Raw genomic sequence first — 246903 nt, forward strand, 5'->3', positions numbered from 1 at the left:
CTTTCGATCAGGTGGGCCGTCAGCTTGTTTGCCATTATAAGTTGTATAAAAAAAAAAGGTAATTAATATAATACTTGCACTAGTAGTTTAAAAGGCAGTAAATTAAACCCAGAGTTAAAAATCCCTTGTTTTTTGTTTACTGTCCCGATTTGCAACCCTAAATCCCGATTTTTTTGACCTCACGTACCGATTTCAAACAAATTGAACCTGGCAACACTAGTTCCAGATAGCAATTCTACATAATATTGACGTCGATTTTCAGTAACCTACTGTAAAATTATTTCAAACTAACTTCTTATTAGGGGGAATGGGATTGTTAGTAATGGAGACTGAGAATCTATATACCCAACCAGGTCGACCTTCTCGCGGTTCTCCCTGGAAACTATCATCGTTAATTCCTGATGAATTCATCATGATGGGCTAACTGGCCTGTTTTCATTCTCATCTATCACCATTCACTGGTGCTCCGCCAGTGTATACCGTTAGCGCAGGCGGGGTTACCATACCATTTTCACCCATCAAAAAAAAACTGACTTCTTATTTGATTCACAGTCGTCACCTTACTACCTGAGGTCCAAAACAATAAAAAACAAAATACTCAACTCTTTTTTATGTATAGAGGAAGGGGCTGTGTGTAATAGGGCTTTAATCTCCATTGCTAACAGTGTACCCTATCAGGTCGACTTCCACGCGGTTCCCTGTAAAACCATTGCGGTTAATCTTGATGAATTCATCACGATAGGCCAACTGACCTGCTTTCATTCTCACAAATGACCTACCAGTGTATACCAATATCACAGTCCAAGTTACCATTCTAATATTTACCATTTATAGTAAAAAAATATAATTATGGAACTTTATTTTTTTTTTTAAGTTAATAACTATAAATAAATATTCGTTTTGTCAGATTTTATCATTAAAGAATTCACATACATTGTAATAACATTTATCAATTAAGAATTTTATTAATTTATACTTAAATACATTAGTTGGTGCATCCTTTATAGATTTTGGTATTTTATTATAGATTGTTAAAACTAATAAGAATTTATTTCCACGACTTTCAGAAATTGTTAAACGCAATCGACGTGATAATGATAAGTTATATCTAAAAAAATCTAGTACAAAACTTATGCACGATAGTATATTATGTATGGCACCAAAAATCTATAATAAAATACCAAAATCTATAAAGGATGCACCAATGTATTTAAGTATAAATTAAAAAAATTCTTAATTGATAAATGTTATTACAATGTATGTGAATTCTTTAATGATAAAATCTGACAAAACGAATATTTATTTATAGTTATTAACTTAAAAAAAAAAATAAAGTTCCATAATTATATTTTTTTACTATAAATGTGACATTGCTGATTTTTCTTTTTATATAAATGTGACATTGCTGATTTTTCTTTTTATATAATATAAATGTTTTCTTATGTAATTGTAAATTTGTATACCTCGATAGATGGGGTTGATTATAGAGGACTTATATTGTTTTACCATCCATTGTTACCTATGTATCACAAAATAAATAAATAAATAAATAAATAAATAAATATCATCTATTAAATAACTCTTCCTATTGGTGGGGGAAAGGGATTGTTAGTAATGGGATCCAATTACTAGCAATATACCCTGTCAGGTCGACTTCCACGCGGTTCGCTCTGGAAACCATCGTGGTTAATTCTAGTTGAATTCGTCAGGATGGGCTAACTGACCTGCTGTCATTCTCATCAGTCATCTGTCACTGGTGTCCCGCCAGTGTATACCGATAGCGCAGACGGGGTTACCATACCATTATATATATATATATTCCTTTTTAAAAGGCCGGCAGCACACCTGCAATGCCGCTGGTGTTGTGAGTGATCATGGGCGGCGATAGTCACTTACCATCAGGTGAGCCGCATACTCGTTTGCCCCCTGTGTTGTAAAAAAAAAAGGTGGGACGTAACGTCTAATCTATACTTTTTACTGTATGGATAATCTGGTAGTATTGTTTTATTGTTACCCTATTTATTCCCTTTGGTTACAACAGCATACCAGTGCTTTGCTTTTTGAGGGCGAAGCAATAAACTGAGTTGTGACCATTTTGTATTGCTATGGCACACGCACAAACGAAAAATTGTATTTAGCTTTATGTTATCTCGCTTTTTATTTATATCTACGTATGTTGTAATTTGTGTGCTGTAAGTAATGCAAATAAATTATTTATCTATCTATCTGTTTTTTTACAATATTTATTTATGGTTCGGATCGATACACCTGATACTCCTCATGGGTTCCCTTCTTGAGCACTAAACAATACCTTTAAACTGTAAAACAGACATTCAAGCATATTCACTTTGCGGCAGAACCACGAATGGTACTGAAGTACCCACACGGATAACCTTTGTGCAAGAGGAGAAATTCCCTTTAAAAAAGCTATAAGGTTATAAGGATTGTTGGTAATGCGAATTACCAGTCCCATTGCTAACAATATGCCCTGTCAGGTCGACCTCCACGTGGTCCCCTTTGGAAAATGTATGGGCTAACTGATCTACCTTTTTATCCTCAGCTATCATCCGTCACTGGTGCCCCGACAGCTTAAACCGTTAGCTCAGGTGGGGTTACCATTCCATTACCATGCATTAAACAAAAACCTTTGTACAAAATCTCCTTCTGGTAAAATTTATATCTATAATTCAGGAGGGATGGGAGGTGGGCGCACTACCAGTCTCATTGTTAGCAATATGCCCAAAAAGGTCAACCTCCAAGTGGTCCCCCCTGGAAACCATCGTGCTGAATTTCAAGTGAATTCATCACGATGGGCTAATTGACCTGCTTTTTTATTCTCACCAATCATCTCTCACTGGTGCCCCGCCAGTGTATACCGATAGCGCAGGCGGGGTTACCATTCCATTATCATTCATAAAAAAAAAACAATCTATAATTCATATTTAAAAATCTAGATTGAATTATGTTTCATTATAGTCCGGTCAATTTAGACATAAAAATAGTAGTCAAATAGCGAAAATTCCCACAGAGCCAAAAATTGGTGGAGACCTTGGGTTCATCATTATTAATAAAAATTTAAAAATCCCCATCGATCCGGCTGGTGCGTTAAAAGTTATTCGGGGTCAAAGGTAAAAAATTTAGGTTTTTTGGATTTTTCTCGAAAACGGTAAGTTTTTTCAAAAAAGTTCCTCAGACCAAATTTGTAGCTCTTCAAATTCTCTACAAAAATGGTCCTTATGATTTTTTTCGAGAGAGTTACCATTACTGAGATATCGCGAATCTAAGCGGTACGTTATACATGATATGCACACATTTCCACGCCACCTATGAGGTAATGTACTCGGCGCTTTACTACCAATGTTAGGTTTTAGGAAAGATTTATAACAACAGTCATGGTATTTAGCATCAGCAGCAACTAAATCATGCTCAAAATTAATACGGTCCATAAGAGCTTTTGATGCATTATCAGAACGATTTTTAGCTATTTTCAAAAGGGATTCTTTAAATGAGAGCGTACTAACTTTATAAATTTTTTTTCGAAGATGCTTAGATTTCTTAATCTCAGCCTCTTCATTGGCTTCATCGCCACAAAAAAAGCAGTATTTCTTAAAACAAAAGTCGGATTCACTTACTCGCGCTCTGGTACGAGGTGGACTTACTTTTGAAGTACTGACCTGTTCATCCTCACGTTTTCTTTTTATAGCTACAAGTGAACTTTTCCGAGTATACGATTTTCTACAAGTCACGTGAATCGTAACGGACTTTTCACTTCTTAAATATCCAGCAAACTCATCACCTCTCGCGACACTGGCCTCGATTAAAGTTGGCATTCCACGACTAACCTCAACTGTTTCTTCTTCAGTCAAAAGTTTATTACAAATAAAGCAAAATTGAGACATTTTTTAAGATATTTAATGGCACAAATAACGTAAATGGTAGACGCCTGTAATAAATACGTATATTCACTTCAACCAAACGTTTAACACTAAATGAAGCAGGTATATGAACGACACCATGTGGACAATAGAATACCCAGATGTTTTTCAAGGTCATAAGGGTAGAGGGGATTCAGTTAGGGACTGACTATCTTTTGGGTTTATGTTTTTAGAATAGTATAGTATACAAAAAAGAGACACAATAGGCATTCTTACTTGTTTAGGTGCCTAAATATGTATATACGTGGCATATGTGTGCATATCATGTATAACGTACCGCTTAGATTCGCGATATCTCAGTAATGGTAACTCTCTCGAAAAAAATCATAAGGACCATTTTTGTAGAGAATTTGAAGAGCTACAAATTTGGTCTGAGGAACTTTTTTGAAAAACTTACCGTTTTCGAGAAAAATCCAAAAAACCTAAATTTTTGACCTTTGACCCCAAATAACTTTTAACGCACCAACCGGATCGATGGGGATTTTTAAATTTTTATTAATAATGATGAACCCAAGGTCTCCACCAATTTTTGGCTCTGTGGGAATTTTCGCTATTTCAAATGTCTAGATAGACCGGACTATTATAAATAAAAACAAACAACAAAAGTAGTTACATTAGACATCCAATAACAAATCCCAGAGCTTTCTACCGGGTAATACCGGTTTAAACCGGTTTCCTATTCGCATTACTCGCAATATTAATCGGTGCACTTAAAACCGTGCCTGAGACTAATTACAAAGACGAACTGAGACGTTTGAAGTTATACGGAACCGGCGAAGTTGATGTAACCAGTTGTCCCTCTTTGATATTCGATTTTGGTACTCGTTAAAAAAATAATCGATTCCTAATTCGAGTTTAGAACTCGAATAAGTGTACGTGTATTTCGCAAATACTTGAGTTTACATATACTCGAATATTTGTAAGTATTCGAGTACTCAAACATTCGCGAATATTTTTTTTAGTTCTATAATTTATTTTATATGAAGGTAATAAATCTTCAGTTGCTTATTTTTCTTTGAAAGGTTATTAAAAAAATGAAAGAATGAAATGGAAACATAAAACTTACAATATTATATATATTCTATACTTGCGAGTAGTATTCGAGTATCGCTAAATACTCGAATCCTGTATTCGAACATCATGTACTCGAATTATGTATAACTAGTTTTTTCCCTGCTGCTTCGTAGGCATGAATTTTCGAACTAGGAAAACCAATAAAATCGACAGCTCCTAGATGGCGTATCAAGGCAAAACATACACCAGATTTTAAGGTACACCTTCAGGAATTCAAATGGGAAAACCGCATTCAATTTGATGCAGTAATTTTTTTTTTCAATGGGTGAAAATGGTATGGTAACTACGCCTGCGCTAACGGGATACGCTGGCGGAGCACCAGTGAAGAGTGATAAATGAGAATGAAAACAGGCCAGTTAGCCTATTATAATGAATTCATCAGGAATTAACCATGATAGTTTCCAGGGAGAACCGCGAGGAGGTCGACCTGGTTGGGTATATTGCTAGCAATAGGATTCTCAGTCTCTATAACTAACAATCCCTTTCCCCCCTGATGCAGTAATTTTTACGTGTTGCCAGAACAAACATACAAAGAGACAGACAAAATTTCCATCTGAAATCTGATCTAAAATCAAATCTTCAGGGACAGAACTGTGAAAATCGCATTCAATTTAGTACAATAGTTTTTCTATGATACCTGAATAAATGTACGGACAGATGGGTAAGAAAATTTTGTCTCTCATATTATTTTTCTTAAATATCTTCCATGTTCAAACATCGTCTAATCACAATTGTATTATATTAGTAAAATATTTACTCGATTCCCTGACTACTTAATATTCGATTCAGTATTCGAGTCATCCCAATTCGTCACATCACTATATCAAAAACAAAGGAGACTTACTTAATCAGTTGTAGAGCTAATAAAGGGCCAATTAGATCACATTGGTAACTGCACAGAAACTCTCTGCTAAAGAATCGTCCAATGGGGGAAAGGGATTGTTAGCAATGGAGTTTGACAGCCCCATTGCTAGCAATATGCCCTATTATGTCGACCTCCACGTGGTTCCCCCTGGAAACTATCGTGACTAATTTATCGTTGAATTCGTCACGACGGGCTAACTGGCCTGGTTTCATCCTCACCAATCATCCATCACTGGTGCTCCTCCAGTAAATACCAATAGCGCAATGGTAACCGCCATTCCATTATCATCCGTTAAAAAAAAACCTTACCCTAATTATATAAATTTTTGGATCGGCGTAATGATTTATTATATTAATAAAATATTTATATAAAATATAGGGAACCCTCAGCACGTGGAAACGACTCGCGCTTCACCGCCACATTACTCAACTACTCACGGGCAATAGAAACAAAACTAAGTGACGTAACGCACAATGGGTGAGTACGTTCATTAGTGCTACCACTTACCGGAAGCGTTTAGCTCGTGACGCTTTGTCTGTTTGTATTGTCTTGTCGATCTAGGGAAGTGCGCCGCGGTAGATGACTATCTTGTTATTACCACAGGTAATATATATATATATATATATATATATATATATATATATATATATATATATATATATATATATATATATATATATATATATATATATATATATATATATTTTATTTATACTTCATTGTACACAAACGTTACATTGTTATATGTAAAATAAAGATGTACAACAGGCGAGCTTAACTCTGTAAGAGTTCTCTTCCAGCAAACACTGAGTGGAAAGGAGCGTTAATTACCAGCGGGCAGTGTGCGTACAATAAGAAGTGGAAACAGTATTGGTACTTACTATTATTATATATTTATTATTTTTTATTTTTTTTTTCTATGCAACTTCGATTATATATATCTTAGAACACCTGATAAAAAGCGGTAACCGTAGCCTATAGACATGAGCAGTACCATGGACATAATAGAGTATACTGTTTCGCCCATGATACCCCCCATGCGTTGCCATTCCTGAGGACTCAGGTGTTATTCCTCTGTACAGTGTAAATTCACTGTCATATCCCACCTTTCAAACTGAAACACAGCCATTCAAACATAACTGCTTCACGGTAGAAACACGAAGAGACAGAGGAGTCCAAGCAAACGACTTTTGTACAAAGTCTTCCTCTGCTATAAGCTGAGATGGTAATAATTTTGAAAGATTATATTAATCAGAATCTAGATCGTCTACAGACAAAGATTTTTTGCGTTTTCTATTTTTTTTAAGGGTGTAAATGGTAACGGGATACGCTGACGGAGCACCAGTAAAGGGTGATTGATGAGAATGAAAACAGGCCGGCTAACCTATAATGATGGATTCATCAGGAATTAACCATGATAGTTTCCAGGAGGAACCGCAAGGAGGTCGACCTGTTTGGGTATATTGCTAGCAATAGGATTCTTAGTCTCCATTACTAACAATCCCCCCCCCCCCCGCGTTTTCTATTTATCCCCATACTTACAATAAATGCTTTCTTTTCAAATAAAGTATCCAAATATATGCAAATTAATATAGAAAAAAAAATATAAATAAAATTAAAAAGAGCGTTTTATCATTCAAGCATTCCCGCGCTTTTTGCTCTGTCGACTTTCGATGTCTTCCATGTGCGAGGACATATTTGTTTTATTCGGCTGTTTTATCAATCATTTTCATCTCATTCATAAGTCATTCATTGAATGATTGACATAATTGATATTCATTTATGAAATAGAAGGAAAACAAAATGCAAGTGTCATAGATAAAGGACAGTTCTTCATCTATAATACAAATATATTGAAATGTCATTTCCTCAGACAGCCAAACGACTCGAATTAAATAGGTAAAATATATTTAAATTATCATTTGTGGAACTGTAGCAATAGAAAGCCACTATTATTAATCTATTTCACAGTTAAAATAATACTATACGTCGATATAACTTGGTCGATTCAATTACAGATCGATTCGTTAACAATTCACCCACTAATAACCAATTTCACCTGACTTAATTATTTATTCGATTCTGTTAATGTATATGCAATGTAAAGAATGCGAATAGGTTCTTTTTGAACTTGTAATAGTGGCTATGAAATTTTTAAATTATGAAAAATTGGGTTTTTTTTTTTTGGTGGTTGAAAATGGTATGGTAACCGCGCCTGCGCTAACGGGATACGCTGGCGGAGCACCAGTGAAGGGTGATAGATGAGAATGAAAACAGGCCAGTTAGCTCATCATGATGAATTCATCAGGAATTAACCATGATAGTTTCCAGGGGGAACCGCGAGGAGGTCGAGCTGGTTGGGTATATTGCTAGCAATGGGATTTTTAGTCTCCATTACTAACAATCCCTTCCCCCCTGAAAAATTGAAATTGAAATTGGGTTTGTTTCTGTTGAGATACTGTTTGTTTGTTTTTTTTTCTGAAATTTTTGAGATTTAAATTGATTCTGAAATTTTTAAGGTCAATGTAATACTACGAGTACTTATTATATTAATATTAAAAAAGTCAGATGTAGGAAAATATTTGGAGGAACCGATAGATTTAGGTAGTGAATTTACTGCCATTATTCGATAACCAGCTAAAATAAACGAATGTGAGTTTATAGATTGTTAGTAATCTAGAAACTAACCCCTGATCCTCAGAATCTTCTCTGGAAATTCACTATTGTTTCTCTCCCTATCATCAGTCTCTCTCTCTCTCAACTCGCTCACCCTGCCAACACTTACTTGAGTAATTAAGTACTACTAGCAATTGAGCGGCAATACCGCCTGTGTATTTCATACCATAAAATACATGTACTTACCGAGAGGTTTCTGTACAGGCACTCCTTGTAAACAGTGGAACGGTAGACCACCAGCGGCCCAGATGGCACACCGCACTTTACCTCCCTCTTATTAAAATACCAATATTCTTCCTAATTAAGAAAATAAATTGAACAATGCAACTAGGTGAAGAGTTATTATCAAATATGTCAAATCGGTTTGAAGGGTGGGATATGGCGTAAATTTACTGGGTACGGAGGAATAACACCTGATTCCTCAGGAATGGCAACGCATGGGGGGTATCATGGGCGTAACAGTATACTCTGTTATGTCCAGGGTCCAGTTACTGCTCATGTCTAAAGGCGACGGTTACCGCTTTCCATCAGGTGGGCCGTCAGCTTGTTTGCCATTCTAAGTTGTATAAAAAAAACTGTACTGTAAAACTTATCTAGTGACCTTTGTATATAAGCAGCTTTATGTGACACCACCACATGGCGAAAATGTTGCAGACAGACAAGGTTGCATGGTTAAATTAGTTGAAATAAAAAAAAAAACAATTCTTTTAACGAATATATTTTAAATAAACCAGCCACAAAAATGATAGGAACATAATATATAGGAACTAAGTTTAAAACTAAACTGTTTTGTCTAGCAGGTTTTAAGGAAATATATTGCAAATCTCACAAGCAATGTCCCATGAATGAAATAAAAAAAAAACTACACACTGCAATCACCCAGGTTTTTATATTAACCATTATTATAAATAGTAGTAAACTAAATTATCCAAATCTTTTCCTACGATGCCAATTATTTTATTTTTATTAAGCGATAAAACTACAATTTAAAGGCGGATGCGTAAACTATCTAAACAAATAAATTATTGTGATAACTTTAAAAAATTGTGTTCTGTAACATGACGACTAGATTTTACATATTATGGACTAGATCACTTTGCAGAATTACAACAATTTGCCCTTAGATATATAACACCTAGACAGTGTCTCTGTGTAAACTCTCCGCCAAGAACAACCATTTTTATTCTCGAGTTATTGAATTTATATTACAGACACTACATTACAGAGTTTGCTTGATACCAAAGCGTTATAGATGGGGGGAAAGGGATTGTTAGTAATGGAGACTGAGAATCCCATTGCTAGCAATATACCCAACCAGGTCGACCTCCTCGCGGTTCCCCCTGGAAACTATCATGGTTAATTCCTAATGAATTCATCATGTTGGGCTAACTGGCCTGTATTCGTTCTTATCTATCACCCTTCACTGGTGCTCCGCCAGCGTATCCCGTTAGCGCAGGCGGGGTTACCATACCATTTTCATCCATTAAAAAAAAAGCTTCGTTTTGTCCAAAAACAATATGACTGCCCCTTGCACTCCCACTCATCTGAGGATATCTCTTAAAGCCTGTTACCTACTTTTACAATAACACAATTTCTTTTCAAGGCCGGTTATAACAATATCTATCCTAATGCCCTAAACAAAAGACCTTTTAAAAATAGTGCCAAACTATAGCAATTTGAAAACTGAGTTTGCTTTTAAAATATTTGATTAAGACAAAGACACTATACATAGCCTTCTTCACGAGCTAAATATGTATAGCCAAATCTTAATTATATAGGTAAAGGAACATTTACATATCTAATCTTATATCTAGAATATAATAAACTGGTACATACAGCATAACAGAAGGAATTTATAATTGAATCACAATTATACACAAATATACATAAATTCCTTCTGTCAAAATGTCAAAAACCCAATATACACTTGTATAATATTTACAAAACAAAAAAAATCCTTCAGTTAACATGATTATGTAAATAATGTTTGAACATTTTTTTTTATATCTACTACATTGATCTTTAAAATTTAAGATTTTTCATATGTCCTTTTGTCGTCGTATTCCGATTACATTTTTCCAACGACATACAATTAAAAGTCAAATAGAGATTTATTAATAAAAACAAAATTTAAACAACTTCTTTTACTAACGGACCTAAAAATTAGAAAGAAAAAAAATATTATATGCATAGATAAATAATTTATTTGCATCACTTACAGCACACAAACAGCAAAAGACACAAATGCAAAGTGAAAAAAGATAAAAAATAGATACATGTACATAAAATTAAAAAAAAAAACAAAATCAATATCAGAATGCATAAAATTAGTAACATTTTTTTTTCATGCGTGTCGCAGTAACACAAAATATTTTTTTTATTCTTCTTTTTATAGTCCTTTATAGCGCGTTTCTTACGTAATTCTGTTCTCTACTAAAATTCGATAAGTCTATCGTATATTTCTTTATCGGAATCGACGTTTCGTGACAGAGCAACTTATTAGAAAAACTTTTAACTTGCTCATACAGAAATTACGCACGTGGTTCCCGCTGGAAACCATCGTGAACAATTCTTATTGAATTCGTCATGATGAGCTAACTGATCTGCTTCATTCTCACCTATCATCCTTCACTGGTGCCCCACCGGTGTATAGCGATAGCGCGGGTGGGGTTACCATTCCATTATCACCCATTAAAAAATTGTTTGCCTTATAAATTACACTATTTACAAATACATATACAAAATAAGAATAAATATACGAAAGTCAATTTTTTTTAATACGTATTAACTATTGAACATATTTGTATTACAAAAATTTTTTTTTTTTATTATTTACCATATTCAGTAAAAATAGAAGTCAAATAGTCTTTAAAAAAGAGAAAAATAATCAATGATAATAATTTAAAATAAAAACCAGTCATTCCATACTGTACATCAGTCTTAAAACAGTCTTCTCTTCTAAGCTTCCTTCAGTTCAGTTCAGACATGTGCCAATCAGTCGAGTTGAATGCACTCGGCCGATTGGCACATGTCTGCTACTAGCTTGTCAAATTCAATAGCCGAATTTTCATATATCTTTAAATCCTCGGCTAGATCTTCGTTAGCCTCCTCTAATTCTTTTTCTATCGATTCTGCGCTTTTTGACTTGGAACGAATCAAGTCATCGGCGAGCTTCAAATGTGGAGCATTAAAAATGTCTTTGTAGAACTCAGCCAATTCCCTGATAGGGTGATTATCAGCGAAGGGAATACATAAGAGTTTTAAAGGCGGCTCATTCTCACCACGAATGCCCGAGAACTTCTTTGGTGGCATTTCCAAAGACGTTGGACTATTTGAGACGACAGCTATGTCTAAATCTTGAGTGCTCTTCGATTCGACGGCTTCTTCTTTGGGCGGACTTTTACGTCGAAGTTGTGGACGGCGGTTCGGAACGGATATTCTGGTAAGAAAATCCTTGACAGTTCTCTCGAGCAGAATTTCGTCGACGAACGCCGCATGGCGTAGGGGCTTATTCAGGTCAATTGGTCTGGCAGGCTTTTTCTCTTTACCCTTGTACTCCTTTTTCTTGTTCGACTCCAATAATATGTTCTTTGCGCTAAGTTCAAAATGGTCACTCTTTAGCAACAGAGTACCAGTGTATTGACACTTGTTTGGTATGATAGAGAAGTTAGCTATGTATTCGACTTTGAAATAAATACCACCTAAAGGTGTTTTGAGCATGGCAGTTTGCATTTTCTTTACCGATGTCCCTAAAGCTTTAACATTCGATTTGCCGTTGTACACTCTGTAGAAAATGGTGAAAGGTTCGGACCTTTGTACCCTTGACAAATGGTATACAGGAGACATTCGCGTGATGGTGATAAGAGACTTCAGAAGTATGCCCATTCTTATGTATATTGCGTTTATGGCTTTTAATGACATATCAAAATCTGCCTCATCCAAATGGAAAGTCCACAACTCTAGCACTATTTCATCACCATCTTCAGTTTGTACTGATATTTCAACATGCAACCGCGACTGAATAGTCTCTAAGACCTGATCTGAAGGCAAGGCATTTTTTGTGGCTTGATTAACTTCCGGGGAATCCGGTATTTGTAGATTGAACCAACCAGAGTCTGATGATATAGGTTTGCTATTTGGCTCTAATTTAACCCCCTTTCGGGACTCTACAATAACTTGTACCCCTTTATATGCTAGGAACTTTATGAGTTTTGTAAACTCATTTTTGCCGTTGATGCTAGAGGATGCTGCGTTTTGCGCCATTTTGCATTACTACTTTGTGCTATGACTACTAACGTCTAATGTTCCGTTCCATGCAGGGGTTATTCTACATATACTGCTGCAATCCACTCTTTGTCGTTGATTTGTTCATTAACTGAAATGAGAAAAACGTTTACGTTAAACAATGATTATGATTATATTACTCGAATTTAGAAAGGGTTTAGGGCTAATGGCATACACGGTACTTTCAGTACCAGCAGTTGGCAACTAAATTTGGCAGTTTGGAAGGTCGATGCCTTAACTGGTCACTTGGATCCATATATTATTATATCATTGACCGCCCCCAATTAGGAGGGTTTACCAGTAGTTGCCACGCTTGGCAGATGAGTTAGCAACCGCAGTTAGGCTTTGGTGCTATTTTAAGAGGAGTGTTGCTGCCCATCCCTCGATTAAGTTCCCTTAGTCGTCTCTTACGACACCCACGGGAAAGGAAGGGGTGGACCATTTTATGCCGGGACCACATGGCAATCGATCTGCATAATATACCTACAAATTTCACATGCAGTCAAAGCCTTCAAGTTAGTTTTCAGAAGCTCGATGCTCACTTCCCATTCTTAAAAACTCCTCGCTTCACCTCTCCGTCAGCTGATAATCATCATCGGTAGGATCATCAAATCCCGTAGTTTTGGTACGACGAAAAAATTAAACGCAAAACTGCATCAAATCAAACTAAACCTTGCGATTACTATGTAAAATCGCTACAGATAGTACGGGTGATGCTAGTATCACATGTCATATAGGCCTTAAATCTACTACTAATACTGTTAATGAAGAAAAATTAATTGATTGTAATGGATAAACTAAAAACCACTCAACCGATTTTAAAAAAATTAATCTATAGCTAAATTGTCAGCGAATAACATAAGTTTTATATTTGATACATCGAATATAAACGTGATAAATTAGTACGGGGCTCACATTTTTTTATGCAACTTAGAATGGCAAACAAGATGACGGCTCATCTGATGGAAAGTAGTAACCGTCGTTTATAGACATGAGCAGTACCATGGACATAACAGAGCATAATGTTTCACCCATTATATCCCCCATGTGTTGCTATTCCTGAGGATACAGGTGTTATTCCCCTATACCCTGTAAATTCACTGCCATATCTCACCCTTCAAACCGAAACACAGCTATACAAACATAACTGCTTTACGATAGAAACACGAAGGGGACAGAGGTGCTCAAGCAAACGACTTTTGTACATATTTTCTCTCTGGTATCACCTCTCACATGGAATCGATCGATAAGTTTTCTTAAAAATATCTTACTATGTAGGAGCTTAGTATAAAAGATAGTCGCTGCCCGCGTCTGTCTGTTTTCCGCTTCTTCTAAACTACACATTTGTCACAGCTCTCCCTATCATTTAGTAATTATTCAAGTAACTTAAAAAAAAATGAATTTTTCAAATAGATTGTATTTTGTTCTTGTTTTTTACCTCATAACTTCATCCCTTATGAATCGATCTGGAAATTTCTTTTTTTATCACAAAAGACATACTTACAGATTTATTCCAAAGAGACTTTATCAAAACGAGTTCAAAGGAAGTCTTCTTTTTTGTGAAACAATCTTATTAATGGAAGGTTTATAGACAGATAATATATTTTTATAAGCACAATTTGCATCCATCCGAAGCTGAAACGAGTGGCTAATCAGTTCACAACTAGCGAAGGTATCACATTGTGGGCACACGTTGAAATTTAAATTTTTTTATTTAATAACATTATAATACTGTTGCTAATACCATAACGTAGAGACTGAATACGTATACATGTTTGGTAATAACAAAGTACCATTAGTAATCAATATGTGATTAAGAAAGCTATTAATGTAATAATTTTTCAACGACCTAATAGTACATATCGAGTTTTAATAATTATTGATACAAATTAAGTATTGTTTGTTAACTATCTAATGAATTACATCATAGTTCGTTGTCTGCGTTACAAAGTATATATATATATATATATATATATATATATATATATATATATATATATATATATATATATATATATATATATATATATATATATATATATATATATATATATATATATAAATATTATATTTTATAAATATAATATTTAAAAATATGTTAAAAGTATCCAATATTATTTTTTGAAAATAAACATACTTAAATAACATAAATATATGTCAAATACAATTACTATATATATATATATATATATATATATATATATATATATATATATATATATATATATATATATATATATATATATATATATATATATATATATATTATTAGTATTATGAATATGAAAATATGTTTTTATTTATTATCTTTTAGCGCCATTGCAGTTTAACTAATTACTATAAAATTTGGTATACAGTATAAAGTAGCGGGCAAAAAGTCAGTTCTACAGTAAAAAGTTTGACTATAGCAATAAAGAAGATTGGCACGTTTATAAATATATATACAAACATATATAATATGCTATTATGTCTTCGTGTAATCCCGACATAGACTGGGCCACCCCTTCCTTCCCCGTGGGTGTCCTAAAAGGCGACTAAAAGAACTTAATGGACGAGGAATGAGCAGCGGCGTCCTACTTTAATAGCTAACAAACAAAGCCTAACTGTGTTTGCCAAACCGCTTGCCAAGCGTGATAACTATTGACAAAGTCAATTGATAAGACAATCATTTGCAACAAATGTCATAAAATTACATACAAGTCTAAATCAATCGCGTGTAATGTCCCTGGTATTGCAGGCGTTCATCGGCTACGATAACCGCTTACCATCAGGTGGGCCGTATGCTTGTTTGCCACCTCAGTGGTATTAAAAAAAAATTGAATACAAAAATATTAAGAAGTTTTCCTTCTTAAGCAAATGCTCTATTCGATCGTAATATATACAGTATTTAAATATGTACCAAGAAGTAAGGCGGGATATGGCGCTGAAATTACAAAGTATGGAAGCATAACACCTTAAAATAGCATTGCATGAGGGGAAGCGTGGAATATTCATGCCTTCAGATAACAGTTACATTCCTACTATACTTATCTATACTATAAAGTGTAAAGATTTCATTGTTTGCTTAAATATATATATCATATAAAATTGTATATATTATAACTAACATAACTTATATATTACTTTCTAAGTTCTAACTACCAAAACCAGACTGGATCTGTACTCTGTACTTTTCATTCAAGCGAGTCAGATAATAAAAAAAAACAAACTCACTTTTACATTTAATAATTTAATTCTATTTTAATGTTTATCAAACACGAGGCACGCTGTGGTCACCTATAAATGTAAGAACAGTTAGATCTAATCTGCCAGTGTATTGTATTGAAATGTTTAGCTGTATCTTATGTTAGTAATCCTATAAATAAATAAATAAATAAATTATGATCAATAATAATAATAGATTTATTTTCTCTTCACAATTCGTTTCGAGACATGTTTATAAGATAGTATTCAAATTATAAATATAATTGTGAGAGACTGGTGCCTGAGATAGGTATAAGAATACCTGTATTACAGCTCACCAGGGACTCATTCTGCAGAGTTACTAACTACATGTAATTTAATATATCCAATATAATATAAAAATAAAATTAAATAAAAACACATAAGTACAAGACTGTTTTAACTGTGTAAAGTTTGGAAAAACATGAGATAACACCTATAGGTGGATATTTCTGTTATTTATTTCTGGTGCACTTACTCTGTTACATGTAGGCTAGCTTACTATGTATTATTATTCATTTAACAGTCAATATGCGAAAATTAAAAGACATACCTTATTTTAAAAACTCAACACCGCCACTGGGTCACAACAGAAACCATCACAGACACTAACTGACTACAAACCCCATTATCTTACAAAAACAACACACATTTGTTTAAGTGTTTTGTCTCTTTCTAGCAAACACAATTACTATTTAAACACAATTGTTAGTTCAAATACACGTGATAAAATTAAAAAGAGTAAAGGCAACAAACACCGCTGTCTCTTTCCTTCAGTACCTGCCCAGTTTTCTATACATAATACCGTGAGAGGTAAAAAGTCCTGACTGTGAGATTGTTAATAATAATAGAGAGAATAAACTATGACAATGTAATAGGCACCTAAATGCCAAGCAACAGATTTTATTTTCGAATAGCAATTGTTAGCTAGTTTTGTTGTTGATATAAAAGAGTGAATCATATATGACAATGTGTCAAACATATATAAATATACTCGTAACACCTTAAGTGATAACATTAGAAGTATTACCAGAGGGAGACTTTGTACAAAATTCGATTGCTTGGGTACCTCTGTCCCATTTGTGTTTCAACCATAAAGCAGTTGTGTTTGCATGGCTATGTTTCGGTTTGAAGGATGGGATAGGGCAATGAATTTACTGGATACGGGGGAATAACACCTGAGTCCTCAGAAATGGCAACGCATGGAAAACAGTATACTCTGTCATGTCCATGGTACTGCTCATGTCTATAGGCGACGGTTACCACTTTCCATCAGGTGGGCCGTCAGCTTGTTTGCCACTCTAAGTTGTATAAAAAAAAATGTCATCATCATCTTCTGTATGTCTGTTTGTGCCTCTTTCTTGATGTAGATGTCCAATTTAACAGAATGATGGAAGGAGCATTGGATCTTATTCTTGGCGCACAAGCCTATGTATATTTTGTTTCAAATCTTCCTGAGTACTCGACTTTTCCTGGTCCCATATAGTCTGCAAAAAATCTAAAATTTGACAGCACGTGTACACACAAAAGAAATCCTATTACCCAAAACCACTGGTAATGGGGGAAGGGATTGGTAGTAATGCTAACATCATCAACAACACCCTGTCAGGTCGACCTCCACGTGGTCCCCCCTGGAAACCATCGTGTTGAATTCCAAGTGTATTCATCACGATGGACAAACAGACCTGCCTTTTCATTCTCATCTATCATCCCTCACTGGTGCTCCGCCAGCGTATACCGTTAGCGCAGGCGGGGTTACCATTCCATTATCATCCATATAAAAAAAACTACAGGTAATGCTCAAAACAAACCATAAATCATCTCCCTTCTCGTCGTAGTTCTGGTCATTGTAGCCGAGCTCTTACAGTGTAGCAATTATACTTTGTTATTACGCGAAAAGAAATTCAATACTAACTAACAATACTGGGGTGAAAGGGATTATTAGTAATAGGGAGATTAGTCCCCATTGCTATCAATATACCCTATCAGGTCGACCTCCACGCGGTTACCCCTGAAAACTATCGTGACTAATCTGTCGTTGAATTCATCACGATGGCCTAACTGACCTGCCTTTTCAATCTCACCTATCACCTTTCACTGGTACCCCGTCAGTGTATACCGATAGCACAGCCGAGGTTTCCATGGCATTTTCACCTATTAAAAAAAAAAAACTAACAATACCAACAACAAAACAAATATGTCTCCCATATAAAAAGACATTTATATTTTGTTTTATTGTTTTATCGATCAATCATTTTCATCTCATTCATAAGTCATTCATTGAATGATTGACATAATTGATACTGATAATCATTTATGAAATAGAGGGAAAACAAAATGCAAGTATCACAGATGAAGGACAGTTCTTCATCTATAATATACAAATATCAAAATGTCATTTGCTCAACGGCCAAAGGACTTGAGTTAAATATATTTAAATTGAAATTTGTAGAATCGCTCTATTTCATAGATAAAATAATTCTATGTGTATATAATGGGGTCGATTCAATTACAGATCGATTCGTTAACAATTCACCTACCAATAACTAATTTTACTTGACTTAATTATTCGGACCTTTTGATATTAATTTCCGTGTGATACCTTCACGTGTTCTTGAAAATAAAAGAATTTTGACATATAAACAGACAACCACGTGGACAACAGAGTTGATCCTGAAGGGTTCCGTTTTAACTCCTAATATACAAACCCTTTAGTCAGGCTAAACGTCAGGGGTGTTCTTCTCTAGAAATCTGTCTGATTCTAGAATAAGGTTATACGGGTATGCGACCCCGGCCTTCCGAGCCGCTGCAGTGTGTCCCCCCCCCCCTTTCCTTTCCCACATAATTCCCTTATTCCTCTCATTCACCAATTTCCTTTACGCATTTCCAACGCTCCCTTCCTTTTTTCCTCAATCCTTTCCCCCATACCGTAGGTGGCGAAAACCACCAACAAATGCATTCCCAAAAAGAGTTGACGTCAGGCAGGTGGCCGGTCGTAAAACTAAAAACCAAATCTTTTTGTAATATGGATAAAATCCTATTACGCCGACCACAAATGATTGGGATAAGGGTAGGCAGATGATGGTGTTACAAACCCTTAAATAAACAAAAATAATCGCTCACTCATTTCATTCATTCATTCATTTATTCAACTCTCTTAGGAATGGTAAAAAGAGGTAAGTTTTGGGCAAAACATAAACAACGCATAAGGAAAAATTATAATACTTGATCACTTAAATGTTATATTTACAAAATTATTCCAAATAGTTCTGCTATTAATTCAGAAATTGGCCGTCAGTCTATTACTATTCAGAAATGCGCCGTCATTCTGTCAATCTCGTACAGATCCGCCATGATCTCCTCAACTTTTGTGCCAATTTTCTTTGCGATCTGAAAGATAGATAGATAGATAATTTATTTGCATTACTTACAGCACACAATTTACAACATACATACACAAAAAGAAAAGCGAGATAACATAAATGACAAAAAAAAATACACAAAGCCAAATACAACTTTCGTTTGTGCGTGTGCCATAGCAATACAAAATGGCCACAACTCAGTTTATTGCTTCGCTCTCAAAAGAGCAAAGCACTGATATTCTGTTGCGGCCAAAGGGAATAGGGCAACAACAAAACAATATTACCAGACTATCCGTACAATAAAAAAAAAAAGATTAATATACAGTAAACAGACAGATATGACAGTTCACTAGCAGACAAATGAAACATGGAGGTAACTTGCGGGAATGTCTAACTTTTGCCTCTCAATTAAGAAAGAAAGAAACATAACTATCAGACTAGTGGACACCACGGCTCAAACAATTAAGTAAACAATTTTAATTCATAGGCTTAAATAATAATGTTAAAGAGTAAACAAGAAATCTGAAGTAGCAATAGGCTGGTCACATAATTCAAAGAATCGACAACTGATGGGGAAGAAAGGGACAGGCAAACGCAGTGTTTGTTTGTCAGACTGTAAGACCTCACCACCACTAAATGCAGTGATGACCTCAAATGCCCTGCAGGGAGTTAGTAGATGCAGGTGGCTCGGGAATGTTCCTTATGGCAGTCTATGGGGAAGCCTGTATTCAGCAGTGGACAGATAACGACTGATATCATCTTCACCATCATTTAAACCTATAACTGTCCACTGCTGGACATAAGCCTTCCCCATAAGGGGAGTTTTGCCAGTAGCTGCCACGCTTGGCAGGTGGATTGGCAACCGCAGTTAAACCTTTGGGAATGTTTTAAGAGGAACGCTGCTGCCCATCCCTCGACCTTAAGTTGCCTTAGTCGCCTCTTACGACATCCACGGGAAAGAAATGGGTGACTCATTCTATGCTGGGACCGACACGAGAGCCAATGACTGATATAATGAATAATAATTCTAATTTATGTATGTTGATCAAATAGGCGACGTGCTGGTGAAGGACTAAATTAGAAGTACCTGTAACCAGTGAGCGTGTATGAAAAGATTGATGAATGTGGAAGAAGCGAAAGAGGTTTGTTTGAATCGATGCATTTGGCGTTCCATTGATTCTGCCTACCCTAATGGGAGACAGGTGTGACAGATATGTATGTATTTATGTAATTCTAATTTCTTATATTTCTTTATCATTTTAAATGTCGATAACACAGCTGACGACTTTTTTGGTGCAATGGTGGTGTTGCTTTCCGCAAATCAATTGTATTACTGCTGTACCTAAGAACAAGGTATTACATAGAAGGAGTGATAAAATTGTCAATTCATAGCAAAGAGCTAGTGTATAGAAAATGTTATACTGCCGTATAACCCTACCAAATTCAGATACAACCTGCTTACATACTTTGTACATAAACTGTGTCGAATATATAATCTAGTAATATAAAATTTGTCATTCTCAAATAATTGACATGTGAAACATTTTCTATGCACACCTGCTATGAATTGAGAAAAATAGCAACTGATTGTATATCTTTCGTCTTCTTTTTACTAATTATATTTGCATAAAAAGAAAAGAGGCAATCATATGGTTTAAAGTTTTTATTTTATCATTCCTTCTATGTAATTCCTTGTTCTTAGTGCTGAACGTAAGCCATAGACTACTAAAGGAGGCCATAGACTAAGGAACGGTTCTGAGCCACGTACACGATTAGTCTACAAGGGATTACAATCTAAAACATTAATAAAAGATAGTCTAATACTGACGTCTTGTTTCTCAGCGTTGGGCATCGAGGGGAAGAGTGCTACCAAGTCGCCGTCCAATATTCCCCGCGCGGCCGCCCCGCTGCCACGACGCAGCGGCTTGTATGTCCTGGGCGAATATAATTAATTTAATTATTCTAACAATAATTATTATTATAAACTAGCCACATCTCGCACCTGTGCCTGCGTGAATCTGTAATACATAATATCGTCACAGTCGTAGAATACTGACGGATCTGACAAAGTTTACATATAAAGATCCGTCAGTATTCTACCACTATGACGATATATTAATATAAAAAATAAATAATAATAAATAAATAAATATTAATTCACTTTTGCGCCACCTGCCCACTTCTATCTGTTCTCCTTTAATCAAAAGTTGTCTGTAAGAGATTGCCCTAGCGATAAGACCAACAGTTGTTTCACGGTTGAAACACGAATGGGACAGAGGTACCCAAGCAAATGTACTTTTATACAAAGTCTCACTCTGGTAGGAGATGGAAAAAGTATTTTTTATTCCACTCAGTGCACATGTCTCGATTGTTAGTAATGCAGACTACCAGTCCCATTGCTAGCAATATACCCTGTCAGGTCGACCTCCACGTGGTCCTTCCTGGAAACCATCATGCTGATATCCAGATGTATTCATCACGATGGGCTAACTGACCTACTTCATCCTCACCTATCATCCTTCTCTGGTGCCCCGCCAGCGTACACCGATAGCGCAGGCGGGGCTGCCATTCCATTATCATCCATTAAAAAAAATGTGGACATACCTGAAGGCGCGCGGGTTGAGACCGGCTATGTGGCACGCGTAGTTGTTGATGACGTTCTGCAGCATGAGCAGCCGCCGGTATGTCTTCTCGCTCAGCGGCACCACGTACCCCAGCCCGCCGTCCAGCGTCGCTGCCGGATCATACACACATTGTAAGCGTACACACTGGACATAACTACTATTATATATTACTCCAAAAGTTGCTTGGAAGAGATCGCTCTTAGCGATAAGGTCGCGCATTGTTTTCTCATTGTGATTATTTCTTGTAATCTGTACTTATAATAAATCTGTAGAGAGGTCAATTCTGTACATGAAATATATTTCCAAAATAACTATCAGCGGGTGATTAGTGATCGATACTGATGCCAAAAATGCAATCAGTAAAATTTTTGTCTGTCTATCTGTATGTTCGTTATAGAAACAAAAACTACTCGACGGATTTTAACGAAACTTGATACAATTTATTCTTCATACTCCTGGGCAGGTTATAGTATACTTTTCATCACGCTACGATCAATAGGAGCAGAGCAGTGAAGGGAAATGTTGGGAAAACGGGAGAAGTTACTCCATTTTTAAGCTTCCGTCGCGTGTGCAGCCTTAATGGCCACTTTTTAAAGTGTAAAAATGTCCACACGCGCGACGCCGGGACGGACCGGTAGTTAATTTATATTTATAATAAGTTTACTATTGTAATCTTTTGGAGGAAACAATAAAGAGTATCTATCTAGCGAGTATGCAATTAGTATCGGCGTTTCAAACATTCCCTGCCCAATGCTGAACATAGAAATAGATTGCTACATGACGACGTATACCGATAGCACTAACGGGGCTACTACGGGGAGGATTGTTAGCAATTAGAATGTTAAACCCCATTGCTAGCAATATAACCCTGTCAGGTCGATCTCCAAGCGTTTCCCCCTGAAAACCATCGTGATTAATTTTCGTCAAATACGTTGCGATGGATTAACTGACCTGCCTCCATCCTCACCTATCATCCCTCACTGATACCTCACCAGTGTATACCGATAGCGCAGGCGGAGTTACCATTCCATTATCATCCATTAAAAAAAAGCAGGGCTACCATTCCAATGTTAAGGGCAACTCCCTCTTCTCCCACTAGATGCAGTGACGACCTTAAATGTATATTTTTATGGGTGAAAATGTAATGGTAACCCCGCCCGCGCTATCGGTATACACTGGCGTGGCACCAGTGGAAGATGAGAGGGTCAATTGCTAGCAACGGAGCTATTAGACCCTATTACTAACAATCCCTTCCCCCCCCCCTCTTAAATGTATTGCAGGGAATTCATGGCTCCATGTGGCTCAGAACCATTCCTTATGGCGGTCTTTGATGAAGGACAGACGGACGGAAAGACGGATAACATCTGTTGTAATGATGATGATAAAATAAGTGGATACCAACCGAACATGGTGACATGCCGCCTCGGCAGCGTCGTGGGGGACGGCTGCCGCGCTGCGATGCGGAACATGGCGTTGACCTGCTGCCCGAGGTGGTAGTCGCACTTGCGGATCAGACGTTGGCCTGTAAGCGACAACTAGCTTAGCTTAACTACTTCGTCCGAGCTATCCCGTCTTTTTTTTATACAACTTAGTTTTATTTTTCTTTCTTTTCTCAATGTTCTCTACCCAAAGATTGTCTGGAAGAGATTGCTTAGCGATAAGGCCGCCTTTTGTATCATTTCTTATTACAGTTAAATTTGTTTACTATTTTATAAATGGTGCAATAAAGTGTACATAAATAAATAAATAGGTATACCATTTTTAAAGAACTCTCTAGAGATATAGGGAAACCCTCGGCAGATCAGCCAATTGTTATATAACAATTTCAACACATTGACTTACTCACTTACCATCAGGTGGGCCGTATGCTTGTTTGCCAACTCAGTGGTATAAAAAAAAATCTAGAATCCAATTAGAACTTGATCAATAAGGCAAGTGCCATTCTCACCGCCATAGCTCTCCCGGGCCTGCGGCTGGTACATGAACAAGGCGAAGTTACCGTCCGCCTCGCTCACAAGGAACCCGAGACTCGTGTTGTCCACCATGAACTCCATGTCGTAGATCTAGATACAAAATTTACATAATTTTAAATATATCTGTATAAAAAAAAACGGAAATTAAAAAAAAAAACACCAACACAAGACTCCGCCTATTTTTTTATTCGAAACTAGCCTTTTGCCCGCTACTTCGTACTGTTACAAGTCCCATTCGTGTTTCTACCGTGAAGCAGTTGTGTTTGCATGGCTGTGTTTCGGTTTGAAAGATGGGATATGGCGTCAATTTACTGGGTACAGAGGAATAACACCTGAATCCTAAGGAATGGCAACGCATGGGGGGTATCATGGGCGAGACAGTATACTCTGTTATGTCCATGGTACTGCTCATGTCTATAGGCGACGGTTACCACTTTCCATCAGGTGGGCCGTCAGCTTGTTTGCCATTCTAAGTTGTATAAAAAAAAAATACAAACTCTAAATCAGTCAGTCGTAATTTAACTAGCCAAATTACTTCCCAGCTACGGACCTGGTTTCTGCCCGCCGGTCTGGTTAGTAAAATAAACTTTTCGGATTTATTATTATTCAGCCGTTAACTGTCCACTGCTGGACATCAGCCTTCCCCATAATAGTTTTGCCAGTAGTTGCCACTTGGCAGGCGAGTTGGCAACCGCAGTTAGGCCTTTAGAGATGTTTTAAGAGAGACGCTGCTGCCCATCCCTCGCCCTCCCATAGTCGCCTCTTACGACACCCATGGGAAAGATAGGGGCGGCCCTGGTACCGTTCACCGTTCGTGGGGGAAAAGGTATGGTTAATGGGGTCTAGCTGACTCATTTGTAGCAATACACCCTATCAGGTACCTCCAGTCCTCCACACAGTTCCCCCTGGAAATCATCGGTTAATTCTGGTGGACTAGACACGATGTACTAACTGACCTGCTTCCATCGTCACCTATCATTTCTTACTGGTGCCCCGCTATAGCGATAGCGCTGGCGGGGTTACCATTCCATTATCACCCAGTGTATACCGATAGCGCAAGCGGGGTTACCGTTCCATTATCACCCATTAAAAAAAAGTCCACCGTTTATGACGTTTGCTAATTTGATATCTTCACCTGTGCACTCCTGAAGTCCCTGGAGACGAGCGAGAGGGTCCTGTGCTGCGCCTGGTAGCGGAGCAGCGATATGGATTTGTACACGTCCGCCACCAGGATGAGGTTCTTCACTGCCAGCATCCTGTGCACGTATATTTGCGTGTCTATGAACGCCACGCCCACCAGGTCGTTGTCCTTCAGCTGCCAGATGTAGATCTGTGGGGGAATTTGCGAGGCCATTACTTGACAAATATGAAGCATGGTGTTGATGTTCGAACAGGCTGTTAACGACCGTGTACATTTTTGATATAACCTAATATCTATACTATAAGTGAATGTACAAAAACACATAAATAAATAAATAGAAACTCTTTTTATGCAACTTAGAATGGCAAACAAGCTGACGGCCCACCTGATGGAAAGTGGTAACCGTCGCCTATAGACGTGACTTATTCAATTGTTACTAAACACAGCTCCAATATTGCCACACATCAGTAAATTTAATATGAATTCTCCTAAATAAATTAAAAGTAACACCCAGAGGGAGACTTTGTACAAAAGTCGTTTGCTTGGGTATCTCTGTCCCATTCGTGTTTCTACCGTGAAGCAGTTGTGTTTGCATAGCTGTGTTTCGGTTTGAAGGGTGGAATATGGCGTGAATTTACAGGGTACAGAGGAATAACACCTAAGTCCTCAGGAGTGGCAACGCATGGGGGGTATCATGGGCGAAACAGTATACTGTTATGTCCATGGTACTGCTCATGTCTATAGGCGACGGTTACCACTTTCCATCAAGTGGGCCGTCAACTTGTTTGCCATTCTAAGTTGTATAAAAAAAAACATGGCTGTGTGCACCTCACCTTTTGCCCGACAGCGGATATGAGGTAGCCCAGCACCTGAGTGAGGGCTGTGACCGGTCCTTTCTGCTCTTTGGCGTATAGTTCCTTGAACCTGTTCTTCGTGAGCGGCTGACCAGGCTCCGGGACGACGTCGATGATGTCGTAGATTATTATCTGTACAGATTTAAAAAAAATATATCACTTTTGGCGCCAAAATCAGGTTAAAAAAAAAAATCTTTACTAATATAATAAAATTTTAACTAAACTAAGCTCATCATCATATCAGCTTTTAACTGTCCACTGCTGAACATATCCCCTAGAGGGGTTTGCCAGTAGTTGCCACGCTTGGTATATGGATTAGCGACTGCGGTTAGTCTTTGGAGATGTTTTAGGAGGGACGCTGCTGCCTATCTCTCGCCCTCTAAATACAAGAGAGATGTTTAAGACATAGACATCGTCAAACATAGACATAGGAGATATTTAAGAAAAAAAAAATCAGGACAATTCTATTAATTTTTTTTTTAATACAACTTAGAATGGCAAACAAGCTGACGGCCCACCTGATGGAAAGTGGTAGCCGTCGCCTATAGACATGAGCAGTACCATGGACACAACAGAGTATACTGTTTCACCCATGATACTCCCCATGCGTTGCCATTCCTGAGGACTCAGGTGTTATTCCTCTGTATGTAAATATATAGAACATTGATAAAAAGAACGAGTCAGCTAAATTGACAATTAGCTGACAAAAAGTTGACCCGTTTTTAAGATACGATACTCTATCTATATAATCTAAGTTAATATATTATATAAAATTATAAAATTTGGCCGTGTGGTCCCAGGATAGAATGGGCCACCCCTTCCTTTCCCGTGGGTGTCCTAAGAGCCCACTGAAGGAACTCAATGATCGAATAACAACGTCCCACTTAAAAGCCTAACTGCAGTTACCAACCCGCCTGCCAAGCGTGGCAGCTACTGTCCAAACCTTCCTGATGAAAGAGGCCATGTTCAGCAGTCGGCATGATGGTGATGGCATTATATCGTCCCACTCACCCGTCCCCTTGACGTGATGTCCTCGCTGTAGTTGTAATTCGTACCTATTGCAATATATCCGCGCAAACCGGACCTGTAACAAAAACAATTATGTATATTAACACTTCGCTGACAGAGAATTGCGTCATGGTTAAAATCTTTGGAATTAAACCAGAGGGAGACTGTACAAAAGTCGATTGCTTGGATACCCCTGTCCCATTCGTTTTTCTACCGTGAAGCAGTTGTGTTTGCATGGCTGTGTTTCAGTTTGAAGGGTGGGATATGGCGTGAATTTACTGGGTACAGAGGAATAACACCTGAATCCTCAGCAATGGCAACGCATGGGGAGTATCATGGGCGAAACAGTATACTCTGTTATGTGCATGGTACTGCTCATGTCTATAGGCGACGGTTACCACTTTCCATCAGGTGGGCCGTCATTTTATTTGCCACAAAAAAAAACCGCTTTGTAATCCAAACGGTGTTAGCCGTCGTGGTAGGGGGACGTACCTGCACGCTGGTGCAGTGACGAGGTTACTCCGAGTCACTAATCAACAACGCTTGGATATGAAAAGACGAGTTAACTGGTCACCGGTCAGCAAAGTGTTAATATAAAAAAACATATACTGTCGACATATAAGCTCCTCCTTTTTTGAAGTCGGTTAATAAATGCGAAAGTTTTTTTTGCATGCACAAACTACTGACTGATTTGAATAAAAATTTGGTGCTCAGGTAGGGCTCCAATAGTCTCATTACTAGCAATATACCCTAACAGGTCGACCTCCACGCGGTTCCCCCTGGAAACTGTCGTGGTTAATTTTTGGTGAATTCATAACAATGGGCCAATGGATCTGCTTCATCGTCACTCTCCTGGTGGCCCGCCAGCGTATCCCGATAGCGCAGGCGGGGTTACCATTCTATTTTAATGCATTAAAAAAAAACTAATTTAGTGAATGGAATAAAGTATTGTACTATATACTGATTTATGCGAGTGAAGCCACGAGACATAGCTAGTTGTGAATTTTTTTTTAAGTAAATTACAACATCAAGAGTTTGTTAGTGTCTTAACGGCTTAACCAATTAGAATGGAATTTAATATGCACACACTGTGGGAGATAAAGAAGGACATAGCGTAAATCGATTAACATATAATCAACACACGTATGTTGTCGCGGGTAAAAGCTAATAAAAAATACTACCAACGATAGTACTTATAACGGCTCTAATGTTGCAGAATCCGCTACCATCAGGCGGGCCGTTTGCTACCCTGATCACACGTATGCAGTCGCGAGTAAAAGCTAGTAAAAAATACTACCAACGTACTTATAAAGGCTCTAATGTTGCAGTATCCGCTACCATCAGATGGGCCGTACGCTACCCTGGTCGTATAGCAAACCGCTCACCTGGTGCCTTCGTAGGACAGAGACACATTCTTGAGACAGGTGACGTGTTCCCACTCGTCGAACTCGATGCGCGTGTTGGGTATGATCTCCCACGACACCGGCGAGAACAGGGACACGCAGAAACGCTCCTGCATCGGGTACGGGAACCTGGAACGGACGGTGGTGGATAGGAACATGAGAATTGTTCACGAACACAAGCTCACAGGTTTCGAACCCTTAAGTTTAATAATAATACTATTAATATTAATAAATATTTTCTCATACATGCTTGGAAATGTGAGCATTATTTTGACAATCTCCTTCAAGATAAATCAAAATTGCCGTACTGCCCAGATACATGCGGGCAGCGGCCGGCAAAAGTTGTATGAAAATCCATATCCGTCGTGTTTTGCGGCCAGATAAATTACAATGTAAACTTATATCTGTCCTATAATTTAAAAATGGAATGACCTTTTAATTCGAAACATGGCTACCAAGCAGGTAACTAAAAAAAGGTTTTATTTGAATTTTGAACTGATTTGCAAATGGAAAGCTGTTTATTGAAAAAAAAAAAACAAATGAACATTATGGCGCGTGAAAAATTATTATTGTTCGTTATTCGTCGTTGAACTTAAAAAGTAAAATTGTGTTTTTGATTTCCGCGCACTGTTTGAGGAAAGTACTATACAGGCCTTGGCAACAACTAGGCATTGTGTGCCTCGGCTGCGCCTCGGCCCACATTTGCACGTTCGTCCTGTTTGTTCGTTGGTACCTGTCGCCCTTGTTCTCGCTGGAGCGCTCCTTGTCCTCGCCGTTGAAGCGGTAGTAGGCGGCGGCGGGCGCGGCGGCGGACGCGACCAGGCAGTAGGTGCGCGACTCGAGGTGGTAGGTGACGAAGTGCGGCGTCATGCGCAGCGGCACCTTGCGCACCGGCCACGGCGCGTCGTACGACAGGTGCGCCGGCAGCGCGGCGATGCGCAGCTCCGACTGCACACAACGCGGTCCGCGCCGTCACCGTCATCATCATCCCCGCCATCATAACATCGTCATCACCGCCATCATATCATCATCAGTTTGTTTATTTAACTTAGAATGACAAACAAGCTGACGGCCCACCTGATGGAAAATGGTAACCGTCACCTAGACGTGAGCAGTACCATGGACATAACAGAGTATACTGTTTCGCCCATGATGCCCCCCATGCGTTGCCATTCCTGAGGACTCAGGTGTTATTCCTCTATACCCAGTAAATTCACGCCATATCTCACCCTTCAAACCGAAACACAACCATACAAACACAACTGCTTCACGGTAAAGTAACTTAGAACATTGTGCACCAATTTAGTCTCCTATATATAAAGTCGATATAAATAGGGTCAAATCAGTACAAGCTGGTTTCCTTCGTTACATTACGAGGACATTTAAAACAATATTTACGTAATACATATAAAGTATTTTGAATTCTTTAGAATCGAAGCGTAGAATTGATGATATGTGCTTACTTTCTAAGATTGAAACTGGATTATTGAATAAATCATTAACAGCGTCTCTGAACTTGATTGCATGTAAACACTCTTTTAGACACCGTCGACTATTCAGTATTCCATCTACCAATAATAATGTGTCACAAAATAACTGTATTCATTGAATGTGTCGATCGTTTTAACAATATAAATAGAAAATACCACTATATATTAGCCTTTCAACTGTATCATGCAAAATGGTGGAAAATTCACATCTGTAGCGTCCCGTAACAACCGTGAAGCAGTTGTGTTTGCATGGCTATATTTCGGTTTGAAGGGTGAGATATGGCGTGAATTTACTGGGTACAGAGGAATAACACCTGAGTCCTCAGGAATGGCAACGTATGGGGGTATCACGGGCGAAACAATATACTCTGTTATGTCCATGGTACTGCTCATGTCTACAGGCGACGGTTACCACTTTCCATCAGGTGGGCCGTCAGCTTGTTTGCCATTCTAAGTTGTATAAAAAAATGTATACAGAATGATAGACAACATTATGAAGGAATCTTATCATCATATCTAACTGTCCACTGATGAACATAGGCTTCCCCCCATAAGGGGGGTTTTGTCAGTAGTAGCCACCCTTGGCAACCATAGTAAGGCTTTGATAATATTTAAAGAGGAACACTGCTGCCAATCTCTCGACCATTAAGTTCCCTTAGTTTTTAGTTCCCTTAGTAGTTTTTGTTGGATGAAAATGGTATGGTAACCCCGCCTGCGCTAACGGGATACGCTGGCGGAGCACCAGTGAACGGTGATAGGTGAGAATGAAAACAGGCCAGTTAGCCCATCATGATGAATTCATCATGAAGAATTAATCATGATAGTTTCCAAGGGGAACCGCATGGAGGTCGACCTGGTTAGGTATATTGCTAGCAATGGGATTTTTAGTCTCCATTAATAACAATCCCTATCCCCCCAGTTCCCTTAGTTGCCTCTTACAACACCCATGGGAAAACAAGGGGTGGCCCATTCTATACGGGGATCACACAGCAAGGATAGTTGAATCTCCGAATTGAGAAACTACTCCTTTTTGAAGTTGGTTGAAAAAAGGTCGCCGCAGACCTCCTATCAATGGAGGCTTCATCTCGATTAACTTCACAAGAATCAATATGCCTTGTCCAGCTATTCTTGGATAACTGGATCCCCAACAAAATTGGAAGTACCATCCTGTAGAAGCACACTGTACCATAAAAATTGTTATTCAATGACAATTAAAATTTATAATAAAATACCAAAAAAGTATACGAGAACTGCCATTTAGAAAATTTAAACATTCATTAAAACATTGGCTTATTGAGGAGTCCTTTTACAGTGTGCAAGAGTTTTTGATTCAAAAAGGTAAACAACCTACTTGAATTACCTATCGTGTTACAATGCAGCTGTCATCAATAGTCCGCGATTTGACAGTGACATTTCTTTCTTTTTTATTGTTGACAAGTGTCTGACACTTTTGATGTATTTTTTTTTTCATATAACATTTCGAATTTTAATGACTTATGTAACATTTATTCTTTTTAAGTTTTAATATTTGCATGCCTAATTATGGCGAAATATGAGGACTTATACAGTTGGAAGAAATTTTTGTCCAACAGTGGACGCCACACGCTGGCTGATATGACACAACAGCTATCTCCATTAAAACACGATATGTATTTTAATAAAAGGGGGGGGGGGGGGGGGGGGGGATGTGTGTGGATAAAAAAAATCTGTTAATATCTGACCTTGGCATTGAAGTACAGGAACCCTTGCGGGCAGTTGGTGTTGTTGAAGGGCGCGAAGGTGGGCACGGGCGCCTCGTCGATAGCTAGTGGGTGCACGCGGAGTTCCCCGCGGGCTGGCAGCAACAGTAGGTACGGCGTGAGGCCACACACGAACACACCGTTGTATCCGCCCACGTTACCTGCACACACGCACACACACACACACACACATATACATATAACATAATAAATTCTTTGTTGAATAGGGTCAAATATATTACTCCGGGTGAGAGAGGGGAGGTATTTTTTTTTTGATGGGTGAAAATGGTATGGTAACCTCGCCTGCGCTAACGAGATACGCTGGCGGAGCACCAGTGAAGGGTGATAGATGAGAATGAAAACAGGCCAGTTAGCCCATCATGATGAATTCATCAGGAATTAACCATGATAGTTTCCAGGGGGAACCGCGAGGAGGTCGACCTGGTTGGGTATATTGCTAGTAATGGGATTCTCAGTCTCCATTATTAACAATCCCTTTTCCCCCGGGGAGGTATTATTAGTGTTTGTATTATTAGTGAGATTTAACAACCCCATTGCTAGCAATATTACACTAGCAATAATAACACATACAATATCAGGTCGACCGCCACGCTATTCCCCCTGGAAACCATCATGGTTAATTCTTGTTCAATTGGTAACTATGGACCGGCTGACCTGCCATCCTCCTCACCTGTCACCCTTCACTGGTGCACCGCCAGCGTATACCGATAGATAACACAGTCGAAGTATTTTTTTTTATACAACTTAAGAATGGCAAACAAGCTGACGGTCCACCTGATGGAAAATGGTAACCGTCGCCTATAGACATGAGCGGTAAACATATATATTACCCATAAATATATAAATATATATATACATATACTAGCAATGAGACTGCCATTGCTAGTAATGTAGAGTATATTCAGGTCGACCTTTACTCGGTTCCCCCTGGAAACCATCGTGGTTAATCCTTGTGAAATATATACCCACATTTCAAATTCAATTTAATTATGTATTTTTTAGCCGTATAGTCCCGAAATGGAACGGGCTGCACCTTCCTTTCCGGTGGGTGTCGTAAGAGGCGACTAAAAGAACTTAACGGTTGATATAATGATGACATATATACACAAAGTGTAATGAACGTATACTGACTGAAATACCGCAGCTGGCGCACATTGTCCCGCAGCACGGCGGCGTCGCGGCCGTCGGCGGCGGCGGCGGGCGGCGCGGCGCGGCGGCCGAACGGGAACGATACCGGCACGCGGGAGAAACGCATCTTCAGGTTGCCGCGAGGATATCTGTATGCCTGCACACACCACAACGCATACAATACACTTACTTAACTAAACTATGTAGATGCCTATATATTATTCTCCCAAGACCAGGCTGGGTTATTTTTTTATACAACTTAGAATGGCAAACAAGCTGACGGCCCACCTGATGGAGAGTGGTAGCCGTCGCCTATAGACATGAACAGTACCATGCACATAACAGAGTATACTGTTTCGCCCATGATACCCCCCATGCGTTGCCATTCCTGAGGAATCAAGTGTTATTCCTCTGTACCCAGTAAATTCACGCCATACCCCACCCTACAAACCGAAACACAGCCATGCAAACACAACTGCTTCACGGTTGAAACACGAATGGGACAGAGGTACCCAAGCAATCGACTTGTACAAAGTCTAAGAGTATAAGAGAATATATAATAAGAGAATAAGGTAAATTTTATATTATAAATATATTATTTTTCAAGTAATGTACCAAGTTCAATGTAATTCAGAAACCCTTTATACCTCCTAGGGTTAAGAAGATATTGTATGAAGCAATAATGTGACAAACGTAATAATTATGTCTACTAATGTTATTACTATACTCATGATTCAAATTATATTCATATTGCTATCCATATTGTCAAAATTAACGTTGTATTAAATTTTTATGGGTTTTAATTTTATTCCATCTCACTGGTATTACATAATATTTTTATTCGCTCGATGTTATTTAGATGTAAAATTATAATGACAAGTTCCAAATTAAATATTAACACGTCATATGGTTGAATATAAAAAATCCGTTGTTAACATTTATGCATTTCAATTACCGTTCGCTCATTCATCCCTTCATACAAGTAGATTTTGCTCCACAAAACTATATGAAACAAACACTAGCGTAAAACTTATCTATTGCAAATATATTTATCAAAATCGGTTCTAAATTACGCAACATACAAAAAAAAATAGTGACAAGAATCGAGAACAGCCTCTTTTTTTTTAAGTTCTTTAAAAGCTATTTTAAAATTCGAAAAAGGAATACATCCTACATATTCTAATCACGAGAGATCAGTATTATAATTATATAACAAAACAAATGGTAGTGCATCTAATTAAAAATCATTAAATTTTAAATAGATTAAAAATCTTTCGTTCCAAATTTAAAATTTATTGAAAAAAAAGTCTTAGACAGTAATTAAATACGCTACCTACCTGGGCAGACCAGTTTCATTTTAAATACTTTTTAACAAAATTCGAAATTAGAATCCAAGATTTTTAAACATCGAATATTCCTTTTGGCGCGAAATAGCAAAATTCTTTTCGTTCAAAAATAAACTACAGCAGATAGAGTTTTTATTATTATTTTTTTCTTTGTTTCTTTAATTGGAGAGTGTTTTTTTTTTAAGTGAAGTTCACATACCTGATATATCATCAGCTGGTCATCATCGAACCTCATAAGCATCAGTACTCTGGTACCTTTATATCCGACCCCGACCACCAATAGTTCTTTGAGCTTTTCCACCTCAGGGTTGGGCGCTAAAGTGTTTAGTTCCTCTTCATCCACTGGATTGGTGATAATTGGTACTGACTCCAAACTATCTGCAAGTATCTGAGAAAAGGAAAAATACGTAAGTTAAATATTATTTTCACTGGGTAGACAATGTGCACATACCCCGCCAATGAACTTGGGATATAGATGGATATATACAAATATATATATATATATAATTTATTCCGAAAGGAGACCGAGTTTTCTTTTTGTAAATAGATTCATTTAATTTTCAAATATATATATATATATTAATTTCAAAATATATTATATATATATAATCAAACAACCACCCGTCCAAATAGATTCAATATAATTTCAAATATTCTATATATATATATATATATATATATATATATATATATATATATATATATATATATATATATATATATATATATATATATATATGTCATTCCATAATCATCCATTAAAAAATACTGACCCTGTGCCCGGCGCAGACGTCCCTGACGAGGAAGCTGAGCCGCATCTCGGGCAACGAGTAGATCTCCAGGTTGCCGTTGTTTCTCACCACAAACAGCCAATACGTAGGCTTGGGCTCGGTGAGGTACTTCTTCCACCAGCGCGAGATGCGGCGGGGCACGCCCGGATTCTTTGACTGTTCCGCTAACATTATCTGAAACATTTATATATAGCATTATTTTATTGATGCAGGTAGCTCGAGAGGGTTCTGATACGGGGTAAGTCAGATGAGACTTTTAAAAAAAAAAAAAGTATTTTAATTATCACGAGTCTTTATTATAAAAATTAGTAAAGCGTCTTGTTCGTCTGAGGTTCAAATCCGGTCTGATTTAAAATATAACGAAAAATCGCTGGAAATTGATGGCATGACGCATACATTATTGAATTAATGTTAACCGTTGACTGCATTGGGTTTGGAAGAGATCTCTGTCAGAGATTGCCTTGCAATATTTATAAATGCATTAACATTGCAAGTGTAATAAAGAATATATATATATATATATATATATATATATATATATATATATATATATATATATATATATATATATATATATATATATATATATATATATATATGAATATATATATTGTCCTTTCGCGGCTGGCTTTTAGTTTTTGGCCACAACAGAATATCAATGTTTTGCTCTTTTGAGAGCAAAGCAATAAACTGAGTTGTGACTATTTTGTATTACTGTGGCGCACTCACGAGAAATTGGAGGGAAAGGGATTGTCAGTAATAGAGACTGAGAATCCCATTGCTAGCAATATACCCAACCAGGTCGACCTCCTCGAGGTACCTCCTAGAAACTATCATGGTTAATTCCTGGTGAATTCATCATGATGGGTTAACTGGCCTGTTTTCATTCTCATCTATCACCCTTCACTGGTGCTCCGCCAGCGTATCCCGTTAGCGCAGGCGGGGTTACCATACCATTTTCACGTATTAAAAAAAAAGAATTTACGAGAAATTGTATAACCTCTTTTATGTACTTAATTTTTGTTTTTTTTTTTTTTGTATAAGTTTTGTTTTATTTCTTTTTGAGTATGTACCAGTTATTTGTATGCTGTAAGTGACATACGCACAATGGCCCAAATGAGAGGCTAAGCGCGGAAAATAGAGTCTTTTTCACATGCTGTAAGTGACGTAAATAAATTATATATCTATCTATCTAAATAACTTTCACATTAATAATATTAAGTAAGGACTAATAAGGCTTATTTTTTAACCTAACTTTGTTCACTCTCATATTTTTAATTTCATAGTTTGTGGAACAGATAATCTTAAATTTTGAGGATTTACAATTACGCATGAGTAGGTCCTACATGCAATTTCTCGTACTGAGTGACAAGGACTACTCGCCTTAAGTTAGCTGTTTAACAGCGCTACGTAATCGCGCGTTGTTCACACTGGTCTTTTGATGTGACCAGCTATAAGTGAAATCTATTTTTGTGAAACAAAATTTTAAATTTCCCTTTACTATGTAAATTTACTTACTTAAAGCATCAATAAAAGTCTAACTGCGGTTGCCAATCCGCCTGTCAAGTAAGGCAACTACTGGCAAAAACCCCCCTTATGGGGGAGGCCTATGTTGAAAAGTGGACAGTTATGGGCTGATATGATGTGTCTACTTACGCTGGCCATAGATGCCGGTGTCTGATCACCACCGTAGAGTAACTCGTCCTCGTCGTTGAGCTCGTATACAGCACCCGGCTTGAAACCTTCAGCTTTCACGTCCTTGCCTTTCTTTCCAGTGAACTCGCCTTTCACCTGTAATATTTACAAAACGGTACAGAGGGTGGAATCGAAATTATTAGGATACCCAAAGGAACATATGTAGAAAAACGACGAATAATTTTGTTCCTTTAGTTTATTTCACAGTTAGTTAACCCTTAAAAGCCTGATTTTTTAAATCAAATTTCAAAATATATAAGTGTACCCTTTACTGTGTTTACTAATGGGGAAAAATAGTAAAAAAAAAAATCAAAACGATATTTTTATATATTAATTTTGAAAAAAAAAAATTTGTAACATTTAAACAGTCAAATATTAAAATAAAATCGATTGTAGGCGCCCAATGCGATCTATAACCCCGGTATCAAATTTGAAACTTCAGGTATTTAAGTGTTAATATCAAATGGAGACAAATGTAATGGACACATACAATGTATTTTATTCATATTTCTTTTTTTTTTATTTTGATTAAGGAATTTCAAGCGTCTGGCTCTTGGCCACCATAGAATGTCAGTGTTTTTGTTGTTGTCTTTTGAGGGCGAAGCAATAAACTGAGTTGTGACCATTTTGTGTTGCTATGGCACACGCATGAAAGAATGAAATTTTTGTTTTATATATTTTGCTTTTTGTTTTTTTCTTTTGTTGTTTTTTATGTTTTTCATTCTCTTATCTCTTTTACTCTGTATGTCTGTATTATGTGTATGTTTGTATTGTTATTTCTATCTATCTACTGAACTGATTTTAATAAAAAAAAAGCCATGTCTTGAGCGTATTTTACATCCCAAGTGAAATAAATGCATTGCGTAAATTGTGTGTTAAAATTTAAGGATTTATAATATCTATTAAATAACAAATATAGCAGTGGTACTCCTGAAACAAGAAAATGTATAAATTTATTTTATAATGTTGCATGTTCTTGTTTTGTCATGTTTCTTAGTTCCTTCAGTTGTCTCCACACAGGCTCCCGTAATCACTCGTCCCCGTGTACCTACGTGCTGGTGATAGTGCTAGCGCTAAGGGGAAAGGATTGTTAGTAATGGATTCTAAAGTCCCATTACTAGAAATATACCCTATCAGGTCGACCTCCACTGGATATTAACCACATGGTTCCCCCTGGAAACCATCGTAGTTAATTCTTGTTGAATTTTCCACGATAGGCCAACTGACTTGCTTTCATCCTCACCTATCATCTATCACTGGTGCCCCGCCAGCGTATACCGATAGCGCAGGCGGGTTTGCCATTCCATTTTCACCCGTTTAAAAAAAGTGCTAGCGCCAGCTGGTGCCAGTGCTGGAGCCAGTGTACCTGCGGCGCGGCGAGGCCGGCGGTGAAGAGGCCGCTGAGGTCGCGGTAGGGCGCCGCGCGCACCAGCGGCGGCCGCGCCGACACGCCCTGCCGCGTCGGCGCCAGCCGCGCCGTCTGCCCACAGTTTACATCTTAATTAGGATATACATTAATAAATTTACTCCAGTAATAAATAATTTTGCAGTAGTATGTAAATGACGATATTGATCCGGCTCGAAGGACCAATGGGCACCTCGTGACGAATCTTCGTTGCTATATCCCATATTCGGTTACATGAATGCCTAATAGCTCAAGCACTTATCATGAAACATTCATTTGTACAAACAGTCCCTCGAACTGGATCTTAATTACTCTATGTACTTCCAATTAAATACAATTTTTGTTTTTACTAGTTTGCTTATCATTTCTGTACGAGTAATGTAAAAGGAAACAGTACACGAATAACAGCAAAAATATCACTACTGAATAGAAGCCAGCCAGCCACAAACTAAATAGCTCGTTTAATATTCGCACTTGAAACTGGCAGCTAGAGCAGTAAGTCCGTGGTAGACGGTGAGGTACGCACCATGCCGTCCTTGGCGCGGAACTCGCGCAGCGCGAGCACGAGCGCGCGGCCGCAGGTGGACAGCACGCACACGTACGGGTCGGCCGCCGCGCCGCACGCGCCCGTCCACTCCAGCTGCAGCGTCTGCAGCAGCGCGCCGTCTGCCGACACACCAACTCGATCCATTACGAGTACTTTAACTCCGAGCGATCGGTGACAACCCTAATGTTGCACCTACTCGTAGGCTACGGTAAGCGTTTATATTCAGACGGGACGTCTAATTACAACAAGTTGTAAGTGTCTATTGTAATTTTAAGAAAAATTTTTTAAAAAATCACATGTATTTATGAAATGACATTTGATTACTAGATGGCGTTGTTTTACCTGACGTCATAAAACATGTCTTTTGAAAACTTTTTTACTCACACACCTGTATTGATGTATGATAAAATAATTTTATGCAAGTGGATACAGATAGTGTCAGACACCATCATCAGACTTTAACTTTGAGGAAGAAAAATGTTAAATTTTACCAAAAATTTTTGATCCTCTGAGCCGGATATCACAATAAATTCAAAGTTATAATGGAGAACCATATTTATGTTGAAATTGATTACAATGTACCAAGCCTACCGTCCAGTTGCAAACTTAGAAAAATTAATTAGAATAATAATTATCATGAACAAAACATGAATAAATATCACTGAAAAAACTCACTATTTATTAGTCTGATGGCAGTGGTGGTGACTTGGACCATGTATTTGTTATTCCCAAGGTTGCCCGCGAATATAGTGGGTGCATTGGTCATGAATCCTGAGTTGTCCACCTCATTAATCTCCTGACCGGTCTGCAGAATCTGTTATAAATTATATTAAATTGATGATTGCCATAGATTATGACACATTCATTTTCTGGTAGTTATTAAAAGTGACAACAATTTTATTTTACCATTTTGTATTATATATATATATATATATATATATATATATATATATATATATATATATATATATATATATATATATATATATATATATATATATATATACTATTAATTTTCTTTGATCTTATTCGATAGAACAAATCAAGATGGAAATTATGAATATGTTTACCAACATAACACTGTGAACGACAGAAATGCTATGAGAAAATTAGTGTGCGACGAATACAATCTAATAGTATTTTCCCCTTATAACTAATAAATAAATAATTGTTGAATCATAAATTCCAAATTACATTTAAAAAAAATAATAGATTTAGCAAAGCTTTAAAAACAGAAATGTAGACGAATTGAACGAAAGTGGTTTGCTAGTATTATACAAGCAGCTAACCATGGAGGAGTCCTCCTGCGTGAGGATGAGGTAGGCGTGCGGCGCTCCGCCCGCCTCCACCTCCGCACTGGCCACCGGTCCGCCGCCCGGCCCGCGCACCGTCCACATGTCGATGCAGCCTGCACAAAGTTAGGAGAGAGCATGTTATCAAACGGATTACCAATCCCATTGCTAGCAATATACCCTGTTAGGTCGATTTACACGTGGTCTCCCTTGGGAAACTCACATATCGTCCCTCACTGGTGCCCGGCAGCGTTAGCACCTGCGCTGACGGTATACTGTTACAATTCCATTATCTCCCATTAAATAAACCTGCACATAATCTTTAATGTATAATTTCTAAAATTACCCGCAGCTTCACGTCTTTTAGATTTTTTTTATATTATGTAATATTTTGCATTAATGTCATGTTTAATTCCCGTCTAAACACTATTACGGTACGGTAGTAAAGTGTACACAATGTTTTCGTGTTTTTCTCTATATTGGTGGGTTGTGGGAGTGAGAGGTTAGTGTGTAAGTGTGTGAGTGGGGCGGGGGCGGGGTGAGTGCAACAGTGCGTACCGGGCAGGTGGAAGGCGGTGACGGGCAGCGGGCGCACGCTGCGCTGCAGCACGCAGAGCGCGCCGCGCAGTGCGGGGGGTGAGTGTGGGGCGGGGGCGGGGGCGGGGTGAGTGCAACAGTGCGTACCGGGCAGGTGGAAGGCGGTGACGGGCAGCGGGCGCACGCTGCGCTGCAGCACGCAGAGCGCGCCGCGCAGTGCGGGGGGTGAGTGTGTGGGGCGGGGGCGGGGTGAGTGCAACAGTGCGTACCGGGCAGGTGGAAGGCGGTGACGGGCAGCGGGCGCACGCTGCGCTGCAGCACGCAGAGCGCGCCGCGCAGTGCGGGGGGGTGTGTGCGGGGCGGGGGCGGGGTGAGTGCAACAGTGCGTACCGGGCAGGTGGAAGGCGGTGACGGGCAGCGGGCGCACGCTGCGCTGCAGCACGCAGAGCGCGCCGCGCAGTGCGGGGGTGAGTGTGTGAGTGGGGCGGGGGCGGGGGCGGGGTGAGTGCAACAGTGCGTACCGGGCAGGTGGAAGGCGGTGACGGGCAGCGGGCGCACGCTGCGCTGCAGCACGCAGAGCGCGCCGCGCAGTGCGGGGGGTGAGTGTGTGCGGGGCGGGGGGCGGGGGCGGGGTGAGTGCAACAGTGCGTACCGGGCAGGTGGAAGGCGGTGACGGGCAGCGGGCGCACGCTGCGCTGCAGCACGCAGAGCGCGCCGCGCAGTGCGGGGGGTGAGTGTGTGAGTGGGGCGGGGGCGGGGTGAGTGCAACAGTGCGTACCGGGCAGGTGGAAGGCGGTGACGGGCAGCGGGCGCACGCTGCGCTGCAGCACGCAGAGCGCGCCGCGCAGTGCGGGGGGTGAGTGTGGGAGTGGGGCGGGGGCGGGGTGAGTGCAACAGTGCGTACCGGGCAGGTGGAAGGCGGTGACGGGCAGCGGGCGCACGCTGCGCTGCAGCACGCAGAGCGCGCCGCGCAGTGCGGGGGGGAGTGCGGGAGGGGGTCGGGGGCGGGGTGAGTGCAACAGTGCGTACCGGGCAGGTGGAAGGCGGTGACGGGCAGCGGGCGCACGCTGCGCTGCAGCACGCAGAGCGCGCCGCGCCGGGCGGGGGGTGAGTGGGTGAGTGGGGCGGGGGCGGGGTGAGTGCAACAGTGCGTACCGGGCAGGTGGAAGGCGGTGACGGGCAGCGGGCGCACGCTGCGCTGCAGCACGCAGAGCGCGCCGCGCAGTGCGGGGGGAGACTGCGCGGCGGGGGCGGGGGCGGGGTGAGTGCAACAGTGCGTACCGGGCAGGTGGAAGGCGGTGACGGGCAGCGGGCGCACGCTGCGCTGCAGCACGCAGAGCGCGCCGCGCAGTGCGGGGGGTGAGTGTGTGAGTGGGGCGGGGGCGGGGGCGGGGTGAGTGCAACAGTGCGTACCGGGCAGGTGGAAGGCGGTGACGGGCAGCGGGCGCACGCTGCGCTGCAGCACGCAGAGCGCGCCGCGCAGTGCGGGGGGTGAGTGCGGGGCGGGGGCGGGGGCGGGGTGAGTGCAACAGTGCGTACCGGGCAGGTGGAAGGCGGTGACGGGCAGCGGGCGCACGCTGCGCTGCAGCACGCAGAGCGCGCCGCGCAGTGCGGGGGGTGAGTGCGGGGCGGGGGCGGGGGCGGGGGCGGGGGCGGGGCGGGGGCGGGGTGAGTGCAACAGTGCGTACCGGGCAGGTGGAAGGCGGTGACGGGCAGCGGGCGCACGCTGCGCTGCAGCACGCAGAGCGCGCCGCGCAGTGCGGGGGGTGAGTGCGGGGCTGGGGCGGGGGCGGGGTGAGTGCAACAGTGCGTACCGGGCAGGTGGAAGGCGGTGACGGGCAGCGGGCGCACGCTGCGCTGCAGCACGCAGAGCGCGCCGCGCAGTGCGGGGGGTGAGTGTGGGCGGGGGCGGGGGCGGGGTGAGTGCAACAGTGCGTACCGGGCAGGTGGAAGGCGGTGACGGGCAGCGGGCGCACGCTGCGCTGCAGCACGCAGAGCGCGCCGCGCAGTGCGGGGTGGGAGTGCGGGGCGGGGGCGGGGGCGGGGTGAGTGCAACAGTGCGTACCGGGCAGGTGGAAGGCGGTGACGGGCAGCGGGCGCACGCTGCGCTGCAGCACGCAGAGCGCGCCGCGCAGTGCGGGGGGTGAGTGCGGGGCGGGGGCGGGGTGAGTGCAACAGTGCGTACCGGGCAGGTGGAAGGCGGTGACGGGCAGCGGGCGCACGCTGCGCTGCAGCACGCAGAGCGCGCCGCGCAGTGCGGGGGTGAGTGTGTGAGTGGGGCGGGGGCGGGGTGAGTGCAACAGTGCGTACCGGGCAGGTGGAAGGCGGTGACGGGCAGCGGGCGCACGCTGCGCTGCAGCACGCAGATCGCGCCGCGCACTGAGGGGGGGGAGTGCGGGGCGGGGGCGGGGGCGGGGTGAGTGCAACAGTGCGTACCGGGCAGGTGGAAGGCGGTGACGGGCAGCGGGCGCACGCTGCGCTGCAGCACGCAGAGCGCGCCGCGCAGTGCGGGGGGTGAGTGCGGGGCGGGGGCGGGGGCGGGGTGAGTGCAACAGTGCGTACCGGGCAGGTGGAAGGCGGTGACGGGCAGCGGGCGCACGCTGCGCTGCAGCACGCAGAGCGCGCCGCGCAGTGCGGGGGGTGAGTGTGTGAGTGGGGCGGGGGCGGGGTGAGTGCAACAGTGCGTACCGGGCAGGTGGAAGGCGGTGACGGGCAGCGGGCGCACGCTGCGCTGCAGCACGCAGAGCGCGCCGTTCTTGGCGCGGCCGGCGCCCGCCACCAGCTCCACGCCGCGCGCCGCGCCCGCCGCCAGCGCCTCGCCCATCGACGCCGCGCCCAGCGGGCACGTGTTCAGCAGCGAGTCGCACACCTGCCGCCAGCCCTCGCCATGTACTCGCCGCGTACACATTTACAATTTTTTTTTTAAATTGTAAATTTTTTAAAAAGCCAATTGCTTGAGTACCTCTGTCCCATTCGTGTTTCAACCGTGAAGCAGTTATATTTACATTACTGTGTTTTGGTTTGAAGGGTGAAACATGGCAGTGAATTTACTAGGTACAGAAAAATAACACCTGAGTCCTCAGGAATGGCAACACATAGGAGGTATCGTGGGCGAAACAGTATACTCTGTTATATCCATGATACTGCTCATGTCTATAGGCGACGGCTACCACTTTCCATCAGGTGGGCCGTCAGCTTGTTTACCATTCTAAGTTGTATAAAAAAAAGAAAAAAATACGTAATTGATAAATGTTTACTTTAAAATATTAGCCACTAAAACAAACTAACATGTGCTAAGACAAAATTTACATGCCTTTAGATAAGGCGAAATGTATAGCTCAGTTACCACTTAAGACCTTTGTACCACATTTCGAGCAAATAAATTATTATTTTTTAAATTTTACTATAATTCTCATCTCCCCTCTTAAGGAGAGGAGATCGCAACTAACCCCCGGCAGAAGCACAGTCGGCCGGGGTTCAGAGCCCCAGGGAGAGAAACCGGCGTACAATGCGGGCAGAATCTAAGAGCACCACTTTCTGCATCTTTCCCGGGAGTGAGCCGCCTCGGAATCCTAACCGTCTGAGATGTTGTTCCAGACTGGTTGGGATAAGACCGTTTACCGACATAACGATTGGGATGATTTCGGTAGATGTCACCCCCCCCCCCCACATTTCGGTCACCTAGTGAGCCAGGTCGAGATATTTTCTCTTCTTCTCGGTTTCGGCTTTCACGAGATTCTCGTCATGCGGTATGGTGACATCCACCAAAAACACCCTCGAAAGTGGCCGATCCATCACCACGATATCAGGTTTGTTCGCAAGAACGGTCCTGTCCGTGATGATGGATCGGTCCCAGTAGAGCCTGACCCTGTCGCTTTCGAGGACCGGCTGTGGCTCGTACTTATAGTACGGTAACCTCTCATTCGCGAGGCCGTACTTCAGAGCTAGCTCTTGATGGAGTATTTTGGCTACCTAGCTGTGTCTGTGCAAGTACTCAGTGTTGGTAAGAGCTGAACAACCCGAAAGCACATGTCTGAGTGACTCTCCGGGATGGCGACATACTCGACAGATGTCCTCAGTGCCATCCTTCAGAATGTGCTTTCGTTAATTGTTCGTCTTAACCACTTGATCCTGTATTGCACAGACAAAACCCTCGGTCTCTCCAAAGAGATCACCGAACTGTAGCCAGTGCACGGAGGTCTTCGTGTTTACGTACGGCCCGTGAAGGGCTTTGAAGAACCTTCCGTGCAACTCCTTCTCTTTCCATACGGCCTCCCGCTGAGAGGTACCCAAAACTTTGGGTTTTCGCCAGTCCTCTTTAGCCATGACTGACGATTTATGACCTCTCTATGATGCTTTTCTCTATGTCCTGAGGCTGATCTCGCGGTTGTGCATGGTCTTAACGCTTAACAAGCCTCGACCACCAGCCTTCCGCGGGATATACAGCCTCATGACTGACGATTTCGGGTGATGCATTCTATGGAGGGTCATAGTTGTCGGACTTTCATCATCATCAGTTTGAGACCATCTGAACACGCCAAAAGTGTAAAGGAGTACGGGTATGACCCAGCCGTTATAAGCTCGGATTTTATTGGCGCCCGACAAGGAACTTTTCAGTTCTTATTCTTGTAAGGCGCGCAAAAAATTCCTCGCGAACTGACCGTTTCACATCCGTCTCCCTCACACCGATGTTTTGTGACATGCCCAGATACCGGTATGTTTCAGCCTCGGAGAGGGTTTTAATATTAGAGGGATCTGTGGCGATCCCTTCAGTTTGAGTGACCCGTCCCCTCTGCACATGGAGGACCGCGCATTTGTCTATTCCGAATGCCATCCTAACAGAGCTGCTATAATCGTTTACGATATTTAGCAGCTCCGTCAGGCGTTCGACACTCGGAGCTAGTAGTTTCAAGTCATCCATGTACAGAAGGTGAGACACTCGTGTACCTCCTCTCCGATACTGAAATCCAGTTCCCGAATTCTTCAGTAAAGCACTGAGAGGATTCAGGGACAGGCAAAACCAAAGTGGACTCAAACAATCACCCTGGAATATTCCCCTCTTGATCTCTATCCGGTCAGCGGTATCCGTCAATCGCTCGCCCTGGATAGTCAGGATCGTCGTCCACTGCCCCATGCATGCCTCCAAGAACACTCGAACTATACCGTCGATCTTGTATAGCTCGAGTATCCGGAGCCATGAATGGGGCATGGAATCGAACGCCTTTTTATAATCTATCCAGGCGGCAGAGAAATTCCGACGGTTACACTGAACCACGTGGCCAGCGACAGCATCAATGAGGAACAGCTCCTTCGATCCGCGGCTAACGCCCCAGCATCCGTTCTGAGCGCTAGATAAGATCTTATTTTCGTACACATGAAGAGAGATCTTAGTGCTCAGAACGGATGTTAACGTCTTATATATTGTCGTAAGACAAGTGATGGGGCGATAATTAGATGGATCCGCGGTATCATCCGTCTTAGGAGCTAAATGAGTGATCCCGGTTGTAAGGAAGTTCGGGAGTGTTTTCGAGAGCACTCTGGAATTGCACAGCTAAGGTCGCATGGCTGGCCGAGAACGCCTTTAACCAGTAGCGCTGCAATCCGTCGATCCACGGACTTTTCCAGTTCGGAGCCCGACGGATCGCGGCAACCACGTCTTCTTCCTTAATGGCAATGGCGTTCATCGGCGTTATTTGAGCACATGCTTCCTCAACACCGTGAATCCATGTGCCCTCCTCCTCCTCCTCCTCAGGTTCAGACCACAGCTGTCGCCAGAAGACGACGAAATTGGCTGTTTCTGGTCTTTCTCCTGTGGCCTGCAGTTTTGGGCGCTCCAAGTTCCTATAAAACTTCCGTTGATCACTCGTAAAAAGACGATTCTGTTGATACCTCTCGACCCTCTCAAAGTACCGTCGGAATCGCTTTCCCCATGCAGCGATCTCCTGCTTCAGGTCGTCCATACGCTCCGCAAGTTTTTGCCCGAAGTCCGGCTGGAACAGACGTACACCTGTCCCAGCAAAGGCCTCTTTTACGGAGCGCATAATTCTCGGGCGTGTATTGCCCTCCCTGAAGCAGAGCAGTCTGCCAATAAGAACCCTGGTCTGGGTGATCCGTCGCTCACTTCTTCTTTTCCAGGCTGGTTTCGCATTATCCCTTCGGATATTACGTCCAGCCTGGGGCATTTTTGCGCCGGTATATCGGCATACTGCCAACGCAGCGCCGAATGAGATTGAGCTCGTCTCTCCCAGGTCACCGCTGCCCTCAAGGTATTGTGGCAGCAGTGTATTTGTGGTCTCAATGGCATCCCGCAGCGCCACATTTGGATATATCCGGGGAAGCTTCGGTCTCTCTTCGAGGGGAGTTCTTCGGATCTCTAGAATCGCCTCCTCTAGTATGCTCCTCATATGCTCTATGTCCTGGGAAGTTGTTCCGTCCACATCCGCTTCTGAAGGCGTTTCGGCAACCACCTCTACGCTAGGTAACACGTTCGAGATGGGTTGCTCCGTGGTCGCCAAGTCTGCTTCTGAAACAACTTCACTTCGCAATCGTTCGAGTTCGGTCGCGCTAAACATACCAGAGCGCTGTATGTACCGAACTCTATCGGCTAGGTTCTGTTTCGAGACGGTTAGATCCGGTAAAAGACGCAGAAACTCGCGGTGCATTACTGCCCGATATCCTGTTCTACCTGTTTCTGTCCCTGTAGCCCTGTAGAACGCACGCATGAGGTCCTCGTTCATAGTTTTCGTCCACCTCATGCGGCGTGTACCACCAGTGGCGGGCGCCGATTGCTGAGCCTGAGTCGGTCGTGCCGGCGCCAAGCCAGCTGATGTCGATGGCGTGGGTCGGACCGGCCAGGTGGTGGGGCCAGTCTGCCGGGCCGGTATTCTGCCGCGCCTACCGCCAGTTGTAGACACGCCTCGGCGGCCCCCGGGCAGCGACCTTATCCTATCTTCCTTATCTGAGCTCGCCATCTTTTTATTTGCCATTTCCCTTTTAGCCGCGTAAGGTTTATTTGTATGCGTGACCGCCTTTCGCGTGAGCTAGATGTTCAGCTCGGACGCGGGGTTGGACTTTGAAAGGCAAATTATTATTATTATTTTTAAAAATTTGACAAAATTCACATCTCCCCTCTTAAGGAGAGGAGATGGCATTATTATTATTATTATTACAACACCCCACCCCTTCCTTTCCCATAGGTGTCGTAAGAACTGACTAAGGGAGGGTGAAAGATAGGCAACAGCGTCCATCTTAAAACATCTCTAAAACCTGCCCACGATTGCCAATCCGCCCGCCAAGCGTGGCAACTACTAGCAAAACCCTCCAAGGGGAGACCTAAATTCAACAGTGGACAGTTAAAGAATCACTAATTAATGTTCAACATATCAATGTTGAACATTAATTAGTGGCCCAGTTGCTACCAATATATCGTCAAGTCAACCAACATGCGATCCCTCTGAAACCCAGCACAGTTCAAGTAATTCGAGACTAATTCGCCACGACCAACACAACAAGCCAGGATCATTTTTAAAAAACCTAACAAATACTCTGATTGACAAAGACAAAGTTTATATATTAAGTTTAAATTTAGACATTGTTGTATGTCTAAATTTTGATGAAAGGGGACTAAATACCATAGAAAACTATGTACAAAAGTTTGTTGCTTGGACACCTCTGTTCCATTCATGTTTTTACCATGAAGCAGTTGTGTTTGCAAGGCTGTGTTTCGTTTTAAAGGGGGGATATGGCAAAAAGAAAAAGTAATTTTACAATTTAGCCTAATACAACCCTGTCTCAGAAGGTATGATCATCCCGCTAGTGCATCATGCAGGTGCGTGCGTACCTCAAACACGTAGCTGGTGAGCTGCGTGGAGGTGCGTATGTCGGAGCCGTACACCTCGAGCTCGTCCTTGTCGCTAATCTCGATTACGTTGGTAGCCACGCAGTCGCTGATAGTGTCCAACCGCCGCTTCTTGGCGGCAGGGTCCGATGCGGTCTCCTTCTGCTGCTCTCTGGACGCTGACTCTCTTTCTGTGAACATGTAGTAATTTGAAAGATACTACTATCCTAGATCTTGGGGATTATCGGGAAAGCTTATCTTCAGCTGCAGCTTATGAGAGTTAACGGCTGCTATGATGAAGGATTATATCTAATTCAGGAGCTAGACTCCCACAAAAACCAAGTGCTAGTGAATTCTATGAACAAATTGACATGACTTCATCCTTACCCACCCACCCATCCTATCCTCCAGTTGTATCCGCGTGTACTGATACTGCAGACGAGTGTACCATTCTATTATCATTTGTTTACATCTAGATACATACCTGCCTCGGTGAGGGTGAGGTCGACAGTGGCCTCTAGCGGCTTATCAACGGAGAATAGCATGCGGTTCTCGCGCTCCGTTACACGCAGCAGAAGCGAGTTGCCCAATCGGGACGCCAGGAACAAGAAGTCTTCCTCGATCACGCACATCTGACCCACAAAATAGAAATATATTTAGAGACTGCAGTATAAAGTTGTTCATTAGGGTTTCTTCAAGGTCGGCAACGCGCACGTGACACTCCTAGTATTGGAGGTGTTCATAAGCTACAGTGACTATTTACCATCAGATGCGTTGTATGCTTACTTATCACCTTCGTGATATAAGAGAAATTAAAGATTTGTTGAGAAAATGGAAATACTGTTTAAAGCAACAAATGTCTGGGCACATAACTTGAAATACTGAAATGAGTAGGAAATATCTCTCAGTGGCAGAATTGTACAGAAATTATATAATATATGGAATCGGTGTGATTATTGTTATTAGTATAACAGATGTGAAAGTGAGTTTGTTTGTTATGTTACAGCGTGTATGGTGCGGTGGTGGTATAGACCTGCGCGGTGAGCACGGAGGCGGCGGCGCGGTCGAGGTGGAAGCTGCGCACGCTGCGCACGGAGTCGGACAGCAGCGTGAGCACGTACAGCTCGCCGCCGCGCAGCGACAGCGCCAGCCGCGCCTCGCCCAGCGCCGCCACGCACGCGCCGTCCAGCGTGATGCACACGCCCTCCTGGATGCCTGCGCACACCACCGCCACCACCGCCGCCACCGCCATCAACTAAACCGCTTATTTTCACGCAAAAACTAAACTACTGGATCCATTTTTGTTAAATATCTACAGAGCCAATCTTTTTTTTTTATACTACTTAGAATGGCATACACGCTGACGACTCACCTGATGGAAAGTGGTAACCGTCGCCTATAGACATGAGCAGTACCATGGACATAACAGAGTATACTGTTTCGCTCATGATATCCCCCATGCGCTGCCATTCCTGAGGACTCAGGTGTTATTCCTCTGTACCCAATAAATTCACGCCATATCCCACCCTTCAAACCGTAACACAGCCACGCAAACACAACCGCTTCACGATTGAAACACGAATGGGACAGAGGTACCCAAGCAATCGACTTTTGTACAAAGTCTCCCTTTGGTAAATCAATAATCAATCTGTTTAAAAAAAATCTAAATCGATTTATGAAGTAACAAACATAAAAAGTAATACTATGTATAACCATATTGACAACCTCTCTTTTTAAAACAATTGAAAAAAAGCCTACAGTTAGGCTTTGCTAACATTCCACGTAGAATTCCAAACTTAAAAAATATCAGAACAACATTTGAATTTAGAATGTAACCAAAACTACATAGTACAATCAACATAAGACACATTTATAAAAAAAAAAATAGCAGTGTTCATATTTAGAACACACTCATATTTTAATTCTAATTATTATATAATTTCTATTAATATGAAATAATAAACTTACGAAGCGGAAAATTGGTAGTGTGGGTAGCTATACTGTTCAATGAAACGCCATATGGAGGAACCGACTGATTTAGGTAGATCAGCGAATTTACTGCCATTATTAGACAGCCACCTGAAAATAAACGAACGCATGGTTATAAATTATTACCAATCCAGCAACCTGGGGGGGAAGGGAGTATTAGTAATGTAGGCTACCTGTCATATTGCTAATAATATACTCCACGTGGTCCCCCCTGGAAACCATCGTACTGAATCCCAGTGTATTCTTCTCAATGGGCTAACTGACTTGCTCTTTCATTTTCACTTATCATCCCTCACTGGTGCCCCGTTAGTGTATACCAATAGTGCATACAAGGTGACCATTTAATAATCATCCATTAAAAAAACCCAGCAACCTTATTGCTAGCAATAACTCTGTCAGAACCCTGGAAACCATTATGATATTGACCACCTAGCAAATTCACTATAGCTTCTCCCCCTACCATCAGTCATCACTAACTCACACACTTATTTGAAGCGGTAACCCCATCTGTAGGGGGAAAAAGGATTGCTAGTAATGGAGACTGAGAATCGCATTGCTAGCAATATACCCAACCAGGTCGACCTCCTCGCAGTTCCCCCTGGAAACTATCATAGTTAATTCCTAATGAATTCATCATGATGGGCTAACTGGCCTGTTTTCATTCTCATCTATCACCCTTCACTGGTGCCCCGCCAGCGTATCCCGTTAGCGCAGGCGAAGTTACCATACCATTTTCACCCATCAAAAAAAAACCCCCACCTGTATATTTCATACCGTAAAAACATGTACTTACCCAGAGGTTTCTGTATAGGCACTGCCTGCAAACAGTCGAAGGGTAGCCCACCAATGGCCCAGATGACCGGATGCACTCTGGCGCTCATGTTCAGCGATACGCCGGCCATTGCGCACGTGTCATTGCGTACCGCTGTACGACTATTAAAAAGATAAAAAAAAAATCTTTATACGTTTTTATAAGGACTTTAATTTTATTGCTGTGGCTGTATTTCATTTCGAAGGATGAACCATATAGGTATTTTTTTTTTGTGCTGTGTACTGGATTTGAGTTCCCAAGCACTTGCGTTTGCGCTTTTGGTGTACGCTCGCGTATGCCAAGGTTTGCAACTTATAATATGGATGATAGATTTGGGCTTCAACATTTAGTGGGTACTGAGAGCATGACCTTTCTGATGCGGATTGATGGACGATGAGTTATCATGGTGAGTTTTACAATTTGCAGGTTGACAGTTGATGGAGTTGATAGAAAATTTTGGAGAAGGTTTGAAAGTTTATGAAGAGAACCATATAGGTATATACCATATGGCTCATAGCTATGTTTCAGTTTGAAGTTTCAAACCGTAATACAGTTAATTAAGCTCCATAAACGACATGATAGTGTATTCTACATGTTGATGGTACTGGTTATGTGTTTACACACATATCACTGTCGTCTAAAATAAGTGACGTGAATGTGAAAAAGACTCTATTTTCCGCGCTAAGCCTCTCATTTAGGCCATTGTGCGTATGAGTCGTGGCTAGTACAGCCGACCTAGCTCCGCCCAGAAGCACAGAAGCTTCCTGGGTTCTTCACAGGCCTCACGGAGCGACCTCACCGTTCCGAGGATTTCTAAACGTTGATGGGCCACAGCCTCACATAAAATAAGTGATAACTGCTATCTATCAACAGTTACCACTTTCCATCAGGTAGAATGTTAGTTCGTTTACCATTACAAGTTACATAAGAACTGCAAGAGTGACTTACCCAGGAAAAGTCCTGACAGGTTCATATAGCAGCAATAATGTAGGCTCGTAGTAACCATGGAGGAACTGTATGTCTAGAATATTGTCTATCTTCTCGTCTAGATCTTTTAGCACTATCACATAGGAGGCTAGCGTTGGTGCTCGCGCGATCGGTTGGGTAGGTTGCTGCAAGAAAAATTATTGTTAAATCACTTATTAATCAAGGATCAAAAAACCAAGTGCCAAAACATGAAACAAATTAAGAAAGCGAATGAAACTAGAGATATATGTCAATATTAAAATCTGCAACATTGTTTTATCTGCCTACCCTGCAAATAATTGGGCGTGAATATACCATAGTAAGTTTTGCTTCACAAAAATTAACAAATTTTCTATATTCTATTCTCTATTTTAAATAACCTATCGGGACTTAACGAGAAGCAATTACAGGTAAATAGTAATAGGTAACCTGCAATAGCGTCACGTTAAATCCTAATAGTGAATTTAAAATATATTTCTATTCTTTATTTAAAACATATTTCTATTCTTTATTTAAAACAAAAATAAAGTGCATTGATGAATGATAGATTTGTAGTTATATTAGTTTTTTTTTTTTTTTTTTTTATTATAGCACAACATATGACTACACCATTCTAACCAAATACAGAGACAATATTGTCCATGAATATGATCCAACAAAATAGAATTAATTCACTCTCAACGGTTAAACACACTATGCCGGCTTACCAAGTGCTTTTTCACACTATGTATGAAGGTTACAGGATGAAGGAAACACGTCTTGAGGAAGACCATTCCATGTTGTTACAGTACAATTTAAGTAAGAGTTGGCAAATTAATTTGAACACAAGCGAGTGCTCGAGGCTGTTTTGATGCCAAAAAACAGCTACTTGCGTCATCCTGGGATATGTATGTTAGCTGTAGCCACTTAACATTCACAAACTATCAGAACAGAAAAATTGCTCTATGATGCCTGTGAAGATTCCAGGAAGCTTCTGTACTTTGGAACAGAGCTTGGCTGGCTGTAGTAGCTATGACTCACACATACAAGGCTCAAATGAGAAGCTTTGTGTGGAAATAAGATTTAATTTACATTACTCTTACTGGTATTCTGTCAACATATACTAATAGTGCAGGCAGGGTTGCCATTCCATTCTAAAATAATTCAGTGATAATGCCAAATGCAAATGGTACTCCCTTTTTTCTTTTTAAAAAATTCTCAGTACTTACATTTTTTTTACTGTCGTCAAATGGTTTAGCTTCTAATGGGTCACCTTCTTCTGATGTGATGTCCTTCCTAAATGGTAACACAGCCAATTTCTTTCCATACAGTAACATAACAGCACATCTGAATTCTGGGTCCACACGGATCCACGGTATGTGGGGGTGTGTTGTCCAACCACCCTACAAGCATGAGTAAGTAAGAATTTCTTACTATTATTTTACAAAGTATAAGAAACAGGTTGGCAAAAACTGAAACAGTGAATTCAGACCATTATTTTAAACTAAAAACCTTTCCAGAAAATTCCAAATTTTATTTTGTGTCTTTTCCAATATAAAAAAACAATTATTATAATTTCTGATGAGAAAACAATGTGCCATCTGATTAAGATCCTTCATCTGAATCAGCTATTTTTGTTTTCACCAATCTGTATGTATAATATAATGCATGTATAACCATCTGTATAAGTTACAGTAAGTTTGTTTGGTTATTTAATATCTTCTAGTGCCTTATAGGCACTAAAAAATATGAAATGGAGACTTTCATCCTTGTTAATTGTCAATACTTTCCCAGTCATACACACAAGTTTGTGAGGAAAAGCATTAAGGAATATTTTTAGTCTATTTTTTTTTTACTAAGTATTACTCCCATAGATTCCATTTTAATAATATAGGACTGCTAAGAGGGTAAACCCCTACAATAGTGACAATTATTATAATTGATCAAGTATTAATAACATACCAGAAATATAGAGAAATTGATGGTCTGGTCTGATCTGGTCTTTTTGGAAGTGACTAAAAAATAAATATTGCTTTGGTTCAGTTGTTTACATCACATACCTTCATATCATCCTCCTCAAAGTAATGCATACTAAGAGTTATAAGATTGTTTGTCTGAGGGTCATACTGCAGCACAGACAGTTTGGCCTCCTTGAATGACACAAGCAGCAGATCTCTGCCTGAACTTGGACTACGCACAGACGCCATGGACATTACATTACCCCAAAGAGTATAAGACGCTAGGCATTCCAGCTTCATTTTAGGGGGTATTGGTTGGCCAGCTGTAAAAGAAATATGAAGTAAAAGCATTAAAAAATAATTCAATCACACATAGCATGCCAGTGCAAAAGAAAGATAACTGGAAATTATCCTTACTAATATTATAAATATATATAAATAATATTAAAAATAGGATGATGCCCTACTAAATGGAGTGTCACCTCAAATGCATTGCAGGGAGTCAGTAGATGCAGGTAGCTCAGGACAGTTCCTTATGGCAGTCTATGGGGGATACCTATGTCCAGCAGTGGTATTTAAATAGTTGCTCTATTAGTACTCAGTAATATTTTGTAAAAACATGTATAATAATATGTTAATTATCTATTTACTGCAGGTAATAGTACAGTAATAGTAATTGACCATAGGGTCAATTCTAATAGAACTTACTTCCTTGCTAATGAAAATATAATAGTTGGTTGGTGTCCAATTATTGTAAATATCAAAAATCAATTGAATGTTTCAATTTATTATTATTTTCATTAACAGAGTGTTTCTGTGATAATTATAAAAATTCTGTCACCTTTCCATTACTATGTATTGAAATAGATTTTAGAAAAATTTATAGACATACATACATATTTTATTGTAAATACATACATGGAATACATAAAAAACATCTGTACATGCAACACATTGTACTTGTTAATACATGTTTGCACTGTACTAAATAAAATCTTACATTGTACAGAAAGAAATGCACAATTATTTTTACAATTTACCAGTGGGACTTTGTACAAAAGTTATTTGCTTGGGCACCTCTGTCCTGTTCATGTTTCTACCATGAAGCAGTTGTGTTTGCATGGCTGTGTTTCGGTTTGAAGGGTGGGATATGGCAGTGAATTTACACAGGGCACAGAGAAATAACACCTAAATCCTCAGAAATGGCAATGCATGGGAAGGTATCATGGGCGAAACAGTATACTCTGTTATGTCCATGGTACTGCTCATGTCTATAGGCGATGGTTACCACTTTCCATCAGATGGGCTGTCAATTTGTTTGCCATTCCAAGTTGCACAAGAAAAATTATTGAAATGTGAGACAGTCTATTAAACTGCTACACTGTTTAGTGATCCATTCAGTATTACACACTGAAAAATAACTGGTAACTTACCAGCATTAACTTCTTTAGTGGGCCCCTCAGGTAATAGTCTAAAAACCTTAATAATATTGGCACCAGCGGTGACCAGGCATACGTCTTCATTGTTAAAGAAGCAACAGCTCACGGCGTGCTCAATCCCAGTGGCTGGGTGAGTTTGCCGGCAGATCGAGAACATATTTAAAGTCCGGCAAATTCGCTTAGAGGTTAGGAATACAAAACATCCGTGTAATCAATTATTTTGACGTAAACAACTTTTATTAATAATTACATTTCACTAAGATATTACTTCATTTTGTAATAATAAAACTTAGAAATTCATAGCAACGGAAAGACACAAGTAAACAGTTATAAGATTAAAGACAAAAATAGTATATAGACAACAAGAATATGTAAAAAAACAAACGCGTTTCGCAAAGTCGGTTTGACTGACATTTCACTAACGTTGACGTACGTGCAAGCACCAATCGAAACCATCTACAAATCTAATTCACATTTAATTTCTTTTATTACTTGATCGTTTATGATATTAAAGTAGTATTCTTTATCTAAGACTTGTGATGCTGTTTTGGATCAACGTAAGAACATTTGGCAACCACAATTTTGACCTTTATCTTTAGACATAGTCTCTTGAATCTGTGATTTAGTCAATCCTCAACTATCAATAGTCATTTCTACTCATTATCACTTGGTTATACTCTTTGGTACTCATCAAAATAAACCAACAACCATTCCATTTTAACATTAAACATTTCTCTAGAGATCATCTTGATGGAGTGGTGAAGTGCTTTATCACTATATAAACCATACATTTAGTATAACGTATTTTTATCTAAAGCAAATATAATAATCACATAATAATAAGTATTAAAAATAATATATTTTATACAGAGATGTTCATGTTTTTTTTTTGATGGGTAAAAATGGTATGGTAGCCCCGCTCCGCCTTCGCTAACGGGATACGCTGACGGAGTACCAGTGAAGGATGATAGATGAGAATGAAAACAGGCCCATCATGATGAATTTATCAGGAATTAACCATGATAGTTTCCAGGAGGAACCGCGAGGTCAACCTGGTTGGCTATATTGCTAGCAATGGGATTCTCAGTCTCCATTACTAACAATCTCTTTCCCCCCGAAATGTTCATGTTTATCCTTTCCTATTGTGTATAATTTAATGCTGTTCATATTGATGATGGGGACTTCATTCTATCCTTACTAATATTATAAAAATGAAAGTTTGTTTCTTATATCACCTTAATAGCTAAACGAATCACTTTTCACTCAAAATTTGGTATACACATACTACATGGAATTTTGAAAAATTTAGGCTATTTTTTATCCCGATCAGTAAAAATGTCCCAGTCACTTGTACGAAGTTGCGTCTAAAAGCTAGTATACATATATAACTTACAAATAGACTTTTTTTATACAGTTGGAAATGCATTTTTAGGCATTCCGTCCTCGCTGTTTAGCACAGATGGCGAGATGGGGGGGTAGAAAGTTAAAGGGTATAAAGTAAATAAGATAGACGGCCTAAGGTTGCTACTACACTTTGATATTAACCAAAAAGATGCGATCTAAGATTGTTACTGAAGTAATAGAATGCTTGGCCTTCGATTTGACAAGACAACCCCAATCATCTTTTGATCGCCCATTTGACAGTCGACCGGTCATCGGCCGTCAATTCGGCATGGGCTTCTGTAATGGGTCAAAGTTGCTCAATATATAACGTATTGAAAACTCGAAAAGATATAACATGGGTACAGCGGTTGCAGACTGCAAAAAATAAGAGAAAATTGTCGACTTGTTTTTTTCTTTTTTTTCGAATTGTTTTTTATTTATATATTTTTTCTAATATGATAAGTTATGTAGACAGTGATTAAAAATAATTATTTGTAAATAATGGGAGACTGTACAAAAATCGTTAGCTTGGGTACCTCTGTCCCATTCGTGTTTCAACCGTAAAGCAGTTGTGTTTGCATGGCTGTGTTTCGGTTTGAAGGGTGGAATATGGTGTGAATTTACAGGGTACAGAGGAATAACACCCGAGTCCTCAAGAATGGCAACGCATGGGGAGTATTATGGGTGAAACAGTATACTTTGTTATGTCCATGGTATTGCTCGTCTATAGGCGCCGGTTACAACTTTCCATCAGGTGGGCCGTCAGCTTGTTTGCCATTCTAAGTTGTATAAAAAAAAATGAAAGGTGATAATTGGCGGAAAGGGCAGACAAAATTTAATAAAATAAAAAATCACTTGAACGAATATATTTGAATTAAACCAGCTACAAAAATGATATGAACATAATATTTTATATGAATAAAAACTAAGTCCAAAAAATAAACATTTTATTTAGCAGGTCTTAAGGAAAAATATTGCAATCCTCAAAAGCAATGTCCCATAAGTTAAATAAAAAAGACTACACACTGCAATCACCCATGTGTTTAAAATAACCATTTTTAAGAATAAAAGACAACTAGATAACCCATTTTTTTTTACGATTTCAATTAGTTTATTCTATTTTTAAAAACTTGGCGGTAAAATTACAATTAAAAGGCGGATGAGTAAACTTTTTTTTATCAATTATCTAGACAAATTATTGTGATGACTTTAAAACATAGTGTGCTGCAACATGACGACTCGACTGTACATAGTAGACAGCTACTTTGCAGAATTACAATAATTTGTCCTTAGATATATAACATCTAGACAGTGTATCTGTGCAAACTCTTCGCCGAAAACAACCAACTTTTTTTTATTCTCGAGTTAGTGAATTTATATCATAAACACTGCATAGTCATACGCGATTCGTCAGCGTTTGCTTGATACCAAAGTATTATAGTTATCACTTACTGTACCGAGAAATGGTGCGATTTGTTTTTTTTAAAAACGTTATGACCGACACTTGCACTTCCATCCAGAAGTATACTATCTAAGGATTTCTCTTAAAGCCAGTTACCTATTTCTACAATAACACACTTCTTTTCAAGGCCGGTTAAAATAACATCTATCCTAATTTCCAGAACAAAAAACCTCTTAAAAATAGTGCCAATTTACAGCAATATGAAGACTGAGTTTACTTAAGTTTTTGATTGAGGCAAAGACAATATATCTGTTCTTCTTTACGAGTTAAATTACAGTTAAAAATTAAAGAACAAAAATGTATTGGTAAAGGAACATTCGCATATCTAATCTAATATCTAAGATATAATCAATTGGTACATACAGCATAACAGAAAGAATTTATAATCACAATAAAAAACCCAATATACACTTGTATAGTATTTACAAAACTGAATAATTGCTTCTGGAAAGATGATTATGAAAATAATATTTGAACATTTTATATCTGCTACATTCATGTTTTTACATGTTTTTTAAATAAAAAATATCAGTTTAAATAAACTGAAAAATTTTTACCTGTTCTTCTTGTCATCTCGTGCCGCTAATTTTAATATTTTTACAATGGCATTCTATTCTGATCAAACGTTTATTGAAAGTAAAGACTTATAATAAAAACAAAATGTTAAGAAATTGCTATACTAACGGGCGTAAAAACCAGAAAATAAAAAGAAAATGAAAAAACATTCATAATTTTTTTTTTTATTTCTTCTTTAAAGGTCCTTTACGTTGTTTTTTACGTATTTTTTACAGCAAAAATCAGTGTTTTTACTAGAGTATCTACTACACGTACATAAAAACGAAAGAAACAGTGTGTTTAGTGTTTTATGGCTGGAAGCAGTTCTGTTTTCTACGAAAATTCCATAAGTTTGTCTTGTTCCAAAATACTATAGTATTTTAACGAATTCGGCGTTTCACGACAGAATAATTTATTTTACAGAAAGTTTTAAATTGGTCATGCAGAAACTAAGAAAATAATCAATTCAAGCCCAAAATCATAAGCGTTACTTTCTATATGAGAAATACTAAAAATCATCAGACATTTTTTAACTATCTATATAGCAAGCATAAAATTTTATGTCTTATAAATTACACTATTTACAGATACATGTAAATTTACGAATGTCACAAATTCTTTTAAATATGTAGTATAATTGTACTACAAAAAAATAAAATCAAATTTTAAATTTTTGTATCATTTTCAGTAAAAATAGATGTCAAATAGTTTTTAAAGAATAGACAAATAATCCATCGTAATAATATAAAACAAAAACCAGTCATTCCATACTGTACATCAGTCTTAAAACAGTCTTCCCTTCTAAGCTTCCTATCAGTTCGCACTCCACTCGGCCGATCGGCACATGTCCGCTAGTAGCTCATCAAATTCAATCACCGAACTCTCATACAGCTCTAAATCCTTGGCTAGATCTTCGTTAGCCTCCTCTGTTTCTTCTTTCACCGATTCTGCGCTTTTTGACTTGGAACGAATCAAGTCATCGGCGAGCTTCAAGTGTGGAGCATTGAAGAAGTCTTTGTAGAACTCAGCCAATTCCCTAATCGGGTGATTATCAGCGAAGGGGAAGCATAACAATTTTAAAGGCGGTTCATTCTCGCTACGAATGCCCGAGAACTTCTTTGGTGGCATTTCAAAAGACGTTGGGCTTTTTGAGATGATATCTATGTCTAAATCTTGAGTGCTTTTCGATTCGACGCCTTGTTCTTTGGGCGGACTTTTCGGTCGAAATTGTGGACGACCCTTAGGCACAGGTATTCTGGTAAGAAAGCCCTTGACAGTCCTCTCGAGTAGAACTTCGTCGACGAACGCCGCATGGCGTAGGGGCTTAGTCAGGTCAATTGGTTTGACAGGCTTTTTCTCTTTACTCTTAGACTCTTTCTTCTTGTTTGATTCCAATATTACGTGCTTTGGGCTGAGTTCAAAATGGTCACTCTTTAACAGGAGAGTTCTAGTGTTTTGACACTTGTTTGGTGTGATAGAGAAGTTAGTTCTGTATACGACATTGAAATAAATACCGCCTAAAGGTGTTTTAAGTATGCCAGTTTGCATCTTCTTTACTGATGTTCCTAAAGCTTTAACTTTTGGTTTGCCGTTGTACACTCTGTAGAAAATGGTGAAAGATTCGGACCGTTGTTTCCTTGACAAATGGTAAGCCGGAGTCATTCGCGTGATGGTGATAAGAGACTTCAGAAGTATGCCCATTCTTATGTATATTGTGTTCATGGCTTTTAATGATGTATCAAATTCTGTCTCGTCCAAATGCAAAGTCCACAATTCGAGCACCATTTCATCACCATCTTCAGTTTGTACTGATATTTCAACATGTAACCGTGACTGAATGGTCTCTAAAACCCGATCTGAAGGCAAGGCATTTTTTGTGGCTTGATTAACTTCCGGGGAATCCGGTATTTGTAGATTGAACCAACCAGAGTCTGATGATATAGGTTTGCTATTTGGCTCTATTTTAACCCCCTTTCTGGACTCTACAATAACTTGTACCCCTTTATATGCCAGAAACTTTGTGAATTTCGTAAACTCATTCTTGTCGTTAATGCTAGAGAATGCTGCTTCTGGCGCCATTTTGGATAATTACTGTGTTCTATAACTACAAATATTCAATTTTCCGTAAGGTGCAGCGGTTATTCCTCGTCAGCTATACAGTTTTCGACGAGGTTCCTCAAATTAGGATTTTCCATCGCTGCTGCAATCCGCTCTTTATCGTTGATTTGTTTATTAACTGAAACAAGAAAAATATTTGCATTAAAACAATAATTGCGACAGTATTACTCGAATTCAGGGTGTTTAGAGCTAAAGTCGTACACGATACTTTCTGTATGATGCCGCTGCCCCCGAGGGTCGGAAGGTGGGTCGGCTAGCATCGGAGCGCTGGTACACCTGAATATAAACTTATTTCAACTAGAACGGCACCCTGTATACAGAACACCGATTTAAATGGTTCTCAGTCGATGACGAAGGCGTTGATTAAATCGAAGAAGGTGCGTGGGTACCAACTATATCGAAACATGATGATTATGACGAATACGATAATATTGTGAAGAAGACGGGCGAATGATGATACGTAGAAAGATGGATTGAAGACTGAAGAGAGGTGAACGGGGAATGGAGGCGATAAATGAAACAACTATTTAAAGGATCTAAATGAAATAATGAGATAGTCAGACAGAAGCATTAGTTTGCTTTAATTTCTTCTGTTGTTTCGGAGGATTTCTCTTATTATCGTTCGAATGAAGGTGTCGAATGTCTCGACCTGTGCTATATTTATACTGATCTATTATGACTGGCCAGTGGACCAGTGACAAACTAGCACCCTCACCCCCTCTATCTAGAACTATTTATTTTTCTATTTTATCGAAAATGCTACAGTGTACAATACGATGCTTACGGCTAGTGGTAGGGTTGTTTACATTGTGTATTTGGCATATATTTTGTGTGCTGCACGGTGAGCAATTAACGAATATTCAGCGAATTTACTGATTTACGGCTTATATGTGGCCCCGCTCCCTTTGCCCCTCATATAAATATCGGCCAGGGCACGACGTGCGGCGTCATTATCGCAATGAATTCCATGCAGCGTACATTACAAGCTATTCTATTTCTATAAAACTGTAGTATAATGTACGTATGTAGTATGTAATGTAATGTATGTAGTATAATGTATGTACATAACTGCCTATGCTGTATGTCTGTCTGTTATATGTATTAATTCTATCTAGCACCCTATTTTCAACTATTTAGGACCCTATTATAGCCTAATTTTAAACGAAAACTATATTCCTATATTCTATGTAGCAGGGTGCTTTTTTTTCTGTGTTATTTATAATCCTATCAAGGCAGAAATCACAATAAATCTATAACTGTTGCTCTATTCTATAAGTTTTATGGGTATTAAAGGACGATCAGAAAAATCTTTATTTTTCAAACTTAAAACTACTCATATTATACATAAATTTTTATACAATAAATCTGTACAATTCAATGCAAACTATCTATTAAGAATCATTTTAACATTGTACCTATCTGTTTAAACTAGAAAAATACAATTGAAGGGCAACACTATGAGCATGGTATGTACACGATGGCAAACCAACACAACTAGTGGCAATAACATGGCAGGTAAAAAGGAAGACTATGGAGACCAGCCGTTCATTCCCGAAGAGATCCAAACACTGTCTTTCCTATTTGTGACGGTGCCGCTAGCATCTACAGCTCGCATTCAGTGGGCCGAAGCACGCAGTCAGGCTCGTGCTCGCGTCATAATCACTCATGACTAAGGATCACAAACTGATTCCGAAACAAGTCGAGCTTTGTCAATTTAATTATACATAAGTTAAAATGGTAGTTATTAAAATATAATGTGTGCTTACAAAAGTTTTAACTATAAAAATACACTTAGAATTTTCCATACAACATTGATTGGCACAATAAGGACTTGTGTAATCACTAGGCAAGATTAGTTCACAGATGAATCACTGTTGCAAGTACTAGTTTAGTATTATATTATCTTTGCTATTACTATTAATAAGATATATTCCTATGAGATTTTCTGTTCTTTTCCATCACAATTGTACAGTTCTAACATTTCAACTGTTTCTATTCAATGCACTATTATAATGCATTAATCTGTACTACTACACTGCACTTTTATATATATGAATCATCATCATCATCTTCCTACCCTTATCCCAATCATTTGGGGTCCGCGTAATATGATTTTATCCATATTACAAAAAGATTTGGTTTTTAGTTTTACGACCGGCCACCTGCTTGACGTCAACCCTCTTTGGGAATATGAATATCCTTATATATATGAATGAAAAAATTATCTAAAATTTATAACGGTAACGGTAATAACATTTACAACTATTTTTCTTAATAAATCATTATTAATTTGAAATTGAGTTAATTTGCTTGTTACATAATATCACATGCCACTGTTAATAATTAAAACTGTGGGAGTACCAATGAAACCACTTCTAAATGGGGTAACAAAATAAAACATACACCAGTTTTTAAGTTATACCTGTAGAGGGTCACAGTGAAAAATAATATTCTTTAGAACAACAATATATACAATATGTGTAGATACAAGACGAGACAAGTCTTATAAAAATCTGACATAGAACAAATTTAAAAATAATACATTGTTCTAAAAAAAACCTCAGTGTCAACAGCCAGTATTAAAACTCCAACAATACCTTCAGGAATACAACTGTGGAGAGCACATTCAATTTGGTTAATTGGTTTTGTGTGATGCTGGTAGGCTGGTATGTTGTACTGGGATTGTTTTTATATCTATTTGTCTTATGACCTATCCTTAGGACCCATCATATTATTTTTTTCTTAAATATCTCCCATGTAGACATCCTCTAGTTTGTATTTTAATCTATCTATCCATTTAAGAGCTGCGCTCTTGTCGGTGGAGCTCTTGCCACTCACTACGATTTTCAGCGAGTCTCTTCACCTCTTGATATGACACGACACCAACTATCATGGTTAATTCTGATGAATTCTTCCTTGTTTTTATTCTCATGCCTGATGTAACTATGTCTCGGTCTACCATTTTCACCCATCCTTCTTCCTTCTATCTTACCTTCTATTATAAAATTCATAAGTTCGTCATGTCGTATCAAGTGTCCTAACATATAATATATTACTAAAATACACAGCAATTAAATATGTACCAAGAATTAAGGTGGGATATGACACTGAAATTACAAACCCTGTTATTTTATATAAACAATAGACATTTGTTGATGTGTTTTATCTCTTTCTTTCAAACAAAATTACTATTCAAAATATAATTATTAGTTCCAATATACTTATTAAAGTTTTTATTTTTATGATACTATAACTATTTGTCATAACAATAGTTGTGACAAATGGTTAATGACAAACAATAGTCAACCCATGTGTAAAATAATGTAATTTTCCTAATCAAGGCAAACTAAATCTGCAAAAAAAAAAATCAACAAACACCATTGTCTCTTTTCTTTAGTACCTGCTCAGTTTGTTTACATTGTAAAAATGTGGTGCAGGCAAAAAATTCTGACTGTGAGGTTGTTAATAATAATAGAGAGAATAAATAGGCACCTAACTACCTAGCAACAGGTTCTATTTTCAAATAGCAAACATTAGATACTTTTGTTGTTGTTGTATAAATAACAATAGATAATTTGTAATAGTAGTAGTAGATTAAAAGTAAACTTACTTTCATCTTCTGTAGTGTGTGCCCCTTTCTTGATATAGATGTCCAGTTTAACAGGATGATGGAGGGAGCGTTGGATCTTAATCCTGATGCACAGGCCTATGAGTGTCGCCAGCGAACAATGGGGCACTGTGGGATTGTACTCCACTCTCAAAACAGGCACTTTATCTTCGGTGGGCTCTTTCACAAATATACCGTCCTCGTAAACAACTTTCAAATCTTCCAGAGTACTCGGCTTTTCCGGGTCCCGTATGGTCCGCAAAAAGTCTAAAACATCACAGCACGGGTTATTATACACACAAAAGCAGTCCTATTACCCAAAACCACTGGTAATGCTCAAAACAAACCATAAATCGTTTCCCTTAGGTCGTTCTCGTCATTGTAGCCGAGCTCCTGCAATGTAGCACTTTTATCCATATAAGCTGGCTTAGCGAACTCTATAGGAGATTTTGCAGCGTTATTTAACGAGAGCTTCGAAAAGAAAGATATCATATCGTTCAAATTATTCTTTGTTATTACAAATAGCGAAATTCTATAGTTACATGGCAGACATATTTGTTTTGTTGTTTTATCAATCAATCATTTTCATCTCATTCATAATTCATTCATTCAATGATTATCAAAAATGATATTCTTTCGTTGAATAGAACAAAAATGCTAGTATCATAGATGTAGGATAATGTAACTTTCGTCCATGACACAAATATATCGAAATCATAAACTTAGTATAACGTACTATTGAAATACGGTTCAATCATCAACGACCAAACGTCTTGAGTTAAACCTTAAATTATATGTTACTAGCGACCTGCCCGGGCTTCGCACGGGAGTAATGCTGTTATTAAATATACCTATCTACTACAGAATGTCCTTATAAATAACGTTTACAGCTTTTTTCTTATTTTAAATCTGTAATATCTTCGGAAATATTAATTTAAATTGCAGGCTGTTGAGAACCATATTGATCTATATTAAATGGAAAATGTATTTGAGGTACTTAATTGGATAAAAATTAATGCTGTATTGCTTAAAATCACTTCGTAAATAAGCCATTTTTTCTCGTAAAATGTAAAGGATAAAAATGATTATTATGGGTTATCCTTAAGAGATAGATCACGGAATTTTTTGTTGACCCTTTTAAGGTCTACAATACTGTAGCATATTATTTTGATTTATCTAGTGGAGTTCAGCCAGCAATTGCAATGTAAGCGCAAAAAAATGTGTTTATTTACGACATCACATTAAAAACCTTTAAATTTATCAGTGTTACTCTACAATATTATGCATGTATTATATATATATAAACCTTTCTTTTGAATCACTTATCAAGAAATTGCAAACAAAGAAACAAAGAAGACATTAGAAACCTTTAAATTTATTAATGTTTCTCTATAACATTATGCATGTATTATATATATAAACCTTCATCTTGAGTCACAAATTATATTAAAAGAAAACGGCTTCAAAATCCATTGCGTAGTTTTAAAGCTTTAAGGGGGCGGACAAACAACGACAGCGACTTTGTTTTATACTATGTAGTTTCATTTCATTTAATTTCAGTGATGATATTAAGTGTATAAGATTTAAATTATCATTTATAAAAAACTAAATCCAATTCCTGCGGTTTTAGATTTTATAAATGATAATTTATAAAAGAAAACCAGGTACTATTTTTAATTCACGTCAAAGATTGATAGTACTATACGTATAATAAATACCACAGTAGGGGTCGATTCAATTACATTTCGATTCGTTAACATTTCATCAATAACTAATTTTACCGGAATAAAGTATTTATTCAACTCTGTTAATTTCAAAAGTATGCATCAGGTAGTGATGGGATTCGAGTTGCTTTTCACTCGAGTGACTCGAGTAGTTTCTATATTACTTGCACTCGAGTTAAATTTATTACGACTCTAGTTTCGAGTGAATCGTGTCGACTCGAATTACGAGTGAAACTAGTTGACTCGTACCACTTGTTTTGTTGGTTTATACCGAACTGATTGAGAAATTCAAATTGTGACAAGATTTACCCGCGGTAGCAAAAAACTAGTATTTATGAGAGAAAATTCTTCCATGATGCAAATATATGCCGAAACATATAATTGTAGATATTCTACATTTAGTTGAATATACGGCTGCTACAACAGATTTATGGACTTCTGACAATAATAAAGCATACCTAACTATTACAATACTTATAATTCAAAACTTTTTTCGCAAACTGTTACTGCTAAAGAGGTTACGGAGAAACATTCTTCTATTATTTTAGAAAGTGTGCTGAAGTCGATATTATCGAAGCTGTTTGGTAAAAAAATTTATCAATTTTTTTTTTTAAATTTGTTTTTACACCAATTTCAGTTAAATTTTTTTTCTCCTTAAATTTACATTTTTTTTTTTTTTTTTTTTGTTGAGTTTATTTAAGTTTTATTTAAGTTAATTTTAAAACACGTATATTATTACATAAATTGTGTAAGATTATATATATAAAACTGTTTATATTTGGATCTCATGAAAGTTCCTTGTTAGAATAAATTAAATTGGATTAGAACTTATTAGTAGTAGATTATGGTATTATATATTTAATTTGACTGATAGTTGATATAAGAGGTTTCTTGATTATGTATGACAGGTTTAGTTTGAAGGAAAATTTATTTTTTACATTTTGTTTAGATTTTTTTTTTTGAGAAAATGAATACACATTTTCTATGTAAAATTAATACTGTTTTATTCGTTTTAAAATTTTGGTCACTCGAGTTTTATATTCCGAGTGATTCGAGTCAATAAAAATCACTCGAGTTTTATCTTCAATTACGAGTGGCATTCGATTGAGTAACTTATCAATAACCGAGTGACTCGAATAAAAAAAATCAATCGAGTCCCATCACTAGCATCAGGTTCTTTCTGAATTGGCAGGTGTAAACAACAGATAGAGCTCACGTTAGATAGTGTAATAACCTTATGAACTGTTCAAAAAGCAAATGCGTTATTATACATTTATCTTTTTCTAACGTATTGGTAACTTTATTTACACAACGAGCAACAAAATATATGGATTTTTTTATGAAATTAGTAGTCAAATAATATTAGTAGTTGGACAACATTAATAGTCGGCTGATATTAATGGAAGATGAATAAAATTAATGTTTGATTTAATTATCATTCGAATAATCCGAATGAATTGCTAGGTCGAATAATTATTAGTCAGATTAGTAAAGTCGCGCATAGATAGTTGGCAACATTTTTATTTTCTTTTCATTGTCAAGCAAAATGGCGGATCAGGTAAGTGTTAAAAATTTTCGTAAAATAATTACAAATTAAGCTGTGTTTTGCTTAATTGTTAAATTATAAATTTTGTTTAATGTTAAATGGTTATATGTAGTAAAAACTTTTGGTTTAAAAAGTGTATTATAGTAAAAATGAACACAGCTAAATCACACACGTGGAGCGGGTAATCAACAATTGTTTTCTATTTAATTCTTGTAAAAATGCATTAAATTATAATTGAAATGAACATTATAATGTAACATCATATTTTATAGAAGTTAGTACTCATACCCCTTAAATAATAATTTCGAAAAATGTGTTTTCTAATTAGGTTAGTTTTTCGTCTATTTTCTCAAAGAATAATAACAAAATATTATTAATAAAAGAGAATATTAATAAGTTTACTCAAGTTTAGTTTTGTATTATTAAAGGCATGAATAAATATGTTAACAAAATATTTATATATACTTAGGATAATTAGTAGTCTTGGTACTAATTAAACTAATATTTCCCTCGAAAGTTAGAATTGCAAAGTATCTACTTAAATATACTAAATATGCGTAAAATGAAGGCTTCTTTAGTTATTATTTATTTATTATTTTGTATATGTTTTGTAATGCATACTTCTATACCTTTCACTTATGCATAATAAAGTGTTATAAGAAATATTTTTAATTAAAAAAAATTATTCATTATACTTTAATAAATTTTAGTTATAATTTGTTTCAATTAACATATTTTATTATTATGGATTTTCTTTTGTAATTACAGATTAATTTATCTGTACTTGGTAAATTAAAGTAAATATGACTGTACAGTAGTGTTAAATTTAATGATGTTACTAATAAAAATTAAAAATTGCAGACGGAACGTTCATTTCAAAAGCAACCTACTGTATTCTTGAATCGTAAGAAGGGGATCGGTCTGAAACGGAGCCGCAAACCGTTGAGGTACCACAAAGATGTGGGCCTTGGTTTCAAAACACCGCGTGAGGTAACTGCATGACTCGAGTGACCATTAACATGTGTGTTCTTTTCCGTAGACAGAGAAAGCGTTTCAGAAACAGGCGACCGTGTTCCTCAACCGCAAAGGCGGCCTCAAGAGGAAGGACATGCGACATCATAAGAATGTCGGTCTAGGTTTCAAGACGCCGCGTGAGGTCTGTCCCATTTTTCAGAGGTTTCAGGCGGGACGCTCTATGTGGTGGTGGCTACGTGCTATGTCCAGCTGATCTATGCTTCGTTATGGGAATTACTTTATCCATAGATCTTTTATTTTGAGCATGTGTCCATTGAAATGATTATATTAATTGATGTAGTATAAAGAAACTAGATATACAGATTAATTAATTGTGAACCAGAAGTGTCGGGCATAATAATACATTAATATCCACTTCTGGGAATCAATAGAATTTCTTATAAACCTGAAATGTTCAAGCTTATTTTAATCTAGTTTGTCCTCTAGCCCTTGTGTGGGGTTTTGCTTAGATATTGCACAAGTCGAGTCTAATTATTATATCAAAGAATTTTTTTTTTCATCAAATTTTTGTTGAGGCTTTAGTACACCAGGAGTGACTATGCCAGCCTCATAGGGATTAAAATAGGGATATCAAAGAATAATAGTTACACATGCCATATAAAAGATATATGAATACAGGATCATATTGAAGGAGATCATTGTCATTCAGGGACGTCATGTTCATGCAAGATAATATTTCTATCAGTAAGATAGGAATATGCACAGTAACAATTGTGTGAAGAATATGTGGTACCTAGTTTAATTCAATATTTCTTACATTTACTATTAAAATATTATATTATCATTTGCACTTTAAATATGACATATTGCTAAATAAGGTATCACATGTAATCACATGCAAATTATTCCATTTGGTAGAGAGATTGTTAGTAATGGGGACTAGTAGCCCCATTGCTAGCAATATACTCTATCAGATCCACATATCATCCATTAAAAAAGTCATTTCACCTAAACCATTGCTAACTGTACTGTTTATTCGTAATTTTCACAACTAGTAAACAATATTAATTTGTTTTACAACTCTGTCTTGCATAAAAAAATCTTATGCAAGATTTTAATTCTTAATTTTGTACATACTAATTTCTATAGTTAAAATCGTACCATTATTGTTTACTATTTGTGTCAAACGCAAATTATATAGATATATACCATATGTAATTTGTCCATATAACATTTATATTAACAAAAAGAAAATGGTTCTAAACATTAAATCGCATAATATTAACACAATTACCCATTACCATTGCATGCTCATTATAATCATAACATATATCCATTCCAGAGACAGGACATCTCTCCTTTCTTGGAATATTCCATGGAATTCATTATTGTTCCAGTCTCTTTCACCTTGGGAGATTGTATAAAGCATGTTTATGTTTATAAATGTACCTAATATTGTCTAAGCCCACAATTAATGATAGGGTTTGCATGTGGATAAATTGTAATTGTTATGTGAAGCCTTATGGGAATCAATGTGTCTACTGAAGTGGTAACATTGTTTAGTTATATAAAAATGGGGTATTTATTTCACTAACACGTGGTTGGTAATGATATCGATTTAGTTTCTGTAAGCAGTGGTCAAAGACTTGCATGGCTGTATTTCGGTTTGCAGGGTGGGATATGGCGTGAATTTACTGGGTACAGAGGAATAACATCTGTTTGTCGGAATAAATCACATTGTAGGAATAAATCACATTGTCGTGAGGCCTCAAGTGTAAAGGAATTGGAAACAAAAGCAGAACGATGTAGAGGAATAGAGAGAACAAGAGAGTCGTTAGAACGAAGTTCGCGTGTATGAGAATCACAGAGATATTTGAATCTACATTTCAAGTATTCTGGTGATAAGGGACTAATAAGAAGAGAGAAAATGTTGCAAAGCAACCTCAACTGTCTGCGTTGGCGTATAGGGAGCCATTTTAACTGAAATCTGTACGAAGATATGTGATCATATTTACGCAGACAGAAGATGAAACGAATAGAACTATTGATTAGACGATCTAATTTATTAAGAAGATCTTCGTTAAGATCAGGATAACACACATCAGCATAATCAATAATGGGGAGAATAAGTGTTTGAATAAGTGTAATTTTAGTTTTAATAGGAAAAAAGTGCTTAAAACGGTTAAAGGCAAGTCAAGGCAAGTCTATAGGCAACGATTACCACTTTCCATCAGGTGGGCCGTCAGCTTGTTTGCCATTCTAAGTTGTATAAAAAAAAAAACAAGTATACGACTCACCTGATGGTAAGCGGTTCTGTGGTGGTAATTACGAGTCCGTTTTTGAGATTGACCAGTGACAAAAATTTTTACTCTGTATTCTGTATACAGTGAAATTGATATTTCTTCCCATAGATACAACTAAAAATAAGTTAACATTAGGACAAGAGTCTCCCATTATAACCACCTAAAGCACCATGTCAATAGGTAGTTTCGAAAAAAAACTATTTTTGTTCCTTTTTTTTTAATGAAAATGATAATTTCTTGGAAAAATTGATCAGTTTAGAAGTTAATTTTAATTTTCTGTTTTTAATTTTTGCTTCAGAAGTTTACATTGATTTCCATAAAATCCTGTAAATATTTTTAATCGACTTTTAACAGTCGATTCAGCTAAATTGTTGTGTTTATTTTCCACGTTATACTCCGTCTATGATATATATTTATGTTACGCGATAGCTTTACCAATTATTGTGCCTTAGCCTCAAACTAATACCGTCATTGAAGTTCAATCAGTACACATTGGGCATATGTAATGATTTGTAACAATATAACATCATATTTATTGCCATAGGAATAAATAAAGTGGACAGTGAAATGATGAAATCCACACGACGGTCTTCTGAGTACAATCTGATGAAGATCGTGTTCTAACCCATACTCTGATCGCTGTCCAACAAATTAATTCATATTTTAGCTACAATATATAGGTCTATAGTTATTATGGCTGTAACACTAGAGAGCCTTAAACTTAAAATAGGAAGGGAAAATTCGTACAATTCATAGAGGGTAGAAAGTATCAATAAAATGTCATGTAAATTTTTCTTCTAAAAAACAAAACAAAATGTGACTTCAATGAAATCTTGAAATTTTACGTAAAAAAATTTAAATCTCATCGGTGTTTAGGTCTAGGGTCAAATTGAAATATCTAATGTAATTAATCGACGTCCCCTTTAAAGAATGATAAATAAGAACAATTGATATAAAATTAGAAAAATGGTCCCTCATTATATACAGCCAGTACCAAGAATCTCAATGTTCTGAACATCACGTTTACAGGCGATCGAAGGCACGTACATCGACAAGAAGTGCCCGTTCACCGGCAACGTGTCGATCCGTGGCCGAATCCTCACCGGCGTGGTGCAGAAGATGAAGATGCAGAGGACGATCGTAATCAGACGTGACTACCTCCACTACCTGCCCAAGTATAATAGATTCGAGAAACGCCACAGGAACATGTCTGTACATTTGTCGCCTTGCTTCAGGTGTGTACACAAAAATTTTTTTGGTTCATTTAATTTTACGAAGCTACTTCCTAAAAATGTAATTTTTTTGTGATGTGACTTCGTCGCCAAATCTGAATCGATTTTTAGAAAATTCTTTATTAAATAAATAATAATGTTTTCTCCCATGTTGATATCATACTGTGACAATTAAACTGGTTTTCTGTTTCGGGGCAAAATGTTTATATCACACGGCAAGAATAATATATATAATGAAAAAGCAAAAATTACAGACTACAGTAGAGTTTCGTATCCTGTAATTTACATATCCTCTTATTCATAAGAACTAAAACGTCGTACAAACCTTTTTTTTAACTTATATAGTTTTTTGTCTTTCAAATTGAGAACTTAGACTAAAGAAAAGAACAGAACACGTCCATAGCTAAAATATCGTCATAGTCGTAGAATACTGACGGATCTGACAAATATTACATATATATATCCGTCAGTATTCTACGAATATGACGATATGTTAGTTAGGAACTAGAGGTTTGACGTTTTTATGAATAAGGGGTTCTGCATGGGGTTTATTTATCTCTATATGAAGCGTATACATAGACGACGTAAGTACATCAAATGCTTTAGATAAAAATGATGCCACACAAACATTATATGGGACCAATGGGGATTAAAAAGAATATCTTCATAATTAGCTATGTAATCATAACACAAAAAGTACAAGATGAATTGCAAACTTTTTGCAATCACTTGTAAACATGCTGAATAGGTAACTGGTAGATAACTGGCTGATTGTTAAACTATACATGAAATAAGTTGTAATTGTTCTAAAAATGAATGATGATACCCACACGACGGTCTTCTGACCACAACATGACGAAAATCGTGTTCTAACCCAACCTCTGATTTTTATTTTTACAACTATATAAACAAAAAAAAAAAAATAGTATAAAATAACATTTTTACTGACTAGCAACATTTATAATTTCAGAGACGTGGAGCTAGGAGACATAGTGACCATCGGTGAATGTCGGCCACTATCTAAAACTGTACGATTCAATGTACTGAAAGTTTCCAAGGGTAAAGGCTCAAAGAAGTCCTTTAAAAAATTCTAATGTAATAAATATACTTTATAAGTAAAACAAATTTTGTTTTAATCCTACGTAGAACCTTTAAACGTAGCATGAAACAATTCACTGAGCTGCAATAGTGTTGTGGCCAACTACCATCATACACATACTCTCACCATAAGAGGGATATAATCTACCGATACTACCAAATAAGTTTATAATTTTTTTTTTCATATATATAGTGGTAGAATGATTTAAAATTATGTATAAAAATAGATTACATAAGTAAATGACCGTTTCATACTAATTTTGCAAATTAAAAAAAAGCTGTTTTTTCATGCAGCTTAGAATGCTAAATAGTATGTCATAAAATATATTCGCGGGTGAGGCACCAGTAAGGGATTATAGGTGATTTTATACCCGGTTTGTTGGCTCATCGTGATGAATGTATCAGATAAAGATTTATCAATTAAAACTAAATTCTCTCCGAAATTAAGAACTCCCCATTATTAATAATCCGTTATCTCTATAATCATCAGTAATACAGACTGCCCGTCTCATTTCTAGTAATATACCCTGTTAGGTCAACCTCCACGTGGTTTCCCCCTGGAAACCATAAAGGTGTATACACACAATGTGTTAACTGACCTGCCTTTATCCTTCATTCATGCCCTGCCAACGTATACCGTTAACGCAAACAGGGTTACCATTTCATTATCAACGTTAAAAAAAAAAGAACTAAGGCATTAATGGTAGGATTGTCTAATTGCTATTTGCAGGATAAGATTGTATGTCTCGGTACCCAATAATTTCTTACTATATTCTACTGTTCAGTCCCTATAGACAGCCATGCAAGCACAGTTGATTTGCAACACAATTATAGAGTACTAGCTTTTACTCGCGATTTCGTCCTCGTGATTAGAATGAAGAAAAGTAGCGTATATATATATATATATATATATATATATATATATATATATATATATATATATATATATATATATATATATATATATATATATATATATATATATATATATATATATATATATATATATATATATATATATATATATATATAATCTAAGTGTATATCCTTCTTCACCCCTAAATTTATTTTGCTCAGAAATTCTAATAGTGTCTATAATCACACACAGGCATGGCATAACAGATGCATATGAATGCAATTTTACATAATTATTTTCAAGCCGTGCTATAATGGATATGATTTTGAAGAATAATTTATTCTTTCATTTCTTATTTCTTTTAAATATCTGATTTACTGATCACAAATCATAATGAGTACTTATAATTACCGCAAGTTGATGTGATAGGTATTCTTGTTTACTGGTGTAAATTACCATTTCAGTAGTATAGATGTATAAGACCACCTAATTCTTAACTCTATGTAGTTTTACATTGATTTGAATGTTGTTTACATTATTATTGAACAAACAAAAAGACATATAGATTTATGATAGTATCTAGAAATAAGTATAAATAACGTTCCCTATCTCTTTTAAATCAGGAAGTGATCAGTTTCGAGGTTAAATTCATCTTGATTATGGTACTGTGGAAGATGTGGCAACATTTAGACTGTCAAATCAAGGTGTCAAACGCAAGTTGTTACTGTTGTTATGAAAATATTCGATCATCATTTATTTTTCTTATTTAAAGCTTTCTTTGTTAGTTAATTTTTATTACATTGTACATTTACGTATGAATAAAGTCCCTACGTCCTTATTATCGCGTAAAGTTGCTTTAATGTACGCGTATGCGTTAGGGATGCGCATACTCTACCTATGTTTGTCACGAAATTTTATATTTGTTGATTTGAAATGGAGGAAGTGAGGCAGTTGGTGCAGGAAGAAGGTAGAGAGGCCAGGAACTTGGTGGCCTTCCATGTCGCGGTGGACACACCAGGTAGGGAGCCAGGTCAATGAAACTCATGTTGATGAGATATCGTGGGCGTAGGGCTGTGTTTACTAAGGAATCAACGGTCAATGTATTGACTACTAACCCTAGTTTGTTTTTATTATTATTATAAATTTAATAAAAAGCCGATTTTTTAAAAATTGGTCCAATGTAATTCTAAATTTAAAAGCTGGCTGCTTTAATGGTAACATTGTTTGAGTGCAGTACCTACCTATCATATATTTAGATCCATGTTTCTCGGAATTGACTGTCATGTGGGCCATTGTTTATTTATACTGCAGTGAGTAATATTAATGGACTAAAATGGCACTGACTGTTTGTGTTTTAGAATAATATTTACTTGGCATTATAACACAATATCTTAATAACAAACAAATGTACTTTTTGAACCCTTGAGCTCTACAGAAGCTCTCTCTATTTTAATTTAATAATAAAAGTATGTTAGGAAGTTCTAGTACAGAGAATAAGAGTAAGATTATATATCTATGAAAGAGATCTCTTCCAGTCAATGTAATATAGTGAGAAAGCATGTTAACACACAGCTAAAATGCACAAATGCTATATGAATGACATCAATACTAATACATAAGGTGCAAAGGTATAAATAAACTGCTGAATGAAATATTAATATATATTTTAATTTTACATAATTAAATGTAATATCTATTTACTTATATAATAAACAATTAAATGACTATACTACCTACATTACAAATTTAGTTTGAGTATTTTAACAGAGTATACTGTTTCGCCCATAATACCTCCCCATGCAATCTATGATTATTATATTATGATCTATCTGTGTACCAAATGTCATTCAAATCAATTGAGCCATTTTAGAATGATTGAGTAACAAAAATCAAAATATATTCAGTATTTATTTTAATCAAATTTTATATCTAATATACACATAACAAAATTTGTAAAAGGTTTCTTAATAAGAACAATGAAAGGTAAAAGAATGATTTTTAGATTTCTTGTTTCTCTAACCTTTTTTTTTATACAACTTAGAATCGCAAACAAGCTATATATTGGGTCTGGCATTACATAAATACTACTATACTAATTTGGATATGGTTTCCATAAACATATTCTTGAAGATCCAACTGAATATCTGATATATGTTTTGTCTTGATTCAGCATCATCATCTAGAAGTGATCTATTTAATAGATTTTTTTCTACTTACAAAATCCATATTTATCGAGTTGCATGCAAAAACTAGCCTATAATATATTAGATACAAGAGGCAAGAGTTTTTAAAGAACTAACTTATTAACTAAATAACAATTCTACATAATTAAAACACTGAATTAGAAAGATTTAGTCCTTAATTCAATTATATTTTACATTTCACAATCACCATGATAAGCAATAAGCACAAGTGTTAATTTCACCCTTCAATCAAGCCTAAAGCTCTAAAACAAAGGAGCAACTATCAGCACTGTCATTGTTTCGGTAGTTTAAACATCTCGCCATTATCTGAGCTCAATTTAGGGACCTGAAGACATGGTCATTGTTGTTTCTTGTTCTGCTATCGGCACGCAGTGTTTCGATTGCCAACAAATATTATCTAGTTGGGTCTGTAGTTAACTGTAGCTGTGAATGTGGGTTGTTGCTAGAATAATTGAAGATTTGTTTTTATTTTATTTTTTTATTTATTCATTAAAAATAATTATATTATAAATATGGAAGATAATAAAGATGTTGGCTCTTCATTTCTTACTTTGAACTAATTTCACATTGCTAAACGTTAACATAAGGACAAGAATTTAAAGATAAAACATGTAGTAACAAATATGTGGCTTTTGGCCACAACAGAATATCAGTATTTTGCTCTTTTGAAGGCAAAGCAATAAACTGAGTTGTCCCTATTATGTGTGTGTGTGTTACACAATAGGAGCCACAGACAGCCCTCTATGTCGAGGCTGTTTCGACGCTGAAGAAACGGCTGCTCACGTAATCCTGGAATGTGAGGCTGCGGCCCATCAACGTTTAGAAATCCTCGGAACGGTGAGGTCGCTCCGTGAAGCCTGTGAAGAACCCAGGAAGCTTCTGCGCTTCTGGGCGGAGCTAGGTTGGCTGTACTACCCACGACTCACACGCACAACGGCCCAAATGAGAGGCTAAGCGTGGAAAACAGAGTCTTTCTCACATTCACATTCTCACATTCCCTATTATGTGTTACTGTGGTGCACTCAGGAGACATTCTATAACCTCTTTTAAGTACTTTCTTTTTTTTTTTTGTATATGTTTTGTTTTATTTCTTTTTACGTATGTACCAGTAGCTAATGTTATTTTTTTATGAATGAAAATGGTATGGTAACCCCGCCTGCGCTAACGGGATACGCTGGCGGAGCACCAGTGAAGGGTGATAGATGAGAATGACAACAGGCCAGTTAGCCCATCATGATGAATTCATCAGGAATTAATCATGATACGTTTCCAGGGCGAACCGCATTGAGGTCGACCTGGTTGGGTATATTGCTAGCAATAGGATTTTCAGTCTCCATTACTAACAATCCCTTTCCCCCCTAGCTAATGTTATTTGTGTGCTGTAAGTGATGCGAATAAATTATATATCTATTTATCTCTCTAAAATCATCATTAAAATTATTAACTTATTGTTTGCCTATACAAATAAATCATTATTCTATGCTCTTTTGACTTAGTTTTTTTTCTGACCTAAATACATGCTTGTATTGATTTGTTTTTGAAGTACAATAGGTTACTGGTAGTGATCACTATCTGAGTCTACTTTGTGATTGTTAAGTTGATAAAAAATATGTCACATTGTGCTGTGGTATTGTTGTTATTTACACGTCACCGTGTGTGTCATTGATTTGTTAATAAGTCTACTAGGATGTATGTATAATTCCTCGTGTATTAGGAAATGGGGGAGGGGGAGTATGTAGATTCTAGATTCTGTCTATATCTGTTGTTATTTGTGTGCTGTAAGTAATGCAAATAAATTATATATCTATATATACAATGAAATATATTCATTGCATATTTTTTTTTTATAAGTGATAATGGAATGGTTACCCCGCTTGCGCGATCGGTATACACTGGCGAGGCACCAGTGAGTGGTGATAGGTGACGATGAAAGCAGGTCCGTTAGCCCATCGTGACGAATTCCACTAGAATTAACCATGATAGTTTCCAGGGAGAACTGCGTGGACGTCGACGTGATAGGGTGTATTACTAGTAATGGGAAAATTAGACCCCATTACTAACATTCCCTATCCCCCTTAATTGCTTATTAGTTTATCCTGTTAGGTTGGCTACTATATAGTCTCCCTGAAGGTCATCATTGTTAATTTCTAGTGAATTTGTCATAACGGATCAATTGACTTGACTTTGCCCTCACCGTTTCGATCTCCACTGGTGCCCCGCCATTCTATGCCTTTAGCTTAGACTGGTGCACCATTTAATCTTTATCAATTAAAAAAAAAGACAGGGCTCCACCTAAAGCTGGTAATATGGGACAGATTATCACTGTACTTTTATTTTATATACCAGATGGAGACTTTGTTCAAAAGTCGATTGCTTGGGTACCTCTGTCCTATTCGTGTTTCAACCGTGAAGCAGTTGTATTTGCATGGCTGTGTTTCGGTTTGAAGGGTGGGATATGGCGTGAATTTACTGGGTACAGAGGAATAACACCTGAGTCCTCAGGAATTGCAACGCATGGGGGGGTATCATGGGCGAAACAGTATACTCTGTTATGTCCATGGTACTGCTCATGTCTATAGGCGACGATTACCAATTTACATCAGGTGGGCCGTCAGCTTGTTTGCCATTCTAAGTGGTATAAAAAAAAGAGTAGTTAAAATTTTATTTATAATAATAACAATAAACACTTTATTGCGCACAATAGAGATGAGATGTATACAGGGAGTATTTATACAGAATGTGCATATACAAAAGGCGGCCTTATCGCCAAAAGCAATCTCTTACAGACAACCTGGCGTAAATAGTAAATAAGTACAGAGAGAAAGGTAGATGGCGCAAGTATCTTATTTATCTGTATGATGTAGCTACACCAGCGCGGGTGTCCCGCAAGCCGCCGCGATCGTCGGCCGTCTCTATGGGGCTGGCGGCGGGGCAGCTGGGGGGACAGTTTGGAGGACAGCTGGGCTCGGCAGCGCGGCGCGGGGCTCCGCGGACGTCGCGGCGCTCGGCCTCCGCCGGCCGCGACAAGCGCTCCGAGCTGCGCGCGCGCTACTGGGCGCTGCTGTTCGGTGACCTTTCCAGAGCCGTAAGTATCAATGCAACCTTCAAAAGTGATAACACTGACTCTTAAAAATTTATTTATTTACTAAAAGAAATTTAACTTCATATAAGTGTATGCTTTGTTGGCTTTACATAAATAATATAAATATGCTAAATTTTCATGAAGATACTCTTTGAATATTATATAAAAAGAGAAAAGACGTTTTCTAAAATTTTTTTGTTTTGATTTACATTTTTATATCACAACTAATATATACAATAATGTTAAAAGCGTATATTTTACTTTTAATTTGATTATACGAGGTTTGTCCGGAAAGTACGTATAAAAGTTTTTTAAAAATTTTATTTTACAATTATTCAGGTAAATCAATTTTATCCCCTTCAAAGTACTCCCCCTGTGACATAATGCACTTGTGCCAACGCCGTTTCCACTGTAATATAAAGCTGCCCCGTCGTAGCTTTTTTTATCTCATTTATGTCCCCCAAATTTTACCAATTTGGTTTTTGGGAACAAGAAGAATCACACGGGGCCAAATCCGGCTTTGAATAATTTTTATATCACGGACAAAAAGAGGTGTGGGCAGGGGCATTGTCGTGGTGAAGACGTTCGCGCCAATTCTGGACGAACTCGTGCCACACGAGCTTTGAGGCGTCTGAGCACATCGACGTAGAATTTTTTGTTTTGGAGGGACGATTTGATGCTTTCTCGGCCCTCTCTGAATCTTTTTTTGTATATCATCCCCATAAACTGTTCTGAGATATATACGAGAGAAAATTACGACGCGCTGCTCTTCAACGGAAATGCCGACGGGGTTTCGTTAAGAGGTCACAGATATTCGCACCGCACGGCGGTCAGACCAGAACTGAAGCATTGTTAGGGACATAAGGAATTTGATTCGCATTCCAGAACACTTTTATACGAACTTTGACAGACCTCGTAGATTTATGCAAGTTGTTTGTATGTGATAATACATTTTACATCCATGTATAATATGATATTGTCTTCTCTATATAGATGGGTGAAATTTACAACACTGTTGAAGCCCATGAAAACCTAAACGAGTGCCAAGAAGTCATATTAGTCCTAGAGAATTATACCAGAGATTTCAAAGCATTAGGCGAATGGTTCCGTTTGAAGTGGGAGTATGATAATACACCGCCCCCGCAGAGACCCCAGAGCTTAGCTTGGGAGATCAGAAAGACTGATTTTGTACGTCCGGAATCTAGGCGCACGTATTCTGTAAAGAGTTCCCCATCAGTATCAGGAAAAAATAGCCCTTGTTTATCAGGCCACAACACACCTAGTGGCAAAAATAGTCCAAGTTTAACTGGGAAAGCTAGTCCAGGCAGTGGCAAAATCAGTCCTAGGGTATCTTCAGGTCATTCCAGTACTAGTCCTAAGGCGAATATAGAGTTCTTTAGCAGTAAAATAGCAGCATCGAAAGTCACTGCTAAACCAGAGCCAAATATAGCAAAAGATTGTTTACGACTTTCTGATATAAAAGAAAAGGATGGCATTATACTTGACGAGAATAATGCTGCAAAAGCACCTTCAGTAGACCAAACTGATGATAAACCCGAGCCAAGATTATCGCCAATTATTGAATTGGGAAAAGCCAAAGAATGTCCAAATATATGCCCGAAACAGGTTATTATTAAATCGCCTAAACATGCTTTGAATATATCTCAAAATAATAGAACTGATGTAGAAACTACTAGCTCGGCAAGTGACATTATAACTAAACTAAATGCTATGGAAACTCAATTTCTCCAAAATCATCTAGCGGAAAATGAAGCCAAAAATGATAATTTATTGAATATAGAGAATGAAATATCTGCCCTCTGTATTAACGAAAATAGTGATGGTAAAAAGATGGATCCTCAGTCTGTTCAAGTAAACCAAGATTTTGACAATGGTTCAGATAAAATAACTACAAGTGATGAAAAGGAGACCAGTTCCAATGCATCTCCTACTAAATCTGAAGACAACTTTGCTGATGTATCAAACGAGAGCTCTAGTAAATCGAATGATGAAAAGCCTCCTAATGTAGTTGAGGCAGCAAAACTATCAAAAATAGACGAAACTAATTTATCGAAAATAGATAAAGGTGAAAAATCCGAAGTGGTAATGGAAGAAGTTGTCAAAGAACGGCCAATGACACCAATATCGGGACAAAATGATGAAATAACAGATGCCACAGGTACCGTCGGTAATACGGAGTGTAACGAAGATATAAAATTAAAAGGTATCGAAAATAATACCGTGTTCGAAAGTAAAGATGACTCTAAAAATGAACAAGATAAAAAATCAGAATTAAAGATTAGCAATGAAACAAAGTCTAATACAAGACCTGCGTATTCACAGGCTGCTGCTAAACCTAAACCTGTAAATATTAAATCAGAAGTAAAAACTCCAACAAAAACAACACCTTTAACTAGAAGTAAGACAGTTGTGGAAATGCGTTCTAGTTCTGCTCCAAAAACATCAAGACAATTTCCTAAAAGGAACCAAGCTAACAAATGTAGTTATCCCTTTAATTTGACTACAGGTAGAACTAGTCTCTTTGATACAGTTCCATCTAATACAACAAAAAGTACAGTGCCAAAAAAAACTATAAGAAATGTGCAATTGGGTTCAGGTGACAGCAAACTTAATTCTAATAAGGTCGATATTAAGAAACAGCCACCTAGACCGACATCTTTGAAGATTAATGAAAAAGGGGACAAGAAGGAAAATATAAATATAACATTAGAAAAGATTAAAGATTGCGATGCGTATGGCAGTTCGGACACAATAGTAACTCAAATTGATATATCACGAATCGAATCTAGCGAAAGTCTAAAGACGTTGGTACCGGAGGAATTACAAATGATACAAGACGTTGCAAATTCTATTGAAGTACTGAATGTTGACGATAATAATAAGAGCGACAATGAAGGTTGGCTGACTGTCAAGTCTAGACGATTGAGTCGTGAATCGAAAAAACAATCTAAATCGCATTGGGCGAACAGGTTTCATCAACCTTCTGCTACCACTAGCTTGCCTACATTAAACATGCTTGAATCACCAAAGCAAGAAACGAAGTCAATAGTTGATTCTCCAAAAAATGCCAAACTAGATCGAGCGAAATCAGAACAGCCTTCATCAATAGATACCAAACCTGAAAAAGTTGTTAAAGTCCAGGATACAGAGAAAGTGAGTACTGAATCTAAATCAAAAGATACAGCTATTATCCGACAAAAATCGGATGTTACCGGTTTAAAAACACGATCATCTAGAAACAAAGCTTTCACAAAAAGAACAGCTAAAATACAAGATGAGGATAAGGACGAAGAATCTATAGAATTAACGAAGAACAGACTCCATTCATCTTTAGAAAGTCTGACAATGGGTCTCGCGAGATCGCAGGAGAGCACAGGGGAGGCGTTCGATTTTGACAAATGGAAAGCTGAATTTAAATCGACCTTTACATTTTTGGATGACGATGATCAGATACCTAATCATAATGAGTTATTGAAGGCGGCAGATCCTTCCGAGATGTCTGAGATAGCGGAAATGACGTCCCAGATTGAGGAGAACGAAAAGAAGATCAGTTGGGCGCTGGATTTCCAGTCGGAAGTCGATCAGAGGAAATTATGCGAGGAGGAGGAGATTTTAAACAGGCAGATAATGGCGCTCCAACAAGTTTCCGACATCGATATGGACACTGAAACTGATGATACCGAGGTTAGTCATGTTTATATATATATATATCTAAATATCCTACTTTTAATTTTATATTAATGCGTATTGAATGCGCCAACCTTTCCTTTCCCGTGGGTGTCATAAGAAGTGACTAGGGGAGCTTATGGTAAAGGGATGGGTACCAGTGTTCCCTTAAAACATCACAAAACTGCGGTTGCCAACCTGCCTGCCAAGCGTTGTAACTATGGGGGAGGATAGGTTCAGCAGTGAACATGGATGAACTGGGGCCAATGGAATGGGTCACCCCTTTCTTTCTGTACATTTGTGTATGCTTATCTCAAAAACGTCTTAATCGATTTGAATGCGGTTTATACTAATGCGTTGCGGTCTACTCCACTTAACAATTAGTGTTTGTTTTATTTCAATCGGTTCATAAATAAAAAAGTTATATCAATCTAAAGAATCACATATAAAATGCTATAAAATAACCGATCAGTTGAATTGGCTGAAACTTTTTTTTATTATATGTATTGATTTTTGAAAATTCTGTCTAAACGTGTCGGAAGCCTGATTGGCTTGTGGCGGGCTGATTGGTTGTATGCAAATAAAGATATTGACATACCATAGTTTGTTGTTTCAACGTAAATATAGTTCTTGATTCGTATCTGGATATATATATATATATATATATATATATATATATATATATATATATATATATATATATATATATATATATATATTTGGTGAGATTTACAGATTTGCCAATGCACTCATTAAAAACCAAAAATAGAACATTAATGGTGAAAAATATATATATATATATATATAATTATACTATAAATATATTATAGACGGACGCGGAAATATTATGCGAAGAGACGAGCATAGCGCATCCGGCGTGCGCCTCGTCCGAGAACTTGGGAGCGCTGGCGGCCAGCCTCGAGGACCAGTACGAGACCGCGCTCGCCGGCATGTCCTGGGCCGAGCGGGTCGATACCCTGGTCGTGCTCGAGGCGCTCGTGGCTAGGGATCCCGGTGAGTATGCCACCTATAATGTAATGTAAATAGGACTCCATTTTCCGCACTTTGCCTCTCATTTGGGCCGTTGTGCGTATGAGTCGTGGCTAGTACAGCCAACCTAGCTCCGCCCAGAAGCGCAGAAGCTTCCTGGGATCTTCACAGGCCTCACGGAGCGATCTCACCGTTCCAAGGATTTCTAAACGTATACAAAATTTTGTTCAAACCCATTCTGCCACTTTTCGAAACTAATATTGTAGTCCTAGTAGCTGGCAACATATCCTATCAGGTCGACCTCTACGCGGTTTCCCCTGAAAACCGTCGTGGTTAATTCTCATTGAATTCGTCACAATGGGCTAACTGACCTGCTTTCATCCTCACCTATCATCTTTCACTGGTGCTTCGCCAATACCAAAATAACAGTATACCGAAAGTGCAGGTGTCATCATAAAAACACATAAATTCAATCATCAATAAAAAAAAAACGAATTTTGTAAAGAGGAAAGAGTTTTTGTTTCTAATAAATAAACCCAAAAAATAGTTCATTCATTTTAGAGAAACCGCGTGAAGCCGGGACGGGTCATTAGTGTGATGTAAAATAACTGTCGGGTTTGTTTCCAGGGCGAGCTCAGCAGCTGCACGAGAAGCTGTCGCAGGGCCTGAAGCGGCGCGGCAGCTTCCAGGACGCGCTGCGGCGGCTGCAGGCCAAGCAGGCCCGCGCCGAGCGCCAGCGGCTCGAGTACCAGACCGAGCGAGCCAGGAAGATACACCAGCTGCTCGCCAGGGTCGAGGAGGTTAAGGTATGCATGTACAAATTATTCTCATTCAAGTGAACTTAATTTTTTGAATTGTTAATTGTACTAATATAGAATGAGCTAAAGCCTTCCTTTCTCGTGGTTGTAGAGAGAGAGAGATGAAAAGCATAGAGAGAATATGTATAAGTTAATTGTTTAATGTCGACAGATCGCCAAAAATCAGCTGATAGAGGAGAAAAGACTCAGGATGGAGAGACGCATGCAAAAGGCGACCGAGAATCGCGACCAACGACTTAAGGTGAGAAACTGTACTATTGAATACTGAATATCCTACTGATAGAATAAAATTGTAGCTAGACAATGGACAATATCTGTACATGGGAGATATTTAAAAAAAAAATATATATTTTTTTATACCACTGAGGTGGCAAACAAGCATTCGGCCCACCTGATGGTAAGTGGTTACCGTAGCCTATGAACACCTGCAATACCAGAGGTATTACGCGCGCGTTGCCGACCCTGAAGAAACCTCTTTACCCCCTTTTTGACGAATCCCATGCTGTAGTCTCTTGGGAAAACCACGGCAGGGAGCTCATTCCATAACCTGAGTGTTCGTGGGTGGAAACATCTCTGAAACCGCGCAGTACGCGACCATTGGGGCTATAGGACATGAAGATGAACTCCCTGTCGATGGCGAGCCGTACGTTGATAGAAAGTGGCCGAAGGCATCATATTGAATAATTCCTCTGAGCACAATCCGTTGTACAATCTGAAGATATTTAATTAAAACGTGGTCTCTTGTAGTCTTGAATATCTCACATTTTGAAATCAAAATTGAATTTTGTGTTATTTATCTGTGGTATTCGTCAGTGGTTGGTTGTATTTTTTTTTGTACCATAAAAGTGGCAAACAAGTATACACCCTGTCTGGTGGTAAACAGGCTGTAATACTTTTGAATGTCTGCAACACCAGAGAGATCATGTGCTCGTTGTCTAACTTGAAGACCGACCCTTAAATACATCCTTTTTGAAGAACCTCATACTTTGGTCTCTCGGGAAAACCTTTGGCAGGGGAGCTCATTTCACAGCCTGAGCGTTCGAGAGAGAAAATTTCCTTGAAACCGCACTGTACGTAGCCATTTAGGTGCGAAGCCGGGGCGCGGCGCTAGTTATTTATATAGATGGAGTATTATGCTAATTGTGTGGTCATATGGTTGCAGGACATAGTCCGCAAGGCGCACGACGAGGAGGAGAAGCTGCGCGAGATCGCGTTCATCAAGCAGCTGGAGGCCGAGAATCGCCGCCACGAGTTCCTCGAGCAGTGCCGCTCGCATACCACGCGCCTGCGCACCATGCGCCGCGACCGCCTGCTCAAGCTGGTACTACGCAGGACCACGCACGACCACGCACGTCCACGCACGTCCACGCGCACCCACGCACACCGCCTTCACCAACACACCTACAGTTTAAAAGTGTTATTAAAAAACACTTATTGAACAAAGCCTATTACATACTAAACGATTACTTGAATGATAAGCGTGTATCAAGCGTGGATCATGCGCGGGCTGCCAACGACCGTGTATTTCTAAACACAGTATATTTAAATAAATACACATAATGTTAAGAGATTTAAAAGAGTAACTGTTACTGAGTTTCTTACGGGTTCTTAACAACTTTCCGAACCTTGCAGTTAAAAAAAAATGACGATTTAAAAGTGTTAATAAACAAGTCTATTTGTATAAAGATGATTTAAATTTGTATTGTCCATTCAAATCTCAGAACAACAGTTTACAGTTCTCAGAACAATAGTTTCTTAACCATTCTTTGCATGATTTTTTTTATTGGTGAAATAAATTAAGGTGATATAATTAATGTTAAAAATTAATGGAAAAATAGTTAAAAAAATAAATTTGACAGCTATGTTTTTTTTTTCTGCAATGGACATTAAAAAGGTATCCAGACACGATCAAAGTGAACATGTTCTTTTATATAATTTTTGGGCATTCAATGTTATGATGGAAATTTCCACCATTATGCAAAGAAGGGTTAATCACAGGCAAGTCCATGGCATGGCAAGAAGAAGAGCCTTCTGGCTCTTCGTGTTTTTATACCCTTATGGGATCTCCCCTTATGGGGAGGCTTATGTCCAGCAGTGGACTATTATTGGCTGAAATAAATACTTGAACGACAGGAACAGAAGGCAGCCCGCGAGGCGGCCGTGGGTGCGAGGAGGCAGGCCCTGGAAGCTGCACGTCTGCTGCACGTGCAGTCGCTGGTGGAACGGAGGCAGGAACGAGACGCGCGCCGCCACCAGCTGCGGGAGCTGCGCCGCCTGCAGCGCGGACACGCCGCCCGCGAGAAGGTCATCATCAGCATCCACCACCATTACTTTTTTAATTTCATGATAATGGAACGAAAAAATGTCCGCATTACTAACAATACCTTCTCTTCTGTTCTGTCATTGAAGATTCGTATTGTTTGTTTTGGAAGGTCCCTTAATTTCATATTTCGGACGTAACACTATTGGCTTAGATCAGCCTTTCCCAAAGTGGGCGATAACGCCCCTTTGTGTGCGCTAGGTCTAAAGGGGGGCGGTAAGAGACTCAGAAAAAAAATGAGGACGTTGTGTAGAGATTGGGGGGGGGGGGTGATTTGTTGACTTTGAAGTAATAGTGGTTTTTAAGTGAAAGGTTAAGGTGAAAAAATAGGGGCGCTAAAATATAATTTATACTCAAAGTGGGCAGTAGACAAAATAAATTTTGCAATCCCTGGTTTAGATGGATGCATCATTCATTAAGAGAACGGTTAAGATTGTATTGATTATATGACATAAGAGTGTAGTTTTTAAATGTGTCCAGTATGTATGTAATAGCTGTTGGCGTGTTGTCGTATGGCGGCAGGCGGAGGGCGTGAAGTCGCGGCTGTCGGCGCTGGCGGCGGCGGCCGAGCTGGAGGCGGACGCGCTGCGCTGCCGCATCCGGCACAAGCAGCGCGCCAGCCAGCAGCGGCTGCAGTCGCACCTGCAGGCCATCCGCGAGAAGGCCACCGGCCCGCGCCAGCCGGTCTCTTATTCTATCACATCTTTATTTCTATCGCAGTTACACTTCATTCATACATATTACAAAATACGAATATACATAGCTTGCATGGGAGTGGACACGATCCGTACTGGAATGAGCTCTGCCGAGGTTTTCAGGAGACTACCGCATGGGGTTCTTCAAAAGGGAGGTAAAGAGCCAATCAGCGGCTATGTTCACGTTATTCGTCATATTTTACTGAAATTATATATATAACGTCACTTTTTCTTTTCATGTATACAAAAGATATTGTAAATTTATATATTCTATTTTTTTTATACAACTCAGAATGGCAAACAAGCTGACGGCCCACCTGATGGAAAGTGGTAACCGTCGCCTATAGATATGACCAGTACCATGGACATAACAGAGTATACTGTTTCGCCCATGATACCATGATGCAAGGATCGTGAAGTGTGAAGCAAATTGCGACGACCTACCAATCAGCAGCTATGTTCACGTCATTCGTCATATTTTACTGGAATTATATATATAACATCACTTTTTCTTTTCATGTATACAAAAGATATTGTAAATTTATATATTTCATTTGCTTACGTATTAAAATCATATCCAAATCAAGAACATATTCGTTGTAAACTTGGAATTACCCAATCTGCAAGGGCAAACCAACACACACATGTCCAAATAGACTCGATACCGCCTGTGAGTTTGGGATCATCAACTATTCTCATATTACGTCATTGAATCGAGTCAATAGTTTAGTAACAAAAATTATATTACTTATTGACTATTATATGTAACGCAATTTTATTTGATTAGTCCATTACCCTAAGGTCGTCTTGTAAAGATTGCTCTCAGCAATAACACCGCCTCACTGTACTTATACAACTGTATCGTTATATTTGTTAATTGTCTTGCTTATTCCCCCTATATTGTATGATGCAAATGAAGTATACTCATAAATTTTTTGTCTTTTTTAGACGACATCAGAAAGTCAAGATCCAAATACAAAAGAAGAGCGAGAACTGCAAGAGGAAGCGGAGAGACTGGAGTTGGAACGCAAGGAACGCGAAAAGCAGAAGGCCATCAAGAGGAAAGCGAGGAAAGTGAAGCAGAAACTGTTGTCCACGTGAGTTAATGATGTTATGTTCTTTTTTAGTTCATTATCGTCATCATCATATCAGCCATTATCCGTCCACTGCTGGACATAAGCCTCCCCCATAGACTGCCATAAGGAACGGTCCTGAGTTCCTGCATTCACTGACTCGCTGTAATGCATTTGAGATCGTCACTCCATCTCTTTTTAGATCGTCTGCGTTTGTCCATACGGGGTCGCCACTCAAGAATCTCTTCCCCATCGGTTGTCGTTTCTTCGAGCTATGTCATCAGTCCATTACCACTTTAGCTTGCTTATCCTTCGGGCTATGTCGGTTATTTTCGTTCTTTTATGGATATCCTCATTTCAGATTTTATCATCTTTTTTTTAGTTAGTGTATTAGAATTATTCTGTTTAATTCCGCAAAATGAATTTAAATTTTTATACAACTTAGAATGGCAAACAAGCTGACGGCCCACCTGATGGAAAGTGGTAACCGTCGCCTATAGACATGAGCAGTGGACCATGGACATAACAGAGTATACTGTTTCGCTCATGATACTCCCCATGCGTTGCCATTCCTGAGGACTCAGGTGTCATTCCTCTATACCCAGTAAATTTACTGCCAATTAATTATATTTTTAACAATATAATTATTTTTTACAATTGGTTTCAGCGGCAACGAGATGTCAGTGTTCGACGAGAATATAATATTCGAATTCGCAACATTCCCATCATCAAATAAACTGCATAAAGTCATACACACAATCACAAACATGATCACGCCGTTGTTGCAAACGGAGGATAAAGAGGACAAGCGGGACCACCAGAACGAGGCGGACGACCTCGAGAAGAACAACAAGAGAAATAAGAAAGCTGACAAAAACAAACTGGCCGCAATCAATGGTAACGAGGAGAATACAGAAAAGAAGAAGTCCAAGAAGAAGAAGAACGTAGAAGAGCAACCGAAGACAGACAATGCGGAATACAATAATAACACTGAAGCGGAGATAATAGAAGATCAAGACGTGAAAAATGAGAATAGTAAGAAGAAAAAGAAGAGAAGCGACAAGAGCGATCGGCCGAAGTTGAGTAAAACCAGTTCGGTGTGCAGCTCGCTCAGTGATATGAGCAAGACTAGTGGGAAGAGTGAGAAGAAGACACAGCCCACGATCGACATGCCCTTCCTGGAGAGGCAGTTGAACGAGCTCCAACGAATCATAGATAGATTCGATAGGGTGAGACCTATTCATTTATATAAAAATTTTACATTATTGTACGTTTTACAATTCATATATATTTTTTAAACACGAACAGTCTTAAGTCAAACTGTTTGTAATTAGATAGATAGATACATACATACATACATATCTGTCACGCCTGTCTCCCATTAGGGTAGGCAGAAACAATGGAACGCCAAATGCTTCGATTCAAACAAATCTCTGTCGTAATTCTTCTTTCATCCATCCTCTCCAATAATAATTAGATAGATGTATAATTTATTTGCATTATTAAAAAAAAAACATACAAGAAAAACAAAGCAAGCTTGCTAGCTTTGCTTCTTTCAGATATGTCTTATAGAAGCTTCAGTCGCTTTCTGAGGTGGGCATAAGATGATTTTTGGGTGGACAGGGTCCACCTGGCCTCCATATTTAAATACGCCTATGATGGCGCTACACTATCCGTATAATGTAAGCAGCGTGTGTTGACGCGAGTGGTTGTGGTGGTGCAGATGTCGGCGGACAAGTCCGGGCCGGCGCGGCTGCAGGCGCTGCGGGCGGCCGCCCGCGTGCTGGCGCTGGCTGCCCAGCAGGACGCGCAGCTCTCCTGCAGGTATGCCGGGACGATGCTTGGAGGAAAGTGTCTAGGTCCGACCGATAAGTCACCAACTTATTGTTTCCTTTTAGACACTTTAATGTTGTTTGTGGAACCAAGTTAATACTGAGTTGATCTGTATGCTGTGGCATGTTTTTGCGAAATTCCATTCGCATCCTAGGGTGGGCACAAGACAATTCAGGGGTGGGCACAGCCCATTTCTTTTTATGGATGATAATAGAATAGTAACTTCACCTCTACTAACGGTATACGCTGGCGGCACACCATTGAGGGATGATAGGTGAGGACGGAAAGGCAGATCAGTTAGCCCATCGTCATGAATACGCCTGAAAGTCAACATGATGGTTTCCAGGGGAAACCACGGGGAGCCTGGCCTAACAAGGTGTATTGCTAGCAATGGGACTGGTTGTCCATACAACTAGGGGGGAAAGGGATTGTTATTAATGAGATTTAACAGGCCCATTGCTAGCAATACACCCTACCAGGTCGACCTCCACGCGGTTCTCCCTGGAAACTATAGTGATTAATTCTTGTTCAATTGGTCACTATGGGCCAACTGACCTGCCTTCATCCTCTCCTGTCACCCTTCACTGGTGCCCCGTCAGTGTATACCGATAGTGCAGATGGGGTTACCGTTCCATCTTTACTCATTAAAAGAAAAGGCTGTTTAACTAACAATCCTTTCCCCCTGGGCACGACCTATTTGACCCCACTTATACGCATACATATAATTAATTTTAAGATCTGCTGTTGGCAATTCCCAATATTTAGTAAATAAAATTTATTCCTGCAATCATTTATATGATTGACGGCAGGTCGATAACGGCGGCTGTGTCGGTGGCGGCGCGGATCTCGGCATGCGGCGGTGCGGCCAGCTGTCTCATAGCCGGCGATACCGCCGTGCATCTCGTCACGCTTCTCAGCGATCAGCTGGTGAGTCCACATTTGCAGTTCAAACGCAAAATTTATCACTCGTTCCAAGTTCTAAATTCAAACGCAAGCTTTCTTTCTTTTTTTTATTTTACACAGAATAAAAAAAAAAAATAGTGAACTTTATCACTCATTCTAAATTTAAATGCATAACTAATCACTCGTTCTAAATTCAAATGCAGGAACTCGCTATTCATTACTGTTTCGTACGAAAGAAATAAATTGTCTACCTTTTTATGGAGAACATATAGAAAATTACTTTACATTTACACAAAATTCATGTTTAACTTATGTAAAGTATAACATTAAATTTAACATTATTATTTCTTTCTGAATTCACTTGTCGTATAAAATTACGTAGTTATTTATTTTATTATTAAAAAAAAAAAAAAAATAGAAAAGCGCCATCTAGTTAATTTATAATGTACTAATTTAAAACCTTACTTTGGTGCTATTTATACCGAATCAAAGATACAACTTTATCCACATAGATGGCACTACTTGGTCTGATTTTGTACATTGTAATTTAAAATACGGATTATTTTGTTGAATTTTATTTTAATTATACTATTTCTTGGAGATATAAACAACTTTGCTTAAAAAATATATTTATCGTCATTCACATATTCAGTTGTTTTTCATTAAAGTTTGTTTTAATTGAAGTCTCAGGCTTTAGGCAGAAACAACGTCATTCCCTTCTGTATTATCGACTAGTTTACTTTTTATTTATTCATCATATTTATTTTGTATTAAAATAATTTATAATGATAGATACATTACACTTTAATTTATTAAATTATACCTTCTTGTAAAAAATCGCTTTGTAATCAGTCTTGCCATTGAAGCTCAAAATAGTTGAAAATATCCATCAATTAAATTAAATTTACCAGAGGGAGACTTTGTACAAAAGTCTTTTGTTGGGCACCTCTGTCCCATTCGTGTTTCTACCGTGAAGCAGTTGTGTTTGCATGGCTGTGTTTCGGTTTGAAGGGTGGGATATGGCAGTGAATTTACAGGGTACAGAGGAATAACACCTAGAGATCCAGTCCTTAGAAATGGCAACAAATGGGGAGTGTCATGGGTGAAACAGTATACTCTGTTATTTCTATGGTACTGCTCATGTCTGTAGGCGACGGTTACCACTTTCCATCAGGTGGGCCGTCAGCAGGTTTGCCATTCTAAGTTGCCTAAAAATGAAACAAAAAAATCTGTAAAACGATGCATATGCATATATGTACCATTGTTCTTATGACTATCTCTTCTACTATAAACCGACATACTTTCTTCTCTTAAGCTCAACTCGCAAAGTCCATTTATTTTTATTATCGTTCAAGAATGGTAGTAAAAAAACAAATAAACAAAATTTACTATAACGACAAAAAATATCTTCCGTCAGTGGCAACCCTAATTTTATAGTTTTTACGTAACTTTTTCTATTAGCGAGAAAGGGGTACATTTTCCGGCCGGTTACTTTTGATGTTCTCCTTTCAATCAGTTGCCGTCAACCTATCCGGAAAGTTGTTGAATGTACTTACACATTATGTTTACGATCCCTGATACAGTTTGCGTATGTAGGGATTACGTAGTTACATTGTTTGTATGAATTTATGAACTATGCTAGTGAAATTATTTGTAAAGTGTGACCGTAGAATTTGTCGCGGGTTCTCGACATATTATTGAAGTATTTAATTTATTATTTTTAATTCTTAATTAATTTTTATTTAATTTAATTAAAACTCGGAAATTGAAATGCTTGATTTTTTTTTTAATAAAAGTGCTGAAATGAATCTAAATATTAAAGTGTATTTTTGTATTAAATAAAAAAAAAATAAACAAATAAAAACATTTGATTCTTGTTCGCTAGCTTATACCCGTGATTTTGTCCGCATAACCGGGATATGTTTACTGCCCGGAATAAAAAGTAGCCTATATGCTTCTCCAATATATGGAATATTACAGGTATACCAAATTTTATAGTGACTAGTTAAGTTGCAAAGACGTAAGGTAACAAACAAACTCACTCTCACATTTATTATTAGTAACTTGGTATTTTTTTATGCAACTTAGAATGGCAAACAAGCTGACGGCCCACCTGATGGAAAGTGGTAACCGTCGCCTATAGACATGACTCGAATATCATACAAGCTGATGCTTCACCGCATGGTAAATGGTAATCATCCGGTGGCGAAGGACCAACTGATTTATCTCTAATATATCCATATACATCCCTCTTATTGTTGTCTCTTTATATTGCTTTTATGTAATGAATGAATGAATGAATGAGTATACTTTATTTGCTTTATACAATATAGGAAATAAGTAAGACAATTTACAAACACAACGATACAATTGTATAAGTACAGTAAGGCGGTCTTATTGCTGAGAGCAATCTTTTCAAGACAATCTTAAGGTAATGGACTAAGTTATTAAATTGTTTATTTTTTTTTTGTACATTCTTAGTAATCTGTATCATTCTTGGAAGGAAACGATAAAGAGTTTTCATTCATTCATTCATGTATAAATTCATTAGGCCACTGAAATAATTCATAGGTAGGTAGATAGGTAGGTAGGTAGGTGTCGCGTCCCACTAACACTCGCTCCCTGCGGCAACCCTCCGCGGGCCACTGCCGGCCGCTCCTAAAAGCTGTGCTAATGCACAGTGCGCCTTCACTCGCGCCAGTGGACTTGAAAACGTTTTTAGCCGACTTTAAAAAAGGAGGCCCCCAATTCGATTTAAAAGTGCTTGTAAACAAGTCTATTTGAACAAAGATGATTTGAATTTGTATTGTCGAATCTCAGAACACCAATATCGGAAGCATATTTTCTTAATAGCAAGCATGTCCTCAATACGACGCGCTACCGCGTAATAAAAGATACAATTATACCGAAAAAATGTCTGCGGTTTTATTGTCCTTCTCATTGCTACCAATAAAAATATAATACGACCACTAATTAGTGAATAAGCGTCTCTTACAAACAAATTCTTTGGTCGTTTCGGAAAATAAAATTCGGTATTCTTATCTCGGCGAACGTTAAGGTGCGCCAGCATTGCTGCGGACGTCTTAAATTCCGAGTTTTAGGGTATTTTGCACAATAAAATATACTTTGTATTGGTATTGGTGATCTTGTTACGTTGTGAGGATGGCAACATTGTTAATATCATTCTTCTGTTGCTGCTTACCTATAAAATGATATCTCAGATTTAGAGTACGAGTGCGAAAGTGCTTTTTAGAATCTAAATGGTTGTAAAAGTTACGATTTCAGAAGTTTTCTATCAGGAACACTTGGGTTGTAGAGCTCTTCTATTCCCTTATATTACATAAACAGAGATTCTTCAACAAAACATCGAAATTTGGCCAGGACAATTCAAGCAAAGATAAGGCCAAAAATATAAGGACAATATCTGTTTAAAAGTATATCTGACCTGTCTTCAAGTCTTGAAGTCTTTAAAGCCGAATGCTGTGGATGGTCTGGTTTTAAACAAACATAGCTAAGAATAACTGATTGGATTACTCAAATAAAGAAACAGTATGGATGACTAGTTTCCATTTTTAGCAGTATTTTTTGTCAGGTCGATCTCCTGGAAACAGTCGTGGTTAATTTTTGGCGAAATCTTTAGGAGTAGCTAATCTAAGGATGAATTGGTGAGGATGAAGTATCCTCATCGTTTTATTCTCTACTGGTGCCTCCTCATTGTACGTCATTAGCAGAAGTGGGTGTAGAGTTTCATTTTCATCATTAAAATAGTCTGCTCACAGCCGGTGATCGCAATAAACTGCACAGGATCATACCGTCGTTAATAAAATTCACGCTCCTTTCACGGAGCCGATAAAAATAACATTTGGAATTTTAATTTCTGCACACATTCGACATGACCGGGGCCCGATCCAGCATTGCCAGTTTGTGTATTTCTTTTCGTAATTTTGGGTTAAATTTGTGTTAGGGAAATTTTGAAGCAAAGAAATTGGCGAAAAACTAAATTGACGTAGAAAAATTTGAGTATTTTTTTGGCAATTATGATATTTGTAAATCGTAAATTGTAATCGGCGGTTTTTTTGGTCATTTGCATAGTGGTTACTTGGTAAAATATCATTGCATCATCATTATATTAGCCATTGTCCGTCCGCTGCTGAACATAGGCCTCCCGTAATGGGGGAATTTGCCAATAGTTGCCACGCTTGGCAGGCGGGTTGGCAACCGCTTGGTGATGTTTAGGGAGGGACGATGTTGCTCACCCCTCAACCTTTAAGTTCCCTTAATCGCCTCTTATAACACTCACGGGAAAGGAAAGGATGGCCCATTCTATGTCGGAACTATACGGCGTATGGTAAAATATAGAGAAATTGAACAAAAAGTTGCGATTGGGTAAAAATGAAGGAAATCGTATCAATTTGGAGAAAAAATACGCAATGTACACAAATCGTATGACTGTTTCTTTATACTATTAAATAACAATTCAATTCACTTGAAAAGATATGTTGTAAGAAATATCTTATTACAGATAAGCTTATCTTTGTACATTAGGTTTAAAATTAATTATACTTAACATTATGTTTGAGTACAATAAAGAATAAAGAAAGAATAAATATTTGAAGTTTGGGGAGAAATAAAACGTCGCATCTGGCAATACCGAACCGACCTCGATGCAACTATTAAAATCTTATTGAAACATACTACCTCCGGCGTTAATTGTGGCTTATCTTTGTCGCAATCAGCTATTTCGTTGTACGCTCGTTTTGGACGTTTTTACAATCGTAAATCTAGTTGTTTATGAGGGTCTGGGGGCAACAGTGCGGTGATAACATCGCGGTGCGTGCCCCGAGTTTTTGCGGACCTTTCGGCGCTTTGTTCTTTATTGAGACGACTCATGTTGGCCATTCAGGTATTGGTTGGCGTAATTGTAGCTTTAAAATTGTTGACAGATAACACGCGGAAAGGATAAAGTGCGCGTGGTGCAGGTTTTATTTTAGGTTAGGTCTTTAGTTTGTGCGATTTGTGGTCACGAGTATATTGTAAAGAGTTTGCGAACTGCATATAAATGTTTCTGCAGCCATCTCATATTTGACTTTCGAAGTTTCCAAATACGTTGTTATCATCCAAATACAAAATTTCAGTGATAGTTTATTAAAAATATTTGCGTGATTCAAGTTTTAGTTTGTTTATCACAACAATAATTGTCCACTACTGTACATAGACCTCTCCCATAGACGGGGGATTATTTTTTATATAGTTACTATGAAATATTTTTAAAAGATACAACAACTTAAGCACTAGATTTATTCTGATAAAGTTTTTCGGATTGTGTCTGCCTACCCTCATAGGAGACAGGCGTGACAGATATGTATATATATATATATATATATATATATATATGTAGTTTGCCGGGTAAAACTACAACACTTGTCGAATTAAAAAATTGTTGAATACGACAAATATTCATTAGTCACTTAGAAATATCGAAAACTAGTTTTTTATCTGCGTTATTGTCCGAACAGAACTTGGTTATATTTTTTAATATATCACTGAGCTGGTAAACAAGCATACGGCCCACTTGATGGTAAGTGGTTACAGTAGCCTATGAACGCCTGCAATACCAGAGGCATTTCGCGTGCTTAGCTGACCCTAAAGAAACCTCTTTACCCTATTTAAAAAAAAAACCCATGCTTAATAGTTTGGTATAAAAAGTTCTCCATCCCAACTACGATGTTTCGGGGGAAAGGGATTGTTAGTAATGGAGATTGAGAATCCTATTGCTAGCAATATACCCAACCAGGTCGACCTCCTCGCGGTTCTCCATGGAAACTATCATGGTTAATTCCTGATGTATTCATCATGATGGGCTAACTGACCTGTTTTCATTCTCATCTATCACCCTTCACTGGTGCTCCGCCAGAGTATCGCAGCGCAGGCGGAGTTACCATACCATTTTCACCCATCAAAAAAAAAAACTACGATGTATCATTACGATTAGTTGAATGTGCCAAGAAGTAACAAATAAACATACAAATTAATCACTTTCGCATTTATAAATATTAGTAAGTTATATTAATGATTCAGACGATGCCGGATTTCTGTATCAACTCTCTTAATGCCTAATTATGTAATGCCCAATCAATCTGTAAGTTATAAAATTGAAGATATAAAGTAGATGCAAACGTGAAAGTAACTATAGGCGAGTAATGGAGCGAGTGCACTCTCCCGGACGGAACACGCCTACCTAATGGCACGGCCCCTTAGCTACGTAGAGGCAGTACAGTATATTATACGGTTATGCGAGTCATAATGGTTCACAGCGCATTTGTGGGTGCCGGCTTACTATATTATTAGTTGAGTACATACATACATAATGTATGATGCCTTAGTACCTATCTTGAAGTTTGTCCTCGAACCCGAAGCGACACCGCCTGTTAATTTAACTACAATAGGTCCGATATAATTGTTTTTTTTTTTTTTTTTTTTTTTTTTAATCTACGTTTAATTTGGGATTTTTGTTTTTTGACATGTCGATCCCATAAAATGTAAACAAGTTATCTACTATTATAATTATAACTAGACAATACTACTTACTAATTCACTTAAGCACAAATCAGTTTTGGTAGTAGCAGCATGCATTATGTTCTGAACACTGCCCACATTAAATTTATTAATATTAAATGTTTTTAAAAATGTTTCCCTTTCCCTTCGGTTCCTGTCACATACCATCAATAGGTGCATCCATCTTCAACTTTACCACAGAGGGAGACTTTGTGCAAAAGTCATTTGCTTGGGCACCTCTGTCCCATTCGTGTTTCTACCGTGAAGCAGTTGTGTTTGCATGGCTGTGTTTCGGTTTGAAGGGTGGGATATGGCGTGAATTTACAGGGTACAGAGGATTAACACCTGAGTCCTCAGGAATTTTTTTTTTACAACACAGGAGGCAATCTTTTATGCGCCTCACCCTGATGGTAAGTGACTACCGCCGCCCATGGTCATCCACAACACCAACGGCATTGCAGGTGTGCTGCTGGACTTTTAAAAGGGAATATACTCTTTTCTTGAAGGTTATGTTGTCGTATCGGTTCGGAAATACTGCTGCTGGAAGTTGATTCCAAAGAGTGGTTGTGCGTGGAAGTAAGTGCCTTGAAAAACGTGCGGTGGAAGACCGCCACTCGTCCGTCGTCATTTCCAAACCGATACGACAACATAATCTTCAAGAAAAGAGCATATTCCTTTTTAAATGGCCGGCAGCACACCTGCAATGCCACAGGTGTTGTGGGTAACCATGGGCGGCGGTAGTCACTTACCATCAGGTGAGCCGCATGCTCGTTTGCCTCCTGTGTCGTAAAAAAAAAATTGGATAACATACTTTTAACATATTCGTTATTAATATTATGTTTATGTACTGGACATAGGTATAAGTAATATATATATATATATATATATATATATATATATATATATATATATATATATATATATATATATATATATATATATATATATATATATATATATATATATATATATATATTGCTATATATGGTAATATACCTCTTGATAAGATTAGCGGATTGTCTTACGATCGGGTCAATTAATAATTTTTTTTATTTGTATTTTTTAATATTTGCTACTGAGGTGGTAAATAAGCATACGGCCCACCTGATGGTAAGCGGTTACCGTAGCCTATGAACGCCTGCAATACCAGGGACGTTCGTGTTGACGAACCTGAAGAAACCTCTTTACCCCTCTTTTGAAAAACCCCATGCTGTAGTCTCTTGGGAAAACCTCAGCAGGGAGCTTATTCCATAACCTGAGTGTTCGTAGGAGAAAAAAAACCTTAAAGCCCACCACGAAGAGAGATATAAATCTAATTAATATTATAGCGGTGTGGTCCCGGCGTAGAATAGGCCACCGCTTCCTCTTTTCATTCTTTTAAATGTTTAAAGAACCCTTGCTGTAGATGTTTGAAAAAACCTAAGTTTGTTTGAATTTAACTTTGATAACAGCAATTTTTTTTGGTTAGGACAAAGACCTCAGCGCCGACCTGAGAGAGATGGAGTTGACCAAACAGTTGGCCGACTGCCTCTCGGTCGCCCTCGACTCAGTTCTATGCGCCACTCGGCTGTACGAAGAGAAGAGGACGGAACCTGGCGACGATCTGGAGATCATCACCACCCTCAGGAATAGAGCTCATGCGATCATAAGGTAAGGTTTGAATGTTTCCTTTCAGCTCTTTATTTCTTTTTCGAAGGCATCTGTAAAGAGATTCGCGTTTCCAACTTCAAAAAAAGAAAACAGCCGGCCTGTTCATTACGCTTACTGTACGTTTAACATAAATATTTCCCATTTATTTACCGTAGGATCGACGGGGGCCGCGTATAAAATTACTCGGGGCCAACCTCCCGGCTGTGTCAATGTTTGCCTCCAGTGTCGAGTTGTGCTGTAACTGAGATGCTGTTTAGTGTTAATTGAAATGTATGCCACAAGAAAGTACTTCAGTACTTCTGTAGCTGTAGTTGTTTTGATTTAAAAACGTATTAAACGATTTTTGATAACATTTCTATGTGACCTATCTGTATGTCTTGCTTAAAATAGGTTACACTTGCAAGACAGGTTGTCTTATGCTTTGTAATTCTAACATGCAACAATGTTCTTTTTATTTAGTTAAGTGGCAGGCGATAGTAATGCAATTTGTCTAATACGCTTGCGCCCTGCCCTGCCTTTGCTCCATTATTGGGAAGGTGCCGGTTAAAAGAGAGCGGTTTTTTTTTAATGGATGAAAATGAAATGGTAACCTTTTCTGCGCTATTGGTATACTCTGACGTGGTACTAGTGAAGGATGATAAGTTAGGATTGAGTTAGTTGGTCTGGCTCAATAACTTCACCAGGTATTACCCACGATATCACGATGGTGACTTTGTACAAAAGTCGATTGCTTCACCTCTGTCCTATTCGTGTTTCAACCGTGAAGCAGCAGTGTTTGCATGGTTGTGTTTCGGTTTGAAGGGTGGGGTATGGCGTGAATTTACTGGGTACGGAGGAATAACACCTGAGTGCTCAGGAATGGCAACGCATGGGCGAAACCGTTTAAAAGGCCGGCAGCACACCTGCAATGTCGCTGGTGTTGTGGGTGATCATGGGCGGCGGTAGTCACTTACCATCAGGTGAGCCGCATGCTCGTTTGCACCGTGTTGTAAAAAAAAAAACCGTATATTCTGTTATGTTCATGGTACTGCTCATGTCTATAGGCGACAGTTATCACTTTCCATCAGGTGGGCCGTCAGCTTATTTGCCATTCTAAGTTGTATAATACATATATATATATATATATATATATATATATATATATATATATATATATATATATATATATATATATATATATATATATACTGCTCTCTTCCTCTGTAATTGTCGACCGTTGTCGTTGTAGGCAATATAATCAAAATATCTATATTACTCCAAGTATGCTTGGCCAGAAAGGAAGTCACGACTGTCGTGACTTCCTTTCTGGCTTGACTTCCAGAAAGAAAGTCGATGAATAAACTCAATGCGGTATATCTACCGAGCCAGAACGTTCATGGGCTTCATTATCGCCGCATCCCAGTTGTTTTCCAAACAAAGCGCCCATCAATACAATCTGTTGGCCCAACGCCCCATCAATGCGTTCTTCATAAACTACCATATTTAATTAAAACATTCAACAAAGAGCACACCCCACTGCGCAGTCAGGTAAACGGTAGCGCCAACTTTTCCATAGCAATCAAACGGTGCGTCACTCGCGCATTGTTTTTGTTTTAACATTTGACAGGTGCGGGGGCGTGCTTTTTAACTTATTAGCGTGCATAGTGATTAATTCACATCATCTCATATCTTTTATTCAGTTATTGGGAGAGTATTCTATTTTTTTTAGATCCGGATTCTTAATGTAAAAGAAGTTATTAAGAGAGTATTCTCTTTCTTTCGGTCTGTATTCTTAATATAAAAGAAGTTATTAAGAGAGTATTCTCTTTCTTTCGGTCTGGGTTCTTAATATAAAAGAAGTTATTAAGAGAGTATTCTCTTTCTTTCGGTCTGGATTCTTAATATAAAAGAAGTTATTAAGAGAGTATTCTCTTTCTTTCGGTCTGGATTCTTAATATAAAAGGAGTTATTAAGAGAGAATTCTCTTTCTTTCGGTCTGGATTCTTAATATAAAAGGAGTTATTGGGACAGCATTCTCTTTCTTTCGGTCTGGATTCTTAATATAAAAGAAGTTATTAAGAGAGTATTCTCTTTTTTTCGGTCTGGATTCTTAATATAAAAGAAGTTATTAAGAGAGTATTCTCTTTTTTTCGGTCTGGATTCTTAATATAAAAGAAGTTATTAAGAGAGAATTCTCTTTCTTTCGGTCTGTATTCTTAATATAAAAGAAGTTATTGGGAGAGTATTCTCTTTCTTTCGATCTATCACTTCATTATTATATCAGCCATTAACTGTTCAATGCTGAACATAGACTACCCTCTGTTGAGGAGTTTTGCCAATAGTTGCCACACGTGGGAGGTGGTTTGGCAACCGCGGTTAGGTTTTGGTGATGCTTAAAGAGGAACGCTGTTGCCCATCCCTCGACCATTATGTTCTTTTAGTCGCTACTTACGACACCCACGGGAAAGGAAGGTCTGTTTTATACTGAAACTACACGACTGCTATTAAATATTATTTAAGTACCTATTCCTTATTGCACGTACACTTGTGTTTCGGTTTGAAGGGTGGGATATGGCGTGAATTTACTGGGTACAGAGGAATAACACCTGAATCCTCAGGAATGCCAACGCATGGTGGGTATTATGGGCGAAACAGTATACTCTGTTATGTCCACGGTACTGATCATAAAGCTCGTAAAGCACTAGAGGGAGACTTTGTACAAAAGTCGATTGCTTGAGTACCTCTGTCCCATTCGTGTTACTACCGTGAAGCAGTTGTGTTTGCATGGCTGTGTTTCGGTTTGAAGGGTGGAATATAGCGTGGATTTACTGGGTACAGAGGAATAATATTTACCTGAATCCTCAGGAATGCCAACGCATGGAGGGTATTATGGGCGACACAGTATATACTCTGTTATGTCCATGGTACTGTTCATGTCTATAGGCAATAGTTACCACTTTCCATCAGGTGGGCCGTCAGCTTGTTTGCCATTCTAAGTTGTATAAAAAAATTAATTACATACTTAATTAACTTATTGCTTTTTGGGTCGTGTATTTTTGTCAAAACACTCTCTTTCAATACAATTCGCTTGCGCCCTGTGAATGGGTCGCCCCGTGCAGGGACATGTGTGGATGCTGCGAGGACATTCCGCTCTATTGTGACCATATGCGCGGGTTCCACTGTTGCCCCACAGCCCCTACTTGCACAGAGTAATACGTAATTTTTTTTTTAATTTGCGGGATCGTTCCTGTTTGATACAACATTATTAAATACTCCGGTTGGTGTAGTTATAGTATTTAATATATTTATCGTTTTTAGTTTTTTTTTTTTAAATAGATATAATAAGATTTACAGATAAACAATAAGGCAGTCTTGTAGTAATAAATTATAGTGTCACACAGACGGCGTCTCAACCGCGCCATGAATATAAAATTTGCACGGTAGTATGGTGACCGTTGCACTGTAATAATTAACACAGCCTACACACGTAAGTTTATACCGGTCCGCCATTGTCTAGCCATGTATTAGTGTTAACATTCCACAATTTAAAAACAATATGTTCTTTCACAATCGCTATTTTTAATTATTTTTAGAATGGTAAACTAACTGGCAGTATGACAATTCAAAATAAATTTAAACAATTCTTGACTGAAAAGCAAAAATTTGATATTCCATCAAGCTACTTTTCTATTTCATTTACCTGCTAGATAAAGTGTCGTGTTGCTGTTTATTGTATAGATAACTGATGATTCCTGTTACAAATTCCTTTGTTATTTGTATTTCAAATATTGTATTCTTTTAATTACTCTTGTTGTTTTTTTTTATTTATAAACTGTCAGTATAACTTTTCAACACGAACCGGCGTTTTCTTTATTACAATCAGTTCATAATATTATTGGTCCTTCGAGCCGGCTCGAAGGACCAATAACTAATTGTGAACTATCGTTATACTGACAGTTTATAAAAAAAATTAATAATTAAAAGAATACAATATTTGAAATACAAATTACAAAGGAGTTTGTAACAATTCCCTTTCGGTCACAACAGAATATCAGTGTTTTACTCTTTTCAGGGCAAAGCAATAAACTGAGTTGTGACCATTTTGTGTTACTATGGCCCACGTATGAAAGAAAAAATTGTGTTACTCTTTTAATTTTTTTTTGCATATGTATTTATTTTATCTCGCTTTTTATCTACGTCTGTTGTGATTTGTGTGCTGTAAGTAATACAAATAAATTATATATCTATCAATTTATCTATATATAGCTAAAAAAACAAGGCAAAAATGACTTGATACTTTTGCTCTATGTTTTTTAAATTTGATTCGTGCAAAAAGAATTGTGCTAATTGAAATAATACGCGTTATGATTTCTCTTTTTCTCTCAAGTACTCTGTGGTTTTGAGTGTAGTGGGGTTGTGTGACACCGATACTCGGCAGATTACATGTGATTATCGATTTAATCGGTAGCTCGATTAACTCGTAACCATATTAACGTTGATGTGCGATTATTAACTAATAATTAAATGTATTTCACTTTCATTCGATTTCATTACGATTATTATTTTTACTAGATGTGCTCGCCACTTTGTATATATATATATATATATATATATATATATATATATATATATATATATATATATATATGGCGAGCATATATATATATATATATATATATATATATATATATAATATAATATACGCTTGGTAGGCGGGTTGGCAACCGCAAATTTTTTTTATTAGGTGAAAATGCTATGGTAACTCCGCCTGCGCTAACGGGATACGCTTGCGGAACACCAGTGAATGGTGATAGATGAGAATGAAAACAGGCCAGTTAGCCCAGCATGATGAATTCATCAGGAATTAACCATGATAGTTTCCAGGAAAACCGCGAGGAGGTCGACCTGGTTGGGTATATTACTAGCAATGGGATTCTCAGTCTTCATTACTAACAATCCCTTTCCCCCCTTGCAGCCGTAGTTAGATTTTTAGAGATGTTTTAAGAAGTACGCTGCTGCCCATGCCTCGGCCTCCCTTAGTTGCCTCTTACGACACCCACGGGAACGAAAGGGGTGGCCTATTCTATGCCGGGACCACACGTCTATTAAATGTTTTTTATAATTGTAATTTAACATAGATATTGATGATTAATCATGAAAAAAATATAAATATTTCTTTCTCTCTCATTTTATTTAAATACGGAACAAAATATGATGATCTTAAATTGTAAATAACTCATTTTTTTTGTACAATCACGTTTGAAGCAAGTGTAACTTGGATCGCAGCGTTTCAACGGTATTCCGGAAATATCCAAATATCGATCAAGTACATAATAGCATTATAGAAATCGAGAGGTCTCCGCCGAAAGTGAGCAATACAATCGAGTGTTTAATTCGATTCGAGCACCGATTGTTCATCGAGTGGAGTGCTCCTTCCGAGTCGAGATTGTAGTGGAATGATTTTGTGTAATTATTGCTGTAGTTACATAGAATGTATGTAGAGTATTGTCTACCGAGACCGCAGTATGTAGTAGGTAACTGCAGAGAACACTTTACATAAAGCAGACAATTGAATTTGAACTCATTTATTTGCTGGAATAAGGTGCATTTTTATAGTTGTTACAGTAGAAGAAAAGTAGTCCAAACTTATTCTGCCGCATTATAGGCGTGAAAACATTAAAACTTGACGTCTAAACAGTTAAATGAGAGTGGAAAGGAATTGTTAGTAATGTAGTCAAATAGTTCCATTACTAGCAATATACCCTGTCAAGTCGACTTCCACGCGGTTCCCTCTGGATACCATCGTGGCTAATTCTAGTTGAATTCGTCAGGATGGGCTAACTGACCTGCTTTCATGCTCATCAGTCATCTATCTCTGGTGCTTCACCAGTATATACTGATAATGCAGACGGGGTTACCATACCATTATTACCCATTCAAAAAATCACTTAAATGTTTAAGGTGTGGTTAACCCTTCTTTGCATGATTTTTTTTCTTGGTGGAATAAATCAAGGTGATATAATTCATGTTCAAAATTAAAGGAAAAATGGTTAAAAAGATAAATTTGACAGCCATGTTTCTTTTTTCTGCAATGGATTATAAAGAGGTATTCAGACACGATCAACTTAAAGTGAACTTGTTCTTTTATATAATTTTTGGGCGTTCAATGTTATGATGGAAATTTCCGCCATTATGCAAAGAAGGTATGTTTAACAACAATAAAACAGTTTTGCCGCTTCAAAATAGAAATATGTAAGAAATTTGTACGCAAGTAAAGCAAGCAAGTGAATCTGGTATTAGTAAAATTAAAATCGATTGATCAATCACATTATTATTCCAATATTGACTGTCGAGTCTATCAATCGGACCTGGGCACACAGCGGCGCGATCGTTCAAATAGCAAGAAGCCAGTGCCCTTTGTAATTAGACAGCATGTCGCCCGACATTGCCACGCCCACCAATTGTAAAATTAAAAAGCTGAGCGCTTAATTTTAAAATGAAAGCGGTAGTGCCCCGTCGTGTAGACACGGCTCGGGTGTGGTGGTGCTATCAGCGATTTCATATGCTGAGCGATTTATATGTATAATTAGAGTTAGGTATGTAGAAAACTGACAGAACTCTACCGACAAGAGCGCTGCATTTCTTAAATAGGAAATGAATCAATGCAGAAAAAGGAGTGACTCATTTTAAGTCGTGTGGTCCCAGTATGGAATTGTTCACCCATTCATTTACCATGGGTGTTTTAAAAGGCGACGAAGGGGACTTAATGGTCAAGGGATAGTTAGCACCGTCCCTCCTAAAAATATCAATAAAAGCCTAACTGTGGTTGCCAATCCGCTTGCCATGGATGACATCTACTGGCAATACCCTACCTATGGGGAAGGCCTGTGTTCAGCAGTGGTCAATTAACGGTTGATATAATGGTGGTACAGAAAAATTCATATGTATTGGATAGCTGTTTTCCAATGGCAATACGGGTATACAATAAGCTACCTTCAGAAATAAAGGATCTTCCGATTTAAATCAAAGTTATTTCACTTTCATTTAGAAAAATGCCATTCATTCATTCATTGAATATTTAAATGACAAAAAATGTAATAAAAGATGTAATGTATTAAAAATTACTCAAAATATAAACCATAATTTTATATGATAATTTGACATAGAGAATATTGTAATTTGGAGAATGTTTGGACTTTATAATTGTAATATAATGTAGACTTAAAACCATTTTAACATTAGCATACCTCTGCGGGGTGCTGCATGTTATGTGCCTACTTGTATATGTAACATCTTATTGTACCATGTAGCAAGCGAATAAATATGATTTGATTTTTATCCTGGTAACGTAGCCATTTTCTGTATTTACCGATTTGATTGGTTCTTTTTAATGAGAAAAGGTTTGCTTTCGTAATTGATTTTTGTTAAAATTGAAGTCGTTTTTTTTTTGTTACAATTTTGTATAGTAAAAATGGCGTAAGCAACTTGTTGTCCGCCCGCAGACAGACTCGAACCTTACTCCCGTAATTGCGCCGAGGACGTTTTTAATTTATTAAGAGTAGCAGGGGTCAATGATTATTTCATATACTATGTACACATAGCAAATATTTATTTTTTATTATCGTCCGCCGATCTCGCTCCCCGGCCATCTGGTGGCTCCAATTTATTTTTGTTTTCTCTCGTTATTGCCAAATATTTTGTTTAATTAAATACATAGTTGATGTAGCAATTTTTCTAAAAGTTCTTACACGAAACCAAATATGGTATACAGTTAAAGACGAAACCGTCATTATGGGACACTTTTAGGACATTTACATGGGACATGGAAGATATTTATTAAAAATATGGTATGAATAATCTTAATAATAGTAATAGAAGTTAAAATAATTTTGTCTGTCCGTCTGTATGTTTGTGTCGGTATCACGCAAAAATACTGGCACCAAATTGGATGCCGTTTTCAAGTATAATATCCCTGAAGGTGTATCATTAAATCTATAATAATCCATTTATTGTTTTTTACTTTTAAAATTCGCACGTACAAATTAGAGGGGAATAACTAGTTAGCAATAAAAGTGCTTTTTATTAGGCGCATAAAAATACGATGTTTAAAGAAAAATACATTCATAAACTATTATAGACCCATCCCTGCTTCTCACGGGTGCAACGCTGAAAGGGTGCAACGCTGCCGACCAGCACATTAGAAACTTCTTAAGTTATCAGTGTTTCTCTACAATATTATGCATGTATTATACATATAAACCTTCCTCTTGAATCACTCTATCTATTAAAAAAACGCATCAAAATCTCCACGCGGTTCCCTTTGGAAACCATCATGATTAATTCTTATTGAATTCATCATTGTGGGTCAACTGACCTGCATTCATCCTCACCTATCATCTTCCACTGGTGCCCCTCCAGTGTATACCGTTAGCGCAGGCGAGATCACTATTTCATTTTCGCCTATTAAAAGAAGACCCCGAAGAAACCTCTTTCTTCCGGGGGGAAGGGTTTGTTAGTAATGCAGACTATAGTTGCATTGCTAGCAATATATTCTATCAGGTCGACCTCCACATGGTCCTTCCTGGAAATCATCGTGTTAAATTCTAGGTATATTCATCACGATGGGCTAACTGATTTGCTTTTTCATTCTCACCTATCGTGTCTCACTTGTACCACACCAACGTATACCCTTAGCGCAATTGGGGTTACAACTCCATTGTCAGGGGTTTGTTAGTTATGTAGACTGAGAATCCCATTGCTAGCAATATACCCAACCAGGTCGACCGTCTCGCGGTTCCCCCTGGAAACTATCATGGTTAATTCCTGATGAATTCATCATGATGGGCTAACTAGCCTGTTTTCATTCTCATCTATCACCCTTCACTGGTGCTCCGTCAGCGTATCCCGTTAGCGCAGGGGGGTTACCATACCATTTTCACTCATCAAAAAAAAACTCCATTGTCATCTATTTAAAAAAAAATATGGTGGACTTAACACCTGACGGTGTTCTCTACCAGTCAACCATTGGGCGAACCGAGAAATAAGTAGGCGGTGCATTATTGAATAGAGAAAAAAAATAAAGCAATGTAGTTTCTTGAAAAAAACGAGTCATTAAGGAAATATCAGCAACTCGAATGTCATAAAATGATCCTTGTTAATAAATTATAGAATGTACGCTTCCAAATATCAAATGACAGTTTAATGTACATATAAAACACGTCGAACAAAAAATTGACAATAATCAAAACAAACACGGGACAACGTAACGGAATACATTTGTCACTATATACGTGCCCAGAAGGGGGCGAGTTGGTCCGTCACCTGCTATTAAATCGAGCGAGCATCATTGACAAAACACAAATTGAATGCGACCCCAGTTAGGGGGTCACCCCACCCGCTCTCGGCTACTGCAGAAATATTGTTTCTCCAATATGATTGTCTTTGTTACCCGACTGCGCTTGTATGTTAAGTGATTTCCAAAAGAAGTTCTAAATTCGTCTCAATTTACTTTATGACCGTGTAAAGCGATTACGTTGCCGATTTTGAATCGATTTTCACGATTATCTTCAATCGATTCCAAAAAAGGAGAAGCTTCTTAATTCGATTGGTTTTTTTTAATGTTTGTCACATCATAACTTTGTCATTTGTAAATTAACGATTTGAATTTATCTGAAAGTAATGTTACTTTTAGATTGATCTCATGAAAAATTATCAAAATCGGTTCATCACTGTAGTTTTACATCAAAGTAACTGAACTGGTTTCATTGCGATTGTTGTCGGGTTTTTTTGTGGATCAAAATCTTATTGTATACGTAAATTAATTACAAATTTGGCCCATATTTCGTCATTAAAGTCATTATTGTCCTCGATAGGGTTTACTCAGATGACTCTCTCTCTCTCTTCTTCTTTTTCTTATTCGTAATATATATATGTATATATATATATATATATATATATATATATATATATATATATATATATATGGCGGTCATTAACAATACAACATTTCTCTTTCTCTTTTCATTTAAGAGTTTCCTCTTGTCGGTGCAATTAATACTAACAATAAAACATTTGCAATGTCTAATTTTTCTAATATCGTCACGTTGATATGTTATGACTTGGTATCAAACGGGCATTGAAAATGAGGCAACATGGCAACACAATAAACATAATGCAATATAATTCCACTTCATTACCTGCGCATTCTAATAATCGAATCACTACCATTGCGACTCGCTCGCCGTATGCGCGCGCGCGCCTTGTGTGAAATTAAATCAAAACACACTCGAAAAAATTCGCTCACTTTACATCTATACCACTTGTTCGCTCCCCTACTTGTAGGCGTGAATATAGCGAGTAAATAGATGCAGAGAACAAGATAAATATCTGTTTTAATGTTGACAATGGTGTTGGATTAATGATAGAAGCACGTTATTTTTAGAGACATGTTTTGTAGCGATCTTAGGGTTTATCTTGAAATGTTTTTTGAAATTTTAGGATCGAACGAAACACAAATTTCATGTTAAAATTACTTTATGCATCATAATCATCATCATATCAGCCTTCCCCATGGAGGGTTTTGCCAGTAGTTGCCACGTTTAGTAGGCGGATTGGTTACCGCAGTTAGGCTTTGGAGATGTTTTAGGAGGGACGTTGCTGCCTATCTCTCGTCCTCTCTTAGTCGTTTCTTATGACTTTGTACTTCATTTATTATTAATACTACATACTGATTTACTCGTAGTGGAGTAACTAATATAACCTTTAGGGGGGGGGGGGAAGGAATTGTTAGTAATGGGGAGGTTAGTCTCCATTGCTATCAATATACCCCCCTATCAGGTCGACCTTCACGCGGTTCCCCTTGGAAACTATCGTGACTAATTTATCATTGAATTCGTCACGATTGGCTAACTGACCTGTGTTTTCATCCTCGCCTATCACCGCTCACTGGTACCCCGCCAGTGTATATTCTATCACAAATGGCCCATTTCGTATTGAAGTCTCGTCATCGTTTAAACTAGAAAATCGCCAAGTGCTGAATCAGATGTTTTGTCTGAATTATATTTATTTATATCAAATGGGCTCAAATGAATCAAAGATCATAATTACCTTACTGGTGGTACCTCAAGGGAGTATAATGGGACCCTTTTTTGTGGCCCACTTTTATTTTCACATTAGTATCACGCAAAAGGCAACACATGATGTCCATGTCGCGTGCCGTCGCGGTTTTGATGTATCCTCACGGGTACTCGGCTCAATTCTGCGGAGTCCTCTGTGTCCCTATATCATAGACACGTGGCGTAATAGTTGGCCAATGATATCTTTATTCACCGTGTGTATTTTATCCCTCAGTTATTAAGATTCAAATTGCATTAACTGTATATACTGTTAAGTTTCGTCACGCCTTTTGTTAAAGTGAACTTTGAGATGCTTTCGACAAGGTCGGTAATCCAATATTTCTGCGTGCAGTGTATAATTGGTTTGCAAAATTTTCAGTTGCTTTGACACGTGGCGTATAATGATTGGTAATTATTTGTGTTTGTCTAATTTTATTAGTGTTTGAAGTAACAGAATTGATATATCAGCATTCTTTTCCCACAGACTTGAGTGTGCCATTTGTCACGGTGGCCATCAAAATAATTGCATTTGTAGTGAATTATTTGATTGTTCCATTGTGTTAATTTGCCATATAACAATTGTATGTGGAACATCCATAATTCATTGTAATTAAGTAGTCTCAAACAGTAGACTTTTCAATTCAACAATACGTTAGTATTTTAATGATTCTAATTTTAATCCCTTTTGTGTTTGTAAAAATAACAAATTTTGTCTGCGACTTTGTTTCCCTGGCTGGGGTTCCTTTTTTAATGTATGATAATGGAATGGTAACCCTGCCAGCGCTATCGGTGTGTATAATGGCGGGGTACCAGTAAGGGATGATAGGTGAGAATGAAAGCAGGTCAGTTGGCCTATCCTGATAAATTCGTCTAGAGTAGAACACGATGGTTTCCAAGGGTAACTGCGAGGAGGTAACTGTAACCGACATTTTTGTATGCAACTTAGAATGGCAAACAAGCTGACGGCCCACCTGATAGCAAGTGGTGACCGTCGCCTATAGACATGAGCAGTACCATGGACATAACAGTATACTGTTTCACCCATGATACCCCCCATGCGTTGCCATTCCTGAGGATTCGGGTGTTATTCCTTTGTACCCTGTAAATTCACGCCAAATCCCACCCTTCAAATCGAAACACACCTGCCTTTTCATTCTCATCTGTCATTTCTCACTGGTGCCCTGGCAGCGTGTACCGTTAGCGCAGTACGGATGATAATGGAATGGTAAAGGTTACCATTCCATTATCATCCGTTAATAGGTTAACTTCTGCAGCTCAATGTGGACCTCCCCTATTATTTAGTAGTCAATGCTCAGTCTCAGTATAAATATTTATAAGAACATACAAATATTTATTTTCGCCGATGGCCGTATTTAAGATCTATTAGGTTCAAAAGCGATCACTCGTGACACTTACCAAATCTGTGATGATTGTAATCAGTTTAGCAATCATTCATCACTGTGCCAGCTAATTTGTATTTGTTGATGTAATTGTGTAATTAGGTAATATGCAAATGATGGTCTAAATGAACATTCAGCAGACGAAGCGAAGAGAAAAGAAAGGCTTTCTCATTGTATCGGGTTGACTGGAATCTTCTATCTGAGATCTCTGTCAGATAGATATATATATATATATATATATATATATATATATATATATATATATATATATATATATATATATATATATATATATATATATATATATATATATATATATATATATCTTAAGAACATATAAAATTTTTATGCATCATGCAGACCCATACGCCCCGGAGGAGGTGTATGGGTACTGCCGGACTCCTACCGGCTAAAACCACCACCGTATCCCTCGCCGCGCCATAGTGTTGGGGACCCGGATTCCCTTTCGAAGTCCACTGAGCCCCAACGGCGTTGGCCCGCACTGACTAGCGGGCTCCAATTTAAATATGGAGCGGAGACCTAATGTTAAACGCCCGCCCACTCTTCAAAAGGGAAGCGCGTGGGGAATTACCATAATAACCTATCTGGGGGAAAGGGATTGTTAGTAATGGGGTTTAATTTCCTCATTATTAGCAATACATCAGGTCGACCTCCACGTGGTCCCCCCTGGAAACTATCATGGTTAATTCTGGTGGAATTTGTCACGATGGGCTAACTGACTTGCTTTTATCGTCACTTATCACCTTTCACTGGTGCCCCGCCAGTGTATACCGATAGCATAGGCGGGGTTACCATTGCATTATCACTCATAAAAAAAAACAATCTATTATATCAACCTGTGTATACATACATTTTTGAGTATCTTACCTCTCATACTTCGAGCTGACCCGTCTTCCGTATCCAATAGCGAGGATTGATCGTTCTGTCATTTACGCGACTCAGAACTATAAAAAAAAACCGATACGACATCATAACCTTCAAGAAAAGAGCATATTCCTTTTTAAAATGCCGGCAGCACACCTGCAATGCCGCTGGTGTTGTGGATAATCATGGGTGGCGGTAGCCACTTACCATCAGGTGAGCCATATGCTTGTTTGTTCCTTCTTGTTATATACAAAAAAAGTCTAATAATGTTTCAAATCTCCAGCATGATTGATTAATCGTAGTTTATACAGAGTTCGGTTTACTCCAATTGCAAGTTGCTTTCAATTTAACTTGGCGAAATTATCATTAGCCTCAAATGCGGTTTCCGTGTACACCCGGGGGAGTGGGCTCTATCGTGGCACGCGGCCCGTCCGTCTGTCTGTCACACGTGAAAGTGATACGGATAGGGTGAAAGTTTATGTCAGATGGCGCGGTTTGTGTCGCCGGTTGTCTATGCACATGGTTAGGATGTGCGAGAGACGAGAGAGATATAAAAAAAAAGTAGAAAATGCAATAATAATAATAAATTTGGTTTTGTAAAATCTAACCATTGTTGTTTGTTGTGCCATGTCGAATTGAGATATATCCTGTAAGGACAATGTTGCACACCGCTATCTAGTTCCTAACTAAACAGAGCGCCGGGGGGGATTGTTAGTAGTGCGGACTACCAGTCCCATTGCTAGCAATATACCCTGTCAGGTCGACCTCCACGTGGTCCACCCTGAAAACTATCGCGCTAAATTCCAGGTGCGATAAGCTCACAGTCCTGCTTTCATCGTCACCTATTATCACTCACTGGTGCCCCGCCAGCGTATACCGATAGCGCGGGCGGGGTATCATTCCATTATTGCCCATTAAAAAAAATCCAGAAACAATAACTGTATTATTCTGAACTGCCTCTCGATCGACCCCACACCTACGAATATCAACAACATTAAAGGTTTGACCAATAAAATCAGGACTGTGTACACATTCCCGCCTCCAGCGCCCATAGTGGCGCCCCGCGGCGCATCCCGCTGTTCTGTTGTGCCACTGTAGTCACCGCGGGACTGTAATTATGGTCCACTGTACTTGAAATCTTTTTGTTATCGTTCCGGGTGATCTTTATGTTTAAATTATTAATGTTTTCCCGTGTCTTACTGAGATGTCTTGTGGAAGCGAGGTCCTAGGTTCGATGAACTAGTGAACTGTCATTCACGTTTTGGTTTCATATTGCATTATTTGGTGGATAAAAAAGGCCTATTAACAAATATCCCAAGGAAATTTACCAGAGGGAGACTTTGTACAAAAGTCGTCAGCTTAGGCACCTCTGTCCCATTCGTGTTTCTATTGTGAAGCGGTTGTATTTACAGTTGGCTGTGTTTTGGTTTGAAGGTTGTGGGATATGATAGTGAATTTACAGGGTACAGAGGAATAACACCTGAATCCTCAGGAATGGCAACGCATGGTAGTGTACTCTGTTATGTCCGTGGTACTGCTCATGTGTATAGGCGACGGTTACCACTTTCCATCGGGTGGGCCGTCAGCTTGTTTGCCATTCTAAGTTGCATTAAAAACATTGGTGTCCCAAGGTTAATGGACCCATTATCAAATATCCCAAGGAATTGGTGTCTCAATCTAATCCCAACACGTCCATTATGGCGCCCTGTGACGACCCGCTGTGCTGCAGCTCCCACTGTGGGTGCCACTGTCGGTGACTATATTTATCTCTCAATCCTCTTAAAATCTGATATATTTTATTGATTTGTTTTCTGATAGTAATTACGTGGTTTAAACCATATTTGTTGTTTAGTCTCTTAAATATGTTTAATTTAAAATATACAATAATTTGTATTTCTTTTTTAATTCTAAACCAATTGTTATTATTTTCAATTGATAGCTTCCTCCCGTGTTTTTGAAGCCACCGTCCTTTTCTTTGCAGAGACCAATACTTTTTATAATTCATATTTTAACTAAAGTGCGGGTACACAATTTACTAAAAAGTGATTACTACATTAGGCTCGCAGGCCTGTGTCGTAGTAGCCATTGAGTGGCTAATTAAGTTAGTTCATATTTATTGCCATTCACAGTCCGGTTCTTATACAATTTTATTATCTAGGTACTCGAAAGTTAAAATACATTTGAAATGATACTACATATGTAGACTATGACTAACTACGAGAAACTGGGGGGAAAGGGATTGTTAGTAATGGAGACAGAGAATCCCATTGCTAGCAATATACCCAACCAGGTCGACCTCCTCGCGGTTCCCCCTGGAAACTATCATGGTTAATTCCTAATGAATTCATCATGACGGGCTAACTGGCCTGTTTTCATCATCATCTGTCACCCTTCACTGGTGCTCCGCCAGCGTATACCGTTAGCGCAGGCGGGGTTACCTTATTATTTTAACCCATCAAAAAAAAATCTACGAGAAACTATGTAGTGATATTGCAAAATTAAAACATTTAATCAACAAAGTAATATACAAGTTCTGTGAAATCGTAGTCCATGCCCATACCCACACCCTTGTTTGCAACAAAAGCTTAGCGGGAGATTTGAACAATGGGAATGATTAGATGCAAGATTGGATCGAATAAATTAATCATTGGCCACTTTGACTGGAAACGAATTTTAATTCTTTTATTATACTATATTTGTTTTACAATACTACACTTGTATTTTAATAATTTTGTTAATTTACAATAATATGACAAATAAAATTTTATTTATGCAACTTAGAATGGCAAACATGCTGACGATCCACCTGTTGGAAAGTGGTAACCGTCGCCTATAGACATGAGCAGTGCCATGGACATAACAGAGTATACTGTTTCGCCCGTGATACTCTTCAGGTGTTGTCATTTCCGAGGACTAAGGTGTTATACATCTGCGCCTTGTACTTTCATTGCCAAATCCCATCCTTCAAACCGAAACACGGCGAAATAACTGTTTCACGGCAGAAACATTGATGGGACAGAGGTAGCCAAGTAGATGACTTTGTATAAAGTCTTCCTCTGGTAAATGTTTTAAGTATTAATTATGAATGTGGACAGTTATGAGGTCAGGTAATATGAGACTGACGAAAAATATTTAACAAAAAAAATTGACAAATTGAGAGGGAGGTTCCGTTGTCTAGAAATCCCTTAAAAAAACAAACAAGAGGTTCAATAAAATCTCGTATGCCAGCAACCGGCTGATTTCACCCCCAATTTGCGCCAAGTGACCGCGTGCGCCCAGTCTCACGGCGCGGCCGCTGTCGCTGTACGCGAGAGCGACACCTGGTGGCTCGCACGGCACTTAACGTCAGATTTCGCACCCTTGTTAAGGAGTTGGGAATTGGCATTCAACATGGATTCTGAATATATCGCAGTGTACCGTCTTTATATGGTACTGTATCCCGTGGCTTTGTTCGTGATTTCTTGATGTTGCCGTTTTCAGTGTTATTTGGTCTCTAACTATATAATATTGGAGACAGGCGTATATATATATATATATATATATATATATATATATATATATATATATATATATATATATATATATATAATAGTTAAAATAGGATATATAAAATAGAACCTACATTCATAAACTTTCAGCCAATTCAACTAATCGGTTATTTTATAACATTTTATATGTGATTCTTTACATTATTATAACTTTTTTATTTATGACCCGATTGAAATAAAACAAACAGTAAATGTTAAGGGGAGCAAGCCGCAGCACATTAGTGAAAGCCGTATTCAAATTAGTTAAGCCGTTTCTGAGATTAGCGCGCACAGACGAACAGACAAACAGACAAAAATTCTAAAAATCATTGTTTTGGGTTCTATTGCGTTCACAAAGCCCCCCTACAATAGTTTTTCTTATATATCTTCCGTGTACAGACAGCGACCAGTTATGATTTTATTATATGTGTTGATTAATACTCAGTTTTTTTGTATGTCTCTGACTAACCACTAAAGCAGTGTAGCGTCCTTGGGGGGAAAGGGGTTGTTAGTAATGAGATTTAACAGTCCCATTGCTAGCAATACACCCTATCAGGTCAACCTCCACGCGGTTCTCCCTGGAAACCATCGTGGGTAATTCTTGTTCAGTTGGTCACTGTGGGCCAACTGACCTACCTTAGTCCTCACCTGTCACTCTTCACTGGTGCCCCGCCAGCGTATACCGATAGCGCACGCGGGGTTATCATCCCATCTTCACCCATTAAAAAAAAATATAGCGTCTTTAAATTTTCAAACATGAAACTATCTCTAAGTAGGGTATAGGGTATGTTAGGGCACATTTGACATCTCATCTGACAATACATATTTGTGTATTATTATTAGTGTTGTCTAAATCCGTAATCGGATATTTATATATTTACTGCATGGTTCCTTTTTTTTGCGAATAATCAAATCGGACAATCGAATACGGTACGATACGTCGAAACAAGCGATTATCGCCGTGCCATCGCTAAGTAGTTACGACAGTTCAAACTATAAGGGTGATAGAGTGAGATGGGTATATACAGGTGTTGTGTGTCAGAGCGGTACATCAGACGTGGAGTGTAGCGACAGATTGGCGCGCACATGTCGAGTTACGATGTTCTTTTTGCTAACTTTATCATAGGGGTGTGACGTAGTCGATTTTTTTTTTAATTTCAAGTTTGCATTTTATCAATTTGTATTTTTTTATTTTAATTTATATTCCAAAATAAAGCTCATTTCACAGAGTTTATCTATCTATATCCATACTTATAATAAATCTGTAGAGAGGTCAATTCTGTACATGCAATATATTTCCAAAATAACTATCAGGGGGTGATTAGTGATCGATACTGATGCCAAAAATGCAATCAGTAAAATTTTTGTCTGTTTGTCTGTCTGTATGTTCGTTATAGAAACAAAAACTACTACGGATTTTAACGAAACTGGGTACAATTATTCTTCATACTGGGCAGGTTATGGTATACTTTTCATCACGCTACGACCAATAGGAGCAGAGCAGTGGAGGGAAATGTTAAAAATGTCGTGTGTAAAAATCAACCCGTGTGACGCCGGGACGGGCCGCTAGTTAGTACTATTTTCTCAGAAATAATGTATATAGGAAATAATTCTTCACTAGAGGCTGTAGCGTTAAGGAATACTCTTGCTGCTGTTGATAGCTGATTCAAAATATATCAAAACTCGTTTTTTTGCAATGATTTTGAAATAAATTTTGGCATAACATAATTCTATTCTATTAATATTAGAGTATATTTCTTTTATTTCTTAATAAATAGCACCTACGTCTGGAATTAAATTTGGTATTCAAATACAGTTATTTATCATATCAGCCTTTAACTGTCCACTGCTGAACATAAGCCTCCCCTTTGGTTTTCCCAGTAGTTGCCATGCTTGGCAGGTGGATTGGCAACCATAGTTAAGCTTTGGATATGTTTCAAAAGGAATGCTGCTGCTTATTCCTCTGCCGTTAAGTTTTCTTAGTAGCCTACGATACGACATACACGGGAAAGGAAGGGGTGGCCCATTCTATGGTGGGACCACACGGCAAAATACAGTTATTACAAAAATATTATTGTATGAACTTGCAATCATCATCATCATCGTTTCAACCATTATCCGTCCACTGCTGGGCATAAGCCTCCCCCATAGACTGCTATAAAGAACGGTCCTGAGCCACCTGCATCCACCGACTCCCTGCAACGCATTTCAGGTCGTCATTCCATCTAGTGGGGGGTCGTCCTACACTGTGTTTGAGCTTGCAATGCGAATAAATAATTTTTTTATCAGACTTCAAATCTACTCTTGTAAATCGATATATAGTAATTGTTACCTCACTACACGAGCTTTCAAGAGGACACATAAAGGGGAGCCGCGGGCCGAATGGAAGCACTTGTTTGTGCGATTTAATTTCATTTATCAACGCATTACTTACTGAGAGAGAATTACTTACCCGGATTACTCGACTCCCCTCGTCCTTCATATGTAAATATGAACGCGTTTCGAATATACGTCACTTGGAAAAATATTTTCGTATGTTCTAGATTGATGGAGGGATGTTCTTTTCGCAGATCGAACCAAAAATCTAATTATTATTGTGTATTCACGCCTTTTTAGAGATTAATTCTATGAAACTAAAATGCTCTTAGTAAATGACGTAAGGGTAGTTTGATATTTTTAAACGGTTTTATTTAGCTCGACCTGTACGGTATTTATTTATTTGGGTCAAAATTAGAAATTGGAATTTAAGCACCTTCCCGTTGTCAGATTGATCTGAAATTTGGTACACACATTTAATTTAGATGACAATACAATATAATAAAATCAATAACATTATAAATCTAAGATGGCCGCCGATACAAAATGGCGGATTACATATTTTTCCTTAACTCCCGCAATATGGGTATCAAATGAAAGGGCTACACTAGTAAAATACGATGATTATGTCAAAATTTAAAATTCAAGATGGACGCCGTTCCAATATGGCGGACTAGGTACATATTTTTCCACAACCACCACAATATGGGTATCAAATAATAGGACTACACTGAGACACCCAGACACTAGACACTCGGACACTAGACACTCAGACGCTAGACCCTCAGACACTAGACACTCAGACACTCAGACCCTAGACACACAGACACTAGACACTCGGATACAAGACACTCAGACACTAAACACTCGGACACTAGACACTCAGACACTAGACACTCGACACTCGACACTCGACACTCGACACTCAGACACTAAACACCAGACACAAGACACTCAGACACTCGACACTCAGACACTAGACACTCGTCACTAGACACTCGACACTCGACACTCGACACTCGACACTCGACACTCGACACTCAGACACTAGACACTAGACACTAGACACTCAGACACTCGACACTCAGACACTAGACACTCGACACTCGACACTCGAGACTCAGATACTAAACACTAGACACTAGACACTCAGACATCCAGACACTAGACACTCAGACACTGGACACTCGAATACAAGACACTCAGACACTAGACTCTCAGACACTTGACACTCAGACACCCAGACGCTAGACCCTCAGACACTAGACTCTCAGACCATTGACACTCAGACACCCAGACACCCAGACACCCAGACACTAGACACTCAGACACTAGACACTCAGACACTGGACACTCGGATACAAGACACTCAGACACTTGACACTCAGACACCTTTTTGGCCTCAGTTCCGTCGAACCCAAATGTACGAAACAGATATATCATCAGTTTTAATTGACTTTGGCACAGACGGAATGCACGTTATTTACCCTAAAGCCATACAGTTTCCAGCAAAATTCAATTATGGTACGGCTGAAAAAAGGATGTTGCCCTTAGTTTTGTCATGAGCATTCACCGTCCATAAAATGCAGGGCAGCACCGTCGACCATGCAGTAGTATATTTGGGCTCAAAATGGTTTGAGGAAGGACAAGCATACGTGGCTCTTTCAAGTCTCTTTTTTTTTTTTTTTTTTGTAATAATGATGCATGTATATATGTAACCATGTAATAATGATGCACTGAATGAATTAAATAAAATGAGGAATATTCGGTAAACAATTTCACTAAATACTAAAAACAAGAAAATAAAAATGGAAAAAACAAGTTAAACGGTTTTATTTTATGCCCACTGAAAACTACAAAATAAATAAATAGTTACTTCCTATCAACCTACGTGTTATTCCTCTGTCATTAATATCTCTGATATAGTGGTTGTCATAACATGAAACACAGCCATGCATACACAACTGCTTCACGGTTGAAACACGAATGGGACAGAGGTACCCAAGCAATCGACTTTTGTACAAAGTCTAGGCATATTAGACTAAAATAAAAACGTGGGGCCCCTCTGAAATCATACCTATAGCAGAGCATATCTTATACTTTGGTAGATCATGAGCTCGGCGTTCGCTGGTGAAGCCGTAACGGCTGGTTATTGATGGTCAAAACCTCCAGTTACGATTATAGTAAGTCGATTCAGCGGACCCTGGACTCCGGAGCTATGAGGTTTCGGATGCGACCGGGATAAACCGCTAGGATGATGATGATGACGATTATAATAAGTCGATGCAATCCACACTTAGTATAGTAGAAAGTAATACAGAAATAGTTAATGGGCCCCACGTTTTTATTTTAGTCTAATATGCCTAAAAGCTATTCTGCCTAGTACTAAAATATTTCTGAACTAGAAGGTCAAAATACCTACTTGTTATAGTGCGGGCTGCTTAGTTTACCTACCAAGCAAACCCTGGTGTTAGTGTTCTCTCATGAACTGCCTTTCGGCCGCTGACATGGTTCATGTTATGACAACCACTACCATCAGAGATATTAATGACCGAGATCACCTACGTAGGTTGATAGGTAAGTAACTATTTATTTATTTTGTAGTTTTCAGTGCACATAAAATAAAACCGTTTAACTTAAAAGTTTTTTTACCGATTTTTATTTTTAAATATGAAAGAGAAAATAGATAGAGGAATGAGCTCCCTGCCGTGGTTTTCCCAAGAGACTACAGCATGGGGTTCTTCAAAAGGGGGGTAAAGAGGTTTCTTCAGGGTCGACAACGCGCGCCTAATACTTCTGGTATTGCAGATGTTCATAGGCTACGGCAACTACTTACCATCAGGTGGGCCGTATGCTTGTTTGCCACCTCAGTGGTATAAAAAACATTCTTATATACAAGTTTTTTTTTAAGAAAATTAAGTTTCGACAAGAAATAAATCACAATTGGTTGCTAATTTCCAATGAGCTTTTTTATTAAGGACTACCACACGTCATTTAATATTATAATTTCTCAAACGTACTCGCATGCGACAGCTAGTTTTCTAAATAAGCAAGATTAATATTTAGATTAATATCGACACAGAGCCCTCTTCACCCCTTCACTTTCAACTAGTTATACAGTTTCGCGAAGGGTTCGCTTAGAATTTGTTTAAACTACATTTGCATATTTATTTGCGTTTATTAAAGTGAAATAAATTTGATGTCTCAATACACGGGCCCCATAGTCACGCCTTGCAGTAGCCTCTGCACGGTTTATAGCGTTTTATGGGCTACGTTTAACGAGGCGACCACCTGTTGCGTTTTAAATAGTAAGTAATGTAATATTAACTTGTGTTAATGTGGTACATTATTTATGGTTTATTAACTCTTTACGATGTAAACATTTTGAATTTACATTCTTTGACCTCCTTTCTTCACATAAATATGGTTTCGTTTAGAATTTTGGTTAGTCAGTCTAGATGATGAACTTTTTTCGATATATATTCTTTCTCAAACACGCTTGGAAATGTGAGCATTATTATATATTTGACAATCTTCTTCGAGATAAATCAAAATTGCCGTACTGGCCAGATACATTCGGGCAGCGGCCGATATTTTGATTAAAAAATAGTGAATCTATGTTGTTCTCTAGGTTATTTTATAGATTATACATACATATATATCTGTTACGCCTGTCTCCCATTAGGTAGGCAGAAACAAATATATAAAATATATATATATATATATATATATATATATATATATATATATATATATATATATATATATATATATATATATATATATATATATATATATATATATATATATTAAATATGATTTGTGTTAAAACTCAATCAGAGCTTACACTTAGATGTTCCAGAACAAGATATATTGAGTACAAGCAGCGAGAGGCAAATGTAAGTCAGATCCTTTGATTCTGACTTCCCTCAATTAAAATAAATTCACGCACGAAATTAACATACCGTACACACTTAAAATGCCACTACAATTTTATGTGTTGACCACTTTGCCCTGACCTCCCCTCCCGTCCGGATCTCAAATAAGAGACGGGCTTAGCGGGACTGTCGTTTAGCTGTCGAGAGGTCTCCATTCATTGGACGTTTTAAGCTTCAAAGTGTATGAAAGGCGACAAGATGTCCTTAATGGGAGCGCATATTTCACGGCAGCAAAGGCGCCGAAATGCGCCCGCGCCGTTTATCTAACTGAAATTAAGAACGAAAACATTTTAAACGCACTATAAATTTTTGTAGGTAAGTGCTTTCTTTCAATGTTGCCATGACGGCAAAATGTTAAATGATTTAAATATGTGAATTGATTTACATATTTATCAATATTGTTAATGCAAAAACCGGGCCTCGTGTGTCTGTGTTGCTTTTGATAAATTACTGTGTCGGTTTGCATGAAAATTAGGGTTAATAGCAGTAACTCATGGATTTGCTACTGTGAATGTATAAAATTTTACTTATGTATGTTAATCGATTATATGGGCCATCTGTGTAAGGACAATTTATTCAAATCGGTTTAAGCTTCATTGATAATCATGGAAATGATGATGATGATACTACGCGAAAACGCGTCAATATTTAATTGTGAATTGTAAAAATGCATATCATAATTTCTTTTTTATTACTTTCAAAAATTTTTTTCTTCTATTTTAATGTGAGATATACTCTGTATATAATTCTATTCTCTTCGAATTAAATTTAAATTCAATTCAAATAATCTTTAATCAAATACACTTGTTTACAGGTACATACTTTTAAATCGTTTTTTTTTTTAATCTACTGCAGGTTTCGGAAAGTTGTTATCTGTTGAGAAGAGCCCGCGAGAAACTCAACAGTTACTCTTTCAAATCTCTGTTAACATTATGTGTATTTATTTAAATGTACTATGTCTTAAATTACAAGGTCGTTAAAAGCCCGTGCATGATCCACTAACACCATGCACGTTTGTTGTTCAAGTAATCGTTTAGTGTGTAATAGGCTTTGTTCAGTAAGGTCATACTAACTGGTGTGGGGGAAAAGGGATTGTTAGTAATGGAGACTGTGAATCCCATTGCTAGCAATATACCCAACCAGGTCGACCTCCTCGCGGTTCTCCCTGGAAACTATCATGGTTAATTTCTGATGAATTCATCATGATGGGCTAACTGGCCTGTTTTCATTCTCATCTATCACCCTTCACTTGTGCCCCGCCAGCGTATCCCGTTAGCGCAGGCGGGGTTACCACACCATTTTCACCCATCATAAGAAATAACTAACTGGTGTAGCTACAATTCAAGTCGGTTTTTTTTTGTTTGTAAAATACAGTATTATTACTTCTGGTAGAAATGATTAGTCTTTACTCACAACTTCTTCAGCGTGACTATTTCAGTCATTCATTAACCGTCATGAAAAGTAGACCCAGAGGGAGACTTTGTACAAAAGTCGATTGCTTGGGTACCTCTGTCCCATTCGTGTTTCAACCGTAAAGCAGTTGTTTGCATGGCTGCGTTTCGGTTTGAAGGGTGGGATATGGCGTGAATTTACTGGGTACAGAGGAATAACACCCGAGTCCTGAGGAATGGCAACGCATGGAGGGTATCATGGGCGAAACTGTATACTTTGTTATGTTCATGGTACTGCTCATGTCTATAGGCGACAGTTACCACTTTCCATCAGGTGGGCCGTCAGCTTGTTTCTAAGTTGTATCAAAAAAAGCCTATGTTTTTATCCATCCTAAGTGGTAGGTTTATGTCATGTTGCGAGACGTTTGTCTGAGTCGTTAAGACGTCAATAGTTAACGAACATATTTATTTTCACATTTATAATACTAGCTATAAAGCGCCACTTTGCCCGTGTTTAATTAGTATATAAAGTATCTTAAACGTTAAGTTTTATTTTATTTAAATCCGTTTATTAATATTTGCGTGAAAGAATAACAAACATTCATGCATGATCCATACACGTATGGATATGAATAATTTACGCATTTATATTGGTATTTATTGATAGATAGATAGATACTCTTTATTGTTTCCTCCAAAAGATTACAATAGTAAACTTATTATAAATATATGATTTTTTCCCCGAAAATAATGTAAAACTGGTGAACATGGCAATCCTGTTGGACTAGATGCGCGCGCGCCGATTGTACGCCGCGCATCCATTAGCGCGTTTGTATTTAGAACGCGCCACGATTGGCCGCCGCGCCGTGAATCATTGGCGCCAACTCGTCCACAGGCTGATATAAAATATCGGAATTTTTGGAGTTCCGTTTTAACGGATTTATTGAAGACTAGGTTTTTGTCTACCACTTCGTAATCGCGTATTTTAGAAGTAGGAAAATCATTTGTATTAAGATAAAATATAAACACTGGTGGTTTAAGTCAAAATTTCAGGAACACAATATTGAAAATCGCATCTAATTTTGTGCAGGAGTTTTTGCGTGATGCTGAAAAAATATAGACACAAATTTAAGACCGCCTTAATATATATATCGGGCTTTTTAATTGCCATGTGATTTTAGACATAGTACATTTATATAAATACACATAATGTTAACGAAGATTTAAAAGAGTAACTGTTTTGTTTCTTGCGGGCTCTTCTCAATAGATAAAAAACTTCCAAACCCTGCAGTGGATAAAAAAAATTACGATTCGAAAGTGCTTGTAAACAAGTATATTTGAATACTTTATATTTTTTCTCTTAAATATCTTCCATGTACAGACATCTTTTAGTTACAATTTTATTATATTAAGTTTAAACTATTTATCTAAAAATATTTGAATGTTTTTTTTTTTTTTTTTTTTTTTAGTTTAATTACTTATTATTTATATTCTATGTAAAGGTAACATAATAGTAACATCCTGTATGTGTACTGAACAAGTAAAAATAACCACAAACCATTCTCTTACGGTAGTAAATCGTGCTCCACTATTGAGACCTGACAATGTATTATTTTATACGCTCCCGGATAATTTATTGACATCATGTTCTGCCACGTTTAATGGCACAGTTGGAGCATTGGTAGTTTGTAATTCGTATCTTCTGGAACATTCTACGATTTACTCGTTTGTTTAAGTGATATTAGAATAAAAAAGGTTTTTCAATTCTTTTTTTTTTTTATACAACTTAGAATGACAAACAAGCTGACGGGTCACCTAATGGAAAGTGGTAACCGTCGCCTATACACATGAGCAGTACCATGGACATAACAGAGTATACTGTTTCGCCCATGATACCGCCCATGCGTTGCCATTCCTGAGGACTCAAATGTTATTCCTCTGTACCCTGTAAATTTACGCCATATCCTACCCTTCAAACCGAAACATAGCCATGTAAATACAACTGCTTCACGGTAGAAACACGAATGGGACAGAGGCACCCAAGCAATCGACTTTTGTACAAAGTCTCCCTATGGTAAAATTTAATTCAAATTTAATTCAAATGTATTATATTTGTATGCATTCTCTCAAACGATGTGTGTATATATATTGTATATATATATATATATAATACATATATGTGTGTGTGTACATGTTTGCTGTCGTCGTTCGTAATGACTTAATCAGCGCTGTAGCAATTAAAAGCATTCTCTCCCATGTTCAATAATAAATGTAAAGTTTTTTTTTTAATTCATAATGTATGTAACTTTTTGTTGTTGTCAATAAATGTTTTCTTTCTTTTCTTTCTTCTTTCTTCAACCATAGGGAAGTGTCAGAATACACGAATGCGGTACTAGTAATTATTGATATACACACATACTGAAATTACATATATAAACGAATAAATATATATAAATAACAAATATACTTACACATATATGACATATACTATATTATACACGAAACTGAGAATAATATAAAGTACTTACGATTACTTCCTTAATTTTGAATGGTTTTTGATGGGGCGATGTAGTTAATATCTTCTAAGGAAATATTGCTTTTTATATTTAGTGCAGTTGAAATAAAATAAAATCTTACGCACATACTGAAGATTTTGTCTATTATCTGTCTGTCTATCTATATGTCTGTTTGTCTGTATGTTTGTTCCGGCATCACGCAAAAACAACTGCACCAAATTGGATACTGTTAAACGTGTTTTCTGCAGATCTAATTTAAAAAATGTTTTATATGAATATAAGTGTGCTCACTAGAAGCGTTTTTTTTTTATTGGTGTTCCTTTTTTAAAATTCACGCGTGCGCAGTTATGGACAAAAAGCTAGTAAGAATTCGACATAAAAACTCCACAAAAAAACTCTTGGCAAGTAATTTTTGAGGACTATGTAAAAATAAACAAGTTGTTATACCAGATTTTTTGATGGGTGAAAATGGTATAGTAACCCCGCCTGCGCTAACGGGATACGCCGGTGGATCACCAGTGAAGGGTGATAGATGAGAATGAAAACAGGCCAGTTAGCCCATCATGACGAATTCATCAGGAATTAACCATGATAGTTTCCAGGGGGAACCGCGAGGAGGTCGACCTGGTTGGGTGTATTGCTAGCAATGGGATTCTCAGTCTCCATTACTAATAATCCCTTTCCCCCATACGAGAATATTTGCCTGCTATCATTAAAACGACCTTTACAAATTCACGCGATAATACCAGTCCGAGGTAAGAAATATTTAAGATTACTTTATCTTAACCCGTCACTGCCCCACAAGGAGGTCTAACGTATTACCGCCGGCTTACAGTCTCATTAGTTTAAATATTATAATCCTTAATGTCATATGAATAAGGCACACATTCCACTTAACGTTACTCAGATAGCATTGTATTTGATAAACGTTATGCATGAATGACCAATCAGAGGACAGTAATCCGAATTCCAATTTTGAATTCCTTACGCTCTGTGGCGCCATCTTTTTTTTGAGTTTTATTTAACGGCACCGCTGGATAAGCTTTATTGTATGTACAATGTTTTAAATAGGACAGCGAGTGAATCGGTTTTATTCTGAACGCTTTTACGGGTTATGGCCCCCAATTATGGAAGTAAGGGAGCCATGAAGGTAGTTGCTTGTAGGGTTTAAATGACCACCCAGAAATATGTTTTTTTTTTACTTTATCCAAGAAAATAAGACATTTTTACAGCAGTCAGAAGCCGGTGAAAGCAGCCTCTCTCCGAAACACGTTTTTTCCCTTCAATGGCCTGTTACTCGAAATATATACGTCTCGATATATATGTTTTTATTTAACTTTTTAAAATGAATTTAAAAGCAAATCTTTGTATTTTTTTTAATGGATGATAATTTAATGGTAACCCCACCCGTGCTATCGGTATACACAGGCGGGGCACCAGTGAAGGATGATAGGTGAGGATGAAGCAGGTCAGTTAGCCCATCGTGACGAATTCAACAAGAATGGTTCACGATGGTTTCCAGGGGGAACCACGTGAAGGTCGACCTAATAAGATATATTGCTAGCAATGGGGCTGTCAAACTCCATTCCTAACGATCCCTTTCTCCCTAAATCTTTGTATTTAAATAAAGAAGTCCTCCTTTCCTGAATAGGAACTAAGAAAAAGTAAAAACTATCGGATATAAATATTATTATCAAAAAGGTTCAGAGCTGATGGTGATATCGCGTAATATAAATAAGGAAGACTATTTGGGGTCGATTCTGATGCGTCATTTTATTAAACCTATCTCATAACTTGATATTTTAAGTTAATAGTTTGACGACATTACTATTTTATGAATCATTGTAAATTAAATTTATAATAATTTTGTTATAAATATATTCGGTCAATCGATGGGGTAAGGTAAAGTCGGAAACGCGCATGTGACACCCCTAGTATTGCAGGCGTTCGTAAACTACAGTGAACGTTTACTATCAGACAGACTGTATGCTTGTTTGCCATCTTTGTGGTATAAAAAAAAATAGAAATTTAGTACATATTGGTATTTACTATATATAGTTCATATAAGTTCAAATTGGCCACGTAATTGCATAAGATGGACACGGACACCATGGAGACGAATTGAGAACTTCTGGAAGTTGTTTAACGCGCACATGTATTTTTTTTATACAACTTAGAATGGCAATCAAGCTGACGGCCCACCTAATGGAAAGTGGTAACCGTCCCCTATAGACATGAGCAGTACCATGGACAAAACAGAGTATACAGTTTCGCCCGTGATACCCCCCATGCGTTGCCATTCCTGAGGACTCAGATATTATTCCTCTGTACCCAGTAAATTCACGCCATATCCCATCCTTCAAACCGAAACACAGCCATGCATACACAACTGCTTGACGGTTGAAACACAAATGGGACAGAGGTACCCAAGCAATCGACTTTTGTACAAAGTCTCTCTCTGGTATGTATTGGGAATATTCGTATTTTGAAGTCTGTTACAAAGCACACTTTATTTCCTCAAAGTATACGCTATTTGTTTCGTCTTACGAATAGATTACAGTGAAGATTAAACCCGTATCAGGGAAATCCTGCAGTTGGCGCGAACTACCAGACGGTCGGAATCCGCGAAGGCGCGTTGTAGGGTTGTCACCTCTTATTTGGAAAACCAACAGTACAATTAACATAAAAATGTTACATAATAAATATTTTCTCAAACATTCTTGGAAATGTGAGCATTATTTTGACAATCTTCTTCGAGATAAATCAAAATTGCCGTACTGGCCAGATACATGCGGGCAGCGGCCGGCAAAAGTTGTATGAAAATCCATATCTGTCGTGTTTCGCGGCCAGATAAATTACTATGTAAACTCATATCTGTCCTGTAATTTAAAAATGTTAAAAATGGAATGACCTTTCACTTCGAAACATGGCTACCAAGGAGGTAAGTAATAAAAGGTTTTATTTAAATTTCGAACTGGCTTGCAAATAGAAAGCTGTTTATTGAAAAAAAAACAAAGGAACATTATGGCGCGTGAAAAATTATTATTATTCGTTATTCGTCATTGAACTTAAAAAGTAATTTTGTGTTTTTGATTTCCGCGCATTGTTTGAGAAAAGTACTATACAAGCCTTGGCCACAACTAGGCATTGATGGACTCACATATGTGTGCCTCGGCTACGCCTCGGCCCACATTTGCACGTTCGTCCATCAATGCCTCAGTTGCTGGTCGCTGCCGTAATGTACTATTAGTAATCAATAAGGTTTTCACTAATAACTTTTACAAACACACCAAAGAAAGTTCGATATACAGCATTAAAAAAAAAAGAAAATACTATGATGCAAATACTGGCCTAAAAGGCCGGCAGCACGCCTGCAATGCCATTGGTGTTGTGGGTGATCATGGGCGGCGGTAGTCACTTATCATCAGGTGAGCTGCATGCTCGTTGGCCCCCTGTGTTGTAAAAAAATCTGTCTCATTATACGATTTAATGTAATAATTATATACTTTTCTGTTTGTGTGTGTTACATTATTACTAATTTTGTCGTAATTTAATTTGGTATTTTTTTTTTTTGAATAAAATTGTTGTTGGTTTTGTTTCATGGAATTAAATTATTTTACCGTGGCATTGCCAGCGCGGAACAGTGGAAGCTTCTGTATGGTTAGAATTTTAGAGCATACTATCTTGACGTATTACACTGTATTCTATTATGTCTAAGGTGTTTTTATAGTTTATGGTAGTTCCTGCTTCCCTTCAAGTGGACGGGTCAGTATTTGAAACTCCCAGTAGTGTAAAAATACTGTTGACGCACAATATCACAAATTGCCAACCCTAACAAGAGTCAGCGTAAATATTTGCGCAAGTTATAATTGGATGTATTGGAGGGGGATCATTGAAGATGCTTGCTTTGCGCAGTTTTTAATTTCCAAATTATTTTTACGCTCCGCTGTACATTGTTTGCACAGTTCAGATATCTGATCTGCGTAAATTATTTTGTTTTTTTTTTTATTTATACGAATTGAGATTATCTGTAGTAGGGTTGTCACGATTACGATGTGATGACTCGTTAGCGATTCCTAAAAGAGCTCAATTTTTTTGTTTTTTATTTTATTTTTTGTGTTACACGATTGACTATGTCACAAATTTTGAACTGTTTTTTACAATCTATCTTTAAGAAGTAAGATTTAAGAAGTAAGATTCTAAAATACTTAACCAGTTTTAAAAATTCTTTCACGTGGACTGTATTTTCAATAGACTTGAACAAGAAGGAGATTGTCAATTCGCTTATATAATTTTTTTTTATTTTTGTTACTTCATAACTTCGTCAGTTTTAAACCGATTTGAACAATTATTTTTTTTATCTGAAAATATATATTTACAGATTAGTTTCATGAAAATTTTATAAAAATTGGTTCAGTAGTTTACACATCAAAATAACTGATTTTGTCACAATTTAAGTGTTTTTTTTTTTTGGGTACAGTCTGTAATTATATTTTTAAAATTTTCTTTTTTTTTGCGTGACGAAATGTAAAATGCGTCCTATGTAGATGAACGGATTTGAATGTAATTTGGTACACGAGTAGGTTACATCCTAACTTAACGAACAGGACACTTTATATGTTAATCCACGCGAGGAAATCGGTTTTTTTGAGACACATTCTTTAGTTATATAAAAAAAAAAAATACATCTATTTATCCGTGCGCAGTCGGGGCGGGTCGCTAGTTTATTATAACACGATAGGATTATGTTGTTGACATTGCGTTGTTTTCGGTCCGCCAACGCAAACACATTGTTTGTATTCCATTTGGATTTACTGGCGGCGAGTTAACACTAGTGTTGTTTCAAATATACGAATTTTGAAATTAATTGCGTTGTCTGAAAGTGTTGTATTGCATTTTGTTGCGTAAAAAAATTAAGGGCCGATTCATATTTGAAATAGGCACAGGAGTTCACCCTTATATATACCTTCGTATAGCCTAAATGGTCGCGTACAGCGTTTTTTTAATGGGTGATATTGGAATACTCCATACAAATGCTTTGGGAAAAATGTTTTTTTTTTAATGGGTGATAATCGAATGGTAACCCCACCCGCGCTATCGGTACACCGGCGTATAAAAAACGTTCTTTGTCGAAAATGTCCCATGTGTTCTCTAGTAGAATAATTCTTTTAAATTTTTTTATAAAATAACTTTGATTTTATCAATGAATTATTACACGCAAGCGAAGCCGGTAACGGAGGCTGGTTTTACACGTATTGCTAATCTTTATTGCGACCACCGACGGTTAGGATATGGAAATTGTATTACGGGATTAAGCCCTTCGTCTAATTGTCTGCTTGTTGTTTTATAATTAGGTTTATGTACTCAATGTAACATTGTTTGTTTGCTTCAGTGGGAATTGATTAATCCTTTAATGGCAAGGTTGGTTCTCCATATAATATGATGCAGGACTGTTACTGATTTTTGTGGGTGAAAATGGTGTGGTAACCCCGCCTGCGCTAACGGGATACGCTGGCGGAGCACCAGTGAAGGGTGATAGATGAGAATGAAAACAGGCCAGTTAGCCCATCATGATGAATTCATCAGGAATTAACTATGATAGTTTCCAGAGAGAACCGCGAGGAGGTCGACCTGGTTGGGTATATTACTAGCAATGGGATTCTCAGTCTCCATTACTAACAATCCCTTTCCCCCGATTGTTACTGGTTAGCGTCACTCTTGTTTTATTTTATTTTTTACTAGTGGCCTGTTTCTGCTTCGCACGGGTGGACATTTTTACAAGTAGTTTTTGTGACATAACGATAATAATTGGACATATAGTATCGCGAAGTTTTTCGTAGTTACTGATATATATATATATATATATATATATATATATATATATATATATATATATATATATATATTCTTTATTGCACTAAAACATACAGTAACAACAAAAAGGTAATAACAATGTTAGCAAAGGCGAAATTATCTCTAAAAGAGATCTCTTCCAGTCAACCTAACACAGCGGCATATTATCTCTAAAAGAGATCTCTTCCAGTCAACCTAACACAGCGGCATAGGAAGTAGTGAGTGGGCAGTAGTAGTGCAAGACAGAAGTTAAATTAATATTTACATAAATTATAAATCATTATATATTATTATATATATACATATATATTACTACAAATATAGAAAGTTCTATTATCAGCCAGTAACATCTTTAAAATTTGAGATCTTTCACTTGTTCACACGTGTGAAGCTGAGGCGGTACTCTAGTACTTTTGCAAGTACTTACCACCCCTGGCGGGCGGGTTGACAACCGCAGTTTGGTTTCGGTGATGTTTTAATAGGAAAGCTGCTGCCCATCCATCGACCACTATATTTCATTAGTTACCTCTTACGACACCCGCGGTACAGGAAGGAGTGGTCATTCTATGCCAGGACCACATTACTGATCGACACCAACCCACCTGGGGTTGGCAACCGTAGTTTGGTTTTTGGTGATATTGTAAAAGGGACGCTGCTGCATATCCTATATTTTTACCATCCAATTCGGCACAGTTTCTGAAGCAGTATTTGTTGTTGCAGTTACCTCTGCTTGTGTGGCTGTATATCCCGCGCGGAGAAGGCCGGCGAAGCGAGGGAGAGCGTCCAGACCCTGCTCACGGTCTGCGCGGACCTGTGCCATCCTTGCGACCTTGATGTGGTAAGTGTTAACGTCATATCAGCCTTTCATTGTTCACTTTTGAAAGTAGACCTAGTATCTTGATTACTTGTGAACTCGCTTCGAGTCTGTATCATTAAATATGTGATTTTTGAGTGACCACACCTGAGAGAGATTTTGTACAAAAGTTGTTTGCTTGGGTACCTCTATCACATTCCTTGTTTCTCCTATTAAGTAGTTGCGCTTGCATGGTGGTTTCTATTTGAAGGTTGCTATATGGTAATGTTATTATAAGTATAGAGACAAAGTAAAGATAAGACCATAGTTCGAAAGAAGAACTTACCAGAGGAAGGCTTTGTACCAGTCGTTTGCTTGACTTCCTCTGTCCTATTCATGTTTCTACCGTAAAGCAGTCGTGTTTGCATGGCTGTGTTCCAGTTTGAAGGGTGGGCATATGGCAGTGAATTTACAGGGTACAGAGAAATAACACTTTAGTCCTCAGGAGTGGCAACGCATGGGAGATATCATGGGCGAAACAGTATACTCTGTTATGTACATGGTACTGCTCATGTGTATAGGCGACGGTTACCACTTTCCATCACGTGGATTGTCAGTATGTTTGTTATTCTAAGTACCATCAAAAAATGTCTTCTTCACATCGGAAAATACACACATTGTCGTTGAAATAAGAACTTTAATGAAATTTATATTAAATTTATAATTTCAAAGCAACTTTATTTAAGTGTGATATCAAAAGAATCAAATCGTTCGCCCTTTATCCGTATATATCATAATTAAATGAATTCACAGGGATCAGAGCGTGCTTCAGCAACGCAGTCCCTCCGGTGTGCACTCGGCACCAGCGTGTGCGGCTCGCGGGCTGAGTTCTGCGTGCTGTTCGCTAAAGGTGCTGAGTTGAGCCAGAGCGGTGGTTTCGTGCGCGCTGCGCGGACCGCTCATCTCCTGAGGGCACTGGCCGAACTGGACCATCAAATTGTGCAAGTAAGTGTTGTAAAATCTGCGAAACTAATTGAAGTCGCATAGGCATGAGCATGGAGATAAATGATAATCATCCTGATAAGTACTCGGCTAAACTGTTTCAAGCCAAATTGGACCATCAAAAATCGTGAAAGTATTTCAATGTTGCAACATCTGCGAAGTTAAAAATGTTAAGTTAACAATGGTCGCGTACTGCGCGGTTTCAGATATGTTTACACTCAGGTTATGGAATGAGAACTTTTTTCTTTTTTTTTTTTCCGATGGTTCACTCGGGGTGAGTTAGGTTTACGGGCTGAGTTCTGTGGCCTGTTCGTTATGGGCGCTGAGTTATGGTATAAGTATATATTTATCGCTACGAATATGTTAATTTAATTCTAATATAGTATTGTGTAAGCCAGTGTTTTTCAATCTTTTTCATGACACAACCCCATTATTATGTAAAAATATTTTGCAACCCCCTACCCTCCACGGTTTCGAATGTGTATGAATTTTACTATAGTACAATTATGAAATCCGTACAGTTGTATTTATATTCACAGTTAGGTATCGATAAAATAAAATAAATAATACATAATAAAGTATATAAAACAGACATGTAATCGATGTCTGTTATAGATACTTCATTATATATTATTTATTGATTGATGTATTTACGGAATTGTTGATTTTTCACTGCTTTGCGACCTTCCGCGACCCCCTTGTTAGAGGCTCGGGGACCCCCCAAGGGGTCGTGACCCATACTTTAAAAAACATTGGTGTAAACGATACGATGCTTTGTTAGTTTGTGAATCTAAATGTTCATTGAATTTTGATGCAAATTGTAGTAAATGTTTAAAAAATCATTATTTTTACCCTAACAATCGATTTACAGATTAATTAACTGACTTTCCCCCTCTCCTTACCTCTATTCTTACCCTCGGCTTCGAGAAAAAGAAACGAAGACCAACAATATATTCAGCACGCATCTCGTTAGACGGCGGTGTTTGCTCTCAGCTCCTTAATTAGCTGTAGTATCATTACGGCGTGTTTGTTGAGGGTAAACAGAATGAATGCGGTGCACGGTAGCCGCTCCATCGACGTGTGAAGTTTTTTGGAGAAGGCAACGTTCGTAAATTATTTTACTGTGGTTCATTTCCATGTCATCTTGCTAATAACTAAGGTACGCGTGTTGTCAGAGTTTAGCTGTATTCCGCGGCTTTTCTCGCGTGAATTTAGATAAAAAATACTCAAAAATTAATTATATTTACTTTGAAATTCTTCAAATACTATTTTACCGTGAGAATCCAAATTTTCAGTAACAGTTTAAGAAACATATTACTGCATGATTAATGTTTGAAAGTACTTTTTAAATCTGTCAAAACATAATGGGCGAGGGATCGGCAGTAATCTCCTTTTATCACCAAAGCTTAAATACTGTTGCCAATCCTCCTGCCAAGCGTGGCAACTACTGGCAAAACCCCTTTTGTGGGGGAGATCTATGTTCAGCAGTGGACAGTAATAGCTGATATTATTATCATCATTATTACGATTTGGTAAAAACCCTTCTTTGCATAATGGTGGAAATTTCCATTATAACATTGAACGCCCAACAATTATATAAAAGTATAATTTCACTTTAAGTTGATCGTGTCTGGATGGATACCTTTTAATGTCCATTGCAGAAAAAAAAAACTATAGCTATCAAATTTATTTTTTTAACCATTTTTCCTTTAATTATGAACATGAATTATATCACCTTGCTTTATTTCACCAATAAAAAAAGTCATAGAAAGAAGGGTTAACGATCTAAAACTTGACAATCATCGTTATCATCACGATTTAGTATTAACGATCTAAAACTTGTCAGTTTTACAAATTAAATTGAGCTACCCTGGAACTTGATTCTAAGAATACCGGCAGCACGAGTTAGTATTTTTTTTTACAACACAGGGGGCAAACGAGCATGCGGCTCACCTGATGGTAAGTGATTACCGCCGCCCATGATCATTCACAACACCAGCGGCATTGCAGGTGTGCTGCCGACCTTTTAAAAAGGAATATGCTCTTTTCTTGAAGGTTACGTTGTCGTATCGGTTCGAAAATACTGCTGCTGGAAGTTGATTCCAAAGAGTGGTTGTACATGGAAGAAAGTGCCTTGAAAAACGCACGGTGGAGGACCGCCACTCGTCCAGATGGTTGGGATGAAATTTTAGTTTATGGCGGGTTGTACGATGGTGAAAATCTGTTAAGTTTAAAGTCCCTTTGTTCATATTTGTACATAGGCTATTTATTATCCAAAGCTGTAAAAAACTACCGTATCAATTTTTTATTCTCATTCACCTTCTCCATTACGTATCGTCTGCAAAGATGGCAGTCAATTGTTCCGTATGTTTGTTCTGCCGCCGTCCGTCACAGACGCGACTGCCTCTGAACAATATTGGTAGGACAACTCATTACCTGGTATCAGGTTACGTGTGAAATGTGCGGGAGTAAGGATCAGTTTATTTGTTAAATAGTTACCTGATTTTAAAACACAGATTAACAATTAACTCAACCGACATGGGGGGGAGAAGGGATTGTTAGTAATGGGGATTAGTAGTCCCATTGCTAGCAATAATACCAGAGGGAGACTTTGTACAAAAGTCGATAGCTTGGGTATCTCTGTCCTGTTCGTGTTTCAACCGTGAAGCAGTTGTCTTTGCATGGTTGTGTTTCTGCTTGAAGGGTGCGATATCGCAGTGAATTTACAGGGTACAGAGGAATAACACCTGAGTCCTCAGGAATGGCAACGCATGGGGGGTATCATGGGCGAAACAGTATACTCTGTTATGACCGTGGTACTGCTCATGTCTATAGGCGACGGTTACCACTTTCCATCAAGTGGGCCGCCAGCTTGTTTGCCATTCTAAGTTGTATAGAAAAAGATATTCTTCTGGTATTATTATAATAATATATTATTGTAATTGAAACTTGAAATTAAAGTGATACTGTAATGTAAGCATTATCCCAACATTTATTCACTTAGATTACTTCACCGAATAAAGTATTCCCGTAGTCACGTGTCACGTCATCGCAGCTTTACTGGTTGGCTAAATATCGAGTGAATGACATCAGTAACAATGACAACTGTGCTCATACGCTTTGACAATGGGCTCGACCCTAACACCTAGTGAACCGACTTGAAAACAAGGTGGTTCTCGTTTCAGTTGTATTTTTGTATGTTTGTCACCTAATAACTCCGTCAGTTGTAAACCGATTTGGAAAATTCTTATTTATCTGAAAAGATATACTTACGGATTGGTGTCATAGAAAGTTTTATTAAAATCGGTTCCGTAGTTTAGGTTTTAATTTAAAATAAGTGGCTTTGAAACAATTGAAGTCGGTTATTTTTGTGGGATAGATAGATAGATACTCTTTATTGTTTCCTCCAAAAGATTATAATAGTAAACGTATTATAGATACAGTGAACGCTCCATATAAGCAACCTCTCTATAAGCAACATTCTTTATATTTTATTCATTCTGCTCAGCTTAGTTAGTAAAAGAAATAAGTGAAAATATTTTCCAAACGGTAAGTATTCTTGTACTCCTTTTTTCCTTATAAGCAACTTTTCCTAATAAGATTTTTTTTATTGAAATTGGTTTAAATGAGTTGCTTATAGAGCGTTCACTGTACAAACAATTATAAGAAATGATCATATTGAAAAAAGCAATGACAAATGGAGGCATCAGTAAATAATAATATTAACATTTTTAAACGGTATGTATTATGTAATTTTATTATCAAATTTGTATTTCATTCGGCTCCGAAATTTCGGAAAACAGTTCATGGTAGACCTTCTGATCACTGTATAGTTGGATATAAACAAAAAGTCTCATACAAACACATTAAAATGGCAACAAAACAAATAACTGTCCAACAGGAGTGCAAACAGTCCCTCCCTCCGTGCTTGTACCTATATATTGTACATCTATATGTGTATTTAAAACTATACAACGGAAAGAACATAGCTATCCGTTTAAGAGTTGCGCGGGCACGTCTCGGAATTATTTTAGCGCCGGAGTATCCCACCGGTGGTCTGGTTTAACTAGTATTATCATGTACATTGTACAAAGAAAGGAGTTTTTATTGTACATCGACGATGACAGTCAAGCATACGTCTCGCCTAGTGACCATCGGCTTCCATAGTCCATGAGCGGCTCACAAATATCTAGAGTCGGGTTAAATACTTTTATTATAATTTTGTATGTTAGCACGCTATGTTTATAACATTGATTTGGCCTTTGCTGTCATAATGTTGTAATTATTTTTAATGAATAAATAAATAAATAAATGAGCAGTGAAGTTACTGGTATTTTTTTATAATTATTTCAGCCGTTAATTTTTCACTGCTGAACATAAGGTCTTACCCATAAGGGGAGTTTTGCTAGTAGTTGCCACGCCTAGCAGGCGGGTTGGCAACCGCAGTTAGGTTTTTAGGAATGTTTTAAGAGGTACGCTGCTGTCTCTCCCTCGCCCTCCCTTAGTCGCCTCTTAATCTATACTTATAATAAATCTGTAGAGAGGTCAATTCTGTACATGAAATATATTTCCAAAATAACTATCAGGGGGTGATTAGTGATCGATACTGATGCCAAAAATGCAATCGGTAAAATTTTTGTCTGTCTGTCTGTATGTTCGTTATAGAAATAAAAACTACTTGACGGATTTTGACGAAACTTGGTACAATTATTCTGCATACTCCTGGGTAGGTTATAGTATACTTTTCATCACGCTACGATCAATAGGAGCAGAGCAGTGAAGGAAAATGTTGGGAAAACGGGAGAAGTTACTCCATTTTTAAGCTTCCGTCGCGTGTGCAGCCTTAATGGCCACTAATTTTTAAATGTAAAAATATCCACCCGTGCGACGCCGGGACGAACCGCTAGTTATTTATATTTATATAAAGTTTACTATTGTAATCTTTTGGAGGAAACAATAAAGAGTATCTATCTATCTAGTGTCAAGGTTACTAAAATACCACATGTATTAGTATTTAGAATAGAATAGAATATAAACATTTATTGCCAGTAAACATACAATTACAATATAAAATATAAATAACATATATAAAAAGTGTCCCATACTAGGCAAAAGGTACCGGCTCAGCTGATGCTGTGAGTGTCCCAGCGCAATGTGTTTAATGATAAAAATGAACACTTATTTCCCCCAATACCCTATATTTAGTCGTAGTACACCGTAAAAGCTTTCAATGTTTTCATTGTTCAACAATTATTTACACAGAATAATATTACTGCTCCGCGGAAGATCGCCGTCTGTTTGTCCTTTTGCCCCTTTCTCCCCAGTGGCGGCTGTCTATGGCGTTTTGAGTGCACTTGTATCGGACTTGGGTGTTTGTGTTCAAGATTGATATGTGGCGTGTTTTGATGTATTTAATTTTACATCCCTAGATTGTATAGATAAAGTATATAGAATATACATATATTTCTCAAACACGCTTGAAAATGTGAGCATTATTTTGATAATCTTCTTCGAGATAAATCAATAACCGTCGCCTATTGACATGAGCAGTACCATGAACGCTCTATATAAGCAACTCATTTGAACTAATTTCAATAAAAAAAAATCTTATTGGGAATAGTTGGTTATAGGGAAAAAAGGAGTACAAGAATACTTACCGTTTGGAAAATATTTTCACTTATTTCTTTTACTAACTAAGCTGGGCAGAATAAATAAAATATAAAGAACGTTGCTTATAGAGAGATTGCTTATATAAAGCGTTCACTGTATTTATTATTATTATTAACTAAATGGAATACCAGAGATATTAAATGTCGTTTAGAAATTACAAAGTCCCCATAGAGATTATGGCGCGCCTGTTAAGTAGGTATTTTATGTATCGAGGCAGTGGTGGCTCGTGGCTCGCTGGCGGAGCCCCAGCGGACCCTGAGCGGTAATCGATACAGCGCTAATGGATTGCACATAGTACCAGACGAACCGACATGACTGCGGGATGTTTTAAGCAGTTTTGGAGTTCCGTACATCGAGGCGATTTAAATTTCTGTCAGTTAAAGCTCGTATGAGCGTAAGATAAATTTATTTATTTAATTTTTATATGGCAACAATATCTAAATAATAAATATAGCAATAAATTTATAAGTGAAGTTTTCACAATAAACTTACTAATTAAATCGTCATAGTCGTAGAATACTGACGGATTCTTATATAAAATCAACATTCTATATGTATCACTAAAAATTTAGCTGAACTATTATTATACTATGTAATGAGCGCTGTTGTCTGAGATACAGGTTTTATAACCTAGTTCAGGCACAGATGTTTAAACTGATCCAAATGTACAAATGAATTCGTACCTACTTTTACTGTAATTTCCAATGCTGAGTTTGTTACAATCGTGGTTATGCAATAAATTTATTATTATTATCTTTATATGTAATACTGACGGTATTCTACGACTATGACGATATAAACGAGAGCAGATGATTAATATGTGTAAAGTAATTGAAATTACAAAAATATATAATAATAATAATAATTCTGAAATTATTTTTCCTTCTTTGACAATGAGAAATTTGCGCTAAGTTCCTCTCTCATGTGTTTCTTTTAATATAAGTTTAGATCTTCACTGATAAGACTGGTAGTCCGCGTATCCCCCCCCTGTATTGTATTAGTAAGATACCTATTCGTAGTTTTTTATGTGTGAAAATGGTGTGGTAACCCCGCCTGCGCTAACGGGATACGCTGGTGGAGCACCAGTGAAGGGTGAGAATGAAAACAGGCCAGTTAGCCCATCATGATGAATTCATCAGGAATTAACCATGATAGTTTCCAGGGAGAACCGCGAGAAGGTCGACCTGGTTGGGGCTATTGCTAGCAATAGGATTCTTAGTCTCCATTTCTGCCAATCCCCTCTCTATATACCTATTCGTATATTCTAAATTGATATGTATGTATAAATATGCATAGAACGTATGTATGTATGTATACATACATACATACATTCCTCTTATTAAATTCAAAACTTTATCGAGTGATACAAACAGTAGCTGGCAGTCAATAACAATCCAAAGTTTTACTAATTTACTTATGATTTGAGTAGTTTTTCTTATATATATATATATATATGTACTATCTGACACCGCCTTTACCACTTATTGCGAAATATAAAAATCGCGATTAAAATACAGGGGTTGATCGTAAAACGATGAAAATTTAAAGTTGTGTGTATTTGTCAATGCTTAGTCATAATAAAATAAAAATAAAAGAAATTGTCAAAAATAAAAAAAAAATATATATTTTGGGGTGGGTCACTTCTATCATTGAGGGGTATGAAAAATAGATGTTGGCCGATTCTCAGACCTACCCGATATGCACACAAAATTTCATAAACATCAGTAAAGCCGTTTCGGAGGAGTTTGGTAACAAACAAACAAAACGGCACGAGAATTTTATATATTAGATGATTTAGCACAAAAAAAACATCTTTCTTTTTTACAAACAAAACGTTTGCAAACGTAGTAATAATAAAGTGCAAACCCTCCGAACGCTTCCCGGGGGTGCAGGGGGCGCAGAGGTCCCAAGTGGGACAACTTTGATGTCTGTATCAGGGAGCATGAATAATTGCGTGCCGTGGCCGCCGTTTGTTTGCAATGTTCCGTACACGAGTTATAGATAATAAACACAATTATAAGTTTATTAGCTCAAACCGCAGATGTGTTCGTGCCGCGTACGGAGGGTTAGTATGATGGAGCGTGATAAGCTAAGACTACAACCGACTTGGAAAAGGTGGTGATTGACGATCGAATGGTACTTTTGTATGTTACTAAAGATGTATGGTGAAATGTGTTGGTTCTGAAATAATACTTTTTTGAATCAGAAAAAATAGTTTCTGAAAATATTACTTATAAAAAACTATTTATATATGTATAATTAATTAATTAGTTTTTAAATTATTTTTAAATTATATATTAAATTTATATTTTATTGCACCAATATTGATGAATAAAGCAGATAAAAAGAAAATAATGACATTCAGTTATTAAACTGCATTCAAAAATGATTTTAACCTTCCATCTGTGTCGCCAAACCATTATAATATACAGTAATATACACACACACACATATATATATATATACTGTTTGTCTGTATGTTTGTTTACATTGTATATCATTGTTGAAAAACTAATCAACCAATTTTATTTTATTTATTTATTCATTAGTACATATACGTGTACATGGCGGACTTAATGCTAAAAGCATTCTCCCCCAGTCAACCATAGGGAAGTGTCAGAATACACGAATGCGGTACTAGTAATTATTGATATACATACATACTGAAATTACATATATAAACGATTAAATATATATAAATAACAAATATAGGTATTTACACATATATGACATATACTATATTATACACGAAAATGTGAATAATATAAAGTACTACTCGGATTATAAGCGAATCTGTAAAGTTCTATAGTTATAGTTAATATATTATAGTTAAATAATAATTCAGTTGTAACTGTGCTGGAAAATGAAGTTCAGGGTGTTTGTGCCAGTGACTGTAACCCTAAGAGTAGCACAATGGTGTTCTCTGACAGAATAGGCTGTAACTTTGGGTCTATATTGAAGTATCATCTTAAGGGTGATTTATTAAACTACTGCATGCCAGAAGCATCATTTACACAAATAATAAATAAAATTAAGTCTACGAAAATGAACAATATGACCACAATTGTGTTATTTTTTGGTAATAGTATTCAATTAAATAGGCAGGATGTAATTAGAGGAATTGAATATTTATTACAATTAAATGTGTATAAGATTGTATTGTGCGCTTTTCCTTACACAAATAGACATCTTCATAAAAAAATTAACAGTAAGGTACATTACCTGAATAACTTATTACATACATTGACATGTCGTCATAGTGACATTTTGACATTTTTTGATACTAATAGTTTTATTAGTGATTTTTATTTGACAAAAGATACAATGTATCTTTCTAAATCATCTAAAAATAAAATAGCCACTTTAGTGGCTTATAATATTGACTACATGAACAGTTTACATGGTAAACTTAAACATAAAAATGCTGACATAACAGATAATTCTATTAATATTTGTGACATAAGTACTATGACTGCAGATTTAAACTGCTCACAAAGACAAAGGGAAAGCAATCAGAATTAATAATTGTTCATCAGAACATACAAAGTTTTCCCGGCAGCGAGTTAATTATACAATTATTTTTAGAAAAGTATAATATTGATATTGTCTGTTTCACAGAACATTGGCTTAAAGAAAGCAATATGATGTTCAATTTAAATAATTATAACGTTGTCAGCTGCTTCAATAGAAAGTCAGTTAACAGAGGCGGGTCTATGATAATTGCAAGAAATAATATTAAAGTAAAGGAACGTGCTGACATTGTTAGACTTTCTATTGAGTGTTGTATAGAATTATCTTGTATAGAACTAGAAAATTATATCCTTATATGTGTGTACAGGCCTCCTAATAGTGATTACAATGTTTTTGAAGGGGTGATGGAGGATATTTTAAAAAAAGTATTTAATAGTATTAAAAAAATTATTGTATGTGGAGATTTTAACGTTGATATTCTTTGTAACACACCCACATGTACAAAAATTATTAGTTTATTTCAGTCATTTGATTTATGTCATGTCTTTCATGAACCCACTCGTGTAACTGCCACGTCTGCTACTTGTCTTGACAATGTTTTTTGTAACTGCGAGTATACAGAAAAATTCATAATAAATAAACTTCCTTCAGATCACTGTGGTCAAGTTGTTAAGTTTAGCAGTCAAATCAATAAAGTCAACAATAATAAAAAATCAAAAAGACAAATAAACGTTTACAATATTAATAAATACAAAAGCGCGATTAAAAATAAATTGGATTTGCTGTTACAATCTAGTAATAATCCTGATTATCTTTACACCAAGCTAATTAATATTTTATCCGGAGAATATGAACAATTTTTCAAGAAAAAGAAGTTCATGTTAAATCTAAATTCACGGAATGGGCAACAGTAGGAATACTTAAAAGTAGAAATATTTTGTTTGATTTATACGATCAAAAAAAATATCGATTTGATGACAAATTCACCACTTATGTAAAAAATTATTCTAAAATTTTTAAAAAAGTTTGTATTATGGCTAAGTCTAATTATTTTAATAAACAAATTAAGCAGTCTTCTGACAAAATTAAAACCATCTGGAGCATTATAAATAAAGAAACTGGAAGATCTAAAATAGCCTGTAATCAATTTACATTAAATTATGATAATAAATTAATAACAACAACAAAAGATGTAGTTAATATTTTTGAAGATTTTTTTGCTAATATTCCGATTGATATTACATCTTCTCTGGACTCATCTCAATCTCGAGCAAAAAAATTACTAGAGACTAATATCGGTTGTTGTTCTTTAAGATTTAAATTTTCACATGTTAGCCCCTTTCATATCATAAAAATATTCAAACAGCTAAATTTAAAAAATACGGAAGACCTTTGGGGCATGTCTGTAAAAGTAGTTAGTTCTTTCATAGATATTGTTGCTCCATATCTAGCCACTATTTTTAATAAATGTATTGATAATGGCGTTTTTCCACATTTAATGAAATTTAGCAAATTAATCCCACTATTTAAATCAGGAGATAAATTTGAGCCAGGGAACTATAGACCTATATCTATTTTGCCAGTTCTAAGTAAGGTGTTTGAAAAGATAATGTTAAATCAAATGTTACATCACTTCAGGGTTAACGGACTGCTTCACAGTCAGCAATATGGTTTCACCGCCGGCAAGTCTACCACTGACGCAGGTGTTGCGCTAATGACACATATTTTCGAATCTTGGGAGAGGTCACAGGATGCACTCGGAGTTTTTTGTGACCTATCAAAGGCATTTGATTGTGTGGATCATAAAACGCTTTTGTACAAGCTCGAACATTATGGTATAAGAGATAATGATCTAAAATTAATGAGAACTTATTTAGAGGATAGGGTTCAAACTGTAGATATTGACGGTGTAAAATCTAAGGGAGCTAATATTAAGATGGGCGTTCCACAAGGGTCAATCTTAGGCCCCTTTCTCTTTTTAATCTACATAAATGACCTTCCCTTTATGGTAGAGAAAATTGCAGATATAGTGCTGTTTGCGGATGATACTTCGTTAGTGTTTAAAATTGGACGTCAAAGTAATCAATTAGACGATGTAAATTGTGCTATGTCTGCAATATTAAATTGGTTTACATGTAATAACCTATTATTAAATTCCAGCAAAACAAAGTGTATAAAATTTACACTTCCTAATGTAAGACTAATAAATACACAGTTATTGCTTAATGACGAAATAGTAAATTTTGTTAATGATACAGTTTTTTTAGGTATAACAGTGGACTCGAAATTACAATGGGGGCCCCATATTTCAAAATTGGCCAGTAGACTCAGTTCTGCTGCATATGCAATTAGAAGAATTAGGCAATTAACAGACGTGGCGACGGCTAAACTTGTATATTTTAGTTATTTCCATAGCATAATGTCTTATGGCATACTGCTGTGGGGTAAAGCAGCCGATATAAATACTATATTTGTTTTACAAAAGAGAGCCATACGTTCTATTTATGGTATGGGTTCAAGAGAGTCATTACGTCAGTGCTTTAAAGACTCAAATATCCTCACAGTTACTTCACAATACATTTATGAAAATATTATGTATACACGGAAGAACTTAGCGAGTTTTAAAAAACTCAAAGACTGTACAAGTAGAAACTTACGCAATATAAATAAGCTTATTTTACCTAAATGCCGTCTGCACAAAATCAGTAATTCATTCTATGGTAATTGCATAAGATTTTATAATAAACTGCCGGAATCTGCATTAAATCTGACAGAGAGGCAATTCAAATCTTATATTAAACAATTTTTATGTAAGAAAGCCTATTACAGGATAGACGAATTCATAGATGACAACATATCAAGTAAATAATTAGTTTATTAGCATACAACGTTATAATTTTATTTTCTCATTGCTTTCTTGATTTAATTGATTAATTTTAGAAATATGAAAGCGTAGCGGTTTTTTGTATTAATTGCCGCATGCATTCTTATGTAAAATGTGAATACTATAACTATCAGATGGCAATTGTGAGTAGCTTTGACGTGGTCTAGTGTTTTGAGTAGTCATGCTCACTAAAATGTCCAGACTTGTGGCGGCGTGGTGGGCCGGGTCATTGGGCTCCCTAAAATATGGTCGAGCGCAGTGATGGCTGGCTCATCCGTCATACTCGTGAACGGGTGCTGCTTGTAGGGACTGGTCTGCTCTAATCACTATGACTGATTTCCTATTATGACTGATTATTAATTGTTTAACCAGTTGGTTATGTATTCAATTTTTTTTTTTTTCTTTTTGAGTATTTAATTGAATTAGTGCTAATTGGTGGTTTGTATTCACACAATTAAACTTAAAAATGTAAAATAATAATAAAATTATTTAAAAGAGCATCACGCAAGTTTCTTGCTCGTTCTTCTTGTGATGAGACAGCTTTCCGAACGAGCGGTAAATTAAAAAAAATGTAATGACTTTTCAAAAGTGCTTCAATGTAAGTTTATTTGAATAAATGATTTCTATTCTATTCTATTCTATTCTAAATAAAATCTGTATCATAAAAAGCACCATTACAATCTGACCCCAAACTTGTGCAGAGATCACGTATGCCCCAGAATACCGAACTTCCGAATTCACCTCAAACCACGGCGTCGCGTGACCGGACTGTATTACGTCACGCCAGATTTGCCCAAACTGACATTTATTATACTTAGATTTCACTACTTTGTTATGGAAATGTTGCTACGAAGTCCAAAGTTTTCGCTTCATTTATAAAATGAGCTATGAAGGTTTTTTGTTCAGTTCAGAATTCGAAAGAAATTGATAGTTCAAAGTTTGGAAAGTGACAACTGTGGTTTATAGACATGAATTGCACCGTGAATAGAATTGACTCTGATCTCCATGGTTTGATAATAATCCATAGTTTTTTTTTGGATATAATAGAGTGTGCTGTATCGCCCACGATACTCCCTATGCGTTGCCATTCCTGAGGACTCAGGTGTTATTCCTCTGTACCCTGTAAATTCACTGCCATACCCCACCCTTAAATCCGAAACACAGACATGCAAACACAACTGATCTACTGTTAAGAGATGAATAGGACGGAGTTGACCAAACAAACGACTTTTGTACAAAGTCTGCCTCTGGTAAAGCTCCATAGTAGTGGCGCCTTACTGTCCGGCTCGATCCACTGAGACTGCGTAGAGATGTTGCATCTCTGTGCATCTTCTATCGAATTTATCATGGGGAGTGCTCTGAGGAATTGTTCGGATTGATACCTGCTGCTGATTTTCATCTTCGTACTATCCGCCATAAACTAAAATTTCATCCTAACCATCTGGACGAGTGGCGGTCCTCCACCGTGCGTTTTTCAAGGCACTTTCTTCCACGCACAACCACTCTTTGGAATTAACTTCCAGCAGCAGTATTTTCAAACCGATACGACAACGTAACCTTCAAGAAAAGAGCATATTCCTTTTTAAAAGGCCGGCAGCGCACCTGCAATGCCTTTGGTGTTGTGGGTGATCATGGGCGGCGGTAGTCACTTACCATCAGGTGAGCCGCATGCTCGTTTGCCACCTGTGTTGTAAAAAAAAGTATAGCAGTAATAGATAGTAGATCGAATTGTTTGATTGGCTCCGCTCCTGCCCTTTTAGACAAGGTGCAGACTAATCTATCGTCAGGATTGTTATCGTCAACGAATCTATAAGATAGAACGGCCTGGTGTGTTAGTAATGCGGACTACCAGTCCTATTGCTAGCAATATATCCTGTCAGGTCGACCTGCATGTGATCCATGTGAGCTAACAAACGTAAAAAATATACAACCGAACTTAGAAGCTTCTTCTTTTGGAAGTCGGTTTTATATTTCGCTTTTCAAAGCACAGGTCAATACATTTTCGGAGAGTTGTAATTCCATCAAGCTGCGAGACTACAGCGTCTTACCGCGTTCAACGAACAGTGACAATTGAGTTGGCGGGAGGCTCGCGTGACCTGACCTCGTTTCCGTCGGTTTCCGTAACGCCAGATTTGCTCTCACCACTGACAGTTATCCCTGCTTAACTTTTACAGATTTTGTTGGGGTTTGTACCCTGTCAGAAGGGATGTTAGCGATAAACTTGCTTTCCCTGAGTGATGGGAGTTTTTTTTTTGTATGTTTCTAGTTTTTCTCAATCAAGGGGAGCTTGGATTTCGAATTTATATACGTTGAAATCCTTTTGGGAGTATTCTTTCAGTGAAACTGTATATTCTTTTAAGAAATATCGAAAACGATAAAAATTTTCTGTTTAACCATATTGTTTCTTTGGAAAAACATTTTTAATTTCATTCCCTTCAAAGGAGGCTAATGATTTCGGTTACATATTACATAGGTTATCTATGTACGAGGTCTGTCCGGAAAGTTCGTATAAAAGTGTTCTGGAATGCGAGAAAGAGGAGTGGGGAGGCCAGGTAAGCGCAGGACCCCTTCCTTATGTCCCTAACAATGCTTCAGTTCTGGTCTGACCGCCGTGCGGCGCGAACTGGCTTGTCACGCCATCTGTGAAGTTACCTCTTAACGAAACCCCGTCGGCATGGAGCCCGCTTCCGTTGAAGAGCAGCGCGTCGTAATCAAGTTTCTCTCGAAACTCGGCAAGAATGGCCGTGAAATTTTTGCCGATCTCAGAACAGTTTATGGGGATGATGCTGTGAAGGAACCAACCGTCCACAAGTGGCTAAAAAGATTCAGAGAGGGCCGAGAAAGCGTTCAAGATGACCCACGTTCAGGACGTCCTTCCACTTCACATTCCGACGAAAACGTGGAAAGAATTCGAACTTGTGTTAATGGCGACCGTCGTTTAACGGTCAGACAGGTGGCTGAAGAGCTTAATTTGGGCAAAACCGTGGTCCACGAAATTCTAAGAAACGAACTTCAAATGAAAAAAATTTGCGCCAAGATCGTTCCGTGAGTTTTGAGTAAAAATTCCATTACGGTGACCGAACACCCCCTATTCGCCGGATTTGGCCCCGTGTGACTTCTTCTTGTTCCCAAAAACCAAATTGGTACTTCGGGGGCGGCATTTGGGGGACATAAATGAGATAAAAAAAGCTACGACGGGGCAGCTGAGAAACCTACAACCAGAGGACTTTCAAGGAGCCTTCTCACAGTGGAAACGGCGTTGGCACAAGTGCATTATGTCACAGGGGGAGTACTTTGAAGGGGATAAAATTGATTTACCTGAATAATTGTAAAATAAAATTTTTAAAAAACTTTTATACGTACTTTCCGGACAAACCTCGTATATACAGTATTATATATTTTTGGGGTGCTTTGTGTCGTTCTGCAGTGAAATACAAAAGTGTTGTAAAATCCAGTTGAATGGAAGCATTTAGTTACGTTGTTTTTGGCTATTCCAAGATGCACGACGAATGAGACTATCTCTACATTTTTTTTATATACAACTTACAATGGTAAACAAGCTGACGGCCCACCTGATGGAAAATGGTAACCGTCGCGTATAGACATGAGCAGCACCATTGACATAACAGAGTATACTGTTTCGCCCATGAAACCCCCCATGCGTTGCCATTCCTGAGGACTCAGGTGTTATTCCTCTGTACCCTGTAAATTCACGCCATACCCCACCCTTCAAACCGAAACACAACCATGCAAACACAACTGCTTCATGCTCAATAAATTTATAATTATGTACCTATACCTCTTGCTCATTTGCCCATTAGGAAGCGTTCGGCGAGGGCGGATGGCCGCTGGAGTTTAGAGCGGCAGTGGCGAGACTCCTCTCACAGCACGCGCCCAACGACAAGGAAGCCCCCAGAACTGCCGCACTGCGTAAGTGTTGTTATTTACTTATTCATTAGAACATATATATGGGCGAGACGGACTTAAAGCTAAAAGATTATTATTTATTGATTTATTTATTAGTACATATATATTTACAAAGCAGAAAAAAAACATTACAATACTAACTTTTAAAATTTATAGAGGTATATAATTACAGTAATATGATAATGAAAGTATATAAAATACAGAAAATGGGATAAAAATAGGGGGAAAAGCAGGAAAAGAAGAAATGACCTAGTATTTTTCGTCGTTCCTTTTATGGCATATGACAGAATGTGGTAAAAAATTATACAAGTTTGTGATTGATTGAAAGTCCTAAGACTTGTATCGATATGGCGAAAAAATATTTGACATTTGGGTAAAAATAAAAATTCACATTTGCTTAGTTGGAAAAATGTGGAAGCGTGAAGGCTAGCACATGACTATTGTAAATGGCGCAACAAAGAACAGCTTACTCAGCAGTGGGTCAATGTGGACTGACTAGATAGTATATATAAAGTTAACCCTGGTATATTTCATCCCCGTGTCATGTTCAGGTCTCTGCAACCAACGACTCGACCAGACTCTGTCCGAGACGATGGTGTTGGACCTGATCGTGCTGGTCGGCTTCGTGGTGGTCAACAATCCGCAGCTGCAGGTGAGTATCGCTTCACGACAGGACATGATGTGGTGGTGGACCCACGGCTTTAGGTTGAGAGGGTGGAGGATTAATTATTATTATTGAGAGACGGGGTTTATCAGGCAGAAAAACCTGTACCACTGCAATCTTTCCATGATGTTTTGTGTTCACCCTTTTTTAAGTTCACTGCTAATTCCTATTAATGATAGGAATTTAAAGATGTTTTTTTTGTGGCTGTTTTTTATCACCTCAGGATATAGGGTGTGTTTTCCGAAGGATATATCGTTTATGTATGAGTATGTATGAGAGTGGCTACAGCCACAAATTAGGGTGGAGGGTTACTACTCACATGAATTGATACAAAAATGATATGTTAATTAAATACATCCAACGATTTTTACAAATTTTCACATCTTACTCTCTCTTTTCATGAGAACTGCGCGGAGGTCTACCTACATACATTATAGCAATGGGGACCACCCATTACTAACAATCCCTTCCCCCAACCCACAAACATGTTTTTTTAATGGGTGAAAATGGAATAGTAACCCCACCCGCGCTATCGGTATATACCGGCGGGGCACCAGTGGAAGATGATAGGTGAGAATGAATGCAGGTCAGTTGACCCACCATGATGAATTCGACAAGAATTAACCTCGATGATTTCCAGGGGGAAACCGCGTGGAGGTCGACTTGAGAGTATATTACTAGCAATGGGGCTATTAGACTTCATTACTGGCAATCCCTTTCCTCCCCACAAACAGATGTTTGATATAAATAAAATTTGCTTGACGGCTAGAATCTATTTTAGCATAGCACATAGTTCTATTTTATATACTAATTTATGCGGGCAAAGCCATAGGAAACAGCTAGTTTTTAATATTAGTAGGAGTCACGCGAAGTCACAAGCTATAGGTATATAGTATAAAATAAAAACATGCATAACTAGAAACGACGTAAATTTATAAGAAATAACAAAAAAACAGGTCGTTAAAGGACAAACACCTGTACAGCGCACGTGTTGCGGACGACTGGCCCGCATGTGAACACACGGACGGAGAAAAACTGTATTTGTATAATTAGCGGCAGTTTAACCGATCATTGGTTATGAGTTTATTATATGAGGGCTATTTTGGACGTCACAGTGTATTGTATGGTGTCTATGACGTTGTTTATGTGTGCAAACAATGGTAACTGCTTTCCATTAGGTGGGCTGTAAGCTTGTCTGCTATTCCTATTTGAACCGATTTCAATTGTGTTAGAACCAGTTATTTTGTGTTAAAAATTAAACTGCTGAACTGATTGTGATAAAATTTCAATGGGACTCATCTGAATGTATATCTTTTAAGTTAAAAGGAAAAAATTCGAAATCGGTTTATATATGACGGAGTTATGAGGTAACAAACATAAAAAACTCAACAGAATTGAGTATCTCCCCCTTTTATGAAGTCGTTGTAAAAACCAAAAATCGATTCGATATCAGTGAAGATATTGCATAATATATACGAGTACATATGTATATTAAACGCATAGTCAATTATTTTTTTTATGCAACTTAGAATGGCAAACAAGCTGAAGGCCCACCTGATGGAAAGTGGTAACCGTCGCCTATAGACACGAGCAGTACTATGGACATAACAGAGTATACTGTTTCGTCCATGATACCCCCCATGCGTTGCCATTAAATTCGTAATTTACAAGAAAATCAAGTTATTATGATAACACAATATAGAAATTTAGGGGGAAAGGGATTGTTAGTCAGTTCGACCTCCTCCTGGAAACTATCATGGTTAATTCCCTGATGAATTCATCATGATGGGCTAACTGGCCTGTTTTCATTCTCATCTATCACCCTTCACTGGTGCCCCGCCAGCGTATCCTGATAGCGCAGGCGGGGTTACCATACCATTTTCATCCATCAAAAAAAATATATATAGAAATTTAAAATCCCATACCACATTATAGGCAAATACCTAAAATAAAAAATAAAAATTCATACGTTCAGACAAATTGAAAACATCCTTTTTGTAATCGGTTAAAACATTGGTCAAAAAAGAAAAGCGACCACATTAAACGGACGTAATTTATTACCGGACTTGAACAGAATAGACAATAACAATACACAAGGAGGGAGCAGAGGTTCTCACGTGCACAGGTGCGGCAGCCGCTCAAGGAAGTGTTCTGGGCCCATTACAGGGGAACGTTGCGCACTCACATCCCTTGTCCTTTATTTACTATACACTTGTCCTATACATAATTTATTAATGTCTCGTCAGTGAATTGACTGCATATGGGCTAATCTTTTTTTTTTATACAATTTAGAATGGCAAACAAGTTGACGGCCTGTCTGATGGATAGTGGTAACCATCGCCTATAGACATGAGCAGTACCGTGGACATAACAGAGTATACTGTTTCGCCCATGATACCCCCCATGCGTTGCCATTCCATTGTATACTAAATAACTTCTTTTTTTTTTAGAATTTACCCGGGAACATTAAATTATTATGCGGACATTTATTTATTATTTGATTTGACTTGATTTGAGAAAAAAAAAACATTTTAAAATTGTTAAATGTTATTGCTATATATATATATATATATATATACATACATATATATAATTCATTTGCTCTCGTATTTGATTTGTTAATTGTGGAAACTTCACTATATTATAGCTGTGTTTATTATTTACTGGTATATGTTTTAGGTATTGTATGTATCCCTAGTAAAATAAAAAAAAACAATATATTTTTATTATAAAAAAGGGTTTTATTTACGTCTTTTAGGTAATACAATATAAAAAAAATTCGAACTTGAACTTAAAATTTGAATTGGGATCTATAAATTTTGTTACCAGGAGACGATCTGCGACGGATGGAGTGTGATCAAGACCTTATGCACCTTGCCCGCCAACTGGCTCGTCTCCAAGGTGCACAGCCACGCTCTCTTGCCAACCCTCATCGCTGTCTCCGAGAGACCATCAGCCGCGAGTGCTATAGCCTCAGAGTTGAGTATGAAGGTGAGTTCAGACACAAAATATTCATTTAAAAACACTTTTACAAATAAGTTTGCTTAATAAAAAAACGGAATTAGAAGTTTAAAAACGCCATCAGTGCCCATTATGCTAAGTCATAAGTCAGGCTAATTTGACAATCAGCTGCCAAAAAGTTGATCCGTTTTTGAAGCTAGATAAATAGTAAATCTTTATTTACTACTCAAAAGGAATATTTTACTGTACCATTGGATTTTAACTTAAGATTTCAACCGTGAAGCAGTTGTGTTTGCATGGCTGTGTTCTCGGTTTGAAATTTAGATATGGCGTAATATTATATCAATGAATAACATGAGAGATCAAAAGATGGTATCTATGGGGGGTAATCATGGGCGAAACACATAATATTTCTGTTATGATCCATAGTATTGCTCATGTATATAGGCGACGGTTACCATTTTCATGGTGGGCCGTCAGCTTGTTCGCCGTTCTAAGTTGTATAAAATATATATATATATATATATATATATATATATATATATATATATATATATATATATATATATATATATATATATATATATATATATATATTATTATTATTATTATTATTAGTACCAGAAATTCTAATAGTAAAAAGTCATGGTAGTATATCTTCAATGTCCATGGCAGTCGCACGTATACTTTAAGGTGGTCAGCTTGGAATTAAAATAAAAAAAACAATAAAACAAGTGATATAGACTACCGCAAAATCATATTTATCTTATTTTTCGCATATGGGGTCAGCTAAGCCAATGTACGTCGACCTATACGGATCATTTGCGCTTCCCCCTGCCTTATACCATCATTTCATAGATTCTATATGTTACCCTAACGATATCCCGCGGTTTAAGATACCTGTAGTCCCCTGGCTCTGGATAAGCCGTTCCCAGTAGACTCATACACATACTTGCCAACGAATCGCAATTGCACATCAAGTGTTCCATGAATTCCGATTTCTCTCCGCACAGTCTGCACAGTGTGTCCGAAGATAGACTCATCTTGTGTAGAATATGCCTTACTGGCATATGTCCAGTTACGGCACCCATAATGAGTCTTGCCTGTTGTCTGCCACCGATGTAGATGAGTTTAAAATAATATTTAGTTGTGTATGTATTTAAAAATAATAAAATTTCCATCGTGCCTCCGATCAAACTGTTTGTAACTACTCCTTTCCATCCAAAGATGAAGAGAATCGAGAAATCGAGAATCTCCTGGAAGAGATCGCTCTTAGCGATAAGGCCGCCCATTGTTTTCTCATTGTGATCATTTCTTGTAATTGTTTGTATTTATAATAAGTTTACTATTGTAACTTTTTGAGGAAACAATAAAGAGTATCTATCTGGTTTAGTAAAACATTCACACAATATTTATGACGCAGAAGGAAATAGGCTATTTTTGACCCGGTTACAATATGTACTCCGCGTGAACGAAGCTCCCTGGCGGAGACTAGTCACCAGATGAGGCACACAGCTCGAGCGGCACTCGTTTGAGGCGGAAACTTCAAATATAAAAGCAATTTGGCGCTTTTAATATTTAATGTTTGTTAGTGGCGTCGCACGGGCGCAGATGTACGAACACATCCCCGATCTGCTGTAAAGAGAACAGCTGTTTATGGAGATACGGATAAATGGGATGTTGAATTTGTTTAGGGATGAAACGGTATAATAATAATAAACTCTTTATTGCCCACAACAGAAATGTATACAAGGAGTATTTATACAGAATGTGCATATACAAAAGGCGGCCTTTTGCTTTAGTTTTGGTCCCGGCATGGAATAAGCCACCCCTTCCTTTCCCGTGGGTGTCGCAAGAGGCGACATTTTTTTTTATACTACTTAGAATGGTAAACAAGCTGACGGCCCACCTGATGGAAAGTGGTAATCGTTGCCTATAGATATGAGCAGTACCATGGACATAGCAGAGTATACTGTTTCGCCCATGATACCCTCCATGCGTTGTCATTCCTGAGGACTCAGATGTTATTCCTCTGTACCCAGTAAATTCACGGCAAATTCACTAAGGGAGGGCGAGAGACTGGCAGCTGCGTCCTTTTTAAAACACCTCCAAAACCTAACTGCGGTTTCTGACCCTATTACCAAACGTGACAATTAAACCAATTTTTTTTTATGCATGATAATGGAATGGTAACTCCGTCTGCGCTATCGATATACACTGGTGCCCACCAGTGAGGGATGATAGCTTAGGATGGAAAGGCAGGTCAGTTAGCCCATCGTGATGAATATAACTGAAATTCAGTATGATGGCTTTCAGGGGCGACCACGTGGAGATCGACCTGACTTAATATATTCTGTACTGCTGGCAATGGGACTGGTAGCCCGTGTTATTAACAATCCTTTTCTCCCCTTGTAGATTTTTTTTGATGGGTGAAAATGGTATGGTAGCCCTGTCTGCGCTCATGGGATACGCTGGCGGAGCACCAGTGAAGGGTGATAGATGAGAATGAAAACAGGCCAGTTAGCCCATCATGATGAATTCATCAGGAATTAACCATGATAGTTTCCAGGGGAACCGCGAGGAGGTCGACCTGGTTGGGTATATTGCTAGCAATGGGATTCTAACAAACATTACTAACAATCCCTTTCCCCCTTTGTTTTAGATGTTAGAAGATTACTTAGAAAGTCCGGACGCACAGAAAGTGAAGCTGGTGCAAGTGATCAAACAGGGACGAGCCAAGAAGTCGGGGAAGAAGTGAACGCGAGGTAAGGAGGCTCCTGTCGCCCAGCGGGGAGCCTGTTGCCCATCATAGGCCTACCGTAGCAGTACGGATTTCAAATGCTGTGGTTTTTGAAAATAAATATATATATGAACGTAAGATTGTAAGCATTACACCATAGCCTCGGTGGTCTAGCGGCTCAACACGTTGCTTTACCACCCCGTGGTCGCGGGCTCGACTCCCGCACAACAAATATATTTATATTCGTGAGTATGTGTGTTTGTATTGGTCTCGGTGTTATCTATGTGTAATATGAATGTACCTATTTACAAAAATAAAAGAAAATAAAATATTTAAGTATAGGTAAGCTCCGCTTAGTTGGGGCTAGATGGCGCTGTGTCCAGTGGTATATATGTTGCAGTCAAGATTCTTAACCAGTCAAAAGTACTATTGACTAGCAAAATCAGTCAAAAGCACTTTTATCCAATGTAGCTGGTTAAAAGTATTTTTGACTAAGTGATTCCGCCAAAAGTGTTTTTGACTGGTTGTATCAGTCAAAAGTCTTAAAAAGTCTTAATTTAACCTAATTTACTTAAATTAGGTTTTTTTTTTATGGGTGGAAATGGTATGGTAACTCCGCCTGCGTAACGGGATACGCTGGCGGAGCACCAGTGAAGGGTGATAGATGAGAATGAAAACAGGCCAGGTAGCCCATCATGATGAATTCATCAGGAATTAACCATGATAGTTTCCAGGGGCAACCGCGAGGAGGTCGACCTGGTTTTGTATATTGCTAGCAATAGGATTCTCAGTCTCCATTACTAACAATCCCTTTCCCCCCACTTAAATAAGTTTAGGTTAGTATGTTTTCTTTGTATCGATTGTAATGCCAAATTTTTCGTTATAAACAATTTCACATTTAATGAATACCTTTTGTTTTTCATCTAACGAGTTAATGGTGCTTTTGACTAATGCTTTATTGCAGTTATAACTACTTGTGACTAAGAGCGTCAGTTAAAAGTAATTTTAACCGCAAATGTGCAGTCAAAAGTGCTAATAACCAATAGTTTTCAGTTAAAACCACTTTTTACCAACCTGTTCAGTTAAAAGTACTTTTGACAGATTTTTGCTAGTCAATAGTACTTTTGACTGGTTAAAAGTTTTGACTGCAACATGTATAATTGTTATCAATTATTCTCTGCTGAACATGGTTGTTTAAAACGTCTTCATTCTATTCAGCAGGGCATATATTGAGTATTATCGATGGGTAATAGGTATACACCAATATTAATATATTTGTTATTATCTATATATCGTGTTTCAACCGTGAAGCAGCTGTGTTTGCATGGCTGTGTTTCGGTTTGAAGGGTGGGCATATGGCAGTGAATTTACACGGTACTGAGGAATAACACCTGAGTCCTCAGGAATGGCAACGCATGGGAGGTATCATGGGCGAAACAGTATACTCTGTTATGTTCATGGTACTGTTAATGTGTATGGTATAGGTGACGGTTGCAATTTTCCATCAGGTGGGCCGTCAGCTTGTTTGCCATTCTAAGTTGTATAAAAAAAAAAGTACTGGTCCAAAAACGAATGTATTAAACATCAGTTACCCAGTATTTAATGCCGAAATGAAGTACCCAATCGAATTTTTTTTATAGATATACGACCGGTATGAGCGATATCAGAATGGGTAATGACCTTTTCCCCGCCATCAATGTCCAACAAAACCCAATATATAAATATTGGAGTATCAATATCACTCACGCGTATTGAGTATGCAATTACATATACATATATACTAATATTATAAATGTGGAAGTTTGTTGTAAAGATGTTTGCATGTTTAGATGTTTGTATGTTTATATGTATGTTACTCAACCACACTTTAACGTCTGAATGGATTTGAATGGAACTTGACCTGTTGACGGGTCATTGAACCAATTTCATCCTAACATGTAGGTTAACTACTTTAAATACTGTTTAACGCGAGCAAAGCCGCAGAGAACTGATATGTCAATGAACACAAATCAATAAATATATTACAACTATATGGTACAGTGGTAATTCGATATACGAATGGTTTTTTTTTTTGATGGATGATGATGGAATGGTGACCCCACCCGCGCTACCGGTATACACCGGCGGGGCACCAGTGAAGGATGATAGGCGAGAATGAAGTAGGTCAGTTAGCCCGTCGTGACGAATTCACAAAGAATTGTTCACGATGGTTTCCAGGGGGAACCACGTGGAGGGCGACCTAATAAGGCATATTGCTAGCAATGGGGCTGTCAAACTCCATTACTAACAATCCCTTTCCCCCCGATATACGAGTGTTTTGAGACACGAGCCGCCGAGCGAGCGATATTTTGCTTCGAGATGAGAGCAAGGTTTGAGATGCGAGGACTCGCACGCTACACACGAGCCCAACATGCGGGCTGGATGTTGGCGTCTAACAGTCTCTCCCACCTCAGGCTAACACTTAACAAAAACAACTGAGGTGGGTTTTTTGGGAGTACGGATTAATGGCATTTCAATGGTTACGAAATGAATTAAACACGTATGTCGAGGTACCACTGTAGTTCTCTTTGGAGACTTGATTCAAATTTTCTGTCTTATGCCAGTTTGTAAAATTTTTTAATATAAAGTAGATTGTACCACTCAGTCGAGTCGATTCTGGGGGCTATTTCACTAAACCTATCTCTTAACCTAATCATCATCATCTCAGCCATTATCCGTCCACTGCTGGACATAGGCCTCCCCCATAGACTGGCATAAAGAACGGTCCTGAGCCATCTGTATCCATTGATCTGGTGCTTTGACTGCTATGCGTTTGAGATCGTCAATCTCTCTAGCGGGGTGTGGTCCTACACTGCGTTTGCGTGTACGGGGTTGCCACTCAAGAATCATTCTTCCCCATTGGTTGTAGGTTTTTTGAGCTGTGACCAGTATATTGCCACTTCAGATTGCTTAATATAATAATTTATATATATATAAAACAATAACAACGCATGGTGGGTATCACGGGCGACACAGTATACTCTGTTATGTCCATGGTATTGCTCATGTCTATATATAGGCGACGGTTACCACTTTCCATCAGGTGGGCCGTCAGTGTTTACCATTCTAAGTTGCATAAAAAAGAATGGAAATTTATTTTTAAACATTATTTTTAGAGATAGGATTAGAGAAACTACACCCCAGAAAGCGTCTCAACGGCTGCAACCATATTATGGTTAAATTTTGAAATAAACCGAGTCATAATTCCGAGTTTACATATCACGAGAATATTTTTTTTAAATCTATTTTTTTATACATACACATTTTTCCTATTGTAGACTCAAAAATGGTTTATTTATTAATTTCAACACTCATTCGACTTATTATTGTTGCAAACTGAACATTGTGTATGTGAACTAAGTGAATGTCTTTCAAAAACCACAGTTGTTTATTACGAATTTATTAGAATGTGAATGAGCATATATACAAATCACTCACAGAATGTATGTATGTGGTGCCGAACAGATGTAATGTCGTTTGCACATTAAATGGTATGTTGGACGTTGTTTACATTGCATTCCTGTCAATAAATAAAGTGACTTTATCACATTTGAAATGTTTGAAATTCCTTCAGTGTCGAACATCAAAGACTTGTTATTTCATTATATACATTCGTGCCCTTCTAATTTTTTTTATTTTATTTTATTTATACATATATTATACTATCCAGAATTGTACTCTTCGGAGTAGATAGACTTATAAATCAACTTCCATTTATTTTAACACTTTTTTTTCATAATTTTCATCACTAATGGTTTTTTTGATGGATGATAATGGAATGGTAACTCCATCTGATCTATCGGTATACACTGGCGGCGCACCAGTGAGGAATGATTGGTGAGGATGAAAAGGCAGGTCAGTTAGTCCATCGTGACGAATTCAATGATAAATTAGTCACGATGATTTCCAAGGGGAACCGCGTGGAGATCAACCTGATAAGGTATTTATCTTGTGTTTTGTAACAGACAGGATTTGACAATTGGTCATTTAGGTAAACTAATGATTTACCTGAATTTTCTCGAAGTTTCGATCAGGTTACGTTTGTAGATTAACCTAAATGATTGTATTAATTCTCGTCTCTTATAAAACATGAAATATGGAGCGTGGAAGTCTCAAAGTACATCTCTTATCTATTATTTACCAGAGGGAAGCTTTGTACAAAAGTTGATTGCTTGGGTACCTCTGTCCTATTCGTGTTTCTACCGTGAAGCAGTTGTGTTTGTATATCTATGTTTCGGTTTGAAGGGTGGGATATGGCAGTGAATTTACAGGGTACAGAGGAATAATATTTTAGTCCTCAGAAATGGCAACGCATGGGGGGTATCATGGGCGAAACAGTGTACTCTGTTATGTCCATGGTACTTCTCATGTCTATAGGCGACGGTTACCACTCTCCATCAGGTGGGCCGTCAGCTTGTTTGCCATTCTAAGTTGTATAAAAAAAATTCATCTCTTCTCAAGTGTACAATTCTGGATTCAGGCCAATTCTATTTTTAGTGAATACATTTATAATAACTTCATGAAGTTACTGTCAGTATAATGGGATTGTTTTTCATTACATTATTGGTATTGTGAAATTATATTTTGTTTATTGACAGGAGAGAGGTTTTTTGAGCCACATAATGGCTTTAATCTAATCTCACAATCCCATACGACACATACGTTCGATATCATAACTGATAGCCATTGGTGAAATGTACACTTTGATGTCACTATATCTATTTTTCTATGGCGGTAGTGTAGTTTAGAATTGTATAAAGACGTGGTATTTTTTTCTATTCTTACTAATTGTGAAGAAACACTCGAATTATATTATATATTAATGAATCGTCCTAATTTTTTAATCACTTTAGTTGTCAAATTGTTAGTAAACGCTTCGTGTTTAATAATTATTTTTGTATTTATTTTTAATGGAAACGCAGCGATGTAAAAAATGAAATTTAACATTGTAACTGCTCGGAGAGGTTAATGGATAAATTAAAATTAATTAGACGTCGCTGTCTTCAAAAATCTACTAATGTATAGAACATATGAAAACAATTCCAGTGGATTTTTTTTAATGAGTATTAATGGTATGGTAACCCCACCCGCGCTATCGGTATACACCGGCGGGGCACCAGTGAGGGATGTTAGGTGAGGATGAAGGCAGGTCAGTTAGCCCATCGTGACGAATTCAACATGAATTGTTCACGGTGGTTTCCAGGGGGAACCACGTGGAGGTCGACCTAATAAAGGGCATATTGCTAGCAGTGCGGCTGTGAAACTCCATTGCTAACAATCCCTTTCCCCCCCACAATTCCAGTGGTGTAAGAATGTACGTAAATAAGGTAATACAGGTGTGCTAATACCATAGTGTGCCTACAGGGACACTGCGTATTGTGGATTGGGAACATTGAAATAAACTTTAAGTAACTTAAAAATCTTAAGATTGCTGTGATAAAACGGGAGGTAGGGGATATATATGCGTACAGATGTTTTACATTGTGTTGATATCTAGACAGGGTAACTTGACGACGTTAAACTCGATGGCTTCAGTCGGTTCCAGCTAATTGTACTTTTTTTTGTAAGCACGCATTATATTTTAATATAATAAATACCGGTTTAACTTGCGTGTAATTAGAACGAAAGAGCTCGACTAGTTTCGGAATCGATTCGGGATCCTTAGTCATGAGTGACTGTGACCCGAGCACGAGTCTGACTGCGTGCTTTTAGCCCACTGATTTCGAGTTGTAGGCACTTGATGAATAATCATTCAGTTACTAATAATTATAAGTTTGTGATCCTCATGATTAAGGATCACGAATTGATATCGAAACTAGTAGAGCTGTCTCGATCTAACTACACGCAAGTGAAACCGGCAGTTTATTGCATTAAAATTGTACTTTTACTGGTACCGTACGAACCGGAGCGGTAACGTCGTCGTACAATTGAAATGTATTTAAAAAATACAATCCCGGGATACTGAATGGCAAATGCAACTGGCAGTATATGCAGCAGCAGTAATTATGTATGAATTTATTATATAAAAAATGTTTGAATGACCACAGATGCAAAAAATAAAATTGTAACTGTTTTCGAATGTAATTGTAATGTTTCGACGTCAATATAATGACCTGGTGGTCTACCATGAAATGAAATTCCGAAATTTCGGACTCAATTTCGTGTTTTTGTTCGTACCAAAATCGACACTATAAAAGGAGGTTAAGATTTCATTTGTCATAAATCCTACCATATAAGTCCAAAGGAACGATACTTTAGTATTTTATATATTTTTAAACGGTACGTATCATGTAATTTTAACATCAAATTTGTGTTTCGTTCAGATCCGAAATTTCGGAAAACATTTCATGGTAGGCCCTCTGTTCTTAAATTGTAGCATGCCCGACAGGGTATAACTGTTGATACTGATGTCAAATCCAAAGCAATGGTTACTGCTGTATGTACGTACACAGTTAGCAATAAAATTCTATTCTATTCTATTCTATCAACCTACAGAAGGTTTTTTTTTTTTAATGGATGATAATGGAGTAGCAACCCCGCCTGCGCTATCGGTATACATCAGCGGGGCACCAGTGAGGGATGATTTGTGAAGGTGAAAAGGCAGGTCAGTTAGCCCATTGTGACGAATTTAATAATAAATTAGTCACGATGGTTTCCAGGGGGAACCGCATGGAGGTTGACCTGATAAAGGTATATTGATAGCAAATAACCTCCCCATTACTAACAGTCCTTTTACTCCTCAAAAGATGGTTAGGAAGATATATAATATAGAAGTTTTTGGTAGAAGTTTAAATTACAATTGACTAAGGATGACATAATTTTATTTTGTTGCGTCTGTGTTAATTAAAAAAATATTTTTAATTGTTTGTTTTAATTTATATATATATACTAGCTGACTCGGTAAACGTTGTTTTACCATATACATTATTTCTAGAACTATACATGCAAATATATCGTACTACAATTATGATCGTAAAAGCGTAAAAATTTGAATTTGTATGTATTTTTCAATGCTAAATTATAATAAAATAAATATAAAAAATTTTGTCAAAAAAAAAATTTGAGGTGGGTCACCCCTATCATTGAGGGGTATGAAAAATAGATGTTGGCCGATTCTCAGATCTACCTAATATGCACACAAAATTTCATAAAAATCGGTAAAGCCGTTTCAGAGGAGTTTGGTAACAAACACCGTGACACGAGCATTTTATATATTAGATAGCTGTATATGTGATGTTACATTGCCTTTGTCATTCGGGATCCCAGGATTGTAGTCTTCAAATGTAACTTATAAAGCATTCGAAACTCTATTAAATCTGAAGTAACCGCAGCCATTGTGTAAACGGGCCACCTTCCATGTGTATTTTGTTTTGTGATAACTCGTCGTCTACTGCTGAACTGTGATTATTTTTAATTAATTATACTATCATTTATAATGTATTATTATAATGTATTATTGGATTGTTTTCGTTGCGTAATGATATTGTCGACTTTATGTATATCCATCTGTGATTCGTTTTTGTTTAGCATTAATGAAGTGTCACGTGTAACTTTGTGTATTTTTGTGTAAGTGGCGAATAATATTTGTGTAACAATATATGGGTCGTTTTATTTTACTTCGACTTGTGTTATGTGTTTACGATTGGAAATGGTTTAGATAAAGAGACATGTATTTAACCTATCTTTGCATAATGATGGAAATTTCCATCATAACATTGAATGCCCAAAAATTATATAAAATGAAAAATAAGATGTTCACTTTAAGTTGATCGTGTCTGGATACCTTTTTAATAATGTCCATTGCAGAAAAAAGAAACATAGCTGTCAAATTTATTTTTTTAATTATTTTTTCTTTAATTGTGAACATGAATTATATTACCTTGATTAATTTCACCAATAATAAAAAAATGCAAAGAAAGGTTAAAAAATTAATTTATTGACAACAAATCTACATGATAAGAATACTTTGTACAAAAGTCGATTGCTTGGGTACCTCTGTCCCATTCGTGTTTCTACTGTGAAGCAGTTGTGTTTGCATGGCTGTGTTTCAGTTTGAAGGGTGGGATATGGCGTGAATTTACAGAGTACAGAGGAATAACACCTGAGTCCTCAGGAATGGCATGACGCATGGGAGGTATCATGGGCGAAACAGTATACTCTGTTATGTCCATGGTATTATACTACTCATGTCTATAGGCGACGGTTACCACTTTCCATTAGGTTGGCCTTCAACTTGTTTGCCATTCTAAGTTGCATAAAAAAGAAGTTAGGTCGGTGTATGCAGGGTACCAGTGAGGGGTGATTCACTGCTGCCCTGCCAGGATATACCGACAGCGCAGGCGGGGTTACTATTCTTTTAACATTAATTGAGAATCGAGTAGTGAAATACGTCATGGTCAAAGGGTCATGACGATTATTATTACCAGAAAGTGCTGTAGAAGCAGTGGCATAGCTTTTTTTTTTATTTTTTAATGAACAATAATGGAATGGCAAACTCGCCTGTGGTATACGCTGGCGCAGCACCTGTAAGAGATGATACGTGAGAATGAAAAGGCAGGTCAGTTGTGATGACCTATCGTGATGAGTACACCTGGGATTCAGCACGATGGTTTCCAAGGAGGACCACGTGGAGGTCGACCCGACAGGATATTTTTTTTATGAGTAAAAATGGAATGGTAACCCCGCCCGCGCTATCGGTATACACCGACGTGACACCAGTGGAAGATGATAGGTGAGAATGAATGCAGGTCAGTTGGCCCACAATGATGAATTCGACAAGAATTAACCATGATGGTTTCCAGGGGAACCGCGTGGAGGTCGACCTGAGAGGGTATATTGCTAGCAATGGGGCCGTCAAACTCCATTGCTAACAATCCCTTTCCCCCATATAGGATATATTGCTAGCAATGGGACTGGTAGTCCGCATTAGTAACAATCCCTCTCCCCACAGAGGCGTAGCTAGGTAACCAAAAGCCCTGGGGCAAAAACTAAACCAGTCTAAGAATACAGAGGAGTTCCCCACAAGTTTCAAACATTTTAGTTCTTATGTTCTAAACATCTTTATGTTCGAGACTTGTTAGGATTTTCCCCGTATTTTTTCAAATAGGTTGCCATTATTAAAGTCTTGTTCTTGGAATCTGGTTTATTTATATTCCGAATGTGGGAGAAATTTTCACTAGTTCAACTTACAGTTTGTAAGTCAAAGTCCGAGGGGCCCCTGAGCTTGAGGGCACAGGGGCACTGCCCCGTCTAGCCCTCCAGTAACTACGCCACTGCTGGATCTAAATATGAAGACTGTATGAAAGTAGAAACATAAAAGCATCTAAAACAAGAAGTGCACGATAAAAATGCCAGCAATAAAAACAACGTTGCATTTTACAACACAAGTCAGTTCAGAATATTCTTGCACCATTCATAAAATGTATTTTTGTTCTATGCATCGGACGCTCAATGGAGGGAGACAGAGTGCATCTCAATGGAACACTTGGTGATACTTTGATCAGACAAATTTACACCACGCCCTTAAGTGCTCCACAAATTATGGTGCGTGGTGAGTGGTGAAGGGTGAAATGTGTATATTTATAGGTATTTTTGTTTAGTAAAATAATGGAGAGACTGAAGCCAGAGTTAGAAAAGAGTAGTTTGAATAAATTAATACATGGAGGCTATTTTTTTTTGTTATGGACGAAAATGGCATGGTAAGCTCGCCTGCGCTAACGGTATACGCTGACGAAGCACCAGTGAGGGACGATAGGTGAGGATGAAAAGGCATGTCAGTTAGCCCATCGTGATGAATAGACCTGGAATTTAGGACGATGGTTTCCAAAGGGAACCATGTGAAGGTCGACACAACAAGGTATATTGCTAGCAATGGGACTGGAATGGATGAGTCGTGGTTAGCCAAGTGGCACAGCCTGTTAAGGTTCGCTTAGCCCAGTTTCACATTCCAGGACCACAGACATCTATGATATTAACCGAATAGGAGCAGAAGGAGACTTTGTACAAAAGTCGATTGCTTGGGTACCTCTGTCCCATTCGTGTTTCAACCGTGAAGCAGTTGTGTTTGCATGACTGTGTTTCGCTTAGAAGGGTGGGATATGGCGTGAATTTACACGTTACAGAGGAATAATGACTGAGTCCTCAGGAATGGCAAGGCATGGGGGGTATCATGGGCGAAACAGTATACTCTGTTATGTCCATGGTACTGCTCATGTCTATAGGCGACGGTTACCACTTTCCATCAGGTGGGCCGTCAGTTTGTTTGCCATTCTAAGTTGCATAGAAAAAAAGAAAACTGATTTAAACAATCGATCTTGTACATGATTTTTCTTTTATAATTTTTCAACAGTCTCTCTACATTAAAGTATTAGGTACACATCATTTCCCAACAATGAATCTCCCATTCATGTTTTATACCCGAATTGTTCGATAATGGCGGATAATCGATCGAGGCGGCAGAATGGAAAATGGCTTCCGATTTCTCTAACGGAGGGCCCCAGACATTTTTGTCAATCATCTAACCGTCTATTATGGTATGCATCATTGGTTTTGATATTATTTGACGAGGAGATGTGATTTATGGCATTGAATAACAGAAGGAATCTGAGGGTCTACCACGAAATGTTTTCCGAAATTTCGGAGCCAAACGAAACAGAAATTTGATGTTAAAATTACATAATACATGCCATTTGGAAATATTAAAAATGTTAAAATATTGTTCCTTTTGACTTTTAGGATAGGATGTATGACAAACGAAATGTTAAACTCCATTTGTTAGTCCGATTTTGGTATAAACAAAAACACGAAATTGAGTCCGAAATTTCGGAATTTCATTTCATGGTAGACCCGCTGATTGCTTCTATTCTTCACAAATTCTTCTTTTAGACTTTCGCGTTGCATGGTTCATGGTTTGTAAAATATGAGAATTAATGTGATCATTTAGGTAAAGTATTAGATTTCTTTTTATTTATTTATACTTTAATGCACAGTAAAATTTTATGTACATACGCCGGACTTAACACCGGACGGTGTTCTTTACCAGTCAACCATTGGGCGAACCGAGAAATAAGTAGGCGGTGCATTATTGAATAGAGAAAAAAAATAAAGCAATATTTGATAAATTCATATAATATAAACACACACATAATATATTAAATAAATAAATATATACATACAATAAATACATACATAAAATATTACTATATAAAACAGTTAAATAAAACAACTGCAATAGAAGAGCAAATAGTAATCTATGACTCAAACAGAGTAACCAGCAGGAGAAGCTTAAAGGGAGAGTGATTTTTCTAAGAAATAGGTGCGCAATTTGTGTTCAAAAGCCAGCTTGCTTAGGATAGATCTTATGTCGAGCGGGAGTGTGTTCCAGTGTTTAATAGCTTCAACAGTGAAAGGAATAAGAAATGAAGCCGAAGAAGAAGAAGTGAAGGAGAAGAAGAAGAAGTGAAGGAGGAGAAGAAGAAGTGAAGGAGAAGAAGAAGAAGTGAATAAGGAGATTCCTGCACGCACGAAGACAACGATTGGTAATGTCCCCATGAAATTGAAATTTACACTTAAGGTAGTACGTAAGAATTAGGATCGAATAAAATAGAATGTAGAGTACACAATAAGCATGAAGTTCTACGCAGTCGAATAGGGAGCCACTTAAGCTGAGCGCGCTAGGGAGAAATGTAGCCTTACTTACAAAGATTAAAAATAAAACGTATTCTAATGTTGAGAAGAGGATCCAATTTATTTAACAGGTCTTCATTCATGTCTGTGGAGCAGGCATTACCAATTTACCTGAATTCTAGTCTTTTTTTAATTGTTGGTAATGGAATGGTAACTCCGCCTGCGCTAACGGTAAACGCTGGCAGAACACCAATGAGGGATGATAGGTGAGAATGAAAAGACAGGTCAGTTAGGCCATCGCGACGAATACACCTGGAATTTAGCACGATGATTTCTAAGGGGGATCATGTGGAGGTCTACCTAACTAAGTATATTGCTAGCAATGGGACTGGTAGACCGCATTACTAAGCAATTATCAATTATAAGGAAACGTAGTGAGATTTAACTAAGTTTTTTTAAAATAACCAAAGAAGGTGTACCCAACCTTATAGAGATAGGGAATGAGTTTGACAAACGAACTGCTTGCACAGAGAAAGACTTAGAGTAGAAAGAGGAAGAATGAGTAGCAATTTTTGATTACATAATTTTGTTAAAAAAGTTTTCTACAGCGTTTTTTTATGCAGCAAAATCTGCTTATAACTTTAACAAAATATATTACTGCATAACATGTTTTTAGCTTAGACAGCGAAATTGGTACATTTAATTTCAATGGGGCAGTTTACAGAAAACGTTGTTTTGTTATCTAGATATTATGTAACATCAAAGATACAAGTATTATAAATGATAAGTGCTTTATATTAATATAAGATACCAAATAATGGCAGAGAGAATATTCAATGCTTACAGCGCATTTCCATAGTAATAAAAGGTCGTGGCACAGTGCTGCCACACAACTTGTGAAAAAACATAAAAACATTGTTTTTTTTTTTTATAAATTATTGTGGTTGTCAACAGTCGCATTATCACATCATATTTATTAATTTATTCTTTATTGATGACATTCCAAAAAAATGTCTGTTACAAAAGGCGGACTTAATACTATATAGCATTCTCTCGCAGTCAACCTTTGGCAAAACAGAGATGTAATTATGCATTGAAAAAATGTATAATAAACTAGCGGCCCGTCCTGGCTTCGCACGGGTGGACTTTTTTACGACATTTTAAAAAGTGGTTACTGTGATATAACGATAATAGTTGGACATATAGTATCGCGAAGTTTTTTGTAGTTATCGATATTTTCTTTAATATTGTAGAACATACTTTTGTTCTATCACCAATAGTTTTCGCAGCGCACGCGACGAAAGATATTTAACATTTTTTTTACACCTTGAGTTAATATTACTAAAGTTTTAGTAAGGATCTCTAATCTTTTCCAGCAATAAATATAGCCTATGTTACTCAGGGTGAATATAGCTTTCTAATAGTGAAAGAATTTTTGAAATCGGCAAAGTAGTTTTTGAGTTTATTCACTACAAACATACACACAAAAATACAAATCTTTTCCCTTTATAATATTAGTGTAGATAAATAAATAATAGTAATAAATGAGTAAATAAATATTTTCATGGTGAAAGTTGTTCAGTTTCATGCATACGTTGTATCTACCGAGCGACACAAGTGGCTGGTATTAAACCTCACGTCTCCCTTCCTGTTATCTGTTCTGACCTCAGCTGAACTACTTGCAGTATCTGAACAGAGTCATGATTCGAGACCGCCCCGCCGACTACTGTTTCGTACAAAGAGTTAAAGCAATGGAATGATCCAAATAAAGTAAATAAAATATCTGTAATATAAACGGAGTGGTTGCTTATGCGTTGCAGGTTTTTTTTTTAAATTTTTATGCACTTGGAATAGTAAACGAGCTGACGGCCCACCTGATAAGAAGTGGTAACTGTCGCCTATAGACATGAGCTGTCCATGGACATAACACGCTGCTTCACGGTAGAAACACAAATAGCACGAGCAAACGACTTCTGCACAAAGTCTCCTCCTGGTGTTTGTAGTATGCCATGTACCCAAGAAATGAGGGTGGACTCCAGCTTTATGGCGAGAGGTACGATGGTAAAAGGGTAATGATGGCATCAGGTCGAATAATTCCCTAGAATATTTCTCATTATACTGCCGAGAAAAAATGGATGAAGAAGCAACATCTCGCCTCAAACTTATGGTAGCTACCGTCCGCTATCATAGGATCGTCGGCAACTCGACTCTATATAGAGTCAAGTGGAAGTAGTTGATATACTTTTTTAATGGGTGATAATGGTATGGTCACCCCGTTTGCGCTATCGGTTTACAATGGCGGGGTACCAGTGAGGGATGATAGGTGAGGATTAAAAGGCAGGTCAGTTTGCCCATCGCGATAAATACACCTGGAATTCAGCAAGATAGTTTCCAGGGAGACCACGTGGAGGTCGACTTGGTTGGGCATATTGCTAGCAATGGGATTGGTAATTTGCATTACTAACAATCCCCCCCTTGTAGTTGATATTGGGGCGCTTATGCCCAAATATGTGGCCACGTGGGTGAATTTGGACTTCGTAAAGCTGGAGTATATAGTCAGGAGTGAAATACTCTTTTGCTTTGTTCAGAACATAAATTTTTTTAAAGGCCGGTTTCGCTTTCTCCTCTAAATGAACTGAACGTCGTTCGTAATATCAAGTACAAGAATCCCGATGCTCTTAGACACCTTAAAAGCAGTATTCAAGGATTTAGGTATGTCGTTTCTTGCATCACTAACGTCTTCGTTACCGCAGCGCCGAGCAGTAACTGGCGCGGTAATGGCCCAATCCGGCGATGTATGGCGCTCGCTAAAAAACACCGCGTCAATCCAACGCTAATGGAGAACACAGATATACGTGGAGCGGCATTGGCAATAACTTGTAATAAAATTATTTACGTTACCAAAAGAGGGGAGAGAGAGAAAGATTGCTTACAAGAGGGAGACTTAGTACAAAAGTCGTCTGCTTGGGCACCATTGTTCCATGTCTCTGCCGTAAAGCAGTTGTGCTGTGTTCGGGTAAGATTATACCGAATCAGCCGTTAATTGGCCACTGCTGAATGTAGGTCTCCCTCATAAGGTTTTGCCAGTTTGGCAGACGGGTTCGCAACTGCAGTTAGGTTTTAGTAACTTTTCAAAAGGGACTCTGCTGTTTATCGTTCGGCCATTAAATTTCCTTAGTCGCCTCTTACGGCATACACGGGAAAGGAAGGCGTGGTTCATTCTATGCCGGGACCAAAAACACCTGTTAAAGGGCAATATGACAGTGAAATTACAAGATATGAAGGTGTACGAGGTTTGTCCGGAAAGTACGTATAAAAGTTTTTAAAAATTTTATTTTACAATTATTCAGGTAAATCAATTTTATCCCCTTCAAAGTACTCCCCCTGTGACATAATGCACTTGTGCCAACGCCGTTTCCACTGTGAGAAGGCTCCTTGAAAGTCCTCTGGTTGTAGGTTTCTCAGCTGCCCCGTCGTAGCTTTTTTTATCTCATTTATGTCCCCCAAATGCCGCCCCCGAAGTACCAATTTGGTTTTTGGGAACAAGAAGAAGTCACACGGGGCCAAATCCGGCGAATAGGGGGGGTGTTCGGTCACCGTAATGGAATTTTTACTCAAAAACTCACGGACAACAAGAGAGGTGTGGGCAGGGGCATTGTCGTGGTGAAGAATCCAACGCCCCTCTCGCGCCAATTCTGGACGAACTCGTGCCACACGAGCTTTGAGGCGTCTGAGCACATCGACGTAGAATTTTCCATCAACTGTCTGGCCTGGAGGGACGAATTCTTGATGGACAATCCCCCGAACATCGAAAAAAACAATCAACATTGTCTTGACATTTGAGCGGGATTTTCTTGATTTTTTTGTTCGTGGTTCCCGGATGTCTTCCACTCTTTGCTTTGGGATTTTACTGTTCTGAGATCGGCAAAAATTTCACGGCCATTCTTGCCGAGTTTCGAGAGAAACTTGATTACGACGCGCTGCTCTTCAACGGAAGCGGGCTCCATGCCGACGGGGTTTCGTTAAGAGGTAACTTCACAGATGGCGTGACAAGCCAGTTCGCACCGCACGGCGGTCAGACCAGAACTGAAGCATTGTTAGGGACATAAGGAAGGGTCCTGCGCTTACCTGGCCTCCCCACTCCTCTTTCTCGCATTCCAGAACACTTTTATACGAACTTTCCGGACAGACCTCGTAAAATCTTAATCAGGAGTAGTAACGCATGAGTATACTGTAATGTCTCTGGAGCTTCTGTAATGTCATTATTATAGGCGACATCTACTATTTTCCATCAGGTGGCTTATTAGCTTGTATGTCATTTTTTTTTAAATACATGGGGCAAATGAAAATGCGATGTTTTTTTTATTAATAACTAGCGGCCCGTCCCGGCTTAGCGCGGGTGAGCATTTTTCCAACATTTTAAAAAGTGGTTATTGTGACATAACGATAATAGTTGGGCATATAGTGTTGCGAAGTTTTTTGTAGTTATTGATATTTTCTTCAATATTGTAGAACATACTTTTGTTCTATCACCAATAGTTTCCGCAGCGCATGCAACGTAAGATATTTTATAGCATTTTTTTTACACCTTGAGTTACGTTACTAAAGTTTTAGTAAGGATCCCTAATCTAGCAATAAATATAGCCTATGTTACTCAGGGTGAACGTAGCTTCCTAATGGTGAAAGAATTTTTGAAATCGGCAAAGTAGTTTTTGTGTTTATTCATTACAAACATACATACACACAAAAATACAAATCTTTCCTCTTTATAACATTAGTGTAGAAGAGTATGATCTATCTGTTTACTAGATGTCATTCAAATCGTATACACATGAAAAATAATAGAAATAGATGCAAATTGAGTTACATTTGAAAAATTTATCACGTTTATGCATCGTCTCCACAGCTTGATGTGTGAGAGCGGGCTCGCGCGCCGTGACGCGCCTTGTTCCATGGACTGGTTTATGCAGAAGTGAATAATAGCTAAAAATGGTATGGTAACCCCGCCCGCGCTATCGGTATACGCTGGCGGGGCACCAGTGAGGAATGATAGGTGAGAATGAAAAGGCAGGTCAGTTAGCCCATTGTGATAGATACACCTGGCATTTAATACGATGGTTTCCAGCGGGACCACGGGGAGGTCGACCTGGCAGGGTATATTGCTAGCAATGAGACTGGTAGTCCCTATTATTAACAATCCCTTCCCCCCCCCCGTACAGATACTAGACAAGTTTGTTTTTAATGATATGGTAACCCCGTCTGCGCTATCAGTATACCCAGTGTATACCGGGGTACCAGTGAGAGGTGATAGGTGAGGATGAAGCAGGTCATCATCCAATAAAAAAAAGTATCTGTACAAATGATTTTATTGCTTGGCATTAAGTCTCGAATTTGAATATGTGTAAACTATGTAAGTTTTAAACTAACTAATAAAAAGTTGTGAATGGGGTACACGCCGCGGTATCAGACAGCTCAAAAAATCCCGGAAATGAAATACCACATACGAAAGAATGAATATAATGCAAAAAAATCTGTTACACTACTGAATATTTCGAATTCTGCAATGCTAGAACCTGACTTCCAGGGAATTAATTTTTTTTTATACAGCTTAGAATGGCAAACAAACTGACGGTCCATCTGATGTAAAGTGGTAACCGTCGCCTATAGACATGAGCAGTACCGTGGACATAACAGAGTATACTGTTTCGCCCATGATACCCCCATGCGTCATGCCATTCCTGAGGACTCGGGTGTTATTCCTCTGTACCCTGTAAATTCACGCCGTATCCCACCCTTCAAACCGAAACACAGCCATGCAACTGCTTCACGGTAGAAACACGAATGGTGAAACACGCATTCTAGAACACAGCGCCATCTAGTATCAACGTTAGAATTAAAATACTTGTAAAGTTATAATTGTATATCCGCACAAATTATTATATAAACCTAATTATTAAACTATTTATTGATTAATTTTACAATATGAATATAAATAATTATAAACTACAGAATATATTAAATAACTATATAATACTAATAACAATTACGATATGAATAGATACACACCAATACTTAAATAATGAATAATAATAATAAGAAAATACGTACTTATCGTGATATACTATTTCGAAAGTGAAAAAAGTGTTGTCCTCCTCTCTCCTACTTGCTGTGCCCAACAAGGTCCATAATTGAAACCTTATGTAATAATTATGTATTATGTATTAATTAATTATAATGGAATGCAATAAATAAATAAATAAATAAATAATTTAAACCCATCGTAAAGCACAAAAACAAAAATATATAAACGTAAGTAAATAGCAATCAATTTATAGATAGTGGCGCTCTCAACAAGCTGGTTCCGTCCGGCATGGTTTGTTCGTATGAGAACGCTAAAAGCTTTCAGGTCTGACGTGTATGCACGCATATAATATGCTTATTTTAGTGAACGACGCGACGTCGACAGACGCCGATCGAACTGCACGAGATTCCTGGGTTACCACTGATGTAACGTACATACGTAATGCATTTTATATATGTAGATTTTTTTTTATGCAACTTAGAATGGCAAACAAGCTGACGGCCCACCTGATGGCAAGTGGTAACCGTCGCCTATAGACATGAGCAGTACCATGGAGATAACAGAGTATACTGTTTCGCTCATGATATCCCCATGCGTTGCCATTCCTGAGGACTCAGATGTTATTCCTCTGTACCCAGTAACTTCGCGCCATACCCCACCCTTCAAACCGAAACACAGCCATGCAAACACAACTGCTTCACGGTTGAAACACGAATGGGACAGAGGTACCCAAGCAATCGACTTTTGTACAAAGTCTCCCTCTGGTAGATATTATTTTAGCCGTTAACTGTCCACTGCTGGACAAAGCATTTCCCATAAGGGGAGTTTTGCCAGCTGTTGCCACGATTTGTAGGCGGGTTGGCAACCGCAGTTAGGCTTTTAGAGATGTTTTAAGAGGGATGCTGCTGCTACTAATACTAACTGCGGTTGCTAAACCGCCTGCCAAGCGTGGCAACTACTGGCAGAACTCCCCTTATGGGGAAGGCTTATGTCCAGCAGTGGACAGTTAACGGCTGAAATAATAATTATATAGATAGATAGATAGATAAACACTTTATTTGAGCCATTTATGACACACGTAAATTAACAAACGAGTTTATACAATCAGATTATTTACATTTTTTCAAATATAAAACAACATATAAAACAAAAAAATGAATATTGGAGATATGTTTTCGCCCTGTGTGTCGCTGTGACCCAACCAGGCGACAGCTCAGTGATAGTTTTGCTTAAAAGCAAAGCACTGATTTTCAGCTGCAACCTGAAGTAAGGCTACACGGACGCGTGCAACAAACCGAGTGTAACCTGTGTAACCAATTTAATAGCAAAAGGTAAAATTGTATTATATAGATACATACTTATATAGATGATGCATAAATAACATATTTCATTAATTAATTAAACATAATATTTAACATATATAAATAATAATTCACCACAGTAATTATGTTAAAAGTTAATTGTTATATAATTATTTATTTAAATTAAAAACTATACTTATGTCATATACGTCAAGTGTAAATAGATTATTGTTTATTTATTACAAGGATGCTGTGTTTTTTTTTTAAATAACTGTACATTATGTATAAAAAGATATTAATATACATAAATAGATAGTAAAAGGATTCTATTATCATCCATTAAGATAATGGAATGGTAACCCCACTTGCGCTATCGGTGTACACCGGCGGGACACCAGTGAAGGATGATAGGTGAGGATGAAGCAGGTCAGTTAGCCCATCGTGACGAATTCAACAAGAATTGTTCACGATGGTTTCCAGGGGGAACCACGTGGAGGTCGACCTAATAAGGCATATTGCTAGGAATTGGGCTATCAAACTCCATTGCTAACAATCCCTTTCCCCCCGATAGTAATAGGATTACCAGCAATTATACTTATTAATAATGTTAAATTGTACCAGTGTAAACAATTAAATTTACCAGAGGGAGACTGTATAAAAGTCTCTGGGCACCGCTGTCCCATTCGTGTTTCTATCGTGAAGCAGTTGTGTTTGCATGGCTGTGTTTCGGTTTGAAGGCTGGATATGGCAGTGAATTTACATAGGTACAGAGGAATAACACCCGAGTCCTCAGGAATGGCAACGCATGGGGAGTATCAAGGACGAAACAGTATACTCTGTTATGTCCATGGTACTGCTCATGTCTATAGGCGACGGTTACCACTTTCCATCAGGTGGGCCGTCAGCTTTTTTGCTATTCGAAGTTGCATAAAAAAACATTAAAAAAAATTGCTGGGAGATCAAATAAAGATGTAATAAAATAAACTGTGATTGTAATGTCGACGGAAAGGAAAGGATATATATTTGTAAGGGTAATGAAAATCAGTGGTTAGTATTACAGTGTTTTCTCAAAAAAATCATTACCCGCTATGACGAGGCGCAATAAAATCAAAATAATAAAGTATTCATTGACTTAAAAGTCAATAACGGTGAGCGCCCTTTCATCGCCGGGCGTGACCGCGCCCAGTTCGCGCCAGGAGTTAATCTCGATATAATTGCGGCGCGCGGCCGCCGCGCCTGGGGTGGGCAGTGACGTCATCGCCAGGTGTCATCCCTCACGAGTCAGTGGCATAGGGTTGGGAACACCATTCAGCTTTTCTCGCCTACTATTATCACAAGCCAGTTATGTCTGAGTTTTTATTCAAATGTATTTTTAAAATCTTTCATAATTTTGTTTTGTGGACATTTTTAATAATAAATGTTTGATAGATATTAAACAGGTATAAGATACAAGAAACGGTCTTATTTTTTTTTTTCTTTTTTTTTTATACAACTTAGAATGGCAAACAAGCTGACGGCCCACCTGATGGAAAGTGGTAACCGTCGCCTATAGACATGAGCAGTATAATACCATGGACATAACAGAGTATACTGTTTCGCCCATGATACCCCCCCTGCGTTGCCATTCCTGAGGACTCAGGTGTTATTCCTCTGTACCCTGTAAATTCACGCCATATCCCACTCTTCAGACCGAAACACAGCCATGCAAACACAACTGCTTCACGGTAGAAACACGAATGGGACAGAGGTACCCAAGCAATCGACTTTTGTACAAAGTCTCCCTCTGGTCCTCTCTGGTCTGTTGAGCTATCTTTTCCAGACAATCTTCGGGGAAGAAATTATCGCCAGTAAGAGGTGGTGGTGAGAAGTTTATTCGCAGTTTTACTTTTCTTTCTTTTTTTAAACTTTTTTAGGACCACAAGCTATAATACGACGTAAGCTTACATGAATATATTTTATATTTACGACATATTATTATTGTAATCCCAGCATCGATGGTCACAATTTTCATACTATCTATTGTCAAGTTTATAAGAGGAGATTTAAAATGTGGGATACCTTTTAAACTGCAACACAGGAGGGGAGGGATTGCTAGTATTGCGTACTACCAGTCCATTCGCTAGCAATATATCCTGTCAGGTCGACCTCCACGTGGTTGTCCTTAAAACCAACGTGCTGAATTCCACGTGTAGGGCTAACTGACCTGCCTTTTCATTCTCACTTATTATCCTTCTCTGGTGCTCCGTTCAGCGTACACTGTTAGCGCAGGCGGGGCTTCCATTATCATCTATTAAAAAAAAAAAATCGCAGCACAGCCATGCATACGTAACTATTATTCGACAGAACACGAATGGGACAGAGCTACCCAAGCCGATGATTTTTGTTCAAATTCTCCCTCTGGTGAGAATCCCTCACTTTAGACTTGACAATTTTAGTAATTACAAATTTTTGCAGAAATTAAAAGGTGATGTTGCAACAATACACATGTGGTTACAATTTTTTTTACAACACAGGGGACAAACGAGCATGCGTTAGGTCTGATGGTAAGTGACTACCGCCGCCCACGATTACCCACAACACCAACGGCGTTACAGATACGCTGCCGGCCTTTTAAAAAGGAATATGCTCTTTTCTTGAAGGTTACGTTGATTCCAAAGAGTGGTTGTGTGTGGGAGAAAGTGCCTTGAAAAACGCATATCAAACATATTGCTTATATTCGTTCGCCGTCCTGCCCGCCCGTGTGTGTCAGCTAGCCAGCCATTACGAGTGGTTCGTACAGGGTGTTGTGTTTGTTGACGCTGCGTACGACACGCGATATGACGAGCAATATCGCGTTACCAGTTCATGTTTGCACAGATGATGTAGTGTTTGGGATCCCGTCGCGGATCTTGAAATGTGTAAATATTTGAACGCGCCGACTTCTGCGCTTCAGTCGCACGCATTTGCTGTACATGGATTATGTAAGGAAGAAAGAAAATATTGCAGATATGTATGTAGCTTTTGTTAATTTGTTTTAAGATCAGACCAGGCACCAGAGGGAGACTTTGAACAAAAGTCGATTGCTTGGATACCTCTGTCCCATTCGTGTTTCAACCGTGAAGCAATTGTCTTTGCATGACTGTGTTTCGGTTCGAAGGGTGGGATATGGCGTGAATTTACTGGGTACAGACGAATAACATCTGAGTCTTTAGGAATGGCAATGCATGGGGAGTATCATGGGCGAAACAGTATACTCTGTTATGTCCATGGTACTGCTCATGTCTATAGGCGACGGTTACCACTTTCCATCAGGTGGGCCGTCAGCTTGTTTGCCATTCTAAGTTGTATAAAAAAAAACAGGCCCTCTAGACAAGTGACAAGCGAATTCGTCGATGGAATCGACCTTGCGATAGAAAGAGATAGCAACGCCGGATGTCTCATTCCAGCTCATGAACTCGCAACGATGTCGATTCCATCGACGAATTCGCTTGCTACTTGTCTAGAGGGTCAGTTCAGGGTTTTTTTTGATGGGTGAAAATGATATAGTAACCTGCGCTAACGGGATACGCTGGCGGAGCACCAGTGAAGGGTGATAGATGAGAATGAAAACAGGCCAGTTATAGCCCATCATGATGAATTCGTCAGGAATTAACCATGACAGTTTCCAGGGAGAACCGCGCGGATGTCGATCTGGTTGGGTATATTGCTAGCTATTCTCAGTCTCCATTACTAACAATCCTTTTCCCCCCAAAGGTCAGTCAAGGGTTTGAACAAATGTCGTCTGTCTTCAAGAGAAAAGGATATTCCTTTTAAAATCGCCTGATAAAGGTACTCGTGGACGAGGGTAATCACATACCATAAGGTGAGCCGCATGCTCGTTTGCTTCTTGTGATTTAAAAAAAAATGTATATCTACATTCATATGTTATATAATAACATATCATAATGCTTGTCGAGAGGAATAGATCATTATTAGTGATTAAGTATTGTTAAAGTTCTTAAATACGTTTTTAAATACTGTCCATTGCTGAACGCAAGCTTCCTCTTTGGGGGATTCGCCATTAGTTGCCAAGCTTGGCTAGCAGATTGGCAACCCTAGATACTCTTTGGAGAAGTTTAAAGAGGAACGCTAGTACCCATCCCTCGTCTTCCCTTAGTCGCCTCTTACAAGACCTATGAGAGCGGAAGGGGTGGCCTATTCCATGCTAGGACCACAGGATGGCAAAGCACGGCTTGTCTACGTACATTGATCATTTGAATTGTGAACCTTTCTTATTTAAAGTCGGTTGTAAATTGTCAAATTTGAATGTTTTGTAGCAACCCCCACTATATATAAAACAGTACGTATGTCCATCTAGGTAATTATACAGGGGTGCCGCGGCGCGCGTGCGTGTCTTGTTCACGAGTCTACGTTTTGTAATAAGCCAGTTGACTCCGCACGCATCCCTGTCATTAGGTTCTTGATAAATCTATTTCGAATTGGCTGTTTTGTCATCTAATGTTCTTAACAAGGAATGATAAAAATATGATCATTTAAAATTTAAATTTAACCCTTCCTTTCCCGTGCGTGACGTAACAGGGACGGGCAGCAGCGTCCCCTTTAAAAGAAAGAAAAGTCAGTTGGACCATAGTGATAAATTCACTTGAAAGAAGATTTTGAAGCACGATAGTTTCTAGGGGGGAATGCGAGGAGGCAGACCTGACGGAGTATCTTATTAACAATGGTGTTGCTAATCCCCATTACTAACAATCCTTTCCCCCATAGGTGATCAGTCACTTTACGTCAGGTGGACCGTCAATTTGTTTGCTACCTTGCACGAAAAACCTATAGCAGAGGTAACTTGAGTAGACCCAAGATCTACTGTTTACTGACGAAACCCTGTGCGGTCTACCAATTGCATACCTCTTGAAATCACAAATGAAAGAACACAGTTCAGTACCCAATTATGTAGTATTGCAGTATTTGTTTATTTTTTTAAGATGGAAAACATAAAACTGAAACTGATTCTTAGTGACTACTTATTTATATTAGTGTGAGCATTGCGTCCGAGCATCTTCCGCTAGATTAGCAAAAAAAAAAAAAATATTTTTTGCCTTGCCACGATTGACTGACTATAGTTTTTTTTTTAATGGATGATAATGGAATGGTAACCCCACCCGCGCTATCGGTATACACCGGCGGGGCACCAGTGAAGAATGATAGGTGAGGATGAAGTAGGTCAGTTAGCCCATCGTGATGAATTCAACAAGAATTGTTCACGATGGTTTCCAGGAGGAACCACGTGGAGGTCGACCTAATAAGGCATATTGCTAGCAATGGGGCTGTCAAACTCCATTACTAACAATCCCTTTCCCCCCTCTGGACTATAGTGGAAATCGACTGGAATCAACCCTGACCTACGGATATATTATACGCCATAGCATGATGTAAATAATTAAAATCATAGAACAAAATTAAAAAAACACTAATTATTTATTTCAAATCATCTTTATAATTCAAATATACTTGTTAACAAACACTTTTAAATCATGGGCGGCGGTAGTCACTTACCATCAGGTGAGCCGCATGCTCGTTTGCCCCCTGCGTTGTAAAAAAAAAATCATTTTTTATGAATGTAGGGGTCGGAAAGTTGTTTTCTGCTGAGAAGAAACTCAATAATGTTTGTATGTCTGACAAAAACTAGTACAGTGGTACCTCGACATACGTGTTTAATTCATTTCGTAACCATTGAAATGCCATTAATCCGTATTCCCAAAAAACCACCTCAGTTGTTTTCGTTAAGTGTTAGCCTGAGGTGGGAGAGACTGTTAGACGCCAACATCCAGCCCGCATGTTGGGCTCGTGTGCAGCGGTGTAGCGTGCGAGTCCTCGCATCTCAAATCTTGCTCTCATCTCGAAGCAAAATATCGCTCGCTCGGCGGCTCGTATCTCAAAACACTCTTAATCGAGGTACCACTGTATACCAAAATTGGGTGCGGTTTTCAATATTATGCTCCTTGAACTAGCTAACTTCAAGTTAGATTTAGGTATGTTTTTTCTAGATTTGCCATCTATATGCGGCTACTCCCAAAATCCATACGAAGTTGCTGGCAAGAGTTAGTCACCAAAATAACACGGCATCTCACTAAAAACCCTTGCTTGCACGGCGGCTCTGTTACCATGGTCCGTTTATCTACCCTCAAATCTTGGGCCCTGTCATGCCATATGTGTCAATGATAGGAATCTACATTACTCGGTAATTAGATGATACAGTAATAAAATCATTGTGCGCTGCGTCGCAGGGGCGAGTAATCTTTTGATCTGCAAAAGTATGGCTAATTATATTTTCTTGTTGCGCTTTTATTTTACCTATTTCGTCCGCCATATTGAATTTGTTGTGACTTCTATATTTTTGTTATTTAAACTCACAGTTACGTTTTGGAGGGGGAGAGAGATTTATTAGTAACATAGTTTTGCAGTCTTTTATTGCGGTGTGTTCCAAGATCCTATAAGGTATCGAAAGAGGCGACTATGGGAACTTAATGTTTGGGAGATGGGTAGCAGTGTCCCTCTTAAAATAATATAAAAGCCTATCTGCGGTTGCCAAGCGAGGCAACTATAGATTGTAAATTTTATGTTTGACCAGTAAATCTTAGGATTTACCAACACAAGTTGGTAAATATTAGGATTTTATGAAAAAAAGATCATTTTGAGGCTTTCATAAAACCAAAGCTAACTTAACCTTAGAAATGTTGAATGTAATTACTCGGTAAATAAGTTCATAAATGATAAAAAAATTATAAATGATAATTAGATACACGTCCACTTTATTGCACTTTATTAACAATTGTGTATATTTTTTATTGAATTTATATTATAATGAATTGAAATGAATAGATAAATAATATGTAAATATATAAAAAGTTACAAACCATTACTGCTATATGTATGTGTAATTCTGATTAGATTATTGTAACTTTGTGTTTTTTTATTAAATAAAATAAAATAATAATACAAAAATATTTTTATTTTTGTATAATAAGTTTTAATGTTTGCACGCCTATAGTGCGGCAGAATAAGTTTGGACTAATTTTCTTCTAACCTATAAAAAAAATACCTTATTCCAGCAAATAAATTGCTTCTAATTATAAAAAAAGAAACACTGGGCTTATTAATGGATGAAAGTAGAATGATAATACTGTCTGCGCTGTCGTTGTACGTTCACGGAGCTCCAGTGAGGGACGACAGGACAGGTGAGGATGAAAGTAAAGAGCTGGCCCATACTGATGAATTCCTCTAGAATTGGCCGAGATAGTGGGAAGGGGGATGCGGCGGGGCCTCTGTTAAGACAGGGGAGATCCGCCGCACCCCCTTGGGCGTAGGATCAATCTGGGTGAGCTGCGCAGTGGTGGTTGCCAAAGTCCTGGCCGCCGCCGGCCGGATTCGGCTGGGCTGGACGATGGCGCGGGTACAATCTTCGGACATGCGCCCTATGCGGTGCTACCGCTGTCTACTTGCCGGGCATGTAGCGCAGCGGTGCACCGCAAGCGTAAGCGTAAGCGTAAGCACACCAAGCAGCGGAGCTGTGCTCTGCTTCCGCTGCGGCCAGGCGGGCCATAAGTCCGCCCAATGCCCCGCGCCATCGCCATCTTGTGGTTTCTGTGCCGCGGAGGGTCGGAGAGCCGACCACAGCGTGGGCAGCACTGCCGGGTGCCGTTCGCGGAAGGCTCGTGCTCCGGCACGAGATGGCCGCGGGGGCGGAGAGACGATGGACACCTAGCGGCATTCACTGCCGCTGGGTGTCCGTCGACTCTGACTGGGATCCCCGGGCGACGGGTGGCGGGACACGCCCGAAACCCATCTGAGGTAGGCGCCGTGAGTTGGCGCACCGCGTATTCCTGGCGCGCCACTCGTAGAGGGCCTCTGTGAGGGGGCGGCGCTGCCGGTGACTGGGAAGATTACTAGTCGCGAGCCTACTAAGGCCGGTGACTACACCGGCGGGTAGGCGCCGTGAGGAATACCGGGGTGTTTTTAGTGGGTAAAAATCCCACAGTATCCATTCGTCGTCCCGCCTAGTTAAAAAAAAAGTGGTTCAAGTTCAAGTTCAAGTTCAAGTTCAAGTTCAAGTTCAAGTTCAAGTTCAAGTTCAAGTTCAAGTTCAAGTTCAAGTTCAAGTTCAAGTTCAAGTTCAAGTTCAAGTTCAAGTTCAAGTTCAAGTTCAAGTTCAAGTTCAAGTTCAAGTTCAAGTTCAAGTTCAAGTTCAAGTTCAAGCTCAAGTTCAAGCTCAAGTTCAAGCTCAAGTTCAAGTTCAAGTTCAAGTTCAAGTTCAAGTTCAAGTTCAAGTTCAAGTTCAAGTTCAAGTTCAAGTTCAAGTTCAAGTTCAAGTTCAAGTTCAAGTTCAAGTTCAAGTTCAAGTTCAAGTTCAAGTTCAAGACCAAGACCAAGACCAAGACCAAGACCAAGACCAAGACCAAGATCAAGATCAAGATCAAGACCAAAGATCAAGACCAAGATCAAGATCAAGACCAAGATCAAGTTCAAGATCAAGATCAAATCAAGTTCAAGTTCAAGTTCAAGTTCAAGTTCAAGTTCAAGTTCAAGTTCAAGTTCAAGTTCAAGTTGAGACTGAGACTGAAGTTCAAGTTCAAGTTCAAGTTCAAGTTCAAGTTCAAGTTCAAGTTCAAGTTCTGAGACTGAGACTCAAGTTCAGACTGTTCTGAGTTCAGAGTTCAAGTTCTGAGACTGAGACTGAGACTGAGACTGAAGAGACTCAAGACTGAGACTGAGACTGAGACTTCAAGATCAGAGATCAAGATCAAGAGACAAGATCAGAGATCAAGATCAGACTGATCAAGATCAAGATCAAGATCAAGATCAAGATGAGACAAGATGAGACTGATCAAGATGAGACTGAGATCTGAGACTGAGACTGAGATGAGAGATCAAGACTGAGACTGAGACTGACTGAGACTGAAGATCAAGATCAAGATGAGACTGAGATGAGACTGAGATGAGACTGAGATGAGACTGAGACTGAGACTGAGATGAGACTGAGATGAGACTGAGACTGAGACTGAGACTGAGACTGAGACTGAGACTGAGACTGAGACTGAGACTGAGACTGAGACTGAGACTGAGACTGAGACTGAGACTGAGACTGAGACTGAGACTGAGACTGAGACTGAGACTGAGACTGAGACTGAGACTGAGACTGAGACTGAGACTGAGACTGAGACTGAGACTGAGACTGAGACTGAGACTGAGACTGAGACTGAGACTGAGACTGAGACTGAGACTGAGACTGAGACTGAGACTGAGACTGAGACTGAGACTGAGACTGAGACTGAGACTGAGACTGAGACTGAGACTGAGACTGAGACTGAGACTGAGACTGAGACTGAGACTGAGACTGAGACTGAGACTGAGACTGAGACTGAGACTGAGACTGAGACTGAGACTGAGACTGAGACTGAGACTGAGACTGAGACTGAGACTGAGACTGAGACTGAGACTGAGACTGAGACTGAGACTGAGACTGAGACTGAGACTGAGACTGAGACTGAGACTGAGACTGAGACTGAGACTGAGACTGAGACTGAGACTGAGACTGAGACTGAGACTGAGACTGAGACTGAGACTGAGACTGAGACTGAGACTGAGACTGAGACTGAGACTGAGACTGAGACTGAGACTGAGACTGAGACTGAGACTGAGACTGAGACTGAGACTGAGACTGAGACTGAGACTGAGACTGAGACTGAGACTGAGACTGAGACTGAGACTGAGACTGAGACTGAGACTGAGACTGAGACTGAGACTGAGACTGAGACTGAGACTGAGACTGAGACTGAAATTCAAATTCAAATTCAAATTCAACACGAATTGGTAAATATTTGGAATTTATGAAAAAAAGATTATTTTGAGGCTTTGATAAAACCAAAGCTAACCTGCCTTTTTGGGAGGGGAAAGGTATGTTAGTAATGGAAACTTCCAAATGGCCCAATTCCTGGCAATATACCCAACCAGATCGACCTTCACGTGGTTCCCCATGGAAACCATCGTGCTGAATTATAAGTGTATTCATCACGATGGGCTAACAGACCTGTCTTCATCCACATTTATCATCTCTCAATGGTGCCCCGCCAGCGTACCAATAGTGCAGGCGGGGTCACCATGCCATTTTCACCCATTACAAAACCTACCTTTACAAATATTTCTACAATCTACCAAAGTACGGACTAGCTGCATCCAAATCAATTTTTAAAAAGTTATTAAAACAGCATTTATTAACTAAACAAAAACTTGGGTTGGTCGCCTGGTAGCGACTGCTTTCAACATAATAATTATTGTGGTGAATTATTTATATTGTATTTTTAATTAATTAATAAAATAAATTATTTATGCATCATTTATGTAAGTATGTATCTATATAATACAATTTTATCTTTGGCTGTTAAATTGGTTACACAGGTTTGTTGTACGCGTCCGTGTAGCCTAACTTCAGGCTGCAGTTGAAAATCAGTGCTTTGCTTTAAAGCAAAACCATCACTGAGCTGTGGCCTATTTGGGTCACTGCGACACACATGGCGAAACCATATTTGTCTTATTTTATCTTTTGTTGTATATTTTTAAAAGTGTTAATAATTTTATTTGTAAATTTGTAAATTTTACGTGTGTCATAAATGGCTCAAATAAAAAGTTTATCTATCATATATGTATAACTACGCTAAATAAACTTGTATATGTCGTGTCCTCTAATCACCACACGGAACAATCCCCGCCGCGCCTCTGTAATCCCGTCCCTAAGCTCTCAGTCTAAAAATTTCATGCGTCCACATGTCCTGATGTACTTACCTACATTTATGTTATTGCAGCCTCAACCCTGTATCCATTTAGGTACGGTTGCACCCTCACCCTAGTCCGGGCCGTGGGCCGCGGAGGGGCGAGGTAAAAGCATATTTATGTTAGTTTCTGATTGACGATGATGCTTTCCCCTTAGTTGGTGCCTGGCGTCGGCTGTCTACGACGAATTATGTATTATTTAATCAACAAACGAACGTAATAAAGTCGCAAAGTTGAAATCCTAAATTTGTACAGTCGTGACGTAAATTACAGTACTTTCATAATTAAGTCGATATATATAATTATAGTACAGTATGACTCATGTATGTATGAATGTATGTAGTTATTATTCAATGACATTCAATTTATTTAAATATATTCAGTCAAGGTCATATTCGTACTTGGTTTAGAAGTCAGGGCTTTAGTATTTATGTATATCTATGTTGAAATAAATAAAAAATATTAATTATTAATTAAATTTAAGTGATTTTTTTATACAACTTAGAATGGCAAACAAGCTGACGGCCCACCTGATGGAAAGTGGTAACCGTCGCCTATAGACAGGAGCAGTACCATGCACATAACAGAGTATACTGTTTCGCCCGTGATACCCCCCCATGCGTTAGCATTCCTGAGGACTCAAGTGTTATTCCTCTGTACCCAGTAAATTACCCTTATATATAATAGTATATAATAATTAGAGGTACCAAGCTCGACTTTTGTACAGTCTCCCTCCGGTAGGTTTTTTTTTAATGAGTGAAAATTGCATTGAGTCCTCAGGAATGGCAACACACGGGAGGTATCATGGACGAAACAATATACTCTGTTTTTTTTATAGGTGATATTGGAATGGTGACCTCGCCTGTACTATTGGTACGCTGGCGGGGCACCATTGAGAGATGATAAATGTGGATGAAGACAGGTCAGTTAGTCCATCGTGATGAATACACCTAATTCAGCACGATGGTTTCCATGGGGAACACGTGGAGGTCCACCTGGTTGGGTATATTGCCAGGAATTGGGCCCTTAGTTTCCATTACTAACAATCCCTTCCCCTCCCAAAAAGGTAGCTTTGGTTTTATGAAAGCCTCAAAATAATATTTTTTTCATAAATTCCAAATATTTACCGACTCGTGTTGAATTTATTTATTTATTTATTTATTTATTTAAGGAACACCAACAGCATATTGCATTATAACATATATATAACAAACATTAAATACAATACAATATTAATGTACACGCCTGTTATAGGTATTCACAGCATTCACTTTAACATAATTATACAGTGTAAGAAATTTAAGTAAATAACAAAAATAAACATGTAATCTAAGTTGTGAGCAAAATCAGAAAATAAGATTATGAGTGAATTAAATAAAAAAAAATATTAAAAAAATATATATTATGACAATTAGAGTTAATGTTCATAAGATTGTTGTACAAAATGCTTCAGCAATTTATTCCTGTAGGAATTCGAATTACATACATACATATACATATCTGTCACGCCTGTCTCCCATTAGGGTAGGCAGAAACAATGGAACGCCAAATGCTTCGATTCAAACAAACCTCTTTCGCTTCTTCCACATTCATCAATCTTGTCATACACGCTCGTCGCTCGAATTCGAATTATCGTACACTATATTAATTTCAGGTAATTTGGCATTAATTTCATTGTATGATGCACTAATCCTGGCCAGAGGTTGATGCAGTCCTAGGTTTGTTCTGCAGCGCGGTAAGCCAAATGTTCTAGTTATAGGGTGTCGAGGATAATTTAGAGGTACCGTTAATTGGATTGAACTCAGTAAATCTGCACAATGAATTTTATTATTGAAAATTTTATGAATAAACATTAAATCTGCAATCATACGACGCGTCTTAAGAGAGGTAATGTTAAAGAAGGACATTCTCTGACTATAAGGTCGCCTATGCGATATGTTACGGGTTATGTAAGCTAGGTGTCTAGTGAATGCTCGTTGGATATTTTCTATTCTTTGAGATGAAGAGCTGTAGACTGGATTCCAGGAAACAGAGGCAAACTCCAAACGACTACGTACTAAACTGTTATAAAGAATTAATCTAGTTTGCCTCAATTTAAAGCCTTTTAAAGAACGAATTAATTGTAATTGTAATTGTAATTGTAATTGTAATTGTAACTGTAATTGTAATTGTAACTGTAACTGTAACTGTAACTGTAACTGTAACTGTAACTGTAACTGTAACTGTAACTGTAACTGTAACTGTAACTGTAACTGTAACTGTAACTGTAACTGTAAATGTAAATGTAAATGTAAATGTAAATGTAAATGTAAATGTAAATGTAAATGTAAATGTAAATGTAAATGTAAATGTAAATTTAATGTAAATGTAAATGTAAATGTAAATGTAAATGTAAATGTAAATGTAAATGTAAATGTAAATGTAAATGTAAATGTAAATGTAAATGTAAATGTAAATGTAAATGTAAATGTAAATGTAAATGTAAATGTAAATGTAAATGTAAATGTAAATGTAAATGTAAATGTAAATGTAAATGTAAATGTAAATGTAAATGTAAATGTAAATGTAAATGTAAATGTAAATGTAAATGTAAATGTAAATGTAAATGTAAATGTAAATGTAAATGTAAATGTAAATGTAAATGTAAATGTAAATGTAAATGTAAATGTAAATGTAAATGTAAATGTAAATGTAAATGTAAATGTAAATGTAAATGTAAATGTAAATGTAAATGTAAATGTAAATGTAAATGTAAATGTAAATGTATTTAATGTAAATGTAAATGTAAATGTAAATGTAAATGTAAATGTAAATGTAAATGTAAATGTAAATGTAAATGTAAATGTAAATGTAAATGTAAATGTAAATGTAAATGTAAATGTAAATGTAAATGTAAATGTAAATGTAAATGTAAATGTAAATGTAAATGTAAATGTAAATGTAAATGTAAATGTAAATGTAAATGTAAATGTAAATGTAAATGTAAATGTAAATGTAAATGTAAATGTAAATGTAAATGTAAATGTAAATGTAAATGTAAATGAAAATGTAAATGTAAATGTAAATGTAAATGTAAATGTAAATGTAAATGTAAATGTAAATGTAAATGTAAATGTAAATGTAAATGTAAATGTAAATGTAAATGTAAATGTATATATATATATATATATATATATATATATAATATATATATATATATATATAAATGTAAATGTAAATGTAAATGTAAATGTAAATGTAAATGTAAATGTAAATGTAAATGTAAATGTAAATGTAAATGTAAATGTAAATGTAAATGTAAATGTAAATGTAAATGTAAATGTAAATGTAAATGTAAATGTAAATGTAAATGTAAATGTAAATGTAAATGTAAATGTAAATGTAAATGTAAATGTAAATGTAAATGTAAATGTAAATGTAAATGTAAATGTAATTGTAATTGAACTCGAACTCGAACTCGAACTCGAACTCGAACTCGAACTCGAACTCGAACTCGAACTCGAACTCGAACTCGAACTCGAACTTCAACTTGAACTTCAATTTCAATTATTTCAGATACGATGTCTAGCGTCAAGGGTGCTCTGCACCCACTATTTACCTGCTCGGAGGCTCCAGCACCCACGGAATCGGCGTCCCTAATGCGAAGCACGAACGAAGGATGAAGCACGGTGCCCGTAGATTCATCACTATGGGCCAGCTCTTTACTTTCATCCTCACCTGTCCTGTCATCCCTCACTGGAGCTCCGTGCACGTATAACGACAGCGCAGACGGTATTATCATTCCACTATCATCCAGTGTTTCTTTTTTTATAATTAGATGCAATTTATTTGCTGTATGAATAAGGTATATTTTTTATAGGTGTTTACATTACAAGAAAATTTGTCCAAACTGATTCTGCCGCACTATAGGCGTGCAAATATTAAAACTTATTATACAAAAAAAAAAAATTATTATTATTTATGTGGAAAGTGAGAAAGTGGTAACCGTCGCCTATAGACGTGAGCAGTACCATGGACATAACAAAGTATACTGTTTCGCCCATGATACCTCGCAAAAAGTTCTTCTATTCTTATATCCTTAAATGGAATGGTTTCTCCGCTTGCGCTAACGGTATACACTGCCAGGGTATCAGTGTGAGATGATAGGTGAGAATGAGAATAGGCCAGTTGGCCTATAGTGATGAATTCAACAAGACTAGACCAGAGAGAACCGAGTGAAGGTCGGTATGATAAAATTAGTGTTTAAATTCTGGGATTTCAACTAGTTTCGACTGCGTAAATGTCTCATAAATAAAGACTTCTGTCGAGTTTGAAACTAGAACTTTAACTTAACCACTTAGTTTAAATAATACGTAAGCAAAGCTGGTATAAATACCTAATTACAGCACTTCGATGACTGTATTGTAATTATTTATGTCGGTTTTAATCACGTTTTTATAAACTCTTATTGACATAAAGAGACAGATAGATCGTTTATTTATTTCATAGAACATTGGTTTTACTTGGACAGTTATTGTGTTATATATATATATATATATATATATATATATATATATATATATATATATATATATATATATATATATATATATATATATATATATGACTTGGCAAAAGTTGTTTTACCATATACATTATTTCGAAAATTATACATGAAAATTTATCCTACTACAATTATTATATTCGATTGCCATCTTGAAACATCTATTGCGGCATATAAAAATCGCGATTAAAAAACAGGGGTTGATCGTAAAAGCGTGAAAATTTTAATTCGTATGTATTTTTCAATGCTAAGTCATAATAAAATAAAAAATAAATAAAAATAATTGACAAAAAAATAAAAATAAAATATTTAGAGGTGGGTCACCCTTATCATTGAGGGATATGAAAAATAGATGTTGGCTGATTCTGAGACCTACTCGATATGCACACAAAATTTCATAAAAATCGGTAAAGCCGTTTCGGAGGAGTTTGGTAACAAACACCGCGACACGAGAATTTTATATATTAGATATATATTTATACATAATATTTGAAAAATGTAAATTTGATATTATATTCGCCGCATACGAGCCGCACCTTACTACGCACTTAGCGTCGTATGCAAGTAGAAGATTTTCCGGCGGAGTGGCGCGTTTTACATCGGAACAGAAACAGCATAAGCTTTATTTATATTCAAGACGCATATGCGTTGTGTTGTGTTGTTGGAAGCTGGCACGAGAACTAGAATGTAAAAGCAAGGGGTTTTCAACCGACTTTAAAAAGAAGAACGCTTTCAGTCCAGTTGTATTTTTTTTACATAACAGTATACTTTGTTATGTCCATGGTACTGCTCATGTCTATAGGCGACGGTTACCACTTTACATGATACCCCCCATGCGTTGCCATACCTGAGGACCCAGTTGTTAGTCCTCTGTACCCTGTAAATTCACGCCATGTCCCAGCCTTCAAACCGAAACACGACCATGCAAACACAACTGCTTTACGGTTGAAACACGAATGCGACAGAGGTACCCAAGCAAACGATGTTGGGTATATTGCTAGCAATATACCCAACCAGGTCAACCTCCTCGCGGTTCTCTCTGGAAACTATCATGATTAATTCCTGAAGAATTCATCATGATGGGCTAACTGGCCTGTTTTCATTCTCATCTATCACCCTTTACTGGTGCTCCGCCAGCCTAACCCGTTAGCGCAGGCACGGTTACACCATTTTCACCTATTGAAAAAAAAAAAAACTGACGTAGATAAGAGGTAACAAATATATAAAAAAAAACATCATCAAATTGAGAACGTTCTTATTTTTCTGAATTCGAAATTTAAAAACGTATCAAAAAAAAAAAAGAAATTTGCAACAAACAACATATCTTAAAAAAAACATTAAATTAAATTCAATCCGAGTTTATCATACTGAAGACTAGGCAGCATGGTCTCCGACCTTAGCCTGTTCCACAACGGAACAAACGTACTAAAAAAAAATCAATCCCAGTTTATATTTCCCGCCAATTAGTTAATTATTGTAACCCTTTGGCTAAAGGCCAGTATCATATTGAGCGGCAAGTCGGTGCCCGGGGCTCGCAGTTTTTAATTAATTAATAACAAACTTGTTGTCTGTCTCGACGGATTGTATGGCAATTAGCTGATTGCTTCGTCTCTATATATTTCATTCTCTTTGTAACGAAAGAGTTATACGATTCATTGTGTTTATATTTGGCTCTTTCTCTATATAAAAACTTATATACATCCCTTTAGTTCATTCTGATTATACGTATAATATTTAAAAAGTGTACAATAATTATTTGTCTCTTGTTTTTGAGTGTATTTTTTTTTTTGTATAAATACACAAAGATGTTAAACAAAAAGAATTCCAGAGGGAGACTTTGTACAAAAGTCGATTGCTTGGGTACCTCTGTCCCATTCGTATTTAATCGTGAAGTAGTTGTGTTTGCATGGCTGTGTTTCGGTTTAAAGGGTGGGATATGGCGTGAATTTACTGGGTACAGAGGAATAACACCTGAGTCCTCAGGAATGGCAACTCATCCCCCCATGCGTTGCCTTATCATGGGCGATCACCGTCGCCTATAACAGTATACTCTGTTATAGGCGACGGTTACCACTTTTCATTAAGTTGGCCGTCAGCTTGTTTGCCAAAAATTTGAAAAAATTTAAACTTCGAATTGGAATTATTGAATCTTAATTTTTTTTTAATAATAATAATTTATTTGTTCGAAATGTGGTACAAATGGCCTTAAATGATAGTGAGCTACGCATCTCGCATCTAAAGGCATGCAAAGTTTGCCTCAGCACATGCTAGTTACTGTTTAGTGGCTTACGTATATTAATAGTCTAATAGGAGTCAAGCCGTAAATATTGGCAGTGGCACACATACCACACACAATGGTAGCGGAACTAAACAAATACATAGCAAGTCCAAAATATAATAAATGGTATACAATATAACGGAATTATTTATACATTTACATACATACATTTAATTATTTTAAAAAGTCTCATTTATTGAATAAAATTTTTATTCCAGTAACCATTTTTTTAATCGTAGTTTAAAGTTTTTTTTTTTTATACAACTTAGAATGGCAATCAAGCTAACGGCCCACCTAATGGAAAGTGGTAACCGTCGCCTATAGACATGAGCAGTACCATGCACATAACAGAGTATACTGTTTCGCCCATGATATTCCCCATGCGTTGCCATTCCTGAGGACTCGGGTGTTATTCCTCTGTACCCAGTAAATTCACGCCTTATCCCACCCTTCAAACCAAAACACAGCCATGCAAACACAACTGCTTCACGATTGAAACACGAATGGAGTAGAGATACCCAAGCAATCGACTTTTGTACAGTCTCCCTCTGGTACTAACTTACTGACAGTTCCCTTATTAATTTTGGTATTTTTTTTTTTATATTTTAACCGTCATTATATCACAATTTTGTTGATGCAGTCTGGTATTATGGTATCAAAAAGGAATTTAGTATTAAAAAAAAAAAAACTTAATTTCTTTTTGTACTTCTTCTCTTTGAGACATATGTTCAGCAGTGGACAGTTAAAGGCTGATATGTCGATGATGAAAAGGTGAGTTGTGCCAGTAGTTGCCACGTTTGGCAAGCGGGTTGGCAACCGCAGTTAGGCTTTTAGAGATGTTTCAATCCATATCCCTCCATTCATTACTGTCATATTTTGATTATGTATAATTTAAAAAATACGACGGAAGGTTAAATAATTGATGTTAATAACAAAATAGCATTAGTATCGTCATATCGATCAAGCAATCTCATTTGCTGACTGCGTATAAAAACAATTAATCATGAGCACGTCTATCCGTCTGTCAATAGGCTACGTTATTAATGTTGTGGTAATACATCATTGGATGGGGTTGGGACGGTTTGACCCATAATCTAATTGGATTGTACCTCATGGTAATTGTAACGCCTCGTTGTTTTAGTGTATTGAATATTAAAGTACTACTAGAATAATATATTTTTTAATTTTTTTTTTTATTTTTGTTAAAACTTTCATACACCTAGTGTTTTTTTTTTATATGTCCCATGTAGTACAAGAAGAAAGATACAGTTGCATAAGTTACAATTTACAGTTTTTACAATTTACATTCAACGAGGAAATATCTGCATTACCATCAGTCCCCAAACTAGGCCAGACCTGTATCTTGGGGACTATGAGTGCGGTTACCTATTTAGTACACTTTATATAAAAAATAATAATAATAATAAATAAATAAATAAGGAAAGCTATGTAAAAAGGTAAGTGCGTGTGTGCATGCGTGCGTGTGTGTGTGCATGCGTGCGTGTGTGTGTGCATGCGTGCGTGTGTGTGTGCATGCGTGCGTGTGTGCGTGTGCGCGTGCGTGCGTGTGTGTTGTGTATGAGTGAGTGTGTGCGTGCATGCTTGTGCATTCATGCATAAGTAGGTACGTGCGTATATGTATGTGCACAGCCAGGATCAGGGTTTCATGAAATTCTCAGTTTCCTCATAATTTAATGAACATTTACAAGTCTATTAATCTGTGATGAAGTATTATTCTTTGTTTGGTAACATTTAAGTGTTTTATTGTATATGTAAGGACGAAGAAAACGTGGTAAGCGACTTGCAAATGTGGTTCTAATACATGAAACACGAATTCTATAAATTATTTTTGGTAATAATAGTTATTCCTCGGTCTTCCTTTTTCTCTTTTGCCCTGTATTTTACCTTCTACTATGCTTTTTAAAAATCGTCATGTCGTATAAGATGGCCCAGCATTTTGTCTTCTATTCTCTATTCCATACATCTGTACATAGGATATATTATATTTTAATTAAAAAAAAAAATAGAGATCCGTAGGAATTTTTGTAGGAAATTACAATAATCTAATCTAAAGTATCAAAAATTTGTTTATTAAGACTAATATAACATATTAGTTTAATTTTCTCCCACGCACAACCACTCTTTGGAATCAACTTCCAGCAGCAGTATTTCTGAACCGATACGACAACATAACCTTCAAAAAAAGAGCATATTCCTTTATAAAAGGTCGGCAGCACACCTGCAAGCCTTTGGCGTTGTAAGTAATCATGGGCAGCGGTAGTCACTTACCATCAGGTGAGCCGCATGCTTGTTTACCCCTTTGTTGTAAAAAAAAAATTCTATCTACCTGTATGAATTCGTAGCGGATCACTTGTACAGTGTTACTATACTTGAATAGTAACTCCGACTTACCTGGTGATTAAAAGATAAAGAAAAAAAAAACATACGTAAAATAGCCTAAAAGTCATCTGTTAGTTTCCAGGTCAGTACGCAGATTGAGCGAGTAAAGTCGCGGGGCGCGCCGCACGCTCGGCTGGCGACCCCCGGCGCGCGACTGAGCGTGATGGTGTCAATATTACGTGTACTGCCATGGAATTAATACTCCCAATGGGTACTTATTGCTGGCGTTAATGATTTGAAGGCAGATGATTGTGACAATCGTCGTGGAATGGCGATGTGATATGTTTGTAGCTTGTAGTGGTAGCAGGTTCGATGCCCGTAGAGTATTTTTTCTTTTGTATGCAACTTAGAATGGCAAACAAGCTGACGGCCCACCTGATGGAAAGTGGTAACCGTCGCCTATAGACATGAGCAGTACTGTTGCAGATTCAATTTAATATGTGACAATGAACTCTTTTTATTATTGCACGTACTGGCCACTTATACTTTTTTACTATTAAAAATATAATGCATTCTGTGGATTCTATACAAATTTAGTAAAAATGGATGTTGAAAACATAATATGTATTTTATTGTTCTCGTCGTCCTTATAAATATATAATAGTTTAGACGCATTTGCATCGCAGTTATCACAGTTTTCAACAAGTACCATGGACATAACAGAGTATATTGTTTCGCCCATGATACCCCCCATGCGTTGCCATTCCTGAGGACTCAGGTGTTATTCTTCTGTACCTTGTAAAATATCCCACCCTTCAAACCGAAACACAGCCATGCAAACACAACTGCTTCACGGTAGAAACACGAATGGGACAGAGGTACCCAAGCAATCGACTTTTGTACAAAGTCTCCCTCTGGTGCAGCTACACTACTACTACTACCTACAGCAGCTATGTATATGTCCCGGGAATTAGCTGATATTATTGGACTCATTCCTTTCAATGATTCGTTTGTTTACATTTTCCATAATTTCGATTAAAACAAAGTATATTCGTTGTGTTTTTTTTTTTGGAGGGCATAAATGTGCCTACATTTTTTTTTTAATAATACTTTTCACTACAATCGTTACAAAATATGTCACATCGGCTCGCACCCCAGTTTCTGGCGTGGTGCACACAGTCAATGGGCGATGTTAGATGACAATCCAAACGATTCTGATTGTCCCCGATCGAGAGCTCGAGACAATGCTGGATACCTATCGCGGCGATTGGAGCGGCAGGGGGGCGAGGTCAATCCCGAAATTAAAAGGCACGGCGGAATTTTAAATTTACTACCTCTTTTCCTTGTTCCTTATATTTTACTAGCGATCCGGCCCCGCTTCGCATGGTTAGGTAGAAGTTTAAAAAATAATTAATGATCTGTCCCACACAAAACTGACTTCAAACCATTTTTTTTATACAACTTAGAATGGCAAACAAGCTGACGGCCCACCTGATGGAAAGTGGTAACCGTCGCCTATAGACATGGATCATCCACAATTCTCATAGCTCGTCGTTGCAACGAGTCGAAAGGTTCAATGAGACGATGGTTCAGATCTTGAAGGATATCTATCCTGAAGACCATAAAACAAACAACAGAGACTGGTTATCATTGCGTTTTATTAGATAATTATCAATTGCAGTAAAACGTTAAGTAGGTGTACATACGTATCAGAAATTAATGGGATCCCCCCGCCAGATGGCGGTAGCGTGAACACGCACCATTGATCCGCAACTGGCGTCTAATTATGTGATATTAGTTGATGGTACGCACCGCGTTATGATGTATTTTTAGGGTTCCATAACGAAATGCTATAAATCCTTATGGTGAGAATCCGTCCGTTTGTCTTTCAAAGCAATATATTTCGCTAACTACTAATTCTGAGATTATTAGTAATTGGATTTAGCGGTGTTGTTGTTAGTAACATACCCTGTCAGGTCGACCTCCACGTGGTTGCTTATGCCAATTACCATAGTTAATCCCTGTTAATTCTGAACTGACTTCGTTATCTCTTATCATCATTCTCTGGTGTCGTGCTGAACAGATACCTCTTACCAGAGGGAGACCTCTGGGCACCTCCTTCCCATTCGTGTTTTTACTGTGAAGTAGTTGTGTTTGTATGGCTGTGTTTCGGTTTGAAGGGTGGGATATGGTGTGAATTTACTGGGTACAGAGGAATAACACTTGAATCCTCAGGAATGGCAACGCATGGGAGGTATCATGGGCGAAATAGTATACTCTGTTATGTCCATGGTACTGCTCATGTCTATAGGCGACGGTTACCACTTTCCATCAGGTGGGCTGTCAGCTTGTTTGCCATTCTAAGTCGTATAAAAAACCATAGATCTCTCATATAGACAGCTATAGATAAAATTTAATCTAGTTAAAATTAAACAATTACAATAATATATAATTTTATACATATATAAATAATAATATATTATATCTATAGAAATAAATCATAGACACATTTGTAGGGAAAAACTGTTTATTTTCTGGTTGCTTAACTGTTCTTGTATATATACAGTTGTACTTTGATGTTGTATGTCTGTACATCTATTCGGTGGTACGTATAATTCTCTAGGCGCCGACAATGCAACGCCTCGTGCTTTTAATGCTCTTAATGGAATAGGGTCGCCGCACACGGACGGTGTGGAGTTGCCCTAAACATTAATTTTTATATTTATATTAGTTGCAGAATAGTAATCAGTACAGAGTCATCATGCCAGTCGTAAACTGTTCACTGTTGAACATAAGCTTTCCCCTAGGGAGGTTTTGCCAGTAGTTGCCACGCTTGCCAGGCTGATTGGCAACCGCAGTTAGGCTTTAGAGATGTTTTAAGAGGGACACTTCTGCCCATCTCTCGCCCTTCCTTAGTCGGTTCTTACGACACGCACGGGAAAGGAAGGGGTGGCTCATTCTATGCCGGGACCACATGGACATAAAACAATAAACTGCATGAAATTGTACGTGGACTGTATTTTTTGTAAAAAGCAATTTTTATAACAGTTATTCCATAGGTCGGTTAGAAGCAGAAAAAGACTGACAGTTGTTACTACATTTTAATGACACACACATACACACGCACGTACGCACGCACGCACACACGCACACACACACACACACACACACACACACACACACACACACACACACACACACACACACACACACACACAACAACAACGCACGCACGCACGCACGCACGCATGCCCGGACACACATACAAGCACGCACGCACGGACACACACATACACACGCAAACACACGTTTCAACTAGTTCAATTGTTGCTATGCTTAATAATTCATCATCGTCATCATCCTACCCTTGTAATGTAAATAGGACTCTATTTTCCGCGCTTAGCCTTTCATTTGGGCCGTTGTACGTACATTCTACCCTTATCCCAATTACTATTTGTGGTCGGCGTAATATATTTATTTATTTATTCATAGGAAAACCAGGGCTACACTAGAGCAAAAAAATACAGTTTAGGATCACAAAATAAGCCACTAATAGGATTTCACAAGTAGCAACAATATAGATGCAAGGCGCTGTACACAAAGAGACAAAAATAGAAGTTAACAGAAAAAGTGAAGTAATATATTTTTATCCATATCACAAAAAGATTTGGCTCATAGTTTTACGACCGGCCGCCTGCCCGACGTCAGATCTCTTTCTTTTAATAATTATAAATAAAAAATACAAAATACTTTATGGTCAAATTGTCTTGAACAATTACTACCAAAAATCGTATTCTAAAAGCAGTCCCGACGGTTTTCCCTATGCTCTCCAAGTGCGTGCCCTTGTTTTGTTTCTGGAACGCTGAGCCGCAAGACGGGAAGCCCAGCTCGCTCCGTGCGGGGGGGAGGGGTTGTTAGTAACGCGGATTATCAGTCCCTTTGCTAGCAATATACCCTATCAGGTCGATGTCCACGTGGTCCCTCCTGGAAACCATCGTGCTGAATTGCAGGTGTATTCATCACGGTGGGCTAACTGTCCTGCCCTTTCTTCCTCACCTATCATCCCTGACTGGTGCCTCGCCAGTGAATAGCGATGGCGCAGCGGGGTTGCCATTCCATTATCATCCATTGAAAAAAAAGCTCGCTCCGTGCAGAGTTGCTCGCCGTCCGATCTGGAGAATTACCGATCTCGTATCCCTCGTTGTAATCTACCGAAATTGTACAGAAATCTTGATAAGAATTCAAAAGATTTCCTGCAGTTATAAGTTTTTTATGCAACTTAGAATGGCAAACGAGCTGACGGCCCACCTGATGGAAAGTAGTAACCGTCGCCTACAGACATGAGCAGTATTGGTAACTCAGTAATATAAAAAATAATGAAACGAAATAAAAAAAAAATGTAGCAACAGTTACTAACCTTTTATTTAGTAATAAATAAATGTTGCCAATTAGCAACACTCGTTGCGGGGCGAGATGCAATTAAACATAATAAATAACACTGGTTAACCTTCTGGCTGTTTCCAAAAATAATTATTTTGACGTGTCACGACAACTTTACTGTCATTCGGTAATGACTTGTGGTCAATTTATTATTAATTACACGAATGACTTGGTATCTTGACATTCAAATAATTTAAGATTCTATTTAAAAAAAAAAATACAATTTTCAATTCAATTTTGACAAAACCTATTCAATTCAATAATACTTAATCAATCATCTTTATTAATATACATCTATTACAGATTCTTATGATACGTTTTTTTGTCTTTTTTTTTTTATACAACTTAGAATGGCAAACAAGCTGACGGCCCACCTGATGGAAAGTGGTAACCGTCGCCTATAGACATGAGCAGTACCATGGACATAACAGAGTATACTGTTTCGCCCATGACACGTCATTTTATAATTATAATAATTACTATATAGAATAATATTAATTAAAAAAATTGCAATATGTTACATTTACAATATAATTCACATTAATATGGCTTGAATTTACTGGGTACAGAGACATAACACTTGAGTCCTCAGGAATGGCAACGCATGGGGGGTGTCATGGGCGAAACTGTATACTCTTTTATGTCCATGGTACTGCTCATGTCTATAGGCGACGGTTACCATTTTCCATTAGGTGCGCAGTCAGCTTGTTTGCCATTCTAAGATGTATAAAAAAAAGGAGGGCAGTTAACTTATCTACTATTTTAAGTTGCCCAAAAAATTTCTATTTCATAATCAAAATTCACTGTAATCTATACATATAATAAAACTGTAGAGGTCAAATGTCTGTACATAGAAAAAAAAACGCTAAAAACCGAGTCAAGGGGATGTTAGAAGTGAAATAGAACACATCCAGATTTTTTCAAAATTTTCCTTTCTCTGTCTGTTTGTACAGGCTAATCTCCGAAACTGTTGGACCGATTTAAATGAAATTTCGCATGGTGGTACCTTACATCCCCGGTTAACGTTTTAGACACTTTTAACTACGGAAAATTAAAGAGCTCTTATGGGATAGTTAAAAAACTATAGTAACATGTACACAACCTACTTAAGTGTTTCAATCGTGAAGCAGCTGTGTTTGCATGGCTATGTTTCGGTTTGAAGGGTGGGATATGGCGTGAATTTTTGAATAACATCTGAGTCCTCAGGAATGGCAATCATGGGCGAAACAGTACACTCTGTTATGTCCATGGTACTGCTCATGTCTATTTGTACCACTTTCCATGGGCCGTTTGTTTGCCATTCTAAGTTGTATAAAAAAAAAAAAAAGTAAAAGTCGTTTTGACTTAAAGCAAAGAGTGAGAACGACACGTCATTTGTTAATTTTGTTCCAGTATTCCCGGACATAATAAATAGGTAGGTACATACATGCTAAACAGAAATAACAAATACCCAGGCATCAGCTAGTATCAAGTGAAATTTAAAATTAAAAAATAGGTTTAGATTAATTGCACCTAAGAATCGAGCCAGCTATATAATTCACACTCGACGGCGTTATAAACTTACCAAATCAATTTTAGGCCGTCACCAGCACTGTTCAGAATGGAGTGTTTGATACTTGAGCCGCTCAAAGGCAATAACATTCAAATGCGAGTTCATATCCGGCGGGCAACGGCAGCCAGCCACTCGATAGCTACCTATTTAGCATTTATACTCTCCCGGTACAATTGTACCGGTTTCACTTTATAATTTGGATTGAATATATATACTAGCGACCCGCCCCGGCTACGCATGTCTTTTTTAATTGCTAACAATGTAGTTTTCTATAGATTTTTACCATTACTCTTCTCTATCTTCCATTGTTTCTGCCTACCCTAATGGGAGACAGGCTTCGACAGCCCCATTGCTGGCATTATGCCTTATTAGGTCGACCTCCACGTGGCTCCCCCTGGAAACCATCGTGAACAATTCTTGTTGAATTCGTCACGATGGGCTAACTGACCTACTTCATTCTCACATATCATCCTTCACCGGTGTATACCGATAGCGCGGGTGGGGTTACCATTCCATTATCATGCATTAAAAAAAAATGGGAGACAGGCGTGACAGATATGTATGTATGTATGTATGTATAATATCTCTAGGAACCTCAAGCAATAGACAACGATTACCACTTGTCATTTATGTGAATTCACAAACAAATAATTGATATAAGTAAACTGGATCTGTAGCTAAATATTAGCTGTACATGTTTCAATCGATTGCATTCCAATTAGTACGTAGATATCACTATGATATACTAAAATGAATTCAGGCAATGTCTAGAGTAGACGCATTCGGTAGTCTGTCAATAGATACGTGTATCTCACGATTGTAGATCAAAGCGGCCGCCGGCGCCGCGCATTAGTGTACTCACACGTGGCTAGTGATGGGACGAGCTATTATTATGATGGAGAGGTTTTAATGGATGATAATGGATTGGTTTTTTTTTTTTGATGAATGATAATGGAATGGTTATCCCGCCTGCGCTAACGGTATACACTAGCGGGGCACCAGTGAGAGATGATTAGTGAGGATGAAAAGGCAGGTCAGTTAGTCCATCGTGACGAATTCAATGATAAATTAGTCACGATGGTTTCCAGGGGGAACCGCGTGGAGGTTGACCTGATAAGGTATATTGATAGCGATGGGGACTAACCTGCCCATTACTAACAATCCCTTTTCCCCCTAATGGAATGGTTACCCCGCCTGCGCCATCGGTATACACTGGAGGTGAGGGAGGAGGTGAGCACCAGTGAGGGATGATAGGTGAGGATGAAGCAGATCAGTTTGCCTATCGTGACAAATTCACTAATGAATCCATCACGATAGTTTTCAGGAGGAACCGCGAGGAGGTCGACCTGGTAGGTTATAATGCTAGTAATAAGGTTGCTAATACCATTAACAATCCCTTTCCCCCTTGATGGAAAGGTTACTGCCGTACCATGCCCAACAAAGAGTGCACTGCGATACCTATGGTGCTTCCCATGCGTTGCCATTCCTTGAGACTATAATCTTATGACTTTGTACTGTTTAATTTCACTAAATATAGCCATGCAAGGGCAACTACTTCATGGCAGAAATATGGGTGACATAGAGGTTATGGAATGAGCTCCCTGCTGAGGTTTTCCCAAGAGACTACAGCATGGGGTTCTTCAAAAGGGGGGTAATGAGGTTTCTTCAGGGTCGGCAACGCGCGCGTAATACCTCTGGTATTGCAGGCGTTCATAGGCTACGGTAACCGCTTACCATCAGTTGGGCCGTATGCTTGTTTGCCACCTCAGTGGTATAAAAAAAAGGTGCCTATAAAACTATTTTTTCACAAAGTCTCTCTCTGGTAATCTCAATACAGACTGATTCCAGTATTGACTCGATTATCCAATAGGTATTTAGGTACACAATATTCGAGTACAATGATAGAGTACCTATTTTCGGTACTTTTTTTTTTTGTTGTGTGTAAATGGTATGGTAACCCCGCCTGCGCTAACGGGATACGCTGACGGAGCACCAGTGAAGGGTGATAGATGAGAATGAAAACAGTCCAGTTAGCCCATCATGATGAATTTATCAGGAATTAACCATGATAATTTCCTTGGGGAACCGCGAGGAGGTTGACCTAATTGGGTATATTGCTAGCAATGGGATTCTCAGTTTCCATTACTAACAATCCTTTTCCCCCCTATTTACGGTACTCATGATTTATTACAAGTTTTTATGGTTCTGTTTCATCAATTTTGTTTTATTTAATTACTAAATGAAAAATTATTGAACGATTGAATATTTATTATTAACTAGTTCAACCCTGCGACTTTACACGTGGTTGTATCGTGATATTGTACAGCCTATAGAGATTCCTTTCTCAAGAAATGAGTTATCAAATGCAATTTTTTTTTATTTTAAACTCGTTTGGTAGTTTTTACAGACATTTTTTACAGACATTTTTCACAGATTGATTATCATTATATCAATCATTTGCTGTCCACTGCTGGAAATAGGCCTTCCCTTATTGGAGGATTTTGCCACTAGTTGCCACACTTGGCATGCGGGTTGGCAACCGCTTTGGTGATTTTTAAGAGGGACGCTGTTGCTCATACGTCGACCATAAAATTCCTTTAGTCGTTTCTTACGATACCCACGGAAAGGGACGGAGTGGCCTATTCTACGCCTGTCATGTTAAAAAATTTAAAACGAAAAATTACTAGAGTCTGATGAAATACTCGAATTGTCAAACAAGTATTTGTCCGAGTCAGGACTCGATTATTTTTGTAATGAATACTCGATTATTGAAAGAGGCCGACTCGACAATACGGCACGTCACTGCGCGTGGGCGGCGCTAGTCCCTAATAGAGATGTCCCGGATAACTTTATCAAGATAAAACCACATTATATTTTTAATATCTAATCAGTGTTGTACCATCAATACTTAACATTTTCGGGGGCTTAAAGGTTTTTGTAAAAAAAAAATGTTGAGTTTATAGCTTCATCTGCTTTCTTCACACATTCCGATTGCGCGTTCTGAGTGAATTGTTTTTCATTGCCTGTTTTTTTTTTTTTTGGTGGATGATAATGGAATGGTAACCCCACCCGCGCTATCGGTATACACCGGCGGGACACCAGTGAAGGATGATAGGTGAGGATGAAGCAGATCAGTTAGCCCATCGCGACGAATTTAACAAGAATTGTTCACGATGGTTTCCAGGGGGAACCACGTGGAGATCGACCTAATAGAGCATATTGCTAGCAATGGGGCTGTCAAATTCCATTGCTAACAATCCCTTTCCCCACAACAATCATTTCCTGTGTTTTCCCACCAGTTTTTTTTTGTTAGTTGTTTTAAGCTACTTTCAAAAGGACAAGTTTACATAACGTGTGTATTTTCTATGGCTACATTACGCATTTACGTCGCTAATTCTGAATCGATTTTGATTAATCTTTTTACAACGGATCAAGTCTTTTTGTTGGTTTGTTTACTTTAATTACTAATATAATAAAATTGTACCTAACTAGACAATGTTTGGTTCATTGCAGGTATTTATGTAAAATAATATTAGGATTAATATGGGAGTTTTTTTTTTAAATGGATGATAATGGAATGGTAACCCCACCCGCGTTATCGGTATACACCAGCGGGGCACCAGTGAGGGATGATTGGTGAGGATGAAGCAGGTCAGTTAGCCCATCGTGACGAATTCAACAAGAATTGTTCACGATGGTTTCCAGGGGGAACCACGTGGAGGTCGACCTAATAAGGTATATTATATAACAATCCTTTTCCCCCCAATCCGAGATATTACGAAATTAAAAAAAATCTCATCATTTGAACTACATACGTAGTTCATATTATCATGCGAACTACCCACCGTGCCGGGACTAAATAGTTGAACTGGTACAAAGAAGCCGCCCCTCCGTCCAGCGGCGACGGCGGCTGGCGGCGCTATCTGAAACCAGAAGCTAAAACGGCACTATTTGAAGACCACTTGAGATACGGAGAATGCATCGACAAGCGTACTATTGATCGCCACACCACACAACGTTGTAAACTGTACTTATTTATTTATATACATTTATTTGCCTGCATTTGCAGAGGGAGACTTTGTACAAAAGTCGTTTGCTTGGGTACCTCTGTCCCATTCGTGTTTCTACCGTAAAGCCGTTGTGTTTGCATGGCTGTGTTTTAGTTTGAAGGGTGGGATATGGCGTGAATTTACTGGGTACAAAGGAATAACACCTGTGTCCTTAGGAATGGCAACGCATGGGGTATCACGGGCGAAACAGTATACTCTGTTATGTCCATGGTACTGCTCATGTCTATAGGCGACACCCACTCGTAAGTTCTTAATTAATTAGCTTGTCCTTACGACGAAATGTACCTACAATGAATAGTCAAGCGTCAACATCTAAAAATGTTCAAGAAGGTAAGTAATGCGTATTAATTAAATAAGAGTATCTTGTATTAGTTAAAATTATATAATTTTTTATCTTATGAAGTATATAAATTTATCTTTTATTTATCGTATTTCATAAATAAAATAATTGAAATCAAAATTTTTTTTTAAATCAGAAATTTTTGAACATCTCTGTAAATTGTTGATGCCCATTAATTCTTCTCATTCCGCGTCTAGGGAAAGTACATAAAGTTTTGTTAGAGAAATCAGTTCAGGTTACAATAGGACTGATATACATGAAGAAGGTAAAAGCCCTTAAAATATTAAAAAAAAAAATCAGTGAAACAGTATACTCTGTTATGTCCATGGTACTGCTCATGTCTATAGGCGACGGTTACCACTTTCCATCAGGTGGGCCGTCAGCTTGTTTGCCATTCTAAGTTGTATAAAAAAAAACATATTTTACATTAGACCTTCAGGAATCCGACTGAGGAAACAGCATCTAATTAGGTGTTTTAGGTGTGGTGTTTTTGTGTTATACTGGAACAAACATACAAACGGACAGACAGACAAAATTTCTAAAGCTTATTGTTTTGACATTCATTGCTTTTACTAAGCCACAACTCCATATTTAGGGGGGAAAGGGATTGTTAGCAATGGAGTTCGACATTGCTAGCAATATGCCCTATCAAGTCGACCTCCACGTGATTCCCCCTGGAAACCATCGTGAACAATTCTTGTTGAATTCGTCACGATGGGCTAACTGATCTGCTTCATCCTCACCTATCATGCTTCACTGGTGCCCCGCCGGTGTGTACCGATAGCGCGGGTGGGGTTACCATTCCATTATCATCTATTTAAAAAAAAATCTCGGATTGGCTTGAAAACTTAAATTTTGTTTTTCGATTTATATTCTTACTTTAAAAAAAAAATAAAGTGTCAATAATACGTCAATTGTTTGAAGATTATTAATTAAAATATTTTTATAATTTTCTTTTTTTTTTTTTATTTTAAAGGGCCTTTACCTTTTTTGGATATAATTGTTACCTTGTGATAATGGGATTGGTTTGAAAATTGTTAAAATTTTGTTTTCTAATATTTATACCTTTGTTTGCGCCAAATAAATCACTTTGATAGTGTATTTTTTTTTAGATCTTTATCGTTAGCAAATTATGAACATCATTTCAGAATAAGATATTAGAAAAAAAATCTTTTTTTTTTTATACAACTTAGAATGGCAAACAAGCTGACGGCCCACCTGATGGAAAGTGGTAACCGTCGTCTATAGACATGAGCAGTACCATGGACATAACAGAGTATACTGCTTCGCCCATGATACACCCCGTGCGTTGCCATTCCTGAGGACTCAGGTGTTATTCCTCTGTACCCTATAAATTTACGCCATATTTTACTCTTTAAACCGAAACACAGCCATGCAAACACAACTGCTTCACGGTAGAAACACGAATGGGACAGAGGTGCCCAAGCAAACGACTTTTGTAGGAAGTCTCCCTCTGGTGTTTAATTGTTCAACTAAATGTAATAATGACTTTATATTAATGTGTTTGAAATGACTACTTGGTCTTAAGTAATTACTAAATATATACTTAAAAAATGTAAGCCACTAAAAATTACTAATACACACTAAGACAAAAATTTGCATGCATTTCATCATTTCAGCCATTACCCGTCCACTACTGGACATAAGCCTCCCCCATAGACTGCCATAAAGAACGGTCCTGTGCCACCTGCATCCACTGACTCCCTGCAATGCATTTCAGGTCGTCACGCCATATAGTGGGGGGTCGTCCTACACTGCGTTTACCCGTACGGGATCGCCACTCAAGAATCTTTCTTCTCGATCGGTTGTCGGTTCTTCGAGCTATGTAACCAGCCCATTGGCACTTCAGCTCGCTTATGCCTATAAAATAAGGCGAAATGTGTACCACTATTTTTCATGCAAGTTAATTGTTAATATTATTTAAATATTTAGTTTAAAAAACTTACTTAATGCTTAAGAGAATTATTTAATATAGCACTAACACAAGAGCGAAGTAGGTACTTACAAATAAGATCTTGTCAAAATCTGTACAGATTTCGTAAAAAGATATTGCACTTTTCTTTAAGTAACAAAAATATCTAATGAACTTATTTAAAGTCGGTAAAAGAAGATAGTGGAATTTAACCTTTATTTTAATTTAACCCATTACTAACAATCCCTTTCCCCCCATCTAGCTAAAGTTTGTTACACTTAGGTATTAAATAAACCCAATTCGGTGAGTTCTTATGAAAGTCATACGCTTGTTAGCAAGTCCAAGATAATATGTAAATATAAAACACCTACATTTCTCATGTAGGAGCGAGACAACACTATTGATATAGTTTCTAAAAGCGTAATAATAAGGTCGGGAGCCAATTTACAAAGAAGGCCAATTCAGAATCCATAAAACTAAAAGCCACATAATGATAGACTTCCAACCACTAATTTTATCCAAGAACAAAGATGTGGCTTGGACAAATTTGTGTGAGGAATTAAAAAAACATAGTATTTTATTAAATTTGAACCCTATTCGTATCGCTACAGAAGTTATTTCATAATTTTCAAAAGGTAAACGTAATATAAAAAAAAAAAAAAACTAAAAATATTTTGACAAACCAAATTTTCTCACAAAGAAATGACGTATGTAAAAACGCCACTATCATCTCGCTGATCTTGGGTCCCCGGGGGCAATTATTTAAAAAGGTTCCGTAGGTGGGCCACGCCTATTTTCTTTGATCGAGCGCCGCGCCACCCGATTGGCCGGGCCGCGCGTCGCGTGCGCACGTTTCGAGTCGAAAATAAAAACATTTTGTTTACGACTGTAAATATATCGGCGCCAGTTATTAGATTTAGTAATAATTTCTCGTGTGAAATGGATTTTGTCGATTTATGTTAAGTAGGTCTGTCAACGAGTGCCATTACTCGATACAGAAATCAAGGTATCGTCATTGACTTTGAACTCTAGTGCGAAGTTAGTTCGACTTTAGTGGTTTTAATACAACAATTAAAATTGTCCTTCGTAAAAAAACTGACTTCATACATTACATACATATGTTGCAATTAAAAGTCAAAAGTACCATTGACTAGAAAAATCAGTCAAAAGTGGTTTTTATCTTATGCTTTAGTCAAATATAACAGTTAAAAGTGCCTAACCTAACCTAACCGGGCGGAAAGGGATTGTTAGTGATGGAGACTGAGAATCCCACTGCTAGCAATATACCCAACCAGGTCGACCTCCTCGCGGTTCTCCCTGGAAACTATCATGGTTAATTCCTGAAGAGTTCATCATGATGGGCTAACTGGCCTGTTTTCATTCTCATCTATCACACTTCACTGGTGCTCCGCCAACGTATCCCGTTAGCGCAGGCAGGGTTACTATACTATTTTCACCCATCAAAAAACAAAGAAACGGGTGATGATTTTTCCACCTTCAATGTCTAGAGGAACGCAATATATAGATATCGGATCGGTATTCATATTAGGTACCCATGCTTACTATGGTCTAAAGGTTAGGGATGGTATAAACTCATCTACAGCGGTGGCAGACAACAGGCAAGACTCATTATGGGTGCCCTAACTGGACATATGCCAATAAGGCATATACTGCACAAGATGGGTCTATCTTCGGACACACTGTGCAGACTGTGCGGGGAGAAATCGGAATCCATTGGAAAACTTGATGTGCAACTGCGATTCGTTGGCAAGTATGCGTATGAGTCTACTGGGAACGGCTTATCCAGAGTCAGGGGACTACAGGTATGTTAAACCGCGGGATATCGTTATGGTAACACATAGGATCTATGAAATGATGGTATAAGGCAGGGGGACGCACAAAAGATCCGTATGGGTCGACGTGCATCGGCTTAACTGACTACATATGCGAAAAATAAGATAAGATGGTCTAAAGGTACACGTCCAATATACGTGTTTAAAGGTGGTTTAAGACAGAATTATTTAAATATCTTTAGAAGTTGCCAATTCTTACAAACACGTATCCTAAGCTTAGTTTATATAAGCAGCCGGGCAGATATCGACTTTACATTTTCGAACAAGAAATAAAGATGTTTTTTAATATATTTTTAGTAAAGAAATCCTCGTAGATTAGTCAACACTTTTAACAATGAAATCTCACGTGAAAAATTACAATCAATAAACGGAGATTTTTTATCAATAAAATACACTAAAAATGTTTCGCCATTTTAAAAAAAAAATTATACTTATAAATAATCTTACCTCCAATATAAAAACATATCTTATTGCATGTCATAACAAATATAATTTATCTATTATTCTAAACGTATTTCAAAAGCAACCGGCGAAATGCAGCGAAAGTGATTTTTATCAATCCAATACTTTAAGTGTAAACCCACAAAAATATATTTGTATACCATTAAATAACTCCGTGCGTACTTTATTTCTTAGTAATAAAGTAATAAAGAACGTATTTTCACGAAATTGGTTCCGTTGAAAGAATTCCCGCTTGTAATCGCTCAAAAAGCATTTTATCAGCTGTCAAATCTGACATTTCTTGGCAGCCATTGTGGTGCGCGCCGGCCAATGGCGGCTTCTGCTTTGAATCTGGAATGCTTTATTTTTTCGAACTGGCCGCTATTGTTTTCGGCCAGTATCGCGGTTATCTATTTTTACTGAGTTTTTTAAACGGTGCGATATAGCAAAATGTTACGTCACCGTGAGAACTGGCCGGTCAGACTTTCACCGCATTTGTGGCAGTAAGTTTTAAATGTGATTACAATGTGAACACCCACTCGTAAGTTCTTAATTAATTAGCTTGTCTTTACGACGAAATGTACCTACAATGAATAGTCAAGCGTCAACATCTAAAAATGTTCAAGAAGGTAAGTAATGCGTATTAATTAAATAAGAGTATCTTGTATTAGTTAAAATTATAGAATTTTTTATCTTATGAAGTATATAAATTTATCTTTTATTTATCGTATTTCATAAATAAAATCATTGAAATCAAATTTTTTTTTTAAATCAGAAATTTTTGAACATCTCTGTAAATTGTTGATGCCCATTAATTCTTCTCATTCCGCGTCTAGGGAAAGTACATAAAGTTTTGTTTGAGAAATCAGTTCAGGGTACAATAGGACTGATATACATGAAGAAGGTAAAAGCCCTTAAAATATTAAAAAAAAAAAAAATCAGTGAAACAGTATACTCTGTTATGTCCATGGTACTGCTCAGGTCTATAGGCGACGGTTACCACTTTCCATCAGCTGGGCCGTTAGCCTGTTTGCCATTTTAAATTGTATAAAAAAAAAAGATAATCAGATATGATTAGGCAAGATCTCCAATCTCTTGCATTGAAACTACTCAGTGACATTTTGAACCGGTATCCGCAATTGGATGTATTTGCCTTGCAACTTGCTGAAATTTCGTCAAATGACCACAAAGTGTCTGTGTTGAGAGATTTAGGCTCTAATATTATTTCTAGTTAAGTTGAACCTTTTTAATATTATTCCTTTTAATTATGTATAAAATTCCGTTTTATATGTGTTACTGTACTGATGCTTTACTTAGGGTAAGCGTATTGGGAGACTGTAAAGCTCATCTAGTTGAAGTAATAAATAAATAATATATAATTTTTTGCCAGAGGAAGACTTTGTACAAAAGTCGATTGCTTGGGTACCTCTGTCCCATTCGTGTTTCTACCGTGAAGCAGTTGTGTTTGCATGGCTGTGTTTCGGTTTGTAGGGTGGGATATGGCGTGAATTTATTAGGTACAGAGGAATAACACCTGAGTCCTCAGGAATGGCAACGCATCGGGGGTATCATGGGCGAAACAGTATACTCTGTTATGTCCATGGCATTGCTCATGTCTATAGGCGACGGTTACTACTTACCATCAGGTGGGCCGTCAGCTTGTTTGCCATTCTAAGTTGTATATAAAAAAATATTGTTTTTTGTAGAAGTATAAAATGAATTCAATATTTTTTTTTTCACCCAATTTTTAAATTACGACGTTCCAAAACTAGCTGTCGTACAAAATTGGTACTTATTGTTAGGAATAAAACGTCGACATTGAATTGTGGCTGCGACGCGGCATCTCCCCCAAGGAAGTAGTGGTAATTTTGAATTGGAAACTCATCATTTTTGATGCCCCCGACAATATTTTGACGGTCCGCATTTGGGCTCCATTTAGTTTAAAAGCTTTTCACGAGGACGCCTCGTAATGTATGGTAATTTATTTCGGAACGATTAAAAAGGAGTACCGAAGTGATATTTGGCTCAAATTAGCGGAATGATTTGTACTGGAAGAAATAAATGTCAGCCCACTATATAATTTCACGTCATTGGCCGTTGAACATATATCTACCTATAGATAGATAGATAGATACTCTTTATTGTTTCCTCCAAAAGATTACAATAGTAAACTTATTATAAATATAAATAATTACGAGAAATGATCACAATGAGAAAACAATGGGCGACCTTATCGCTAAGAGCGATCTCTTCCAGGCAAATTTTGGTTAATTTTTTTTTAATTATTCCATGTAAATCAGCTGCGGCTGGTAAATTGTCAATGTAGGTGATAAGGGCATTTATTTCTTTTTTAAACTGGTGTTTTCAAGAAGTCGACTTTGTGACATCACTATCTCTTAATTTTTTTTTTATACCACTGAGGTGGCAAACAAGCATACGGCGCACGTGATGGTAAGCGGTTACCGTAGCCTATGAACGCCTGCAATACCAGAGGTATTACGCGCGCGTTGCCGACCCTGAAGAAACCTCTTTACCCCCTCTTTTGAAGGACCCCAATCTAATATTTTCATGTGATAGTTTAGCGAATTTACTGTTTTATAGACCATTAAATACATATAATAAAATCGTAACTGGTCGCTGTCTGTACACGGAAGATATATAAGAAAAACTATTATAAGGGGGCTTTTTTTTTTTCAGGCGGGGTTACCATTCCATTTTCACCCATCAAAAAACAAAAAAGAATCTCTTCCCCAAATAAACAGTACACTGTTCAGGAGATATGTAGTTGTTGTTGTAAATCTTTATTGAATAATTTACATAAAACACGTAAAAAAGTTTAATATACAATGGTGGACTTATTCCATAGAGGGATCTCTTACAGTCGACCTTCGAGAAGCTGAAAGAAAACTGTAGAATGTTCGAGAGTAAAAACTGTATCAGCTAAAGATAAAACTTAACAATATCTAGTTAAAATTAAACATATATTACAATAATATGTATATATATATATATATATATATGAACCTGATGGAAAGTGGTAACCGTCGCCTATAAACATGAGCAGTACCATGGACATAACAGAGTATACAGTTTCGTCCATGATACCCCCCATGCGTTGCCATTCCTGAGGACTCAGGTGTTATTCCTGTGTACCCAGTAAATTCACTACCATATCCCACCCTTCAAACTGAAACACAGCCATGCAAACACAACTGCTTCACGGTTGAAACACGAATGGGACAGAGGTACCCAAGCAATCGACTTTTGTACAAAGTCTCCATCTGATAAATAGATAGATAGATAAATTATTTGCATTACTTACAACACACAAATAACAATACATACATACACATAATACAGACATACAGAGTAAAAGAGATAAGAGAATGAAAAATAAAAAAGCAACAATTACCTTCCTTCATGCGTGTGCCATAGTAACACAAAATGGTCACAACTCAGTTTATTGCTTTGCCCTCAAAAGAGCAAAACACTGATATTCTGTTGTGGCCAAGAGTCAGTCCCGAAATTCCTTAATAAAAATAATAATAAAAAAAGAAATATGAATAAAATACATTGTGTGTGTCCATTACATTTGCTACCATTTTATATTTTATTCTAAACTAGCGGTCCGTCCCGGCGTCGCACGGGTGAACATTATTACATTTGAAAAAGTGGCTATTAAGGCTGCACACGCGACGGAAGCTTCAAAACTGAGTAACTTTTCCCGTTCTCCCAACATTTCCCTTCACTGCTCTGCTCCTATTGATCGTAGCGTGATGAAAAGTATACTATAACCTGTCCGGGAGTATGAAGAATAATTGTACCAAGTTTCGTTAAAATCCGTCGAGTAGTTTTTGTTTCTATAACGAACATACTCGTATAGACAGACAAAAATTTTACTGATTGCATTTTTGTCATCAGTATCGATCACTAATCACCGCCTGATAGTTATTTTGGAAATATATTTCATGTACAGAATTGACCTCTCTACAGATTTATTATAAGTATAGAAGATAGATAAATAAATAAATAAATAAATTGTATGTACCTACATATACATATAAATAATAATAATACATAAATAAATATATATAATAAACAATATCATACATAATTACACATAAGTTAAACCGGTAGTTACTAGATAAAAACAGATACATTGTGACATATTCACATATACATATATGGCATTGACGTATTTCATGGTCACGGGAGGGCGGGGTGGGGTGGGGGGACGATTTTTTAACTATATAGATAGAAAGACGATTTGATTATCGTAAAAAAACAGATTAAATTATTTCAAAGACAGATATTCTTTAATTTTATCATTCATATCAATTCTAACATAAAGTTCTTGTTTTATTCTGTTCTGAAACGCCGGTCACGTTTTCATGGTGTCCTGAAAGATTATTGTACTATAATAATATATTTTTTTTAATGATTCTATTTTTACACACAGAGTAAAAATACTACTTGGCTTCACAACTCCTGTTTTGTATCGCAACAAGTGAAGTTTACCCAAATGTACACTAGATGGCGCTGTGTGAAAATTAAAACGCGCTATATTTTGTTACTCAATTAGAGACATTTAAGTGACGCGTTCTTTTCTTGTCATAGTAAAATACTATACCATGGGGGTTACCATTTACCATTAAAAATTTTTTGAAGCTGTCTGAAATGCAGCTTTATAATACAATTTAAACATTTTACCTCTTAAAAGTCTTTATCCATGCCTATTCTCGAATTCAGTACGATAGGCTAGTCTCTTCACTACGTCACTGGTTTCCTAACAGCGTATACTGAGCCCAGACGGTATTACCATTACTTGATCACCCATAAAATCAATATCATCATTAAAAAATGAATCATTACGACACTTTGTAGTTTGTGTATACCAACTGTAAGGAATGCAGAAGGACATGAGCCACTTTTTAGCCTGATCACGCGACGCCACGGGTAAAAACACATTGTTATATCGCCCATACTAGATATTATGTATTGAATAAACGATAGTTAATACACCTGTTATTAGGCCAATATATGTATAGATATTGTAACCACAATATATATATATATATATATATATATATATATATATATATATATATATATATATATATATATATATATATAAATAATATGTCATGAATATTATTCACTCCTGCGTATAATGAAGCGTTTTCAGCGGTAAAGCCAATGGACGACTGCTAAGTTATTAATAAACAATCACACACAATATCAACCAGTCACAAGAGCCGCTCATCACGACATCGCGAGAACGCCAATCATAATACAGGAGAAATTTACATGAGCTTTCAGGTTTCAAAATAGTAACTTACTTGCAAAACAACCTTCAGCGCATTCCATCAAATTTATATTCAATACAACGCTTCAAAATAATTTATTTTTTATTTACCCTAGTTAAACCGCTTCAAATACTAGGTGTAGATATTCATCATCATCATCATCATCATCATCATATCATCCGTTCATCATCAATACGCAAACGCACATCATAAACACTATTCTATTCTCTTCATTTTTACTGCATTTTTTGGATAGATTGTACGTGCTGTAATAAGTACCTATGTATATACACCACAATGTTTAAAGCGTGAACGTTCACGGTTTAACCTTATGGGGGTGAGCACAATATGACGGCAGCGGCCCCATAATACACCGTGAATTTAACTCGTGAGAACTCAATTACGCAGCATATTGTTAAGTGGTAACCCCTTGTTATGTTTTTTTTTATGGCATCAAAATAGGAATGTAACCTCGCCTGCGCTGTCAGTTTACGCTGACGCAGCACCAATGAGAGATGCGAGATGAGGATGAAGGTGGATCAGTTTTTTTTTAACGGGTGAGATTGAAACGGTAACCCCGAAAGGTGACTAACCTAACCTATACGCTGAGCCGGAAAAGGATTGTTAGCAATAGAGTTTGACAGCCCCATTGCTAGCAATGTACCTTATTAGGTCGACCTCCACGCGGTTCCCGCTGGAAACCATCGTGAACAATTCTTGTTGAATTCGTCACGATGGGGACCTACTTCATCCTCACCTATCATCCCTCACTGGTGCCCCGCCGGTGTATACCGATAGCGCGGGTGGGGTTACCATTCCATTATCATCCATTTAAAAAAAAACCTATACGCTGGCGGAACACTAGTAAGAGACAATGGTGTTAATAATGAAAGCAGGTCAGTTGGCCCATCGTGATGAATTCAACTAGAATTAGCTACGATGATTTGCAGAGAGGACCGCGTGGAGGTCGATCTAAAATACCCTATATTGCTAGTAATGGGGCTGTTAGACTCCATTATTAAAAATCCCTTTCCTTTCAGCTGGGTCAGTTGGCCAGCGTGATGAATTGGGGGGAAGGGATTGTTAGTAATGAGGAAGTTAGCCCCCATTGCTATCAGTATATCGTAGTATCGGGTCCACCTCCACGCGGTTCCCCCTGGAAACTATCGTGGCTAATTTATTGTTGAATTCCTCATGGTAGGCCAACTGACCTGCCTTTTCATTCTCACCTATCACCTCTTATTGGCATCCCATATTATTGATAACGCAGGCGGGGTTACCAGTCATTTTCATCGATTAAAAAAAGTGATGAATTACTACTAACTACAATTGCTTGTTTTGCATGGTATATTAACAGGAACCAGTGACTCCATTGCTGGCAGTATCCCTTGTAAGGTCGACCTCCACGCGGCCCCTATTGGAAATCATCGTGGTTAATTACTGATGAATTCGTCATGTTGGACCAATTGATCGGATTTCATTCCTCACATAACAACCCACCATGGTGAGGGTGGAAAGGGATTGTTAGTAATAAGCACTATTATATAATATGGGACTGCCATTGCTAGCAATATACCCTATCAGGTCGACCTCCACGTGGTCTCCCCTGGAAACTATCGTGCAGAATTCCAGGTGTATTCATGACGGTAGGCTAATTGACCTGGCGTTTCATCTCACCTATCATCCCTCACTGATGCCCCATCAGCGTATTACCGATAGCGCAGGCGGGGTTGTTGTCCAAATTCGTTCATTAAAAATTCCTCTGCCCACCCCGTTATGGGTTACATTAGCGAGCATATTTATTTTCATAAAGTGATAGTCACCGTAACATTATGGGCGCGAATGTCGTGGGAACCCACGCCAAGCCGTGACCAATCGGACACGCGCACAGTTGATGAACTGCGGTGATGAATTGTTAATCAACACATACACACACTTATGGGAATTTGAAACGCATCCCCTTAAATTAGTTTGTTTATTCAACTTAGAATGGCAAACAAGCTGACGGCCCACCTGATGGAAAGTGGTAACCGTCGCCTATAGACATGAACAGTACCATGGACATAACAGAGTATACTGTTTCGCCCGTGATACCCCCCATGCGTTGCCATTCCTGAGGACTCGGGTGTTATTCCTGTAAATTCACGCCATATCCCACCCTTGAAACAGAAACACAGCCATGAAAACACAACTGCTTTATGGTTGAAACACGAATGGGACAGAGGTACCCAAGCAGACTTTTGTACAAAGTCTCCCTCTGGTATACAAAGTATTCTTTAGTCAGAGTTAGCCTATCCTATATTCCATTCAGTAGATTTTGTGAGAAATAGTAACAAACATCTTTTTTTTTTATACTACTTAGAATGGCAAACAAGCTGACGGCCCACCTGATGGAAAGTGGTAACCGTCGCCTATACACATGAGCAGTAGCATGGACATAACAGAGTATACTGTTTCGCCCATGATACTCCCCCAATGGCAACGGCCATTCCTGAGGACTATCCCCTATAACACGGTCCCTCTGCGTAAAAACTATAGTGTTCCCCCATTTTGGTTTCATTTATAACCAACAGCGATCACAGAACTGATAGATCACTGCATTTCGCACTTATGCAACATTCATAAGTTTGTTGTATTGGAAAATTGCGCCGCGCCGCGCCGTACAATGGCCGCGCGATGCGAAATTATATTTATTGGAGTTGGCGCATTAGCGAAATTGGTTGTAAGCAAACAGCGAGCTTGGACACAGGGACGGACTTAGACTAGGAAGAAAAGAAATTATTTAAGGATTTACCTTCTTCGGTATATCAGTCCTATCGGCTGATTTCTCAAACAAAACTTTATCTACTTTCCCTAGACGCGGAAAGAGAAGAATTAATGAAAAGAAAAGAAAAAAGAAATAAAGAAAAGAATAAAAAAAAAGAATAAATTAGTAAGTAGAATTGTTTAGTTATAATTAAAATAGTAGCTAACCTTTTTAGATTTTGTGGGATTGGCGTGTTTAAACAACTAAAACTCCAAATTAAAGGTAGATTAAAATATATATATTCAAAATTCTGTAAAAATGTGGAATGGCGTATTTTGCGACGTGTTTTCCTTCATCCTATAACCTCGCATCTTTCAAACGTAGTGTGAAAAAGTACTTAGTGAGTCGACATATTGCGGTTAAGCGTTGAGAGTAAGCCATTCTCTTTTAGATTCATCGTATATTTTTTTTTTGATAGGTGAAAATGGTATTGTAACCCCGCCTGCGCTAACGGGATACACTGGCGGAGCACTAGTGAAGGGTGATAGATGAGAATGAAAACAGGCCAGTTAGCCTATCATGATGAATTCATCAGGAATTAATCATGATAGTTTCCAGGGGGGACCGTGAGGAGGTCGACCTGGTTCGGTATATTGCTAGCAATGGGATTTTCAGTCTTCATTACTAACAATCCCTTTCCCCCCCCCCCCCCCCTCCTATGTTAGTATGTTAAAGTTGTATTTTTTTTATTTTTTTTTCTAATCAAATGCGGCCCTGTCCTTCGACCACACATCACCCACAGATTATAAATGCACCGCGTATAAGAGCTATCGGATCATAACCGCGACCCCTACGTAAGCCCACTATCCTGTTTTCTTTTGGCTTTCGCATAGATTGGCCATATTTACAGAAATAAGTAATGCGAAGTTCACGCTTGTCAACTGTGAGGGTAGACAGAATTAGGAGTGTTATTGATTATAGGATTTTGGTCCTGGTTGGATTAAGCTGACACTGAATGATTAAGTAACATAGTATGTTTTAACACAATTTAACAAAAATGTTAACAAACTACGAATATGGTTTGTGGTCCAATGGTTGTTACAAATTAAAAAAAAAAAACAGGTAATTGTATGATTTTTCGATTTGTTGCCTGAACTAAATTATATTCCATTCGTGTTTTAATCGTGAAGCAGTTGTGTTTGCATGGCTGTGTTTCGGTTTGAAGGGTGGGATATGGCGTGAATTTACAGGGTACAGAGGAATAACACCTGAGTCCTCAGGAATGGCAACGCATCCTCATGTCTATAAGCGACGGTTACCACTTTCCATCAAGTGGGCCGTCAGCTTGATTGCCATTCTAAGTTGTATAAAAAAAATACATTCTGCCTTTATGTTGGCGTGCAAATTATTAACAATATGAGAAATTTACATCTATTCTACACTATATTTCTTTTCATTAGTCATATAAATCAAATACATATATATTTTTTTACAATAAACAGAAAATAAAACTTAAGAGCCAAAGTGCCAATTACATCTTTAGTATAGGTTGTCAAGTACATTTGTTTTAGTCGCTACTTTGCTCGCTGGCAACAAGCTAGTATATAATAAACAATTAAAAAATGTGTCCTTCAAAAATCCTACTTCAATTTGGAATAAACCAGTTATATTGATGTAACTATCAATCTACTGTACCGATTTTGATAAAATTTCTATGGGACCAATCTAAGTATTTATATAAACATGTCAGTATATCCTATCGCTTTCGAACGGTAATCGATATCAAACATAAAAAAATACAGCCGATTTAAGAACCTCCTCTTTTGAAGTCGGTTAAAAAGTAGGTTTAGGACACGTACTAATTGTCATGCGAAGCAGAACAATCGGTAGTAATTATTGCTGCCCACAATGTCACTCGGCCACGGTGAACACAAAGGCCGGCAGTACAAGCAAACTGTATTAAGCTACACGCCTTTTAACATTGGACCTTCCAATGTATGACTGAATGGCCGGATGTATGGATTATATACTTGCGATGGCACAGAGAAAGTTTCGTGAAAATACAAAAAAAAAATACAAATAACTTTATTTCGTTTAAAAAGTGGTAAAAAGGATAGTACCTATATAATATTTTAAATATTGTTCACACTCTTCACCAGAATATGGCATACAGAATTCATTTAATTGTGCTATGAACACAAAAAACAATCTAATATCACATAATACATTTACAGTGGTAACATATTTACTTATTAATAATACATTATACAAATAACAAATAATCCAGCCAATTAATTAATTAAATGACAGATTACTTAGAAAGAAAGAAAGCTTTATTGACAACCAATTGTGTTTACAAAACAAAAAAACAATAATAATAATTTGCTATATTTAGTTGTCAACGTAGCCAGCACTCAGCATTATGCTATGGCAATTTATTTATTGTCACAGCATTGTTATTCTGTCATGGCCATAACTAGGGAAGGGGCCTTGAAGGGCAATGCCCTACCTTAAAATAAAAGGCCCCAAGAAAATAAGACAGCTTCGCTTTTTCGAAGTTACTTAATTATGGCTTCTGCCCTACCAAAAAGTTCCTTTGCCCTACCTTAAACTTGGGCCTAGCTACGGCCCTGTATTCTGTGCAAGCCACACAGCGACTTCACGGACGACTACAGTGTACTTTACAATGTTAAAACAATAAACAAATACTATATAAATAACAAAAACAAGAATCAGAAAGAAGAAAACAATGAAGTAAACATTACAATTCTACGTACATGAATATACAAGGAAAATTCCTGAAGTCACCTTCGCTTCATCAAACATCCAACAATCCACAGCCCCACTGACTGGGGGACAGAAACAGAAGGGATTACTATGTTTCTTTTTTGGTTTTACAGTACATATTCTTTATAATGTTTATTTAAAGTTTTTTTTTTTGTATGTTTACAAACATACAATGATGGCGGAAGATTGTCCCTGCAGGATGGAGCGGAGTAACAGAAAGAGCTTCTAAATTATGAAGTCTTATGGTTTTGAATAGCGATAGTGATGGTTGGTGGGATTGTTCCACATTGCGCTTGCCTGCACGGGATCACCACTCGAGAATTCTTTTTTCCTGTTATCAGTTGTTCGAACTACAGCCTATCCATTGCCACTTCAGCTTTACTAGACAGATATTATATCAAAACTAAACATTGTATTCTCAAGAACGCACCCCACACTTCACATAAATTACCAAATAGAAATATATTTCTAAATGGAGAGGATAGAAAACAATGTATCCATTTGCCGCCACGCGCGCCACGCGACGCGCACGCGTCAAAATGGCGTCCGCTTTTGACAGCCATTAGAATGTTTTGTGTTTATTAGATTAATGTTTCGCGATATCTAGGAAGCTGTTGGGTGTGGTCGGAAATTACTACGTTTTTTTCCGACAATTTGACACACTTCGGTTAATGTTTCCGTTTGTATTACGGCTAATTGTTAACTATGAACATATTGTTTGGCATATTTGGTTTTAATTGTAATTTGTTTATTTTGTTTATTACTATAAGTTGACGAAAAGATTTAAGATTGTAAAAACGTGTAGTACATCTAAATATTTTTGTTTTATATTATAGTCATCAACAAATCAGCCTTTAACTGTCCATTGATGAATGTAGGTCTTTCGCATCTTGCTAGTAATTGCTATGTTGTATGATTTTTTTTTATATATTGTAAATATATTTTATTCATATATTTATTTTTTTTTATAACGAGAAACACATTTCAATACATCTATAATAAAAATATAAAAGAGTTTTGTTGCATATTTCAGTTTATCTGCTCATTAGTTTTAAAGTTCGTCTAAATATTTTAATAAATTTGACCAATAGGAATAGAGAATAATTTTTCTCACAAAAGGACATGAAATAAAAAATCGCTTATAATAATAAGAATTACATACATATGTTTTTACACATAAAATGAATAAATCTTGGAAAAACACATCACTAAATTAGAAATCAGAAACAATAGGAAGGAAGCGACCTAGGATGCACCCTTGCGGCACACCCCACCGCGTTACCGGAGTTTTAATCAAAAAATAGTGGGTGTGAAACCCAAACAACAGGGGGAACAGACTTTCCCATAACGATAATGATGCAACAGTGGAAATTAAACAAAAACTGTGCATTTTTGTGTGTTCAATGCGCGCGCGACTTAATCAAACGCCAATCACGGAAATTATTTGTGTCAATATTCACACTGATTATGGGGAAGCGGTGATTTTTAACAACTGATACGTGCGGCCGATGACTTTGTCCGATTATTGGTTTTTTTTTTATTATATTTTTGGAAAATAACGGAGGGTTTTTTTTTTGATGAGTGAAAATGGTATGGTAACCCCGCCTGCTCTAACGGGATACATTGGCGGAGCACCAGTGAAGGGTGATAGATGAGAATGAAAACAGGCCAGTTAGCCCATCATGATGAATTAATCAGGAATTAACCATGACAGTTTCCAGGGGGGACCGCGAGGAGGTCGACCTGGTTGGGTATATTGCTAGCAATGAGATTCTCAGTCTCCATTACTAACAATCCCTTTTCCTCCAATAACGGAGGGTTGTAAATTATTGCCTTTTTAGTAATTTTCATTTATTTACTGAATAGTGTTGGCAGATGTTAGAAAAAACGAATTGATATTGTTAATAATTATTTTTTTATACATACAAACATATAATCCGACTAATATTATAATTGTTAAAGTTTGTATGTTCGTTTCTTAATATCCAATTCCATTGTAGTGAGCACGACTAGCTTCGAGGCACTTGAATTCTTTATGAGTAGGGGGGAAAGGAATTGTTAGTAATGCGGATTATCAGTCCCATTGCTAACAATATACCCTTACAGGTCGACCTCCCCGTGGTCCCCCCTGGAAACCATCGTGCTGAATTCTAAGTGTATTTATCACGATGGGCTAACTGGCCTGTCTTTTCATCCTCACCTATCATCCCTCACTGGTGTCTCGCCAGCGTATACCGTTAGCGCAGGCGGGGTTACCATTTCATTATCATTCATATAAAAAAGAAAAAATCTTTATGAGTACAAATTATGTCGATACGTAAACATCCATCCATTCATTGTTACAAATTTTCGTCTTATCATTGGTCTATAGATAGATTATTATTATTATTATTTTTACAAAAAATCACATCTCCCCTCTTAACGAGAGGAGATGGCAAACTAACCCCCGGCAGAAGCACAGTCAGCCGGAGTTCAGGGCCCCAGGAAGAGAAACCGGCGTACAATGCGGGCAGTATCTAAAAGCACCGCTTTCTGCATCTTTCCCGGGAGTGAGCCGCCTCGGAATTCCAACCGTCTGAGATGTTGTTCCAGACTGGTTGGGATAAGACCGTTCACCGACAAAACATCCACCAAAAACACCCTCGAGAGTGCCCGATTCATCACCACGATATCAGGTTTGTTTGCAAGAACTGTCCTGTCCGTGATTAATTTCAGCCGTTAACTGTCCACTGCTGAACTTAATTTTTCCCCATAAGGGGAGTTTTGCCAGTACTTGCCACGCTTGGCAGGCGGGTTGGCAACCGAAGTTAGGCTTTTAGAGATGTTTTAAGAGGGACGCTGCTGTCCATCCCTCGCCCTCCCTTAGCGCCTCTTACGACACACACGGGAAAGAAAGGGGTGGGTCATTTTATGCCGGGGCACACACGGCATATATAGATAGATAGACACTCTTTATTGTTTCCTCCAAAAGATTACAATAGTAAACTTATTGTAAATACGAACAATTACAAGAAATAATCACAGTGAGAAAACAATGGGCGGCCTTATCGTCGAAAGCTATATGTTTTCTTTTAATTGAAGTCTTGAAACCTATTATGTACTAGAAGGATATTTTGTACAGAAGTCATCTACTTGGGTACCTTTGTCCCACCCGTGTTTCTGTTGTGTAACAATCGTGACACTTGCACGGTTTGAAGAGTGGGATATGCCAGTGAAATTATCAGGTACGGAGGTATATCTTAGTCTTTAACAATGACAATGCGTAAAGGGTACTATTGCGGTTTGGTTTCGGTATAGAATGGACCACCCCTTCCTTTCCCATGGATGTTGTAATAAGCCACTAAAGGAACTTCATGGTCAAGGGATAAATAGCAGCGTCTTTCTTAAAATATCAAAAAAACTTAACTGCGGTCGTTAACTCGTCTGCCAGGCGTGGTGACTATAAGCAAGCCCCTCCCCCTTCTCCTTATGAAGGAGGCCTATGTTCAACCGTGATGCTGTTCATGTCTATAGTCGACGGTCACCACTTTCTATTAGGTGCACCATCGATATATTTGTCATTATAAATATCATAAGTTGGGTAAAGAGGTCTCTTCAGGGTCGGCAACGCGCGCGTAATACCTCTGGTATTGCAGGCGTTCATAGGCTACGGTAACCGCTTACCATCAGGTGGGCCGCATGCTTGTTTGCCACCTCAATGGTATAAAAAAATCATAAAAATATCGGTCATATTAGTGAGCTAATGGCTCGTCCGTAGTGGCGACATATGTGCTATGCGGGACGAGCCGAGCGCATCGCTTATATCGGCCCATTGCGCACATTGTGCAACAACCACCCGTCCCTTGCACAATCATTTTAGCAAATTACAATTGATCACGCGTTGATTTCAGTATTATAATCATTATTCTAACGATATCCGGGGTCGTTGTTGCAGAATTCGTCAATTTCAAATGAGTACAAATTGTAATATATATATATATATATATATACACACACACACATATATATATATATATATATATATATATATATATATATATATATATATATATGTATATGTTACAATATATATATATTTTTATTTAAAACCAACAGCTAGAAAATTTCATAATAAAATGTCGAATGTTTGTTACTCAGTATACGGCTGAACGGATTTCTATGAAATTTAGCACGCAGACAGACATTTGTCATAACATTTTAATAATAAAAAAAAAAAAACAATCAATCCCTTTGATATGAAGTAAAAAAGCATATATTTAAGCACCCCTATTTATTATACACGTTATATTTTTATGTTATTTTGGCTAAAATAAATAAATTAAAAAGAAATCTTTTTCTTTTGAATAATTATAAATAAATAAATTCTTTAACAAGGTTATCAGGTTACCCATACAACTTATAATTACTTATTATTAATATAAATATATTAATTATTATATATAATATTAATTACTTATTAAGAAAAAAAAAGAAATTAATTTGATGCATATCAATAACAATTACAAATAAAACATAAACAAATAAATTTAAAGACAAATGAAATACAAATAGAAATAAATTTAAAAAAAAAAAAAACAAATGAGTTTAAATTTTATTTTAAAAATAAAATACATAAAGAAAAAATATAACGATCAAGTATCAAATTATTTATGACCATACTCTGTTTTGTGATCAAGACTGCATGGTCTCGCAATAGTTAACCCCTCACGCGACGTATGGACCAAAATCGCCCACACGGAGGGTAAATTGACTGACACATAAATAGAAAACATTCTAAATGCATTATGAATATTAATTATAAAATAATTCACTCACAGCATTATAATACTATATTATAATTTGTGAAATATGCGCGTACAAGGCGATAACAATGCGCGCTCGGGTTGTGCATTTTGAATTTATTTTGTTTTTACATTAACAAAGGTGATTTTGAAGGGTTAACAGTTGAGGGTGCTTTGGTATTGTTGTATTATTAACTAGCTGTCGCCCGCGACTTCGTCCGCGTTTCCGTCGTTTTTCGTATAATAAGTAGCCTACGTCCTTGCTCACGGTTCAGTGGTTTTGATGCAACAGACACATTTCCCTTCACTGCTCTGCTCCTATTGATCGTAGCGTGATGAAAAGTATACTGTAACCTGGCCGGGAGTATGAAGAATAATTGTACCAAGTTTCGTTAAAATCGGTCGAGTAGTTTTTGTTTCTATAACGAACATACAGACAAACAGACAAAAATTTATTGATTGCATTTTTGGCATCAGTATCGATCACTAATCACCGCCTGATAGTTATTTTGGAAATATATTTCATGTACAGAATTGACCTCTCTACAGATTTATTATAAGTATAGATTATTATATATATATATATTTTTTTATAATAAAAAAAAAAATAATAATTATACTTATTTTTTGGTACTGAAATGTTTAAAATTTGTATTTAATTAAATGGGTATTAAGGTCTTATTTAGAAGAAGAAAGAAAACTGTCCATTGCTGAACATCTCTTCCATAATCCAATTCCATGCCTCTTCTTTAGACCTCAAACTATATTATTTGTCGCTATATTCAAATCTTAAATGACGCACCTTGAAATGTCCTTTGTGTGCATGTTTAAATAATAATAACAAAGACACGGACGGACAGACGGACGGACAGGCGACATTCCAACTGGCGACGCGGTTATCGCGGAAATAAATTTAGTAGGGCCTTACTGGCCCGGCTCTCGTGTCCATATCGTCGTATACAGGGTGGATTTAAAAATCCTTAGTTTAGTCTAAACTTATTATTATAAAAACCCAAGATCGACGTCAAAAGGAGGACCTTCGAAATTCGGTTGTATTTTGTTGTTTATTTATTTATTTATTTATTTCTTATTGCATTCCATAATGTGATTAATAGATAACATTTAAACTTCAATTATGGACCCTTTTGGGCACAGCGAGTACGAGAGAGGAGGACAACACTTTTTTTTCACTTTAGAAATAGTCTAAGTGTCTGTTACAATATTATCCACTCATTGAAATTGTATCACGATAAGTACGTATTAAATAATTAAAAAAAAAAAAAATTAAATCTATACTAACTCGTCACCTAGACACATTGAGAGTCTCATTCTTTCTGAATTCACATTTAGTTTCACTAAAAGTATATTTCTTTAAACGGACGCTTATGGTTTCGAATACAGCCTGTATATTAAAATACAAACAAATAGACGAGGTAAATTGGATGAAGCTAACGTTTACTCTGAACAGAGATTGTACGATGCATTGATTTCATAATTTAAGATTGTATCCCAAAAATAAAAAAAAAACCAATTCAATTGTGACGAAATCAGTTTTTTTTTATTTAAAAACTAAAGTACTGAATCGTTTTTGATAAAATCTATATTGGAACCAATCTAAAAATAACTTATTTTCAGATAAAAAAAATAATTTTCCAAATCGGTTTAACAAATAACGGAGTTATGAGGTAACGTAAACGTAAAAAAAAACAACCGATTTGAAAACCACTTTCTTTTTGAAGTCGATTGAAAAGAGCTTGTCATCGTCATCATCATGATCATCGTACCCTTACCCTTTCCTTACCCTTACCCATTATTATTTTGGGATCGGCGTAATATGTTTTTTTCTTCTTGAAATAACTTGTAAACAGGTCTATTTGTATTAAGGATATTTCTATTCTATTACTATTACCAGAGGGAGACTTTGTACAAAAGTCAATTGCTCGGGTACCTCTGTCCTATTCGTGTTTCAACCGTGAAGCAGTTGTGTTTGCATGGCTGTGTTTCGGTTTGAGGGTGGGATATGGCGTGAATTTATAGGTTACAGAGGAATAACACCTGAGTCCTCAGAAATGGCAACGTATAGGGGGTATCATGGGCGAAACAGTACACTCTGTTATGTCCATGCTACTGCTCATGTGTATAGGTGACGGTTACCACTTTCCATCAGGTGGGCCGTCAGCTTGTTTGCCATTCTAAGTTGTGTAAAAAAAAATTCTCCTGTGTCGTCCATGACACGAAAAACTGCTTTTTTTTATGTCTACTAAAAAGAAGCGATAATTTACCAAAATTAATACAAATGACGTCCAAATAATGCTTGGTCACGGCATATGCGCGGATTGGTAAAAAGACGAGCGGTATAGAGGCATAAATTGATATAAATGATTGTTTGATCTACATGGGAAAGTCATAGTCATTGTGCACAAAAAAAATACATAGATATATATATGTATATCTGTAACAGTAAGTTGTAAATCTATTTGGAAATACCAATATTGGCACAATTGAGACTTATTTAAATGCTCCATTCAAAGTTTACTCTTAGTTAAAAAATCAAATAGCTAATAAAGCGTTTTGAAAATCTTTTATATATATATATATATATATATATATATATATATATATATAGAATTTCATCGTGCCTCCGATCAAACCGGTAATTACTCCTCTCCATCCAAAGGTTGCCTGGAAGAGATCGCCTTAGCGATAAGGTCGCCCATTGTTTTCTCATTGTGATCATTTCTCGTAATTGTTTATATTTATAATAAGTTTACTATTGTAATCTTTTGGAGGAAACAATAAAGAGTATCTATCTATCAGTTCTATAGAAAATTTACCAAAATGGGTTTAGTAGTTTAGGTTTTATCTCAAAATAACTAGTTGGTTTTCCCCCCGTTGTAGGAAAAAATTGGCGTTATCGGTTTAATAGAATTGAACCCACTACCTTTGTGCAGCAATAACTCTTAAGAAAACCAGGTGGGGCGGATAACTCTTTGTACTTTAACGGAACTGTAAAAAAAATTACATCAGAAATTCCGTTTTACACAAAAATTAACTTTCACCTCTATATTGTAAGCGTTCAAGTATTTATATCCGTTTTTAATAGCGTAGGGTTTAGGGTTCCTTGTGGAAAGACCATAGATAAGACAATAATACTTCGTACATATTTTTTGTTTTAAAATATAAAAATCTGTCTGTTCTTCCGCTTATTTCTAAACCACACAATTGATTTTACTGTCATTTAATTATTTTTAAGGGAAAATTTGTATGTATAATGTATCCGTGTAAAGAGCCAGGGCGGGTAGCTAGTTAAAGTAAATAAGATTTTGTTTTACATATTGGAAAAAAGTAACAAATTTGCTGAATATATAGTGAAACATAGTGGAAGAATGTGAGGTTACACGAAATAGTACATTTACGTTATTTGAGAGACGGCACCGCTTTTATATTGACGAAACTGGAAAATGATTGTATGCAACCCCTTACTACAAATATTGACGCAATAAAATAATAAATATTCATAGTCTTGTATAACTAACTAGCAAGCCGCTTCAGCTTTGAACTTCTTTTTTAAATAAAATACAATCCATGTTACTCGCTGTAAATACACGAGTAACTTTCTGTAGTTTTTTTTTTATAAATTGTATAAGTAATTTTTGAGTTAATTCACTAATTGTGCCTACCCTAATGGAATAGAGGCGTGAGAGATATGTATGTATGTAAGAGTTGATTTATAAGAAACAAATAAACAAATCTTTCCTCTTTTTAATATTGGTTTAGGTTATAATAAGCTTCTGTCTAAAATATCAGCAGGTAGCATAAAACTCTTGGTTACATTATTACCAAATTGAAAGTCAATGATGTGGTTGCATAGATTTCATATAAATGTTCTCTGTTTAAAGTGTCTGGTTGTTATTTAAATGAAAGTGAATTTGTTACCTCTTGACGCCTTATCGGCTCAACTAGTAAATGAATGGAAACTCTTTATTGTTGCCTTCAAAGAATGATACAGATAATAAAAATAAATAGATACATACTCTTTATCGTTTCCTCCATAAGATTACAATAGTAAACTTATTATAAATACAAACAATTACAAGAAAATGTTACACTAAGATAACAATGGTTGGCCTTATCGCTAAGAGCGATCTCTTTTAGGCAACCTTTGGGTGGACAGGAGTTTTTTCAAAACTCACACTCGTTTTTTAATTAATCACAGTCAATAAACTTAACCTGATCACGTTGAGAAATTTGTGAACAAAGCCGGTATTAATAATAACTGGCAGAGAATTTACAGGTACCCGTAACCGGCGAGCGTGTATGAAAAGATTGATGAATGTGGAAGAAGCGAAAAAGGTTTGTTTGAATCGAAGCATTTGGCGTTTCATTGCTTCTGCCTATCCTAATGGGAGATAGGCGTGACAGATATGTATGTATGTATGAATTTACATGGTACAGAGGAATAACACCTGAGTCCTCAGGAATGGCAACGCACTGGGGGTATCATGGGCGAAACAGTATACTCTGTTATGTCCACAGTGTTGCTCATGTCTATAAGTGACGGTTGCCACTTTACATCACTCATTTTGCCATTCAAAGTTGCATAAAAAACCTACGGAACTCAGCATATTCATCGTTTCACGCTTGGTCATTTTTTCTCGTCTATTTCCATCTCAGACGAGCCGCGGACGAAAGTATGGATGCGTCGCGTGTCTCGAAGATTTATTAGTCTGTGGTAAAGTGGTTTGGACGTAAAAAAAATTACATCTGGCGTGTATGAGTAGCATGTGATCCATTCATATTTCACGGCGTCTTGTAATAGTGCTGAATTTATGTGACGGCCCACCTGATGGAAAGTGGTAACCGTCGCCTATAGACATGAGCAGTACCATGGACATTATACTGTTTCGCCCATGATACCCCCCATGCGTTGCCATTCCTGAGGACTCAGGTGTTATTCCTATACATACTATTCATATACATATGTATGTAGTACTTATTACCAGATTTTACCCAATTTAGTCCCTGTGATCCGGATTATTTATATTCCGGATATTTTAGATAGATAGATAGACAGATAGATACTTTTTATTGTTTCCTCCAAAAGATTACAATAGTAAACTTATCTTCTATCTATACTTATAATAAATCTGTAGAGAGGTCAATTCTGTACATGAAATATATTTCCAAAATAACTATCAGGCGGTGATTAGTGATTGATACTGATGCCAAAAATGCAATCAGTAAAATTTTTGTCTGCCTGTCTGTATGTTTGTTATAGAAACAAAAACTACTCGACGGATTTTAACGAAACTTGGTACAATTATTCTTCATACTCCCGGGCAGGTTATAGTATAGTTTTAATCACGCTACGATCAATAGGAGAAGAGCAATGAAGGGAAATGTTAAAAATGTCCATGCGCGCGACAACGGTACGGGCCGCTAGTTATAAATATAAACAATTACAAGAAATAATCACAAGAGAGAAAACAATGGGCGACCTTATCGCTAAGAGCGATCTCTTCCAGGCAACCTTTGGATGGAGAGGAGTAATTATAAACAGTTTGATCGGAGGCACGATGAAAATTCTATTATTTCCAAATATGGAGATGTGATACATGTAATAATGTAAAAATATATCCCTACTCATTATATTTATTTATTTACACTTAAAAAACCGGCAGCACACCTGCAATGCCTAGGTGTTGTGGGTGATCATGGGCGGCGGTAGTCACTTACCATCAGTTGAGCCGCATGCTCGTTTGCCTCCTTCTTCTTCTTTTCATTTAAGAGTTTCCTCTTGTCGGTGCAATTAATTCAAGCATCTTCTTCCAGCCAGCTCTATCCCAGGCCATATCCTTGACCTCCCTATACGACATGACATCTAGTGTTTCCTTTATCTGTCCCATGTAGTTATTCCACGGCCTTCACTTTCCTCTTTTGCCCTCTATTTTTCCTTCTACTATGCTCTTCAAAATATAGTCATATCGTATAAGGTGGCCCAGCATTTCACCTCTTCCCGTACGTATTAATATATATATATATATATATATATATATATATATATATATATATATATATATATATATATATATATATATATATATATATATATATTTACTGTGTATATCTATTTACGTTTATTATTATTTGTGTGCTGTAAGTAATGCAAATAAATTATATATTTATCTATATGGAATAAAATATTAAAAAGTTGAGTCCAACAGATCACCTCCATTTTGGAAGTCGGTTAAAAATTAAGTTAATGCACCCATTCCTGTATATTTGCTCAACATATGGCGTGCGGTAGCTGCCACGATAATGTAGTGCTTTTAAGCAAGTTTGTTCACAGCACAGATAGACAAGCGAATTATGATATTAGTGATAAGGTATCTTTATTGAAGGGTTCGTTTTACGCATTGCAGGAAACAGGCAGGCAAGTGCGAGTTGGCACTCGAATCGATGGTTCAATCCCTAATCATTTCTAATATTATAAACTATCTTGTAATGGGGGAAAGGGATTGTTAGCAATGGAGTTTGACAGCCCCATTGCTAGCAATATGCCCTATTAGGTCGACCTCCACTTGCTTCCCCCTGGAAACCATCGTGAACAATCCTTGTTGAATTCGTCACGATGGGCCAACTGACCTGCTTCATCCTCACCTATCATCTTTCACTGGTGCCCCGTCAGCGTATCCCGATAACGCAGGCGGGGTTACCATTCCATTATCATCCATTAAAAAAAAAACTATCTTGTAATTGTTTATATCTATTGTTATAATAAGTTTACTATTGTAATCTTTTGAAGGAAATAATAAAGAGTATCTATCTATCTATCTGTCTATCTATCTTTTAGCATACTATTTCGTACGCGTCGATTTCATATGTAGTTTTAGTTCCCAAGTTGAGGAATGCCATAAAAAGAAAAGGAGAGGGAAACTTCGAAGGGGCGTGCTGTTTTTTTTTTATACAACTTAGAATGGCAAACAAGCTGACGGTCCACCTTATGGAAAGTGGTAACCGTCGCCTATAGACATGAGCAGTACCATTGACATAACAGAGTATACTGTTTCGCCCATGATATCCCCCATGCGTTGCCATTCCTGAGGACTCAGGTGTTATTCCTCTGTACCCAGTAAATTCACGCCGTATCCCACCTTTCAAACCGAAACACAGCCATGCAAACACAACTGCTTCGCGGTTGAAACACGAATGGGACAAAGGTACCCGAGCAATCGACTTTTGTACAAAGTCTCCCTCTGGTAAACTTTAATTTACTTAATAATATGAGTAGGTAACTAGTTAGTAGAAGGAAAATTTGTTAGTCAGGTAATTCGCTCTTAGTAACTTAGCTACATTTCACGGGACTACTTAGAAGTTTCTAGATTTAATAGATCTAATAAACTGAGGTGACCCCCCCAGACCCGAAACTATTTCACAGGGTCAAAACAAATCCACCTAACTTCAAATTTGGATTTACATTTTATATTACCTTATCACTAACATCGTAAAGTTCACTTTTCAATAACATCACAAACACTGCAATTACCATAGACTTAAATGTAAATAGATATCGTAACTCTGTGTACATTGCATGCCAATTTTTAGTTCCAAGTCGGCTCATTATATTCGGGTTAGGCACTAGTTAACCCCACCTTATAGATATAAGATATTATATTTAAACCTGTAATGCTGTTAAGTCAAACTAAAATTTCACTAGTGGATCTATGACTGATTTACATTTGGCATTCTGTAATCAAGTAAGATCGATGACAGCGCCATTTTGTTAAGGTGGTAACGTAGTGAATTTTTTTTTAAATGGTGATAATGGAATGGTAACCCCACCCGTGCTATCGGTATACACCGGTGGGGCAGCAGTAAGAGATAATAGGTGAAGATAAAGCAGGTCAGTTAGCCCATCGTGACGAATTCTACAAGAATTGTTCACGATGGTTTCCAGGGGGAACCACGTGAAGGTCTACGTAATAGGACATATTGCTAGCAATGGGGCTGTCAAACTCCATTGCCAACAATCCCTTTCCCCCTGACTTAGTGAACTGAAGTAAATGTGCTACCATTTTTAGAAACTTACATACTTTAGTTTCCAAAATTCATTTCCGTTCACGTTATTAGTTTATTACAGTCGTTAGCTGTCCACTGCTGAATATAGACCTTCCCTTTAAGGTGGATTTTGCCAGTAGTTGCCAGGATTGGCAAGCAGGTTGGCAACCGCAGTTAGACTTTGGTGATGTTTTAGAAGAGACGCTGTTGCCCATTCCTCAACCATTCACCATAACCTTAATGACATCTACGGGAAAAGAAAGGATAGCCAAATCTATACAGGGACCATACGACAATTTCGTTTATTTATAATTCCCAAAACTTACGGATATGAAAATTAAATTAAGTGAAAATATAGATGAAGTTAAAGTAAAATGCGAATTTTTACCGAAAAGTACAGCTGAACTATTTTTTTTTTTAATTTAAAAAGTTTTTACTAATGTGAGCCAATAGCGGACAAAATGACCGTGATCTACGCAGGTCACACATTTCATATCAACTGAGGTTATTGCGCCATCTGTATACATCTACATCTGTGGTAATCACATATCAGCTCGATAAGGCGGAGCGCACACTGACTCTTGATAGATGATAATGCCTCGTGCACACTGAGATAATAGGCTGGAGCGTTTTGTAAACATAGCCTTATCTTCATGCTTGGAGTGCTCTCTGTTCGATACATTCAGAATTTATCGATGAACGCTTAACATAAAAGGTAATGTTTGTACAGATAAATAGATTGGACGTTGTGAATAATAATGTCGGTGCGTGTACGGGGGCACTCGGCGATTGGTCGATCAACATGGTGAAGCAATTATTGCGGTTGCACTTTGGATGGGTGGCCTTGTTGCCAGCATTCAGTGTGATCGTAGAAGCAAAGTAATACTTTCAACCGACTTGGAAAAAGGAGGTTTTCAATTCCATTGTAACCATCGTGCTTGAGTTCCAGGTGTATTCGTCACGATGGGCTAACTGACCTGCCTTTACATTCTCACTTATCATCCCTCACTGGGGGTTACCATTTCATTATAATGCATTAAAAAAACTGCTATATCATCAGTTGGGCCGTATGCTTGTTTGCCACCTCAGTGGTATAAAACAGACAACTTTTTTTTACAGATTCTGTCCATTTATTTTCTTAAAAAAGTAACAATTATTAATTACTCTGTAAATAAACTTCACCGAGCGCGGAGATGAGAGGACGTATGGAGATAACCAGATCGCCGGATCGTGCAGCGACATGGCGTGACAAACAGACGGGCTTTGTTCATAATCGCTTGGTATATATATATACATGGGCGCCCGGCCGCTGCCTTGTTGTACAGATCGTGGGAAATTGACTTGGAATTGGATTTATTGGTAACTAGCTTTTGACCCGCTACTTCGTACTGTTAGTGTGGGACATATATATATATATACATACTATATATATACATACTATATATATATATATATATATATATACATACATTTGGCGTTCCATTGTTTCTGCCTACCCTAATGGGAGACAGGCGTAACAGATATGTATGTATATATGTCAGATTCATCATTCATTCATTGAATGTCTTGACACTGGCAGTTTGTTCGCCGTTCCTGGACTTTAAAAAAAAAAACTACATTAACAGCCTCAAGGTTTACGCAACGAGTCGTAAGAGATGTATCCACTTACCCACAGTAGGCATAGCGCGGCGCGGCGAGAAATTAAAAAAAAAAACCAAAAGAGCAGCTACGAGCAGTTATTACCGCCGCCACAATGGCGGCCGAGTTTGATAATATGGGATTAGAGTTGGTGTTACCCATTGTGATACCAACCTACTGTGGAGCGACAACGGATGCTTTCTTCAAGGATTCTCTTTAGATGTTTTTTTTTATTAACATAAAAGCTCTTTTCCGATTGGTATTTTTTTATACAAATCGTATGTGATGTTATCATATTTTTTTAACCATTATGCTTACAATAACTTTTTTTTTATACAACTTAGAATGACAGACAAGCTGGCGGCCCATCTGATGGAAAGTGGTAACCGTCGCCTATAGACATGAGCAGTACCATGGACATAACAGAGTATACTGTTTCGCCCATGTTACCCCCCTATGCGTTGCCATTCCTGAGGACTCAGATGTTATTCCTCTGTACCCTGTAAATTCACGCCATATCCTTCAAACCGTTTAAAATTTTACAAAGACTTCAATAATAACATCAAATTCAAATTATCTTTCTTCGAATAGACTTTTTAATTTTTTTTTTAATTTACTGTAGGATTTTGTGTATGGCAACTCTTTAGACATACCCTTTTTTTTCATAAAAACTAAAATCACTATTAGACAGTTTTTCATTTTCATTCAAACTGAGAATATAGCGTAAAAGAAAGAGACAAAACAGTTCAATATGTAAAATAGGTATTTTTTAACGGATGATAATGGAATGGTAACCCCACCCCACCCTCGCTATCGGTATACACAAGCGGGGCACCAGTGAAGGATGATAGGTGAGAATGAAGCAGGTCAGTTAGCCCATCGTGACGAATTCAATAAGAATTGTTCGTGATGGTTTCCAGGGGGAACCACGTGGAGGTCGACCTAATAGGACATATTGCTGGCAATGGGGCTGTCAAACTCCATTGCTAACAATAACGACAGTAGATAAAAAAAAATAAAGGAATAGAGAATCTTTTTCTTTTTTATTTGTTTGTATTTCTTTTGCGCGTAAAGACATTTGAAAAGACACGCAAAATATTTCAGTATGGCTGACTGGCACGTATTATTGCCAGTTTCGAAAACTCAACACCAAATCCACAGAAAGCAGTAAAAACCGTCGACAGCTCCAGATCACCAACAAAATGAACAATCCGAATCGTCCCGCGGTAAACAAGCGCTTTTTTAGGGTTCCGTACCAGAAAGGAACAAACCCTATTATGGTACTACTTTATCTGTCCGTCCGTTCGTTTGTCACAGCATTACGGGTATATGTTTGGAACTACAAATAATATCGATTTTAAATTTGGAATAGTTTTTCATATGATTAATTCGCATATATTACAATTACATTTAAAAAAATATTTTCTTTGTCCAGAAAGGATATTTAAAATTTTTAATTAATCCACTAATCCAAGTGAGATATCAAACGAAAGAGCTTGTATGTTTTAAAATTGGTTGTTATTTATTTTTTTGTTGCCTACTTTTTCAGTTATGACCGCAAACGTGAGAATAAAATCATTCCTCCTTATTTCCATAGTTTGTGAAGCAAAAAATTTGAAATAATTACATCTTATAAATCATCGTACTGCCAATATTATGGGAAAATAAAACAAAGTTTTAAATTAGCACTGTTTTTGAAAAATTATCGAAAAAAACCTTCAAAAACAAATTCAATTATGCGGTCCAGTTTTTAACCATAAAATAAGAAATTACGTGTTCTTAAAGCAATAATAATAACTATTTTTTATATGGGTGAAAATGGCGGAGCACCATGGATGAAGGGTGATAGATGAGAATGATAAAGAATGAAAACAGGCCAGTTAGCCCATCATGATGAATTCATCATGAATTAACCATGATAGTTTCCCCGGCGGGGCACCATTGAGAAGTAATAGATGAGAATGAACCAGAGCGAATGGAGGTCAACCTGACGGGGTATATTGTTAGCATTGGGACTTATAGTTCGCATTACTAACAATCCCTTCTGCCCCATTAACTATTAGGTCCCTATTTCGTATTAGAAAAGCAATAAAGGCCACTTTATGTCATATATGTATTAAATTGTACGGAATGCACTGTTTGTGAGTCCAACTCGCACTTGACCGACATTTTTGTTGTAGCAACAGCGTCCGGGCGGGAGCCGCCGCGCCGCCCGTGAGATCGGATTTACGTAATCGCATGATTCGTGCGACGGGCGTAAAATCCGCCGGATTGTGTCCGCGCTCTTATACCTAGTGTCGGATCAATTTTTTGTTTCATTTCAAATGTGTAATACAGGATGTATTATTACCTATAGCCTGATTCAATAGGGTTCAATACCATGGGCTAACTGACCTACCTTACAATCCCTCACTGGTGCCCCGCCAGCGTATACCATATTAGTTTGAGGGAAAAGGCTTGTTTAGTAATGGTTTATAGCGGCTTCAGGGGAGAAAGGGATTATTAGTAATGGAGACTGAGAATCCCATTGCTAGCAATATACCCAACCAGGTCGACCCCCTCGCGGTTCCCCTTGGAAACTATCATGGCTACATGGAACCACGATGGTTTCCGTAGAGACCTCGTGGAGGTCGACCTGTCAAGGTATATTGTCGCAATGAAGTCGCTAATTTTTTTTATGGGTGAAAATGGTATGGTAACGGTAACTCCGCCTGCACTAACGGAATACGCTGGCGGAGCACCAGTGAAGGGTGATAGGTGAGAATGAAAACAGGCCAGTTAGCCCATCATGATGAATTCATCAGGAATAAATCATGATAGTTTCCAGGGAGAACCGCGAGGAAGTCGACCTGGTTGGGTATATTATTAGCAATGGGATTCTCAGTCTCCATTACTAACAATCCCTTTCCCCCCCCCCCCCCGGCGTGCCATGTTAGCGAAGACAATTTGTGCCTACCTAAAAATGTACCTTAAGAAATTTTAATACCTTATTTAATCCACCATCTTCAAAATAGGTACTAATAAAATCGATTACACCCCTAACGCTCCAGCCCCTCGCCTGAGGCATGTTTTCTTTTAATTTTTTTTTTTATTGTTACCATTCCCAAATCTCTCATCATCTAATACAGATACAAAATGACATCTAATGGCGCCAATCGATGTGTTAAACGCGCCCTATATTTTGACAAAAGAGGTTCTAATATAATCTTCTTAACTTTTTTTTTTTCGAACGACAAAGACATTCTATCACGGACAGCCATACTTTTGCTCTTTTGTCGGCTTGTGCAACGCTTTTACGGGATTCACGAACAAAAACTACAAAGAATATAAAATTGTCTTTTTGTCAGCGTTGAATAGTTACCTGATGTTTATTCTCGGCTATACAGTAGCTGCTTAATATATTATGTTTACGTACTGGCCACTGACAATTTTGTAAGCACTGGCCGGTAACAATTTGTTCTATTTATTCTTTCAATGAATAAATTAGTGTTTAACCAACTCGCTTGCGTATCACTACAGTAGAAATTACCTACGTTATATATTTTTAATGAGATAAAAATGATCATTTACTTTTTTTATTCATTCTTTGTTGCACAATAAAAATTTATACAAGTGGCGAGCTTAATGCCATATGGCATTCTCTACCAGCTAACCATTGAGTAAAGACAAAAAGCATATGAAGAACAGTAATGGTGAAAATGATATGACGTAATTATTGTAATATGCTAAAATATCCCGCCTATGCTTTAATCGTAATTTTTTTATACAACTTAGAACGACAAACAAGCTGACGGCCCACCTGATGTAAAGTGGTAACCGTCGCCTATAGACATGAGCAGTACCATGGACATAACAGAGTATACTGTTTCGCTCATGATACTCCCCATGCGTTGCCACTCCTGATGACTTAGGTGTTATTCCTCTGTACCCTGTAAATTCACGCCATATCCCACCCTTCAAACCGAAACACAGTCACGCAAACACAACTGCTTTACGGTAGAAACACGAATGGGACAGAGGTACCCAAGCAAACGACTTTTGTACAAAGTCTCCCTCTGGTGTAAAATAAGTACACCGATAAACGACGTGATGTCTTGTAGACAGATTAAATTGAAAATATTTGAAATCAGAACACAGAATGGAATGCAAATTTGAATTTAAATAAAATGAGATGTAAATTTTCTGAAAGATGTAGTAGATGTAGGGCGAGGGATGAGCAGCAGCATCCGTCTTAATACATCTCTAAAGGCCTATCTGCGGTTGCCAACCCGCCTGCCAAGCGGGGCAACTACTAGCCAAACTCTTCTATTGGGAAGGCTAAGTCTAATGGTGGACAGTGAACGGCTGAAATAATAAATAAAAATGTAAATTTTGGTTAATAACGTAACACAAAGAAAAAAAAGCTGTGGATAATATGACACTAACACGGGAATGAAACATTTCGATTGCAAAAGAATAACAAAAATCGGTCAGAATTAACGACGTAATTACGTAACATGGCTACATAAAATATATACGACTTGAGAACTGTGTTTCTATTCTTTTTTTCATAAAATTGAGAACTATTGTGAAAGTCAATATGCAGAAACAAACCTACTGAGTTATTTTTTATTCAAGCATTTTTCGTTACTCCATTGAATATTGATATTAAATGAATGTGACCCATATTTTTTCAACTATTTAGTAACATTTTTTCGCTAAATAGAAATGACAATCAATTTTCTACTAATAAGATTGTCAACGTGTGAGGTTGTCACCGAAAAAATAAGAAAAAAGCCCTTTGGCGCCAAATGTTCGCGCCAAATGTCATTAAGACTGCGAGCCATAGATAAAAGATGGCCATTGATGATAAAGTTATCTACGGTAATTGGCAGATGTGTCGATTGAGATTTTTTATAAAACAAAACGACCTCTATATTAAGCGAAATAAGAGCCATGTAAAAAAGTTCCCATAAGATGTAGGTACTTAAATACGTAGACAACGGAAGGAAATCGAAAAAGTATGGGCTAAAGATGCATATACGTACAGCTGAGTATTTTTTATTTAGCTCACTAAGTAAATTAAAAAAAAAAATCTAAAAATAATCTGTATATGTAACAGAGAATGTTGAAAGATTGACTGACTGACGTATATGCGTCAATCAGTCAATCTCAACGTACAGTCGAAATCACTGAACCTAGAATCTTGAAATTTTGCTGATAGGTATTTTATAGAGCGTAAGTGCTTTTGAAAATATATTTTCTAAGAGGGTAAAACGGGGATTTTTATTTATTTATTTAGGTTCACCAACAAATTGTTTCCACAAAATAATGCAAATATATATACGATTATGGAGCTTAGAACTAAGTGTAACATGTATAACAATAAGTACAGAGAAATATAGCGTATAGCGATAGCGCAGGCGGTGTTACCATTCCATTATCATGCATTTAAAAAAAAACCCAGTGCTACTTATTGTATCAGCTGTTATCTGTCCACTGTTGAACGTACACAAGTTTAGAGGGAGACTGTACAAAAGTCGATTGCTTGGGTACCTCTGTCCCATTCGTGTTTCAACCGTGAGACAGTTGTGTTTGCATGGCTGTGGAATAATATCCGAGTCCTTAAGAATGGCAACGCATGGGGTGTATCATGGGCAAAACAGTAAACTCTGTTATGTCCATGGTACTGCTCGTGTCTATAGGCGACGGTTACCACTTTTCATCAGGTGGGCCATCAGCTTGTTTGCCATTCTAAGTTGTATAAAAAAAAAAGCTTACAACTATTATTAAATGCTTAACAACTAACAACTAAAGCCACCATATCCACAAGCAGATCCAGCAGCACGACTCATTTTATATATTTATAGATATTTCGTACAAAAACAATTGGAGTATCAAAATTAATATCGACCTGGTCACTGCAGCTGTTTATAATCTTACAGAACCTTACTATTGGAGAATTACTACCCAGAACAGTTCTTCTAAACAGGATTGACAGTTTGTATGGAATATCGTAAGTTTAGAAGTTCTTTTTTAATAGATGATAATGGTATGGTAACCCCGTCTGCGCTAACGGTATACGCTGACGGGGCACCAGTGATGGGATGATAGGTGAGAATGAAAAGGCAGGTCAATTAGTCCATCGTGATTAATGTGCCTGGAGTTCAGCACGATGGTTTCCAGGGGAGACTACGTGGAGGTCGACCTGACAGGGTATATTGCTAGCAATGGGACTGAAAGTCCGCATTATTAATAATCCCTTCACTCCGGCAGTTTAGAAGTTAGACACGTAATGTTATTGATTTTTACTCATGGTTGAAAATAAAATCCGCCTGAAATCGCAAGCGAAGTCGCTGGCAAAAGCTAGTTTAAGAATATATAAGGTATTTAAAAATATTTTTCAAATAAGAAGTTAATTCAATCTCAGTCAACTCAAATTCAGGAGTGTCACGTGCACATTGCCGACCCTGAAGAAACCTTAATATATATATATATATAATAATAATAAGTATTTTATAAGTACAGTGGCGGATTTGCAGTGTTGACCGTCCTAAGCCTTAATCCATTGGGGGGAAAATTGGAGACTAAGAATCCCATTGCTAGCAATATACCCAACCAGGTCGACCTCCTCACAGTCCCTGGAAACTATCATGATTTATTCCTGATGAATTCATCATGATGGGCTAACTGGCCTGTTTTCATTCTCATCTGTCACCCTTCACTGGTGCTCCGCCAGCGTATCCCGTTAGCGCAGGCGGGGTTACCATACCATTTTCACCGATCAAAAAAAAGCCTAAATCTATGTAGTTAAGTACCAGCCACCCCTTTCTCAGCACCCATCATATTGAGTACATAATGAATTTACTTTTTTGTCAACTTTTATCGAAATCGATTCATGAATTTAATTAACTATAATATTTGCTAGTTTGTAATATTTTCCAAGGTTTCTTTTAGTTATACTTACTTTGAGTTATTTCTTATTATCATCAGTGAATTTTTTTGTCACGACTGGCCGCCTTAGGCCCCGGCCTCCTGGGCCTTAAGGCAAATCCGCCACTGCATAAGTATATATAGCATAGTAATTAAGGCACTTAGCTTTACTATTCCGGGGTTAATGGGTAACTGCATAGCGCTCATAAACGTCCACCCCACACAGAGAGAATGAATAGTCGGCAATCAATAATCGGCCGGTCGTTTCCGCCGGTCAGCCGCTTCCCGCTTCCGTTTCCGGTCTTCCGGGGTACCAGATACTTGGCAGAGGGGAATTAATTCCTTTGTCTCGTTTTAAATACACGAACGATGCCTACGATTGATACAAGAATCATGATAATGCATCGTGAAATCTTAAGAAAGTATGTGGGATTTGTTTCCTTTGCCTATCCTGTAAAAGAATGAAGACAAAAAAAAGTTTAATATTATTTCCTAATATAGAGTACGTAGATACCTATGTTATTTAAGAGTCAGCGCTCCACTTATATTGACGAAACTGGTAAATTATTCTATGCAACTTTCTAAGTATCATTAATCAGTATAGATTTAAAAAGAGAAAAATAATATCCATAGATGTGAATTTATGAATATTTTTTTTGTTATTTTCATGTGTGGACGTGTAGAATTGGATTGAGACTTTAACCTGTGAAATGACAAAGAGAGGAAAAATGTAGATTCAAAAGAAAAAAAAATATTTAACTCGATGTCTACTTGCTACTGCTTATGTCTATAGGCGACGGTTACCACTTTCCGTCAAGTGCGCCGTCATCTCGTTTGCCATTCTAAGTTGCATAAAAAAACTTATTTAATTATTAAATTTATATTTAAAAAATGTGAGCCACTGAAAATTACTAATACGCACTAAGACACTCGAGGCCGGGGCACTAGCCGTTCGGACCCCGGTATAGAAGGAGCCATCCCTTCCTTTCCCATGAATGTCGTAAGAGATGATTAAAGGAGGACGAGGGATGGGCAGCAGCGTCCCTCTTAAAACATCTCTAAAAGCCTAACTGCGGTTGCCAACCCGTCTGCCAAGCGTGGCAACTACTGGTAAAATACCCTCTTATGGGGAAGATATCCAGCAGTGGACAGTTAACGGCTGAAATAATAATAATAATAACTAAAATAAAATTTGCATGCCTTTAAATAAGACGAAATATGTTTCTTTATTATTTTTTCTATATTTCAAGCAAATATTAACATAATAATTAAATTAAAGAGAAATAATAATATTAATATTGTTAATTCTCTTTTTTTTTTTAATAAAAATATGACCAATTAATTTTAATTTAAACCGTTAACATGTTAGTTACCACAGAAATGAACCCGTCAACGTACCACCATCAAGAAGTCACGAAAAACAAACGGGAAACTAGTATATTGTGAACTAACAAAGACGTTTCCCGCACACACTAATATAGAACGTTCTGTCTGTCTGTTAATTGTCCGTAGCAGCATCTAATTGAATTACACTCGGGAATGGGCACTGCCTACTGTCACTCGATAATAACTTGGGCAATCTCGCTTTTGTTTTATAAGGAGTTAAAAATGTCGGCTTGTTCTGTGTAACGCGTCAATGTTGGTACCTAATGCCTACATGTCACGTAGTCGGTCTTACTGCAACAAAGTTGAACTAGAGATAGACAAGCGTTAAATATATTTTTGGGCGTCGCACTACAAAAGCGTGTCTAACATTTATATTTAAACAAAAATGTCTTAACCTCTCAACTGTGTGAAATGCGCATCTGTGTCGCTCAGCGGACGCGACAGATGCTAAGCTAATATAGTCATATATACTGTTTTGTTTAAACTAGCTTGGCGACAAGCTTAAATTATTGTAAACAAACCACCTCTTGTCCCTAATGCCAAGAATGTACGTAAAATAATGAAATAGGAGACTCACTTAAGTGTCAATTGAAGAAGGATTTTTTTGGTCCATGTTTATAAACAAGTGCTGTATAAAAAAAATGTATTGATACATAAGCCATTTTATTTTTATTTTATCAAGTAGGTATATAATATTGTACAAAAAACATATAATTTTACATCCAGCAAGGTCTTAGTTTTTTAATAATTGAAAAATAAATGGTAATTTATAGGTGACCCCATTTTATTTCTCATAGAACAGTTGCAATGTAATTCAAGTCGAGTGTAGTGTAAGAAATTACATAAGGAATCTAGTTGAAATATAAATCTAATCTGAATTTTGTATAATTCCAATTAGATTTCTGGAAAAATCAGGTTTTTTAAACCTATACGCTAAAAATACCTAGTCTGTGTAAAGTCCGGTCACGGGACGCCACAGATGTGGATTTTCCACCATTTTGCATGACACAGTTGAAAGGTTATTAATTTTTTTTTTAAACTACGAAGGTAGCAAACAAGCATACAGCCCGTCTGATTGTAAACGGTCACTGTAATCTATGGACGCCTGCTATATTAGGGATGTCTCGTTCACGTTGCCAACCTTGAAAAAAGCTAATTAAACTCTTATTGAAAATTTTATTACTTTACTATATTTTACAGATTTTAACATATATAATTACAAATTATTACCTACACAAATTCGACAATGGTATAATCTAATATCTACAAGTGAATGTACAAACACATATAGATAAATAAATAAATGTCACCAGAGAGAGACTTTGTACCAAAGTCGATTGCTTGGGTACCTCTGCCCCATTCGTGTTTCAACCGTGAAGCAGTTGTGTTTGCATGGCTGTGTTTCAGTTTGAAGGGTGGGATATGGCGTGAAATTACTGGGTACAGAGGAGTAACACCTGAGTCCTCAGGAATGGCAACGCATGGGGGGTATCATGGGCGAAACAGTATACTTTGTTATGTCCATGCTACTGCTCATGTCTATAGGCGACGGTTACCACTTTCCATCAGGTGGGCCGTCAGCTTGTTTGCCATTCTAAGTTGTATAAAAAAAAACGTTTAATAATAACATTTTTTACTAGTTTTTTTCCGCTACTTCGTACGCGTGAAATTTTGAAATATTAATATCCACTAATAATATAGATGTCCAACTTAGTACCTACTTAGTCACCTAATGGTAATTCAATGGGAGGAAAGGGATTGTTAGTAATGGAGACTAAGAATCCCATTGCTAGCAATATACCCAACCAGGTCGACCTCCTCGTAGTTCCCCATGGAAACTATCATGGTTAATTCCTGATGAATACATCATGATGGGCTAACTGGCCTGTTTTCATTCTCATCTATCACCCTTCACTGGTGCTCCGCCAGCGTATCCCGTTAGCGCAGGCGGGGTTACCATACCATTTTCACCCATCAAAAAAAATGGTAATTCAACTACAATAAATGGATATAGGTACTAATAATAATATATATATATATATATATATATATATATATATATATATATATATATATATATATATATATATATATATATATATATATATATATATATATATATATATATATATATATAAAATAAATAATGACCAACTACCTAACTACAACAATAAATATAGGTTTTTAAATCTATTTAAATAGGTAGGTAGAGATACCTACCGCACAATATCGATCGGCGCGCGCTACCTCGCAATGTTAACCCGTAAACGCGACCGGTTAAAATAAATCAACATGCATTATTTTATATTAAATATTTATTTTAGTCTATAATATTATTATATACATATATAATATTTATGTTAAATAAGCACAGGTATTATGTATGCGATGTTTATTGCATTTTCAGTGTCAAATATAAATATACCAAAAGTAACATTTACAAGGCTAAATCGATATTTGTTTTACAACAAAACGAAACACTGGGCCCGCTAAAGATTAAACAAAAATCAAGTCGCGATTAATCAAAAACAAACCACCTAAAACACGAAAGATTAACATGA

General features: G+C 37.7%; 6 protein-coding genes across 9 annotated transcripts; 2 read left to right on the forward strand and 4 right to left on the reverse strand.

Annotated features, from left to right (window-relative positions):
- Nucleotides 1-9252: 9252 nt before the first annotated feature.
- On the reverse strand, nt 9253-18237 carry LOC113519240 (autophagy-related protein 13 homolog). Of its 3 annotated transcripts, none has more exons than XM_052893464.1 (2): nt 18123-18237; nt 9253-12925 (listed from the first exon to the last, which is right to left on the reverse strand). In XM_052893464.1, the coding sequence occupies exon 2, from the start codon at nt 12811-12813 to the stop codon at nt 11545-11547; it is 1269 nt and encodes a 422-aa protein (XP_052749424.1). In that variant the 5' UTR covers nt 12814-12925; nt 18123-18237; the 3' UTR covers nt 9253-11544. The 3 variants fall into 3 exon arrangements, with proteins under 3 accessions (XP_052749424.1, XP_026760097.2, XP_052749425.1); XM_026904296.3 differs by lacking the exon at nt 18123-18237 and adding an exon at nt 16610-17544; XM_052893465.1 differs by lacking the exon at nt 18123-18237 and adding an exon at nt 14339-14657.
- A 1025-nt stretch (nt 18238-19262) lies between these two features.
- LOC113523284 (cleavage and polyadenylation specificity factor subunit 1) lies at nt 19263-55806 on the reverse strand. The gene is made up of 29 exons (XM_052893466.1): nt 55386-55806; nt 54055-54275; nt 53224-53397; nt 51998-52161; nt 51032-51171; nt 50218-50328; nt 49283-49464; nt 48734-48881; nt 48253-48440; nt 43101-43281; nt 39873-39991; nt 39259-39397; nt 38563-38702; nt 37998-38111; nt 36593-36727; nt 34919-35110; nt 34345-34533; nt 32803-32956; nt 31633-31811; nt 29155-29369; nt 28404-28550; nt 27022-27094; nt 25990-26142; nt 25151-25345; nt 23991-24105; nt 23445-23564; nt 22023-22152; nt 21247-21352; nt 19263-19446 (listed from the first exon to the last, which is right to left on the reverse strand). The coding sequence occupies exons 1-29, from the start codon at nt 55546-55548 to the stop codon at nt 19366-19368; spliced, it is 4368 nt and encodes a 1455-aa protein (XP_052749426.1). The 5' UTR covers nt 55549-55806; the 3' UTR covers nt 19263-19365.
- A 1819-nt stretch (nt 55807-57625) lies between these two features.
- On the reverse strand, nt 57626-60870 carry LOC128199951 (autophagy-related protein 13 homolog). Its single transcript, XM_052893467.1, has one exon. It carries the CDS (start codon nt 60868-60870, stop codon nt 59605-59607), a length of 1266 nt encoding a protein of 421 aa, XP_052749427.1. The 3' UTR covers nt 57626-59604.
- A 17-nt stretch (nt 60871-60887) lies between these two features.
- On the reverse strand, nt 60888-65095 carry LOC113522238 (MIP18 family protein galla-1). The gene is made up of 3 exons (XM_026907914.2): nt 64864-65095; nt 64520-64783; nt 60888-61027 (listed from the first exon to the last, which is right to left on the reverse strand). Exons 1-3 carry the CDS (start codon nt 65006-65008, stop codon nt 60930-60932), a joined length of 507 nt encoding a protein of 168 aa, XP_026763715.1. The 5' UTR covers nt 65009-65095; the 3' UTR covers nt 60888-60929.
- Nucleotides 65096-67644: 2549 nt separating this feature from the next.
- LOC113522237 (40S ribosomal protein S11) lies at nt 67645-73421 on the forward strand. Of its 2 annotated transcripts, none has more exons than XM_052893470.1 (4): nt 67645-67798; nt 68826-68942; nt 72094-72299; nt 73267-73421. In XM_052893470.1, exons 1-4 carry the CDS (start codon nt 67787-67789, stop codon nt 73388-73390), a joined length of 459 nt encoding a protein of 152 aa, XP_052749430.1. In that variant the 5' UTR covers nt 67645-67786; the 3' UTR covers nt 73391-73421. The 2 variants fall into 2 exon arrangements, with proteins under 2 accessions (XP_052749430.1, XP_052749429.1); XM_052893469.1 differs by lacking the exon at nt 68826-68942 and adding an exon at nt 68648-68776 and having other exon boundaries at nt 67721-67798.
- A 1527-nt stretch (nt 73422-74948) lies between these two features.
- LOC113514066 (S phase cyclin A-associated protein in the endoplasmic reticulum) lies at nt 74949-164727 on the forward strand. The gene is made up of 20 exons (XM_052893468.1): nt 74949-75268; nt 79319-79539; nt 80530-83241; nt 84054-84237; nt 84841-85019; nt 85183-85272; nt 86194-86352; nt 87165-87335; nt 87874-88035; nt 88995-89143; nt 89787-90348; nt 90843-90943; nt 91762-91879; nt 99879-100060; nt 133700-133817; nt 134586-134777; nt 150621-150729; nt 151278-151378; nt 154220-154381; nt 157014-164727. Exons 1-20 carry the CDS (start codon nt 75184-75186, stop codon nt 157107-157109), a joined length of 5853 nt encoding a protein of 1950 aa, XP_052749428.1. The 5' UTR covers nt 74949-75183; the 3' UTR covers nt 157110-164727.
- The last annotated feature ends 82176 nt before the right edge of the window (nt 164728-246903 follow it).

The sequence above is a fragment of the Galleria mellonella genome, unplaced genomic scaffold, assembly GCF_026898425.1.
Source record: "Galleria mellonella isolate WM207_F2 unplaced genomic scaffold, CSIRO_AGI_GalMel_v1 utg176, whole genome shotgun sequence".
NCBI classification, from domain to species: Eukaryota; Metazoa; Arthropoda; class Insecta; order Lepidoptera; family Pyralidae; genus Galleria; species Galleria mellonella.

Excerpts from the sequence above, each read along its gene's own strand:
- LOC113519240 (XM_052893464.1), bottom strand. The coding sequence starts at position 12,813 with ATGGCGCAAAACGCAGCATCCTCTAGCATCAACGGCAAAAATGAGTTT.
- LOC113523284 (XM_052893466.1), bottom strand. The coding sequence starts at position 55,548 with ATGTTCTCGATCTGCCGGCAAACTCACCCAGCCACTGGGATTGAGCAC. Across the intron at positions 53,398-54,054 it reads TTGAGGAGGATGATATGAAG|GGTGGTTGGACAACACACCC; the intron begins GTATGTGATGTA and ends TCATGCTTGTAG. Across the intron at positions 48,441-48,733 it reads CCTCACCCTCACCGAGGCAG|AAAGAGAGTCAGCGTCCAGA; the intron begins GTATGTATCTAG and ends ACATGTTCACAG.
- LOC128199951 (XM_052893467.1), bottom strand. The coding sequence starts at position 60,870 with ATGGCGCCAGAAGCAGCATTCTCTAGCATTAACGACAAGAATGAGTTT.
- LOC113522238 (XM_026907914.2), bottom strand. The coding sequence starts at position 65,008 with ATGATATCTTTCTTTTCGAAGCTCTCGTTAAATAACGCTGCAAAATCT. Across the intron at positions 64,784-64,863 it reads CCTAAGGGAAACGATTTATG|ACTTTTTGCGGACCATACGG; the intron begins GTTTGTTTTGAG and ends GTGATGTTTTAG. Across the intron at positions 61,028-64,519 it reads ACACACTACAGAAGATGAAA|TTAATAAACAAATCAACGAT; the intron begins GTAAGTTTACTT and ends TTCTTGTTTCAG.
- LOC113522237 (XM_052893469.1), top strand. Across the intron at positions 68,777-72,093 it reads GTTTCAAAACACCGCGTGAG|GCGATCGAAGGCACGTACAT; the intron begins GTAACTGCATGA and ends TCACGTTTACAG. Across the intron at positions 72,300-73,266 it reads CATTTGTCGCCTTGCTTCAG|AGACGTGGAGCTAGGAGACA; the intron begins GTGTGTACACAA and ends TTATAATTTCAG.
- LOC113514066 (XM_052893468.1), top strand. The coding sequence starts at position 75,184 with ATGGAGGAAGTGAGGCAGTTGGTGCAGGAAGAAGGTAGAGAGGCCAGG. Across the intron at positions 87,336-87,873 it reads GACACGCCGCCCGCGAGAAG|GCGGAGGGCGTGAAGTCGCG; the intron begins GTCATCATCAGC and ends GTATGGCGGCAG. Across the intron at positions 89,144-89,786 it reads AAGCAGAAACTGTTGTCCAC|CGGCAACGAGATGTCAGTGT; the intron begins GTGAGTTAATGA and ends AATTGGTTTCAG.